This window comes from Ochotona curzoniae, unplaced genomic scaffold (genome assembly GCF_017591425.1).
Source record: "Ochotona curzoniae isolate NIBS_2020 unplaced genomic scaffold, NIBS_Ocur_1.0 scaffold_4701, whole genome shotgun sequence".
NCBI lineage: Eukaryota > Metazoa > Chordata > Mammalia > Lagomorpha > Ochotonidae > Ochotona > Ochotona curzoniae.
The window spans coordinates 60625088-60870173 of NW_024467122.1; the positions used below are offsets into that span (position 1 = coordinate 60625088).

The window sequence follows — 245086 nt, forward strand, 5'->3', positions numbered from 1 at the left end:
ACAAGTCTGTTAAGGGGCCCATTTGGTGGCATAAAGGATAAAGCCACGACCTATGATACTGGCATCCTAAATGGGCCCCAGTGCAAATCCTGTTACACCTCCAATCCAGCTCCTTCCTAACAGCCTGGGAAAAGCAACAGCAGATGGCCATTGTGCTTGGTACCCTGCCATCCACGTGGAGACCCAGAAGAAGCTCCTACCCTCAGCTTGCTGCCATAAATAGAGGATTGACCTCTCGCGCTCCTCCTTCCCTAGTCCTCCCTCCCACCCTCTGTCCTCATCTGCCTTTCCCTTTCCCTCTCTGACTCTGACTTTCCAATAAACAAATATTAAAAGCAAGAAAGAAGAAGTGAACCCAGTATGATGGCTCAATTAGCTAATCCTCTACCTGCCAGCATCAGAATTCATATGGGTGCCAGTTTATGTTCTGACTACTCTGCTTCCCACTGAGCCCTGTGTTTGTGGCTTGGGAAAGCAGCAGAAGATGGCTCAAAGTCTTGAGCCCCTGCAGCCACAGTTCAGGAGGAAGCTCCTAACTCCTGCTTTTGGATCAGTTCAGCTCCAGTCACTGCCGCCACTCACAGAGCGAACCAGTGGAAGGAAAATATTTCTCTGTATCTCCTTCTGTGTATCTCTTGGAAGGAATGAAGGAAGGAAATCGGGAGGGGGAAGGAAAACAGGAAAAGAGTTAAGGAACTACAAGAGTAGTATGTTTAAGGACTGCAGTGACACTTCAGTAGGTAGAGAAAGGCTCAATTTCTGAAATGCTCTATCAAAAGTCTGATGGAGAAATCTTCCCTCCTCTTCGGAAAATACTGCTGAGTAGTTTCAGTTGTACCACTCCTCAGGAGGGTACATTAACATCAGTTGCTAAGCTAATCACAAGTACATTGGGTGGCATCAACTACTGATACAAGGCTTGGCCTGGTCAGCCATCATCGGAAAAGATGTCCCACCATGTCATCAGGATGATGGACACCACAGTTGGAACCACTGCAATGACTGTATGAACCCCATGACAGGCCATGACAAGCATGCAGGCCACCCAGACACAAAGCACTGCACAAACACAGAATCAGAACTGTTTTCAACACTCCTGTTTCACTTATTTCTTTCCCTTCCAATTGGAGGGGTCCTTACTACTTCGAACCAGCTGCATATGCTACAAATGGGTTATATAAATATCATTAGACTCCTCTCAGCCCCCACTGTCTTGGCAGTGTGTGGAAACAGTGACCCAACTCCACCCAGACCTTGGACTATCTGATCAGAAAGCTAATCAAGAATCAGCTGGTCAACTGTCTACCCCAGGCCATGAATGCTTTGGTACCTTGGTCACCTTAATGCTCCAATATGCCAAACAGATACTACATGAATAGACTTGAAAATGCTTGAGGAAAAAGTAGTTAAAGGGTGATTGTAGGAATCAGTGTAGCAACGCAACAGGGTAACAAGTCTCATGCAGTGCCAATATCCCATATGAGTACTAGGTTCTAGAACTAACTGCTCCACTTCCCATCCAGCTCCCTGCTTATGGACTAAGAAGGAGCTCCTGGCTTCAGGATGAGCTCAGCTCCGGCAGTCATCTGGGGAGTAAACCAGCAAATGGAACAACTTTCCTATGTCTCTCCTCCCTATCTGTCTCCCAAATAAAAATAATAAATCTCTTTAAAGATTTGTCATCCATTTTTCATTATACATGTTCCATCTGAACATTTTAAAAATGTTTTAAAAGGTAACATTAGTTTTTCATTCCATTTTTCATGAACACTTCCTAAGTACTGTCATAATGGCAGAATGAGGAAAAATATCAGGAAGACTTGATCTAGTTTAGAATGAAACACAACATATTAAGTCTAAGGTATGAACATGCAAAAACTACACAGGTAAGGATTCCCTGAAGCCCAGGGACTTGTGCTGCAAGGTGAAATCACTTCTGGGGTCACCCTGGGGAGCACAGCATGCCTCCCACACTGCAAGCCCCCGTGTCTTATTGCCATTTTTGGACAACAGAGAAGAAAGAACCAGTGGCCTCTCAGGATGGAGGAGCCCCAAGGGGCAAGCTCTCCTTAGGATAAACATACGGAGAACTGTGCAAAATAGCCTTTGCCTCATTCTTTGCTGTCCTTGCCCATCACCTGCGCTGCCATCTCCAAAGCTAGCACTGGATGGTCTCATGGCTCCATCCACCAGGTCCACCCACTCATCTTCTTTGTAATCTGTTTTGTTTGACATCTATCCTGTGTCCCTCCAAAGTCTTCAGTAATCATTGGATGGTTGCATGAGTATAAGCATAAATGAAAACAATTAAGAGTTATCATTGTCCACATGGCATGTATTATATTTTGACAGACCAACAATGGGTCTGCAAACTGTCATCTTCAGGGTGTGCCCAAGCCTGGAAATACTAGATATCACCATGTGCACCCAAAGAGCTGATTTCTCCTATTAACACAGAAAAGGACATGACATTAAGTCAGTTCAGCACTGTTCTTTGAAGATCCCAAGCTCCCTTTATATATCAATGGAGCTGACTTCTAGCAAAGATTTGTGTGACAACAGAGATAACCTTATCAATTATTTGAGGATAAATAGAACCATAAAAAACATGATGCCAACATACAGTTATTCACAGTAATCCATGCTGAGGATATTAGTCAAAGAAATCAGACACACCACCAGCTCCTAGCAGTTAAAAAAAAGAGAAAAGCCTTCTGGTCTGAATTGTAATATTTTCTTCATTATAACTGGTTTTCAATCAAGAGCAGTTCTGTTCCCTGATGGATATTTTGGCAATGCCTGAAGGCATTTCTAGTTCTCAGCACCAGGAGTGGGGTGGCTGTTAAATAGGCTGCAATGCAAATGATGGGATGACTCACCAAAAAATGACCCAATCTATGTGAATAGCATTGAACATAAGAATTCCTGTTTCAACACTGAACTCTAGTCTTTGAAGCAGCCATTTGCTATAGCCCTGACACATCAATATCACAAGGTGGAAAACTTCCTCTTCGCCAGAGTATCTCATACGAGGAGAAAGCCCTGCTTTCGGGGAAAATACTTTGACCAACTTGAATAAAGAGCTCAGAATAGCAAGCTTCAAGAAGCCAAGAAGGCAAAAAGTGGGCTCAATTCCTCAGTAGGAGGCATGGATTCTTTCTGAGCCCTGGAAGAGAGGATGTGGGAGAAGAAAAAGAAAAAAAGAAATGCCTGGGAAAAGAAGCACTGGGAAAGGACTGAGGAGGGCACATCTGTCTGAAAGGTACTTTCTAAGGCATTCCTGAAATAAATTCCCTCTTCACCTTTCCCTCACGGCTGTTATCTTGATCACAGATTATTTTATGCAACCACAAAAGTTTTTGTTGATCCATTTCTCCTGATCTCAAAAAAGAACCTGATTTTGGCACCTAGGTTGGCCCATAGATGGACTGCGAAAAGATGAACTGACTCAGGAGCCTGGCATGATGGTTCAGTGGTTTAATCCTCACCTTGAATGTGCTGGGATCCCATATGACTGCCAAACATGTCCTAACTGTTCTGCTTCCCATACAGCTGCCTGCTAGTGGCCTGGAAAAACAACAGAGGATGGCCGAAAGCCTCAGGCCCCTCCACCTGCCTGGGAGACCTAGATGAAGCTCCTGGCTACTCATTTTTCATCATCTTAGCTCCAGCCAGTGTGGTAACATGGGGAGTGAAGTAGCAGATGGAAGATCTTCCTCTCCATCTCTCATTCTCTTTGTAAATCTGCCTTTCCAATAAAATAAATCTTTGAAAGAAAAAAAAAAACTGGGGTGGCTCCAGTAAATGATACAGGGCATGTAGCCTTTTGTTAAAGATTTATTTTTATTATTTATTTATTGGAAAGGCGGATATACAGAGAGGAGAGACAGAGAGGAAGATCTTCCATCTGATGATTCACTCCCCAAGTGAGCGCAACGGGCCGATGCTATGCCAATCCGAAGCCAGGAGCCTCTTCCGGGTCTCCCACGCGGGTGCAGGGTCCCAAAGCTTTGGGCCGTCCTCGACTGCTTTCCCAGGCCACAGGCAGGGAGCTGGAAGGGAAACGGGGCTGCTGGGATAGAACCGGCGCCCATATGGGATCCCGGGCGTGCAAGGTGAGGACCTTAACCACTGTGCCACCGCGCCGGGCCCCATGTAGCCTTTTCTAAAGTGCCTCCAAATGAATCTTGGAGACAGACATTTAGCAGTGTTCTTTGTGAGCTTGTCTCTTGGTAGAAAGAGCGGGGACAGCACCTGAGAATGGAATTGTACTAAGCCTTACGATTCCAACATCAACCCTGCCCCACCATAGAAATTTAACGATCTAGAACCTGCTGTTAGTATAGACTTTTTTCTTGATATAGTTCCTTAGACAATGACTTCCCCTTTCAGCCTGCCCATTTCTAATTCTCCCTGTTTTCCCCTATATTGCTATAGTAGTATAGTCCTTCAACAACAGTCAAGTCCACCATTCTGTTATTTAAGTGTATCATGATATCGTAGGTAGAGACAATGTTAAAAGTTCAGCATTGGCCCGGTGCAGTGGCGCAAGTGGTTAAGGTCCTCACCTTGCACGCCCAGGATCCCATATGGGCGCCGGTTCTAATCCCAGCAGCCCCGCTTCCCTTCCAGTTCCCTGCCTGTGGCCTGGGAAAGCAGTTGAGGACGGCCCAAAGCTTTGGGACCCTGCACCCGCGTGGGAGACCCAGAAGAGGCTCCTGGCTTCGGATCGGCATAGCATCGGCCCGTTGCGCTCACTTGGGGAGTGAATCATTGGATGGAAGATCTTCCTCTCTGTCTCTCCTCTCTGTATATCTGCCTTTCCAATAAATAAATAATAAAAATAAATCTTTAAAAAAAAAAGTTCAGCATCTTACTCAAGATAAATTTAAGAGTTTCATTGGGAATCCATCTTTTATTTGGGAGTAGAGATGCATACTGCAATGTATCTTCACTGATCGATATGCTAGTCTCCATTGTACAGCTCCTCTGGATGAATATATGTATATGCACATTTACTTTCATAAGAGACTTGTCAAGGAACAGCAAAATGCATGAGGAGAGAGTAAGCGGGGACATTAGAAAGAAGCCCTGCAGAATTCTCCTTGGAGGCTGTGATTCATACTAAATCAACCACTGGTGTACCCCAATCCAGCTAGGCATGGACAACAAACTCTTGGAGACATAGGCTTCCCAAGCCAGCTGGGTTATCAGAGCTCATTACTCAAGCTCAGAGGAAGATGCCACAGTTGGTAGTTGGGGGAAAAGGAAAGATGTTGACCACACAGATGGAAATGCTACTTGGTTCTGCTGTCAATTTTAGCTGCCAGTTACAGTCAATATGTGCCAGAGAGACCCTTGCTACAGTTTGCTAACCTTGGGGTACCAATTGGCCCAGCTAGTTCCATCTTCTAACCTTGAGGCAGATGAGAGATTCACACAGGAAATTTACTACTTCCTTGAATACTAGTAATGTTAGTAGGGTATCTATGCCAAGGGAAGAAATGGCAAGAAGTCACCTCCTCACCTTGGCCAAATCTGTACCTAGCACGAAGACCAAGAGGTACAAGTCTATGAACATAGCTTCAAACCACAGGGAGAGCTGAAAAATAAGACAGGTTGTGGTTTTTTTTAATCTCTCTCGGTGCTAATTAACCATTCCTTTTCAAGCATGAATGCCGCAGTTCTACAGCTGTCTGTTCATATGGAATAAGATGAGCAGGAGTGGTTCATTGTTAAAATTCAAAAAGCTCCTGAAGTAAAAACATGAAAGAATTTGAGATGCTGGCCACATCCAAACAAGAGCCACAGAGTGCAAGGGACCAGCTGTCAGAGACTCACTCGGGCATTGCCCCCATGTCTGCCACAGCTCATGATGTTCTCAGCTGTGAAGTTGGGCCAGTGTGTATTTCACCTCCTATGCATGCTCTCATTGACTGTAAATGGCTTCTTGGATGTTTGTGTATGAGTATTCTAATGGTTCAGATTGGGTTCAAAAAAAAAGATTGTAATTGGATTAGTGATGCCTTGTAATGTACACAAGTCATTATAAGGGGTTAAGAAGGACTGACCACTACATGGAAGGTCTTTTGTGGGGCTACAGATGTGTCAGCCTATGACTTACGTGCTTTAGTGTCACTGAATTAGGAGTTTCCTCCCACTGGCCTCCACAGCTTCTATAGAGAAGTCCGCTATTTAAGTGGTACATTCTGTTAGACATGACTCTCACTTTGTCTATGGTTTTTCACATTGGTTCCAAGATTTTCACGTCTTCTCCAGTTTTATTAAAAAAAAAAAACAGTTGATCCAAAAGGTTTATGCTTAGTTGAACATGAGGTCTCGACATGTCTGTTGTGTCAATAGTTTCACAATAGAGTTCCTTAATACATTCATCAGTTCATATAGTAATCATTTTATGTGTGGTGGAAATACTTAAGTACTGATTTAACAAACTTCAAATATTCAGTATGGTATTACTGACTCTAATCACCAACTGCACCTTAAATCTCCTAATTTTTTTTTTACAGCAGTAAGGGAATATTTGAAGTTTCCCCATTTACTCCACTCTCAAGCCCCTTACAACTGCTTTCTGCCCAATGCTTCTGTAAGTTTGCCTGTTTTTCAGATTCTACATGAATGAAATCATGTAGTATTTAATGTTCTATTTTACTTCACTTACTGCAACACCCTGAAGGTTAATTTGTGTTGTCACAATTGCCACTTTTTTTAATATGGAGTAATATTGAAATATCTGTTTTTACACTATGGTACAATATATAATACAGAAAGCACATTTTCAACACATCCATTTATCAACAGCTACTTAAGTTATTTCTGTATCTTCATTATTTGTAAATGTTTTTCTGTGGCAATACAGGGATGTGTTGATTTTATTCTCTTTAACACACCCAAAAGTGGAACTGCTGGATCATGAAGTTCTAGTTCCTTAGAAAATCTGAAGTTATTGTTCCCATAACGGCCATGCCGATTTACCATCTCACCAACAACATAGAAGGGTCCTCTTTTTTTCTAACCCTCCCCAATACCCTCTCTTTGGGCTTTGGTTTTTAGTATCTTCATTGTGAAATATCTGGTAACAGATTCTAGAGTACTCTTCTTGGAGCTTGTTGAACTTCTGAATGTAGAAACTTTCATCATGTACCGGAAACTTTCAGCAATGTTTCTTCAAGTGTTTTTCTGTTCCCTTCTCCTTTCCTTCTGGTCTGATATACACACTCCCTGACTCAATTTTCGGTGAGATTTTCCAGCTTTACAATGCTTGCAAAATGATGCACATCTCTCACAATGCCCAGCAGTGGCAGTAAGGCTTAGCTTCCAGTCAGCCACAGTCATGAGAATGAACAACCAATCTCTACAGTCTACTGCATTCCCAAACACAATATCCTTGGAAGATCAGGATTATTGAGTGCATTTGCAACTTACAACATGTCCTTCAAGACATTAGTTCCTTTTTAAGTCAAGGAGCAGTTTATGTAAACAAGACTGAACCCACATAATGTACAGGCTGGACCCAGCCTCTTGTCCTACTCCCCTAGCACAAGGTGTCTTTGCCTGCACTTTATCAAAAGGAATTCACTGGCAGGAAGTGATCCAGCTGGCTTTACAAGGTTCTAATCACCAAACACAAGGAGCCATTTGTTTCTCCAATACATAAGAGCACCAGTGGGCAGTGTTGTCCAGCAATGATCCATATAGGGAAAGTTCAGGTCTGTAACAGCCACATTCACAGAACCCACAAACCAACTGGAGCCCACCTGGCCATCATAAATGCATCACTCACCAACCAGAGGAAAGTCACAAGCTCCACTGACCAACCAAGAAGTTGGACACAAGCTGATCACCCACTTCTCAGCCCCTATTTCAATGTACAACTCCTAAGGGAGCCCAGACTTAAACCAATAACTGCTAGGCTCCTTATTTTTCACTTTGCAATAAATATGTACTTTCTTCAACTACCCCAATGTCAGTTATTGGCTTTTTGTGCCTTTGGATGCGCAGACCCAGTATGAGGGCTCTACAACAATGTCTCCAACAAGTTTTGTAATGTTAATTTAGCAACATGTGTTTGTTTATTGATATTCCATGTTTCTTTAAGCCTCTGTCCATTTTTCAAATTCTTTCTCTATTCCATTTTTAAGATTTCTTTTCATTTTAAAGACAGATTTACAAATAAAAGGAGAGACAGAGAGATCTTCCATCTGTTGGTTCACTCCCCAAATGGCAGCAATGGCCAGAGATCGACCAATCTGAAGCAAGCAGCTTCATCCAGGTTCTCCTATGTAGGTACAGGGGCCCAAACACTTCATCTTCTACTGATTTCCAGGGCACATTAGCAGATCAGAAATGCTGCAGCCAGGACTTGAATTGGTGTCCACGTAGCATGCCAACATTATAAGCAGAGGTTTAATCTGATACACCATGGCATTGGCCCCTCTGTTCTTCAAATTTTACAATCTCTGTCCATCTATCTAAGTCTGCCATTTCTTCTTGTGAATATTCAAATCTACTGTTGAACCTCTGTGGTAATTTTGTTCATTTCAGTTCCTATCCTTTATTCATATTTATTTGTTGAGATATTCTCATGACTTCCTTAAGTATGGATTGCTTTAGCTTCCTGCACATATTTACAGCATCTACTCGGACGTCTGCCATCTCTGAACCAGACTTGCTCATAAACATTGCTTCTATGTCCTTTCTGCACTACCACCCACACATATCCAAAGAGGTCACACTTTCCTGGTTCTTTGCTTGTCCCATAATTTTTGGTTGAACAGCAAATGCTGAACCTGACATGTTGTTAGGACTGTAGCTACCCATTCCCACCCACATCTAGAAGCTTTTTACTATTGTTTGCTTAGTAACCTGAATATACATACTAACTGCAGCAAAGTCTGTTTTCCTAGCAGAAGTTGATGTTTACTCTGTTAGACCTATCTTCAGACCATAGAAGGTCTCCCCAAGAGGCCACTGAACTTCTCTGAACAATAAGACGCTGAACTTTATGCTAGGCAAGTGTTTGCAAGCAATGAATCTCAACTGAACTTGAACTATGGTTATGCAACAAGGTGGAGGAATCCACCATGGGGGGAGGGGTATGGGAGGGGTGGGGGGAATCCCCAGTGCCTATAAAACTGTACTACATAATACAATGTAAGCAACAACAAAAAAAAAAAAGAAGTTGATGGTTTTAGCAGAGTTCTCTTGGGTTGTCTTCTTCACTTGATCTCTGTTAGATTACCTGCCTCATTTCATCTCACATCAATCTGATAGTCACACTTGCTGCCAGTTGATACCCCTTGGGTATACATTTTTCTACAGTCCCATCCAATTAGATTCAGAGTGACTGATTTTCAAAACTGATCATAAAGGTTTGTTTTGAACTGGGGAGGACTTACTGATAAACCACCTCATCTTGGATTTACATATTACTCTTTTTCAAAACTTTTTATCAATATAAAGAGAACAGACTTCACGCATTCTAAGACACTGACACATCCCTTATCCCCCCACTGCTCCCTCTCTCCATCACTCTCCTTCCTTCCCTTCACCAGTTTTTGAGAAGACATAATCTACTCTACATTCACAAGCTTCTTTCACCACTAACCATAACATCTGACAAGTAGAAAGTAGGAAGACCACAGTTTCACAGGAATACAAACATGAATTCACAGTATTCACAGGAATACAAATAAAAATGACAACCATGATTTACAAGAGCAACCAATCTTCCTTCTGTTTCTTACCACCAACATCTTCATTGTTTCCAAAAGTATTCTTACATTCAAAATTCTCTTACTGCAAAATTCAGCAGTGGCTGGAACTTTAGAAGCAGGGCTTGAGCATAGGGTTTCCCACTGCTCTGTTGCATTTGGTCTATAAGTGGGGCCTGAGCCATCAAATGGAGTTCCTCCCACCCACTCAACATCTTGGCTGCCACTCACTCACTCAGCCCCTTCAACTGAGAGAATGAAGACAATCTAAAGACATGCCATCCCAAGAGAAATCCTGTATTCCTCTGATTGGGATTCTGAGGAGGTGGGACCCTGGTCTTCCTGGCCATACTCATCTGAAATAGAACTGCAATCAAGTCGGTCTGCTGGTGGGAAAGAGAAAGCTGATCATGGATCCAAAACTACCACCTCTTGCTCTGCTTACCAAGCTGTGGTATGTTTTCCCTTGTTGTAGAACATTATTTTGAACAAATTTTCTTTACTTGCTATATGCATATAGGACAATACCCAGAGTTTGATTGTGCTCCTTTTATACAATTTTTTAGCAGTTGTGCTTGTTTCATGAATAACAGTAGGGGGGACAAGAGAGTCATCCATGGAACTCCTTATTACACAGTTCCAGAAGTACCTGACAGCTGCCATCCTGTAACTTGTATTTTCAGCATTTGCATCTTTACATAAACCTGTCATTTCTCTTGAATGGACACCTGATCATCAGGTGCCTACTCTCTATTCTAACTCAGATTGGTGAGTGGGGAAGCACATCTAGCCTATTTCCCATTCTACAGAAATGCTGAGTTCTTGCATCATTGTTGGTTTGTGGTCTGGCAGAAAAACGAAATTTTTGCAAGAGCAGTTGACAGCATCCAACCACCCTACCTTTTGTAAGATCTCACTGTTGTGCTTAATACCCAGATTGAGTTATTTCAAATGATTAACAGATCTATCCTCACACACAAAAAAAGAAATCCCACGGAATCACTGACTTCTTTGTGTTTATACATAGATATTGCTTCATAAAGGAAACAGCAAGCGTGGAACCATTTTTAATCCTTTGTCTATGGTTCTTGATTCAGAACTACCAGGAGGCCAAAACATTCAAAACACCACAAAGTCCGGGTTGAATAGCAATGACCCAATCTGAAAGAAATAGTAAGGGCAACATGACTGAGACGGGTGATCACACACCATGGTTCTTACCATTAGTTTCTTTCCCAAGCAGCAGAGAAATACCCAAACAGCCACAAAAATATCTTGCATTATTTCTAAAGAACTTCCCAAATAAGGTTAGAGCACTTTCAAGTTCACATTAAAGGTATGTAAGAATTGATGAATCCAGGGACAAACCCACCATTGCAACAGGGTCACTGTCCATGCACTGTCTCTACAGTCCCTCCCAATTGTAAACAGACAGGGTAGATCTGCCCCATCAGAAAAGAAACCCTCAGAAACAGTGATCCTGAAATAACTTACAAGAAACAGTCGATGTGGAGCCAGCACTGTGGCACATCTAGAAAAGCCACCACCTCGAACGTTGGCTTCCCATGTGAGTGCCAGTTCAAATCCCAGCTGCTCCGCTCCTAATCCAGTTCTATGCTGATGCACCTGGCAAAGCAGCTGAAGATGACCCAAGTGCTTGGGCCCCTGCATAACATGTGTGAGACTCAGATGAAGCTCAGGTCTTTGGAACAGCCAAGCTCCAAGTACTGTCATTTGGAGAAATGTCATCATTTGAGCCAATTGATGAAAGACCTCTCTTTCTCTAATTCTGCTTTTCAAATAAGCTTATCAAAAACAGAAAAATAAATGATCTGAAATGCAACATTTCCTCCATCAACAGTAAGAAGCTGTTCCCAATGTAAACCTTCACTGCCAAATACTATCTGCAGACTCCCATGAGAAACTGTAAAAGACTCCCTCATCTTTGAGGAGAGTGACATATAGCCCTGGTTGACCAAAATGAACGCTACCTGCTGTGAAAGGTGTGTTCTTGCCCTTTGTCCTCACTCTGCAACAGACATGGAGTCATGCCTTAGAACCCAATAGTCAATCACATATAAGCAAGATAAAGATACATAACTACCATTTCACACTATGAAAGCTACACAGGGTCCAAGAGAGAACTTGCTGTTTTACCCCTAAGAGGGTCAGTTCCTAGTCAAGTTGTCAAACTCAAGCTTCCAAATATACCCTACTAAACAGCAGTATAGGGGCCAATGCAATGGCTCAACAGGCTAATTCTCTACCTGTAAACACCAGCATCCATAAGAGTGCCGGTTCATGTCCTAACTGCTCTATTCTCAATCCAGCTTTCTGCGTATGGCCTGGATGTGCAGCAAGGACGGCCCAAAGCCTTGAGATGCTGCACCCATGTGGGAGACATGGAAGAGGTTCCTGGCTTTGGACTGGCTTAGCTGCTCCAGCTGTTGAGGCCATCTGGGGAGTGAGCCACCAGATGGAAGATCTTTCTCTTTATGTAATTCTGTCTTTCGATAAAAAATATAAAAAATAAAAGCAAAAATAAACAGCAAAAATTATAGGAATCCCACATTGAACCATTTTGTCCATTCCTTCCTTAAAGCAGACCGACAGAAGTACAATACAGACTGAATAATTAGCTACTCCCAAGTGTGCATGCATACACATACATACATACATACACACACACACACACACACACACACCCTTCCACTTGTCCTATTAAGTCAGATGAAAATCTACCAAGAGTAACTTGAATGTGACTTCCAACCTGTTTCTGCCCTGTAGTGCAAATGAGGATTCTGGTAGGATGAAAAAATGTACCCAAAGATGGTCACATGCTCCTCTGCAGGTTTTGTGAAGGTTCCCTTACATGGTAACAGACTTTGCACATGTAACTAAAGTTAGGACCCTGAGATGCTGGTTCTGGATGGGCTTGCAGCATAGTAGGTTAAACTATCACTTGGAGTGCCACATGCCATATCAAATTGCCCGGTTCAAGTCCTGGCTGATCCATCTGGAAAGCAGCAGATGATAGCTCAAGCCAGAGGCCTGAATCAACTGCTGGGTTCCTGGCTTCAGCCTGACCCAGCCCTAGCCATTGCAGGCATTTGGAGAGTGTATCAGCAAATGTGTATCAATGACTCTCTTCCCATATTTCCCTTTATCTCTTCTTCCTCCCCTCTGCCATGCTGCCTGTCAAGCAGATGAGAATAAGCATTTTTAAAAAGTGACCAATTCCCAGAGTTATAAAGACCATCAATAATGCAAGCCCTCTGCAGTTTGGTGGGAGTCCAATCCATCAGTCACTATTATTGTTGCCCTGGCTTGCAAGCTGTGCTGCTTCTAGGCTGCATTGCTATAAGAGGTCTCACTGAGAAATCTAAGTCCCGCCATACTCCACACTGCTTCCTTCATTCCTACACATATTGCCTCATTTAATCTTGGCAACACCCTGAGGGGTAGGTGGACCCAGTTATATCACCTTCCAGAGGCAGAAATTACCATGTAAGCCAACAGTGATCTGCAGGCTACCGTCAGAGAAGGTGAGAAGACCAACTCCTGGCCAGTCCTCAGCCCACTGTCTCCTGTCCGATCCCCACGGACAGGCCCCTGGCTTTCGGACGTAGCATGCTTCTTTCCATTTGCGCAGCCTCTCGGCAAACCCTTAGTGCCATTTGAGGCAGCATCATGATGCTGCTTGGCACACCCTTTTCCTAGACACAAACTGTCTTCCTTCACTGAGTCTACTGAGCTGCATCCTATTCAGTCAGCCAGGGCCCAGAGGTCTCCCACCTGTTCTCCACAGCACACAACCAAGGCCAGGCTGCTGGACAACAGCCAGTTTAGAACCTGCTGCATGCTGCAGGTGGGCCAGAGTAATCAGAGCCACTCAGAGTTGAACAACTTTGCAATGTGGGCTCCATAGAGAGGGGTGACCCTCCTCTCCTCCCACTCAGATGCACAGGATAATCAGATCACCTTGCAGCTCACCGTTAGAAATAGGGACTCAAGGCACACAGTACAAGGTTTGCAGGTCACCTTTGGCCCTTGCCCTACTGGAGGCACACTTCCATTTTTAATGACTTCAGAGTGTTAAAAAATTTACACAAGTGTCATCAAAAAATCTTGGTCACACTTGGTTGCACAGCTCACCCCCCTGAATTAGCACCTGTGCCTGACACCACACTGTTTCCCACTGTCTAGGGAAGTACAGCTCCATTTTTCCTTTTTTAAGATTTACTTTAATTTTAACATAGAAGCAGATTTACAGAGAGGAGAGACAGATCTCCCATCCACTGGTTCATTCTCAAACAGGCCAAAACAGCCAAACCTGAGTTAATCCAAAGCCAGGAGCCTCTTGCAGGTCACCCAGGCAGGTGCAAAGTCCTAAGGCTTTGGGTCAATCTCTACTGCTTTCCCAAGCCATAAGCAGGGAGCTACATGGGAAGTCGAACAGCCAGGACACCAACCAGGACCCATAAGGGATCCCAGCACTTGGAGGTGGAGGATCAGTCAGGTGAGTCATTGTGTTGGGCCCATTACAGCTCTATTTTCCAGAGAACAAACAATTTGCCCAATATTCCACAGCACATGAGACAGAACTGAGGTCAGAACTCAGGAGTGATTACTCCAGAGCCAGTGGTCCTGGAAAGACACTACATTCCCCCAAGTGTCTATACACTTCATCAATGAGGGCCAGTCATCTCACTGCTTACTAGTCAACTACAGCCCAAGTAACCTGGGGAGCAGCAGAGGGAAGGTAGCAGTGTCTATAAAGACATCTTTACTTGTCACACAATAGGAGAAGGCACCACAAGCTAGTATGTAGAGGTCAGCAATGCCACTGTACATCTACTGTGAGTAGAAGAACCTCAGCCAAAAAACGATCTAGCCCAGACCTAGCCTTATAACCTAAGGGCTAAAGTCATCAGCTTGTATCTGCCAGGATCCCATGTGGGTGCTGGTTCATGTCCCAGATACTCTACTTCCCATCCAGCTTCCTGCTTGAGGCCTGGGAAAACCACAAAGGATGACCCAAAGCCTTAGGAACCTGCACCCGCATGGGAGACCTGGAAGAAGCTCCTGGCTTCAGATCAGCTCAGCTTCAGCCATTGCTGCCACTTTGGGAGTGAACCAACAACAGATGGAAGATCTTTGTTTCTCCTCTCTGTGAATCTGACTTTCCAATAAAAATACAGGATTGAACCAGCCCAGAATGTCAGTAGTGCTGAGTTTGAGAAACATTAGCCTTATATTTTTTTGTCATGCTTCTGAGTAACAGTATTCCGTGCCACACCATTACCAATACTTTTCATAGCAGGTAACATTTACTGGCACTTTGCACAGGCTGGAGGGCAGCCCTTTCATTAGTTAGCACTCTGTGAATAAGCTTCCAGATAGGTATGATTATCTTTATCTGCATTTTACAGGCAAGATGAACTTTGAGAAATTATCTAACTTGCTAACTATTGGCCAATAAAAAAGGGTGCGACTAGAATCCCAAAATTTAAGCTTAAGTTGATTCAAGAGCCATTGTTCCTAACGATCAAGTCAGACTACCACATGTGTGATTTCTCTTCCCTCTGTGAAATACTTCTTGATGTTTTGCTAATCTTACTGATATACCACCTTCATGACTTCCTCTGTATGACATTCTCTCAATGTGACTATTTGACTAATGTCTTTAAAAAATAAGATTTTTAAAAACGTTTCTTTCTATTGGAAAAGCAGATTTATATAGAGAAGGAGATAGAGAGTAAAAGATCTTCCATCCATGTGTTTACTCCCGAAGTGGCCTCAATGGCCAGAGCTCAGCTGATCTGAAGCCAGGAGCTTCCTCCAGGTCGCCCACACAGGTGCTGGTTTCCAAGGCTTTGGGCCATCCCTGACTGCTTTCCCAGGCCACAAGCTGGGAGCTGGGTGGAAGTGGAGTAGCAAGGCACAACCCAGCACCCATATAGGATCCCAGCACTTGAAAGAGGAGCCTTTGCACGAGGCCCAAAATCTACTTACTTTTCAACTATATCCCACTAAGTAATAATTTCTGCGAAAACAGATGGAGGCTGACATCGTTAAGTGCCCACCCTCAAACCCTTCAAGCTCCCCTTTCCTTGGCGTGAGCCTGGAGAGCTTTGCCAAAATTTGATCTCTGTGACACTGTGACATCAGAGCTGCTGCACCACTGGTGAACCATGGGGGCTGATCCCAGCTTTATGCCACTAGAGGAACTTCCAAAAGCGAATATTCAATGATGAAAGCAGTCTTGTCAGGCCTACCCCAGGCCTTGAAACAGTGTTTAAGGTACAGAAAGTAAGGTTTTTATGGTATCAGACAAAAACAGGGAATCATGCCAGGATTCCCCAGCATAAGGAAAAACAACTCATAAGAGCCAATAAAAGTTGGGCTTCTTTTTGAACGCACCTAAATGTAACTCAGATGGACACAATGCAAGGAATATACATTCTTAATACACATGAAAAGCAATGCATTTTTACAATGAATACACACACATCCCCTGTGCCATGTTTCCTTATCGCCTGGGATAATCCAGTCCCCTTCAGAAAATACCAGCGGATGCTTTAGAAATGTTCTCTGCTTTGGTCAAATGGCCTCAAAGACCCAACAATAATTCCAACAAGACACAGACCTGCTGATGGATGTGCCAAGGACCATCCTTGTGAACAAAGGTGCTGATGGACAAACTGAGTTACTCAGCAGCCAAGGGCAAGGCCAGAGGGCAGCTACTGAGCAGAAGCCAAATTGAGGGCAGCTACTGAGGAGAAGCCAAATTGCTTAAATTCCTGAAAGAACTGGGAAGAGGACTTGCCAGATTTTGCAGAGGGGACGCAAAATGAGAAGGTGGCTTTCCATTTCATCTAAGCAGTCAGCATTCCTCCCTGCTTTGTCTCAGTCTCCCATCCCCCTCTAAGTTCTCTACATGGTTAAACTATCAAGCTAGCCCTAAGAAACATCAAAGCCTGTGTGGTTCGATTCCAGCTACAGCGGTACAGTCAAATATGCATCAACAAGGTTTGATTGTTGAGAACACACATAAGATAATATTTCCAGTACTCCTCCTCTCAGCAAGCTGCTGGAAGAGAGGCCAAGGCTTATGGAAATCACATCCATGAGGAATCAAAGCTGTTTTCTTCTCTGTCTCCACCTAAGGGACTGGGCTTGAACCGCTATGTGGCTATGTGAATAGAAGCAGCACAAGAAAAATGTCTAAGAGGGAGGGCACGGGGAGGTGTTGGGGGAATCCCAGAGCCTATGAACTGTGTCTGTAATTAATAATAATAATAATAACAATAATAATAAAGATCACTGTTCAGTAGCCCCGAGATATGGTTCAAGGACACAGGCTGCCTGGAAATCGCTCTCTCCCCACTCCCAGTAGGCACAGCTCAGGGGGAATCTACTCACTCCCATTCCTATCACCAAGCCACAGCCAAAGGCAGAGGCCGAACAACCAGACGTGGAAATGCACGGTGCTGGTAGGGGTCCCCAGGCCAGAGTCCACAGTTGAAGGCAATATCCTCTCAAACCTCAGGGATCTGGGGGAAAGTGTTAACAAGTTTAAATAGTGCTTTCTGGAAAGAGAATACTTGTGTGTTGCTGGTGGGGATGTAAAATGATACAGCCATTATGGAAAACGCATGAAGGAGCCTCAAGAAAAAAAAAAAAAACCCTGAAAAACTGAGCTACCATAGGATCTAGCCATCCTGCTTCTTGGGTATACTTCCAAAGGAATTGCAAACAGTTCATTAATGAGTATCTGCATTCCCGTGTCCCTTATAGGACTGTTCACACAGTGAAGGTATAAAAGCAACCTAACGGGTGGCTGGGTGAAGATGTGCATGTATACACACAAGGGAATACTACTCAGTCCTGTCGTTTACAACAATATGGATAAACCAGAAGGACATTATCCTCAGAAAAATAAGCCAGGCACAGAAAGCCAAAACTGAATGATCTCACTTACATATGAAACCTGAAATGTTGTGCTCACAGAAGTAGACAGGAGAACTGAAATCCCCAGGAATTGGCTGCAGGGAGGGAACGGGTAGCAGCCAGCCAGAATATGCTTTGAGACTTCTCTCACCATACAGTGATTACATTCAATAATGAAATATCTACTTTAAGTAAACATCCAATGCCTGCCATAAAAATCACAGGCACGTGAGCTGCTAGAGCAGCCCTTCTGTGCTGTATACATGTGGTAACACCTACAATCCTAACTTGGTCATTTAAATGTGTTAGATGGAAGGCGCTTTGTTGCCTTTGTCTTTCAGCAGGTGGGGTCACCCTCCTGCAGCACGCTGTGGATTCCCAGCACCTCCACCGTCCCCTGCTGACCCTCACTCCAGCCCTCCTCCCACGCTACCCGACCTGTTCCAGTTCAGAGTCCCACTCCTTCCTGAGGGTTAGACTGCTTCAATCCAAGCCACTGCTCTGGCTCCACGACCCTACTTCATCACACACCCGCCCTGCCCTGGACCCTGTCTTTTTCGTTGCTATTGCTAAGATTTATTTATTTTTATTCAAAGTCAGATATACTGAGAGGCGAGGGGAAGATCCTCTGTCCACTGATTCATTCCCCAAATGGCCACAATGGCCAGAGCTGAGCCAATCTGAAGCCAGGAGCTTCTTCCTGGTCTCCCACACAGGTACAGGGTCCCAAGGCCTTGGGCCATTCCTCGACTGCTTTCCCAGGCCACAAGCAGGGAGCTGGATAGCAACCTGTGCCCATATGGGATCCTGGTGCATGCAAGGCGAGGACTTTAACCACTAAGCTACCACTCTGGGCCCCAGACCCTGTTTTGATACTCCACTTCTCCTCAAGATGCCTCTCGCCATTGAATCTCTGTACACACCAGCATGATCCAAAGGTCCCCGCAGGACTTATCTAAGCAGACTCCATAGCACTGTGAGACCCCAGACAGACAAAGTCCCTAAAAACCAGAAACCATCAAAGGGGAAAGCCAGCTTGTAGGGGCCTGGTACCCTTGGCAGTGTGAGTGGGATCCCTAACCCTAACCAAGTCGTGGGGGACAGCCATGAACACCACTACACCTGCAATCGCTGCCTAAGGTTTCCAAGAGCAGTGACTCCGCACGAGCGCTTGTTCCTGGGTGTCGGCGCACTGCAACGTGGGTTTTCCCTACGGCAAACTGCCTGCAAGTGAAAAGCTCATTCTCAATTCTGCTTTAACTTTAGAGAAAAACAAGTTAGAAATACCTTCTTTACTCCTGCAGATTACACACATAAAATAGGACCATAAAGATTTTAAAGCCAAAAAGTTTCATTTCAATAAACGCAAAACATTAATTCTAATACAGCTGTCTTCATCCAGTACCCTATGTTCTCAGCCAACACATTTTTATTTGACTAAAACAAAAAAAGGAAAAGATTGCAGCAGAATCACGAAGTACCTAGAATTTGATTTATTCATTTTCTCCTTACCTATATTCTGGACATCTGGGCCATTTACAACCCTCCAAGCATAATTTTGGAGAAATCAAACTACCTGCCGAGAGCTCAACTGATTCATGCCATCCTAATTATCTCTGCACTGGGCTGCTACCAAATAGTCTCTATTTTTCCACAACATGAATTTCGAAGAGGAAACGCTCCCCTGGCCGGCCAGCTCAACGCGCCCCGTCCAACCCGTTGGAAAGCAGCAGCGCGATTCTCTGCCCACAGATGGCTTCCTGCAGCTCTAAGCTGACAGGGTGGCCCACCAAGGAGGTTCCAGCTCCTCTCCCTGATGGTCTGCCAGCTTTTCACGTTGCCCAGCCACATGAAAGTCACTCCGAGCTAGGCCGGCTCTGCTTAGCCTTGGATGCAACTATGAACAAGAAGGTTGGACCTTTGAGTCTGCTGTCAGGAGAGAATGCCAACACGGGCATAATCCCATGTGAAGCTGGTGTACTGAAGTGTCTTAAAAAGCTTAGGTCTCCACACGGCCAGCACATCACTCTTCCCACCGAATCAACCCTCATGGTATTTGAGGAGACAGTACTTAATATTCCCCCAAATTCCCTAACAAATCACATTTGCTCTATCGCCTGGCATGTAATGTGATATCACTTCTTGAGGTTTCACTGACAGGAAAAAAAAAAAAAAAAAAAGATACCCTTATAAGCCAGTTTGTTTCATTAGGATGTTCTTTCACAAATCAATTGCTGGGTAATGCAACCCAGGAATGCAAGCCCACCACCTTGTGTTAGTAAAATTAAAGGTAGAAATGAAGCAATAGCTGACAGAAGAGTGAAATCACCCCTTTCTGTATTTCCATTCTGGACCTGGTCCAGAACCCATACTGGCTTCCACTTCTCATATCAACAATAAAATCTCCTGTTCAGGTTTCATCACTGCCTTGAGGACACATGGCCCCTCTGGCAGACAGATCAGTTACCCAGCAGCATCAGCAGCTGGTCTACCTCCTTGTGCTATTTTTCTCAGCCATCTAAATTGCCACGGTAAGGACAGCCACAGAGATGCAGAGTTGTGGTGTAGCCCTTTGGGCAGCAGCTGTATTTCACACCCTCAACTGTATCACTCCTGAGTCATTTTGTTTTCCCAGCACACACTACTACTTAGCTTCCTGTTCTCCAGCATGAGTCAAAGCACGTAGCAGTACAGAAGGCCAGTGGCTATCCCACAGCTCATACCTGAGGACTGCATCATCCTCCCAGGACAAACTGACCTTGTCAAGCTAAGTCCAAAGGGACCTTGGTGGCAATAATTAGCCCTGAAGCTACCAACATCATTGGTCTACTTTATTCTCAAAGTCAGGGTGAGAGGAAGGCGCTCTGGGCAGACAGTCAGCCCTTCCCTGCCAAGGACACTGCTGTCTCCGGTAAGCATGCAATTTAGACAAACCTAGAACACCTGCCAATAGCCACAAGGCCTGAGAACATCTGGGGCAAGATGCTAGCTTCCCTGTGAGCTAGCATCGTGGGGACTCCAGTAAATCAGATTCATGTGCAAATATAGGATACCAGCCGTTAGTCCCTTAGCAGCAGAAGGGGAACACGCACTCCTCTTTCCTCTTGATGGCTAGTTGCCCCCAAAACAGCCTTGTCCTTTAAGTACTCATTTCCCTGCCCAACTTCCTCCACACTCAGTCACAGGAGTAGTCCACCACATTGATCCCCAAGCTGTGGTTTCAAGCAACCCATACACCGGCAAGCCAGCTTGGCTTTCTCAGCCCTTCTGCTGTGGGGAGGCATTTATCAAGGGCAATTCTTCCAGGTTTTTCATGATCAGCTGGGAAAACCTGACCAAAACATTTCACAAGGTAACAGAACGGACTAAGGAATTCTACAAGCCAGCACTGAACGGCAGCTCCTAAACCAGCCCCCCATCACAGAAATGCTACTCCCCAGAAGGCGAGAGAAGTGTTGGGAGATCATTTTCTTATTGAAAGGGTCCTCTGTTCACTCCTAGACTCAAGCCTGAGCAACATTTCATTACATAGCCCCCGGAGGATGGTAGAAAGCAAAATTCATCATTCAATTATTTACTGAACACCTACCACAGAGTAGGCTCCTGGGGGAGCCAATGAAGTCTCCAAGAATGAACTGGCCCAGTCTGGATTTCAACCAGCACAATCTTGACCCAATGGACTCACAAGAACGTTAGCAGCAGCAATGAAAGCTCCCATTTATTGGTTACTAGGGACTAGGGACTATTGGTTACCTTACCCGGGCATTCTCATTTCCCAACAACTGTGCAGTGATGTGACAGAGGCACAAAGTGAGGTTCAGAAAGCTGACACACTGGCTGGCTTGTACTCAGCTACAGCTTGGCAAAGTCCAGGTACAAACCAGAGCCATTCTGAAGACAGACCTGGGAGTTTCAATGATCTGATTAATTTAAAAGGCACTGTTTATGGTAGAAATGGTCATTTTTCATTCCATTCTTACAATCATTGCTTATATTTCCATTCATGTGGAATCCTTTTTGCTTGTTAAGATTCTTTGATGATGCATTAAATCTTTTTAATGTAATAAAAATTTAAAATTAAATTTAAAATGTAATTTATCTCAAAAGCAAAAGAATGAAAAAGAGGAAGGGAAAACAGGAGAAAAAGGAGGAGGGAGGGAATGTCATATTCTTACAGGAACCATACTGAATACTGAAAACTAACTAAATATATAGATACACTGGAAAAAACTGAAGGGCTGTGGAAGAGTGTCAAACAGCACGGCTAGTAAGAAAAGCTCATGTATGCATGGACTGACTGTGCAATGAAAGTGTTCTGCATGGCATTAGGAGCCTAGAAGAGATTGGGCAGAATTTAGAGGACACTCAGAGGGACACTGCAGCCACTCAGATGGGTGATGTGTTCTGCAGAATCACTGCTGATGAATGATTAGATCAAGCATGGGGCCTCATATAACTGCTCAACTGCACAACTCGCCTTGCCAGTGCCAGGACATGGGCGGCAGTTCATGCCCCAGCTGCTCCATTTCCCAACCAGCTCCCTGCTTGTGGCCTGGGAAAACCGTCAAGGACGGCCCAAAGCCTTTGAGCCCTGCACGCATGTGGGACACTCAGAAAAGTTTCCAGGCTCCTGGCTTCAGATAGGCTCAGCTTTGGCCGTCATGGCCGCTTGGTGAGTGAACCAGAGGTTGGAAGATCTTCCTCTCTGTCTTTCCTCCTCTCTGTAAATCTGACTTTCCAATAAATTTTTTTCAAAAAAAAAATAAGAAAAAAATAAATCAAGAGTAAAATTAAAATTGGGCTTGGAGACAGGGGACTCTATGGGACCAGAGAAGCTGCTCGCTAGAGCTGGTCTTTCCCAAGAATCCCAGCACTGAAACCCTCTCAGCACTGCTCAGAAGTCCAAGCCTTGTCCACACAGCCTCGATTTCCATCGTTGTGCATCACAGCCAGGCGACAAATACCCACCCCTCTGACTTAACTTTTTCACATGTCACTGCTCTCCACAGGCTTCTTGCTTAACACAGCTGGACAAATTCTGTCATCAACAAATGTGCATTACCCAATTTAGAGCCAGATAAAGAGAATATAAGGCTTTTTCTTGGTAAAAAAGTACAACACCAATGTTTTTCCATTCTCAGTTGGGAGAACTTTCTAAGCTGTTCCTGAAACTGCAAAGAGATTAAAAACGGGAGTGTTGAGCTTTGTATGGGTCACGTAGCACTTACATGCGGTTAGGACCTCCAGGCTGGAGCTACGGCTTCAAAAGGGCAGATCCTGAGGCTTTCCCAGCGACTCACTGAAATGATGAAACCAGAAAATCCTCAATATACACGGCGGCCACTTTACATGCCTCAACAAACACATCAGTAAGTATCATCATGCCCAATTTACAGTTACAAAAATTGAGGATTAAAGAGGTCAAAAAAGCTGCTCAGGTTGACAAGATTCAAGTGGAACTAGGTGAGATTTCAAAGCCGTGCTTCCATAATTTAAGCAGCTTTGGTTACTCGGGGCTCCAATCCCCCTCAAACCAAGACCTAACCCTCGCGTTATCAGGCCACCCTGTCTTATGAGGCTCTCCGCCTGATAACGCAATTAAAAACGGCCTACAAAGGAATTACCGCAACTCTCTGCTGCCCCCACCTGGCACATGCAGACTAGTCACCATCAGTTCATCCTGATAAATGCTCAAGCCAATGCATGCCACAAATTTGCCCATGAATTTTGGAATATTAGCAAATAAACAAAAGCAGATTAAATATTCCATTAGAATCAGTTCTAAACAGATGTCCAAGTTAGCATTTCAAAGCCAAAATTTTACAAAGTTTTTATAATTGTTTCACATTTTCCCATCAAAAGCTGGCATATACACATGACACATCCTAATTTTAGCCACATTCCAGGTGCTAGGGGCTACAGCCGTCCACAGCTCAGCCTTAGATGCTAAATCCACTCTTCAATTCTAGCAAAATTAGTGAAATAATTCTAATTTGCAAAGGAAATGGCATTACTACATGTAAATGCTTAATATGCTCCATCCAATCAAATGGGATCCGAAAAAAGTATCATTTGAGGCAATTTTATATAATGAAGAAAGCAGAGGCTTTATAATCAAGTGGTTTAGAGTCCAAATCTCAATGACACATAAAAGAATCACTCATTCATTGTTTAGATTAGTGAGAAATTAAACGCTAGTTTAAATGTCCCTCATTAGGGTAATGGAAAACAAATTGTGGTACATTCCAACAACATAGCTTTTTTTATCATCATTTAATAAACTATATCTACATGCAACAATATTTAGTGGGGGGGAAATGCGTGCTACAATAGGATAGCTTCAGTTTGATGCCATTTTTTTTCTAAAGATTTATTTTTATTGGAAATGCAGATATACAGAGAGGAGAGACAGAGACGAAGATCTTCCGTCCAAGCAGCCTCAATGGCTGGAGCTGTGCCAATCCAAAGCCAAGAGAAGCCCAGAGCCTCATCCGAGTCTCCCACGCGGGTGCAGGGTCCCAACACTTAAGGCCGTCCTCAATTGCCCTCCCGGGCCACAAGCAGGGAGCTGGATGGGAAGCGGAGCTGCTGGGATTAGAACCAGCACCCAAATGGGATCCCAGCAGGTTCAAGGCAAGGACTTGAGCCACTAGGCTATTGCACCGGACCCCTGAGACCATAGATTTAAAAATTGGTTTGAAATTCTCAGTTATGTCTTCCATTGGTTGCTTCACTTCCCTAATGGCCGTAATAGCCACTGCCAGAGTGGGCTGAAGCCCGGCGTTTCTTCAGGGTCTCCCAAACGCATGCAGAGGCCCATGCACCTAGACGATATTCCTCTACTTTCCCAGGCCATCAGCAGGAACTGTATCAGAAGTGAAACAGCCAGCAGTCGATCCGATGCACTATGACACGCTGGCAGCACAGGCAGTGGCTTTATCTGCCAACTCAGGTCATTTTTTGAGTTCACATACATAAAAATATAAAGTAATACACTCTTTGTATGTACTATAATGAAGGGACATGATGAAGATCCACCTAGAAGGAAAAGCATCCATCTTGATTGGCATTTCTCTTGTGATGAAGGAAGGAAATGGGTTACTGTGTGGACTGTCAGAGAACAAAAAAAGACTCGGGTACCAAATGATTATGTCAAGTGGTCCCTTGTCTAAGTATTTCTCCAGTCTCTTCCACTAGTTTGAGGGAGCAAAACCAAGAAATGCAAAACTTTTCTAAAAGATTTATTTTATTGGCAAAGGTGATTTACACCAAGGAGACACAGATCTTTCATCCATTGTTTCACTCCCCAAGTGGCTGCAACTGCCAGAGTTGAGCAGATCTGAAGCCAGGAGCAGCTTCCGAGTCTCCCATGGGGGTGCAGGGTCCCAAGGCCTTGGCCCATCCTCCATTGCTTTCCCAGGCCACAAGCAGGGAGCTGGATGGGAAGCAGAGCAGCCAGGACACAAACAAGTCAGGATTAGCCTATTAAGCCATCACAGCAGCCCCCAAAATGCAGCTCTTCAGATGTTTCTAGAAAGCTCCAATCCAAAATATTCTTTTCAAAATAATCCCTCTCCCACCCCCGCCCAAAAAAAAAAAAAAACCGCAACTTGTTGGCAAACAGAACCAACATTGGACTGGAGAAGGCTACTAAAGCATAAAGGGGCAGTGACCAAACCCTGAACTCCCCACCCAAGCAAGCCTGAGCAGAAGGGACTTAACAACCTAATGACTTAAGTCACACGGAGCACAGCAAGGCATGCCTCCAGTTTGTTCAATCCAGAGGATTTCTACAATTACACACAGTGGACAAAATTAAGACTTGATGAAGTTATTTGTCCTGCAGGCATTGGGAATTTAATCTCATGTTTGTAGAGGATTCAGTCCTCGCCATCTCCAAGGCCGGCTTCTGCACTGGGGTTCAAGTACTCCAATCCCGTGACTTTCCCACTTGTCCCATTGTAATTATTCAAAACTGCCTATTTTGTTCTGCCTGTTGCCACCGATTAAATGTGAAATAAATAAACGCAATTCGAGTGTTGGTGGAGTCACCACAAACTGTCAGAATTGCTGCAAACTCTCCACTGATGAATTAATTGTATTTTTTTATTTGGGGAAAAACATTAGGTGAAATCAAATTAAGTGCACATATATTTGTGGGCCCCTTAAATAGAAATGTTACAAGACTGACAGGAAAGAAGGGTTAGTTTGGAAAGCATGTTTTGGATTGGAGCTTTCTAGATACATCTATGTTAAGATCTTCCTGACACTCCCCAGCACACGACATGCAGGCTTTAACTAGGAAAACAGAGTCCAGTAAAAACAGAACGCAAGAGACCTTCCTGCTCACTTCACAATTCCTCATTCTGTCAAGGTAAAGTGACCTTAAAGTCAACACGAGGGAATGGCTAATTCCCTAAGGAGCAGTGTTGTTCAAGGTCAAAGTTGCAGCAGAGGTCCCAACAGTCCTCCATAAGCCAGGGTAACCCCACTGTGCCAGGGTTCCCTGCAGATAAAACTTGCAGGCTCCTCAGAGGTAGTCAGGGGTGACTCAATCAGCAAGCCCATTTGGAGCTCTACAAGGACAATACTCCAGCCAACATCCCAACACAATTACACCCAAGCTTTGCTGGACCTGCCGAGTACAGGTGTCAGCAATGCCCTGGACCCTTGTGCGGGACCCGTGCTGGAGGGTGTGGCTTTTTCAGACTAGACCCATGAACTTCTAAGAACCAGCCTTTGGAAATGCACAACAGATGATCTCCTGGTGTGGACACACATCCTAGTTAAGTTGGCAAGTTCAACAACCCATCTCAGGAGACTGAGGACTGAGCACAACCCAACTTTCAGCTAAAGGGAAGCCACACAGTGACACCAGCCAGTAGGTACACATCCACAAGGGAAGAAAAAACAAAAAACAAGAACCTTCTCAGAAGGAAACATTCCTAGTCTGAGGCCAGCACAGATTTTACATTTTTAGTCACTTTTGTAATTATAAAATCAATACTTCCTCATTTGAAACAAAATCTCATTTAAAACACAAACAGCAACATCTCAAGTCTCATGTATCAAAAGGTTATCATTCAGGCAATGCTAAACGGAATTAGAAAGAGGTTTTCTCAGTCTTGATACTTAATATTCTGGATCAAATCATTCTCGGTTGGGCAGGCAGTGAGAGGCTGCCCTAGCCTTGTGGAAAACTCAGCAGCCTCCCCAATTTCTACGTATTCGATGCCACCACAGCAACCTCCACCCAGTTTTCACAACCCCGGGCTCTGGGAACTGACGAATACCCTTTCAAACAGAAATGCTCACACCTGAAAATGTGTTGTACAAGAATCTTACCAACCTTTGAAACCAGCAATTTTCAGGAGTTCCTTTTAAGTATCTTCCCATGTCAGTAGAAACAGCTCTGCAGAATTCTTAATTGCTTGAGAGTAGCCCATTATGTGATATATAACTTATTGAGCCAGTCTGTTCTCAGTGTTGTGCTAAAATATGCCAACAGTATCTGTACACACATTTGGGCACAGCTGTTTCCTTAGAAGATATGAGTCAAGCTTTTCAAATGTTAGCTAAGAACTTCTGCTACCCATGTTTGTTTTGTTGAGTGCTGCTCAACTGTATCCATGACATTCTCTCCTAGCCTGCTCCTCAGGTGCAGGGCTTTCCACTCCTTGCACTCGCTACACTATGCCTGCAGCACTGTGCCTAGCCCATAAAACAACTCCGTAATAAAGATTGAGTGGTTAAGCCCAAGAATGGCAGCTAAAATTTTCAACTGCTTGCAGATTGCCAGTTTAACTTTCTAGACAGACACAGTTGAAGCTAATCCTGAATCCACAGACCATAACTGCATCACAGGGAACGGCTGTGACAGACCCCAAGCCCAGCCAAACTGTGAACACTCAGGAGTTTCTAGTTTACAGTTAGGCTTATTCTGGCAGGGGGAGCGATGAATCTTTAACCAAATTCCCTTAGATCCAGAGCTTCTTTACAAGGCCTGGTCCCAGCACTCAGCACTGCATTGGCTTCCCCAGGGAGGAAAACAGCAAAGACAGCAAGTGGATATTTTTGTAGATCAAGCCTAAGAAATTGAGAAGACACTGTCTTGACTAAGCGTGTTTTGCAAAGGAAACTCTCCAACACAAGATGACGTTCACCCACAGGAATACTTTGCACCTGTCCACACCTAATTAAGGATCCTTCAGTATTTCATCTATCTGCTAGGCTCACCCACAGACAGCATTTTTTCAGGATAAAAACTGAAATTCCTTCCACTCACAGGTCCTCTGTGCTCCGTGTGTGTGTGTGTGTGTGTGTGTGTGTGAGAGAGAGAGAGAGAGAGAGAGAGAGAGGGAGAGGGAAAAAGAGAGAGAGAGAGAGACAAACCACAGACAGAAACACCAGCGGGAAAGATAGATGTCTTAGCCAGGGAGGTTTAAAGACAAAATATGTAGAACCTGGCAAATGGACCATGCAGTTCTCCCTGTTTAATTCCAAGGTCACATCGAACCAGAAGAATATTAATCAAACTCCAATAAAAAATATAAATAAAAAGACTACCTTTGTCTCCAGGTTTGCTTTAAAATTCAAGAAACCTCCAGCTAGCTATCCTAGTGGCATTCCTAGCAGACCTGAAAACTGTAACTGCTGGGTCAGTGTTCCCAAGCTCCTTCCTACAAACACTCCCACTGCTTTGGCGAGCCACTTGAAAACGAAGACATAAACACGATTCACTAAAAACTTCCTGGAAAGGCCCTGCTAGCACAAACGCCTTTCATTAACGGCCCTTACCCCACTTTCCGTTAAAGTAACCAAGAGGAACTTCTCTCAAGAGAGAAGCCTTCCACTTACACTGTGGAGGTGACAGTTCAGAATCCAGGGCCTGTGGAGGCCGGCCATGGCGGAAGCGGAGGCACCAAGACGAGGCAAACCAGGATGGAGAGCCCGCTAAGCATTACTAGGCCTTTTCTAGAGAGATCCACCCTCAGGCCACGCCCCCATCACCTAAACCCCTCCCACCAGACCCACTCTCAGAAACCCCAATTAAACCAAGTTGGTACCCTTCATCCACAATCTATAAAGATATCAGAGTTCACATACTTTAAGGGACATGAGTTCTATGCAACCCACTGCAAATATTTGCAATGTTAAAGTCTAGGAATGTATACATAGTATTCAGCCTTGGGATTAGAATCACCTGTTAGCTCGTTAATCAAACACCTGCAGCTGGGCCCAATCCCAGTGAAGTGGACGGGCCTAGGGCGCAGGTGCGGATGACTGAAGCTGCCCCCAGGACTCCTGTGCAGTGGGACTGAGACCAAGTGAAGCGCCTCCACTGCCAGGACCCACATCTTCTGGAATGCCATTTTATTCCATTGCCTGCTTCTGTAATACCTGATCTCAATTTATAAAGAACAGATATCTTTTTTCTTTTTTTGAACAGATGGACTTCTTAGTTACACTAGTGTCCAAGACTGACAGGCTGGATTGGCAGAGCACCAGGGCAGAGAAGACAAGAGGTTAAGCCTGCAGGCCTGAACCCTTTTATAATCAGCATGAATCCATCCACGAGGGAGAAGTCCTCAGGCCCCACTTTCAACGCTGTTGCATGGGGCACATGCTTTGGGGAAGACACACCCAAACCACAGCAGAAACCTACATTTCTACGGAAAAAAAAAAACATCTATCAGTTCAAAGGAAGATGTGCTGCTCAGTAGGGCCCATTGTGAGACGCACCCAACACTGGGGATGGAAGGTTACTGGCCATGCTCTGCATTAGAACGGGTCTCAGACGCGTTGCCAAGTCAGTTGTTAGAAAGATGATAAAAATAGCACATCCAGCATCTTTAAGACCCACCCTTGACCTTGTCAGCATCGGAACTTCATTCCTCAGGATGAGGCCAGAGGCTTTGCTGTTAATAATCCCAACAATCCTGGAGAACTTAATCGGCACAAGTCCCCTAAGTAACTATTAACAGCCCTGTAAGACACGAACCATACATGTCTCAATGACTCAAAACTTTTTAAGATGAGCTAAAATCGGTTCACTATTAAATGAAACAAGCAATGCCAAAAACAAACATTTTTGAAACTCATGAACACTGAAACTGCTCTTAAGTAAAAGGTCTTGTAAGTTTAGAATTCTCTGGATAAAGGATTATCATGGATTTCAGGTACACTTCCTCACATTACTAAGAAAATTTCAAAAGAAACTTTATTAAATTTACTGGTTATTAGTATCCACACCAGTCACAAGAAAAATTAAGCTGTCGCCAATCACAACAAACTCTGCAAAACGTTTTTACTAGAATTTTTTTTCTCCTCAGTGACGACACACGCAGTGCGCACCAACGTGCCAGGCATCATGCTGTGCCTTTCAGGACTCAAGCTGGTGAGTTACATGTCAGATTGCTCCAGCTCTGCTGACTGCTAGAGCTAGTCACATGGTGTAAGTTATTCGATGTCTCTTACCTCCTTGGTCTTCATGTGCAGGATGCGGAGGACTAACTTGAGAGGTTGTCAATATTTGAAGAGATATGTAATGTAACTTGCCATAACCACGGGAACTCTGGGACTAAGTGGGACCATATTCTTTTTTAAGATAGATTTTATTTTTATTGACAAGTCAGATATACAGAGAGGAGAGACAGAGAGGAAGATTTGTCCGTTGATTCAATTCCCAGGCTGCTGCAACAGCTGGAGCTGCACTGAGTCGAAGCCAGGAGCCAGGAGCCAGGAGCCAGGAGCCTCTTCCAAGTCTCCCACATGGATACAGGGTCCCAAGGCTTTGGGCTGTCCTCAACTGCTTTCCCAGGCCACAAGCAGGGAGCTGGATGGAAAGCAGGGCCGCTGGGATTTGAACTGGCACCTATATGAGATTCTGGCACGCGCAAGGCGAGGACTTGAACCACTAGGCTATCACATTAGGCTCTCTATAAACACAGAACCAAACACACTGAGAAACTGTGGTCTGGATATTACATGCTTTGAGAAGTTTCCTACTATACAGCCTTTATTCCCAACACATATTCTAATGTATCCTCTGGTAATTATTCTCATGTAACCACTAGAAATGGAGAAATCACATTTCTACAAAGCCAAGAAGCTACTAGCCCTGGTGCTTTGGCAACACAAAGGGCATTCAACATAGTCATCTACAATTTGACAAAGTACAAGCAAATATTCTGTACCATTATCTGTTTTGAGATGATAGGTCCCTTTAATGTCTTAATTTATTTTTTTGCACTGTGTATTTCATCCCTCTAATATCATTTTAAAAACAGGGGCCCAACATGGTGGTATATGGGCTAATCCTCTACCTGCAACAGCTGGCATCCCATATGGGCAACAGTCATGTCCCAGCTGCTCCACTTCCAATCCGACTCCCGGTTTAAAGCCTGGGAAAACCGCCGAGGATGACCCTGGTTCTTAAGCCCCTGCACCCATGGGGGAGACCCCAAAAAAGCTCCTGGCTCTCAGCTTCCAACTGGCTTACCTCCAGCCTCTGTGCTCATTTGTGTAGCAAACCAACAGATGGAGGACTGTTCTGTCACTCCTTCTCTCTGTAAAATGTACCTTTCAATTAGAAATAGATCTTCAAAAAAATATATTACAAAAGATAATATGACAATATCATGAAGTGTAGACAAAGAAATTGTACAGCACATCTCAATGACCAGAATGCCTACTTCTCATTGCCATTCCTCTAGAGTCTATGGCCTGACGCTGAAGCAGGTGTATAGATCTAGTTCCCAACTGGTGCTTCAACTTACATTCTCTCATGTTCTTGAGCATTCAACAGGGGTCGTACTTCAGACACAGAATTTTGATCTGTCCACGAACTAGCAATATGCTGGGCAGCAGCAATGACCCACCGCTTGCAGCCACTCACACATCCTAGGGGTAAATGCCGGATACTCCGCAGTGCTCTGTGATGCTAAGCTGCGAGGCCTGATGGGTTAGGAACACCAACTGCATTACAAAGATGTTCTCAACTTAGAAGGGGTTTGATAGAACAGAACTGCATTATAGGCAGAGGAGCATCTACACACACTCTACTAGACCACAGAAAGAAGTTCAAAACATTCTCGAAAAATAAAGTTAAAAGGCTCATTTTTGTGCAATACATAAAATTCATGCACAGTTTTTTCATATCACTTATTGCCATGAATTTTTTTAAAGAATCCTCTTTTCAAATGAAGTAAATACTTAATAGCTGGCATTCTGAAGTTTCTCAGAAGGCTAACGGGCTAGCCTCCTTCATTTTTTGGTTAACAGTCTTTTCATCAGTCTTTTTCATGTTTTAACAGATTCTACCCCAGTTTTCCTTATTTCTATTTCTAGATTCTGTGCTTCTTGAAGGAACTTGAAGACAAGAAACTTGTAGACAAAATTGCCGAAAGCAACTCCTTCACTGTGTCCTGTGATTCCCTGACATGTGAGCACTTTGCTCAGACCTAAACAGCAGTTCTGATTGCCCCTTAAGACAGCACTCTGAGCAGCAGAAGGAGGGACAATCCTCTTCAGCAAGACTTCTCACCAGAGCTACTTCCATTCTGGTGTTTGTTTCTTCTTTAAAGATGTGTGTATTTATTTGAAAGTTATATTAAGAGAGGGAGAGACAGAGAGGTTTTCCATCCTGTACTTCAGTCCCCAGCTGGATGTAACAGACAGAGCTGCCCTAAGCTGATGCCAGGAGCTGGGAGCTTCATGGAGGCTCTCCCACATGGATACAGAGACCCAAACAATTGGGCTATCTTCCACTGCTTTTCCCAGGCCATCTGCAGGAAGCCAGATAGGAAATGGAGCAGCAACCAAATGGGATGCCACAGGCAATGACTTAATCCTGACACCACAATGCTAACCCCTAATTTATCCTTCATGGTCAGGTTAAAAACAGACTAAAGGAAACCTACCTCTTGGTGGCCACACATTTTCCTGTTAGTCTGCATTCACCGAACGTGTTCCATGCACTCAGTATTTATTAAGTCTGGGATAAAACAGAACCTGACCCAGGGTTTCGGAAATTACGACAGAAATGAGTTGCCTAGATTAGCTGCATAGGAAGGATGTTTACCAGACCAATTCTGTTGCAAATGCTGACAAAAAGGAATTCACTAAGCAGGACCACAGTCACATGGGAGACTAAAGAAAGAGGCCAGGAAACCTGTATCTGGAGGAGATCAGATGGCAGAAGCACCACCGCCAACCTCACAGAGGAGCCCAACTGGTTATGATTAACGATGTATACACATTGTTCAGTCAAGAGAGCTCAAGCCAGAGGCTTGCCCCTCAACACCACAGCATAAGGAAACCATTACAAAGAAACTCACCCATACACAGAAAAACATTCAAATCAACAGGAGGCCAGATGAAACCATTAACAACCATGCAAGATAAAACTAGTAGGTCACTTTTCAATTCTGCTACATACCAACAAAAGAAAATAAACTCCAGAAAATGCTCCCAGAAGACATGAGACATAGTCTTTTCATACTGATGGCTTTCTAACATTCTTAACTCAGCTAACTGCCACATTCATTTTTAAAAGATCGTCTTCACTCAATACAGTTTATATTTGTTATATCACTCAGATTATCCCTTAAAATTTTGAACAAATGTTCAGAATAACCAGGAATGTACTTCCGGTGCCTACTCCTCAAAACAGAGAATGTCTGGAGAGTGCAATGCTCTTCATAACATTTAATTCATATATGCTCTTTCCTGTTTGTGGACTCAGTTCAGTATATTCAATTTTGCCACAAGTATCCCCAAGTCCGTACACTCTTCTTGTTCCCAAGTCAAAAACTTGTTGCTGTTGCGAAGTTTTGTGTTGCCACATATCTGCCCTAGTAGGTACCACTAAACATACCATTTACTACACTGGTGGGCCTGTTGGAAAAAAAAAAAAACCTATGGGAGCTAAGTGCTGTGGCGCAACAGGTTAAGCTGTTATCTGCAATGGCGGCATCCTATGTGAACACCGTATCAAGGGCAGGCTGTCCCACTTCTGATCCAGCTCCCTGTGAACACCTTTGGAAAAGCAGCCGAAGATGGCTCAAGTGCTAAGACCTCCAAGCCCACATGCAGACCTGAAGAAGCTCCTGGGACCGGACTATCCTAGCTCCAGCCACTGCAGCCATTTGGGGAGTGAAGCAATGGATGGAAGATCTCCCTCCTACTCTCTGTAACTCTTTCCAATGAATAAACAAATTCATCTTTTAAAAAAAGGAAAAAAAAGAACATAAATAAATCGCACTGGAATTCAGGTAATCTTAAACTTGTTCCAGGATGTATCTACTTTTTTTAAAAAAGAAAAAATCTACTTTTTAAGAAAATCTAATACTGAAATTAAAAATTAGCCATTTTTAGAATGCACAATTAATAAAAATTCAAGTACTTAATATTCTTAATACATTTATAAGTCAATATGTATTTCTCAATTAAAAAATCTCCTACTTGAAACTGCATTTGTAAAGTTATTTATTCCAAGTAATAAACACATGCTTATACTTAGTACCTTTTGATAATAAATATGTAAGCACTTACTTCAGAAATGGTTTTAGTGGGCCCAGCGGCATGGCCTAACGGCTAAAGTCCTCACCTTAAACGCGCCAGGATCCCATATGAGCGCCAATTCTAATCCCGGCAGCTCCACTTCCCATCCAGCTCCCTGCTTGTGGCCTGGGAAAGCAGTGGAGGACAGCCCAATGCCTTGGGATCCTGCACCCACGTGGGAGACCTGAAGGAAGTTCCTGGCTCCTGGCTTCAGATAGGCATAGCACCAGCCGTTGCGGTCACTTGGGGAGTGAATCATCGGACAGAAGATCTTCCTTTCTGTCTCTCCTCCTCTATGTATATCTGATTTTGTAATAAAAATAAATGAATCTTAAAAAAAAAAAAGAAATAGTTTTAGTTTATGAACAAATAATAGATATACATCCTAGTCATTGTTTTCCAAAGATAATTCTAGGAACTTATGAAAAGAAAACTGCATAACAAATTTTAAAAAGCACTAGGATTACCATTTCACATTACTACTAAGTTACAAGATTAAATCTTGCTCTACCAAGAATCACAGTATCCTCCAAAATGCATTCTATCCTGTGCCATTCCAGGCAACCATTCAGCTCTTACCCTAACATCTAGAACTGCCTATCAGAGATGTTCAACGAGGGAAAAGTCAGTGAAATAAGATTTAGTTACACAAAACCATTATGCTCTTCCAAGATGCTAACAAACTAAAACAGCAAATACCAAAATCAAAAGTATTATTTTAAAAAAACAAGTATTAAGATTGTCATATAAATTGGTTAAGTTCTTATTGTTGCCCCACTTTCATAAAATGCATACAAGCAATATTTTACCGCAAAAAATCTTTATTTTATATAATATCCTTTCCATTGAATTTTTGTGGACAGTTATCATATAAATGTTGCCACAAGTTACTTCTATATTGAAAAACAGAACTTCCTGATTTACATAAACACTTCTACCAGGGAAGATTTAACATGGAGACACACTGTAACATCCACAATCTGATGCTCTGAAGACAGCAATCTCAGAGAAATGTATTTTTAATCACTTCTCATGTGCGTGATCTTCTGTAAAATACCTGTCAATAGTTTAGCAAGTCCTAAGTCTCCAAAAGAGATTTTCAAAAGCACAAATTTTTAAGAAGTATCCTCCATGTCCACATCTTCTTGTAACTGCTGTACCATTTTTTCTTCCAGCTGTTTGCCTTTAAATAAAAACAAAAATGTCATCAATTCAGTATGATGTGATTCTGCAAAATTTTTATCAGCACTTATTAAAGGAGCTTGAGCGCTTGGGAATATCAGTAACCATTTGCTAACAAACTCACAAATGCTAACAGGGAACATCATACAGCCCCACAGGTCTTAACTCAGAGGAAGCACTGCACAGACACTGCTTCATCTCACACTAGCAACCCTACTTTAAAACAGCAAAACAGAGGCTTGGAGACGAATTCCTCAGCAACTAATTCCAGTAAGTCTAAAAGCTGAAAGCTGAACTCCAGTCACATGGATTCAGGGTCCCATTACAAATGTTGCAAGATTTCTATTTTGTTTTAATACAAATAACCTAGGTAGGGCTTTCATACTTGACATGCAGATACAGAAACACAGTAAGGCGGAGGCAGAATTTCTCCACTTCAGTCATCTGCTTAAATAAATTCCAACCGACTGGACCTGAGGTCAACTAAGTAAGACTGGTGCTAACAAGCAACACATCAACTGCACTCACCAACAACTGTGCCAATCAGTGACCATGACAAAGACAAGTTAGAGAAGGCCTTAGTGTGAAGCAGCAGTCCTGAAGCATTCCTACCACAATCAGCTGCAAAGCTGATAATGCAATATGTTCATTTATATTAATATCTCCCAGTAATTCCAATACCACAGTATGACAGCCACTAGCAGAAAACATCAGCATTTTATCAAACAGGCATTGGGTAAAATTCTACTAAAAAATTACTACTCGAATCATTCTAACTTGGAGAGGTACTTTACAACAAACAGGATCATATGGAGAGAAAAACACCAAATACAGTAGATTCATTACCACCAGGAAGCATACTGAATAAATTTATAATTTTGTAAGCCAAGTCATGGCATAACATTTAAGTGAAAAATACCCTTAAGAAAGTCAACTCATATCCAATTGCAAACAAAAATGGAATATTTTCACCCCTCTTGCTGAAGCAGGCAACTCCTTTGCGGGACTTACCTGCAACAGGAGCCCGGATGAGGTGGATATTCTGCTTGACTTCTTTGATGTCCTGAACTTTCTGTAGTTCTTTATTTTTCTTCAATCTAGGATAGAACACATCAAAGCCCTGACATTACTCACAGTACAGCTGCAAAATTTCATGAATTAAATAAGCCACAGAGATGAGAAATGAGAAACATCTTTCCTCTGCGCCCTTACTTCCCCTTCCCTCCCTGACTGAGCAGCAACAGCAGCACCCAGTGAACAGCCTCTCCGTTGTCTCAAGTGATTCCCACTTCCATCTAAATGTAAAGTGAAATCACCTTTGGAATTCTTCCAGAATACATTTTCTAGCCTAACAACTCAAATTCAAAATTATTTTCTAATTCTCAATGATGGAAATTAGGATTCCTATACTACCAACTGCTCATTCACTGTATCCCATGTGGCTAGTCTGACACAAAATGGGGACTGAATGTATGCTTGCTGAGTACAAGAAGGATGTGACTGATTTTTAAAAATCAGCAAATCTCATCAAGATCAATATCTCTTATGTATACAGAATACACCATACAACCTCTAATTATTAAACTGTCTACAGATTTTCTCAATAATTAACACTATCTCTGTTTTATGTGGATTTTATCTTCCAGTAATTCTAACAGCACAGCAATCTAAGATATTAAAAACAACTCAAGGTAAAGAGCATTCACAAAATATCTTGCCCTGCACTCTATAAAAATGTCATGTAAGACAAAGGAAGCTGACAAACTGGCCAGATTACAAACGCCTGAAGACACAGCAGCAAAGAACAGTGCGTGTTCCAGGGTTTTCTATTGCTTTGAAGGACATGATTAGAACAAGTGGTGAAATATGAATGAGTTCTGTACATTATCAGCACTGTATCATGTTTATCTTTGGTAAATTGTGTTTACATATGAAACATTCCTATTCTCAAGATACAGACACTTAACTACACCTAGGAAGTATAGTTTAAAAGAACTATGTAGGAACTATAATTAGGAAGGTATATCTTCAACTTTCTATACATAGCAACAAGAATTATGCAAATGTGGTAAAATGCTAATATGTTTGCTTTATGCTATTCTTGCAAGCTTTTTGTAAACCTAAAGCTATGTCAAACTTAAAAACTTAAAAAAAACTAATCTCTTTATTTTCACAGAAGTTACTCTACAAATATTCATACCTGTTCATTATAAATTTAGCTTGGCGTTTCTGCTTTATCTCTTCAACTCTCTTCATTGCATCAACTAAAAAAAATTTCATCAAAATTAGCAAATATATGCACATGTAGGCAGTATGACTATAACCAACAAGTATATGAATAAGCACATCTTTAATATTCCACATAAAATGAATTTAACTGAAAGACATTTGCTGTCAAAACAACTTCTACCACTGAAGGCATGTGTTCCTAGGCTGACATCACTGTCAATCTTTCTTTTAAAAAGGATCATGGTCTAATTTTTATTTTACAAAAGCCTTCACTGCTGTTAAACTAAATTTCTACTTTAAACTAACCCGATGCCTTTCAAATTTAATTCTGCAGAGAACTGTGATAATGGGCAATTAACACCATGCCCAGCTGGGAATCTCTCTGAAGGACAGCATCTCTCTAATCATCAACACTTTGTCTTCAGGAGCTTGAGATACATTGGCCTGTGCTGACCACGGCAGAAAGGACCAATCAATGCTGCCACATTCTCAGCCACTAGACTCCAATTGTCTGGGAAACTGTCTACAGGAGCTGCAGCCATAAGAGAATTAAATCCAACTAAGCTCTAGAGCCTAGAACAATGTCAGCACTGTCCAATAAAAGACAAACCATACATATAAGCTTAAAATTTCTAGGAACTAAAAAGTAACAGGCATTTGTTATATTTACTAATAATTACATACAGTAATAACTATGTGATAAGTTTGGTGATACATTTTGTTGAACCCAATATATAAACAGTAGGTAGTGCTAATTAGGTATTTTATGTGCTATTCAGGTAATTTATATGTGCTTTCAAATTAAGTCTTCAAAATCCAACATCCATGTTGCATTAATAGCACATCTCAATTCAGATTAATTATGGTGAGCTATGACACACAGGAATTTCCTAGACAAGTAATATATATGTCTGGAACACCACTGAAAAACATTTCTAATTGTGTAAAACATTAGGAAACAATTTTAAGACTCTCATATCGTCTACCCAGCAAATCTTTCCAAAAGTCCATTTTTAGGGACCCAATACAAAACGGTACCAGAATCCTCTCAGGAAAAAAAAAGTCAACAGAGCACTGAAGATTCAGAATGTACAGCAAGAATCTCCTTAGCAAGAGTGGCTTTAAAATCAAATTAAGAAACCTATGATGTTATAAATTTCTTTGGAAATCCCTGAATTTGAATCAATGTTATTTCCTTAACTAAATAAACCCAGTAAAATCAACTGCTTTCCAGAAATTAACCTTTTTCAATTACCAAACAAAAAGGAAGTCTTTATTTATAAAAGGAAGGCAAGAGAATAAAGATGGCGGAAGAGGGGAGCAAAAAAAAAGGAAGGCAAAAGCAAGCAGGCACAGAGACAACAAGGGGAACACTTGAGGCTAAATGGAAAAGGCAACTCCAAATTCAGAAAGGCAAAGCTTTATAGGCATCAAATACTACTACAAAGATCCACTTTTTTTTCAATTTCTCCCCTACAGAATTGTGACTGACAGGGAACTGTGCTAAAAGTGGCACCCTGCCTATGATCCATTAGGAGGGTGACAAGGTTTGTACAATTGTACCCTCCTCACTCTCACACTCAACAACACTGGAAACACTGCACAGTGACAGCCATGCAGGAAAAGGCCTGGGGCGGGAGCAGCCTCAAGCAAACACAGGGAACTAGGTCAAGGGACTCAATCTGACAGCACATGGGACATTTTCCACTAAAATCCTTGCCTACTTCAGGAAGAAAAAAAAAAAAAAAGACAAAAGTTAGATATTATTGTTTTTAATTTCAGTAGTCTATAATTTCATTTTTACCTAAGTCAAACACTTAGAAGTTTCCTCACAAAATCTGACAATCACCTTCTGTTTGAACGCTTTAATTTTAAACAATAGAGGCCAGCACAGCCACAACAATGGCATCTCATTTAGGGGCCAACTCAATTCTGGCTGCTTCACTTTCTTAATACGCATTTATTTTCATTGGGAAGGCAGACTTATGAAGAGAGAAGGAGAGACAGAAAGATCTTCCATCCACTGGTTCTCTCTTCAAGTGGCTATAATGGCCAGAACTGTGCCAATCCAAAGCCAGCAGCTTCTTCTGGGTCTCCCATGTGGCTGCAGGGTTCCAAGGTTTCAGCCAGTCCTCCACTACTTTCTCAGGCTACAAGCTGACACCCGAATGGGGAGTGGAGCAGTTGGGACACAAACCTGCGTCCATATGGGATCCTGGCGCTCACAGGGCAAATATTCAGCTACTGAACCACTGCGCCAGGCCCCAGGCTGCTCCACTTTCAGTTCAGCTTCCTGCTAACGCATCTTAAAAAGGGTAGCAGGGCCTGGCACGGTGGCGCAAGTGGTTAAAGGTCCTCGCCTTGCACGCCCGGGATCCCATCTGGGCGCCGGTTCTAATCCCAGCAGCCCCGCTTCCCTTCCAGCTCCCTGCCTGTGGCCTGGGAAAGCAGCAGAGGACGGCCCAAAGCTTTGGGACCCTGCACCCGTGTGGGAGACCCGGAAGAGGCTCCTGGCTTCGGATTGGCATAGTATCGACCCGTTGCGCTCACTTGGGGAGTGAATCATTGGATGGAAGATCTTCCTCTCTGTCTCTCCTCTCTGTATATCCGCCTTTCCAATGAAAAAATAATAAAAATAAATCTTTTAAAAAAAAAAAAAAAAGGGTAGCAGAAGATGGCCCAAGTGTTTGGATGCCTACACCTCCATGGGAGACCCAGAGGAAGCTCTAAGACCCTGGTTTCACAGCGGTCTATCCCCAGCCGCTGAGGCCAGGTGGGAAGTGACCCAGAACATGGAAATGGAAGACCTGTCTGCCTTTCCTTCTCTTTCTGTAAATCTGATTTTCAAATAAATCTTTTTTTTTTTCAAAAAAATAACTAAATTTTATAAAGTGTACAGAATACTTACGCAGTTTATATATCTAAGCAGTCTAAACTTGAAAACTGCCTTTGATTTTGTGCATATTTCAGCCATTCTTGTGTTCTAATAACTATGTGGGGAACTTCAAACGCTATCAAGCTTAATAATGACATTCTTTTATGATACATCAGCCAACGCTAAGATGGATTTGGAATAGTTTTTAATAAAAGACACAAACACAACAGAACCACTGGGGGAAAAAAAGGACAGAAAAACAAAAATGAAGCAACAAAATCAAAAAATTTAAATAAACTGACATTTAAATTACAATAATATCTTGAATAGTCAAAAAACTTCCTGTTACTTACTAGTTTTATTCCATAACTCTCTCTGGTATTTGATAGGTTCATTTCTTCGTTTTTCAAATTCAAATGAATTATCCTGCAGGAGCAAACACAGGTCGGAGACGGGTATTTTAAGACAGGCACTTTTAAGACACTCTTCTTTTCACAAGAACTCTGGCAGACACAATGAAGACTCTCCTCAGAGCAATCGAAAAAGTGCAGGTCTCCAAACTTCTTCCCCATACACTCCCTGTACAAGACAGCCCTAGCGAAGGCATTACACACAGGGGGCTCTCAGAGTGGTCCCCTGAAAGAGCATGTCATACGGGAATTAACCAGAAACATGAAGCTTCCCCACCTTCCCACTTCAGATAAATGCACAGTCAGAAAATTTTATGAGCTTGAACCATTGGAAATTTCCATATTTTAACAGCTCAGAAAAGTCAAACATCAAGAATTTCCTATGATCAACCTAAATACTTGTTACAGCAAAAAGGTATGCTACAATGCATCTGCAAATACACATGGCGCTGCTCTCCAGGTACAAGCTCAGCCTGTACTTCAGTTCCCCCCCTCCAGGTGTTCATGCCACCTCTACCAGTTGGCATTCTGACAATTAACAATCAATGTGGATTCTTCTTTAGATACACAAAACCATTTTAGAGAGGCAACAGGTAGCTCTTGGCTTCCCAAATGATCTGGGGCCAGTATTGCGTCATGGCATGTTAAGCCACCATGCCTGTATTACCAGCATTCCTAAGGATGCTGGTTTTAGTTCCCTACTAATTTACCTGGGAAAGCGGTGAAAAATGGCCCCAGCCCCACATGACAGACCCAAAAGATGCTCTGGGGCTACCAGACCATTGCTGGTAGCAATGGACCATTGCTCCACTGCTCTCTCCCTCAAACCTGTCCCCTCTGTGCTGTCAGCATCACCTTGGGAGCTCGCCCCATCAAATCCCCTTACCCCTTGATTCCGCCTCCTCCTTACACCAGCACAAGTCCTTCTATGGAAATCTAGAACCTGATAAAGTCTATTACAGACCTTATCAAAAGCCCACACTACTATTTAGAAATCCTTCAAATAATTAACTTTATCTCAAAATCCTTGAGCACCAACTTCCAACTTGACCTCAATCCATTAAAATGACTTTGTTCTTTATTTACAAATGCTAAAAATAGTTTTTAGAGAATCTACTTTTAGAAGCTGGATTAGAAATGCTTTCCCTTTCCAAAATTCTACAGAACTAAGGTTTGCAGGATCACGGGACATCAAGGTTATTTCTACACTCAAACATAAACAGAGCACTCACCATCCTGCTATGGCAAGCCTTGTTTTGTTTAATTAGAACACACCACCTCTGCTCACCCAAACCAAGTGAATTCTCTGAAAACCCGGACAACTGCATTGCGAGCTGGGCACACTCACCACTGTCAGTTCCTTGCCGGCTGCTTTCCGGAACGCTTTGGTCCACCTGACCTTGCGAGGATTACGCTTCTTTTTAAAGTTTTTATGACATTTGGATTTACAGAATCTGAACACCTGCGAGAAAAGTAAAATATTGAAAAGTCAAAGTCAAAAACAAATTTTCTAACACAAGATATTACCCCACATGACAAAAATTCTAAAAAAAACAATGGCTCTAATTCACAAATCATTCTACTTATAACACCATTAGCAATGTGCGAAGACACATTAAATGGAGATTGAACTTTTTTTTATCAAATATCATCCCAACTACTTAAGAGCTCTGAAAATGTGTCTGAAAAGGCATTAGGCACAGCAGTTAAGATGTCATCTGAAATACCCAAGCCACATACTGAGAGTGCCTGAGTTCAATCCCAACTGCGTCCTGGTTCTAGCTCATGTGACTGCACACGCTGGGAGGCAGCAGGTGCAGCTGACGGCTCAAGTACTCAGGAGCTTGACTCTTAGGCTGAGGTCCTCGCCCCAGGCTTTGGCCTGGTCCAGCCACAGCAGAACATACACGTATGTCATCCGCCCTCCCCTCTTTACAATTCAAGTAATTTTTTTAAAAAAATCTATTAGCATTTTCATAGAGTAACATGAAAGTCACATAATGATACCAAATTTTTTAAATAAAAGCATTCATGTTAAGTTCCTTCTTAATTCAGGCTAGTTTTCAAAACTCATTTTCTATATGCCTCAATGAGCATGTAACTTCGAAACAACTATTTTGAAATCTCTTTCAATTATTTTCACCCTTCTTAAAAGCACAGAATAACCCAAAAAGCAACTATAACTGACAAGAGATTTAGTTCCTAAAATATTTATTCAAGTATACCAGCAAAAGCTACTTTAATTCTTCGCCCATCATTGCACAAAATGTGACTCTTTCATAGTGCTAATTTACAACTTGATGTCTCAGTGTGTTTATGAAATGGCTTATTAAGACTCGTAACTTTAAAGTGCACCATTTTACTTGGTAATGTTGTAGAACACATGGCAATTTATGAATGTTACTGGGAGAAATATGAAGAAAGAAAGCAATCCTTTGAAGTTTATGGACCTTGGTAAAGAAAATTAAGTTGAATTATCATACTTAGAAGGTGTGACCCATAAAGGAAATAGGCTGAAATGACAGTGCGAGGGTATTATAGACGATGACAGTGCCTGGGACACCAATATGGCACACTGCAGTGCTGGGCTGTGGGTCTGGCTGCCCCTCCTCACCCCCTCACCCCCAGTCCAGCTATCCAGCTACCACACACCTGGGAAGACTCCGTGGACCAAGACACTCCCCTGAGAGGCTAGATGGAGCTCGCTGTTCCTGGCTTCAACTCACAGGCTCTCACTCTCATACTCTCTCCCAATCCCACTCCCTGCTAAAGTGCCTGGGAAAGCAGCTCAAGATAACCCAGGTACTTGGGCCCCTGCCACCTGTATGGGAAACCCATATGGAGCTCCTGGCTGCTTCTCCTGGCCAGGTCCAGTCCTGCCCACTGCAGCCACTGGGTGAACGGACAAGCCTAAAGCAGGTATTCCTCCCTGTAATTCTGCCTTTCAAATAAATAAGTAAACCTTTAAAAGAAAACTGAACAGAGTAAACACTTCAAACTAAGCAAGCCTCTATATACAGCACAGATCAAAACTCTTTGCTTTACATGTACTTGTGCTACAGGGAACTTCAGGCAGATCACAACATACAGACCAGATTCTCCAAGCAAGGTCAACCCTGAGAAATGTAAGCGACAACAGTTCTATGTCCCTGAACTAGAAAACACAAGAACCACTGAAACCTCCTACAGTAAACCACTGAAATGGATTTTCAGTATAAAATACAATTATCTTATAAAGCCTCCAACAGTTAATATATACTAACTACCCCCCACACATACACACACAGAGCTGAAGTCTAGTCAGAGCTGAGCTTGTCCTGGGTCTTTTCAATTCCAAACAAGAGTCAACAAGAAGTCTAGCTGACTCCACATCCAGGAAGCACGAGATGAGAAGAGCGGCATAAGGTCTAAGGAGGGAAGCCTGTGAGGATGTTGGTCACCACAGACGATGAAGGGGGTTGTACCAGAAGATGCGCAGTACCCACCACATGCCTGATGCCGTGCCAGGTGCTGAGGAATAGTGAAATCACAGCACCCAGGCTAAGCTTAGGCTAGCAATGCCAGTTCTGCTGCTCAAACAACAAAGATCAGAATTAGACTTGGATATAAACGAATGTAAAAGCTACATACACTAACACAGAAACATGAAAAGGTGCTTCCTGTCCGAGGACAAGTAAGGGATGAATTATGTGGCATGTAAGGCTCAGAGGGGCAAGTTTCCTCCTGGCTAATCTCCCACCATCCCTATCGTCAACGGGCAAATAAGTCATCTACCCACTCAAGCCTCAAAGTTCTTCAAATCCTTCTGCTAATATGATAATCTTATTAAGCCTCAATAAGCTTGTATTTTTCCTATCTGCAAAATGTCAAAATATGGAAGTACTACAAAAAAATTCACGACAAAATCTGAAGATTATTTTATGCAAAAGATGTTTGCAAACTTCTCACCAGATACATCGTTGCTCATGAAGACCCCTTGTAACATGCAGATTTCATCTTCCAACAAAATAAATCTTTTGGTTCCATTTCCACAAACTTACTGAAACAACGTCATTAGCATCAGCACTAATTCCACTCTGAAAAGTGAGATACTTCTAGGAAAGCCAGTCCAACGAGCTATCACACGGTCAGAGGATAGCACAGCGGAAATCACAGGCAGAAACAGCAGCCTCCTCCCTGAGGCAGAACCCAGAGGACTGGACCGCTGGAGACAAAGACTAAGATGCTCAGGGTGGCCTTCAGCAATCGCATTAGGAGAAAGAGAAAAAGCTCCATCCCCAGGACCACTGCCCCCAGGCCCACTGTCGGTCCAACCAGGAGCTTGCCACGCAGTGGAGAGTTCCCAATGGGAGCTAAGGACTGGCAGAGGAGACATCCAACAGTGGAGGAAACATGTTTGTACTTTTGGCTAGTGCTACCAGGCGAGGCTCCAGCCCTTCGCATCACTCTGCACTTCCATTCTGCCTATCAGCGCAGACCCCACGGTGCTTGCGACCAGCGGGTCTACACCCCACAGACCCCATGGTGCCCATGACCAGCGGGTCTACTACCCACAGCTCCACACGGTGCGCATGTCCAACAGGTCTACACCCCACAGACCCCACAGTGCCCGTGACCAGTGGGTCTACACACAGTGCTGTGACCAGCGGGTCTACACCCCACAGACTCCCACAGTGCCCGTGACCAGTGGGTCTACACCCCGCAGACTCCACAGTGCCGTGACCAGCGGGTCTACACCCCACAGACCCCACAGTGCCCGTCGTGACCAGTGGCCCTCCCTTCTGACCCCAGCCCCTCAGCGCGCCCACGACGCCGGCAGAGAAGCCCATCGAACCAAAGGCGGCCCGGAGCCGCCCAGCACCGAGCCGCAGCGCCTCCCGAACCGCGCGGGCCTCGGACGCCTCACCTTGCAGTCGTTGCGGACGAACATCATGCCGTGGCCCGGGTAGATGGGCCCCGAACAGAAATAACACTTCTCGATACGCATTTTGAGCCCGCGTGGGAATCCACGGGCCAGACACTGAGCCGGAGAGGAAGTGGTGTAATGCCGTTACCGGAAGCGCTTCTCCGCGATGCCCCGCCCCTCCGCTCCTAAACCGGAAAACACAAGCGCCTTCCGCCTGCGGCCGGCCCCAGAAGATTGGATCCGACCGTGAGCGCGCCCCGGAGGCCGGGCGGGCAACTGCGCTACCACTCGCGCAGGCGCGGAGCCGCGGACCGCGTGGGAGTGCGGTGGGATCCGGTGGGCCACGAGGGACCAGGCTTCGGTCGCCGTTTGCTGATGTGCTTTTTTAGCTCACCTTGGCCTTGAGCTTCGCCGCGGAGGGTCTCCACACCGGGAGACTTCCTGTCTTCAGGGACTCTTTTTCTCAGTGCCTGCCCTCGACTAACCCCCAGTTGTGGTCCCAAAAGACACTGTTGTCCCAAAGAGAAGCTGCTACCCAAGCTTGCTGTGAACGCCCGGGTCGCTGAGGCACACGTTTGATGTATATGGATGTTTATATAATCTATACTAAATCATCTTTTACATTCCCACCACTTGTAAGTTTATATATTAACACACAAAATCCATCTAGGAAAAACATTTTGACAGGGAACTATAGCGACCCTCCCTGCACCAAACAGGTCGCCTGGGTGATCTCTCAGCGGTTTTCTGTGGGTAAAACGTGAGTGTGTGTGTGTCCTTCAAGCCGCTGACCTTGCCCGTCACTTTGGACTCTCCCCCTTTCAAGCTCCATGCAGGCAGGGAATTGTTACCTGTTTTGTTTGCAGCTGTATCCCCAGAATTTACAACAATCCCTGCGTACCTTATGCTGATGGGTATTTCACCTGTATTATCACCGTTGCATGAAAGTGTCATTTTAATTGGCCGTTTATCAACGCTATTCCTATCTTTGAGCATAATAAGCATTTTTACCCAGAAACTTTATTTTTTTTCCCTGATAAAATACAGTTTATTTGTATGGAGCAGCTGAATCAGAGATACATACAGTTCTTAATTTAGTAGAAAATACTCAATTGCTTTCCAAATGTATTTACGGATTACATTCCCCAAGCCGGCACCTGTGCCTCCAGCATCCACCGGGGTCCAGGCTGTTCCCTGCCCAAGGCCTAGGGCAGCAGCAGAAAATGGCCCAGGTCCTTGGTCCCTATCTGCTACCCAGGAGACCCAGTTGGAGTTTCAGGCTCCTGGTTTCTGCCCAGTCCAGCCCAGTCCAGCCCAGTCCAGCCCCTGTGATGCTTTAGGGAGTAAAGCAGCTCTTCCTTTGGGAAGAGCTCTCTCGCTCTTTCAAATAAATAACAACTTTTAGACCAAGATTGTATCAACTTTATCTAGCTGTAAGTATTTTATGATTTAAAAAGTTTTTCAGCTATATCATCACACTTATGATCCAAAGCAAAAAAACCTATAGATTGGGCCTGGTGCAGTAGCCTCGTAACTAAAGTCCTCGCCTTGCATATGCAGGGATCCCATTTGGATGCTGGTTCATATCCCAGCTGCCCCACTTCCCATCCAGCTCCCTGCTTGTGGCCTGGGGAAGCAGTAGAGGATGGACCCAAGGCCTTGGGATCCTGCACCCGTGTGGCAGACCCTGAAGAGGCTCCTGGCTCCTGGCTTCGGATCAGCTCAGCTCTGGGCATTGTGGCCACTTAGGGAGTAAGTCAGTGGACAGATGATCCTCCTTTGTGTCTTTCCTCTCTGTATAAATAAATCTAAAATAAAAAAATGGAATCCTATCACCTGGAGCAAAAGTGAATGGCACAGGAGGACATCATGTTGCATGAAAACACCCAGAAATGAGAGACAAATCCTGCATGTTCTCCCACATATGTGGAACATAAGATAATAACTAAAAAAGGTTTAACACAAAATGTTGATTACAAGATCTTAGGAGGTGTAGGAGGAGTAAAAGAAATTTGGATAAAGCAATAAGGGAAGCTGGGTGTGGGTTCATTAATTGTGGCAAAAGGAGACTTTAGTGGGGGTATAGGAACTCATGTTACTACAACTTTTATTCATTTAAAATTAATATTCACATAACACTAAAATAATATTTAGAAAGTTTCACATTGATTTCTCAAACTAGCTGATAATCTATTGAAGAAATAGTCTAGCAATATTTCAATTTACTATTTTATAATCTGGATATATCTATACCTTTTTTTTTTCTTTATTGGAAAGCCAGATTTACAGAGGAGGAGAGACAGAAAGATCTTCCACAACAGGTGAGCCGATCTGAAGCCAGGAGGCAAAGCTTCTTCTGGGTCTCCCATGTGGGTGCAGGGTCCTAGAGTTTGGGCCATCCTCCGCTGCCTTCTCAACAAGCAGGGAGCTGGATGGGAAAGCAGGGTTGCCAGGATTAGAACCGGTGCCCATATGGCATCCCTGCACATGCAAAGCGAGGACTTTAGCTGAAGACAGAAAGCTGGAATTCTGTCCAGGGTTCCCACATGGGTAGCAGGAAGCCAAGCACTTGGGACATTTCCTGCTGCTTCCCCAGACACATTAGCAGGGAGCTGGACAGGAAGTGGAACAGCCAGGATCTGACCCAATGCTTACACAGGATGCCAAAACTGCACTGCAGGTGTTAGCCTAACTTGCTGCACTGTACATCACCCCCTTGAAATGTTATTGTGTTAAATTACTCACAAACTCAAATAATCAGTCCACTTTTTATTATTATTATTATAGCTGAATTGGCACAAAATCCATTGAAGAAACATACACTTCACTTTTACACAGGCTTGTAAATAGAAAAATACATTGACACACAAAAATATGGTACTTTAATTTCAAATTTCAGCAAATGATTTCCTAAGAGAATACAGGTTATCTGTTTTGATAATTAAAGAATGTTTGTAGGTATAAACGTTGCCAAGTGTGCATCTAATTGTATATGTTTAAGGTCAATGAAATCTGTATTTCATTATTCACTTGGTTCACAAAAACTCAGCATGCCCACACTGTATTCTAACTACACAAATAGATCATATAAAATATGCCCTGATATGTGGCTATTAAGTGATGCACTACACCAGAGTCTTAAGATAACTTCAAAAGGCACTATTAACGTAAATTCTGAATCTTTCCCTCACTCCAACACACAGACCAAATGTTCTGACCTCAATGATCTCTTTGGTATTTAAAAGAAGCCCTAATTCCAAAGGCAAAAATATCCAAAATCTTGACAAACAAGGCTAAGTTTGCTAAGGAGCATAGAAAGCCAGCAGGAACAATCATGACAGCTGCTCAGTGAAGCCAGGTCATCAGCAAAAGGCAAGACTCCTCTAACACGCATGTATTTTTCAGTACAGCACTGCCAAGTACTTGCAGTCACAAGATACATTTATTTTTCTTTATTTAAAGTGTAATGAGTGGCATTTCTTCCTAAATAGCCATTAAGCTTTCTGGAAATTCTAATCTACTTCACTTAAATCCCTTTAATAAATAATAAGTTTCCCCCCAATGAAATGCCTTTGAACTTTACAAACAACTTCCATAGAGCAGCTTCCCAAACCACCGTGGAGCTGATGTGAGTGCACTTTGGTGATGCAGCAGAATAAATGATCTTGGCAGGACCCAGTAAGTATAGTGAATACCCATGGGCTCAAAGCAAAGCGGGAGTGTAATAAACTTCATTTCCTTATACTGAACAAGAGTACAGATCTGAATGCTTGGATATAAACATTTATCTTCCACCAATAGCAAACAGCTGTGATAAGTCCTTAACATCTAACTTCTTCCATTCCACCAGGGGGAAAATAAGAAAGTTGCAAATATCAACAGTACAGAACCTGATAATGAAGACAGAAGATTGTAGTTCATAAGATAATTGAAACGGCAGTCTAGGGAGGCCAGACCTGTATCATAAATATGAGAAAAAAAGATCTACATGTTTACTCAACACAAAGAACTTCAGCATAAGCACCAGCTATATTCAGACGTGGCCAGAACACAGGCCAAGCACAAATAAATGAATCCCAGTTAACTGAAGCCATAGAATCCTGTTCTCTGGCTCTTCAATCACCTTTTCAGCAGTGGGAATAAAGCAGGGAGCCAGGAGTCCCTTGGCAGTTGCATATACTACATTAGGTTGCCCCAGAACACCCCCAATTCCTTTGCCAACAACATAAAAGGCACAGTGAGCACACAACTGCTCAGTCCACTTTACTCAGGATGTATAAACATGACCTCAGTTCTTTCTACATGCATATAAAAAGAAATGCTGACAGTAAGAAAGACACTGAACAGATCTGTGAGTATATTTTTCCCTAAAATTTAAGTGGTTTGTATGGGAGTTTAGAAGGTCACCAATGATTTCAACTCTAGAATCAAGGCTGTGAAGATTTTATAATAGCATCTAAGATCTTAAATGGGATATGTACATTAAGGCAAGTGATGACATCTGTAGACTTTTCTTTATCATAAATATAACTTGTGACAATAAAGTTCTGAACCCTTGAATTATCTAATGCCAGGGGCTAAGGTTTTCTAAGGCACTTTGACTCTGAGAAATATTTCTCACAACTCTCAGTTCGAATGTTAAAGAAATATTGAAAAGTTGTGGCAAATTCACTTTCCAACTAGACGTCAAAGAGACAGTTGAGTGGGGTTGGTGAGAAGCAGTTTGTACCCAATGCCTATCAATCTCTCACTGTGCCCTGTATCAGCTGCTGAGATGGGCCCTGACCATGGGAATCGGTGCGGTATGCACTTGACGTTTCAACAGCTACATGATCCCTTCTCCTTCTCTTCGTTCATCTGGTCTGTGGCGGTATGACCATTGGAGCGCACCACTCCTTCAGGAATCCAGGACTTGTCCACACACCGTTCCATTCGCTTCATTATCAGATCCAGGAGCATCTCAATTGCTTGGCTTATGTTTGTCCCGTTGGCAGCACTTGTTTCAAAGTAAGGGATTCTGAAAAACAGAGAGAACTTAGGTTGCAACATGACCAGGGGAAGAACAGTGACATCTGCCCTTGTTAATTCAGATTCAAGGATGAGTGCCAATATACAAGATCCCGAAAATATTTCATCATCCCAGGGTATTAAGATGACACCCGATAAAGGATTAATATCCAGGGTGCAAAAGGAGATCAATAAACTCAAGACAACAAAGCAGGCCTTCCAATGAAGATATGCGTAAGGGATATGAACAGGCAACTTTCAAAGTATGAAATTCAAATGGCAAGCAGACATATGAAAAGATGTACAAGATGACTAGCCTTCAGGAAAATACAAATCAAAGCTGCAATGATGTTTCCTCATCCCAGTTAGAATGGTTAGAATTCAAAAATCAGAAAATATTAAATGCTGGCAAGGGTGTGGGGAAAGGTCCCCTGAATTCGTTGTTGGTGGGGATGTAAACTAGTACAACCACTATGGAAGACAGTACTGAAGATTCCTCAGAAACCTGCAAATAGAGCTACCATATGACTGAGCCATTCCATTACTGCAATTTATCCAAACAAAATGAAATCAGCATATGACAGAGTCATCTGTACTGCCCTGTTTACAGCAACTCAATTCATGATAGCTTAGACATAGAACCAACCCAGATGTCCATCAACTAAAGACCAGATGAAGAAATTGGGGTATACATGCACAATGAAATACTACTTAGCTGTATAAAAAAAATGCAATCCTGTATTTTACAACAAAAATGGATGCAATGGGTCATTGTGATAGTAAGAAATCCGGTTCCAAAAAGACAAATATCATGTCCCCCCGATTTGTGGTAACTAATATATGTAGCATAAAAATGTAATAAATATAACTGAAATTGGCATTTTCAGATTCGATTATAGTTTATAGACTTTGTCTGTATTCCTGAGGAATAGCAGTTTTTCTCCCTACTACTTGCTGAATTTTTTTTTATTTGCTTGAGGGCTAAGCTTATGACTACAAAATAAATTCAAAGTATGTTATTGTAAAAATTAAAATAAGGAGGGATGGTGGAAAGGAGAATAGGGTGGGAAGTATTACAGTCTTAAAATCATGTACATTAAAAACATGAAATTTGTTTGCTTTATACAAATTTTTAAAAATTAAACAACAGAAGATGGAGCTGGCACTGCAATTCAATAAATTAAGCTGCCACCTGTTTGAGTCCCAGCTGCTCAATCTCCAGTCTAGCTTCCTGCTAATGCTCCTGGGAGAGCAGAAGATAGTCCAAATGCTTGGGCCCCTGGCACCCATGTAAAAGACCCAGATTCCTGGTTTTGGCTTGGTCCAGCTCCAGTCATTTCATCTTGGGAATGAATCAGTAGATAGACGATCCCGGAAGAGTTTCAGCCTGCTGGCTCACTCCCCAGATGACTGCAACAGTTGAGGCTAGGACAAGTAGAACTCCACTCAGATCCCCCCCATGCATGGTAGGGGCCCGTGGACTTGGGCTGTCATTGGCTGCCTTCTCAGAAGCATTAGCAGGAAGCTGGATCAGAAGTGGAATAGCAAGGACTCCAATATAAAATGCCCATGTTCAAGTAGCAGCTAACTCACTGGGCCACAATATCAGCCCCACAACTACAAACTCTAAATACTTCAAAATATCCACTCTCCATTTCCTTTTGTAGCAGCTCAACTACACAATGTATACTTTAGTAACATTTATGGAATTGAAACATTTTGCCTTAAGTATTTAAATCATGATTCTTGATGTTTTTAAAGTATCAAATTCTTCTACATGAAAAGTAAAACTTGAAACTTTTAGAACAAATAAAAGACTATCATTATGGTACTGCAATAAGAAAGGATTTCTTAAAATAAACTACAAAAACTCAGCCATGGAGGCGGGGAAAAAGTCTGATAATCTCAATAATATTACCTGGTAAAACTCTAGTGTTACAATATATACAATAAGCAAAGCTAAAAGATGAGCTACACACCAAATTAAATGTTTGTGTTGTGCATAAATGGTGAATGGCTTAACATAAAAAAATACAAGTATCCTAAAAAGTGAAACAGCAAATGAGATAATACAAAAATAGACAAAGGAAAGAGGAAGTTCTGAAAAAGCAACAACAAAAGTAAAAGATGTTCAAGTTCATCAGAAACTAAATTAATAGCATTAATTAATGCATGATAACCGCCACTACCAAGTATGGCGAAGGACATGAGAAAGGAGGAAGTTGCATTCAATGCTGGTAAAAACATGAATTGTTGTAACTGGTTTGGAAAACAACATGATAATAACCAGTAGAACTAAAAATGTTCATAGATTTGGAGCCTGCAGCACCTGCTCCAAGCAGACCTGATGCATGGCGGTGTGCAATTAGTGTCAGTGACTCATGAGTCCTTGGTGCAACAGAAAAAGGCCCATGGAGGCCAGAGTCCTTGAACCAGCCTCCTGCGATTCCAAGCTCCTTGTACGTTTAACACACTGAACTATACCAATACCGCTTTCTGTCTGTGCTATGCATGAATAGTTTGTGAAGCCCGGTTCTAGAACAACACTAGCCATGCACAGCTATTGAGTACTTCAAACGTGGCTAGTTAGATGTCACTTAAGATGCCTGCATCCCATGTTGGAATTCCTGGGTTTGAGTTGTGGCTCTGGCTCTTAACTCATGCTTCCTGCAGACCCTGGGCATCAGCAGGTCATGGTCTAGGTAGCAGAACCCCTGTCACCCACAGGGTACACCTGGATGGAGTTCTCAGCTCGAGGCTTCAGGCCCCCAGTTGCTGAAGCCATCTGGAGTAGATAGGAGCTCAATCTGCTTCTCTCCCTCAGTCTCTTTTTTTGCTAGAAGTAAAAGGGAATTTGACGTTTTAGTTTTTATCTAGCTGGCTAAAAGTGGCTAGTACAGACCTAGGGAAACTCACGCATACAGGCTGTCATCATCTTACTGGAATATTTAACACAGCGCTACTCAGAATAGTGAAAATGTAACCAAAGTTTCCATCAATAAATGTATGCAAAATAAAATGTGATAGATCTTTTTTTGATTTTCCAGATTTATTTATTTTGAAATTCAGAGTTATACAACAAGAGAGAGAATCTTATTGGCTGGTTAATTCCCCAGGTGACCACAGCAGCCAAGACTGGGTTAGGCCAAAGCCAAGAGCCAGAAGCTTCATCCAGGTTCCCATGTGGGTGGCAGGGCCCAAACACCTAGGCCATCTTCTTTTGTTTTATCAGGCCATTGGCAGGGAGCTGGATTAGAGTGGAGCAATTAGACACAAACCCGCATCTACAATGAATGATGGTGTTGCGGGCAGCAGCTTTACCCACTAAGCCACATCAACCTCTAAAATGTAATATTTTCAGCACAGAACATTATACAATGCTTAATATTAATAATATGGCAAAAATCACAAAAATTAAATGTTGAATATGGTGATGAGGTCCTATGTAAACACAAAACAGTTGTACACTGTTCCCTATAAAAGTATTACTGCTTAGATCAAAAATAAATAATTTTGAATGCCCTTAAAGTCACCGAAAACTCTGGCTCGACACAACATAATGCACAAGAGGCACTCTACTGTCTACTGTCCAACATTGTTACATTCAGCCACCGCCTGATCCAGTCAGTCCTCTCCATCTGCGGGCTCCACATCCATGGATTCAAGCAGCCGCACATCACACATGTTTGAAAAACAGAAATAGCATGCACAGATATTTTTCCTTGTCATTATTTCCCAAATAATACATTGTGATAACTGTTCACATGCCACTCACATTGTATTAGGTACTAGAAGAGTTCAGAAATTATTTAAAATTCTAAGATGAATGACAACCATAAAAGCTGGGCATGGACACTATGAGCAGTGTGGAAAAATGGCTTAGAAGCCCAGCCCTGAAGTCAGACTTTGGGTGTTCAAGTCCCAGGACTGTATCTTACCAACAGTGGAACTCAGGCGAGCTATCAGCTACTGCCCCAGCTGCTTCATCCATAATACCAACCGTATCAGTACATATCCTCTTGCATGGACTACATGGGTTAATATTTAAGCCACTTACATCAGAACACTTCATAAATGTTTATTTCCAACACAGAAATGGGTTAAGCTACAGACGTACATTTGCAATTTTGCTTAAAAAGCAGAGCACATTACCCCCAAAGGAATAGTGGCATGGAATAATGGAAGATCAGAGCTCTGAATTTCACTGGCATTCTAACTATTAGCACCCAGGCTTGCACAGAAGCCTTGGTTGAAGGCACAGTACTTGGCTGCAGGACTGTCCTGGTGCTGGTCCCGGAGGGCACACTTCCCTGCATCAGGAAAGGCTCCTCTGAACCTGCCAACGCCAAACAGTGCCCGCCTCCCCGACTCCTCATCATGAAACACTGAGTGAAAGTGCTTCTTTACTAAGCAATAGCAACATGGATATGACCGATGATTCTAGCAGAACTATAAGCTACTACTGGCCATGAGGGCTAATATTCAATTGGTAGAAGTTCAGAGTTCAGCAGTTAAGTGATACATTGCACAATATTAATTAGACTTAGTATAGATTATCACCCCAAATTGAAGTAGTTTTCATCTTTTTATGAAAATATGAAATACAGAAAAAAAAAACTATTTTTCTGCCACTTGTGAGTCTGCAAATCATATGTCTGGAAGTCAGGTGAACAGATTAAAATCTTAAAAGAATCTGAATTAATACTAAAGTAAGACTTTTCTGTTCTAAGAAAACAATGTCCAAAGAGAAATGTGCCTGCTCTGAGATTTGAATATTGGACTGTGCGACTGGGCAGGTAGAGGAAGACCAGCAGATGGAGGGAGAGACATTTATATGTCTATATCTTCTTAATTCTTGCATTTGGAAAGAATTTGAGCTACCTTATCTGAACACAGTTATTAAACGTTTTATACAATTTCAAAACAATTTAAAAACACATTCAAGTCTTGAGCTGAAGGAAAGCAAGGGTGCAGGAAGAAGCCAGGTGTAATTATCAAGATTCTGGGTTCTAGAGTCAATTCACAGGCCTGGGACCTCCGACTGTGAGGAGGAAGCCAGAGGGGTCCTCGGGGTCCTGGGAAGAAGGACTTAACGTGTGCAGTGCTTGGCGCCAGCACCCAGACAGTATTCAACCAATGTTCTTCCACTTGGATTTTCCCCTCTCTCAATAACATTCTGCTTTTCCTAAAACTTCTCAGGTAAAAATTTAGGGGCGAGTGCCATGACTCAACAGGCCAATATACCACCTTTAAGCTTCTACATCCCACACAGATGACAGTCCATGCCCTGGCTGCTCCACTTCCCATCCAGCTCCCTGATGTGGCCTGGGAAAGCAGTGGTGGACAGCCCAAGCCCTTGAGACCCTGCATCCACATGGGAGACCAGGAAGAAGTTCCTGGGTCCTGGCTTTGGATCAGTTCAGCTCCGACCCTTGGGGCCATTTGAGGTGTGAGCCAGGGAAACAAAGATCTTCCTTTGTCTTTCCTTCTCTCTGTAAATCTGCCTTAACAATAAAAATAAAATTTAGTGATATCACCTCAAACTCAAGAGGATCAATTGTCCCGGTTCACTTTTTTTTAAAGTGTTGTTATTCTGTTACTCCACATGGTGGTGCTAGTGTAGCATTTCCACAAAGCAACACTGTCCGGCTAATTTTGCCATTAGTTTTGCCTGTTTCTTTGCTCAGCACATGAGTTACGTGCACTTGATGTAAGACTTTGATCATATGCACATTTGCCTTTCTCTCAACTCCAAGCCACAAAGAAAAGATTCATTACAGCCAGTAACCACAATTGGTGGATAAAGCTACACGGGCAGGAATCTAGATGAGATTATTTTCACACAGAAAAATGCCTTGTCTACTTGCTTCTGGTGTGTGCTTTCTCAGACCCAGGATCCCCTTCCATACAATTCATAGGTAATGTAATTCATTGTGCATGAAGGGAAAAAAGTCTCCTCTTTTGAACATGAATTTCCTAATGAGAAGTCAATTGCACATTTCCCACATCCATGCATAGCACAGGTAGACACGAAGTTCATATTCTGGGCATGAGGAATGTCATCCAAGTAGAAGACCCTAGCATGCACATCTTTTAGTCTTTCTTTTGTTATTGCTGTCTCTTTTACTTATGCACATCTTTTTTAGTAACTTAATGTCTACACCTGCTCTCAAAATGCTGCCCCTGCACCAGCAGCAGCAGTGTCTGGGACCCAGGTAGAAAAGTAACTCTGTGGTTCCATCCCAGAGCTCCAGAACCAGACACCCATGAGCCCCAGCATCCAGGTGACTGTGATGGGCACAAGTTTGAGATAGAACAGCACCCTCTGTAAGACAACTGTTGCCAAGGCTCCTCTCTATATTATCTTATAATGTATTTGTTACTGCCGTTGTAGCTCATCTTTTTAAAAAAGATCTTCTGATTTATTCAATGCCAGAGTTACAGAGAGAAAGGTCTTCCATCTTCTAGAGCATTTCCCAGAGGCCTGCAATGGCCAGCACTGGCCAGGCAGAAGTCACGAGCCAGGAGCTTTTGCTCAGTCTCCCACGAGTGTGGGAAGGGTTCAAGCACTTTGGCTATCCTCTGCTGCTCTTCCCAGGAGGGGGCTGGATCAGAAGCAAAGCAGCCAGGACTGGAACCAGCACCTGCATGAGATGCTGGCATCACAGGAGGTGGTTTCACCTACCTCGAGACAACACTGGCTCCACTTGTAGCTAATGTTAAGAAGTGTTTCAGCAGCAGTGTGAACTGTACCCATTCAGGCTAGCAGGAGTACAAGCTTGAACAAGACTCCTTTTGGCTCTTTGAATTCACCAGCACAGCAGAAAGCACCTGTTTGGAAAAAATCTTTGATCTACGAGACACATTACTTTGTTTCTCTAGGAAGAGACCTGAGGGCTTTGATTACAATGTCACCAAGCTCCAGAGAAACAAAGACAAAATGCATAGACAAATAGATACCAATCAACAGGTTACCAAACAAAAATCATTCTGATTTTCATCATCACACCTACGATCACCCTTCCCATTCTTAGCTGTCACAAGAAAGCCATTCTCAGATCTCCTTGCCCCACACCACACAGACAAGCAGTCCAAACTGGCACTGCAATGTTCTTTATTAACTTTGCAAAGGTTTTCTGAGACAGTCTTTCATTCCCCAAATATAAATGGATTTCAGAGAAACTTTGTGAACCAATGAACTGCTTTTGCAAACTAAGTAAACACAGAATAACAACGACAAGACTGAAAAATTTAGGGGGCTGGCATTCTGGTATAACAAGTTAAACCTCTGCCTGAGATGCCAGCATCAAATAGGAGCACTGGTTCAAGCTCCAGCTATTACAATTCTAATCCAGCTCCCTGCTAATGTGCCTGGGGAAGCAGTAGAAGATGGCCCAAATGCTTGGTACTCTGCACCCACATGGGAGACCCAGAAGAAACTCCTGGCTCTTGGCTTTGGATCAGGTCAGCTCCAGCCATCGCTGCCACTTGGATAGTGAACCAGAAGATGGAAGATCTTTCTTTCTTTGTCTCCCCCTATCCCGCCTCTGAGTGTGTGTGTGTGTGTGTGTGTGTGTGTGTGTGTGTGTAACTCTGCCTTTCAAATAAACAAACCCTTTTTTTAAAAACTGAAAGCTTATCAGACAACAGAAAAATGACATGAAGATATGCCACAAACCTATGTTTTCCAATTGCTAGCACATGGATGAACTGATCGTCACAGTCCTTTAACATACGTGCAACCAATGAAATTGCTAGAATTACGAAAGACATGAGGTTTCACTGAAAATCATCACGAACAATTAATGCTGAACTGGTGAAATGCATGTGAACAAAAGTGTTCCATCGTATTTTCCTCTGAAACTTCCAAATAGCCTATAGAACTATATGCTTCCTAAATTGAAAGAATTCTATCTGCATCTATCTCCAAGAATTTCAATTATTCTTACCTGGTAATCCCTTCTCTTCTAATCTTAACTCAGCTTAAAAACTACAGATTGAGCCCTTCCCTAGGAAATACTCCTTGGCTACTGTAAGCCGGGCCCCACTGGAAGACATTCCCCAGGCCAGCAGATGGAGGCTATGGGATAACAGACCATGGGAGCCTAAGAACCTGAACAGAGGAAAAAGTACAGGGCTGCAGGGCCCGGAGCCAGGAAGAAGCCAGTTCTGACTCTCCCAAATGCTTGCACCTGTCTGAAGCCGTTTTCTCCTTGGCCTTTCATGACACAATTCTGCAAAGCAACTTCTGTGTCCACAGTTCCCATTGCTTCACTGCTCACATCCTGCTTACACCTTGCAACATAGCTCGCACATTGAACACTTCAGTTTTCTCAGTGGTATGTGATCTCTGTCTCCTTCCTATGGCATTACACAAGAGCCTCTCACAGGAGGAGGGGCCTCGCTGAACAGCCTGTGGGGCTTGGTCAGCCTCCAACTCACATCCCCCAGTCAGCTGCTCCCAGCCACTACACATGAAAGTAGGTGGAGAGCTTTGAAAAGTGAGAAATTCCCAGGTTTTGTTACTGTCTCAACTTGGCTTACTTGTCCAGTACTACCCAGAATTCCCTTTTTGGTCAGGTTGGACTCAAGAAGAGACTTGAGGTAGACCGGGAGGGCAGAAGAAAAGCAGCAGCAACCTTGCCATCTGGTGTGGAGCTGCTTATCTGTTGGCTCACTCAACTGGCGTAAACCACCAACCAGACCTGCACCTGTTCCACCTTCCCCTAGATCCTCCTTTAGCATCTTAGGCTCCTAGGCCAGGAATGTGTGGTAAGCTCTGTGATCGGGGACACCTATCCCACCCAGGGCACACAGAACAAGAAATGACAAGGCCTTCCATCTGAAGGTATGGCTGCCAGTCATTTATCTGCCTGCCTACCTACATGCAGGCCCTGTGGACTCCAATCTCCAGCAAGACAACACCTTATGCAGACTGCTAGATCAGCACCCAGCATTGCATCAGGTCACAACCCTGAGTTAGTAGAGGGGTTTTTATCTGAACCCCACCTCAGGTCCCAACCTACAGCCTCCAGTGTAATCTGGGACAGTACACACAAGATGCCGCCCACCCACCCATACACACACACATATACACTGAGGATTCTGCAAATCCCTGTCCCCCTGGGATCCAACTTACTCCTTCCCTCATGATTGAAGCTTTCCAGAACCTGACTCCTTCCTGCGCCCAGTCACTCAATCCCTCCACTCCCTTCAGGGAGACCCCACCCTCTGAACCCAAGGAAGGCCCACAATAAGAAGGCAGCTCCCCCCTTGGCAGCCCTCAATTGTGCCATGATCCAACCTGGGTAGCATCCTACCTATCATTACACTATCTTCATCATGCTGCCTCCCTAATGCCTGCTGCCTACCACCTGTAACTGCTGTAATCACATGGGGGAAGGGGAAGAGTGGGAGAGGAAGATAGAGAGGGGGAGGTAGAGAGGGGAAGAGGAAATCTCTATATCTACAAAACTGTATCATGGAAAATAATTTTTAAAATATATAAGAAGGGTATGAATTTACACTTGGGCTCAGGAAAGAGAGTGACACACAAACACCTGAAGACTCATGCTAGGAGCAAGTGGGCTCTCATTGGATGTCTAATTCATGTTACTGCAGGGCTCAAGGAAGATGGCAGCATTTGATTGACCTTCAGTCTCAAAACCTGCACCAAAAGGCAGCTTCACGTGCCTCTCCCAGCATACATACTGCATCTCCAAGCCAGCAGTTGGCCTGTAACATGCAGCAGGTGTTCTCCTGTGTCGGAGCTCTCTACAACAGTCAGCATGTAAGGACTGGTCTGGAAATCTCCCTCCTGCATGCACACAGATTTCCTTATTCCAAGAGGGCCCTGTTTGCATGTTGGAAAGAAGGCCACACACAAGTGCACTTGGATGTACACCTGTCTTTCTGCAAATGCCAGGAGGTTGCAAACACGGAGCCCAAGCCCTGAGGAGGCCCTCACCCTGTGCATTTCCTATGGCCTCCACTGTCACATCACGGTGATAGGGAAGGTCGGGACCCGAAATCACGCAGGGCCCACAGCTGAAGGGGTTTTTTTTCCAAGTTTTCACTTTTGACCTTTTCCTTACCAACTCATATATGAATACTTACACTGAGAACGTTCTGTGTCAACATCTCCCGCAAAAATACTCACCCATATTTCTCTGCAAGCCCTCGGGCCTCGTCCTCTTTCACTACCCTCTGGTCTTCCAGATCACTCTTATTTCCACACAATACTATATCTGGGTTTTCGCAGTACGCGTGCATTTGCAGCTGGCCTATTAAAGGAAGAAAATCTGTTTCAGGTGAAGAGCAAAGCAAGCACACGGTCAACAGGGAATCTGAGCAAAAGTGCTTTCTGAAAATTGTAAATTTATACAAACATAAGGAACCAACATAATGTGTTCAATGCATCAATAATTCACTATATACAACTAAATTTCTGGACCAAAGGCATAAAACTGCTCCTGTTCCTATAGACATACCAGTTTTCTAATATCAGAGTTACAGGGGCAGGGCAGGGCTTGATTGTAGCACAACAGGTAAAGCCTCCACCTGCAATGATGGCATCCCTTATGGGCACCACTCGGAGACCTGGCTGCTCTACTTCTGATCTAGTTTTCTTCTAATGCACCTGGGAAAGCAGCAGAATTAGTCCAAGTCCTTGGGCCACCAGAGCCAGGGCTGGGTAGGCCAAAGTCAGGAAATAGGAACCCCATGCAGGTTTCCCACATGGGTGGCCAGAATCCAAGTATTTAGACCATCGTGGTAAAGTAGCTGCTCTCTTGGTGTAGTAGCAAGAAGCTGGATTAAATGCAGAGTATAGACTGGACTTAAGCCAGGCACTCTGATAAGGAATCGAAGTGTCCCAAGCATTAGCTTAACCCACTGTGATACTACAAGCTCTACAACCATCTGAACCTACCATTTGTATTTTTATTGAAAAGGCAGATTTACAGAGAGAATCTTCCATCCACGGTTTTACTTCCCCATTGTCTGCAATGGTTACAGATGTCAACTGGACAGAAATTTGGAGGTTTCCCCAGTGCTTACTGCTAACCCTAAAGCTTCTTGTCATGTCTCCTCTCCGCAGTGATAGCAATTCTAAAAATTGCCTTCCTACAAACTGTTTTCCTTCAGAAATGCTTTTCACAGTTTTCTGTTACCCTTAGGCAAAAATCAATTCATTGAAAACCAGCAAAATAAAGAATTAAATGAGTGAAGATCCAGAACCCAGAAGGGGCTGCCCAAGCTTTACTTTCTCACCACCTGAAAAAACCGTGAAAAGGCTTAATGGGAGAAAGTGACGCTGGGTAATCTCCCCAGGAAGGAAAATCATATCATATTTCTTACTCACCCAACCCTGTAACAAAAATTCAAGCTGCCAAGACTTTCACAATAAGTCATGCCTCAAGCTTTATGGCCTAATTTATGTTTTATCACAATTAACCAGAAGAATGTCGACATTTTAGTTCCTCATTATGCGGTGGTGTTCATTATTCTCTTATGAAGAGAAAGACAAGTTGGCGGGCACTTCCTGAACATTCACTCAGGCCTGAAGCTCTGTGTGGCATTTCAGGACACTTTCCTGGCCTACACAGGAAGAACAAATGGTGGTGTTTCCACTAACAACCACACCCTTTGCTAGTCCCACATTCCTACTCCCCACCCACAGCCTTCCTCAAAGACCTGCTTCAGCATGACCTCTACTGGGAAACTACCAGAGTGCTGTGCCCGGTGTGCCCGTGTTCATTACACAGCTGTGAGCCCGGCTCCAGGTGGTGCCCAGGGCTGAATGCTCACTCCACTGTGGATTAGCTGTCTGGCTGAAGTAGCTGTTGGAGTTCTGAAGTTACTGCATGTTGATGACCACGGTACGTATTTAATAGGACAAAGATGAAGAGTAAAGGAGTTAATGGAGTGATTCTCCAGGTACAGTATGGAGAAGCTACCTTGGCATCACCTGAGAATTCCTTACAACTACAAATTCTCAGGTCTGTCCCAGTTGGGGAAGCTGGGTACTTGGTGAGGCAGTTAAGACACAGGTTGAGATGCCCACATCTCATGTGTGTGGAAATGCCTGCACTTGAGCCCCATGTCCTGTGGTGCAGATGTTATTCTGTGGCTCAGTGTTCCCATCCAGAACTGCAGTAAGAACACACAGTCTACCCAAATCTTCCCATGGGGCCATCATGAAGATCGGTACCAACTATGTGAAATGCTTTGAAATCCACAGTGTGTCATACAAATAACATTAACATTCATTTAGAAAAAAGTTCCCATTGTCAAAACCACAAACAACCTTACATAAGCCCAAAATAGTAATTTTTAAGTACTACACATTTTTCAATAACTGCTTTTTAAAACATTGAAATAAAAGAGTTTAACATCACAGCCGTCTGTAATAGAGCACCTAGAGTTACAATAAAAGGAACAAAGAAGGAAAATGTGCATGTGAAAAATGTCATTTGACCAAGCGGCCTGATTCTTGATTGTTATTCATTTGATACGTTATAATCTCTCTAAAAAGCCAAGAAGAAGACTGAGATTTATTGTGCTGGGGAACATGTTTGCCAATACAGTTCTAGAGGGCCCGGTGTGGTGGCCTAGTAGCTAAAGTCCTCGCCTTGAATGTGCCAGGATCCCATGTGGGCGCAAGTTCTAATCCCGGCAGCCCGCTGCCCATCCAGCTCCCTGCTTGTGGCCTGGGAAATCAGTTGAGGACAGCCCAAAGCCCTGGAACCCTACACCCATGTGGGAGACCCAGAGGAAGTTCCTGGATCCTGGCTTCAGATCGGCACAGCACCGGCCATTGCAGTCACTTGGAGAGTGAATCATCAGATGTAAGATATTCCTCTCTGTCTCTTCTCCTCTCCTCCTCTCTGTATATCTGACTTTGCAATAAAAATAAATAAATCTTTAAAAATATATAAATATAGTTCTAGAAATTCACATGTTCTGACCCGAAAAGCACAGGAGCCAAGCACAGAAGCAAAAATGAAGCAAGTGGAGACTGATTTTGTGGTGTTGCAGTGCTGTGATGTAATAGACAAAACTACTGCTTGCATTGCCAGAATCCCGTGCAGGTGCCGGTTCAAGTCCTGGTTGCTCCACTCCCAATCCAGCTCCCTGCTAATGCGCCTGAGAAAAGCAGCAGCAGATGGTCCAAGCATTTGGATATGTGACACTCATGTGGAAGACCTGGATAGATCTCCTGGCTTAAGCTTTGGCCTAGCCCTAACCATTGCACCCAGCTGGGGAGTCAACCAGCAGGTGGAAAACCTCTCCCCTCTGGTGTGTGTGGGTGTGTGTGTGTGTGTGTGTGTGTGTGTGTGTGTGTGTGTGTGTGTGTGTGTGTGTGTGTGTGTGTGTGTGTGTGTGTGTGTGTGTGTGTGTGTGTGTGTGTGTGTGTGTGTGTGTGTGTGTGTGTGTGTGTGTGTGTGTGTGTGTGTGTGTGTGTGTGTGTGTGTGTGTGTGTGTGTGTGTGTGTGTACTCCCCAGACTGTGTAGGGGCGGGGGGATGGTGGGTGTGGGTGTGTGTACCCACCAGCTGGGGAGTCAGCCAGCAGGTGAAAAACCTCTCCCCTCTACCATGTGTGTGTGGGGTGTGTGTGTGTGTGTGTATGTGCATGTGTGTGTTCCTCCCCCTCTCTCTGTAACTCCCTCCAACAACTAAATCAATATTTTTTAAAAATAATAAAATGTAATAGGGTGGGTATAGGCCATTTACCTGTTAACACAATCTCCTTTTATGCCATAACTATTTATGATTCCAGCACAGTTCAAGAGTGGGTAGCATGCAATAGACAAGCAGACTCTTGGTTTATATTTTCTCATCTACACAATGAGGCTAAAAGTTCCCCCAGCAGAACAAATTGAGAGATTGCATATCAGGCGACACCTTGTACCTGGAGCACAGAAAATGCTCAGCAAATCCAAGTCAATTACAGCACATTTTTGCCCAATTTTTGTTTGCCCCTAGACTTAGACATCTTGCTGCTCTCAACAGCACTTGCACTAGGAGTGCCTTCCTGACAGGCTACAACAGAAGCAGGACAACGGAGGACATCACGGGAGGCAGGGAAACAGTTCACACTTACTTATCCAGTTTCTGACATTGAGGAAACTTTGTTCATTTGTCAAATCAAAAAGCAGAAGAAAACCCATGGCATCTCTGAAGAAGGCTGTAGTCAGGCTACGGAACCTGAGGACAGAAAAGCAGAGTGGTCACCAAAACCATGCCCTTCCCCTCCTGCTTCCAACACCACATGAGATGCACCGCCTTCAGCCACTTTCAAAACTTCACCACTGTTCAAAAGAACAAATTCCATACTGAGAGTCCCAAATCAGACAGCACAGTTACTTATCACTTCTATAAATATATGTGTGGACAAATCGTGTGACTTGAAAAAGCAGCCAGCTGGACAGAGATGACAAGAACTAGCCTGAGCCAAGAATGCATCATGCGAGTATGAGCTAATTAGGCCAAAAGTGCTTGCAGTGTAGGTTTGTCCTCTGTGAAAGTTGACTTGAGATGACAATGCCATCCAGGATCGTTGAACTTGTCTCTACAGTATTCTCTTTTCTCTGACAACCATGACTTTGCCAGCAAGCTGGGAACTGTACAAAGACCCTACCCTTTCTCCATACTCTATTTTCCCAGATTCACCCTGCTACTTCTCCTGTCCTTTCCTCCCCACCCCTCTGCTCTCTGTCCTTTCCCCTCCCATCCCTTCTCTCCCTTCAACAGTTTCCTCTCACGATGCCCACACACAAAGTTTGGGACTGACAGGCCAGCTCCAGAGAAGAAAGCATTGCTATAAATCTGTTATCCAAAATACTAAACTTTTCTGAAATACTTTCAACCCCTGGTTTTACTAAATGGGTTTCTTATCTTTCTCAGATCTTGCTGAAATAATTACAAATGAAATAATGGGATTTCCAGAATGTACTTCCAAACATGAGGGCAGTGCAGTGAGGAAGGGGAACACACGAGATGAGATTGGTCAAAGCCCAGTAACGGTTACAACTGTATGAGTGCAAGGGGTCAGTACCCAAGCTATGGAAGTTTTCCCTAACAAGTGTTCACAAACAAGAACTGTCCAAGGGGCCCGGCGCAATGGTGCAGTGGTTAAGGCATGCCCGGGATCCCATATGGGCGCCGGTTCTATCCCGGCAGCCCCGCTTCCCTTCCAGCTCCCTGCCTGTGGCCTGGGAAAGCAGTCAAGGACAGCCCAAAGCTTTGGGACCCTGCACCCGCGTGGGAGACCCGGAAAAGCTTTGGGACCCTGCACCCGTGTGAGAGACCCAGAAGAGGCTCCTGGCTTCAGATTGGTTCAGCTCCAGCCGTTGTGGCCGCCTGGGGAGTGAATCATCGGACGGAAGATCTTCCTCTCTGTCTCTCCTCTCTGTATATCCGCCTTTCCAATAAAAAAATAATAAAAATAAATCCTTAAAAAAAAAAAAAAAGAACTGTCCAAGGAAGCTGTGAGAGAAATCAGAAGTTCTAGCTAACTAAGAGCAACCGCTCATCATGATTCCACATGACTTCTTTTGGTCAGGCAGCCTCCGGCCGTATGAATTCTTTCCAACAAGATTTCCCCCAACAGGTATCAGAACTGAGCCTCCTCGGAGGCTCAAATGGAACAGTGCACATGGAGGAAATGATGGTCCATCAGAGCCTATAAAGGACACCTGGTACCACAACAGAAGACCCTAAGTTGGACTATGTCAGCCAGTGGATTCTGGAGAGATTTCATCATGCTTGGAATGGAGAGATTGGCAGCAATTCAGAGCTGTTGAACTATCAAAACTGCATGAGCAGTGCCCTTGGAGCATGCCCCAAGGTGGGAACCCTGGGATGGGGTAGGAGGTTGTGGGGCCTTCTCCCTTTGAATCCCTCCTTACCCTAGATACACACACACACAAATGTGGAAACAATGGTCTTATCCACTTTCTTGTAACCCTTGACTCTTTGTTTCCTAATCAACTATGCAAAGTTTATCAAAATTTTAAAAAATATATGTTCCCCATTAGTTTTACATGCACACACACACACAAAAAAAAATTGTGCATGTGACATTACAGCTTTCTTGTGGTTGGTTGGATAGGTAGCAAAAACAAATGAAGAAAGAAAAAAAAAATACACGAGAAGGTCCAACAAGGAAAAGGATTCATTTTTAGTTCCCTTTGACGTTGGATGAAATTAAGCCACCACTATCATCTCGGACAGACAGATTTCCTGCGATTCTCACAGCATATCTTATCCAGGTGCAACTCCACTGATTGGCTAGCCGTGGGGGGCTCAGGTCACGAAATGAGCAGCTAACTGAAGATAGCTTACCTCTCCTGCCCAGCTGTGTCCCATAACTGCAGGTGGATTCTCTGGCCTCTGCCAACCGCTCCATCAGGCCCATTGGCCCTGTAGACCTAAAGCAACCAAGTGAAAGACAAAGCAACTTCTGAGACCAGTGAACTCTTCTCATGCTGTACGAACTCCAAAAGCATTTAAACTTCCAAACAGAATCCCTTCTGAAATACAACTTTGTTTTCCACATCACATGATTGTATTTGCTTGATGTAATAATTTTTATTAAAATGTAGCTATTTTATAAATGGCACAATAGCATGGTAGTTAAAGTCCTCACTTTGCACATGCCAGGATCCCATATGGGCACCAGTTCTAATCCCGGTGGCCCTGCTTCCCATCCAACTCCCTGCTTGTGGTCTGGGACAGCAGTTGAGGACAACCCAAATCCTTGGGTCCCTGCACCCACATGGGAGACCGGGAAGAGCTCCTGTCTCCTGGCTTCAGATTGGCTCAGCTCCAGCCACTGTGGTCACTTGGGGAGTAAACCATCGGATGGAAGATCTTCCTCTCTGTCTCTCCTCTCTGTGTACCTGCTTTTCCAATAAAAATAAAAATAAATCTTTTTTAAAAAAAAAAAAAGATTTTAGGGTTAGCTTGTCAGTTTCTATACCAGATTTTGATAAGGTTGAGATTGAACCTGTTGATCAATATGGGCAATATTGGCATCCTTATAATATTGCCTTCTGACCCATGTGCAGGATTTTCCATTTATTTAGATCTCTTAATATTTATCCCAATGTTTTGTGATTTCTAATGTATAGTAAGTTTTATACATTTTTGTTAAGTTCCTAAGTATTTCATTTTTCCACACTATTGTAAATTTGATTTGTTTTCTTAATTTCATTTTGAAATTGTTTATTGACATTGCAAAAAAATGCAATTTGTGAATTCAGCTTATGTATTGCACTTGTTTATTATTCACTCCCCAGGCGGCCACAACGGCTGGAGCTGAGCCAATCTGAAGCCAGGAGCCAGGTACTTCTCCAGGTCTCCCACGCGGGTGCAGGGTCCCAAAGCTTTGGGCTGTCCTCGACTGCTTTCCCGGGCCACAGGCAGGGAGCTGGTTGGGAAGCAGGACTGCCAGGATTAGAACCGGCGCCCATATGGGATCCCGGGCATTCAAGCCAAGGACCTTAACCACTGCGCCATTGCGCCGGGTCCAAGCCCTAAAATCTTAACAAGATTTTAAGAGATTCAAAACTATCCAAAAAGAACAAAGTTAAAAGATTCTTTATCTTCAGTTTCAAAACTTACTGCAAAGCTATAGTAACCAAAATACTATGGTAACATAATAGGATAGAAATGGATATGAAGTGGGGATTGAATACTTGGCACAATGGTTAAATCACCATTTGGGAAGCTTGCATGCATCACAGTGCCTAGGTTTAAGTCCTACCTGTGCTCTTGATTCTAACTTACATTATTGTGTACCCTGGAAAACAACAGATGATGACAGCACAAGTTCTTGGGTCCCTGTCATTCATCTGGGAAACCTATATGAAATTTCAGGTTCTTGGTTTGGTCCTGGCCAATCCCTGGCTGTTGTAAGCATTTGGAGGGTGAACCAACAAACATATGCCCTCCTACATACACACATGTGCCTGTGTGCTCTCTCTCAATTGCTCTCCTTCCTCCCTTCTTTCTTTGCTTCTCTCTCCCTCTCTCTTTTTCAAATAAAAGTGAAAATAACTAATTAAAAGCAAACAAAATTCAGATGGATGGAATATAATTAAGAGTCAAGAAATAAACTCTTAAATTATGGTCAATTGACTTGCAACAGAAGTATACAGAAGAGTATCAAGACAATTTAGTAGGAGAAAGTATATGCTTTTTTTCAAAAGATTTATTTATTTTTGTTGCAAAGTCAAATATACAGAGAAGAGGAGAGACGGGAAGATCTTCTGTCCAATAATTCACTCCCCAAGTGACCGCAATGGTCAGAGCCACGCCAATCTGAAGCCAGGAACCAGGAACTTTCTCCAAGTCTCCCACACGAGTGCTGGGTCCCAAGGCTTTGGGCTATCCTCAACTGCTTTCTCAGGTCACAAGCAGGGGTGGGGCTGCTGGGATTAGAACCGGTGCCCATATGGGATTCCAGCACACTCAAGGCAAGGACTTCAGCTGCTAAACCACCATGTTGGGTCCAGAATATTCTTTAAACCAGATGATGTTGGGACAACTGGATATCCACATTCAGTGAAAAGATGTTGAACCTCTGTTCACAGACAGGCACACACACCCACAAAAGTGGAGCACAGAGCCAAATGTAACAGCTAAAATCATTCACCTATCATATTCATCAGAGACACAAGCACACTACCTTGGACCCCAGTCTAATTCTTTCAGTGGCCTTTCATCCTTTCCCTATTTCCAATATATTTATAAGCATATTATAATGGAATATCCTAATCCTATATGCAATGTAGACAATGTAGACAAGGATGACTGCAATCAAGTAGAAAAGAACAACCGCTGGGAAGGATATGAAGACACCACAGCTCTCCTATGTTACTGGTCAGAACATAAACCAGGACAGCATCTTTGGGAAAACACAGAAATCCCACAGAAGTGAAGCATCCAGCAAATCAATTCCATTTCTAGGCATATATTTAAGAGGACTGAAAACAGGTGTCTACACAAAACTGGTATATAAATATTAATATAAGAATTACAACAGTTGCAAAGAAACAATCCACATGTCCATTAACAAATGAGTAGACACACAAAATAAGGAATATCAATACCATGGAATATTGTTTAACCATCAAAGAAAGGAAGTAGTGATATGTGCTACAGCATGGTTGAACCTTGATAACACAGTAAGTAGAAGAAATCAGGTAAAAGACTATGTATTACATGATTCTACTTCTATACGTCCATCATACTGCCTGGATTGAACACAACACATTTTCTTACATGCCCTCTAATTTTTCTATCTTAATCTTTGTCCTTCTAATTCCTACAAAGTAAACTGAACTGACAATGTTGATTCAGAGATTACATTTTTAAGTAGAAGGATGTAGGACTCACCACTCTCTTTTCCCTGAAGTCAATGCCCACTGTCGTGATGAATTTGGAATTGAATTTTCCATCTGTGTACTGGTAAAGCACACTGGTCTTTCCTACTCCAGAGTCTCCCAAAGCTAAAAACTTGATGAGGTAATCATAGTCTCCATCAGACATGATGAAGGATCAATGATGCACCTGTAAAAGACAATTTCATAATTTCAAAATATCCATTCATAGGGTAGAAATTTAGTATACAATTCAGAAAGTACTTCTTTTTTTTTTTTCATTAAGTACTTCTAACATCTGCATTCCCAGGGGTTCCTTGCAAAGAAGGTTGCATAATGCTCACTGCTGCTGAGGACCTAATTACTTGTTATAAGAGATGCTAAGGTTACAATAAATAACCAAGAATTTAGCCTTTTTAAAAAAAAAAAAAAAAAGGTTGATTTACTTTTATTTGAAATGAAGTTACAAAGAGAGGAGAGAGAGAAATCTTCAATTTCCTGGTTCACTCCCCAAACGGCCATCATGACCAGAGCTGAGCTGATCCAAAGCCAGGAGACAGGAGCTTATTCCACATTGCCCACATAAGTATAGGGGTACACGGACCTGAGCCAACCTCCAGTGCTCTCCCAGGCAATAAGCATGGAGCATAGCTGGAAGTAGAGCAGCCAGGGCTCTAAGTGGAGGAGCACATTGGCGCCACAGATGACACATTTACCCACGATGCCTCGGTGCTGCCCCAAGTTTAGTCTTAATTTAACATACATACTCTATTATTATGGCAAAATTTCCAAAAGAGATAGCACGAAGACAATAGTCACTAAGTCATACCACCCAACCATACAGAATAAAAACAAATAAAAGAGGAAGAAGAATGTTACAGGAAACAGTAATAATTCGTATAGCAGAAGTTGTTCCAACTGCCTCTTTGGGTCAGCCACCTTCGCTGGATCCTTGGCTTTTCCTTTTTTACTGGCACAACTGGATTGATTTGGAGACCGTCGTTCTACTACTAAGGGCTCATACACCTACACTTATCATGGTGTACCTTAACACTTCAAGGCTGACCAAAAAATCTGTTTTTATCTGTAACACCTACCAAGGAGACTTTTGCTCCTTTGTAATTGGCCCTTTTCAATATTTTGTTTTTATCCTATAATAAAATTAAAATGCTAATAAATTCGCCATGAAAATCAGAAAGATAACCAACTCTCCCATAATCACTAACAACCTGACTTGCCCATTCCAACACCTGCATCTCCTAGTCCCACATACAAACAGGGTGCCCTTCCCCAGATGTGCTACTTTCCTTTTCACATCATCCTTTTCACACGTTCCATAACCACAAACTGCTGTAAAACTTGAAGTTTGCTATACGATCACCATAAAGATAGAAAAGAACTCAGGGAAGGACTTGATGGATTATCAGGACCATCTCCTCCACCCCATCCTCAACTTGGTGACTCACCTTTTTTCTCCAAAGTCCTTTACGTTGGACCGCAAGAGCCCCTGCAGTGTACTTGCTCAGAATGCCTTGGCGCATGCCTGGAACCTTATACTTCAGATATGGCTGGCCAATCAACCAGGGCAGAGCCTCTACAAACATTCTTAACTCTATTTGCACACTATAAAGAGTGACACTTCACAAATGATGACTTGCCTATGTTAATTGGCAGTATAGGCCACCAGTATCAATGATGTATAGTCACTCCCCAACCCAACACAGTTCACTTACAATTTTTCGACTTTACCGAGATACAAGAGTCATACACACACAGGGTAAATTTTACTTCAAATTTTGATCTTTTCCCAGGTTAGCAATAAGTAGTCTGAGAGTCTTAAAATTGTGCAGGCAGGAAGCCACAGCTCCAAGCTACTCCCACAAGACTGAGAGTGAACAATGGATACTATACAGTGGAGTGTGGAGCTAAGCTACAACGCTCAGCAGGTTAGGGGCCTTGATTGTATTTTTGTGATATTTGCAGCTTACAACGGATTTAGTCAGGAGGTACTTCCATCAAAAGTCAAGGGGCACCTGTGTAGCAATTCCTCTCCTGATGATAATTACACAGGTACTCTAGCACTCACAGCACGTCATCCAGTGCCAAGTTATTTAGTGATGAGAGCTAAAAGAAAAAAAAAAAAAAGAAAAAAGAAAAACCAAGCCCAGGTAAAATGCAATCATCTGGGGAGGTGAAGCAACTTCAGTGCTGTAACAAGGGTGACCCAAGAAGACATTGTGGCTGCTTTATTTCCTCTTCACTACTTGTGATAAACACTTGTCCATTTTTATAGCTGTGCTTTTATCTTTTAAAGACAGGAGAAAATGCTGCAACCAAGTCCACAAATGAACATGAGTTTTCTATTCTTTAAAAATACATATATATACAGGCCTGGCGGCATGGCCTAGTGGCTAAAGTCCTCGCCTTGAAAGCGCCAAGATCCCACATGGGCACTGGTTCTGATCCCGGCGACTCCACTTCCCATCCAGCTCCCTGCTTGTGGTCTGGGAAAGTAGTCGAGGACAGCCCAAGGCTTTGGAACCCTGCACCTGTGTGGGATACCTGGAAGAAATTCCTGGATCCTGGCTTCGGATCGGCATAGCATCGGCCGTTGGCTGCTTGCAATCAGGTGAAGTCATCTATAAAACTGGATTGTTTTTGCTCATACATACTGCTATAATCCAGTTTGAAATAGCCTTAACTGATGAGTTATTGGCCCTGAGACTTAGATCTGCAGGGTTCCATTGTTTTAAAGATTTATTCTTTATTTATTTGAAAGAGTTAGAGAAAGGCGTGAGGAGGTTTTCCAAATACTGGTTCACCTTCCAAATGTCCACAATAGTCAGGGCTTGACCATGCCTGGTACTAAGTGCTGCATCTGGGTCTCCTTCACGAATAGCAAGGACCCAAGCACTTACACAGTCCTCCATTGCTTTCCCAGGTGCATCAGCAGAGAGCTGAAGTGCAAGTGGAGCAACTGGAAACAGAGCAATGCCCCTATGTGATATAGACACTGCATGTGGAATCTTAACCCACTATGTCACAGTGATGGTCCCTCCAAGTTTCCATTCTATCAAAAAGAAAGATGAAATCCACTACCTCACATCATTCTTCAGAAGAGGAAAGGGGGTGTGGTTTATGCAGTACCCAGCATAGTACCTCGTGCAGAGTGGGTACTTGGTGTTCGCACAGTGCCTAGCACAGTGCCTGGTGCAAAGCGGGTATCTGGTGTTTGTCAGCCCCCACCCTTCTACCCTGCTCTGCACTGACTCTGAAAACCTAGAACAGAACTTTTTGTGTTAAAGATATACTTCTTTACCTAAAAGGCAGAATTTCAGAGATGGAGAAACACAGAGATTGAGACAGAAAGATCTTTCAACCACTGGCTTACTTCTCCAAGGGCCACAATGGTCCAAGTAGGGACAGACTGAAGACACAATGCTGGCCTCAGATTAATTTACTTTTTTTCATTTAACTTGAAAGGTACAGAGACACAGAGATAATGACAGAGATCTTGCAACAGCTGACTTTCTCCCTAAATACTCGTAACAGGTAGGGCCAGGCAGTGACAGATCCAAGAGCCCAGAACTCAATCTGGGTCTCCTTACATGGGGGCAGGGACCCAAGGACTTGAGTCATTCCTTGCAACCACCAGAATGCACATTAGCAGAGAGCTGGATCAGAAACAGAGCTGGGACACAAACCCAGGCACCAGGGTATGGGATTCAGACATCCCAATCAACTTTGGAGTCACTGTACCAGGGACCAGAGTTATGGCACAGTGGGCAAAAACACAGCCTGTAAAGCCAGCATCCCATATGTTGCCAGCTTGCATTCAGATGTTACTCCCTGCTAAAGCCCTGGAAAAAGCAACAAAAGATGACCAAGTGTTTCAGTGCTGGGGTCCTTGTCACCCCGGTAGGACATCTGAAAGAATCCCAGGCTCCTGGCTTTGGTCTTGTGCAGCCTTGGCAGCTGTTCTCACCCAGGGGGTGAACCAGCAGATGAGCGATCTCTCTGTCCCTGTCTTTCTAATAAACACATTTTTAAAACAGTCACATTAAAAGAGATTATAACTATAAAATTATTTCTAAAAGATCTAAAATCACTTTTACCATAACCAGATCTAAGCAAAATTTGTAAGTTGAATTTCAATAGCTTTAATTAGTTCAGACTGGTTTTGGCTAGCCCAAATAGGTTCTGAACTGAACAAAAAAGTGAGTACCTCAAAGATGTTTTGATTGATTCAGAGTATAATTAGTGGAATCCAGTTGATTCTGATTAATTATATCTACTTCCAATTGGGTCACACTTGCTCCAGTTTTACCAAACTGCTCGCAATTAGGTGAAGTCATCTATAAAACTGGATTGTTTTTGCTCATACATATTGCTATAATCCAGTCTGAAATAGCCTTAACTGATGAGTTATTGGCCCTAGCAGTTAAGACTTGAATTGAGATGCATACGTCCCACACTGGTGAGCCAGGTGTTGACTCCCAGCTCTACTCCTAATTCCACCTTCCTGCTAATGAATACTAAACCAACACTAATGTCTCAAAGCATTGAGTCCCTATTATTCAGGCAGGAGAAATGGATTAAATTTCTGGCTCCTGGCTTTGCCCTCACCTTACCCCAGCAATTGCGGGCATTTAAAAAATGAACTAACAGATAGGAGCTCTCTGTCTGTCAAATTAGTGAACTTTAAAAATAAGTGGAACTATTTCAAACCAATTCCAAGATATCAAACACTCCAAGAGTTTAAGTAAAAACGACAATCAGAAGCACCAAAAAATTTATATCAAACTACTGAATTGACAAATGTCTGTATATTATCTCCACAGTAGACATGCTAGGCCCTAAGTCCAGTGGATGTCTACCTGGGAACACTCTGCTGTGGTGAATAGTAAAGCAGGTGGAGACAGGAGCCCCAGCAGAGACTATTCTGGTAAACAGAAGGAAAAGGCAAGACAAACAGCCTAGGCTCCCTGGATTGAAAGTTAATCTATTTTTAACTCAGGAATCTACCAGCCAAACATGAATCCACAATCCAACAAGACAGAGATTTCAACTGGGGGAATCTATCGGCAGACTTGGAGACTATGTAGAATTTGTACAAAATTTGTACAGAGTTAATACTGGCCTAACTGCTCTATGCTAACCGACATCAGAAAACTCCCTCACCCCCAAAAAACAAAAAAGTGCAAGGAAGTACACGGATTCAGGGACAGACTGAGTCTCAGAGTGGTGTCAGAGATTTTTCAAGATTTGAGCATAGCACTGATGGTGCCAGGCTCTTTAACCGAGCTTGTAGTCCAGCTAGGCAAAACCTGGTGTTAATGACATAATTCTTTCTTCAGAAAAAAAATTACTTGTACTGGAAAAGCAGATTTACAGAGAGAAGGAGAGACAGAGAAAGACTGTCCAACCTCTAGTTTACTCTACAAGTGGCTGCAACAGCCGGAGCTGAGGTGATCCAAAGCCAGGAACCAGGGACTTCTTCCAGGTTTTCCACGTGGGTGCAGGGTCCCAAGGCTTTAGGACGTCCTTGACTGTTTTCCCAGACCACAAGCAGGGAGCTGGATGGGAAGTGGAGCAGCTGGAACACAAACCAATGCCCATATGGAATCCTGGTGCATGGAGGGAGAGGATTTAGCTGCTGAGCCATTGTGCAAGGTCCCAATGGCATTTTTCTTTTCTTCATTCCTTCCTTTCCTTCATTTTTACTTAAAAGTCAGAGTTACAGAGAGAGAGAAAGCTAGAGAGATCTTCCATCCATCAGTTCACTCTCCAAATGGCCATAGTGGCCAGAGGTAGGCTTCTTCCAGGTCTCCTACATGGTGCAGGACACCAAAGCCTCAGCCATCCTCTACTGCTTTTCCAGATCATGAGTAGGGAGGTGAATCAGAAGTGTACCAGCCAGGACTAGAACTGGCACCCGTAGGGGATCACCGTGCCACAGTCAGGGAATTAGTCTGCTAAACAGTATCTTTTTTTTTTTAATAGAAAATACTCCCAGGCCACAGCAGACAGTCCTTCCAACTCCACACTGTAACCTCACATGTGGTTAGAATTAGGGTTACATATCACCACTAGGTGAAGACAACTAAATGTTAAATCTCAACTAATGACAGGTTTTTACATTTAGAAATGTTTAAATGTTGAAAAAATGTTTTCACATTATATTATTTGATACTCAGGTTCTAGGTGGCCTGGGGCCTATTTTCTAGAAAGAAAATATTCCAGTACTCAAAGATATCAAAATATATCAATTATTTTTAGGTTCATATTTTAGAGTAGGAATGAAGATTAAAAATACACAATGCCAGAATTTGGCAAATGGGGCAACTGGATTATTCCTTGTACATACCCCTTTCCTGTATATACTCTAGTCCCTTAAAGCTTGGGAAGCCGGTTCTCCACGTGTGTCAAGTGCCTCACACACAGTACCACAGCAGTCCTCATCGCAGCCATGGAAACAGATTAGGAATCACATACACAAGCATCTCCATGCTGTTCTCTCTCAGGTGCTACTGAAAGGGGATAAGTAATTAGGTCTTGGCCAAGCTTTCCACAAGTTGGCATGGGCACAATTCCTAAGCATTATAAACAGGAAAAAAAAAAAACATAGACTAAAAAGCACAGACTCTAAGACTAAATCACCCAGATTAGAACCTAGACATACAGCTTTGGAACTTTGGGAAATATATTTAACTTCTTTGTCCTTGAGCTCCTCCAGGTAAATGTAAGTGATACTCTATGTTATGGTATGTGTGCCTTTTTTTTTTTTTGGTAAAATGAGAATAATGTCCTATTTTATTTTATCAATTCTGGTATGCATATATTTTCTTCAATTTCTTTAAAATTGGCATGCAGTGGGCCCAGCGCAGTGGCGCAAGTGGTTAAGGTCCTCGCCTTGCATGCCCGGGATCCCATATCGGCGCCGGTTCTATCCCAGCAGCCCCGCTTCCCTTCTAGCTCCCTGCCTGTGGCCTGGGAAGGCAGTCAAGGATGGCCCAAAGCTTTGGGACCCTGCACCCGCGTGGGAGACCCAGAAGAGGCTCCTGGCTTCGGATCGGCATAGTATTGGTCATTGCGCTCACTTGGGGAGTGAATCATTGGATGCAAGATCTTCCTCTCTGTCTCTCCTCTCTGTATATCCGTCTTTCCAATAAAAAAAAAAATAATAAAAATAAATCTTTAAATAAAATTGGCATGCAGCCCTTCACCACAAGACACAGTGTAACTGCTATCCTTGTTGTTGCTATTTTGACAGCTCCCTTCTGCTTTTTCCTCCAATGTCTCCTCTGGCAGGGATGGCCAAAGCCATGAGCTAGGAATTCAACCAGGGCTTCAGCATGGTGGGGGCAGGAATGCCATTACTTGAGCCATCTTTGCTGCCTCCCAGTGTGCACATTAACAGCAAGTTGGAACCCAGAGTGGGAGTAAAGCTCTGACCCAGGTAGTCTGCTGTGCCATTCAGGTATGTTATCCAGTATTTTAACCAGTAGGCTCCCCACCTATCTTTCCATTACTGCTATCAATGAGGTGTCACTGAAGGTGAAATTGTGTGAGATGCTCTGCTAGCATCATCTGTAGAGATCAAGAATGCACCACCAACACATTGGATTGGATGAAGCACAACAGTACAGTTGTCTCAGAGTTGTTGTGAGAGATGAGTCAGAGTAAACATACAAAGTTCAGAACCACCCCAGGAATTCCTGTCTATGAGTGGCTACCAGCAGCAGCATCTAGCACCTAACTTCCCTAAGTCAGTATGCAGGCAATTTTCCTTCCTCTCCCATAATTCAATAAACTCCTGAAACTAAACAAACAGACAAATAATTAAATAAATAAGGGCCTGTTAAGGGCACTTTAACCCAAGGTTACAAATATAAACTCTGTATCTGCTTGATAAAACAGTAGTTAAATATCTCAAGGAACTATTTGCTAGAAATCAAAAATAGCTGTAATTCAGGACATGCAGAAAGACTTGGCTTATTCGGCTCACTTCTATCTTTCTTCCTTCCACAAATATTTTTTCAAAGTACTCTCCACCCTTACTCTCATCAGATTAACAATAGAAAGCAAGGAACACCCACTTCCTCAACAAGTACTGTGTGGTGATAAATGACTGGTGAGAGAAAGTCAATGATCTTCTTCTTTATTTTAAAAATATAACTCATATTGCAACTGTTTTTGGTGAATAAGATAGTAGAGGGTAGTTTTAGACAAGAACAAAAGCAAAGATCTCCTTCCCTCTACGCTCCCCTCTCCCCAAGCAACTGTTGCCTACATTGTCCAAAAAGCTTTATATCTAAGTCAATCATTGACTCCAACTTTAAGATCTCATTTCATGAGGCAGAACCATTCTAAAACTACTCTGGATAAATCAGTCTTTATTTTTTTTTAAATCCAATAATCCCTTTATCACACATATTTAATACAAAGACTAAAAGAAAGAATAGGAATAAAATTAAGTGAACAGTTATCATGTACCATAAATACTACTAGACATTTTATTCTATCCACTCATCAATCTTAATGAAAATCCACTGCCTTTAAAAAGCTTATACAAAATGTGGTGCTTTGCACGATCCTGTCCAAATTCTTGAAGCCTAATTCCTTCAACTGCAAAATGGAGCTGGAAACATTGCCATCCTCACTGGGACGTTTTGAGAATTACACGAGACAACATACAAGCAGCTCTGAGCATACTACTTGCTGTTAGCTGTGCAATCATTAGAACTTGTTATTAAAAATTCTACTTCTTATGGATCACCAAATTCATTACTAGAAAAGTACACAACTTTTAAAACACATTTATTCTGAAAAAAAAATTTTTTTGTTTATTTGAAATAGTGACAGGGAGAGACAAAGAAAGGTCTTCCATCTGCTGGTTCACTCTCCAAATACCCGCAACAGTTGGAGCTGGCTTGGCCAAAGCCAGGTTCCCAGAACACCATCTGGTTCTCCCACACTGGTAGCAGGAACCATTAACCTGGTAGCAGGAACCATTATCACAGGCACATTAGCAGGAAGCTAGATCAGAAGCAGAATAGTCTCAACTGGAACTAGTACTGTGATACAGGGACACTGAAGTCCCAAGCAGCACCAAGCAGTGGCAACATCTACCCCGAACCAAGCTGCTGCAACACATCACCTGCTTCAGCCTACTCTTAGTGGAACCAACACCTGACCCTTTAGAAACTTTGATGTTTCACTTTCAACTCAGATGTAACTGCTTTTAAGGTCTCTATCCATCACAAAAGCTACTTGGACATTTAACCTAACAAAGAGTTTCTTATTAATCTGTGATTTTTGGCGATTTCACAGCTGTGAGTCAGATGAGGAAACTGAGGCCCAGCCAAAGCAGGTGATTTAGATCAGGTTGGGTTTGAAGCTGGGCCAGATTTCATGTCTCCAATCCAGATGGAGGTCAGAAATATCCATTGGCTCCAGTATGCTTTCCTTCAGGGTTAGGAACCTCAGTCCCAGGTGCGTTGACCTGGGCGTCAGCAGCTACAGTGATGAATGACTTTCTGGAGCTGGACTCAGACACTGGAGCACGCCCTTGCAGTCCATCTTTCACAAAGTAACTTGTCCTGCTGGGTTCTCCCAAAGAAATAAGTCATTATAAGTGAAGGTCTTGTCTGCTTGCTGCTGAACATAGCAAATCCAAGAGAAACTATCTCTGCTCAAAACTCATACCATCTCCCATAAATCCTTTTATGTCTGTGTGTGTGTGTGTGTGAAGTCATGGTTATTTCCCCCGCCCCCTGTAATTCTGATCAGCCCATTAGTACTTCTTAATTCTAGATTTTCCCTTTCCACATCTTGCTCTTCATAAGGATGTGGCTTCTACTCCTCTCATTCATCCCTTCATTCAACAAATCCATATGCAATGCCTGTTACACAGTTGGTGCCAATGTACCACAGGGAGCCAGTGAGATGACACCAACCATGGGAAATGTATTTTCACACTCCTTCTCTACCTGATACTTAACATTGCTAGCTGTTTCCCAGTCTAAGCTCCCCTAACAACTGTTGTGCCTTGGAATTTTCAAATAAGTTAATCTTTCTGAGTACTTAAAAAAAAATTTTTAATAAGATTTATTTATTGGTCTGGCATGGTATCCTAGCAGGTAAGTCCTCGCCTTGCACATGCAATGATCCCATATGGGCAGCAGTTCACATCCCAGCACCCTCACTTCCCATATAGCTCCATGCTTGTGGTCTGGAAAAGCACATGAGGATAGCCCAATGCCTTGGGACCCTGTATCTGCATGGGAGGCCCAGAAGAAGCTTTTGGCTCCTTGCTTTGGTTTAAGATTTTTTTAAAACTGTAAAGTCAGATATACAGAGAGGAGGAGAGACAGAAAGAGCTTTCATCTGTTGGTTCACTCCCCAAATGGCTGCAATGGCCAGAGCTGAGCCAATCTGAAGCCAGGAGTCAGGAGCTTCTTTCAGGTTTCCCACATGGGTGCAGGGTCCCAAGGCTTTGGGCCGTCCTTGACTGCTTTCCCAGGCCACAAGCAGGAAGCGGAATAGGAAGTAGAGCAGGCAGGATACTAACTGGCACCCATATGGGATCTTGGGAGTGTAAGGCATGGAATTTTTAGCTACTAGGTTACCACCCCAGACCCTGTATTTTAAATTTTTTATTTATTTAATCTTATTTGAAAGTCAGAGAGACAGACAGAGGCAGACACAAAGGGATATTCCCTCTGTTAGTTCATTCCCCACAATGCCAACAACAGCCATAGGTGGGCATAAGCTAGAAAGCCAGAATTCAACCCAGGATTCCATGTAGGTGGCTGGGGTCCAAGTCCTTGAGTTATCACTGCTGCTTCCCAAAAGTACACATTAGCAGGAAGATGGATTCAGAAGCACTGCACACATGAGAGATCTCAACCACTCTCCCCAACGCCGACCCTAAACAGTTTAGACTTCGTCCGAAACATGGTGTGGCATCAATCAAAAATTAAATCCCCATTTTGGTGGTTCCCCGCAAAGTATGTGCATTCATCCCATGTTTGCCACACATGTACAAATTTGAAAAGAATAAAAACAAGATGCCCAACACAGAACAAGTAAGAAACTTTCTACAAGAGAAACTTGAGGCATATTATGAATTTTATACCTGAATATATTATGAATTTTTTAGAATGGTCAATAAAATATTACATTCAATATAATATTTAATATATCAACATACTGGCTACCTAAGATTCTTTCATTGTCTCCATTTAAACAAAATGTTAAAACTTCTAGCAGATGGGGACATCTCAACATACCAAGATCTTCAGGGAAAAAAAAAGAAAAACTAAGCTATATTCAAACTGTTGAATGAAACATGTATTTCCAAATGCTACCAAGACATCTAAACACATTCTTATTTTTACAAATTATTTTTACAAATATCCGAGAGAAAGATCAGAATGACGACAAAGTAGGCAGTCTCAATTTAGAAGTCAATCTCCTATTCGTGCAAAAAAAAAAAAAATTGTCCCCTCAGTGAGTGGAAAACACATTTACCAAAGCACTGTGTCTGAGAGAGCACTTTTAGTACTTTTTATTTTATAGATACAGGGTAACAGGAAATTGCGTAAATGAGACCCAATGGAATATGTCATTTAAAAAAATATAGGCAATGCGTGAGAAGTGGGAGTGGCTGTTTGAGGTGCTGAGTAATATCACAAATAACATGAGAGCAGCTTCAAGATGGACAAAACCATATTCACTACAGCCAAATGTCCAACCCTGGCCCAACATGCCTAAGGCCAATATGAAGCTGAGCAATCTCCAAGAATTTGATAATGTACAAATCTATATAGTCTATTCCCAAGCAGTGGCTACTTTTTAAAAGAAGATTTATTTTATTTTTATTTGACAGAGTTACAGACAGTTACGAGACACAGAAAGCGAATCTCCCAGCCTCTGTTTCACTTTTCAAATGATCACAATGACCAGAGCTGGGCTGATACAAAGCCAGAAGCTTCTTCTGGGTCTCCCACATGGGTGCAAGACCTAGTCACTTGGACCACCCTCCACTACTTTCTCAGGCCATTAGCAAGGAGCTAGATCAGAAGTGGAGCAGCAGCCAGGACTCTAACCAGGACCTATATGGGATGCGGGAACCACAGACGGAAGCTTGACCTGATACACTACAGTGCTAGTCCCAGTGGCTGGTGTGTGTGTGTGTGTGTGTGTACACATGGAAGAAACAAACGCAGCCAGGATCTCCCAAATTCAAATAATAGGACACTCACCACCCCCAAGCTGCCTGTCTAAAGTGAGTAGTGGGGCAGGCATTTGATAGAGTAGCTGGCTTGCTACTTGGAACACCCACTTCCAATAACAGAGCGCCTGGACCGGAATTCTTGCTCCACTTCCAATCTAACTTCCCACTAACGCACACTCTGGGAGGCAGCAGACGATCACTTAAGTACTTGGCCTCTGCCACCCACTTGAAGGATCTGCACTGAGTTCTGGGCTGCCCAAGCCCTGACAGTTGCAAACATTCAGAGATTGAACCACAGGATGGAAGACCTCTGCCTCCTTTCTCTATTTTTTTTTTTAAGTTTTATTTATTTTCTGGCCCGGCGCAATGGCGCAGTGGTTAAGGTCCTCGCCTTGCACGCCCGGGATCCCATATGGGCGCCGGTTCTGATCCCGGCAGCCCCACTTCCCATCCAGCTCCCTGCCTGTGGTCTGGGAAAGCAGTCGAGGATGGCCCAAGGCTTTGGGACCCTGCACCTGCGTGAGAGACCCGGAAGAGGCTCCTGGCTTCAGATCCGCATAGCATCGGCCGTTGTGCTCACTTGAGGAGTGAATCATCGGACGGAAGATCTCTCTGTCTCTCCTCTCTGTATATCTGCCTTTCCAATAAAAAAAAAAATAAAATAAATCTTTAAAAAAAAAAAGATTTATTTATTTTGGGCCCGATGGCATGGCCTAGCGGCTAAAGTCCTCGTCTGCAATAAAAATAAGCAAATATATATTTTTTAAATTTACTTATTTTGATTGGAAAGGCAGATATACAGAAAGGAGAGACAGAGAGAAAGTTCTTCTGTCCGATGATTCACTCCCCAAGTGAGCACAACAGCCAGTGCTACGCGGATCCGAACCCAGGAGCCAGGAACTTCTTTCAGGTCTCCCACGCGGGTGCAAAGTCCCAAGGCTTTGGGCCATCCTCAACTGCTTTCCCAACCACAAGCAGGGAGCTGGATGGAAAGTGGAGCTGCCGGGATTAGAACCAGCGCCCATATGGAATCCCAGCATGTACAAGATGAGGATTTTAGCCGCTAGGCTACCACACTGGGCCCCTTTCTCTCTTCTTAAAAAAATTTTTTAGACAGCTCTACATGGGCCCAACACAATAACTCAATTGGCTAATCCTCCACCTGCAAGCTCCACTATCCCATATGGGCACCAGTTCATGTCTTACCTGCTCTACTTCCCTTCCAACGTCCTGCTTATGGCCTGGAAAGGCAGCAGAGGATGGCCCAAAGCTTTGGGACCCTGCATGCATATGGGAGACCTGGAAGAAGCTCCTGGCTTCTGGCTTCGGATTGGCTCAGCTTCCATCATTTGGGAAGTAAAGCAAATGAAAAGATCTTCTCTCTGTATCTCTTTCTCTCTGTAAACCTGCCTTTCCAATAAAAGTTTATGAATTAAAAAACAAAACAAAAGCTTCACATGCCAGGTAGAAACGGTATGGCAGAGTCCACCATGATCAGGGCTCCCTGCTCACGCTGGAACATGTGCAGTGAGGCCTACGACCAGGGCAGCTCCTCGTTTGCATCCCGCCTGCCTAAAAACACTCATGCACCCCAACATGGAGTTTCAGTCTACTGGGCAAACAGTGCAAATCAAGGAGCAAACCCTTCAATTTGTGAGGGAGCCAGGATGCCTCTTTCACCCCAAGAAAAATCATGAATTGGAAGCAGCAAGACCTCCAAGTATAACAAACCATACAAACAAGCCAACCTCTCCAAACCGATAGTAAACTAAGACAGAGGTTCCCTTATCATTAACATCTTTTAAAAATGAGACAAGTGCTCTCTCTACATGTATCTTTCACACCACACACACAGATGTGTCTAGAATACGTAACACCCTGCCTCTGCAGACTCAACCACCCATGTGCTAAGACGCTGGTTTTACAGATGAACGATTTCTACAGTGCAAGGTAAGCATTGTCCTCCCTTGCCACACAGAGCACGGCTGCGCAGGTTTACTGTTCCTGACCAAGTTCTGCTGTCACTGCACATCTGCGGGGCTGTAAACAGCGAGCGCTCCCTCCCACTCCCAGCCCATCTGCAAGGCGAAACAGAGCCGGCAGCTCAGCACAAAGCTGCTAAGATGCATCAGAGAGACCTCCACCTCACAGCCCCATTGCTGTGCCCCAGCAGAATGCTGCTTAAGGTACACGTGGCTTAGTACAGCACAAACGACCTCTATGTCTTCACAGCTGCTTTTCATGCCCAGAGTCAAAACTCCATCCCACCACGCACAAGTTCTAATGACTGGACCATGTGTTCTGCTTGTAACCTCTCTATGCTCTTTTTCCTTTTCTTTTGTCCCCTTTTTCACTTTTTCTCTTTTTCCTTTTTTCCCCCTCTTCTGGCTTTCTCATGCCTCATCTCCAGGAATTCTTCCCAAATTTTAACTGGCACATGTGAAAGCTGAGCTTTCACAGACTAACACAGCTACTCAATGAGTCGACATTTTCCTGTGTTAACTAGGAGGCTCATATCCTGCTTTATCTTCATGGACTTTCACTTTTCATGTTTGGAAAACCACCACCTACCTGCCGCACGCTGTAAGCTGGAAACAGCCATTTCAGAAACCCGAGAGCTCCTCCATACTGAGCCAGTCCCGGTTTCAATGTAATGTTAATAGGAAAAGCAGCTTGTTGGTACAAGCCAATCATGGTTCACAACATGAGCAACTGTGAAGAGAGTCGTCATAGCAACATGAGTTCTCTAAAAGCAGTGAAAACGCCTCAGAAAAATTAAATTGCTTCCTGACATTTCAACGCCACTGAAAAGAGGGATGCTAGAAAAATCTCCCCTCTCCCTGGGTGTCGGAGGCTGTGGCCAGCGGGATCCAGGGCTTTCTGGTTCTCTCCCCTCTAAGACATTCACAGAATGCATTTAACTATCCCCTAAACATCAGAGTAAGATGCCTTCATATTAATATTAATATTATTTATTATTTTACTGATATTCATTGTTAGTCTTCAAAATTCCTTAATAAGTTGAATCCAAGGGTAAGAAATGAACCAAAATTCACTTTCTAGATAAGGTTTGATCAGATTCATCTGCTTTTCCAGAAGCTGTTTGTTTTTCCACCTATTCCTTGTACCTGGTCCTAAAACTGACAGTTTACATTTGTATAAGCGGCTGCTTAGAGGAAGGGGTTGCCCTGAGTTCATTTATGCAAAAAAGACTGCGCCACACCAAAGCACAGCAAGCCATATAATTTGTAGATAACCGTGTCAGATCACAGCTGACAGTTTCATTATTGCTGCTTCTGATTTCTAATTTCATTCCACTATAATCAGTAAAGGTGGTTTACAACACATCAACTTGGGGTGGGGGGGGGGAATCTTAAAATTTATAAATGTCTCATGTGAAACTAATCTGCTATCCTGTTTATTGCGTGTAAAATGACACACACTAATTCAAACCAATTTGGGGGGAGGGGGGTTCAAATGGATACATCCTTACTGATATACTCTATTGCACATACTTTTTCTTTAAAAAGAGAAAGAGATGTGTTAAAAAGTTGGATCAGGGTTGATGTTGTGGCACAGCACCCATATGGGGACAGGTTCAAGTCTCAGCTGCTCCATTTCAGACCCAGCACCCTGCCCACACACCTTGGAAAGCAGGAGAACATGGCACAAGTGCTGTGGCACCTATCACCCATGTTGGAGACCCTCATGAAGTTTCTGGTATCAGCCTGGCCCAGCTGTGGATGTTGTAGCCGACTGGAGAGTAAACCAATGGGTGGAAGCTCTCTCTCACATTCTGAAAACCCTGCCTTTTGAACAAATTAATTAATCTTTTTAAAACCTGATCATATTTATTTTCAGAAAATATACTAAAGAGTAGTAATGCCTTAAAGAGAGCGAATCTGAAGCACCAGCAATGATGAACGCTGTGGTCCTTATCCAGAGGCACCAAGTTGGGGGTTGTAAGCTGTGTTCTTTGGAAGCCTGACATCTGTTCAGGCAGTTCAAGAGTTCTATAAGCTTTTATTCAAATTTCCCTTTTCCCTTTATTGTTATTTTCAAGCTGGGGTAGAAAAACATATAGTTAAGTGGCACACACCAAACTTAGAAACCTCCAAACTGTTCACATACATTACTTGGCTAACTTATCTACATCTGCATTTAGTGCCTACACATTATCTCAAATTCTTATGTGTGTAAGCTAACTAAGAAAGTCATAGTTACTATTAATCTTTTTGCTTAATCGGAATGGAAGTTTGTGTTCACTCTTGTGATGTTATTTCAAAAAGCACCAATAAGACACAATAAGTGACAGCCAAAGCTCAGACGTATGTGTTCAACATCTGTTTGTTTTCATCCTGTTACAACAGTTGGCCAAGCAATAAGGGATGAACACAATATGTTGCATCATTACCCCTTATTATACATTACAGATCACTGTAGAGATTATTTTATGTTTAAGGAACTTCTTGTCTGATCTCTACAAAGACAACACAGCTTTTCTGAATTTGGGTTACCCCTAGTCTGCAGCACATTAGTGTCTTCACAACCATCTGGACATTCCTGGGTAGGATCTTGGGAAATGTACACATCAAGGCAGCAAACCTCTCGATGCCTCAGAATCTTGTCTGGTCCTGCTGGTTACATACATTCTTTAGTAACAAAACTGTCTTTTATCAGAATCTTACATGGTGACCTGACATACAAAACAGATTAAAGCAGAATCACTCTGAAGAAAAAAGTGAAGGTTAACGTTTTACTTCCCAGGATCTGTGCACCCTCTGAGGACCTAACAAGGCCTCTGGTGTATGCAGAGAGCCAGTATCAAAAGCTTCCCCTTCAGGTGGGCTCTGAATCTCTTCATTTGCCTCTGACTTTGTATGCTGAACTTCTTAGATTGATAGCTCATTTGTAAGACCTGCTAGGCTATTCTGTTGAGCATATCTTAAATACTACCTCTCAGGTCTTCCCGGTAAGACTGTTCTCAGTGGGAAGTGAAAACCTCAAGTGTGTTGGGTGTTCCTGATGAGTTCCCCAGGAGGGGCCACCAGGAGCTCGAGACAATGGACTGGATGACATGAAAACATCTCAGGGACAAGCACCATTGGGTGACTCCTGGTGAAAAATCATATCTAGAGCTGCCGGGTCCCGGGGTCCTGGAAGAATCCAGGCCAAGGAGGTTTGCAGAAAAGGAGCAAGAAGTAGCACCTACCTTGGGATAGGAAATCGTTGATGTTAAAGCTAGCAGTACAGAGAAGCCTGTAACCAGCTACACCAGCATTCCTTTCCTCTACCTAAACTGATGCCCTGTACCACAAGATGAGTCTTGATCTGCTCGAAAACCTACATTTTGAGGATCTGGCCTTGTGGTGCAGTGGGTTGAATCAAACTGTGTGCTACACCAGCATCCCATGTCGGAGAGCTTGTTCAAATCCTGGCTGTTCTGCTTCTGATCCAGTTTCCCATTAATGTACACACTTTGAGGGAGGCAGCCGGTAATGGCCCAAGTATTTGGGCCCCTGTCACCCATGCAGAGATCTAAATTCCCAGTTTTGCCGTGACCCAGCCCTGGCCATTGCAGTAACCTGGGGAGTGAACCAGTGGATCACTCTTCCTTCTCACTTTGTCTCTTTGTTTCTCCTTCTTTCCTTCCACCTCTCTGACTCTCCCTCCTTCTGAAACTCTGCCTTTCAATTAAATAAGTGTTTTAAAAAAAATCTATTCTTGAGTGGAACCCTCAGAAGTCAAGGTATGCTTTAAAGATCAAAGTGTAAAGATGTTAGAGCAAACTGCAGATAAGCGCAAATGTATTATTTGGACCTATATCAAAAGCCACTAAAATGATAGCCAGAAGAACGTAAGTGGATTTAAAACTTTTTAAAATACTGATCAAATAAAAGTTAAAACACTCCTCATTACTTTTTCATTGTATTTCTACAAATTCAGAAGAAATTGCTAACATTTTATCTACAGAACCCTTTAGCCTTGTCATGAGAAAAGTTTTATGTGAACACAATGCTACTTAGAACAATCAGACAGCTCTGCGGAAGAAAGGCTGTGAGAAGCCTCTGGTGTTCCCTACCTAGCTTCATGGAAAGGCAGCAGAGAATCAACTCCAGGACAGAGAGATCAAGTCCAAAGGAAGATCCCACAGAGCCAGTCAAAGCCCCATCAAACACCAAGACACTAAAAGGGGGGAACTGGCCTATGAGTTTGGGAATCACAGGGGAAGATCAGCCCAAGAATTCAGGAGGATGAAGAGACTGCACAGCTGGTCTTAGCACAGAAACAGACAGAAAAAGACCACTGAAACTGCTGTTATATGGAACACCAGGGAGAAGTTCTTATCTCCTATGTCACAGTGATGTATTGGATCCCCTCGCTCTTCTCTGCCCAGCTTACACAATTTCAAAGGTTCCCTGATGAGCTTCTGTATATGAGAGATGATTGAAAGTAGCAAAAGGTTTTACAAGCCATACTAAACATCTGTGCTATATGTTACAAGCATCATATGCATATATGTTACAATTCTACTATCAGATTTAATGTTAGTGTGAAAGGCACATTTAAGGTATAAATTTTGATTGCAAAAGTTTCTAAATTGTTGTTTTTATCTCAGGAAACATTTTCATGGTGGCATTTGGCCATCCTTCACTGCTTTACCAGGCATATTAGCAGGGAGCTGGATCAGAAGCAAAGCAGCTGGTTCAAAAGTCAATACATTTAATTTATTTTTTAAAATATTTGTTTTATTTTGATTGGAAAGGCAGATATACAGAGAAGAGGAGAGACAGAGAGGAAGATCTTCTGTCTGATGATTCACTCCCCAAGTGACCGCAAACGGCCAGTGCTGCACTGATCTGAAGCTGGGAACCAGGAACCTTCTCCAGGTCTCCCACGTGGGGCAGGATCCCAAGGCTTTGGGCCATCTTCGACTGCTTTCCCAGGTCACAAGCAGGGAGCTGGATAAAGTGGGGCTGCCAGGATTAGAACCGGTGCCCATATGGGATCCCAGCACTTTCAAAGTGAGGACTTTAGCCGCTAGGCACTGGTGCCAGGCCCAAGATACATTTTTTTCAGTGGAAACATCCCAGTTCCTGGGGTTCACTTTTTCACTCTTCAGCCATTAATAAAATGATCATGAACCAACCTAAATTATATCTATATCCACTCCATTCTAAGCTTGTCTTATAAACCATATTGAATTCATCAATATGCATGTATGATTTGTCTGGGTTACATCCACCCCTCCTCTAGATACCCCATTTCCATCTGATTGTGTCTCATCTTTCTGGTAAAGCTCCGTGTTTCCTGCAGACAGCCCTCCTGGGTACTGCCTCTCCATGATCCCTCACCACTAGACTGACAACAGCCCAGCTGTCACTCAAGAGCTAATTGTGTCTACCATCTGGCTTTGTCTAACAACTTCTTCCTTCCTCTGGTCCTTCTGTTCCCGGTTGATTTCATTCAGGAATGACTCAAACATGTTATGGAGCTCCACTGATAGCCACAGCCCTTTTTTTTTTAATAAATTAAAATATGTTTCTGTTAACTCAACTGTACATGTTGAGAAACCATGTGTCCACTACTTACCTAGCAGCCATTCATGGTATTAAAGGCTTTCGACCAAGCCACTTGCCTCAAGAAGTTGACAATCAGGGCAAGGCAGCAAGATGAACTCACTGATGACAAATGGACAAAGATGGCATTCTATCAAGGAGCAAAATGCCTGGTACCCCATGCAGACCACAAGCACAGGATAGAAGCAGAGATAAATCTGGGGTCAGGACACCTGGATCCTGCTACTTATTTCCTTGCTCTATGGCCTTTGTGAATCAGATGGTCTCTTCCTCTGTTGCCTGCATATTGGAATATTTATCTGGAGCACATTAAATGAATACATTTCATAAATTGTTACTGATGCCTTATAAAATTGTTGGTTTCCAAGCTAAGCCGGCCCTGGGAGGTCATGAAAGGGGGGGTCACCTGACTTTGAGGCAGAAATTAAGTCTAAGCACCTTCAAAGTGAGGCAAAACTCGGCAGCCCATGAGGACTGGGAAACAGAGCAGGCTTGCTGCAAGATCATGTTGTGACTACAATTTAAACAAGTATCAAGGAGCCCAGCTAACAAGACCAAAATATACAAAGGTGAATAATATATAATTCTTCTGCTCAGGATGTATGGTAAAAAGCAGGTAAGATAAATACACTAATAATATGAAACTGGCTTTACATTCAAAAGAACATTTATGACATGGGGGTTCTGGTTCCTCTGCTATCATCTGTGTTCCACCCAGCATGGGTCACCCGCCCTCCCTGGCCTTGTTTGTTCAGATAGAAAGTACGGACTCAATGGTCTCTTCCCAACTCCATGCTCTATGAGTCTAAAGTTCATTTTAGCCAGCAGAAATTAAAACAGGATTAGGATGACATCTGTCCCTTGTCCCATCTCTCCTGAATGAGGGACGCCACAGGGAAGAAAGGGATCTAAGAGACTTTAGTGTAAAAATTACTAGGTAGAAAGGAAGTGGCAAAGGGAACTCTCAAGAGTGGAGTCCTTGGGTCCAGGAAAGAAAACCAGTGCGGTCAAAGGAAGGCCATGACTGCACAAACCAGTAAGAGGGAACACACTGGGACGTCAGCGTGAACACTGATGAAAAAAGGACTGGAGCAGCATGTTCTCAGCCTAAATAAACCATGCTGGGCACGTGGGGCCCTCCTGCTGTTATGCCCAGACTGCTCTGTCACGTGTGGTTGCACCTGGCAGCCACGCGCAAGTGTGTACTAGGGAATCCAGCTAGACCTCCCTCTGCCTGTGCTGTGTGTTCTCCTCTCGGGAGCCTGCAGTGGGCACTTGCTTCCATTTAAAGCATGAGTCTTGCCCAATCCTGCCCATTAGTTCAATATCACTCATCCAAGTGCATACCGGTGAAAACACATAATGGCCAGGACACCAGCCTCCTCCAGCCTCCTCTCTCACTCTCCTTGAAAGAATTACCACTGCTACCAATGATAATAAAAAATTATGTATCAGAAACATTTTCCAGTTACCTAATGCCTGTAGATTTTTCAGAGAAGAATTCCCTTACCTAACCACATCTCCTAAATTTTTGTTCTAATTGAAAAACACACTGCTGTAAGAATGCACATGGACAACTCCTAACACATACGAGTAATAACTTTTCTAGAAAATTGCTTCCTGGACCTCCAGGCTTGGGTGGTGGGAGCTTCCAGCAGCATGGCGGCTGCTGGGGGTACCTGAGCCAGTTTGGACTCAATGCTTGGGACCCAGAGGCGAGCTCTGGGGTCTTGGGGTGTAGAATTACTGCCTAGGGACATCCATGGATAAGGCCACTATCCATGGATCAGGAAGGAATCCTGAAGGACGCCCAATGACAGGGTCACTGTACTTGCAGGTAACCAACGGGACTGAGACCTGGTGGTTTGGAGGGGAGAGACCTAAAGATCTGCATGGGTCAGACTGATATACCAGCCTACATGGGAGTCCTGAGTAGGGCTTGTTATCATGGAACATTGCTGACCACCACATACCAGTCAATGCCAAAGTTAGGGCTGGGGGCCTGTTCAGCCAGCAGGACTAGATCCCTGGTACGTGACTGAATGTCAGAACAGGGAATGGGTCACAGCAGGCAGGGCTATGACACTAACCAGAACATAGGAGAACCAGGTCTGGGGGTAGATTCTGTGGGGGATATGTGGACCCAACCCTGTGGAAATACAAGTCCCACAAGTTAGCTCAAGAGTTGGAATGATGATAGGCTAAGCTAGATGTGACCATGGAACCTGCATTCATTCACAGGTAAAGGGACTGAGAATAGTCTGGGCAAATCCAGGCTGCACACCCACATGTGCATCCTAAAACAAGGTGTGGGGCGAGCCAGGCCACAACATTCACCAGCTCATACAAGGCCAAGATGGAAGGGCAGCTATGTCTGGCAAAGGCCTAACATCTGCAGGTATGTATGAGATTTGGTTCTGGGATTGGGCCAAGTAGGGGAATGTGGGAAACTCCCCTAGTAGGTCATAACTCTCACTGATGATCCAGGCCTGGGATCAGGCAAGCTGGGCAGGCTAGCTCCAACTGTTAGTTAATGTGTAGTTTGGTTTTGTTGGGGGCAGACCAGGCAGGGCTGAGCAAACCTTAGTCACTGGAAAGAGCTTAAGCCAGGCTGGAGCACAGATCATGCACAGGATAGGCTGTTACAACTACCAGTTTGCATGAGCCAGGGATGGGCTCACTGAACAGGGCCACGTTCCAGCACCCCTCAGCAAGAGTTAGGACTGGCAGCAGGCTGGGTCAGGCCAAGAATACAGCATCCAAAGGCAAAGTTCATAACAGGTAAGGGACTATGCCAAGGTGGGTCAGAGCAACCACTGGCGTGCGCAAGATCTGTAGCTGGGAACAAGCCTGGTTGGGGAGCGAAGGGGATGCCCTGGCTGGGTTGTGGTTCCCACTGGTAAGTGAGGGGCAGGAGTGAGAGCTGCATTCTGGTCTGGATATGGCTGCAGTGTCCCTTGGCACAAGTGTAGACTGGGGCTGGGTGCACTGAACTGGGCTAGACTCCAGTCCCACTGGTGCTCATGAGGACCAGGGAAGGTGCAGGACCAGCTAGTTTTATGCCACTGCTAAGCCATGTGTGAGCTGTGTCTGTGTGTGGACCTGGCTTGGCTGGGCTGTAGCACCCAACAATAAAACCTGGAATGGGTTGAAGGCTGGTCAGGAAAGGCTGCTGTTCCTGCTAGGACAGGAGGTTGATGAAGTAGGGCTGGCCCATGGACCCACTGATGGGTATGAGACCTGGTATTGGGAGAGGTTCTGATGGAGGAGCCTGGAAAACTCCTCTGTCAGGACAGAGTCCTTACAGGTGAGCACAAGAACCACAATAGGGAGCAGCCCAGACCAGGCCAGGGAATGCTGCCCACCAACTTACATTTGGCTCAGGTCAGGGGTGGACTAGGCAGAGCCAGTTCATATGACCTGTTGGCAAATTCATGCACCAGAATGGAGTATGAGTCAGGCCAGGTTTGGTTGCAACACATGCCAGTACACATTACAGCTGGGACTGGGCTGGGCTAGGCTGGGCTAGGCTGTAGCCCCCAACAGCATGACCTGGAATTGGGGGTGGGTCAGGCATAGCTAGGCTAAAGCACCCACTGGCAAATGCCAAGTGGAAGTGGGCCATGATAGACCCAGCTGCAGCACCCAAGCTGCACATGTAAGACCCAGAGGGGAGGGGTAAAATCAGTAGGGGGCTGCCTGGGGTTCCTCTGCTGGACTACCACTCCCACTGGTGAGCATCAGAGTCAGGACTGGGGCAGGCATGGCTATTCACAGTGGCACCCACTGGCACATGTGTGGGCTGGACAATGGGGCTGGCTGAACTAGGCTTCAATGCCCATTGACATGCTTGAGAGCTGAATGGGATGTGGGACAGACTTGACCAGCCTGCTCTACATACTGGCAAGCACAGAAACCAGGGTAAGGGGCAGGCCTGGTGGGGGTTATTGCGGGTCACTCTGACTAGTCTATAGCTACCACTGGTTCACATGAGGGCCAAGTGTGTGGTGGGCAGGATCGGGATGGGCTGCAACACCCATTTTGGTTTGTGTAGAAGACAGGGCTGGAAATAGAACTGTCCCAGCAATGGCAACATGGCCAGCAATGGCCAGCAAATGCATAAGCCAGTTGGGGCAATGGACTGTGCCAGACCCTATATTGGCAAGCACACACAAGAATCAGGTCTGGGAACACCTCTTTGGGGATCTCCTAACTGAACTGCTGGACTCAGAACCCCAACCATGAAGGGAAGTGCAGGTTCCAAGGTCTGACCATGAAGTCCATATGTCAAAGCTGAGCCTCCTCAGAGGCTCAGACGGAGCAGTGGACAGCATATCCAAGTGCACATGGAAGATATGGCAGTACATTGAAGCCTGCAGAGGATACCAGCTACCATAACAGGACTGAGGACAGAACAAATGGATCAACTACCCCAGCCAAGTGTTAGCAGTGAAAATCTGGGCAAACTGAGACTCTAAGATGGACTGTGTCAACCAGTGGATTCTAGAGAAATTTCATTGGGCTTGAAATGGCGAGACTAGCAGCAATTCAGAACTGTTAAACTATCAAAACCACTTGAGCAGTGCCCTTGGAGCATGCCCCACATTGGGAACCCTGGGATGGTTGGGAGGCTGGGTGTGGCTTCTCTCCTATGTCCCCCGCTTCCTCCAAGTACAGGAAGGAAAAAAGAGAATATGGAAACAATGGTCTTACCCACTTTTCTATAGCCCTTGATCCTTTGCACCCTAATCAACTATGTAAAGCTCATCAAAATAAGAAGAAAACCATGGACCAAAAAAGAAAAAAGAAAATTGCTCGCTAACCTTTTTGTAATAGTTGTGTGAGCCACTAGGACAAACACCCGTGATCAAAGAAAATACTGAGTTTGAAGGTTTCAGCAAGGCCAGGACCTGCTCTTACCATCTCTGGAAAAGACTGAATATCTCAATGTATCTGAATTACTTCAGTACACAACAGATAGGAGCTGAGCTCCAGAGTGGGTGTCAGTGACATTTCTGGGCCCCATGAACGTGCATGTTCAGTAATTCAAGCTAACGCCAAATCACTGCCCGATAAGATTGCTTCCCACTCCCAAATTCACACAGTCACCAACAATTGGTGTCTGTGGCTAACCTTCTCTAAATGGTAGCCAATTGTTATCCACAGTGCCATTTCTCTGAGAGCGAGGTGCAATGTCTTTTGAAGTTGGTTGGCTATTCAGTTTCTTTCTACAGAAAAGCACCTTCCTGTCCTGTGAGACCATCCAGGTCCTCTGAGGTCTTGGCCACACCTTCAGGTGGGTGGTACCAGCATTGTCCACCCATTTCCTAATTAATCAAGAGATCACCAATGGGGAACATCTCACCTATAGGTTCCCCGCCCAACAAGGAGGGGTCAAGGAAGGCTTAAAACCCCTAGACCCTTCCTCAAACCTTTGGTGTCTCTCTCTCCCTCCTCTTTTGAGAGCACCCCACCTCCCGGCTTCTTTTCCGGAGGTGCTTCCCCTTCCTTCCCTTCCCTGCTCCCTGGTCCCTTCGCAAATAAACTTTTCTGTTTGCAACAGATTCCCGGCTTTTTATTTCTATACTAAGCTGAGGAAAGAACCCACCGGGCATTTCTGGTAACATATTTTCCCTGGCGCCCAACGTGGGGCTCGAAAAAAGAGACTAGACGGGAGCCACGTGGCCCAGCTCAACTGAGAGAAGACTTCACAAGGTCTGTATGCCTTCCCTCAAGTGGGACTGCACCCGTGGAAGTGACCCTTGGCACCCCATGGCTCTGCATGAACACGGAGGACCCCCGGCCACGGCCTAGCTATGGTCGAACCTCCAGAGGGATTGTATAATTAGGGGGGTGGTGTAAGGAAGGGCGGCTGTTCAGGCTTCCAGAGGCCTAATCCCTAACCACCTCTGCCCTTTCCTATCACCTTCATTCTCCTTTCGGGAGCAAGGCCGTGGGTGCGTGTGTTCGGAGGAAATCTGGAGGAGGACTGACAGTCTCTGGCAGAGGCGACACTTCTGCGTGACTAGAAACTCCCCAGGTGGATTCTGAACGCCGACCGCCCGAATGGGTACCCTAGTGCCGAGCTCCCAGCCACGTTTCGGGCTGGTCTCTCCTCGGTGGAGGAGGGGTGAGACTCCTGGCCACCCCCACGAGTGTGCGGCTTGGGTTGATCCCTTAAAGTGACTCGTGCGGAGCTTTGGACGACCCCCTCTACACTCCCCAGATGAGTTGAGAAAAGGCCAGTCCCTTTGTCCTGTCTCCCATCTCCGGTCTATCATCCAAGCAGCTTCCCGCCTCTGAAATCCAAACAGCCTTAGAATGGGAGAGCGCATTTGGAGCTGCGCAGTTAGGAGATTTTTCCCTTAGAAGCTCCGATAGCCACAGGGAGTCTTTGAGGAATTCAGGGAACCTGCAGCCAGGTAGAAACCTTATCACCTTTGAAGCCAGAACCAGCCATGGAAAAGGGAGGGGCAGTCTTGGAGTATGCTGGCTCAGGAATTTAACACCAAAGTTCTATTTGCATTCCTATTGTGATTCTTAACAGGCACCATTTGGGATGGGGGAAATCAGCTAGCCCAAGGCAATTTGAGAAACTTGCCCTTGCTGTTTTCCAGTTTGCTTTTCGTTTCCCAGTTTGTTTTGGGGCAAGCCTATTTTAAGGCCAGCTCCATGCCTTGCCAACTTTCAGCCATATTGAGATCATGCACATTTCTATGGGCTTTTATTTTGACCAGGTCGAGAAAGTTCAAGCAATAAGCATTAGCAGTTATGTTCCTTAGCTACAGGGCTACTTTAGATTTTCAGGAAAAGGATCACCATGGAGAAGTGGTTACCAAAGGTTCCGGAGCCTCCACAGGGGGTTGAGATAGTCACGGACAGGTGGGGCGAGGCAGGGGTAATAGTGGTAGTCCCCAAGCTCGTGGATCCTGTCCCGGCGGACAGCAGGACCACTCCTGTAATGACCGCGCACAAGGTATGGGACAATGATCATGATCATGGACAGGTGGGGCGAGGCAGGGGTAATAGTGGTAGTCCCCAAGCTTGTGGATCCTGTCCCGGCAGACAGCAGGACCACTCCTGTAATGACTGCGCACGGGGTCAGACTGGACTTGCCCCCAGCTCTGACATACACTTTGGGCATAGGCTAGACAAGGGAGAAGGGGGCAAGTCTCTCTCTCTAGCCTGTTCATTGTCTCTTTATTGCTCAGATGGGATCTCAACATTCGCGAGTGGACTCCCGAACTCCTCTTGGTTGTATCCTTAAACATTGGGACATATTTGGTTCCCGGATAGTGAGCAAAAAGGACTTGATCTTTTTCTGCATGAAGGCTTGGCCCAAATACTCTCTTGCTAATGGTGAAACTTGGCCTCCCACAGAGAGTCTTAATTACCATACTATTTCAGAGCTGGACAATTATTGTAGACGTTGGGGAAGGTGGGTGGAAATTTCATATATTCGAATGTTTCTCCATCTTCGGGATCATCTTAAGAATGGCAGAATAGAAAAAAACCTAATTCAGACAACTGGGGAGTTGGCCACTTCTGACTCAAAGGAAGAAGGTAATTTGCAAGTGAATAAAGATCCTCCTTCACTGAAGGAATCACCTGAAGGGATTCCATCAGCCCCTCCTCCACAGGGACCTAGTCCCTGCTTATCTTATCCGGAGGAGCCCTGCCCCCCTTATCCACAGGCATCAAAGGAAAAGGCTTCTAGGTCTCATCCTCCAGTGAAAGGAGAAGCCATGCTTCCTCTTCAGGCTGTGGGGGTAGGAGAGTTTGGTGTACAGATTGGTTACAAGCCTTTCTCTCTTGGAGAACTCAAGGAAATAAAGAATGATTTGGGCAGTTACACCGACAACCCTGATCAATATGTACAAACTTTTGAGCGACTCCAGTTGGTATATGACCTAGCTTGGAAGGATGTAATGTTACTATTAGATGACACCCTAAATGCCTTAGAAAGAAAGAGGGTGCTGGAAAAAGCTCGTGAGGCTGGGAACAATTATTATGCATCTCAGGGGAAAAGCATCAGAGACAAGGCAAACATCCCCATTGGAGCAGAGGCAATCCCCACAAAGAATCCCAACTGGGACCCACAAGACGAAAGACATGAGTGGGAACGAAATCACTTCATTTACTGTATTCTAGAGGGATTAAGAAGGGCGAAAGTTAAGCCTTTGAACTATAGCCAGCTCACCGCTGTCCATCAGGGGGAGAATGAGCCACCAATGACCTTTCTAGAACGCCTCAAGGGGGCAATTGTGAAGTTCACTAATTTAGACCCAGATACAGCGGAGGGTGGAGCGATCCTCAAGGACAAGTTCCTTGTACAGTCTGCCCCAGATATCAGGAGAAAGCTCCAAAAGCTTATGGCAGACCCTGACAAGTCTTCCTTGGACCAGTTGATCCAGGCAGCCAATGCTGTTTACTATAATCGAGACTTAGAGAAGGAAAGGCAGAAGGACAGGCGCCACAGTGAGATGCTGGCCGCTATGAGTGCATCCACCCCAGGGAAAAGGACCATGAGGTGCTGCTACAACTGTGGGAAGCCAGGACATTTTCAGAGGGAGTGCCCTCGAACCACAGGCCAGGAGTCTCCTCCGGGACCATGTCTTGTCTGCAAAGGGGATCATTGGAAATCGTGCTGCCCCCAGCTCCAGAGAGAGCAGGGGTCTGCTGACCAGGACCCCCAGTGATGGATCCCAGGGACTCCTATCTAGGCTCCCACCATCTGAGTTCGTACTGAGGAGCTTCAGGTCTCCCTGATGGTGAGTCTCTCAAAAGGTCATTTTCTTGCTGGACACAGGTGCTTGATTCTCTGCCTTGCCCTCTCTCCTAGACCGAGGTCCGTTCAAAGTAACTGTATGGGACATCTCTGGCCGTGGGCTTGTACTTGGGGATATCTCCACTTCTACCACTCTTTCCTTGTTATTCCTCCTGCACCTGTCCCTTTGTTGGGATGAGATATTGGTAAAGGTCCTTGTAGGCTCAGTCTTTGCCCTTGATGTACAAGGTCATTTTCCCTCCTGGGGTAGATACTGACTCTATGGTCTAAGGTCAACCAGATTCTATAGAACCAACCTGGGATACTCTGGAGGATTTAAAGCTGCTTTTCAAAAAGGCACCTAACAGATAAGTGTTTCCTATATGCTCCCCCACATCTTGTCACCTGATACTGTTATTGCAACTAACAAAATGGGGCCCTAACTAAGAACGTTATTAGTGCAGGCTTATAGAATCAGGCCCATTGTTGAGCAGGCTCGTCAACTTAAGGTTATCAGACAAAAGCCTAGGTCTAGCACAGTGCAGGGAACAGGAGCGGAATTTCACTCCTAGACACAAGCTGTTCTGATAGAGATGTCCCAAAGGCGTGGAAGGTAGATCCAATGTGAGTCAGGTGTGTTGATCTCACCTTTGTCTCCTTCCTCTGTGGTCTTCAGTGCACACCTGGATGCCACAGGCTAGTCATAGGTATCCTCATTTCAGTACTCCCAGCACATGCTATTCTGACGAGTGTGTCCCAGTGCAAAACCAGGATATACTTGAACTGGCAGGAGTCCCAGAACTAGCATGGCGCAGGAAATGGGAGGCTGAACAGGGATATTTCAGTCTTTGCTACCTTAGATACTGAGATTCCTTTGAGCATCAGAACTTACTACACCACGGCCTCCTGTATTAAACTTTCATTGAAAAATTAGCCTATGGACGCCCTTTGCATCTGTGTTGGCTCCTGCTCTACATAGAGCATGCAACTGGCTCCTCAACTGTCTTATGTTTGTTTCCTGATTAGGGGTCTTCAGACTCAAGGTGGCCTTGTACATGCAAACTTGTGTGACAACCAGACCAACTTCTGCCATGGCAACTTGGATGACCTGGACCATCTCTCTGGATCCCACACCTTCAGGGGCCCCTTACCCAAACGTCGTCCCAATTCAGCAGGAAGCAGCCAGAAGACATCGTCGCCCCTTTTCCCCTACAGAAGTAGGATGTGGGATTTCAAGAGGGGGGACTGAGACCATCCAGGTCCTCTGAGGTCTTGGCCACACCTTCAGGTGGGTGGCACCAGCATTGCCCACCCATTTCTTAACTAATTAAGAGACCACCAATGGGGAACATCTCACCTATAGGTTCCCCGCCCAACAAGGAGGGGTCAAGGAAGGCTTAAAACCCCTAGACCCTTCCTCAAACCTTTGGTGTCTCTCTCTCCCTCCTCTTTTGAGAGCACCCCACCTCCCGGCTTCTTTTCCGGAGGTGCTTCCCCTTCCTTCCCTTCCCTGCTCCCTGGTCCCTTCGCAAATAAACTTTTCTGTTTGCAACAGATTCCCGGCTTTTTATTTCTATACTAAGCTGAGGAAAGAACCCACCGGGCATTTCTGGTAACATCCTGGGCCTTGCATTTCCACAGGGCTGCCACTTTCTTACATATGCATAGGAATTCTTCATATAGTCTGGATTCTAAACCTTTGTTAGTCACCTACACTGCAAAATATTCTTCCTGTTTGTGGCTTGTCTTTTTCCTTTTTTAATGAATCTTTTTTGTTGGTTGGTTAAGATTTATTTCATTTATTTGAAAGGCAGAGCTACAGAACAAGATGAAGAGTTAGAGAAGAGAGCCATCTCCCATCCACTGGCTCACTCCCTAAATGGCTGCAAAAGCCAGAACTGGGCCAAGTCAAAGGCAGGAACTGGGAGCTCCTTCTTGGTCTCCCACATGAGAGCAATGGGCTGACATATTTGGGGCATCTTCTGCTTTCCCAGGCCCATTAACAGGGAGCTGGATCAGAAGTGGAACAACTAACACACAAGTCAGTGCCTATATGGGATGCTAGAGTCACAGGCTATAGCTTAATCCAGTGTACCACAATATTGACCTCTCCCCTCTACTTTCAAATAAGGAAATCATTTGAAAGACTGATACACATAAAGGTTAAGAAATAAATGGCAGGACCAAGATTAGAAGCCAGGCATATTCTCAAATACTATTTTCATTGTATAGGGCATAATAAATTGAATATTCTTCGTGTCTGAAGAACATCCCAGGAGTAGTGCTTAACTGGCACTTGGAAAACAGCACCAGAGCTCCCAAGAACATGGGCATACATTTAGAGTCATCCACACAGTTTCATTTCCTGGGGTCTTGGGAGAGACGAGTTGGACAGTTAGGAAGAAGAGGAAGTCAGGATGTAAGGACCAGCACGAGTGATTCAAGGACATGGGGCAGGAGAACCTTCCCACAGAGAGAGCCCGAGCTGAGCAGGCCGTCCCTCACACACAAGCACACAGCACACACTCAAGGCTGGATGCACATCCTTCTTGCCAAGACAGGAGATCTTGTGGCTCTTTGAAGGTGAAGGGCATGACAGAAGGACCTCTGTTCATACTGCATCAGCAAGAAGAGGTCTCTGACAGCATATGCAATAAAGATGACAAGAGAAAGCACCCTGATCAGAGCTCTCGGCCCTTCAGAGGAGGATGGATGTCCAGGCTGGAGCTAGGTGGCCCCACCGCCAGAGAGACAGACATTACAGGAGCACATCGCTCCAGCAGTACCTGTGCCTCATCCATCACCCATGCCCCGCGGCCATCCCAGCCTCTGCCACTGCACCTCTGCTCGCTGGGCTGAGACAGCCTGCAGCCACAGCGGCAACACACAAAAAAGCACGTCCTGCCAAAGACCACACACATGCAGATAGTCAACTCCTGCTTTCAATGTGCTGGACGTGACTCTTGAGCTGTCACCAATGCTGGGGCATGCACTCCATCTGGCTCTGCATGATCCAAGGGCACATGAAAGAAGAAGAGAGTAACAGGAAAAGATGGGCAGCCCTCACAGACAGCTTTAACCATAAGAAGGAAAAAGAGCAATGGGGTGGGGACAATGGGGATCATTTCTTCCTGGAACACTCAATTCTGCAGAAGGCAGAAGCTGAAACAGGGGCAGAGAGGCACCTGCTGACGTGCACAGCCCGGGTTGCCATGGTGCCATCCTACTGGCCAGCAGTTTCCCCAGTGCAACCTCGTGGGCAGCAGTAGCCTCAGGAAAGGAGACAAAAAAGACACTTGTTTGTATTGTAAAGGCTGTCGTGTCAGGAACACCAGATCTGCAAGGGACAAGGTCAGAATTGAGAAAGGCAGAGAACATGATGTCCTAGAACTGTGTTCAATCCACCTGAACCTTCACTGCATGAGATAACCCCGTTCCCCAAACATTCTGCTTCACACTTAGAACTCAGGAATCTTGACAAGCATATCAGCTTTTCACTGAGGCTTTTCCTCACACACAATGACTGCAGGTAAAGGGACTCTGGGCAGACTCCCAGGTGCAAAGCAGCCAAGGAAACTCAACATCTCAAGTCAGGACAGCCTGCAGGATGCCTTGATTCCTGCACTAACCAGTAACTAATCAGTGACTTCAGCACATTTAAGCATTGATACCCTCACCTGCAAAACAGCAAGACTGGTCTACGAGTGCTTGGACCCCCACCACCCATGTAGGAGGCTTCACTGGAGTTCTGGTTTCCATTGTCAACTTGGCCCAGCCTTGGCAAATGGAGCCTTTGGGTAATTACCCAGCATATAGAAGATTCTCATTCTCATTCTCTCTCTTTCTCTCTCTCTCACGTTCTCTTTCCCTCCCTCCCTCCCTCCTAGCCTCCCTCCCTCCCTCGCTCCGTGTCACTCTGCCTTTCAAATATGTACAACAAATTGTTAAAAAAGAAGAGGAAATGTGGGCACAGATAAGACCTGCAGGAAGATGAGGTGAAGCCGTGTGGGGAGAGGCCAGCAGCCCACAGGCCGAGGAAAGTCTGGAGCAGAGCCTGCTTCACAGATGGAAGCCACCCTGACAACAACTCTCCCTCGGACCTCTACACCCACTCCCTTTTTTTTTTAAACATTCATTTATTTTAAAGTCAGAGTTACATAGAGGGATAGAGAAAAAGAGAACACTTCCATCTGCTGGTTCACTCCCCAAATGATGCAATAGCTGTGCCTTGAGACAAACTATAGCCAGGAGCATCTTCTGGGTCCCCTACAAGCATAGTAGGGACCCAAGCAATTGGGCCATTCTACACTGTGTTCACAGGACATTAGTATGGAGTTATATTGGAAATGGCACAGGTGGGACCTGAACTAGCACCCATGTGCAACAATGGCACTGCAAGTAGTGGCTTAACTGACTATGCCACAGCACCCCACCACCACCACCACCACATGCCACCTCATGAAGTCACTCAATCGTTATGGCTGTCAGTTTATGGTATTCTCTTGTGGTACTTCAACTAAAGTTATAGTCATGTGAAGTCCAATACAGACAGTAGAACAGTGGCATGTCTCAGCCCACTCCTCAGCTCTTCGGAACCAGCCTAGCTCACTGCACCGCTCTAAAGCACATGCACCTACCTTCCCTTTTTACCACGGCACCCTCTCCACCCCAACAAAACTACCTCTCCCTTGAAGGCAGCTTTAATTCCCAGAAGAAGTACAGCTTACCCCCATCACACACGTCAGTCCCTCCATTAAAGCTGCCAACGATACGAAACCAAAACCCCTATCAGCGGGTATTTGTGGATACAGGTCCCCAGGGGATGAGAAGACTCAGGTGACTCCTGAGGCAACTCGCCTGTTCAACATCTCTGAGCGTGAAAATCTATGCCCCTTCATCAAGCACAAAAAGAAAGGAGGAATTCAGTCAGTGCTCACCCCCAGTCTCCAGTCACTGATAATGCACCTGTCTGTTTAAGCCTAAGAAACACACCAACACTATGGACTCTTAAAATAACACAGAAAAACGGCAGTTTGTGTTCAATCACATGAAGTTTAAGGATCTGCAAGCCACCACAAAGAAGAAAGAAAAAGAATAAATACAAATCCATACCTTAGCAGGGTGGAGAAAATGCTCGTGTGTTTTTCCAAAATGTTAGAGACTGGAGCCGCCAACACTTCAATAGTTGATGATTTCCAACCACATGTCCTCTTGAGGAGGGTTAATTCTTGTCTGACATTAAGACAAAGAGAGATCTGCGTCTCAGAATGACCTATTTATAAATGTTTTTCAAAAGAGTCTTTTGAAACAGCAGTTCGCTCCATCAACTTTCAAAAGCATGCAGCTCTGTAAAAACCCACAATCCAGCTAATTAGTCTCAGCTGCTGGTCATACGGCCTTGCAAACCAGTCAAGTGATCTTGCCCTTTTCAAGCTTACTCACATCCAAGGCCACTGCCCCAGACACAGGGTGGTTCTACTAACCTCTTCCACTGTGAGAAGGTTCGTAACTTCAACTCCTACTTTGCTCTGCCCCCAGATTCATCAAAGCAGAACGTAGGTTTCCTTGAGCAAACATTTTAAAAGGCATCATCTGCTCAAGACCCTTAAGAGCTACATTAATACTGTTTTTGTTTGTTTGTTTTTTTTGTTTTGTTTTTTAATAAACACAGTGCCTAATCTAAACCAGCCATACAGGAGATGAAACGGCCTGGCAGGAAGGATGAAGCGGGATGACTCACCAAACCTTGCTCCTGGCCTCCCGTCCTGCAAGTGAAACTGCCTACAGGGCCGCCTTGCTGGCATCGCAGCTTCAATGCTTCCTTCACTCAGCTTCCCTCCTAGCAATTCTCCCCAGCCCTCCTTCCAACCCCCATCCCCACACACCCACAACCAGAAATCTGCTGGTCCACAGAGACTCCTCCCCTTCTCCTTCCAATTGGCTCCCAAATCCTCAGGCTCTTTCCTCCTCCTACCCCTATTTCAAGTTTTTATTCCTGTCTTCTGCCTTGTCTTGGTTTTCTCGTGCTCAACCTGGTTCCTTCACTGATCCATCCTCGATGCTGCACCCAAATCCATCTTTCCAAAAGGCAAAGCATTCTCCTTCATAAAACCTATTAATGGCTTCCCATAATGTGCACAATGAACTTCCTACTCCAACATCACATGGACAAACTAGACTCCAACCAGCACAACTATTTGCAACTCTCTAAACCGGTAGCTCTCAAAATGTGGTCCCAAGATCAGTGTCACCAACACCACCTAGAACTTGCAAGAAATGCACATTCTTGGACCCACTGTCCTGAGCCAGCAAAGCCTCAAGGTTTGGCAAAGAAGTTTAACAAGCCCTCCAGGTGAGTCTAATTCACACCAAAGTGCAAGAACTCTAAACCCACCAGCTGCCCCTTTTCTTTGTTAACAGATTCCACAACTGTTCATCTCTGTATTATTATCCAATTTATTTATTTTTAAACTTAACTTATTTATTAAAGTTAACTTTATTTGAAAGGCAGAGCAACAAGCAAAGACAGAGAAGTTCCAACCACTAGTTCACTCCCCAAATGCTGACAACAATCAGGACTGTGCCAACCTGAAGTCAAGAGGTGGGAGCTCCCAATGCCAGGTCTCCAACGTAGCCAATAGGAAGCAGATCCTTGAGCTGTCACTGGCAGCTCCCCAGGGTGCATCTTAGCAGACGACTGGATTCAAGAGCAGAGCTCAAACCTGGGTGCTCTAGTCTATGATAAGGGCAGCCCAGGTAACTTCATAACCGCTGCACTAAACACTCACTACTCCAACTAAGTTCTTGATCTTTGCTATTAGTTTATGAATGGCTTGAAAGCATGGATTATACCTTGTTTATCATTTACTGAGCACATATAAGTCATTGAGTAAAATACTGTGCAGGTAATCAATCCATCTATCCCTTGCCTCTGAGAAAGCTACTCTCTCATTCTGGTAGCTCCATGTATATAAAAGATACATTATGTTCTGTCTACAAAAGCTCACCACCAGCCTCAAAACCATGAGGGGATGGCACTGTGGGCACCACAAACTAAGCTACCACTTGCAATGCCAGCATCCCGTACTGGGGTGCCAGCTCAAGTCCTAAGTATTCAACTTCCAATCCAGCAAATGCAAGTATAAATCCTGTCTCCTGGCTGTTGTGGGCATGTGGGAAGTGAGCCAGCTCATGGAAGACCCTGCTCCCTCTCTGTCACTCTTTTTTGCAAATTAATTACAAAAAAAAAAAAACCCTATGAGCATCTAAAACATCCTCAATATAAGCAGTCTCATAAATCTTCACAGTAAATACAGCAGAACTACACGTCACATCTGTTAGCTCCAGTGTGTATAAATGGTTTCTAAAATGGGAAAGGGCACATTTTTGTGAAGACTTATGGATTTCTCTTTATTATCTGATAATCTCTGGAATTTAAAAATGCTTTAGTAAGGAAATGTGCCAAGATTCTTAAGTTCCAGATAAAATTTTGTTATAGCTAGTATATTTTTTCATTGTAGTAAAGTTTCACAAACAATACTTTTGAACTCTCAGGGTATATAAAACCTTCCTAGGGATTTGTAAAATGCTCACTCTGAGTAACTGTGCCTATGTAATGCCCAGGATTCTGTACACAAAGTACTAAAATGATAATCAGGAGAGATTGATGTTAACTCATCCTAGAACTATTCCTTGAGCTGCAAGTAAAATTTAAACACTTTTCATACAACTATTGGTCTTCCCCTTAAAGCAACAATATCTTTCTGGAAACCTCTGCACTGAAAACATTTTCAAATATCTTTTGGGATTAGGATAAAGACAGCATGTTGAGGATACACAGCACCCCTGCTGTCTTCCAAATTTCAATCACAAAACAATAAAGAGAGATTTACTTCATTATTCCACAGTATGGGGGAAACAGTGACGGGGCACTGGAGGGGTGGAAGGGGAAATCCCTGCATCTATGGAACCGCATCATGAAAAATGAAAGAAGGAAAGAAGCAAATTCACAACAACAAAGATCAAGTAAGTAGAGGCAGCACCATCTTGGGAGCAAGAAAGTAGATGATCAAAGGCAGGTGAGCAGGTCTGGCAAAACTGATTCCCTGCGTGTCAGAACAGAAACCCAAGGAGCCTCATCAGAGGATTTTCACCAAGTCTCAGAGAGTCACGCTGTCAGTCCTCTCAGACATGAAGGAGGGTAAAGCTGGTGCGTACGACATGCAAAATGGTAGAAAGTCTCAAAAAGTAGACCAGTAAACCAACTGAAGGAGGAGAAAAGAAATACGAAACAGTGGGAAAGCAATGAGCAAACAGTAGTAAGTTCTTACCTATCCATAATTACTGCAGATGTAACTAGATTCAATTCTCCAATCAGAAGACTCGGAGTGACATAATGGATAAACATAATAAAAAAAATAATAAACATAAGAAGATCCAACTATTTGCTGCCTTCAAGAGTCACTTTAAAATTAAAGGAAAATATAGACTATAAGGAAAGTGATAAAATATATGCTCCATAAAGATGAAAACCAAGAGAGAATAAGGGTAACTGTACCTACATAAGAATATACATAAAGTGGGCCCGGCGCTGTGGCCTAGCAACTAAAATACTTGCCTTGCACACTCTGGGATCCCATATGCGCACCAGTCCTAATACTGGAAGCCGGGCTTCCTATCGAGCTCCCTGCCTGTGGCCTGGGAAAGCAGTGGGGGACGGCCCAAAGCCTTGGGACCCTGCACCCATGTGGGAGATCTGGAGGAAGTTCCTGGATGAAAGATCTTCCTCTCTGTCTCCCCTCCTTTCTGTATATCTGACTTTACAATAAAAATAAATAAAATCTTTTAAAAAATAATATACTCAAAGTCAGAAACAGTGACAAGGGACAGAGAAGGGGGCAGGTGTTGTGACAGCAGCAGCAGCACCAGCATCTTTCATGCACTGGTTCAAATTCTGCCTGCTTAACTTCAGATCCAGCTCCCTGCTATTGTGCCTGGGAAAGCAACAGAAGATGGCTCAAATATTTGAGCCATTCCACTGGCCCCAAATAAATAATTTTTTTAATCTAGCTTTATACTTCAAAATACTAAATGAAAACAAACAAATTAAGGCCAAAGTTAGAAGGAAGAAAACAATAAAGATCAGTGCAAAAATAAAATGAAGACAAAGAAAGGTGCAGGAAAGATCAGCAAAGCCTAAGAATTAGTGTTTTGGGGAAAAAAAATAAACCAAACTGCTAATTCTTTAACTTGATGAAGAAAAAAGAGAAAATTCAAATAAAATTATGAAAGAAAGGAAAATTTACGACTGATGCCACAGAAACATAAAGGATCATTTTAAGTGAGACTAAGAACAAACTATGTACCAACAAACTTGAAGAAAAATGGGTCAGTTGCTGGAAACATGTACCTTATCAAGCCTGAACCACGAGGAAACAGAAAATCTGAACAAATTGATAAAGATTAACAATAAACCAAGAATCGAGTCAGAGAAGCCTAGGACACGATGATGTCAATGGTAAATCACTGCCAAACATTCAAGAATTAACGGGAAATTTTCTCAAGCTCCTCTCGTTCTCCACCCCACACGAGCAGGGCAAGGGAGAAGCTACAGGAATTTCTTAAAAGATTTATTCTATCTTATTACTGGAAAATCAGATTTACAGAGAGGAAGAAAGACAGAGAGAAAGATCTTCCGTCCTCTGGTTCACTCCCTAAGTGGCTTCAATGGCTGGAGCTGAGCCATTCTGAAGCCAGGAGCCAGGAGCTTCTTCCAGGTCTCCCACGTGGGTGCAGGATGCCAAGGCTTTGGGCTGTCCTCGACTGCTTTCCTGGGCCATAGTAGGGAGTTGGATGGGAAAGTGGAGCAGCCAGGACACAAACCAGTGTCCATATGGGATCTCAGCAATTGCAAGGCAAGGATTCAGCCACTAGGTTACCACATCAGGCTCAGGAGCAACAGTTTCAAACTTACCTTATGAGGTCAGCACTACACTGATACCAAAATCAGAAAAAAAAAGTACCACAGGAGAAGAAAATTGTAGGCCAATATTTCTGATGAACATATATGCAAAAAATCCCACTATACTGCAAACCAAATCTAACAGCACTTTAAAAGAATCATACATCGGGACTAAAAGGAGTTTAGTCCCTGGATGAAAGAAGGGTTCAACAAGCACCCATCTATAAATGTGATCTACAACCTTAGCATAATGGAAGATAAAAGTCTTATTATCATCTTTTTAATTATTTATTTATTTTTAATAATCTTACTTAGTTGATTAGGGTACAAAGGTTCAAGGGCTACAGGAAAATGGGTAATACCATTGTTTCCACACTAATATCATCATTTTTTCTGCTGTATCTGGGGTCAGGGGCTTATTATCATCTTAATAATTGCAAGAAAACATTTAATACTTCAACATCATTTCATGTTAGTAACTCAACATATCATGGAATAACATCTCAACACAATAAAGGCTCCCTGTGTCTAGCCTGCAGCTAACAACATATTCAAAAATAAAACATGAAATGTTTTTTGCTAAGACTGGAACAAGACAATCTTCCCATTTTTATTTTCATTCTATATAATACTACAAGTCTAAATCAGAATAATTAAGCAAGAAAAAAAAACAAGCAACAGAATGGGAAAACGAAAAATCTCCTTACAGATGACAAAAGCTCTTATTTCCAGAAAACCCAAATGAGTCTACCAAAAAAATAAAACCTGCTACAATTAACAAATAAAATCAGTAAAGCTGCAACATGTAAAATTAACATGCAAAAATCAATACCACTTCTGTATCCTAATAGCGAACTGTCAAAAAAAGAAATTAATAATCCCATTTGTAGTAGCATCAAAAAATTTAAATATTTGAGTATAACTAAAATCAAGAAAGTAAAAATATCTGTACCCTGAACACTAAACATTGATGAAAGAAATTAGACACAAATAGATTAGAATATAACTAATGTTCATAAGTTAAAAGCATTACCATTGTTAAAACTTTCATAATACTCAAAAGTGATTCAATGTAATTGCTATCAAACCAATGGCAACTTTCATAGAAACAGAAACAAAAAAGTTCCTAGAAGAAATCTGAAAGATCCCAAACAACCAAAACTTTTTTGTTAAGATTTATTTATTCTTATAGGAAAGGAAGACCTACAGAGAGAAGGAAAAGAGAGAAAAATCTTCCATCTGCTGGTTCACTCCCCAAATGGCCTGATTGGGGGTAACAGAGGGGAGGAGCTGAGCTGATCTGAAGCCAGGATCTAGGAGCTTCCTTCCTGTCTCCCAGATCGGTGTAGGTGCCCAAGGCTTTGAATCATCCTCCACTGCTTTTCCAGGCCACAAGCGGGGAGCTGGACAGGAAGTGGAGCAGCTGGGACATGAATCAGCACCCATATGGGATCCTGGTGCTTGCAGGGGGGATTAGCCAGTAGACATCACGCCAAGCCCAAGCCAAAGCTGTCTTGAGCATGATGAAAAAGCTGCAGGCATCACATCTCCATGAATAAAATATATTGCAAAACTACAGTATTTAAAGCAAAAACTACAGTATTCAAAGCAATATGATATAAGTAAAAAGAAAGAGTAAAGAGAATAAATAGCCCAGACACAAACCCCACTTTATGTGTGCTATATGGTTGGATAAGAAGGCTAAGAATAAACATTAAGGAAAGGACAGACTTTTCAATAACTAGTACTTGGAAAATTGGACATCCATTTGCACAAGAATGAAATTTGATGAATATCTTGCACCAGATGCAAAAATCAACTAATTCAAAATGACTTAAAGATTGAAAAGTTAAGACCAAAACCCACTGAACTTCAAGAAGACATGGTAGGAAAACCAAGACCTTGTTATAGATGGTCATTTTCTTGATATGACATGAAAGCATAAGCAATAAAAATAAAAATAAGCAAATGAAATGAAAGAAAATGACAAAGACTCTATACAGTAATGGAAATGGCCAGCAAAAAAAAAAAAAAAAAAAAAGACAACCTAAAGATTGAGAAAAAATATTTAGAAACTGGAAAATGGGTTAATATCTTACATATACATGAAACTAATTCAATGCAACAGCAGCAATGATGATGATAACGACCCAGTTTTCAAATGTGCAAAGAACTGGGATGCATAATTTTCAAAAGATGACATACAAATGGCCAACAGGACCTTAAAAATGTGCTCAGCATCTCTAATCATCAGGGAAATGCAAATCAAAACCACCATACATTTGCTGGCAAAGATATGAAAAAACCAGAAGATAACCATGTTGCTAACGATGTAAGAAAAGGAACTTTTTTCACTGTGGGTGAAAATGTAACCACTACAGAAGACAGTGGAGGTTCCTCAGAAGACTAAACATAGAAAACCAGAAAGGCAATAGCATGCTGCGACCCTGCTTGTAAATATATTAAAAGCAACCTAAATCAGAACTTCAAAGTGATAGCTGCACCCCCATGTTCATTCCTGTACTACTGGTAACAACCAAACCTTTGGAAAAATACCCAATTGTCCCCTGACAATAACTGGATAAAGAAAACAATGTATACAAAGGAGAGAAATCACACAGCCCTAAGAAGAAGGAGGATATTACACCAAGCGAAATAAGCCAGGCTCATAAAGACAACTGCTGTTCAATCTCTCTGTATGCACATTCTAAAATAAGTCAAACCCACAGAAGCAGAGAAGATAGTGGCTGCTAGGGCCTGAGGAGGCAGAAAATAGACAGCAATGATTAAAAGAAACTAAATTTCAATTTTACAAAATACATGAGTTCTTTTTAAAAAAAAATTTTATTTGTTTTTATTACAAAGTCAGATATACAGAGAAGAGGAGAGAAAGAAAGATCTTCCGTCTGGTGACTCACTCCCCAAGTGAGTGGAATGGCTGGTGCTGCGCTGATCCGGAGCCAGGAGCCAGGAACTTCCTCCGGGTCTCCCATGTGGATGCAGGGTCCCAAGGCTTTAGGCCGTCCTCCGCTGCTTTCCCAGGCCACAAGCAGGGAGCTGGATGGGAAGTGGAGCTGCCTGGATTAGAACTGGCCCCCATATGGGATCCCAGTATATTCAAGGTGAGGCCACTAGCTGCTAGGCCACCTCGCCGGACCCAATACATGAGTTCTTAAGAGTTACTATACAGCATGGTGCTGCATCCTATACTGCGTATTTTAATTAGCCAAGAAGGTAGGTTTCACATTAAGTGTTCCTACCTTGACACCAAAATAATTGTAATAATAACAGTGCAAAAAAAATTTGAGAAGGTGATAGATACCTTTGTGCCTTTGAAGGTAGGGATGATGTCACAGGAGAAGACTTACCCCCAAAATGTATATACTAAATACTTCTGGCTTTTTATACATTGGCCACATCTTTGTAAAACATTTATTTTAAGATTTATGGATTATTTGAAAGAGAGAGGGAGGGAGAGACAGAGAGGGGAAACAGAAAGAGAACTCCTATCCACTGGTCCATCACCACATGGGCACAATGGCCAGTGGTAGGCCAGGCTGATGTTGGGAGTCTGGAGCTTCTTTCAGGTTTCCCATACGGACTCAAGGACGTGGGCCATCTTCTGCTGTTTTACAAGTTGCATTAGCAGGGAACTAGATAAGAAAGACTTGAATCAGGGCCCATATGGTTTCACCCGCTGAGCCACAATGGTGATCCCCACAAAGTGGGTTTTTCTTTTTTGTTTGTTTTGTTTTGTTTGTTTTAAATTTATTGGAAAGGTGGATATACAGAGAGGAAGATCTTTCATCTGCTGGTTCACTCCCCAAGCAGCCGCAATGGCTGGAGATGAGCCAATCCGAAGCCAAGAGCCAGGAGATCTGGGTCTCCATGCAAGTGCAGGGTCCCAAGGCTTTGGGCCGTTCTCGACTGCTTTCCCAGGCCATGGGCAGGGAGCAGGATGGGACACAGGGCCACTGGGATTAGAACCAGTGACCATATGGGATCCCGGAGCGTGCAAGACAAGGACTTAACCACTATAGTATCACGCCAGAGCCCACAAAGTGGTTTTTAAAAAGAGAAGTTAGAGGCAAGCATTTGTACAGCTGTTAAGACAGCATTTGCAACATCTGCATCTTAGAGTATCTGAGTTCAAGTTCCCCACTTCTGCTTCCAATTCCAGCTTCCTGCTGAGGCACACCCAGAGAGGTGATAAATAATGCTTCAAGTAGTTGGGTCTCCACCACCCACATGTGTGACCCTGGCTCCTGACTTCAGTTTGGCCCAGCCCAACCTCTTTAAGACATTTGGGAAGGAAAGTGGAAGATGTGTGTGTGTGTGTGTGTGTGTGTGTGTGTGTGTGTGTGTGTGTGTGTGTGTGTGTGTGTGTGTGTGTGTGTTTCAATGGCTTGCTCTCTCTTTAAAATAAATAAATAATTTTTTAAAAATTAACAGGAACAGGGCCCAGCGTGATGGCACAGTGGTTAAGGTACTCGCTTTGCAGCCCTGTTTCCCTTCCAGCTCCCTGCTTGTGGCCTGGGAAAGCAGTCAAGGATGGCCCAAAGCTTTGGGACCCTGCACCCGCGTGGGAGACCTGGGAAGAGGCTCCTGGCTTCGATTGGCTCAGCTCCAGCCGTTGCGGCCACCTTAGGAGTGAATCTTTGGATGGAAGATCTTCCTCTCTGTCTCTCCTCTCTGCATATCCATCCGCCTTTCCAATAAAAATAAAATAAATCTTAAAAAAAAAAAAATAAAATAACAGGAACAGCACAGTGACATAGCCAGCTAACCCTCTGCCTGCAGTACCAGCATCCCTTGTGGGCATCAGTTTGTGTCCTGGCTTCTCTACTGAAGTTTCAGGTCTACAGATCTGAGTGGGGCCAAGAATCTGCATCTCTAACAAGTGCCTACATGCAGCTAAACTTGCTGATCTGGAATCATACTTCAGATATTAGGCTACAGCCCCAGTAGCTAATATCTAATTAATCTAGCACTGTGTAATATAAAAGGAAATCTACATCATGTGAAATATTTCCTGTTTGACGCCACACTGACTACTTACACATAAATAAAGAAAAAAGTGATAAACCCACTGTTTCCAAAGTTGGGCTTACTCCACCCCTCAGACTTTCTTGTTCTAGTTTTGTTTCGCTTTGTTGTAAGATTTGTTGATTCTACTTGAAGGTCAGAGTTACAGATACAAAGGGAGAGAAAGAGATCTTCTATCTGCTGATTTATTTCCCAAATGGCCTCAATGCGTATGGCTGGGCCAGGCCAAAGCCAGGAGCTTTCTCCAGGTTTCCCATGTGGGTAATAAGAGACCAAACACTTGAGCTATCCTCTTCTACTTTGCCTAGGCCATCACAGTGGTACCCATCGGCATACATTTGGCTCAGGTCAGGGATGAACCAGGCTGGGCCAGTTCGAATCCAAGCACCAGAATGGAGTATGGGTCAGGCCAGTTCAGGCTGCAAGACAAGCCAGTTCACATGAGGCCTGGGACTGGGGGCCAACTGGGCTGGGCTGGGCTGGGCTGTAGCCCCCAATAGCGTGACCTGGAATTGGGGGTGGGCCAGGTCTGACTAGGCTACAACACCCACTGGCAAATGCCGAGGTAAAGCAGGCCAGGCCAGACCCAACCAGCACATGTAAGACCCAGAGGGGAGGGTCAAAAACAGCAGGGAGCTGCCTGGGGTTCCCCTGCTGCAACACCACTGTCACTGAAAAGCATGAGCTGGGAAGGGGGCAGAAAAGACCAGGCAGGGATACAACACCTGTGGGCCTCATGTGAGCTGGATCATAGGAAAGCCAGGCTGCATTGATTGTTCCTATTGGTGCATCCATAAGCCAGAGTGGGTGAGGGTTGGTTGGGCTTTGCTGCAGTATCAGCTGGCAGATGCTGGCACAGTGGACAAATTGTCAGGTTAAACTGCAGAAACATCTGGAGAGTGTATGATCCAGGAGTGGGCCCATTAGGGAAACAATAGGCACCTCTCCCTTGAGTTGGACTACCACTGGTGAGCATCAGAGTCAGGACTAGGGCAGGCATGGCTATTCACAGTGGCACCCACCGGCACATGTGTGGGCTGGACAATGGGGCTGGCTGAACTAGGCTTCAATGCCCATTGACATGCTTGAGAGCTGAATGGGATGTGGGACAGACTTGACCAGCCTGTTCTACATACTGGCAAGCACAGGAAACAGGGTAAGGGGCAGGCCTGGTGGAGGTTATTGTGGGTTGCTCAGACTAAGTTACAGCTCCCACTGGTTCACATGAGGGCCAAGTGTGTGGTGGGCAGGATTGGGATGGGCTGCAACACCCATTTTGGTTTGTGTAGAAGACAGGGCTGGAAATAGAACTGACCCAGCAATGGCAACATGGCCAGCTGGTTGGGGTAATGGACTGTGCTGAACTGTGTATGGGCAAACACACAAGAATCAGGTCTGGGATCACCTCAGATAAAGTTTCTTTGGGGATCCCCCAACTGAATTGTTAGATTCAGAACCCCAACCATGAGAGAATTTCAGGTTCCAAGGTCTGATCGTGGAGTACATATGTCATACTTGGGCTTCCTCCATGGCTCAGACAAAATAGTGGACAGCATATCCAGGTGTACATGGAGGATATGGCAGTACATTGAAGCCTGCAGAGGATACCAGCTACCATAACAGGACTGAGGACAGAACAAATGGATCAACTACCCCAGCCAAGTGTTAGCAGTGAAAATCTGGGCAAACTGAGACTCTAAAGTGAACTATGTCAACCAGTGGATTCTGGAGAAATTTATTTCATCATACTTGGAGTGGCAAAATCAGCAGTAACTCAGAACTATCAAAACCTCTTCAATAGGACCTTCAGAGCATGCCCCACAGCAGGGACCCTAGGATGGTTGGGGGCTATCCTCCAACCCAGGATACATACGTGGTTGGGAGGCTGGGTGTGGCTTCTCTAGTCTTCCCACTTCCCCCAGATACAGGAAAGAAAAAAGAGAATGTAGAAATAATGGTCTCACCCACTTTCCTGTAGCCCTTGACCCTTTGCACCCTAATCAACTATGTAAAAAATCATCAAAATTAAAAACAATTATCTTTAAAAAAGAGAAAGAAAGTTCAGCGTGTAGAAGAAAACACAAACTGCATACAACTGAATCTTGAGAGCACTCCTCCCCAGCATTGCTCATTATTTATTCATTCACTTATTATTAACTTTATTATGAGCCAGGCATTATTCCAGGAACTTGGCATATAATTGTTCACACACACACAAAAAAGTCTCTGTCCTGATAAGGAGAACATTTTAGCAGGAAGAGAGATAATGAGATAATGAACAAGTAAAGATAAAAACCAAATGGCCCAGGCCCGGTGTGGTGGCCTAGCAGCTAAAGTCCTTGCCTTGTACGTGCCAGGATCCTATATGGGTGCCAATTCTAACCTCAGCGGCCCCGCTTCCCATCCAGCTCCCTGCTTGTGACCTGGGAAAGCAGTGGAGGATGACCCAAAGCCTTGGGACCCTGCACCCGTGTGGGAGATCCGGAAGAAGTTCCTGGCTCCTGGCTTTGGATCAGCTCAGCTCTGGCCATTGTGGTCACTTGGGGAGTGAACCATCGGATGGAAGATCTTTCTCTCTCTCACCTCCTCCCTGTATATCTGCCTTTCCAATAAAAATAAATAAATCTTAAAAAAAAAAAAAAAAAGACAAAATGGCCTGGGAAAGCACCAGAGGATGGCTCGAGTCCTTTGATGCCTGTACCCATGTGGGAGACCCAGAGTGGTACTACAGGTGGAAGATACGTGTGTGTGTGTGTGTGTGTGTGTGTGTGTGTGTGCATACACCTAACTCTGCACTTCAAATAAACTATACCTAGCAGAAGAAAACAGAAATACAATCATAAGATACAGAGTAACTACAGACTACTCAAAGAGAGCAGGGAAGGGCTCCTTGTAGAGGTTGACATATGAACTCAATCTGAAGCATGCTAGGGGTCTAGCCAGCTGGATTATGGAGGAATGGCACTGAGGAGGAGTTCAGGGGGTGTGCAAAGGTCCTGAGGTAGGAATGAGTCTGGTACTTGCAACAGAAACTAAGGAGACAAGGCTGGAGGACAGAGACACAGGGATGAGCTGGGTTCGGCGAGGTCAGCAGCATCAGATGACAAATGCCTTCCAGACCACACATTTGGCCTAACGCCTAGCAGCAGAAAGTCATGGTGTGGGGTTCAGGCAGCATCCAATGATTGGACTGCATTTTCTGATCATTGACTTTGAAGAATGGGCTAGGGTATGGGAATATGGGATGGGGGACCAGAAAAGCAGAAGCACAAACAACAAAGCATGATGGGCTTTAACTGACGGTAGACATACACAGGACCTTAATATTTCTGCATGGCTTCGACAATGCTAAGAAAACCACAGCACACTTCTTTCATTTCCTGTGATCGTTCTTAGACAGGCTCAAGTAAGAGCGCTGGCCATAGCAAAGCTCTACCTAGAAGGCATTTCCTTTGAACATTAAAACAACAGGGTTTTGCATGGGACGTGATGCAACAGATTACAGCCAAGAAACCCCAGTGGCAGGTGCCTGACAACGCTGTGAGGATGCCACTGTGACGTTCACATCCTGCATCCAAGTGCCGAGGGAAAAGTCCTGGCTCTGTTGCTGAGGCCAGCTTCCTGCTAATGTGCACCCTGGCGGGCAGGAGGTGCTGGCTCGAACAGCTGAGTCCCTGCCATCCACGCGGCGTATCTGGATGCACGTCTCAGCTCATGCTCTGGCTGAGGCCAGTCCAGGTTGTTGCAGGCATTTGGGAAGTGAACCAGCAAAACAAGCCCCTCCCACTCTTCTCACTCTCTCTCTTTCTCTCATTCTCTCTCCCTGCCTCTGAGTAAGTAAAAAACTTAAAATAAAAAAACTGTTTTCAGGTGACTAGGCACATGTACTCACATAGATCAACCATATGATGGAGACTGGCATACTGGGACGGGAAGGTACCTCGCAGTAAGCATGTGTACTCCTGAATAAAAGCAAGACTCCCAGTGAAATGGTTAAATAGTCCTCAATATCATGATACGGATTCTGTGCCTTTATCCATAGCTACAATGCAGTGATGCACACAAATATTGAATGTTAAACTTGTAACTGTTACTGTAGGACTACTATAATAAAATGGAGGGAAATGGCGGGAGGGAAAAGCAGAAAAGGAGAAAGGGAAGGGAAAGGGAATTATCCCTAGATCTACAAAACTATATTATGGAAAACAATAAAAATAATGAAAAAAAATTCAGGCCCATTGTGGTAGCCTAGTAATCAAAGTCCTCACCTTGCATGCGCTGGGATCCCATATGGGTGCCAGTTCGTGTCCCGGCAGCTCCACTTCCCTTCCAGCTCCCTGCCTGTGGCCTGGGAAAGCAGCCTAGCTCAGCCCAAAGCCTTGGGACCCTGTACCTGCATGGGAGACCCAGAAGAAGCTCCAGGCTCCTGGCTTCAGATTGGCTGAGCTCTGGAGGAGCCTCTTGGGGAGTGAACCAGCAGATGGAAGATCTTCCTCTCTGTCTCCTCTCTATAAATCTGACTTTCCAGTAAGAATAAATAAATAAATCTTTTAAAAATTCTTTTTTTTTTAAAGAAATGCTAGCCTGGGGCATTTGAAAAGCCATGACAGGGAAGCAGCAGCCCTGTCTGAGCCATCAGTTAGGCATGTGTTATAGCACTAAACCTGGGACAGAGGGGGAGGCTGGGCTGTGTGGTTTCCAAAGCCTTAGGAGCCCTTGCAGCCACAGCTCCATGCGCACAGCAAATGGGGCTGCCTTATCTGGGTGTCCAAAAGGCCTCAGCTGCTCTGAGCAGCAGGAAGTGAGTACAAATGGTCAAACTGTCCAGTGTGTGTCCCTGGCACCTCTCCCACCAGGGTGGTCAGCAGGAAAACGCGCGACAGATGTTGCCAGCCACTTAAAAGCTCAAGCCTGAGGAGTAAGGGGGCCCTCCAGTCACCTCTTTCGTGGACTTTCTGGTAGACTGTTGCCCACGTGGATTCTCACAATGGGGTACCACGGAGCAACCTCCCATGCCCGGTAGGTGCCTACACTGGCACCCAGAAGCCCCTGGGTTCATGTGTGATCCCTGAGGTAGTGGTTGCCAGCGCCCACTCTTGCTCAGACACCCTGATGGAAACCATATCAAAAAACCAACCGAAAAGCCACACCCTGCATGCAGCAACTCAGAACGGATGGGGCGGGGAAGGGGGAAGTTGGAGGCCCTGCAGTGGAGTGAGGCACAGTTGCCATTAGGTGGTAGAGAAAAGGTGTCACCCAGCAAAACCCAAGCAGAGGAGTGGAGGTCCCATCCAATCAGGGTTTCTCAGGCCTGGTGCTCCTGATGGTTTGGGGTAAGGCAACCACTTCCTGAGGGACCGCCCAGGGCACTGCACAGCAGCGTCCTCCTCGGCCCACTGAAGACAGCAGCAGCTCCCCAGCGCCGACAATCCACACCTCCAGGGGCAAGTGCTGAGTGTGGTGGGGAAGGCCGTGGCCAGGACGCCCCATGCTCTGTTAGAGGGCCTGGGCTTCTGCTCACCTCCAGCTCTGTGCTCCTTCAGACTCCGGGAAGCAGCTAGAGATGGCTCAAGAGACTAGGTCACTGCCACTCATGCCACAGGACCTGGACTGAGATCCTGGCTCCTGGCTTCAGCCCGGCCCAGGTCTAGTCCTTTCTTGTGAGTATCTGGGGAGTGAGCCCAGGAGAGGGAATTCTCTGTATCTCTCTAATATTACAGCTTTCTAAGTTTTTTTTTTTCCCATGGGCTAAAAATGTCTCTGAACATTGTTAAATGTCCTTTGCTGGTGGGGGGGGGGAAGGGGCAGAATTACTCACAGCTGAGGGTCCCCCCCATACCTCCACTCAGGTTGAACCCCACGTGGATAATTGCAGGCAAGACTGACACTAAAGCCTGCTGACTACTGGCTGTCTTGTTTCACCACACCCCCTCCATTCAAGAGGCGCTTCTTGGTCACAGGGATGTCTCTTCCCTAAGGACACACCACAGCCCACTCGGCGGCTCTGTGTGCTATGGCGGTAGAGGATTGGCCTTGTCCTTAACACAACAGCCAGTTGCAGGTCTGACCACACATGAGGTGGTCTTGGGTATCTGACTCTAAGGAGACGCTTTGTCTTTCAAGGGCTGGTAGAGTTCCTCACTCATCCCCGGGTCATTCCCTGTGTCACAGTGAGATGTGCTATGACAATCAATCACACATCCTACCGACAGCCAGGGCTGCTTCTTGGGAATCCTGAGGCACCTCAAGGGATGGGGGAAGGCCCCATTTCTTTCCATGCATCCCGCCTCACCACCCCCCGGCCTCCATGGTGAGGATGGCAGCCCAGAGTCCGAGTGCCCTGTTACCTGGCTCGCCTGGCTGACGGAGACAGGAGATTAGCACCCAGCCATTCCCAGATAGAAACTGCCCAGGCACTCGTGGGGTGGCATGAACGGCAGCAAATAAGGAGGAACTGATTTCCCTGTCTCCTGGCAACCAATTTTATTATGCTCTGACCTGGCAGCTGGTGGAGCTTTTATATAAATTAACCAAGAAGGTTATGAAAAAACAAGATTAGTGGCTCTAAAATATGGCATTTTAGAGGCAGAAGAGGGAGGTGCATTTCCAAGGCTACTTTATTGCCGAGATTCAAATAATTTTAAAAGAAAACTAGTGGGACAATACTTCCTAAAGGAGACACCTCTGCCAGGGAGAGTTGGATAGCCCTAGCTCCCTACACTGGGGCCTGCTGTGTGTCTTTGGTATTTATTTTATCAAAGACGCAAGGGTGAAGAGTGTTATAAGTGGAGGTCACCCAAACAGACGGACTCTCAAGAAAACACTTAGTTGTTGGGGAATGTCTGACTGTAAGTCTGCCTTCACCAAAGCATCTTATGATAGACACATAAAAGGTTCAGAAAGAAGGAGGGCTGCAAAGGAATACAAATATATCATACAGGAAGCTTCAGGCCCTCACCATGGCTCAATAGGGTAATCCTCAAGCACCGGGATCCCATACGGGTGCTGATTCATGTCCTGGCTGCTCCACTTCCCATCCTGCTCCCTGCCTGTGGCCTGGGAAAGCAGTCAAGGATGGTCCAAAGCCTTGTGGGAGACCTGTGCCTGTGTGTGAGACCTGGAGGAAGTTCCTGGATCCTGGCATCAGATCGGTACAGCACTGGTCATTGCAGTCACTTGGGGAGTGAATCATCGATGGAAGATCTTCCTCTCTGTCTCTCCTTCTCTCTGTATATCTAACTTTGCAAGAAAAATAAATAAATTTTTTTAAAAAGGCCCTTCCCCATCTCTTCCGTGCTCTTCTTCCTCTGCAGCCCACTCCTTCCTGCCTGTCTTTCTGCTGCACAGGGAAGGAAAGCCCGTGACCATGGTTCCCTGAAACAAAGGCCATCTAAATTCTTTTTATATATTCAGTTGAATTATTCTTTCCCTGGTGGTCGGTGAATCTAACAGCAGCTACTTGGGGAGTGAGTGAATCAGTGGATTTCTCCCTGTCTCTCCTTCTCTCTGTAAACCTGCCTTTCTAATAAAAATATAAATAAATCTTTAAAAAAAATAAAAGTAAATATGTAAGACAGCAAGCTTCCTGGCATTGTCACAGGGAATAGGGCCAGTCAGGAACTCTCGCAGCTTTCAGAGAAAACACAAGAGTGTCTTGTAGGAGAAAGACTTTGGATGCTGTATGCTGATGTGGGGACCCAAAGGATAGAGTGATAATGGCGTGACTGCAAATGAGTGACATCAGAAGTGACTGCCAAGAGTACACACCAGCTTCTCCACAACCTCCTGAGGCAAGCCGTGCCACAGAACACCAAGCATTGGTCCTGGAGCTCCTGTTCTCACTGTGTCACTAACACTATGTGACTTTGACCAAATGACTCTCTGGACATGAATTTCCTTAATACAAAAGTTTAGAGTAAAACCAAATATTCCATGACTTCCTTCTAGTTCCAATACTCTCTGGATTTACAGAGTTGCTGTTTTATTAAAATGGATACATGCAGTCACCAAAAAGAGCTCAGTCCTTTGGGGGCATTCTCGTGATCGAGGCATTTCCTGTGCCATAAACATAACCTTTCCATGAAAGGTTGTACGCTGCACGCTACAACACAAGCCGCCCAGTCAGATTTTCGGTTTGGATAAATAGTAATAAAAGTTTTCAATAAAAGTACCTATCAGATGTTGTATAGGAACTATCTACAAGTTATCTGAAGTATAAATCTAATGTCTTTAAAGTGGCTAAGGCACAAATGGGAGGGCTTCTCTACACAAAGCAGGTAAACACATGGACAAGGGAGCAAGATTTACACATGGGCGTCATCGCTACCCCGACCCTTAGAGCAGGCAGACCCCGTCACAGGAGAGAGAGCAGGCAGTCCTCCCTGTGGGTACCGCACCACCAGGCAGCAGGGCAGCCTCAGGGCACCTAGAGAAAGCTAATTACAACCCTTTATCTCTGCTCTCAGCTCACACTCATGCCTGCTCCCGAGGTAATCAGCTTAACGGAAACCAGATCATAAACTCAAACTTCCTGACCAAGAGGCAGAGGAAGAAATGCCCCAGCCACAGCCGCACGAGCCCTGAGTACCTGAAGCCCCACACGGGAAAGAACTCTGAATTCTGCCTAAGCGCTCATGTTGCTTCTTTTCCTTTTTAACAGTGGCAGGGTAATTTGGTTTCTTAGCAGCTCAGACATCAAACCTGCAAATCCTGTTTGGTTTTTAGCATATCAAATCTCTCAAAGTTTATCAAAAAAAAAAAAAAAACTCACATGCCTCCATTCCATCCACATATGAAAATAATTCTTTCCTGTCTCACAGTGAGAATACAGATGCAATACATTCCAAGATAAGTTTCAATAGAAGCTCGACTCAATTTAAAATCACATGGGAAAATTAATTACCATACACTCCAGGCCAACTCATTCATTTCCTCCTGCAGCGGGAAACCCTGCTCAACCCTGGCAACACTGTCCTGTCAGCAGAAGTTGAATAAGGTGGGATGCCTAATGAGACACTGGCAACCACTGGCTGAGGAAAACTAAAAGTAAGGACTAGATGTTTCCAGCAATGTCAATAAACCCAAGTTTACCCAGTAAACTCTTGCTTTGTCTAAGAGGTCTGACTCAGAAATCAGCTGAAGTCATGTTCTGCCTCCAGGCTATGACAGGTAGTCATGGAAATCAGGACAGCATGCACACAAACAGCTGACAGTCCAGAGGAGTTACATAATTGGATGTCAAAATGAGCCTCTGACGTGGCAGGTGCTGTAAAAAGCCGGAGAAAGATGAGTTCCCCACAGTACAACATAGCTGATCAAGAAACGAGTTTCCATTTTTTTGAATTTCCAAGAAACTTTCCTCTTTCCCTAGAACACAAGGAGGCTAAAACATTGGATATGGACCCTGGCTGGCCTGACCCTGCCTGCTCCGGAGAACAGAAGGGAGCCTGCTGCCCTTCCCTGACTTGACCTTTCCCTGTCCAAGGAAGCTAAGGCCTCGTTTTAGGAGAAACAGAGGACAACAGAGACGAACGAGCTCTTGATCTACCTGGTCACTGCTGCTCTTAGAAGAAAACGGGAAGGGAGGGTGAGAAATACAAAGTGATTCCCATAACTCAGTCCTCCAGCCCTCATCAATACATACCTTTTGAGCTCCTAATATGTGCCAGGAGGCATAATGTGGGTACAGAATCCTTCTGTGAAGACCAGTTATGTGTGTGAGAGGAAAGAGAGACAGAGAGACCTGGTGCTACACTCTAAAGAACCAGCAGGAAACGGTAAGGAGGCGTGAAGTGGTGTAAGGCTGAGAGTTTTAAATGAGATGAGCAAAGAAGTCTGATACATGACTTTGGATATGAATGAAAAAATGACATATTCCAAGCAGTGAATGCACACGCCCTGAGCGGCAGCTGGGGCACAGTAAGCAAAGGGGAAGACAGAGATAAAAACACAGGCTATGGGAGGGCCTTTGCCCACCACAAGGACTTGGATTTTGTCTTGCGATTTAAAATAAAAACACAGCGGACAGGGACTGATGTGCGGATTAAAACAATGCCAGCATGCCAGTTTTAGCTGCTCCATTTCAGATCCAGCTTCCTACTCCTGAGCCTGGAAAAAGAGCGGAATGTTTGGACCCACGTGACAGACCCAGATGGAGTTCCTGGCTCCTGGCACTGGCCAGTCCCAGCCCTGTTAGGACCAGTAGATGGAATACTTATCTCTGTCTCTCCCTCTTCTTTCTGTAACTTGGCCTCTCAGAAAAAAAAATCTTTTTAAAATCTGGACGAGTTCTGAGATGAGACTGGATGCCATCACAGGGCACGCCTTCTGTGAGGGACACAGGCAGGAGCAGTGAAGACAGAAGTGGTGCAGTCCTTTTTGAGGTTTCTTCTGCAGTTACCTGGGTACCAGGGAATAGGAGCTCGGTGGACGCAATGGGGGCTGCACAGTAGTTATCAGCTCAGACACACACCAAGAAGTTTGACAGGGAGTCAAGGGAGAGAGAAGATTCAGGGAGTTCAGGCTGAGTGTCTGGAAGAGTGATGTGGCTAGTCACTGTGAGAGGGAAGGCTGTGGACACGTGAGTTTGGGAGAGCAAAACCAAATCTGACGGCCGGAGTGCTCACCCATCCCTGAGCCCCACCGATGGTCCCACATCACCACTGCAGCAGGAGCTGAAACGCTGGCGCCAACTCCCCAGATAAAGATAGAAGAATCACACACCCTGCCCTCAAAACTATCTCCAAGTTCAGTATCCTCTCCCCAAAAAGCTTGAAACCAAGCGAATCCAAAATGAGGATCATGGGGATCCCCAAACTCCTTGGGGGTGGGACCCACATCTACAGCTTCCATATTCATTTCAGATACACCTTGTGTGAACATTTACAATCTCAAACTAATTTTGGCTGTAAGCCCTCCTGTAAATTCAGGTGTAATAGTTTCCAGACATTAACAGAAAATCCACACTGCATAATATTATCACCTCCTCTACCCAAACTTCCTTCCCCCAGTAAAAAACAAACTGAGAGATCTGCCAGCCTTAAAGTGAGAATGCACCCAGTAGGCAGAACAGCTGTTAGCTACCAGCCCCCCTCCTCCAGGAACGAAGAGGCTCCCAGCACAGGAGATCCTGAGCCCCTGTGGGTGCAGGGAGTGGGTTGGGGGAGACACCCGCCTGGAAAAGCCAAAGCTAGGGCTTCCAAGATTTCCTAAATGTCTTCCTAGGTGACCACCCGGACAGGGACGAGGCTGTCATCACATGAGCCAGCGCTCAGGCAGGCAAAGGGGAGAGCCTCACCGCCCAGGTCCTAAGCCAGCGTGCCAAAGCCTTAAATGACTATTTTCAAAACAATAGGAAGGAACTAAGGACTGGAGGGAAGCACGCCATACCTGGGACATTTCTCCCTTCTTGGGATCAAGGCTGCTTCCCCACCACCCTTCTTGGGCGCCCTGGCACCTGGATGCCACCTGCAGGTGACAGACACTGACCCTGCACCTGATGGCACCTGACCTGCACCTCGAACCCTTCGGACCGGTCACCACAGGAAGCTGTCATTCTGGGTCCTTGCCGGGACCCTGGAGAGCCGAAGCCACTCAAGGGGCGCGGGCTCAGCAGTCCCGCGGCGGGAAGTGCAGGCACCCTGAGACACCTCCAACCTGGTCACAGACACAGCCCTGGGGACGGCCTGAACACAGCCCACCCGAGGCAATGCCGCCATGCACCTGCCGCCTCCCGCAGCTGCCACCCTCACCTGGCTCGTTCCGCAGCCCTGTCCCCGTGCGCGCAGCTCTGACTCTGTGCGTCCACCACCAGCTGCCGGCTTTTTTTTTTTTGGTGCTTGGCGGGTATTTTCCGTCTGGCCCCACATCACTTCCCGTCAAGGAAAGCGAGGTGGGGGCGGGACCTCAAGCTTCCCCTCCACATCCCGCCTCCTCCTGTCACCTCCCGGGAACTGGGGGCCTTCCAGCCTCAGGGCACCTGCACAGGGGTCCTTGTTGGGTCCTGGAAGTAACCCCCTTCCCCGCGCACCTGCCAGGTCCCTACACAGGCGTTGGTTGCCCTACGCTGCTGGCAGGGAACCGTGGCGAGTTTGTTTTCCTCTGAGACGCAGAAGTGACAGTGACTAACTGCTCCAGGACGGGAGTGCGGTGAGGCATGCATAGGACAACCCTCGCCACGTCCCCTTACTCAGAAGCCATTTCTCAAAAAGGTCCTCCAGGCCCTCTGTTCCGGGTCGTAGCGGTATTTGAGCAGTGCCAACCGACTCCACCCGGGTTCCTGAAGCCACGGGGCTCCTGGTGGCGGCTCTCCCTAGTTCGACTCGGCCCTGTTGGTCTCAAACCACTTCTACATGTCAAGGTGTGTTCAAGTGATTCGAAAAGAAGGAAGGGAACAGGGGAAACAGAACGACAAAAGAACTGCAAGAAGCTATGAAATAAAGAACCATGGGGGGGAAAAAACCCAGTGCGAGAGAACCACCTGTCAGAGATCCGCGACTCTCTGCTGCCACCCGGTGACGGCGGAGGAGGTTGGCGGAGCTGGGAGCCTGGGGCTGCGTGCCGACGGTGCAAGCCGCAGGCTCCAGGCCCAGAGCCAATCAAGCGCCCCCGTAGTGGCCTGCTGGTCTGAAACGTGGGCTTCGGGCTCACCTCCTTGGACTGCAAAGCGGAGCACGTGTGAAACTCGTGATGCCTGTTGTGAGCACAGCCATTCCTGCCATCCAGGATATGACACACACTGTAAATTGCAACTGTAAATTCCACACTGTAAATTGCAACTGTAAATTCCACACTGTAAATTTCAACTGTCTTGGGCCCTCAAGCACAAGCTTTATTAAAGATTCATTTGTTTTTAATGGAAAGGCAGATTTACAGAGAAGGAGAGACAGAGAAAAAGATCTTATGTCTGATGATTCACTCCCCAAGTGGCTGCAACAGCCGATCCGAAGCCAGGAGCCAGAAGGTTCTTCAGGTCTCCCACACGGGTGCAGGATCCCAAGGCTTTGGGCCATCCTCGACTGCTTTCCCAGGCCAGGTCTGATGGCACAGTTGCACTCCCAAGGGTGGAAGCCTCTGCAAATAGGTGGATCTGACTCCAGCAGTCACCCAGTCCCCACCCCCAGGGCCCTGTGCAGCTCTATGCTCCCTACCTTACTTTTGAGTAGTGAGGCTGTCATCTTGATAGAGAGGGGCTGTCATTCCATCATCTTCCCCCATGGCAGAGCCTAGGCATAGAAGGGCACAGGAGAGGTCACAGTCAGGCTTTCTCCCCACAAGACAGGCAAGAAGGTAGTTGTTTCCCTGGTCCAGTTGTGCCAAGTTAGATTCTGCCAGGCGTGCAGCAAGGACCTCCCACCACTGCCATGCAAGAATCAAGCACACACCACCATGGAGGCTACTAACCCTTGGGGTTTCACATTGGCATGGGTTCACAACCCACAGTCATGAGTCGGCACGAATCATGTCAGTATACCACTCCTACATTCCCATCAGATCGGATCTACATAATCATAAGAAAGGATCAACACACTCAGCAGAAAGGATGTTGGCCATCACAGGCCAGTATTTGAAAACATCCAGGGGTGGGATGTCTGGTCAGCAGCTAAGATGTTGGTTAGGACACCCACATGCTACGATGGAGTAAAGGGGTCCAACTTCAGGTTCCTGACACCAGCTTCCAGCTAATCAAGACCCAGAGAGATAGCGGGAAGGCCCGGAGTAATTGGGTTTCTGCCATCTCCAGAGGAAACAGGGGTGGAGATTCTGCTTCCAGGCTTTGCCTCCGCCCAGGGCTGGCTGCCCTAAGCATTTGCAGAGCGAACAAACCAGGGAACAGGATATGTCTGTCTCCAATTAAAAAAAAAATAAACAAACAACAACAGCGCTAAAAAGTCATTTGAAATTATTATAGTTTATTTATGCTTAGAATCTCTTTTATTTGTATATAACCAATGTATGTTTTCAGTGGACATTTGACCAGCTGTTCCAATTCCACTTCATGTAGCATTAACTTTTCTTCTCTTGGGATTCTTGGGCCCATTTCATCTTTTCTTTTAATTCCTTCTGATCTCTGGAATACTGTTCAAATATTGGTTGGTAAATATATATTCCTCCAGCGATTCCAAGGACGGTCGCAAAAAGCATCTGCGGAACAGTCAACCTCCCAAACATGGTTCCAACAGGCACAGCCCGGCACGGAGACGGTTGGCAGTGTTCACATGCCACATGCAGGCAACCCCTTCAGACCTGCACACAGAGAGAACGGGAAACAAGGCAAGCACTCGGATAGGATCCTTTCAGGAGCTCCTGTCACGACAGCGCCTTCGCAACTGTAAAACAGGCTTGAGTGTGAGACACAACAAAATCCTCCTCTACTGTACCCTCTCTGTGGGCTGGGAGGAACACTTGCTTAAATGGCAAAAAGGAAAGGGATGAGAGCCATGCCACAAAACTACCTACCGCAAGAAGCAACTGAAACAAAATAAAACACTGGGTGTGATTGCCTCTGATAAGAACAGGAAAAAGTTTCAAGGCCAGAACAACCTGGGTCCCTTTGCTAGTCTGGTAAACACAAGCAGACATCAAATATTCATTATCTGCCATCCATTTCTGACCAAAAACTCCAATGACTATTGGCCGGATTTTACTTCGAACCATTTGCAGACCAAAATTCATGGTCAATGCCTCTGTCTCTGGAGAAACTAAGAAAATGTCTGTGAAAGATGGAAGCACAAGGAAAAATCTATATTAAAACAACAGCAGCAGCAACATTGCTTTATTGGTATTTGAAAGGCAGTTACTGACAGAACAGATGGATTGTCGGTCCTTGGTTCATTTTCCAGCCACACGGTCGGGGCCAGACCAGATTGGAGCAGGGAGAAGCCAGGAACCCCTTCTACATCTCTCCCACGGACCTGGGCCGCCCGTGGCTGCCTCCCGGCCGTGGGCAGGGAAGTGGGGCACCCGGGACCCCGCGAGGCCGGCCAGCAGGCGGGGGGTTCAGCCTGTGACGCCTCGGCGCTGGCCGCACGTTTTCCGTTACAGGGACACTTGACAGGGTCTCCGAACACAGCCCACCCAACACACACACAGAGTCTCCCAGCCCACCCACACACACACACACACACACACACACACACACACACAGTCTCCCAGCCGCACGTTTTCGTTACAGGGACACTTGACAGGGTCTCGAACACAGCCCACCCAACACACACAGAGTCTCCCAGCCCCCCCACCACACACACACACACACACACACAGTCTCCCAGCCGCACGTTTTCGTTACAGGGACACTTGACAGGGTCTCCGAACACAGCCCACCCAACACACACACACAGAGTCTCCCAGCCCACCCAACACACACACACACACACACACACACACACACACACACACACAGTCTCCCAGCCCACCACACACACACACACACACACACACACACACACACACACACACAGTCTCCCAGCCCACCCAACACCCACACACACACAGTCTCCCAGCCCACCCAACACACACACACACACACAGTCTCCCAGCCCACCCAACACACACACACACACACACACACACACACACACAGTCTCCCAGCCCACCCAACACACACACACACACGGTCTCCCAGTCGACCCAAAACCCAACACACACGCGGTGTCCCTTTCGGGTCAACACCACCATTACATCGCCCTCGGCGAGCCAGGCCGTACCGTGCCGGCTGCGCGTCGCCAAGCCCGCCACCGGCCAGCAGAGGCGAGCTCGGGCCCGGGCCGCCCCGGACGGCTGTGGAGAGGCGGCCCGGCCGGCACGCTCCCGCCGCGGGGACACCGAGCCGGGACGCCGTGTGTGAGGCAGGCCGGGCCGGGGCGGGCGTGTGTGAGAGGCCGGGCCGGGAGGGAGTGTGTGAGGGGCCGGGCCGGGGCCGGGCCCAGCCAGGAGGCCCTAAGGAAAGCGGCGCCTCTCCCGGCGACGCCCGCGCCTGAGAACCACGGCTGCTCGCAAGGGACAAACTTAGCGTGAGGCAGAGTCGCGCGCTCTGGCGGGCTCTCTCCGCCCGGAGCAGGTGGCGCGACGACGGGTGTCCACGGCGGGCGACCTCCCGAGCTGCTGCGGGATGCAGCGGGAGGGCGATGAGGGTCGCCTCGCTTTCCGCGGCCCCCAGAACCGCTCCCACGAGAAGATCAAGCTGCGGAAGAGAAAGTCTGTCCTGTACCTAAGCACCCAGGAGAAGGGCGCCGGGCGCCGCGGAGGTAAGTGAGGGGGTTCTGTCGCCGCCTTCCCAGTCTTTACAGATCTTGATGAATCTTGAAGTGCTAGAAATAATAGCTTTTACGACAAAGTGTGATTTTCAATATTGGAGACTACAATTCAGATTTTATTTTTCTAAATCCTCTGCCCAGCCCACGCTCTGTCCTTTGGCGATCAGAAGTTCATCGACAGATCTCCAAATGCTGTTCACAGTCTTGGAGCGTTTGAACTTCTGACACGGAAACGTAATTCCTGAGCCTTATTCTGTGTGTGATGGGGCTCATGCCTACCACACAGCATTATTTTGAGAATATATTGAGATGTGTGTGAAAGAATTAACATAGTGCCTAGTGTAAATAGCAATAAATAAAATAAATAAATCCTATATAAATATTTATAATATATATATAAAGGATATATCATATATATATATCTCCTCTATACGTGTGTGTGTATATATATATATATAATCCCTAATTGATGCTTAGTGTATACTTCATATGTGTGCATGTCTACACATTTGGTTTTTATCTTATTTTCACGATTTATTTCAAAGACAGAGATCTGTCCTTGAAAGCTAGAGAGGAAGGAGAGGTTCATGCACCTATTCACACCCTAAATGCCTGCATGTCTGTTCCCATCTGTTCCTGGCCAGACGTGGGTGGCAGGGACCAAGTACCTGGGCATGACCTGCTGCCTTCCCAGTGTGTGTACCAGCAGAAGTGGAGCCAGGACTCTGTTCTAGGTTTGCTAACCCCCATGCCAAATGCTCACCCGAAGAGGAATATTTTTTAATGTGCATGGAAACATTTTCTATAAAATTGTTTTGGCATGTTGACCAAGAGTTGTGTCCTAAGTCAGTTTTTTTTTTTTTTAAGCCCAGGCTTTCTTTTTTTCATTAAATATAAAGTATAACCTAGTTAGTCTGAAGACGTTAGTTAATCCCAATCCACTTTTCAATTCACCTTACTGTTCTCTTTATGCAGTAGGTTGCAAGAAAGATTGCTTAAGCAAAGGAGTGGTGATCCCCAAGAGTGAGGTGTTGGCCTTTCTGTGCAGGTGGCCTGGGAAAGAACCAAGGGGACAGGGGACCAACCAGAGCAGGAGAGCCGGTCTCCAGGTGCCACCACCTGACTAACTGCTTTATTTCATCTTTCAGATCTTCTTGGAGAAAATGCCTACCTGGTCTTGTTTACCACTGTGCTACGTATTTTTAACTGCTTCCTGGTTCAAACCAGCTTTGTTCCGGATGAATACTGGCAGTCTCTTGAAGTTGCGCATCATATGGTCTTCAAATATCCTTTGTAGATTCTGTGGCAGACTGCGCGGGTAGATTTACCTCAGCAACTGTATTCAGTTTCTGTTACACCTTTCTCATCCATTTTCTCCAGCTAATTTAAATTCTTCAAAGGACATGATTTTATACTGTTTCTTCTTTTTGAAGTTAATATGCTTGACATAGTCCTTAGCATATATTCCCACAGCATTCAGTACTTGATACAAATAGAAATACATTCCTGTCTTGGAGTTAATTCAATTTTTAAATAGCCAATATGAAATTTCTCAGAGCTTAAGTAACAAAAAGGAAAAATTTTTATAAAGAGAACTGAAAATAAGTTTTGTTTCGATACCATGCGATTCATAGTCCTTAATTTTGCTAATTATGGCTATTTGACTTGGGAATGGACAGAAAGACTGAGGGGTTATACTTACCCCTTGCTCTTTGCCAGCATTTACAAGATTCTGCACCTTTTGGGGGAAGATAAGGTTCAGTTGTTGGTAAGTTTAAAAAACTTAGTTGTTAAAAATAGATTTCTTCTTCTTAAAAGGTTGATGGATGTTAACTCAGTCCCTGAGTTGGTACCTTTGTTTCTTAAGAAGCTACTGTTGCTAAAGACCAGTCTAATCTAGGCATCCCATGACCCGAAGTCACTGTAAGGGATGGTTCTTCCATGTGTGCTGAAACAGAGCGTGAACCAGACTGTCGTGTTGTGAGGAATGCTGGCAAGAAATGCAGACTTCCCTTCCATACAGCAGGGGAATGTAGTACCTGCCTCAGAAAATAGTTTGCACTTAATGAGCTGATTTGTCTACAGACCCTACAATAAACCATAGACATTTGATTTTAGAATACCCCATTATGTACTAAAGAACATTTAAATATTTCCAGACTAGCATCTTAGTACAAGGAAATGGTTTGTTGATCAGTTAAAATGAAACTATTAGTTTTGAAATTACATGTGTGTGGGGTGGGGGTGTAATAAGAATGGTAAAGTTCCTTTTGATATTTCCACGAGAAATTAATAATTTTTGTAGAAAAACATGCTTACTGAAGATTACAGTAAAACATTGTCTAATTTTGTGCTAAGAATGGCTTCCATTCATCAATGAATCAGCTTGTTGATTTTGTGATAATTCGGGGTGAACCAGCAGATGTTTTTAACATCTTCTCCTCCTCCTCTTTCACTAATGAAGATTTGGATTCCCAGACTTGCCCAGGCACTTCTGTCTGCCATAGCAGATGTGAGGCTTTACTCATTAATGAAGCAGATAGAAAATCACCAAGTGGCAACATGGGTGGTAAGTGTGAAACCCTTGAGAAATCCAGCGCCAATTCAAATCTATGGACATAATGCTTGTGCATAAATGTTGAATCCCTCAAATAGTTTTAGAAGACAGTTCACACAACATCCTAGTTGAGAACAGTACAACACAAATGGCATGTAGCATACTACCTGTCCTCGCCGTGCCCAGGGAGACAGCGTTTAGAAGATCCTTCACTGTAGAAAGCTGTCAAAATCTCTGCCTTCCACGAGGTCAGAGGATAGCTTCCAATCATCACTAACTATCACCAACTCACCACTGCCTGCCTCCCTGTGAGCCTCGGTCCAGTGCTTGTTCTGGGACGCAGCCAAAGAAATTCCTTTACACTTGTCACCACCTGCTGGGAAGCTGGAAGGAACTGGAATCATTGAAGGAGAGAACATGAGATAGAGAATACTGTCTTTTGTCATAGATTGTAAGTGGAGAGGTGGATTCTTGACACAGATTTCAGATCCTGAATGGGTTTTTCCCACTTAAATCATATCTGGGTATGTTGTAGTAGGTACTATTGTTACTTCACTTGGCTCTCCAAATTCAGAGAAGCTTATTTGAGCAAGCTTATAAATCATCTTATTACTTTTTAGAAAATGTTTCTTTTGAAAAATATGGTACAGGTAAGGAAGCTACCCTGTCCCCACAGTCTGTTGAAAAATACATTCCAAACTCCAAGTAACCCATTTTTGGAGTACAATTTATTTATAAATTGGAAAAGGAACAGACTTCTGCAAGCAGTGCATTCTGCATTAAAAGAAAAGATTAGTTTAGCAGCTAAGTCCTTGCTAATTATTCAGAATTTTAAAAATTACCTTTATTCTGTGCTTATATGAAGCACAGAATATATATTCTGAAGGCTCAGCATAAAATGGAAGGCAAAGGCCATAATGGCTCTGAAATCCTTTCCCCCCCAAAAAACGAGTATTAGGTTTTTCTAGGAAACTTCATGAAAAAAATAAAAACATTTTTTTAATTCTACACTTGAAAAGACAGAAACCTAATACTTCGTGTTTAGCAAGCTTGCCTCAACTAAGAAGTTACTTTTAAGACATCTGTCTTCTGCATTAATGATGCACTTTTTTAATATTCTTCCCAAGGCTGGTTTCATTCGTTTGCAATTTAAAATTTAATAATGCCACCTGACATGTTTCTGGTTTGTCTTAATTTTTCATCAAGAAATAAGACAACATTCCAAACTAAAGACATTTTAAAAAGCAGTCAAAAGTACTGGGTGGGAGAATCTACTTATGAGTTTCAGTCCTCTACAAAATCTGCCATGAAAAAAGTGTTTTATACCTTTAATGGGAAGTGGAAATTTATTCATGCCACAAAAATACACCTGAAAGTATTCATTGTTATTTCTATAATCATTGATCTGATATTACCTATATGTCATAGATCTGAGTTAGACATAACTTCATAAAAACTAGGGGCATGCCTATGTTAACATTACTTACCTTGCGTGGTGGGTTTCACAATATTGAGACTTATTATTCCCCATAGAAGATACTACTGAGTTCCCGTTTCCTGCTTCATACATGTTTGTTCATTACTGCTCTTAGTTTTTTTGCCAGTTGTGCTCCTGGTTCACGTGGTATTGCTGCACCAGAACCCTTACAAACACCATGGAAACTGTCCTGACTGGAATTGCTCTTTTCTACTATCCTTTGGAAGGTTCCAAGTCTGTGAACAGGTGAGATACAGTGTTGCTAATTACCATAAGGCATGCTTTTGAAAAGTCTTAAATATCCACATGTTGTAATGTTTAGTAGACCACTGAATGTGAGAATTATGAGAACTGTATGTTTTTAGTTGGTATGTTACATCAGGAAACACCTAACCTTCTCAAGCTGGAATAATGAAGGAAAATCTAATAAAATGACTATCCGAGTGAAGACAATACTTAGGAAAGCCACTCAGCTGAGTATTCTGGTACCACAGCTTTGCACTCGTCCCTGGTGAGAGCAGGAAGTCTGTCGTCTCTAGTCTCCAAGGAGCAAGGAACGGAAACGGATACTGGAAACCATAGTGAGTTCCACTTGAGACCATAGTGAGTTCCACTTGAGACCCTCATGGAAGACAAGCTCTGGCAGCCTTGACTGATAGCAAGGAGACACCAAAAGAAGAGAGAATCTTGACTCCACTTTTTTTCCTGCCCTCTGGCTATCCAAAACCAATCAGAAGCCAGAAAGCAAGAAATACCATTGATAGAGTCGAGGCAGCTCAGCCTCCCTGCACATGGAAACAAGAGTGGAGAATTATAGATATAGATGGGCAAATAAATCCAAGATATTTGGACCTGACCTGACTTTGTGCAAACTGAGAGAATAACCAGAGTTTGGTAGTCTAATTAAAACACCAATATCCATTTTTCTTACCTAAAAAGTTGTTGGCTAAGATCAAGTCATGATCTTTGCCGCCATAGACTCTTGGCTGTAATAATGAATATTCACTCAACTTTCCTATATGATGAGGACATTATTATGAGGACAAAAGTGGAAATAAGGATACGGTGAAAAACAGGGTGGAAAGTGCAGAGTAACCTAAGTACACAAATGAATTGGAAAGTTATGCAAAGTCCAGAGCAGTTCAGGGAAATTATCTTGTGCTTGTATATAGCCCAGTTGGGGGTCGCCCATTATCTTAGGGCTAAAATGATACTTTTTCTGTGTATCTCAATCATTTTGAGAGAATCTGATTAGTTCTGTGAAATGTCACAGTCGCTATCAGACAAATCTTTCATACTGACAAATTCTAAGACTGGCTGTCTGAGCTCAGCGCTCTGTCTGGATCTGTGAGGACAGAGGGACATATTTACAAAAGGACAGCCACAGGAGGCATGAACATTTCCCCCTGTATGACAGATATATTTCCACACTGACATTTTACATATTCCTTATCCTAAAAGATTCTTTTAAGATTAATATGAAGTTAACTATTTCTGCAGAATTATAATAATAGAAGAGCTCTTGTAAGAATTACATATGAGAATCTAGGTAAAATGTGTAACATAGACTGTTGCAAAATGAGAGGGACCTGTTGATGACAGTGGCGGAGGTGTGAATTAATGGAACACTTCTGTGTAATAATAAACATGATTAAAACATTCCGAATAAGAGATGGTAGTTCATGTAAAAGCAACTGGAAAGGGGTAAGGAAAGATACGAAGTTGTTATTGAAAATGACTCCAGGGTTTTAAGGTTGGAAAACTGTGATACTTAACCAGTGTGCTCTGAGCAGGATGAAGGGAGAGCCACAAGGGTCTGTGCCAGGCAGACACTCTGATTTTGAGTCCCAGCCCGTGTCCAATGCACACACACTCAAAAAGGTGGAAACTACTAAGTCTTACAATTTGGAGTATGATCAGGAAGGAAATCCACGTTTGAGAGTGTCATTTCATTACAGAACAAACTACATTTAGACTGTCTGCAAGTAATTGAGCCCCAGGTATTTTTATTTAATTTATACAGTGGTTTCTTAAAGTTAGCAACATGGCAAAGTTCTTTGAATTCACAGATGTTACATAAAAATCTAGAGTTGTATTTTCTTTTGAAAATGTTGAATGCATAGAAGCATTTTGGGCCAAGATTCTTTTCTGACCAATTTTCTACCCAGCCTGCATGACTCATTTGTTTCATTGCTCTTACCACCTTATAAACATTATGGATTTCTATATAGGTATTTATTTTTATGAGTTAATTATCATTAACATTTAACTAAATTATCAAATCATCTTTTAACTACTTAACTGGTAAGTCAAGTGGAAAAAGATAACACATTTTTATCCCTAATCATACATGTTTGTACAGGCTTTTCAGCAGTTGTATATAACTATCTTTTAATTGGATAAAATTACCTTACTTTCAGTTTACAATCATAGTTACTCAGAAGCCCATCAATGTCTAAGTAATCCTAATGTTGCTTTAAATGCACTTTTTTTATAAGAGAAAGGTCTGTATGACTTTCTTATAGTGCCTTAGAAAAAATTTGGTTAGCTTTCTATCAAGTAATTGAAGTCAGAGCTTACTTCCTTTTAGAGACCAAAAACTAAGGAAAAAAGAAAGCATAAGTAATTTTCCAGTGTTCACATAGGTGATTCTACCAAAAAGAAAATGCTGCTGTTTCTTAAAGGCCACATTACACTGTAGACTGTTTTCACAGTGAATTTCCCATATGTCTTAGTAATATACTTCCCTCGCTTACAGTGTCAAGTACTCGGCCCTGGTGGCGCTTGCCTTCGTGATTCGTCCCACAGCTGTTGTTCCATGGATACCTTTGCTCATCAGGCATTTCTGGCAAGAACAAAGAAAGCTTAATCTCATTCTGCAGCATTTTCTGCCTGTAGGGTAAGTATGGATACAATCCATGGATCAGTTTTACTGGCCTCTAAATGATAATTATTAACATGCTTACATCTTTCAATTATTACCTTCTAATGTCGGTGAAACACGTGCTTGGGCCACACCATTCATGTGCTAGTCCAGCTGGAGCTCCTAGCTCCTGGCTTTGGCCGTGCCCAGCCCCAGCTGTTGGGACCATGTGGGGAACAAACCAGAGGATGGAGTTACTACCACCCCCGCCTCTGTCTCTTCCTCTCTGTGACCCTTTCAAATTTAAAAAAAAAAAAATCTTTTATAAAAACATTGCAGAAAAATTATACTGTTAACACATTAAAATCTTTTCTCTGGAGACAAAAAAAAAACACATAAGGATACTTATTATCTCTTTGAATTCACTAGTCTGCATCTTAGCTACTGGAATAAGAAAATCAAGTGAGTGTTTAGAAAGGAATAAAACTGCATGTGATTATATAGATTCAAAAGCACCTAGAGGTAAGCTATTAGAATTAGTCAAGTAAGCCTGTTGATTGGATACAAGATTAATCAGTGGAAACTGCCCTTGGCTACAACTAGTAAGTTTGAGGAAGGATAGGGTGTTAACATAGTTTCAGAGTATCTCTCCACAAGATGCGTATTAATTAAAAAAGACAAAAAAAAAATGATTTTGAAGTTAAAGCTTGGTAGACATGCTTTAACCAAATGAGTAACGTTGCCATTGGCAGTGACAGGACAGAACAGGATCCCATGAACTCCCAATCTGAAGCACTGAGAAAACATCCCATCAGTTCTGCCCAAATGCAGGACCTGGATCTCATCACAAGGCAACATCAGACCAACCTAGGTGACACATCCTCCAAAGACCACAGAAACATGAAAAGTGAATACAGTATATGATTTTTTTTCCTTTGCTATAAAGAACAACTAGCAGAATTTGAGCAAAGTCTGTAAATTGTATAGTAGTAGTAAAGATTTAATTTATTAACTTTAAGGTTTGTGTTTATGGAGAACTTTTTTTAAGGAAATACTCAATGTCATATTTAAAAATAAAAGTGGATGGTAGGGCCCAACATTGTGACTTAGCTGGTAAAGCTGCTGCAGTCACACATGGGCCCTGGTTCGTGTTCTGGCTGCTCCATTTTTGACCTAGCTCTCTGCTAATGCACTAAAAAAGCGTCAGGGAATGGCACAAGTGCCTGGGACACTGGCACCAACATGGGCAAGCTGGAGGGAACTCCTGACTCCTGACTTTGGTTTGGTCTGCAGCTGGCTGTTTACAGCCACCTGGGTGGTGAAACAGTCAGTGGATGTAAGACTCTCAGTTTTCCCCTTCTATATCTCTAACCCTTTCAAATAAATAAAATTTTTGATGAACAAAACCAAAAAGAGTGAATAGTATCTGCAATCTCAAACAGTTTGGCAAAATGCTTACTTAAAGAGAAAGGATAAATGAAATATAATAATCTGTTAACATGTGGAGGATCACAGTAAAAAATCTATAGAACTAACCTTATTGTCCAAAGTGCTAAGTATAAACCATAATCTTCGTGAAGAATATTTAGGAAAACAAAATCATCATTCTCAATGCCATCAGAAAATATATTCATGCAAAGAAATTAACAAAATGTGTGAAAATTTCTGCACAGAAAGCTGTGGAACATTACTAGAAAAAAACCTTATGAAGGCCCGAGTAAATGGAGGAATATTCCATATGCACAGACGGCAGACTCAACACTTGAAGTTTCAGTTTTCCCCAAAATTGACTGGTATACCCAATGTAATTCCAATTAAAGTGCCAGTAGGGTGTCTGTACGTATATATGAATTCATCAGCTGATTTTAAACTATAACATAAGATGCAAAATGCCCCAAACAGCTAAGAATCTTGAGGGGGAAAAAATGGTGCAGGACTTAACACTGCTATCTATATATTAAAACCTACTGCAAAGTAACATTAAAGCAATTTAGAATGAGTGCAAAGTAAAGCAGATGGGCCAGTGGAATGGATCAAGGCCCAACATAAACAGTCATTTCATATGTAGCACAATAATAGTGCAATAGAGAAAATAGTCTTTTCAGTAAATACAAAAATTTGTATATCCTTCTGGGGAAAAAAATCATCTGGACCACAACTTCCAGCATTTTTTAAAAAAAAAAAAGTTGGGTCCGGCATGGTGGCACAAGTGGTTAAAGGTCCTCGCCTTGCATGCCCGGGATCCCATGTGGGCGCCGGTTCTAATCCCAGCAGCCCCGCTTCCCTTCCAGCTCCCTGCCTGTGGCCTGGGAAAGCAGTCAAGGACGGCCCAAAGCTTTGGGACCCTGCACCCGCGTGGGAGACCCGGAAGAGGCTCCTGGCTTCGGATTGGCATAGTATCGGCCGTTGCGCTCACTTGGGGAGTGAATCATCGGACAGAAGATCTTCCTCTCTGTCTCTCCTCTCTGTATATCCGCCTTTCCAAAAAAAAAATAATAAAAATAAATCTTTAAAAAAAAAAGTTATAGATCTTAATATAAAATAAAGTAGTTGTGCTTCTGCCAGAATATCCTAATAACCTTGAAGCAGGCAAAGTTCTTAAATAGAACTTAGGTGCTAATTATAAGACAGATACATTTGAATATATTACAACTAGACCTCTGTTAGGCTGACCATAAAAAGAATGGGGGAAAAAAAAGAGCCACAGAAGACACTGTAATTTATAAAACCAGATAATATTTTATACAGGTCATACAAAAACCTGTAATTAGGTATCAGAAAAGGGCAACAGAAAAAGGAAAAGTGCTTGTCTTAACAAGGGAATGTAAATTAAGACACCATAACTCATTACCACACATCTAAAAATGGTTACAGATAGTGTGGGACTCTACGTTTTTCTTCAAGAAAGTGAACTGATTTATCCACTTTGGAAAACTCCAAGTTTCATTAAAGTTGACTGCATTTATACCCAAGGGCCCAGCAGTTCCATCCTAGATAAGAGAACTGCATAAATGGGTATTAAAAGGCATGTAAGAAATATTCATAGCAGAACCATTCATGATGATTAAAAATGTAAAGCACAGTGTCCCTCAACAGAATAACAGAATAACAGAACTGTCACTTCCAAAGAAGGACCCTAAAACCTGTGGGAGAAGCCAGTCATGTCACAAAGCTATCTTGGGAAGAAGGCCACATGTTTAGGGTTTGAGCATACCAGCAAGCATGTGAATTGGAAAGCTCTCGCTCCTCCAGCCCTAATCGAACCTTCAGATGAAACTACAGTCCCATCTAAGGACTTGCCTACAATTCATCTCTCACCTCTCCCAGAAGCACCCAGCCAAGCTTTACCTGGATCCCTAGCCCACAAGAACTATGAAATAATGTTCATAGGTTTAACAGCAGCTGCATGAGCAACAAGTTTTAGGACAACTTGTTGTGTAACAACAGATAATACAGGTTTTCACTAAATTTTCTTGATTATCTTCTTGTCAATGAAAAGATCTTTTAAAATGTGCAAACACATATACAGTCGGTGAAATTGGCAAATGTATTTATTTAAACGGGCTTTTTGATGCCAGGCACTTGCAAAGCCATGTGCGAATACTGGATTTTCAGCAATTTCAAAATGTGAACCACTATTTTGTTTTTCAGATTTGTAACCTTGAGTTTGTCTCTGATAATTGATCGCATTTTTTTTGGTGAAGTAAGTAAAGTTATATTAAGCTGACAACTGTTTTTATTTTAAACATTTGAACCTCAATATGGATTTTAATCCTTTTAAAATCATTTTTTCATAGAAACACTAAACAAATGACTAGTAACATGTGCTTTTGATTCCACTTGCTGTGCTTTCTTCATAATGGTTACATACGCATTTTCAAAAGGTTGATTACATTTGAAAGGCATAGTTAGAGTTTCATGCCTTTTATCATAGATCCTTTGTGTTACTTGAGTTTTTCCTCACAATTATCCTTTCCCTATCTGAAAATAATGATGGCGTGGTACCTGTCTCATCAGGCTGGAAGACTAAATGAGCTATTGCATATAAAATGCTCACTAGTTTCTAGCATGAGTACTTCACATTATGTTGCTGGTATTGCTGCTATCATTTTCATGTGCTTTGTGCTGTAATGTTTGCAAAGCTGTATCTTAACAGGTAACATGTGACACAGAAGGTACTAGAGTAAGATTTTAGATGGTTATCATATATTCCTCAAAACCTCTAGTGATTTACAAACTAACAAGAACACAATACTTGGAGAAGAAACACATAAGAATTGCTTAATAGAGTTACTAATATAAAAAATTACTGATGTATTGTCTGCTTTTACCTGTAGACTTTAAAAGTCAAAATGTTATAAAGTTCACTGAGGTTAAATGTGTGTGACACTAACATTTCTCTCTTTTTCCCCCCTCCAACAACTATGCCAGTGGATAGTGGTTCAGTTTAATTTTTTAAAATTTAACGTGCTGCAGAATTTGGGAACATTTTATGGTTCTCATCCATGGCACTGGTACTTCAGCCAAGGATTCCCAGTTGTCCTGGGCAGTCATTTGCCTTTCTTTCTTCATGGCTGCTTTGTAGCTCCAAAGAGGTGCCGGATACTTTGGGTGACTGTTCTGTGGACACTGCTAGTTTATAGGTAAGATTTCATTTGTTCAAACATATACTTTTTTGAAAGCTGTCAAGAAGTTAAAGTTTTCAATAACTGAACTGTTTATGTTTGGGGGATTCATTCACTCTTATGATTTGTTAGTAGAGATTATTTTAGAAGACAGAGTGTAACATTAGGATCCGACAGAATAAATACTTCAGGTTGCTTAACACCTGTTTAAGAAGCTGGACACATTTGATTTATTTGCTTTAAAAAAACACAAGTTAGGTGAATTCTGGGATACTGAAGGAACAAAGAAATACTATCCTGAAATGTGTGTTCCAAGATATATTAGTTTCTTGAATTGGTAACAGAAGTTCCAATTTTAGAATATAGCTATGCTTTATAATTTCACATCAAACTAAGTTATTTAATACGTTATAATTTCATAATTAGAAAATATCTAAAGAAATTTAGTCTAAACATTCAGCATATAGATGTTAATTCTCCATTTTAGATACACTAATTTGCTAATGTAATGTGATATTAATATTTTCACCTAATATCTTTTTTATAGCATGTTGGGCCACAAAGAATTCAGGTTTATCTATCCAGTTTTACCATTCTGTATGGTGTTCTGTGGTAAGTGTTACTGTTTACTAGAGAAAAATCTTTATATAGAGCTAATTGAGTCAATGAATGCCCCTTAAAGTAACTTATTTTCAACTAGGCTAAATGAGAACTGCTTAATTATAAATTAATTATGTTACTGTAATGAACCCCTTTTCTAGTCTAAATAACTCTTCTTCCTTTAGGCTAGCAAATGAGATAAAACATAAGAACCCAATATTCAAATATTTTGGTGGTAATGTTGCTATTAGAAATCTTTCACTAAAAGGTAAAAAAGTATGTAAAGCGTCTTCGTTTTCATTAAGGAAGAATATAGCTGCTGAAACTAGACTTTCACCCTTGTACTCAGCTCTTTAAGACTCTAGAGCATATGCAGTTTAAGATATTTAGAGTCAAGAGATACAGAACACCCACCTATTGGGTCCCTCCCCAGACATCCACAAGTGCCTATGGGATGCCTATCCTCCACCCTTGTCTCAGGTATTAACTACTGCTACTTACTAAAACTCCATGACTCCTGTACTTTTCCGGCCACTCAGTCTAGCAGTGGAACTTGATCCAGTCTTCCTTTAGCAACTCACTTTAAAAATACTCTTTGCAGTCTTCATATCAAGCTGTTTGAAAATTCTCAGAGGCTTCAAGTGCAAGCCAGGTCATATTCTGACATGTAGAAAATATTGTCCCTATCTGTGCTTACAGGATGCCAAAAACATGTGAAAATAAAGGCTTTCCACAATGTCTTAATAGTTGTATCTTAGAACTTCAAGTTGAACTTGGAATCATTTATATCAAACCAATAAGAAATGTTATACTGCCAGAATATCCCACAAATGCTCATTTGACTCTTAATGTTGCTAAAACCTACTTTGTGAGTATCTGGTGCTTAGGAAACTAAGCTATCACATGAGTCTCCCTAGATAGCATCCAACTGTGTCCTTACTTCCCAGCGTTTTCTTCATACTTTTTCTCTAATTATAGAGACTGATTTTTTAAATACCATCCTAAACACAAAGTAGTTTCATAAAGTGAACATCAGCACTATGTAAGGTGAACATTACCTAAGAGTCCACCCCATCCCAGGTACAAAAGGTGCTGCCGTGAACCTTCCAACACCAACCATCTTCCTAACATTCACCACCACATATTCCCAGTTTGTATCACTCATGCATACTGTATCCCTAATATCATAGTTGCAAGTGAAATTCCGAGTAAGCATTTTACAAATGAACAAACTGTAAAGGGCACTGCATGTGTGGGGTTCTGCAATTTAGGCAGAAATTCCAGAGAGCCAGTCATAATCTGGGGCACTGCCAAGATAGGCTGCACCAAAGCTCTTATTAAACGGAGCCCCCTCAGGCAGATTTTGTTTTTGCCTTACAACTTGAAGTGCTTAAAATTTATTTGCTGGACTTCTAAAAGCCTATTTCCACAAGGCTAATTCTAATTCTCATCCTTCTTACTACATTTTTTCATATGTGATTTTGAAATATAGGTATGAAGTTGAAGTAATAAATGCTAGGTTTGGTTTCTTAAATCTACCTGCATTTCTCTTCATACCAATCTGATTATTTCTCAAAGCCGTTTCAGACGAATGAACAGCCTTAGGCGATGTGATTATGTGACAGTCCAACTCCTAAACAATATGAACTGAGGCTTAGATCGTTTAAAAATGCTTAGTTTTTCCAAACTGAGTGACACAATAATAGGAAAATAATGCCATAACTGTTCTTCCAGAAAAAGAATACCACATACTGACCATTGGAACCCTCCCAGGAACCCAGCCACACCTGTTTCTAGAGAACACATTCTGGAGAGCTGGATTACACAGTCAAGTGTTGATGACTAGTGCTTCTGAAACGAGATAATAGCAACTACCTGTAATAGTGCAGTAGCCCAGAAAGTACAATAGTTTAAACAGATCTGAAATTCAAATCTAGATCTATGAACTTCACACTTGTAATCTACCCACTTTACTCCAGAAATAAACCAATAGTGTGTCTAGCATGTTGTTTCCATGAGAATGTGTAAATCATTTTTAAGAAATGCAAGATTACTAGCATTATGCTTCCATGTGCCTCTCTTCATGTAGGATACTCACTGACCCACCTGAAAACCTGGAAGAAACCAGCTCTAAGTTTCCTGTTTTTATCAAACATACTTCTCGCCCTATACACTGGTCTAATCCATCAACGAGGTACTCTTGATGTCATGAGTTATCTTCAAAATGTCTGTCAGAACAGTACCAATTTATCTTCAGCTTCAGTATTTGTAATGATGCCTTGCCACTCTACTCCTTATTACAGGTAATCAAAGTTGTTCCACTGTGAGCTGCTAAGGAAATCAAACTACTTTAAACTTGTCTTTCAGACTCTTGGACTTAAAATTTTAAGTGGTAATCAGTCAAGGGGTAAGAAATTGTAAACACCCACTTACTGGTTTTTAAAAACTATTTGTGTCAATGAAGATCACTTATCACATAAGTAAACTTTAGTGCTCTTAAAAATTTAAAATAAGTCTGAAGTGGACTGCCTAAAACATTTCATAGGTATTTGACAGAAATTCAGTTGTCATTGATCTTCCTGCAGATCTTGATACAAAATTTTCCTGTTTAATTTTGTACTAGTTTCTGCTGGACATTTTTCCTGATCTTTCAATCTTTCAGGCACTCTGAATTGAGTTCCTGCCAGCCTCTTTACTCCTCTGCAGGTATAGGAGAAAAAGGAAAAAAAATATGGAAAGTTTGTCCCCTCCTTCCTCCACACCTTGCTTCTCCCCACCCTGATCAGTGCTCCACATGGGCATACACCCTTCAACTATGTAAACATTCAAAATGTTTTTTAAAATGGAATTCTGGGAAATGCAAAAACGCTTAAACTACCTTAGTATGTCGGGAATTTTAAAATGCAACCATTCAGTCCTCTGCTTGTCTTTCAGGAAGCTTTGTCAGTTAAATAGCCAACTTGCCTATAGGAAGTTCCCCACCTACTTAATTTCTATTTAATTCATTTTAGCTATAGACAACCTTGAGTTGGCATATTCCGTGCATCATCAGTTAACAGTTATCATGTAGGGGGAATTTAAAAGTTATCAGTGGTAATCACTAACACATAATTTAGAAATTTGGATTGCCTAGCAAAAGCTACAGGCTACAAGGAAGTCATCAAATATCCCTTCAATTTGAAAATTCTGTTCTTACATGTATGGCTCAGACAGGGAGGGACATCCACATTTCTTCTATGCTCTCAGTTTGGTAATCCTACTGAGAATAGGAATCTAGATGTGCCAAGGTGTTCTCCATGCACTACTGTGTGGGGTTGGAGCTTTAGGCTTTGTATAGTTCACCAAGATCTTACCTTATACTTTTTGAAAGCATATAGTGAAGAAGAAAAAGTACTGCCTCCTCCTTTGGAATGTAAAACTGGTTTGTCTTGTGGAAAGGAACTTTTCATAGGTTATAAAAGAAACTATAATTATTTAACTTCCTATCTAACTGGGTATTTTAAATCAAGTAACACTCTGTTGTTCCTGGGGGCAATTGTGAAGCACATTTTCATGTGGCTCAAGTAATTGGCTCACATTGTCATAATCAGTACTAGACATGAATCCATCTTTTTACTCTTAGTCTTTCTGCACCACAGTAAAACCATCAATGGGATGTCAGTCAGTGAATGTATTCTTACTCTTTACTTTCAAGCCTTACAGAATCTATATATATATGTGTATATATATATATACACACACATATGTGTATATATGTATATATGTATATATATGTGTGTATATATGTATATGTATGTATATATGTATATATATGTATATATATGTGTGTGTGTATATATATATACACACATATATATATGTTCAATTTCTGCTCCCCTGCAGAAGACAGCAAGTCTTCTTGATGTGCAGTTTCATAAAGAATCCTATTACCAAGGTAACTTTACCTACGCTGAGACCACACTGTTTCTGAACAGCTGACCAAGGTCAGGTTATGCTGGCTTTGCTCCTTGGAATGGAGTTTCATGCTTTAGTTTAGGCTGGTAGCTCATTTTGCTGTTACACAGTGCATGATATGAACACATTCTTAACTTTGAGAAATGCAGTAGAGACTTCGTTCCTTACCAGAACTGGAATGCCAGTTTGCAGATTCAACATTTCCTATTGTGCTAAGTATACATGATTATCTTAAAAAAACAAACAAAAAAACACTATTTCTTGTATTTCTAACCACTGCTGTTGTAACTTCTTTCCCTAGCCATGTTCACTGCCCTCTTCCCATGAGATTTCTCCAGTGCCCCCCAGACCTAACTGGAAAAAGTCATTATCTTGATGAAGCAGATATGTTTTACTTAAATCCCTTAAAATGGTTACAGAGTGAGTTTCATGAGGGGGCATCACTACCTACTCACTTGATCATCTTCAGTGTTTTGGAGGAGGTAAGTAAACATGACAAAGAGAAAAACCCAGTGTTTTTACTGCCTAGCTTTAGAAGATACCCAGCTAAATAAATATAAGCTTTTATGATCTCTTTTAATTTAACTCTGTATTTCCAAAATCAAAATTAGCACTTGTTCTCTAATTAGTAAAATCCATTGTTACCTGGAAGTTCTTACTTCTCCAGAGATTTGGTTGTTTGATGGAGAAAAAAAATGTAAAGATGAACGATGAATATAGGCAAATTACAGGAAACCAATACTCAGCAAAACACAGCCTTTATTAACGTCCACATTTATTTTTAGGAGATAAGTGATTTCCTAATTTCAAGTAATTACGAGAGAACTGCTGTTTTCTTCCACACTCACTTGCCGGAGGGTCGAACTGGGAGTCACATATATGTCTATGAACGAAAATTAAAAGAGAAACTCAACAGAAGATGAAACTCTTGCATTGTGTTAAATCTTGTTCAGAGAAATGGATGATGCTGAGTGGAATCACCGGGTAAGACTTTCCTTTTATAGAGCCTCACCACAAACCACTTTCTACCAAATATCAATGATGAAATATGTAAAATATCACAATGTACAAAATCCCATATTAATACAATGCCAGGTTTTTAATAAAGACCTTTAGTTTTCCTCATGGTGTAGTTTTATTGTTTCCTCCACAATATTCAGATGTGCAAGAAATTTCACAAGAGAACAAGTCAGCAAGCTCATCATAAGAGGGCAGCAAATTCTTCATAAGTCAACGGGCTCTTGAACCCACAGAAAGACAAGAAGCAAGTGTCAGATTATAAAACGTTAAAGATGAACTTCCATCACATTGTACTTTTTCAAACTCTACTGCAAATTTAACACAAACATCGGTGTTAATTACACTTTGTCATGTACGATTTGATCCTGCTTTAAGCTAATGAACTGAAGGAAGTCTCATTTCATGCACAAAGTCTGTTGCATGCCTGCCTGCCTTATTAAAACTATCTTTGAACATCTCCAGGAACCCCCTCCCAAAGGAGAAAAATCCACCACAGCTAAACTACAGGAAAATGCAGGTTAGTAAGCCTCTGACTGATGCTTATAAGTAATATAAAGCCATTACACTGAGACTTAGAACTGGGGGAGACATTGCCAACCACCACTCTAGAAAACATCCATGCTTCTCATACAATTCTATAACTTAATCACAAATCAATATTTAGGATCAAAAGGTAACTGCCCCAATTCTATTTCAAGATTTGCCATGTGTCGTCCATTAGTTCGACCATATTTATGCCATTTACCTTCCCTTTTATTAGGCTGTGCTTGAAGGTGCTTCTGCTCCTGTTTTCGATGCCTGGAGTTTTCAATATTTACCATACGTTGCTTTTTATCAGGTCGACTGAAAGCAGTAAACACATTTTTCATCTATGTTAGAGTTCAATTTATTTAAATAAAATGCAATTTTAATGTTTTTCTCCATTAATATAGTACCTGAACACTCTGAAAAAAGATGTTAATTTGAAGTATAATACTAGCTTATCCACAAAAATAAAAAGGGATTTAGTGAATGTCCTACTTTTGTTAATCCTATGTAAAGAAAATGTATAGCTGCTGGCAAAAGTGAAACAATCAGCAGGTAACAAACAGTAGGAATGTGACAATAAAATAATGAGATGTGTTCTATATTTCCACCTTTCCTGTAAAAACCCCTCCTTATTTACTTTCTCTCTAGCATATAAGTAAGATTAACACTGTCCTTTTCTAGCAAAGTTCAGTATCTACACTACTTGTCACTTCACCAAAAAGTCCACAGTGCCATCCATTCACAGCACCGATTCCCAAACCAAGAAACTTTCAGTCCTCAACTTTTTAAACCATGGTCCATGCAACTGTTCCTTTTCCTTAAGATGTTTATATCCTCATGCCACCTTCCACTTCCAGCCGTGTCCTTCTCATAACCCCACAGTTGTTTTCTTCCCAAGGAGTCTGACAAAGACCTCCAGCCTAGGCTTTCCACCCACGTGAACAGTCTGCACAAACATAATTCTCATTTGCTTTGTGCACTTCTTCCTCCTGGCATTCCCCTCAGCGATTCACTATCTATGCCTATTTCAGATATTGGGTGGGAGTTATTTTCTCCTTCTCTTTCATAACAATTTTACCACCAACCGGTTTTGTCATCTGTGCACCTTTACAGCTGTCACTGCAGGTACTCATGAGCTTAAGTGTCTGTTGTACTGACCACCTTTTCCACTCAGCCCAGGCTGCCAGCCAACTAAACTAGCATGATCTTATCCTACCCCACTTCCAAACTGATCCAGAGCTTCTTCATTTCCAGTGACACTTCCCTTATCACCAAAGGAGAACTGACATGATCTGACTATTTAGTTCATCTCCTCCAGCAATTCAATACAGTAAATATTTTGGCATATATTCCGGTCTTTGCAAATGACTCTCCTTTTCAGTCAAATGCACTTACTGGGTAGCAAATTTTCATTTACCTTTCAAAAACCAGTTTTAAAAAACAAATTGTCCTGGGGCCAGCTGAATCCCAACTCTGCTAATTCACATGTAAAAGACACTGTGGGGTTCCACACTCCAGGCTTCACCCTGATCACTGTGGCCACTTGGGGAACGAACCAGCAGATGGAAGCTTTGTCTCTGTGTGTCCCTCCTTCTGTCTGTAAATCTACCTTTCCAATACAACCTGAGGCTACAGTGTGATGTTTCCAACGTTTCATTTCTTATACTGACCTAGCTTCTGGGTGTCTTTGCAGAAGAAATTACGATTTGTTTCCTGCAAAGCAGCCTTAGAAAACTTTGCTCATTACAGCACTCTTATCTCTTTATCAACTAAAGACACCAGAATTAAGTCTCATTATTTTATAGGCACATTTCATTTATTCAGAAATATATGCATAAGCATCTCAAAAAATTAGGTAAGTTTCATGTTACAGAATATAAAGATGATAAAAAATGGATTAAGCACAGTAAGCACACACACAATGTCTGGCTTGCTAATTTTGCCACTTTGTTTAATAATTCTATCATGAGAATTAACACAAACTGTTCCATGGAATAAAATAGGTGCGCATTACACTTTTTATATATGAGCTCTTCTGATCTGAAAATAAAATTTGTATTTTTCAGTCCTGGCTTCTTCAGATGAGGAAAATCAAAGTACCACTTAAAATGATTATCATTCCGTATCAACTACCAGGGGAAAAAGCACAAAGATAGGCCAAAGTGGGACTTAATTAACTGATTTTGATATGTATAAATTCAGTCACTGCTCAAGTCAAACTGATCATATAGTAAGACTTTTCATTTTGTAGTAGCTATAATTTTAGATACCCAATCTTCTGTGGCAATAAAGTACATCTTAGTAATTTTCTAAGAAACTCATCAAATAAAAAAGAAAGAAAACTATTCAATCTACAAATGTTAAAAACTATTGTAATAACATGGTTTTATGTAAACCGACCTGGGTCCATATCGAGGGGGGAAACTGACACCAAAGAAGTATCTGTATATATATCCATCCAGGTTCTCAAACACGCCATCATTATCTACTTGGTATTCCTTCATGTCTTTAAGATAATCTTTAACATCACTAACAAAGTCAGCGAAGAGCTTCTGATCATGCCTAAAGATACCATTTAGGAAAAACTTATTGATGAATTGATCAAGTTCCTTCCAATGATGAAAAGCATCCAGTTCTTGTATGAAGTATCTTTCTAGCAGCTGCCGGAATTCATCCATCGTTATAGGATTGACCATCATGTTGGGATGGGTAGTAGATTCTTCTGCAGCACATTCAAAGACACTAGAACAAGTCTTTCTGAAAGAATGATTTTCCCTACAGTCATGATCCGCCTGACATTTCTGCGAATGTGTGTTTTTTCTAAAGTCTTCAAAGTGAACTGGCTTTTCTTTCCGGGTATCTCTTCGCATAGAAGGGCCTCTACTGTTGTGACTCGGTGGAGGTGCCTTATACTGTGGATGTAAATAGTCACTAAAAACTGTTCTTGGTTTTTCAGCCGCTGCTTCTTTTGTAGAACCAAATCTTTTATTACCCTTTTCATCAAAGATATTCCTGGTGGTATCTTTAAAATGCCGGAAAGTGGACTTCACTGAGTCTGAGAACTTTTTCAAATTTTCTTTCACAGCTTCTTTTGCCTGTTTAATTTTTTCTTTATGATGCCTCACAAACTCTTTGGTAGAATTCTTCATGGCATCAAAGGTCTCCTTAACTGAACCCAGTAATGTTTCCTTTGACTTGTTTTTAGCCCTGTGGTTGCCCCGTCCTCCTTTCTTTTTTCCATCGGTTTCTTGTTTTCCACTTAGATCTTTTGCCTCAACATACAGTCGCTCCCACAAATCAGAACGCTGCTGCTCGAAGTTCAACTTCTGCTCCAGCTCGCCAAGCCTCTCCCGCAGGACCGCTACCTCCTTTGTTTCCTTCGGGTCCCTGGGACTGTCTCCCTGAGGCTGCCTGGCACTCAAGAGCTGCAGCTCTTCCCGCAAGGCGGCGCTGATGAGTCGTTCTTTGGCCAGTTCCTTCTTCAACATCTCTGCGTCTGCCAATACAGTCTCTTTTTGTTTGAGGAAGCTGTGCAGTTTTTGTTTTTCTTCTTCCAAATTCTGCTTAAGTTTCTGGTTTTCTCTAACTAATTCAGTACTTGCCCCTTCATCTTCCAACATTCTAATCTGCTCTCTTAGTTTCCGTAACTCTTCCCGTAACAAAGATACAACCTCTTCGTCCTTCTCCAGAGACATTCTTAAATCCTGATTTTCCGTAGCAAGGCTCTTTTTCTCAGTTTCAAAAGACATCTTCTCCGCTTCGGTATGGGTCCAACACCTTGCAAGATTTTCTTTCAGTGACTACATTTTTTGAAAACAAAAATGTCAAATGCTTTAAAAACAGAACCTAAAAATTTAAGCTACAAAACCTTGCAAACTTAATTAGTCTTTATGTCTACATACACTGTCTTCAGGGTTATAAAAAAATAAAAAAATAAAAGGAATAAACTGCAAAACCCTAGACTTGGATGAAAGACTGGTTCTATTCAAATTAACATTTCCATGTAATGCAAGTTTATATTAAGTCATACATTCTACAGTTACAGAAGCCACACTGAATCTTAGCAACATTTGTAATTAATTTCCCCAATTTCAAGTAAACTTCAAAAGTGATTATCACTCAGATTACAGTAACACTGTAAGCAGCACAGATTAATCTGTGAAAACAGCATCTGTAGTAGAAGTCATGTAAAATTGGGCTTTAGAATTTTATGATTATGTACCCTTGCCTGATCTATTTTGCTGAATATAATCCCAATCCCAATGGGGACACATAATCTGTGAACATTCAGAATAATGCAGGGAAAACAAGAATTTACTTTTCTACTCAGGGTTCATCTATTTCTAGAGAAGAACCATGCTCCTCATAAAACCAGAGATGTGTAGGACAGAATGGTCAGTACAATCACACTGGAATGAGGTTAGTTTTAGGTAGGAAATTAAAATGTTATCTCTTCTACCAGAACTGAGGAGAGACCAACTGAAAGGGCTCTTACCCTGAATTAAGGGGAAATCTTGGAAAAGACTACACAACCACACACTTCTTCCCCTTCTACTGACTGGAAATGTTTTTCTTAGCACTGCCAACATTAACAATGTATAATGTGTGTTTGTGCACAGCAACACATCTTACAAAAACATTTTCATCAACAGTGGACCACACAGGCGCAAGATCATGCACTTGTGTGAAATCTGCTGCTTGCATAATGAAGCAATGTTTCACAGAGCCTGCCTCCACCACTGTGCATACCTGTATCCATCAATTGACGATTTATACCAGTAAAGAAAACGGCCTATAAGACACCTGGCATCAAATTACAGCCTCTGTGAAATTTACCTTTCTATATCCATTTCTTAGTTAAAAAATGAAGCCAATGCTTGGTTAATTCAAGAGCTGTCATGAGAGAAACTATACATGGTGCAGTCCATGACTGACAGACAGAGTGAACACTCAATAAACATTCTTTAAATAGCTAGAGTATCTATAATACAATGGCTAAATTATTTTTCATATTTGCTGGTAATACATACCTTGTAATCTATGACAGAATCTTGTTCCTGTTGACACTGGGAAAGATAATCCTTCATATCACTCAATTCATTTTCATGTATCTTCCTGACTAACTGCTGACGCTTCTGAATCTGAATTGTGCCTGAAATAAAGATTTTTATTAGGGGCAGATAAAATAACATGATTACAAGTATTACAAATATATTCTGTTTATAATTTACTAGCTGGAAAGGAACTTTTTAAAATAACATTGTTTTATTTGAAAGGCAGTGTGAAAAATACATATACGTATGTGTATATAAATAACAAAACAAAAAAAGGCAATGTGAGAGAGGAGCAGGAGAGGGCAAGAGAGAAAACAGAAATCTTCCATCTTTTGATTCACTACCAAAACAGCTGCAATGGCCAGGTCTGGGTGGGTGGTAGTCATCCAGAACGCCATCTTCTGCTGCTTATCCCAAGCCCTTCTTCAGCAGGGAGCTGGACGGGAAGTGGAGCAACTGGGACGTGAACCCCTATGGCATCTGAGGTGGCACCTTAACATGTTTTTAGCAGAGTGGTTGAGATGCCCTCAGGGACACCTGTATACCCCACACCTAAGTGCCAAATTTAAGCTCCACATCCAATTCCAGTTTTCTGCCAATTTGCATCATCAAAAACAATAGAAAATGGCTTTTTCTCACACACGAGAAAACCAGACTGGGTTCCTAGGCTCCTGGCTTAACCTGACCCACCATGAGCTGATGTGGACAATGGTGGTGGTGAAATCAGTGAAAGGAAGATTCCTGTTTAGTTTCTGCCTGCCTTTCAAATAAGACTGAAATAATAAGTTTAAAATTTCAATTCCTATTATAAACCAGGAATACAAGTCAAAGCTCACAGTGTCATTCATCAAGAGATGGACGTTTATCACAATATAAATCAGGGCAAGGAGATGAATTTTATAACCTACCATACACCCAGGAATATTAAAGGAGTTTATTATCCTTTTGATTAAAGTAAGTAAACTAGCCTACACTACTATAATAAAGAGAACAACTTTATGTTCTTAGAAACAGATTTGTTAAGATTTTTGAAAGTAATTATTTCAGCCATTGCTTTTTTCAAGTTTGTTTAAAAAAAAATGTGTTTTCATAAAGGATACAACTTAAGCCCAGAAAGTACAGCACAAAAAATAACAGATTAGCCAGAGTTGTGCAAAAGCTAACTCCAACTACAATACCTTCACCCCTATCTATGAAATAATATGTCCAACTAGGATTTTTTTCTATATTTTTACCTAAAATCAAAATGTTACTTTGTCAACACATGCTGTTCACATGCTCTCACATGCTCCATGCAGGAAAGAAAAAGAAAAGAGAAACCAATACTAAAGCAAAATGCATTTGGCAAAATTAATTACAACAATTGTGTGGGCTGTACTATCACATAGAGACATCACAGTCCTTTACAACAAAAGCCTCTATGTATTTCTTTCTTTACTGTTCCAAAAATAATCTTTTAATTTCTTCAATATTATCATCAAAAACACTTTTAAAACAAAAACCCTTTTACCATCTTACAAACGACCACTACATTTTTTATTATTTCATTTTAGATGATGTTTACAAAGTTGAGTGGGAAGGATGTAGGGTTAGGATAATGTAAGTGTGATCACTGATTCCTAATTTTCTATTTCTTCTTCCTGTTTCGGGGGGTGAGGAGAGATAAGAGGGGAAGTCACACCCAGCCTCCCAACCACCCCCATACCAGCGATGGGGAATGGCCTCCCGATATCAATCCATGGTCCCAATGTGACGCATGCACTGAGGGCTCTGTCCACTTGGTTGCAAGAGTTTTGAAACGTCGATCTTGCTGATCCATGGATGAGGGAACACTCTCAATGTCCACTGGCTGACCAGATATTTGCTGCCATCGTTGAGCTGAGGTAGTTGACCAATCTGTTCTGTTCTCCTTCCACTGCTCTGGTAGCAGATGTCTTCTGCAGGCCCCATGGGCTGTCATATCATCCATGCGCATCTGGGCCTGACTTCTTCATCTTTTCCACTGGGAAAAACCAGTTCTCATGGGCAGGCCCAAGGACCCTCTCCAGGTAACCCGGGCCCCACCTTTCCTCCTGCCCCCCAGAGTTTACAGACCTGGCATCTGTTATAAGGTAAGCCCAAGGCCCCAGGCAACCCAGGCCCCACTGGACTCCCAACCCCCAAACCCCGGGGCTCACAGACCCGGGCTGGGTGACCTAGGCCCAACCAGACTGCCATCCCCCAGAGCTCATGGACCCAGCACCCACCGCAAGCAGGCACATGGACCCAGGTGCTGCTGGATCTCCCACCCACAAAGCTCACAAACCCGACACCTACCATGCAAGCGTGCCTGAGGACCTGGGCCAGGCGACCCAGGCCCAGTCAGAACCCCCAACACCAGCGACTTGCGGCCCCAGCACCTACCACGCAACTACCAGATATTTTTTTACATCAGTTAACAGCCATGATATTTATACTAGGACTCACTTCTTCCCTTTATGTTTCCTGCCTCAAAGAAGCATGTTTCAAAATTACTCAAAAAATATCACAACTTTTCCTGCAGTAACAACACAACAAAACCTCTAACTCTCAATTTCAAACTAGAATTCTTTGCCCATTAAAACAATTCTAAAACTGAGTTTAGCTCTAAATTCAAGATAATACCTCATAACGTATACTTGATGACCATATATTAGTATCATTTCCAATCTGTCTTATCACTGGGTTTCACCTTCTACATCATCAGGGGCCTAAACATAATTGTCACCCATCCCAGCTAATCTTTGGTCTTCTCCTCATGACTACAAATGCTGCTTATCTTACTATAATAAATCCTTCTCAGTTTTTGCTCTCTCCTAGAAGATATTTAATGAACAAATATAATTTCAGTTTCTCACATAACTTCTAGGCAATACGTCCAGCGGTCAAATAGGCACAATTTCAGGGCTTAGTTTTTTTTTTTTTTTTTCCCTCACAAATAGGAAAAGGCGTTCAAATTCTAACACCTTCATTATTCAGCTCACCGTCTATTGAACATCAGCAAGTAGCACCCAACTACACACCTGAAACAACTAATACAGTTCCCAGAACTTAAACTTCACAAACTTCAAATGTCTCAAATATATCATTATTCCTTATTTTAACAACATGTTGTCAAAAAGGCCTCGAGCACCAAGTATGTGCTTCACAGTCCTCCTGGCTGTTAGTCACTTCCACATCACTTACCTTCTTGTACTTCCTCCGCCCTCACAATTACCGCAGTTAATACATCAAACTCTCCTACCCAAATTTCAACACATTTTCCAATATAACAATAACACCATCCTCATGTTCCATCACCTTTTCTCTTTCCTTCTTTCTTTTTTAAAACAACCTGCAATCAGTTTATTGAAGTAGCTGATCAATTCAGGCATCTGCAATGCTGACTTTGGCTTCCACTCTTGGCTTACTGCTGATGGAAGTGACCAGCTTAACGATCACAGAAGGACTGTGCAGGTCAACGAGCCGCTTGTGGGTTCCCAGCTGCAACTGACCCCAGGTCTTGGGCCTGTCCCCACCAGCTGTTTTTCTTGTAGTGATTTCCAACATCTTGGTAGACATTCAAATGGGTCCTTTCACTTTCAGATTCTTCTTTGCTGCTCTGATCCAGTCAGCACGTACCTTCTCCGAGGACTCAGCTTGCGGCTGTGCAGGGTAATCCTGACGCAGTGGACAGCCACCGCGGGCTCCACAGGAGTCTTGCCAGGATTCTTATAGCCCATAGCTATAGAAACAGCTTCATGACCGACTTGACCTCGGCGACAGTGAGTCAGGAACCAGGGCAGCCTGTGGTACTGACCGTGTCTTCTTCAGAAAGGTTCCATCATATCCTTTTTTTTTATTTTTAGTTTGGTTTTATTGGAAAGGTGGATATATAGAGAGGAGAAGAGACAGAGAGGAAGATCTTCCGTCCAATGCTTCATTCCGCAAGTGAGCGCAACAGCTGGAGCTGAGCCAATCCTAAGCCAGGAGCCAGGAGCTCTTATGGGTCTCCCACGCGGGTGCAGGGTCCCAAGGTTTTGGGCTGTCCTCAAATGCTTTCCCAGGCCACAGGCAGGGAGCTGGATGGGAAGCAGGGCCGCCAGGATTAGAAGCGGCATCCATATGGGATCCTGGTGCACGCAAGGTGAGGACTTTAACCACTACACTATCGCACTGGGCCCCGGTTTCATCATTTCTAAAGATATAGCCTGCTGTAGTCCGGGAAGTCTGGTCATTGTTCGTGAACATAATTAAGTTGACTTCTTTCTCACCTTATCCACTTTCTGTTGCTGGAATACTCTACACCTTCCTTCCAGCCTTAAATCCTGCCACTTCTATACTGACTCAGTGAGTGTATTCTTTTTTTTTTTTTTAAAGATCTATTTATTATTATTGGAAAGGTATACAGAAAGGAGAGACAGAGAGGAAGATCTTGCGTCCGATGGTTCAGTCCCCAAGCGGCCACAATGGCTGGAGCCGAGCCAATCCAAAGCCAGAAGCCTCTTCGGGTCTGCCACACAGGTGCACAGTCCCAAAGTATGGGGCCATCCTCAACTACTTTCCCAAGCCACAAGCAGGGAGCTGGATGGGAAGCAAGGCCACCAGGATTAGAACATGCACTCATATGGGATCCCAGCATGTTCAAGGCGAGGACTTTAGCCTCTAGGCTATCGCACCGGGCCCAATAAGTATATTCTTGGAGCTATAACCCACATCTCTACCACACAATTAAGGACTTAATCACATTACTGTCGGCAGGACCATCAGGCAGCCCTTCAATACTAACAGGTAAGCTCCTGGAAAGCAAAATCAACTGAACTGCACTGATGATTTAGAATATAAGCAATCTGGGCCCGGCATGGTAGCCTAGTGGCTAAAGTCCTCACCTTGCAAACACCAGGAACCCATATGGGCGCTAGTTCATATCCTGGCTGCTCAGCTTCCCTTCCAGCTCCCTGCTTGTAACCTGGGAAAGCAGCATAGGACAGCCCAAAGCCTTAGTGCATTGTAACAAGTGAGAGACCCAGGGGAAGCTCTGGGCTCCTGGATTCCGATCAGCTCAGCTCCAGTCTTTGTGGCCCCTTGGGGATGAAAGATCTTTCTGTCTCTCCTTCACTTTGTAAATCTAAGTTTCCAATAAAAATAAATAAATATTAAAAAAAATTAAAAATGTAAGTAATCTACAAGTAAAGATAAGAGATAGGAATGTGTTTCACACATAAAGATATTTAAAAAAAAAAAAAACCTCTGAAAACACTTTTAGCACTTGAAACATTGCCAAATACCAGGAGTGTAGTGTACTGTTCTGCTCTCCGTAGCTTTCTCTTCCTTGCAGTGTGGAATCAAAGCTGATGAACATATCTGAGTGATTTTCTTAGTGCTATGGTTTTATTTAAAGTATTACTGATTTTAAACAATCTATGATATATCCAAACTGCCTGTGAAATCAGTGTGGAAATTAGTGACAAAGAAAGACAAAAACGTAAGTAGAGACTTTGAAAGCACATTCGGGTTAGGATATTCATGTTTATTAAACCAGTGTGGTCACTTCTCAGACCTTTAGAATATATCATCCTGGCTTTTCATAATCTGATGAAGCCAACATAAAATTTAAAGAAATGTTTTATTGATCATAATTATTAAAATAAGCTTCATATGTAACCAAAATTCTATATAACTTCACTTTTTAAAGTATCCAAAAATCATGCAACTAGTGGAAGTTTAATGCAATTTAGATTAACATTAAAGTCAGTGCTTGATTTTTTGTTTTAGTAAGGAGAGAAGGAGAGAAAAAAGTGTAAGACCTTCTCCTCTGTTCCCTTCATTTGTACCTGTGGGGGAAAATATTCAAAAACAGTTTCATACATTTGCTCCAAAAAGCCAATAAAGTTAAGTGTATATTTAAAATCAAATCTAATTACAGTAAAATTCAAAAAGAGGATAAAAATTCTGGTACTGCAGTATTAAATTCAAACAAATATCTAGCAGGAGCTTAAACACTTACTTTTATTAAACCCAGGAAGAGATCTGATTCTGATGATAAACCAATATTTTCTCTAAAATGTTACTGAAGTTTATCCTAACTACCTTGTTTTGAGCAAGGTGACTTTCCCATAAACGAACACAGAGCACATGGGCTGTTTTTACTCACCGTGCGAGACTCCTATTGGGAAAAACTTACAAGATATAAAGTTTAACCGTAATTCATGTATTCAAAAATATTTTAAAATACTTACTATAAGGCAAACTAAAATTTGCTAATCACCAGATCCTAAACCTTCACACAGCTGAACTCCAATTTCTTCAGTTCTCAAATGCTTTTTTAACTTTGATAACTTTGTAGAAACATTTATCCTAAATTTAAGATTTAGTCATAAAGCTCCTAAAGGAAAACTAATAATACATGGAATTTTTTCCTGGTCTTTCCCAAGGGAAGTTTAAAGGTTTTGAATCAAAGATAATCAGCATACGTAATATATACTACACAAAAAAAGCAGCAAACAGCAAAGCGTAAGGCTAGACTACAAAGGCAGAAAATTCTCAATACAAGTGAATTGTGGAAATGAGGGGCATCATAAAATGATAAATTACTGAGACAATTCATGCTTTATGTGGGATTTAAATAATCCTAATAAAGTTTAAATTCACTGTTATTCTAAATAAAAACGATTTGCCTCACAGCTAGCATTTCAGACTTTAATCTCCTTTTACTTTAAGGACTCAGGCCTACATGTTAATAATGCTAATGCAGCTCACATAACTGTGCCTCACTTAGGTGAGAGCAGCTTCGTGACAGCACTAACCCCTTTCCATGAGAAAACTGACGCTCAAACACACTGGAGGATATCAAGGCCAAATATTTAATGGCATGAAAGCAGATCCCATGAATTCTTGTTCTTACTAAGTGCCTCGAAACACTGTTTATGCGTTAATAACTTTTCAAAATACTTACCATAGAAATGTCCGAATCCCATGCTGATCGCGACCACCAAAGCAAGTATAACACACTTATTGAGCCCACTACTGAACTGGCGTCTAGTCAGCTCCTTAGGAGGTTCAGCTTCTTGTTCACCAGGAAGCCGCTCCTCAGATTCTGAAGTAGACATGGTCTTCTTTCTGGCACGGCGTCGCCTAAAGGCCGGGCTTGGCTGATCGCTGCCTTCATCGCTACTTGACTCATCACCACTAGGCTGAGCTGAAAATACTATTATCGTAAAAAGAAAAATGTCGATGGCAGGCATTGCAAATTCTGGAAAAAACTTTCCCAGTAATTGATTTAAGATGATCAATGTTATCTCTCTACATGCCTTTTCACACAAGACAACCAAATTAGCACAATGCAAAACCACAGATTTTCAACTCTTTAACACTAAAACCTAAGACATAAAAGGTCTCAACGTGATAGATGAGCATCTGTCACTTATGTTACCTTGTGCTTTAACAGTCTCCTGTTTGCAACCTTCAGAATCTTGTAGCTTATGCTGTTACAGCATGCAGTCTATTAAATTTTACTGATAGGGCCAACACAATGACTCAATTGGCTAATCCTCCCCAGGTAAGTGCCATGATCCCAAATGGATGCTGGTGTGTGTCCCAGCTATTTTCCTTATTCAGAAGTGGGTGGGTGAGCATAATTTAGAGTCGTCAAATTAGGTAAATAAATATTCTTCACTAAAAATGTTTCTAGCAAACTGGAGAATATGGAAAAAATATACCAAAACGGGTCAGTCTCACTTCCTTCCAGGATTACAGTGACTTCCGTACATACTCTGAGGATGGTGAGAACTATAACCCAGAAACTGACACGTAGAGGGGCTGGCACAACAGCTCAGCTTGCTAATCCTCTGTCTTGCAGCCCCAGCAACCCACATGGGCACATGCGTGTGTCCTTGCTCCTCCACTTCCCTTCCAGCTCTCTGCCTGCGCACAGGAAAGCAGTGAGGATGGCCCAGGGCCTTGGGACCCTTCAACTGCACGGGAGACCCAGAAGAAGCCCCTGGCTCCTGTGAGCACTGGCTCAATTTCAGCCATTGTGGCCATTTGGAGAGTGAACCAGAGGATGCAAGATTTGTCTTTCTGGCTCTCCTTCTCTGTAAAACTGCCATTCGATTAAAAATAAATAAATCGTATTGAAGAAAAGTTAACTTCATAACCACCACAGTCCACCATGTTGGTGACTAAGTATACCTCTCAAAAATAAAAGAAATTACACACACACCTCTCCATTAAAAAAAAACAAACACATTGATAGAGACATCAACAAGTACCACTTGTACAAGAAAAATAGAATCTCTTCTACCTGTTCATTCAAATTCAAATAAAAGTATTTTAGGGTCAGTTATTTAAATAACATTGGAAAGTTCACAGTCCATTTCTGTGACTTAAGGTATCATGAGTGTTCTTGTATACATCTGATCCTAGCTTTTAGTTCCATCCAATTATGAGCTCATGAGAAAGATTCAAACATTACAATTTCCAGGAGTCAGACAGGCCCTTGCCTTCAACTGCCACTCTTATTGTAAGATTATGAATTTTATCCTCCAGGAAACAGTGCAGCATGAGAAAGTGTTACAACAGCTGTGTCCAATATTAAGGATTAATCTGATGTTGTGAAAAGAACAGAACAGTAAAAAACAATCTAAAGGAGAAAGAAAAGCTGTGTGAGAAATCTCAAGTGAAGAAAGTCTAGTCCCTGGGAAAAAAAATCTTTCCAAATGCATGATTTATAACACTGTTCCAATGATCAGCAAACTATGCTTTACACAGAATAAATTATTCCTTGGTAATTCCCAAAGATGAGTTAGAAAAAAAACTTTGAGGGCCTGGCATGGCCTAGCGGCTAAAGGACATCGGTTCTAATCCCGGCAGCTCCACTTCCCATCCAGCTCCCTGTTTGTGGCCTGGGAAAGCAGTCGAGGACGGCCCAAAGCCTTGGGACCCTGTACCCACGTGGGAGAGCCGGAAGAAGCTCTGGATACCTGGCTTCAGACTGGCATAGTTCTGACCATTGCGACCACTTGGGGAGTGAATCAACAGATAGAAGATCTTTCTGTCTCTCCTCCTCTCTTACTTTCATCTTACTTTCCAGTAAAAGTAAATCTTTAAAAAGAAAAAAAAAATTGGAAGTCTAAAAGTAAGGATGAAATGTGGGCTTGCATTTATACAAAAAGCAAACAGTTTTAGACACCAGGCTAATTCAGGCCCCAGGAAAGCTGGTGATTGAGGTTAGACCATATAAGGTATAAAGGGGTCATGGAGAATTCAGTTCACTGTCACAACAAGCAACAAAACAGAAGGTAAATCTGAATGAATAAATGTTCCTAATATTTGGTAACATGGTTGCCAATTATTTATGTTTTATACATGATGATAAGCCCATTACATTTATCTAATCTTTCCAGGATGTCACTGCCTTGGGTACAAGGTTACATTTCTTGAACAGAAAGAAAGGAAGACTTACTCAAAGCAGAACATAATACAACTGTATTCACTATCATGATTGGCATATTTAACTCAGAATTTAACATAAAACTAGGATAAACCAAATGTAAAAGTGAATGTTTTGACAAAACTCCTTAAATTTTCAACTTTTTCGTAATACACTATCTTCATTATATATTCTGAAAAATTAGTCTTGCTACTATCAGTATACTCAATGTCTTTATGTAATGCTTCCATTTTTGTTAACCTATAACAGCTTAAGTATCCTAAAAGCTAATGTTTTCCAACTTTTTTAAAGCCTACTCTGCCACACGCCAAGACACAAGAAAGGCAAAGCATGCAAAAACGAGCTTAGCCAGGTGTCTGTGAACACCGGTTTGAGTATCGCAAATGAAAACTGGCACCATGAAAGCACTTCCTAGACTTGACTAGGCACACACAGCTCCGAGAAGCTGATCAGTTAGTCACACGACCTTGGGAGGAGAGCTGGCTAGGGACACGGTGTTTCAGCTGAGCATCCCATCCCCTTAGGCATTCAGGAATCTTCCACAGCATCTCCCACCACCTTTCTTTAGCAAATAAACAGGAAAAGAAGATGCACAGAGCTTCATTGTTAAGAACAAAGGGGAAAAAACTGGAAGTACTCCGGTTAATACTCAATACTTTATCTATGCTAAATTAAAATAATAATCATGACTTTTTATAAAACATACACAACATAAACTTCTCCACAGCTATCAACATCACTTTTGTGAGAAAAGAGGTCAAAGGCCACAAAGATATATCCTTAAATTATATTTTTAAAAATTACCATAATAATATAATTTTGAAGAAAAAACTAGAGTTAAAATCCCATTACGATGTACAAGAGAAAACAAAGTAAGCAATAAGCAACTTAAGAATACAAACCCAAGAAAAAATGAGAGTTTAAATGTCACCTTTACGTTTTAACATTTTGAGGCATTCAATTCTTTGAGTAAAAAAATCACTTATAAAATATCTTCCAAAATTCTGCCAAATCCTCAAGCCTCAGTTTAGAAAGGACACATAAGAAGGGCATAAAAGCATGCAATTTCCCCAAAAAACAACAGTGCATATCCTCTTTCCAATTTTTTATATGACAGTTTCTAATACATGTTTCTGGACCCTTTGTAAGATTCCTGCTTCTATTTGACTTTTGTGGCCCATCAATATGCTCAACTTAAACCAGAAGAAAAAAGGGAGAGAAGAAAAGAGAAAAAAAAAACTACTTCAAAATAACATAAATCCTGAAGATGAAAAACTACAATATTTAACGACCAATAGAGATTCATCAATTATATTAAGTCCTTCATAATATTCAATGGGGCTGGTGACATGGTCGGTAAGCTAAATTTCTGCCTGGGCGCCAGCAACCCATAAGGATGACAGTTCATGTCCCAGCTCTCCACTCCCAATTCAGCTCCCAGCTCAGGGCTTGAGAAAGCAGCAGGGGATGACTCAATTCCTTGGGCTCCTGCACCCACAGAGGAGACCTGGAAGAAGCATCTAGCTCCAGGTAGGCTAACTCTTCTGAGGAAATGAACCGGCAGGTGAAAGATTTCTCTCTCTCCTTCACTCTACATAAAATGTCTTCCTAAAAAAACACTAAGTACAACTGGCATCGTTACTCCCTAAAAATTACATGTATGCTAACGTTTTACATACTATATATACTGTACTAGATACTATCATCTAGGAGCCAGCATGGGGCACAGGAGGCTAATAAGCCTCGTCTGTGGTGCTGGATCCTATTATGGCCATCAGTTCAATTCCTGGCTGCGCCACTTCTGATCCAGCTCCCTACTTTATGGCCTCAGAAAGCAGTGGATGCTGGCACCCAAATCCTTGGACACCTGGATCTGGACAACCCCAGCCCCAGGAGTTATAGCAATTTGGGTAGTGAACCGGCAGATGGAAACTCTGTGTCTTTCCTTCTCTTTTTGTAACTCTGCCTTCCCAAAAAATAAATAAATCTTTAAATACAAACTGCAAATTATCCCCTAAAAAGAAAACATAGGTATGTGGACTTTTTACGTAGCACTGTACTAGGTATTGTCATTAATACAGAAAGGTGACTTGAGCCTCCCGGAACCATGGTGTCTATCCCGGGGGGTACTAGAACCAGTCTCCCGAGAAGGCTAAAGCACTAAGACATCAAATGAGTATTTAATGGTTGAGTAAAGTACTGTTAAGTGTTTAAGAAAACTAATGAAAAACTAAAATTAACTCATTAGCAAGTGAGATAATTAGGAATATCTACTTGACATTTTGTTACCTTATTTTGGAATAACACATATTCCTATGTTATGATTCTGGTTGCCAATTATTAAACAATGGTAAAATCCTTAAAAACGGAGATAACAGACACTAAATATTCCTGTTATTCCATCCAACACTGCTTCTGCAGTCGGTGCGCCAAGTTGTCCCTCCCATAACTCATCAGGAAGTTGTAAGTATGTCTTAATACATGTGAGTCAGAGCTTTTTTATCAGTATTTTTGTGAACACAACTGAAGAACATTAAAAATGAATCATCTCAGCAACATACATTTTAACTTCCAAATGATTCTGTATAAACTACTGGCATTAACTACATTAAGAGTACACAATAGGGACCTAGTACGATGGCTCAATAGCTAAATCGTTGCCTTGCGACCACCGGGATTCTATATGGGAACCAGTTCATGTCCCAGTTCCTCCATTACTCGTCCAGCTAGCTCTCTGCTTGTGGCCTGGGAAGGCAATAGAACACGGATCAAAGCCTTGGGACCCTGCACCCACGTGCCAGACCTGAATAAGCTCCTGGTTCCTGGCTCCTGACTGACTCAGCTCTAGCCATTATGGCCACCTAGGGAGTCAACCAGCAGACTGAAGGTCTTTCTTTATCTCTTTCTCTCTGTAAATCTGCCTTTCCAATAATAGAAAATAAACTTTTTAAAAAATGTACAACGGGCATGTTCTGACCAGAGGCTTTCTGTGAGACTGCAGTACTCACAGTCCTTGAACCCTGCCTGGTAAAGCGGTAGGCACCCAATCGACAATAATGAATCTGAAAGTCAATGAGAATCTTCTTTCACTATTTCGCTAATAAAAAAAGCATTATAAGCGAAAATACGAACCTCTCAATCTTCAAAATTTTAAAAATACATTTTGTACAATTTGAGATGTTAACAAAGCTCTGAAGAGATTTTGCCTTTTTTTTTTAAGGTGACACGCACAAACTTTCGTGGACCCTAACCAAGTGAGAGGTCAAGGCTCTGCAACTGAGCTCCTGCCTCAGTCCTTTTTTTTTAGAGATTTATTTATTTTTATTAGAAAGGCAGATTTACAGAAAGAAGGAAAGACAGGGAGAAAGATCTTTCATCCACTGGTTCACTCTCCAAGTAGCCACACTGGCTGGAACTGAGCTGATCCGAAGCCAGGAACCAGGAGCTTTTCAAGGTCTCCCATGCAGGTTCAGGGTCCCAAGGTTTTGGACTGTCCTCCACTGCAGCTGGGATTAGAACTGGCACCCATAAGAGATCCTGGTACATATAAGGCAAGGACTACAGCCACTAGGTTTCCGTGCTGGACTCTTCTGCCTCGTACTTAATAGATTTAACAGACCTTACAACAGATTTTCCTGAGTTCTTTATATGCATATGAAGGCAATTCAAGAAGCTCATAGAAAATGAGATAAAGAAAATATGATTAATCGTTTTTCATACAAAAAAAATCCAGGCATAACTTTCATATTACAGTATTTTCCATGCAGTTATTTTGAACTATTTTCCTCTATGATAAACTTCAAATTTAGGGTTAGAAAGGTCATTCTATATAAGGCCTTCAGTCTTATCTGTACAGTCTTCAGAGGGCACTCACCGGTTTCTGGTTGACAGAAGGCATAATGACTGCTGGACGAAGAACCCATAAAATCTTCAGGATTCTGTGCTTCTTCAACAATACTAACTTCCTGAATACCAATTTCTTCTAACTTAGGTGGCTCAAGAGTAACAATATCCGAATCATCACTAGCAGCTCCAAAATAGATGTTGTCTTCAGTGAACTTTTCTTCCTCTGCCTGCAGGGTCACATGAATCCAACAATTACTTTAGAATTTTGTAAGATTTATTCAATTTTATTGAAAAGGCAGATTTACAGAGAGAAGGAAGTAAAGAAAGATGTTCTATCTGCTAGTTGACTCCCCAAATGGCTATATCAGCAGTGGCTGAGCCAATCCAGAGCCAGGAGCCAAGGGTTTCTTCCAGGTCTCCCGCAAGGATGCAGGCTCCCAAAGCTTTGGAGCCACCCTCTGCTGCTTTCCCAGGCCATAAGCAGGGAGATGGACAGGAAGTGTAGCAGCCAGGACACAATCCAGCACCCATACTGGATCCTTGAGCTTGCAGGAGTGGAATAAGCAAATGAGCCATCACGCTCATTATTTCATAACAATCTATGCAACATTACACTCATTTTTAAATCGAAAAGATGCATGAGGGGTAAACTCTGTGTTACAACGAGGAAAGCTGCCACATGCCATCAGTATTGCTTTGAGTCCTAGCTGTGCACCCATGATCTAGATTCCTGCTAATGTGCCTAAGAAAGAGCAGATGGCCCACATGCTTGGGCCCGGGCATCCACACCGGAAACCCAGATGAAGCTCCTGGTTGGCCTAGCACAGTTGTTTCTGCCATCTGCAGAGTGAATCAGCAGAAGAAAGACCTCTCTACATATAACTGCCTTTCAGCTAAAACAGAAATGAAAGGAAGAGAGGGAACAAGATGGAGGGGGAAGAAACGGGAGAACAGCATCAAACCCCTTTGTGAATTTCACAATCAGAATAGATCCCTGCCTTATCCTATTAGCCTGTATAAGCCAAGATGATCATTTTTTCTCACAACAATCATTACAGGGGAAACTTCATTTCCCTCATCAGTTCCACGGGTTTATTTCAGCATAATTCTAAAGTCAGGTGGCCTGTAATAGACAGCTGATTAAATTTCTCTTACTAGACCCATAATGTATCTCAGTATCTCTGCCATGTGCAGGACAATGAGTGAGCTCCTCCTAAATCCATATACTGGAACCCAGGAGGCCAGCACTAAACCATGCGCAAACCATGGTTTTTCCTGTTCTAGATATATACCTTTCATAATGCTTAGTTTATAAATTAGGCAATGTAATATATTAATAACAAATAATATAACAAAAGTTATGTAAATGTGGTCTGTACTATCCTCTCAGAAAGGTTAAAATAACTAATACAATTTTTAGACTACCCTGCACGTAGACAAACTTACCAACAGGCAAAACAATGCTGTGGATATTTGTGCGTGCTGAAGGGTGGGAGGGACCAGGTGATGAGGCCCCTGGGGCTCCCGGAACACGGATGTGAGGCCTTTCTACAACATTCTTTTTTTTTTTTTTTTTTAAGATTTATTTTTATTATTATTTTTTTATTGGAAAGGCAGATATACAGAGAGGAGAGACAGAGAGGAAGATCTTCCGTCCGATGATTCACTCCCCAAGTGAGCGCAACGGGCCGATGCTATGCCGATCCGAAGCCAGGAGCCTCTTCCGGGTCTCCCACGCGGGTGCAGGGTCCCAAAGCTTTGGGCTGTCCTCGACTGCTTTCCCAGGCCACAGGCAGGGAGCTGGAAGGGAAGCGGGGCTGCCGGGATTAGAACCGGCGCCCATATGGGATCCCGGGCGTGCAAGGCGAGGACCTTTAACCACTTGCGCCACCGCGCCAGGCCCTACAACATTCTTTAAACAACATTTGGCCTTTTCTTTTTTCTTTTCTTTTCTTTTTGATTATGTTCACATGGTTGACCAGGGTGAGACCAATGTTTCAAAAATTTCTCCCCCTCTTCCTCCTGTATCTGGAGGAAGGCGGGAAAACAGGGGAGAAGCTGCCTGCAGCCTCTCTGCCTCCTTAGTACCCAGGGATGGGGAACGGCCATCGGATGCCATCCCAGGATCCCCAAAGTGGGACTTGTGCCAAGTGTTCCGCAAGTAGTTTTGACAGTCCTAAAACACTGTCAATCTTACCAATCAAGGATGAGCAAATCTTTCCAAGGGCCATCTGCTGACAGTCTACCCAAGAGTCTCCATCTGCCCAAATATTTGCTGTCAATGCTTGGCTGGGGTAGTTGAGCAATTGGCTCTGCTCTCCTTCCTCTGCTATGGCACCAGATGCCCTCTGCAGGCCTCAATGGACTGCCATTTCCTCCATGTGCATCTGGGTATGCCGTCCACTACTCTGTCTCAGCCACTGAGGAGTCCCAGTTCTGACACATGCACTCCACAGTCAGACCACAGGTCCTACAAATCTCATGGTTGGAGTTTTGAGTTCAGCAGTTCCGTTGGGGGGATCCACACAGACACCTCATCTGAGGCAATCCCAGACCTGACCTCTGTGACTGCCAGTATGGAGTCCAGCTCAGTCCATCACCATGTCAGCCTACATACACATTGGTAGCTGTAGTTGCTGGATCAGTTCTGTCTCCAGTGTCATCTCTTATACAAACCAATGGATGCTGTAGCCTAGCCCAACCCTGCCCACCACACTCAGCCCTCAAGTTCACCAGCAGGACCTGCCAGCATAGTACGGACAATCCCCAATAACCCACACTGGGGCCAGTCCCAGCCCTGGTTCCTATGCTTTCCAGCATGTGCAGCTGACCAGCCCGGTCTGTCCCACATCCCATTCAGCTCTTCTATACATCAATGGGAGTTGAAACTTAGCTCAACCCTACTGACCCCACTCTCCAGCACACACTCATGCTGGCGGGGGCCACCACCTGTCTAGTCAGGCTTGCTCCCAGCCCTGATACTCATGCTCACCAGTGGAAATTGCAGCCCATCAGAGAGGTGCCCACAGTTTCCACAACAGGCCCTCTCCCAGCCCCGGATCTTGTACATTGTCACATGGTTCTGCAGTCTTGCTTGACAGTGGACTTGTCCCCCTGACCTAATGTTTGCCATGTTACGCTGTGGCAAAGCCCAAATAGCCTATACTTACTCTGGCCTATGCATGCACCAATAGATAGTTGGTTAGCCCAGCCTGGCTCTCTCCCTAACCCAGCTCATATGCAGGCCAAGAGGTGTTGTAGCGCTGCCCAACCTTGTCTACTCCCAGTCCCAGTTCTCACATTCACCAGTGAGAGCAGTAGCCCAGCAGGAGAGCCCCCTACAGGTCCCCTAGTAGGTTTGTACCACCCTACTCACACCCCTTTCCCCCACCAAATCTCATGTTGCTGTGGCTGCTGTAGCCCAGTCCGGTATGGCCCAACTCACAGCGGCATTACTGTCAGGTGCTGTAGCCTGGTCCAGCCCAGCCTATCCCCAGTTCCAACTCATGCTGGTGGATATCACCAACCCAACTCAGCCCCCAGTACTGGCCCTGATATAAACTAGCTGATACTGCAGTCTGACTCAGCCTATTCTACATCCCATTCTGGTTCTCAGATCTGCCACTGGGTGTTATGAACTGGCCCAGGCTGCAGTGCTCCAGTCCAGACCCTCATGTATGCTGGCAGGCACTATAACCTGGCCTGGTCTGGACTGTTCCCAGCCTTGGCTCCTGTACTCACCTGCAGAGACTACATCCAGACAAAGGAATTCCCCAAGATTCTCTATGAGGCCTCCTCCCAGAGGCAGATCTCACACATACTACTGGTCATTTGACCCAGACTGACTTAGTCCACCTCCTGTCAAGCTGTAGGGAGCCTGACCCCACACCCTAGACGGAGGGCGCTGGACTGCTGCTTCCTCCTGTGCTAGAAAAAACAAGTCTCAGGAAGTCTGCTGTGATTGGCCCAGGGGTGTGTGGATGGCACGTGGACAGAGAGGATTGGCCTGCCCGCTGTGTGCACAGGTGACCTTTACGTTGATTGGCTGTGTTACCCAATATAAGGGAGCCAGAGAAACGGGGAGGGGAGAGAGCGCGCCTCGCGATGCTGTGGCTGCTGCACGGCCGCCACACGCCGGTTTTGCTGTGTCTTCTCCACAATAAAGGTTCCACAAAGACAACGAGTGTTCGGGTTTGACTTGCTGGCCAAGGGACCCTGACATCAAGGCAGGAACAGTGGCCTTGCCCAACTGGCTCACATCCATTCCAGTTCTTATTGTTGAGTGATACAGTCCAGCCACCGTTGGTTCACACCCAGATACAGCTCTCGTGTGGTTCAGTTGGTGCCAAGACCTAACCAAGCCCATCATACATCAACCTTGCTTTCATGAGCACCAGTGGGTGCTGCAGCTCCGCTCAGTGTGGAACTCCCCAGAACCAGTCTGCCACCATGCCGAGGGACAGTGCAGTCATGGCCATCCCATTCTGTCATATGGAGACACAGTGTACATACCACTGGAGGATAAAGTCCCAAGCACCATCTTGGAAGCAGAAGGTGTCTTCCAATACACAATAAACTTGCTGAGCTTCCAGAACTAAGCAAGGCAAAACTTCCTCTTTTTTTTTTTTTAAATAAAAGATGTTTACATCTTTTTTGAGAGACATAACAACAGGATCAGAGAACTCCCATCAGCTGGCTCACTCTCCACATGCCCACACAATCTGGTGCTCAGAAGACAATCTAGGTCTCCTGTGGATAATAGGAACTCAGCTGCTCAAGGGAGCATTGCTGCTTCCCAGGCCACCAGAACCAAGGTTCGAATCTAAGCACCAGGAAAAAAAAACCTGCAACCAGCTGCTGCTGACAAAAATAAAAAATAGGGGCCCAGTGTGGTAGCCTCGTGCCTAAAGTCCTCGCCTTAAACACGCCAGAATCCCATATGGGCACCGATTCTTATCCCGGCAGCCCCGCTTCCCATCCAGCTCCCTGCTTGTGGCCTGGGAAAGCAGCAGAGGACAGCCCAAAGCCTTGGGACCCTGCACCTGTGTGGGAGAACCAGAAGAAACTCCTGGCTCCTGATAGGCACAGTCCCAACCTTTGCGACCACTTGTGGAGTAAACCAGTGAATGGAAGATCTTTCTCCCTGTTTCTCCTTTTTTCTGTATATCTGCCTTTCCAATAAAAATAAAACAAATCTTTTTAAAAAAATAAAAATGGTACTCTAATATGAAATACCAGCATTGGAGGTCATCTTAATCCACTGTGTTGCAACACTAACCACCAATTCCTGCTATTTTTAAGTCAGCAAATCCTAGGTATTGTGTTACAGCAGCACAATGAACTGAGTCACCATGTCAAAATCATCTAGTGGGATCGTTGTTGTGGCATTGTGGCACACTGGGCTAAGCCACAGCCTACAATGCTATTCTCCAATATGGGTACACATCTCAGTGGATCCACTTCCAATCTAACTTCTGCTAACATGCCTGGGAAAGGAGCAGAAAATGGCCCAAGTCCTTGAGCTGGTATACTCATACGGAAAACCCAGAAAATGCTCCGGGCTCCTGGTTTCTACTTGCCCCAACTCTTGCAGTTGCAATCATGTGGGGAGTAAAACAGCAGAGGGAAGAATTCTCTCCCTCCTCGTCTTTTCCTCCTTTCCTCCCTTCCTCCCTGGCACTGCCCTCTGTAACTCTGCATTTCAAGCAAGATAAATCTTTTAAAAACATATAGCCATCTAGTTTTATCTATATGTCAAATAAAACTCCAAAGGACAGTAGTCGGATTAAGCTTAAAACTCAACCATGGTTCTAGGCGAACCATGGTAAATTTCAATTAATTCAAGGAAACAACCTATTTCCAAATAAAGTCATTTTAGGGATTACATATCCTGCTCTTTAGAAACTAGGGAATCTAGTTATTTAACCAGAAGGAAAAGGAGAAGCTCACCTTCAGACACTAGTCTGGAGCACGCTGTAGAATCTCACAGGTAAATGCCTCTTTCCCCACAGTGGAGCAGCTGGGCCTGATTCCAGGCTGCAGCCCTGACCTAGCACCCTGCCAATAAAGATGCTGTGAGGCAGCGGAGGTGGCTCAAGCAGCCGAGTTGCCGCCATCCACATGCACATCCTGAGTGCACTTTCTGCCTCCTGACCTCAGCTCAGCTCAGTTCTTTGTGGCTACTGGAGGAATAAAACAATGGAATCGCCCACTGAAATAAACATATTTTAATTTTAAAACAAGAGATGAAGCCACTGTAATGATTAAACCACGAGCTGCAAGGCCTACATTCCATAAGAGTACCAGATCAAGGGACCAGCACAGTAGCATAGCGGCAAAAGTCTTCCCCTTGCATGTGCCAGGATCCCATACAGGCGCCAGTTCTAATCCAGGCAGCTCAGCGTCCCATCCAGCTCCCTGCTTGTGGCCTGGAAAGCAGTCAAGGATGGCCCAAAGCCTTGGGACCCTACACCCACATGGGAGACTCAGAGAAGGCTCCTGGCTTTGCATTGGCTCAGCTCTGGCTGCTGTAGCCGCTTGGGGAGGAATCAATGCACAAAAGATCTTCCTCTCTGTCTCCCCTCCTCCTCTGTGTGTATTAACTTTCTAATAAAAAATTTTTTAAAAAAAGAGTCCCTAATGGCACCTGGAAAAGCAGCAGAGGGTGGTCCAAAACCGTACGCCCCTGTACTCATATGAAGACCAGGAGGACGCTCCTGGCTTTGGCCTGACCCTGCCCAAATCATTGAGGGTCAATTACGGGGTGAGCCAATAGATGAAAGATCTCCCCGACAACCTGGAGCTCTGAGTCTCAAATAAACAAAAAAATAAGTTGTTTATCAGAGCTCCACAGAATAAACACAAGCTTACCTCAATTTCTGATTTGGTTTCTTCTAAAGTTGGATATGCATTTTCCTCTATTAACACTGTGCTGCTCTGGCTGTCTTCTGCTAGAAAGTAAAGATCAATACAATTATTTCTTCATTGAAAATGCTCCGCTGGGGCCCAGCACAGTGGGCTAGCAGCTAAAGTCCTCACTTTGAACACACCGGGAACCCATATGGGCACCGGTTCTAATCCCGGCAGCTCCACGTCCCATCCAGCTCCCTGCTTGTGGCCTGGGAAAGCAGTCAAGGACGGCCCAAAGCCTCGGGACCCTGCACCCACATGGGAGACCTGGAGGAAGTTCCTGACTTCTGGCTTCAGATCAGCACAGCTCTGGCCGTCACGCTCACTTGGGGAGTGACTCATCGGACAGAAGATCTTCCTCTGTCTCTCCTCCTCTATGTATATCTGACTATCCAATGAAAATAAATAAATCTTTTTAAAAAAAAAAGAAAATGCTCCACTGAAGTCTCATTCATTTTTGGTCCTAACCATTTTGGATAAGAGATACATACCATTTTATACTTTTAACAAGTGCCTTGATTATAACTGAAAAGGCATCAAATAAATCTCTTGTGATGAACAATTTTGTATACTGTTAGTCTTAACAGTAAAAAAACAAAACAAAACAAAACAAAACAAAACAGTAAATTTATATTCCCAAGCAAATTGATGCGAAACCATATAACACATCGTCAATTGCTGAACATCTGGAACTCCATACGCTACAGGTACAAACAAATTTCTGGTGTAGGTCAAGATACTTTTCTCCAGCTACAAAAGCTTCACAAAAGCTTCATTCAGTGACCTGATCACTTACATTAGCCAGAAAGGCAGACTGTCTGCTTGGGAAGAATGCAAGACATATTCACAATGTTACCCTTACACATCCTATTTTAAAAGCAATCAGAATTTAACTCACCTCGCTGGTCCACCTGCAATAATAGCTCCTCCTGTCCTAAAGATGAACTTTCTGAGGTGAGCTCAATGGTGTCACTGGGCATAACAGAATTCACCACCTCAACGTCTGAGCCCTAGGGAAAAGTGACCATCAGTTATCTATTAGTTAATAAAAGCTGGATCTGCCAATGTGCAAATGCTCCCAAAATCAAGGTCCCAGTCATTTTTACACTTCAAAGTGAACACCACCTAATGACAGGGTTTTGTCCAATTCAATCAAGAAATGTCTAAGGTAGAGAAATGGCAGGATGAAATGAGGGCTTTGAATTCTAAGTCACTGGGTCCAGCCTGGCAGCCTAGCAGCTAAAGTCTTCACCTTGCAGGCATCGGGAACCCATATGGGTGTCGGTTCTAATTCTGGCTGCTCCACTTCCCTTAGCTTCCTGCTTGCAACCTGGAAATGCAATGGAGGATGGTCCAAAGCCCTGGAGCCCTGAACCCACATGGGAGACCCAGAAGAAGCTCCTGGCTCCTGGCTTCAGATCATTGTTGCAGCCACTTGAGGAGTGAACCAGCAGATGGAAGATCTTTCTATCTTTTCTTATCTCTATAAATATGACTTCCCAATAAAAGTACATAAACCGTTAAAAAGACAATTCTAAGTTACCTTAGCTGACACCAAGCAGTAAGACTGAATCCTAGGATAAGTGCCTAAACTTCATTATTTATATTAACAGCAACTTCAACTGAAAATTTATAGTACTCTAGACAAGACATTTTTCTAGGAGCTGTCAAGCATTAAAAAAAATTAAATCAGGAGCTGGCACTGTTAAACAAGGTTAAACTACTGCCTACTATACTGGCATTTCACATGGGCGCTGGTTCAAATCCCAGCTGCTCCACTTTTTTTAATCATTTATTTATTTTCACTGGAAAGGCAGGATACAGGAGAGACAAGTACAAATGTGCTCTCCTCTGCGGCCCAATGTACAATACTGACCAGCCTGGGCCAAGTGCAGGAGAGGTCTGTAATCTCACTCTAGCCTGCAGGCTCCTGAGAAACACTCCCAATGCTGGCTTAACTCCACTTGAAAAAGTTGCTATGGGAGTTGATCTAAGCTTCACAGAAAACAAGCTAAAAATAGAAATGTCACAGGTGATTTAGAAAGAAAAAAAAAACAACCACAACCTCAATTAATATATATATATTAATCAGATTTTGAAACTATATTCCAAAAAAATCATGTATTAATTAATATTGTTTTCTGGGAAGATCTGAATAACAAATTGCCTTAACCTCAGCCTGTCAAAGCAATTTTAAGGAGTATCATTTAAAAGTTTTTATTAATGAAGAACAAGAGAAACTTACAACATCCAAAAATGAATACTAAAAATAAATCCACTGAAACAAGTATGGAAGATTTTGTTTCTCTTTATCAGTATCTTATAATTTAAAACATGCCATTGTTTATTGTACTTCTATCATTCTTGAATTATAAACTTCATTTTACGATCAGGCTGTACCCACAGTCCTCTTTCCACAAAGCTCCCCCAGCATAAGCCAACAATTCAACCTGAGAAACTGAAGAAGCACACACACCTCCATCCTCCATTCTAGTTTGTTCAAACACAGGCCAATATTCTCTAGCTACAGAATCTTGTCAAAATTGCACATCATCTCTATGCCTGATTTTTAACTATATAAAAACAATGTTTACCATAGTGGGCTGATTAAATATTTACCTAATATATCAAACAAAAGACAAGTGCATACAACAATATAAAACATACTGGCCCATCACACTTTCCAGTAGTGAAGTTCAATGTGGGCGAGAAAAATGATCATACTACAGAAAATTTCACAGTTTGCTTAAATGTAGACAAAGTCTGGCCTTCAAAGAGCACAGTTTATATCACTAACACTGTAATAATGTTACAATGTACCTAAAACAGGACGAAGTGGCATACCTCATGATTGATGACAGTCCAACCACAAGATGAATCACTGTCACTGGAAGTTTCAGACATTTTTCAGGTCTACAAATATAAGAACACAACGACTTAGGATACATTTTTAAAAAACTCTACAGCAAGTGTGACAAAGCATGAAAAATGGCTATTGCTTTCCAGATCAAATGGAGACAACACACAACAGGATATAATTGCATGTCTATGGGAACAAATAAAACTAAACTCCTACAAATGCGGAGAACCTCCTGATCTGGAATAGCCCAGACCACCAGTGCCAGGGCTGAAAAGAAACAAAGTGGAAGAATCGAAGAAAAAGGAGAATCCAACTTAATCACAGGAGGACATCAACAAGGCCTGGCAGACTGGCAGCACAGTGACTGTAGCAACAATGAAAGGATTGTATTTTCAAAGAATAGGTGTGAAAAGCATGTCTAAGGAAACCAAGAAGCAGGAACATTAAAGAGCTTTCAGGCAAGCAAACCCAGGCCTACAGGCTGATAATGTGAGGCAATTTTTCACGCAGATAAGGAACTCAACCAATTGATCAGCTTTTAAGGAAATTTGCATAACTGTTGTGGGCTAAGGAGTTGATTAGCACTGGTTAAGCTGAGCACCTACAGGAAATGGGTTTAGGGCTAGTAGGAACTGGTCTAATCAGACTCATTAGCATCATATTGTTCTGTTAAAGGGCTTGGGGGAAAGAATATATAAGGCATAATAAAGGGAGGCTAGAGAGAGACTTCCACCATCACTGGTGGTTGCCTCATCCCTCAGACCCGAGCTGGCTCTGCTGGCTGGAACACATAACTGCATTACCAATTTCAGTTGAAATAAGGCATAGAAAAAGGAAAATGTCAGAAGTTTGTTAAAAATCTGTGGTCACAAGGGCCAGGTGCACAGCCTAGTGGATGAAGTAGGGATCCCATATGAGTGCTGGTTCTAATCCCGGTTGCTTCACTTCCCATCCAGCTCCCTGCCTGTGACCTGGGAAAGCATTTAGGACGGCCTTGGGACACTGCACCTGCAGGGGGGACCTAGCAGAACCTCCTGGCTTTGGATCTGCTCAGCTCCCGCCACTGCAGCTACTTGGGGTGTGAATCAGCAGATGAAGGATCTCTTTATCTCTTTCAATCTGTATATCTCCCTTTCCAATCAAAATAAATAAATCTATTTAAAATAAATTGTGGTCACTAGAAATAACCTAGATACAAGTCCTTAAAAATTGATCACTCTGCCTTATTTTTCTTGTGTGACTACCACATTCTCTCCTGAAAACTTATGTAAAACTTAAAACCCAGCTGAACGTAAATGGTATTCTGATGCTTGTGCCTTGCATTTTCTTTTCTTTTTCTTTTTTTTTTTCTTAAGATTTGTTTATTTTTATTGGAAAGGCAGATATACAGAGAGGAGCAGAGACAGAGAGGAAGATCTTCCATCCGACAGGACAGTTCACTCCCCAAGTGGCTAGAGCTGAGCCAATCTGAAGCCAGGAGCCAGGAGCATCTTCTGGGTCTCCCACGTGGGTGCAGGGTCCTAAGACTTTGGGCCGTCCTAGACTGCTTTCCCAGACCACAAGCAGGGAGCTGGATGGGAGGTGGAGCTGCAGGGGTTCGAACTGGTGCCCATATGGGATCCCGGTGCGTTCAAGGCAAGGACTTTAACAGGTACACTATCATGCCAGTGTCGCGAACACCGAGCCCGGTCACTAGAACAAATGCCAAGAGTCGAGAGTGGATGCTTTGCAATCAAGCATTCAAGCATTTATTCAGGCAAGCACACACCAAACAGGATGGGGGAAGCCACCGAGAGTGCCTCTTGACTTCAGTCTCATGGAAGTCTGCTAGGCCTTTGGCTCCGGTCTCGTGGGAGCCTACTGGTTTCTCTGGCTCCGGCCTTGTGGGTGCCTGCAAGTTCGAGTGGAAGCCCAGGGGCTTTTGGCTCCGGTCTAGTGGGAGCCTGCTGGCTTCAGTAACTGGGACAAATGCATGGGTTTATATACAAATCCAGGGGCAAAACAGGCAGTTGTTTACAATGTTTTGATTGGTTATTACATGTTATCTATCAATAACACTTGCTTTCTCTCAGTTCTAAGAAAACATGCATATTCATTCTCAAAACATACCTATTCATTAATATACAATTATTTCTTCCTTATCATTTCTACCATGACATGCTTACGTACTTTGTGGTTTCTTGACAAAGGTGATAAGGGGAGGGCTTGTGTGCCTAGGAGTCTCTTGACAGGAGCGATAGGAGAGGAGGCCCCATTTCACCAGTAGTTTAGGAAGATGGAGTCACCTTTGTTAAAAGACTCTAACATACACACTATATCCATTATTAAGTCACAGCATAACTTGCAAAGGAGGTCTATTATTGCAGCTATTTCTGGATCATCAATTTCTGATAAAAGTATAACAATATTGAGGATACAATTAAGATTATTAATAGTACTCCAACCCATATTTCCCAAAGCTCCATTTTTATTTATGGTCATGTTTTGCTGGAGCAATGTAAATGTAAAGTACTTATAGTCAGACTGTTCCTATCAGCCAGGACTGTTTTTCTGCACTTTGAATGAACACATTAGATGCAAGTTGACACTGCTGTCTTAAAACTCCACTGTGGACAATACAAACAAGTGCTCAAGTGAGAGCAAATCAATCCGAATCACCCACTAATAACTCCAAATTTACAACTGCCAAATTTCAACACTGAGATATTAACTTTTTTGTTTGAAAAAAAAAAAAGTCTGGCTCCTTCTTTAAAGAAAAGCTGAAGAGTTAATTACACTGAAAGGATTTCCCAAGACAGAAAGTGACAAGAAGAAAAGCAGAAAACATTTCAAAAATATGAAATTTTAAAATTCTAACGAGTAGGCTTTTTGAAGATCATATGTGAATTTTTGAAGAGCACACATGTGAAGATGGGAAGGCAACTAAAAGCCTTAACTGTGAGCAATACACGGGAACAATATAACACTCCACGAAACAATTGAGTATTTAAGCCATCCCTATACACAGTCAATGGGATGGGGAGGAAGATGCAGGAGAGCTTCAGAGACCTGAGGAGACTCAGAAGAACTTTTTTTCCTCATTTATGCTTTAACAATCATCAGAATGAAATGGGACAGGCAGGTAGCTTACCATCACGAATTGGGAGCCATAGCCTTCCCTACACTCTTATGAAATACTGTCTCCCTACCTGTCAACCAAATCACCCCTTTCCTCCGGGTGTACTCGCCCACACCTGGGCCGTGAGCGTGGCATCACACAGTGATTCCCTCCTCTGTGTCATCAGAAGCCACCGGCAAGTCTGTCCCCTTTCACCTCCCTGCCCACTCTATCCCTGAATAGGGCCTATGTGTGCCTGCGACTTCCTCACCTTTTAAAGAAACTTCAACAAAACAACATTTTTAGTTCCTGCATTTCTGGACAAGGTTATATCTGGTATATGTCAGCAACTATATGTCACAGCTGTTCATTTCCAACTGCTTTTAATGTCCACTTGTCAGTTTCTTGGTTATTTCAAATACAATGTCTATAAAAACTAAAACCATCTTCCTGTTACTCCTATTTCTGATATCTTGGCAAACAGAATTAGCCAAGAAGATCACAGCTGCAAGCAAAAGCCCCCAATATTCAGGTTCAAAACCCAAAAGTTAACCTAACCACAGTAGGTTAACTAAAACTTACCCACCTTTCCTGATCTAGTCCACTGCCTGATCCAATTACACCATTTCCCACTTCAATTATGGGGCCAGCCTTCATCTAGTTTCAATTCTCCAATTACCCTTTTGTAGTATTACCCATACTAAGTTTTCCCTGAAAGACAAACATACCCATGTCACTTAAAATCAGCCTTTTAAAATGGTCTGCACTGCCTTCAAACCCCTCCCACAAGAACCACTCATATACAAGACAATCAACTGCCCATAAACTGTTCCTTTAAAACATCTAAGGCATTGTTTGTCAAACTCTATAGGAGAGTATTTGTCAAGTATTACCAACATATGGTTTTAATAGAGAATAAAGCATGTGCCGATGTAGTTCGGATTTAAATTTACTCCACAGATTCTTATTTGCTTATAAAAAACTCTAACAGCATTATCACTCATTCTCCAACAGAATGGAGGCCTACAGTTAAACCAATTTAGAATTAACTCCTCCATTCATCAGTTCATTCAGTATTTTCTGTGAAGAACTCACACTACTCATGAACACAAGGAGCAGGAATCTTGCCTTCCTCTGGCTTTAAGACTACTTTGGAGCTGACTTTATCAAACCTTATCAAGGCTGGAAAGCAAGCAAGATGATCTCCCCACCCTCTTTGATACTCTGACAAAAGATACCCTGGCTGTTGCCTCCATCAGGACTTCTCTGACATCCCAAATTCAAAGCCTCTCTGCTCTACTTCCCCATTCCGTCCCTGCCCAGTCCTAACAACAGACTGCAGTCTTGACAGGTGTTAAGTTTTAACCAGCTTCGTCACCAAGCTGGCCTAATTCAGTCCCAACCAGATGAAGGCTGACCAGCTGAGCTGCACTGCCCAGAAGAAAGGACTGGGACTGGATGGGCTACACTCCAGAATCCACTAGTACTCGTGAGCACCAGAGTGGGTGTAGAATTAGCCTGGGATAAGTCTTGACTCCAGGTGAGTCACGTGAAAGCTGTGTCTGGCCACAGACCAGGTGTGGCTAGGCTGTAACACCCAACAATGAGAACCAGAATGGGCGTAAGCCACCATTCCTGCCAGGACAAGAGTTGGACAAAACCAACCTGGGCCAAGGACTCACTGGTGTGTATAAGAACTGCCACTGGAGAGACCCGACCAAAGAGGCTAGGAACTCCTTTGTAGGGACGCAGTCCCTGCAGGTGAGCACAAGAACCTAGTCAAGAAGCAGCCCTGACCATGCCAGATTAGAGAACTCACCAGCCTACATGTGGCTCAGGTCTGGGGACAGACCAAGCTGGGCCAGTTCATAACATCCACTGGCAGTTCTGAGAACCAGAAAAGGTGTAGGAGGGGCCATGTCAGGCCACAATGCCAGCCAGCTCACACTGGGGATGCTGAGCTTAGGCGAGCCATGCCAGCCTGAGTTCTATGGGATCAGGTTCGTGACCCACAGCGGCGGAGGATCCTGGGCTCAGGTTGTACAGCCTGGGTCCTGGGTCCACCTGCTCGGTGGATCCACCTGCTCAGTGGGTGCCAAGTTCATGAACCCCGGAGTGGGGAATCCAGCAGGATTTGGGTCAGTTGGCTCAGGTTCTGAGGTCCATGTGCGAAGTGAGTGCTGGGTTCTTGAGTTCCAAAAGTGGGAGATCCAGTGGGGCTCAGGCTGCCTGGCCCTGGTCCCTTGGCCCGCCTAAGCGCTGGGTGCTAGGTTTGTGAGCCCCAAGAGTGGGGATTCCAGGAGGGCTTGATTCGCCTGGCTGGGGACCTTAGGCCCACATGCAAGGTGGGTGCTGGGTTCATGAACCCCCGGGGTGGGGAATCTGCTGGGGCTTAAGTCACCTGGCCCTGCTCCTAGGATCTGCCTGCGAGCAAAAAAAGGCGGACAGAAACCCGGATGCACTTGGAGAATATGGCAGCTCATTTGGTATCACAGCAGAGGAATGAGAATAGAGCAAATACAGCTACCCCAGCAAATGACAGCAAAAACTGGGTGAATGGAGACTTGAGGTCAACTATGTCAGCCAATGGACACTGGGAGCATTGCCTCAGGTGGATCAGCGAAATCAACAGCATTTCAGAACATCCAAACCACTTGGTCAGAACCCTCACAACATGATCTACATTGGGACCCTGGGTTGATACTGGGTGGCGGTTCCCTAACCCGGGGTATCGGGACATTTGGGAGGCTGGGTGTGGCTTCCCCCTTTAACTTCCCCTTCCCCCAGAGACCAGAAGAAATAGAGAATTTGGAAATAATGATTGCAGGCACTTTTCCCTAACCTTCAATCCTTCCCACCCTGGTCAACCATGTAATTATTAAAAATAAAATTTTTTTTAAATTACAATATTTGCTAAACAGTCTCTTCCTCACACAGATCCATACATGCTCCTTTAATGTGGTCCCTACCAATCAAATTGCCTGTCAACTGTTTCACATCTCAGCTTACCTTTAATGACCCCATAAAATTTTCCCTAGACCTCCAATTTAGGAGTTAGATTTGAGTTTAACTCCTGACTCCTTGCTTGGCCAACCTAGAATAAACCTTCCCCGGGATCCCATATGGGCACCAGTTCTAATCCCGGTGGCCCTGCTTCCCATCCAGCTCCCTGCTTGTGGCCTGGGAAAGCAGTCGAGGACGGCCCAAAGCCTTGGGACCCTGCACCCATACTGGAGACCCGAAAGAGTTCCTGGCTCCTGGCTTCGGATCTGCGCGGTACTGGCCATTGTGGTCACTTGGGGAGTGAACCATGGGATGGAAGATCTTTCTGTCTCCCCCCTCCTTTCTGTATATCTGCCTTTCAATAAAAATAAACAAACATTTAACAAAACAAACAAACAAAAAGACTGTTAGCCCTGAAGCACACACAAGGCAAACTATTCTCACTGATGTGGTGAAACAAATGCCCACAGTGCCCTGACACACGTCAGGTATCTCCACTCCTTCTAAAGACTTATTTGTCTCTGTGAAACCCCTTGGCTTTCTCCCTCTTTGAGATGCTCCAATGATGCACTTTCTCCCACCCTTTGCAGTAACTTGGAAAAAAAAAAAGTCCTGTCAACATCAGAAATATTCAACAAGCAACATAAATAGCTAAATCACACCATAAAGCATATTTATTACTAAATGTCTTACTGTAGAGAAAACCTGGCAAATTAAATAGAAAAGGCTGAGATGGCAAAGTTTTACTTTACAAAGGATGGCCAGGTGTTAAGCTGGATGCCCGTACCCCATACCAGACCTGGTTACTTGGCCTCTGATATAGCTGAGGATACATGAACCTGGGAAGGGCAATGCATGACGGCCCAAGTACCTGGCTCCCCGCCATCTATATATGAAACTCAGGAGTTTTGAGCCTCAGGCTTGTGTTTGACCTACCTGCAGCTGCTGTGAGCATCTGGAGAAAGAACCAGGAGTGAGATCTAAAACAAACGAAAAACAAACACAGCTGGTGCTGTGGTGCACTAACTATGCCAGGGCCTGCAGGTCCAGCATCCTGTATCAGCACTAGTTCAAGTCCCGGCTGTTCCACTTCCCTACCAGCTGCCTCCTAACACGCCTGGAAAAGCAGTGGAAGAAGGTCTAAGTCTTTGGGACCCTGTCAACCACTCATACAAACCAGATGAAGTGCCTAACTCCTGGTTTCAGCCTATTCCAGCCCAGGTCACTACAGCCATTTGTGGGATGAACCAGTGAATGTAAGATCTGTCTCTCCTCATTGTAACTCCTCCAAATACACAAATTAATCTTTGTAATAAGTGTAAATAGGGCATGGCATGATCGCTCACTGGCGAAATCCTCACCTTGTAAGTGCCAATTGTTCCACTTCATATCCAGCTCCCTGCCTGTGGCCCAGAAAAGCAGCAGAGGACAGCCCAGCACTGGGACCCTGCACCCACATGGGAGACACAGAAGAAGAAGCTCCTGGCTCCCAGTTTTTGATTGGCTCAGCTCCAGCTCTTGTGGCCACTTGGGGAGTGAAGCAGAGGATGGAAGATCTTTCTGCCTCTCCTCCTCTCTGTAAATCTACCTTTCCAATTAAAAAATAAATAAATAAATCTTTAAAACACACACACAATGAAGATAAAAAAAAAAAGAATGAGGGGCCCGGATGACGGCCTAGCAGCAAAAGTCCTCGCCTTGCATGCGTTGGTATCCCATGTGAGTGTCAGTTCTAATCCCCGCAGCCCTGCTTACCATCCAGCTCCCTGCCTATGGCCTGGGAAAGCAGTAAGACCAGATCGGAGCCAGGAGCACTGGCCTTTGCAGCCACTTGGGGACTGAATGTTCAAACAGATAATCTTCCTCTCTCTCTCTCTTCCTCTCTGTATATGCCTTTCCAATAAAAATAAATAACCCTTAAAAAAACAAAGATGAGAAGGGACAGGTTTGGTGTGTGGTACAGCAGTTATGTTGCTGCCAGAGGGTCTTACATTACAGGAGAGTGGCTCTTGTTTGAGTTCCAGCTACTCCTGATCCAGCAATTCCTGCTAGTGTACCACCCAGGAGGCAGCAAATGATGGTTCAAGTTCTCGGCTCTATGCCATCCAGCGGAGAAACTCAGACTGAGTTCTGGGCTCCCAGTTTCAACGTGGCCCAATCCTGACTATTGTAGGCACTTGAGGAATGATCCAATCCGGGATGAAGTTCCTGGCTCTTGGCTTCAGCATGGTCTAGGCATTGCCACTGTTACAGCCATCTAGAGAGCAAACCATGGTTGGGAAAGCACTAAGTAGGCCTCTCCCTCCCTCTCTGCAACTCTGTCTTTCAAATCAACCAATCCTTAAAATAAATGATAAGGATAAGCATAAGTGACATTTCTGTGACATTTGCTAAAATTTCTAGGAAAATCACGGCAACATTAACTTTACTGAATTACTACCATTGGGATGACTCTCACCTGAAATGATGTTGTCCCTCATAATTCCTGAGCAGCTACATTTTACTATGGAAAAGGCTAGGTCTCCATCACCTTATCTTCTAGAACTACATATGATGACGAAGAATAGGGGCATTATTCTCCTACACGCCTATAATTCCAAAGGAAGACAACCAATGGGCTGTAGGCAAAGGCCCCACGCACACAGTCAACGCAATTAACAATAAGATGGTCATCATGGACAACCATCAAGCTCATATAACACTTTTCAGAGATTTTGGACCTTTCATCTGAAATACATGAAAGCACCTGCTTTACTAACTCCTCTGCCTACAATACTGGATTCCCATACAGGCGCAGGTTTGAATCCCAGCAGCTCCACCTCCATTCCAGTTCCCTGCTAATGACCTGTGGGAGATCTGAAAGAAGCTCCCGGCTCCCAATTCTCTGTAGAGTGATCTCTCTGTGTTTCTCTCTCTCTTTAACTCTGATTTTCAAGTTAAATAAAGAAGGAAGGAAGGAAGGAGGGAAGGAAGGAAGGAAGGAAGGAAGGAAGGAAGGAAGGAAGGGAGGGAGGGAGGAAGAAAAGGAAGCAGGAAAAAGAAAATGCCTGCTTTTAAACAGCTTTCACTTGGAGTGCTCCTGTGGCTCCATAGAGTAACCTATCACTTGGAACGCCTACAGCCCTACTGGAGTGCCACTTGGAGTCCCAGCCACTCTGCTGCCACTCCGCTTACCAGCTAGCACGCCTGAAAACTCGGCAGAGGATGGCCTGGGCACTCAGATCTCTGGCCCAGATATTTACGTAATACAGCAGAAGGTTCTTTTTTTTTTTTTTTAAAGATTTATTCATTTATTTTTATTACAAAGTCAGATATATAGAGAGGAAGATCTCCCGTCCAATGATTCACTCCCCAAGTGAGCCACAATGGCTGATGCTGCACCGATCCGAAGTCAGGAGCCAGGGACTCTTCCAGATCTCCCTCACGCGGGTGCAGGGTCCCAAAGACCTGGGCCGTCCTCCACTGCTTTCCCAGTCCACAAGCAGGGAGCTGGATGGGAAGTGGAGCTGCCGGAATTAGAACCGGTGCCCATATGGGATCCCAGCTTGTTCAAGGTGAGGAATTTAGCCATTAGGCCATGCCGCCGGGCCCGGTTAATTTCTTTCTTACTCTAAATTTCTCTCCCTTTCCACTACTCTGCCTTTCAAATAAATCTTTAAAAGTACACCTGACTCTGTCGTGGGGGTGGGGTGATTTTGGGGGAGAATCCCAGTCTATACGGAAAAAAAAAATATCAATAAATAAAAAAAAGTGCACCTAACTTGCAAAGCGAAGGGGATAGTTCTGCCACCCAATCTTCACTTCACAAATTATGTTCCTCCTTATCATGATTTAATCCCATACGAAAGCTCAGGTCTCCTTCACTAAGTTTTTCTGGATAACTATTCTCTCTCTCTCTCGCACACACACACACATACTTAATTCAACAACATTTAATGTATTCACTTACAGTAAGTTGCCTTTTGGTAACCTGCACCCATTATTTTAAATTGACTAACATTCAGCTAAAAGTTTTTGGAATATCATAAGAATTTTAATTGCAAACTACTACTCAGAGAACAACCATAAAATACAAACCTTTTCATCAATTACTGATTTGGGGTTTTTTTTTTTAAAGATTTATTTATTTTTATTGGAAAGGCAGATATACAGAGAGGAGAGACAGAGAGGAAGATCTTCCATCCAATGATTCACTTCCTAAGTGAGCGCATCAGCTGGTGCTGTGCCGATCCGACGTCAGAAGCTTCCTCAGGTCTCCCAAGGCTTTGGTCTGTCCTCTGCTGCCTTCCCAGGCCACAAACAGGGAGCTGGATGGGAAGTGGAGCTGCCAGGATTAGAACTGGCACCCATATGGAATCTGGCATGTTCAAGATAAGGACTTTACCGCTAAGCTACTGCACCAGGCCTCTGATTTTATTTCTAATAGAGAAAGCACACCAGGGACTTAAGGATCAGAAATAAACTGACTTCAGTAGTTACTTCATCTCTAATGCTACAAAACTTGCCTGTGTTGAACTTAACATAATCGCTTAATCCTACACATTCACATACACACAAAAATCACTGAAATGAAATGAAAGACTCAAAGCAGAAAATTTTCAGAAACCCATTACTACCCACAACCAGCCTGCCCTCTGCAAAGCTTCCTAACAAAATATCCCGGAACAAGGAAGGAAAATGCAGTGATGGCTAACGCCATACTACCCTGCTGGTCTGACCTGTTACTGCATTCCTCGGCTTTTATAGGACTTCTAACTAAAGCTACACAGAAACAACTGGACAAAAAGAGCAAAGTCCCCTGCTGCAGCTGGCCTTCTATCATTTAGCTTTTCTGTTACTAGTGGCATGATCGCTGTTCTTGATGGAATACTGACTGTGATCTGGTGCCATTCCTTAACTTAGACCCAAGCGAAACTTCCTACGTTGTGATTCCAATGATCCAGCAGACACTGACAGAGCCCCTGGATTCACCAGGCCCCTTGAAACTGTCAGTGAGCACACAACCTGCAATATTGCGTCTTTGTTTTTAATTTTTAAATTTGAAAGGCAGAGAGACCAAAGAGAGTTCCCATCTGCCAACTCACTCCTCAGATTCCTCCCAATCAACTGGGGCAACGAGCTTAGAAACATTTCAGGATGGGCCCCGCGCAGTGGCCGAGTGGCTAAAGTCCTTGCCTTGCCAAAGCCTAGTGATAAACCTAGCAAAGGAGTACCTACTACCGAGCTCAGCACTCAGCAGCAAATAGGCACCAAGATGTGGCTTCCGGGTTCTACAAGATGGCTCAGTAACCAGATCCTTGAACACGCCAGGATCCCATATGGGCGCCGGTTCTAATCCCGGCAGCTCCACTTCCCATCCAGCTCCCTGTTTGTGGCCTGGGAAAGCAGTGGAGGACGGCCCAAAGCTTTGGGACCCTGCACCCTTGCGGGAGACCTGGAGGAAGTTCCTGGATCCTGGCTTTGGATCGACTCAGCTCCAGGTGTTGTGGTTGCTTGGACAGTGAACCATTGGATTGAAGATCTTCCACTTTGTCTCTTCTCTCTATATCTGCCTTTCCAATAAAAATAAATAAATCTTAAAAAAAAAAGGTGGGTTCTATAGCTGCCTGACCTCTCTCCAACTCTGACCTTTACGTAAACAGATAAATCTTGGAAAAAAAAATACTTTGAGACTTAAAGTCTGTCTGGGTTTGGAGTGCCTGCATGACAAAAGCAAATGTAAACGTGAGTAACCCATGCGCAGTAATGAGCAGGTTCTCTCAGCTCTGCTGGAGTGGGAAAGCCCTGACATTATCACTATAGCGGAGAAATGACTTCACCTTCTGAATACTGTGTTATAGTAAATTAACACCTGATCTAGAAAACGAAAACTGCACAAGTAATCAGTCAGTAAACAACTCTTTCTTAAGTCTTAAGTTTCCTTCTATGATGTAACGTTCCCCAGGTTGGGAAACAAAAGCAACTGCTCTCTTCTGAAGAGCAACTGATTGCCTCAATCTACAGGAGGGATACACTGATTTTATTTTCAAGTTTGAAATAAGTAATGCGTTCAAAACAAAATGGGTAAATTAAGATCCTAGAGTATGTAATTATTATTTGCATCAGGTATACTCACTGTGAGAAAATCACTGAGTTTTCAGATCTGTCTTACCTTCATTTTGAAAACATCTAGAAGTGCTAACAGATACAACCTCGCCAAGGCTACTGAGGGCCCTCACTTTAACTGGCAGCCATTCTCCCTTACAGATAAGCAGAGCGACTAGGTGCTGGCTCTGTGCTTCCCTCTACACTCAAATTTTAAAACAATTCTTATTTTGACTTGTTAAATGCATATATTCATCACATTGCTCTATTCTTGCTTAGTTTAGGCATCTGTTTCACAATAGTTTAATTCACTCCAACTTCTAGCTATCATCTACTCTACAGCTACGAAACAAAGGGCTTCTATCGATTTTACTGTTTTCCATTTGCTCAAGTTAACATACCTAATTACAGATTAAATATGTACCCGCTGCTATTTTCTAGTACTAAAACTAGTTAAATAGTGAAGATGTTATTTGAGCTTAATTACATAAGCAGCCATTATCAACCCAAGATATATTATGCATTTCTTGCCTTTTACTTTCACTTATCTATATTTACTCTGATAAAGTGCTTCAAGTTTCTGTAAGACTTTTTCCCTGAAGTGCTGCACATGTCAACCTCATGAGGCAGATGCTCTAACAGCCAGGGCTGATATCACCAGGAGCATCCGAACTACCCTACTCTCACTGTTCAAGAAGTCATCTCATGTCCCATGATAAGACAACAAAAACAAGAAGCTTCCTACTGATAGACTATGATGATGAGCTTACCCATTTAGATGCAAAATCCAAATTAAAACAAAAGCCAAACCACAGCAGCACAAGGCAGGTTCAGCACCTTTAAGGCCACAGAGTGCAAAGTCACTGTCAGGAGAGAAGCCAGATTTCCTTCAAGCTCTATCAAGAAGCCAGATGAAGCTTCCATTAGACTCTTTCTCACCCAGCTTCCCAGTCTGAAGCACAGGACAGTCAGCACACTTCAAAGAAACAACAGGCTTTATGTAAATGTCACTCACCCAGGCCACTTTACAGGCTACCACTTAAAAAGAGCTTTCATCTTCACAACTGATTTGACCTCCACAAACTCCCCAAGAAGGAAAGCAACTGGCTATTACAGACAAAAGGAAACAAATGGAGACTCAGAGTAAAACTCCCTGCTCAGCACCATCACACATCTAATTCCAAACCCAAAATTCACTTCACATTTCATCATGTCAGCCAATATAAATCAGAAGTAACATTACAGAAGGAAAATGAATGGACAAAGACTAAAGAAAAACTTTATTTGGGGTTTCACATGACACAGAGAAAAATCTTTAACTCACTTTAACCTAGTTTCTCATTCCTCCTAAGAAAACCAGATTCAACAAGTTTTACACTTAAGTTTGCTTTTAAAAAAAGAATTGATAAACCTATCCAACTACAATCCTTCCCATATTTTAGGGCTAAATTTCATCTGAGAATTCACACGGAGATGATTTTAAAGTTTAGCCAGGTGCAATACATTACAGAAGATCTTGGAAATAAAACTATTTTTTAACTGTTTTAAGTCAGACCTGCAGAGCAGTCAGGAAGGAAATTCTTACAACTTCCTCACCTTAACCACACAAGCTCAGAAACAACTTAGGCCTTGGTAGTTCTGCAGTTCCATGAGTCGGCATTTTCTGTTTTAAAGGACCCCAAGGTTAACAGGCCTCATGGCTATGTCCCTATTTTTTTTTTTAATGTCCCTACTTTCAGAATTTCACATTAGCGAGTCACACCTAATTTTTCCAAACTGTTTAAAAACTGGATTGGAATACAACTAATACAACCTAGACAATATTGTTGATCAAGTTAATAGACATATTAGCTGATCACAGAGTTTCTTTTGATCCATAAAAGAATAACACAAAACATACAATAGCAATGGATGCACTTGGTGCACAGAGCAGAGAACACAGGCGGACTACTGACTGATGGTCAATAGCCACGTTTGTAACAGCATCAGACTTTTTAAAGACAGGTGGTCAGTTAGGCATCTGGGAGGGGGTTTTGAGGAATTTACATTTCAGCAGCAAGAGGGAGTCTCCTAATACACAATTTGTTCCCCTAGCAGGTTCCTTTCCTCAGTCTGCTCACTCCAGTTTCCCTGCCTGGGGGAGGAAGCACCACTCTTTGATCTATTATCTAAGCCTGAGGACTAAGGAGTTTCTTGCCTGTTCATTTCCATATTAACTGCTCCCTGGGCCTCCCTCAGGCCTTCTCAGCAGGTCTTCTCAGCCTAGCTGCAACTAGCTCTGGCTCCACTCTGGTAAAGATTCCCAATGTCCTCTCTTTAATCAACTGTTTTCTTAATAATTCTCCAAATCACTTAATGTCATACATGCTCCTGTCCTGTAACATATTTATTTCTGCTGACACATACACAGGAAATGTTGTAAATACCCAGACTTTCTGGGTAGGTTCACACTCCAAATCTGTAGCTGGCCAACTCTCTGCCTGCAAGCACCAGGGTCCCATATGGGTGCCACTTGAATTCCTGGCTACTCCACTTCCCACCCAGCTCCCTGCCGGGAAGGCAGTCCTCGGGGCTCTGAACCCACGTGGGAGAACCAGAAGCAGCTCCTCACTTCAGCCTTGCCTAGTCCTAACCACTGAGGCCACTGGAGAAGTGAACCAATGGATGAACACTCTGTCCTCTCGGAAAATCTGCCTTTCAAATGAAAATTAAATAAATCTAAACAAACAAAACAAAAAACTGCTAACCCATTTTTCAGAAAGACCAAGCCTTAAACTGAAAACAAAACAAAACAAAACCCTAAACGGTTGTGTCTTCTAATGTCCCAAGCAGAAAACATGAACGGCAGGAATTACTGCTGTGTTCTTTTCTTCCCAATCCAACCAATTCACTTCTTGCCGTTTCTCTGCAAAGTAACTTTAAACTTGTATTATCTGTGGATGCAGCAACCAGGTTTCTGCTTTTTTGCTATTGTGGCTTGCTTTGTAAAGTAATGCTCATTTGCTTTTAAAAGTAATGCTTAAAGAGCCCAAATGTGAATGTGGCATTAAAAAAAAAAAAAGACTTTCTATGGAGCAAGGAGAAAACAGAGAAAATTAAAGGAAAACTGTATTTGTACATTCGTCACAGAGAGAATCCCTTCATAACCGAATGTTCCTTATGTTTTAAGTAACAGAAATGCAATCACTGTACTTAGGTTTAACTCACAAAACCAGGATTACACTACTTTGTAAGCTATCTTCACTGCTCTGACACAACACTGGCCCTGAGCAATTTCCTTTTTAAAACGAATATTTACCATACTTCAAAACACTGTTTGGGAACAAGTTTTATAATAAGCTTGCCTGCAATCCCATTGTTACTACAAGAGGGATCAAAATTATGCTGTAAAACACTCTCTCCATCCCTTCCATCTAAGACAATAAACTCAGGAAAAAAGACGACTCACACTTTGTGTGTAAAAACATCCCCGAGAGATGTGGGGCTCGGTAAGATGCGAACCTTGAGCCCACCACAAGCTTTACTACTCGGTGCACGCGAACTAAAGGCAAGCTATCCTAAAATCGCAGCACCAAGCAGTTACCCACATTATTTACAAGACAGCCTTTCAATTCCGTTTTTCATCAAGTCTAAAACGGAACAGTCCAATTTCCCCCACTCCACAAAACGTCTTAACTGCCTCGTTTTGTTCAAACTGGCGGTCCCGCCGCAAGGTGGACAGTGCGAGGAAAAAAACAAGAGGACAGAGAGAGGGGAACGTGTAGAGACAGGGATTTCATCGTCCGGCTGGCGCAACAAAACAGAGATTGCAGCTGCATTATTTCACATTTAATCTTTCTATTCCTGGCATCACGAGGTGTGAACGTCACCAAAAAGATGGGTCGGCAGAAAACTCGGCAGGGTGACGCGCATGAACATCTTACCATATGGACTCTCAACAGTCCAGACCAAAAAGCGCCCCCAAACCCGCCCAGGTTGGAGAAGGGTCCCCGGGGCCGTCGACTCCCCCACCGCCGGCGCACGGTGCCGCACTGCACCCGCGGGTGTTGCTGGAGCCGCCCCCAAGGGAAAGGCTCCGACCGCGGGGGAGGTGGCCTCGGGGCCCGCAGGAGGTCGCCCGAGCCCGGCGCCCGCCCGCCCGCGAAGCCCCTTGCCCAGCCGGAGGCTCTCACCCCTTCCCACCCAAGGAGGCTGCAGTGTCCGGGGCGCAGTCCCAAGCACCCCGACGCTCGGGCCCAAACTCCGTCCCAGGTTCCAAACTCGCCCAAAGTCATACCAGAAGGGGCAGCGCCACCTCCGCCGGACTGCGCTGGTTGTCACGGTGGCGGCAGTCACGGCTCCAGGCGCCAGTGACGCCTCTCATAAAAACAACAACCTGCTCGCAAGCGTCCGCAGCCGGGAGGCGGCGGCCGGCAGCGAGCCGCAGCGCATGCCGGGACTAGTAGTCCTACCTGCGCCCCCCACGCAAAGCAGCGGCGGAGCGCAGAACTACAATCCCGGAAAGGAGTGCGGCCCACCACGGGACGGCCACAGGAAGCTGGGGCGGGCGACCGCGAATCCTCACAACATCCGGGCCCCCGGGGCCCGCGGCCGGTTGCTATGGAGACAAGTCGCCACCACTGAAAGGACTAGCAAAGCTGCTTGAATCAGCCAACAGTTCCTCTCTGCTTCTTTAATTAGGTGCAGTTTAAAAGATCCTTCTCTGCGTTCGCCAGCCTTTTTGCCATCTACTGCAAGAGAAGATTGCATTTACCGGAAAATTTTACGGAGAGGACGACAATGACGGACTGCGACTGGGTGGGTCTGAGCAATGGAATTGTTTTTGTTATTGTCCTTTGGTATAATCTGAGGCTCCAGCTATACCCACCCGCCCCACCCTCAAAACCCCACCTTTCTAGGCCCCCCCAGAGCTGCTGCATTTATTACCAATGTAAATGCACGTTTTATTAAATCAAAATTGTAGGACAAGGGAGCTGCTAACGTCTGGTACTGTAAACTGGTGGTGATTTTGACCGAAGACAAAAATCCATCAAGTTTACATTTATTTACATGTGTCTTGGGCAAAAAAAAAAAAAAAAAAAAAGCATAGGGAAGAAGGGGAAGTCGGGAGATCAGGTGACCTTACAAAGTCACGGTTAAGGGAAGCCAAGACTGGGATCTGCCCCTCAGTTGTGGCAACATAAAGAAGCTGAGGGGATTCGTTAAACCTTTTTTCTTTTGTGTTAACTATGACTCCTGTTTAACATCAACTGTTGACATAACACCAAAAAAGAAAACAGATAGTTTACCTAAGTACAGTTTTTGTGATGTCTTGTTTTCATTTATATTTTTACATATAGAAATGTGTGTTTACACCACAGGACTTTGGGAAAGCCCAAGTCACATGGCTTTCTCTAAGAGAATTTTAGTAAAGAAAGCTTATTTGCAGGTAGAGGGGCGGTGCAATGGCTCCTTAGCTAATCCAACCCCCCCCCCGGAAGTGCCAGGGTCCCATATGGGAGCCGCTTCTGGTACTGGCTGCTCCACTTCCCATCCAGAGTAACCTGTCTCTAGCCTGGAAAAGCACTGGAGAATGGCTCACGTCCTTGGGGCCCTGCATCCGCTTGGTGGAACCAGAGGGGGCTCCTGGCTCCTGGCTTGGGATCTGCTCAGCTCCAGCTGTTGCAGCCATTTAGAGAGTGAACTAGCAGATGGAAGATCTTTCCATGTCTCCTTTCCAATAAAAAAAAATAAATCTTAAAAAAAAAGAGAGATCCTGTATCACCTATAGACAGATTTTTAGATTTCTCAAGGTAGTTTCATGGGCTAATTTTAAGACTTCTCTTTTCTTGGCAATTTTAATTAGGCTTCTTATCCTTAAATAAGTCACAGTTTGTAAACATGGTAGGTTAAATGGCAGAGAATTTAAAGTAAGCCTTTTCTATTCTTTGAATTTAGGTAGGTTACTGTGCTTTTTAATTGCAAATAGTTTCTACTCCTGAAGAATATCAGGTCTGGTGAAAATAAAGTAAGAAAGCCAACTTTAGGGTTTATAATGGAAAACAAAAGCAGTGAGAATTTTGTTTCTGCATCTATAAACACTGACACATTTTCCTGGAAGTCTAAAAGATTTAGGTTCTACTTCTACACATTTCATTACTAATTATTACAGCAAAGTTTATCCACTAATTTTTTTTTCTTTTTACTAAATTTGGGGTTTTTGTGTTACACTCTTAAAAAGTAACATTCTTAAATGTACATATTTGAGAGGCAGAGGAAGAGCTATCATTTCACTGGTTATAGAACAGCAAGGGGGCAGAAAACAAACTGCTTGAGTAAAACTCCCACTTTCAGGGCCTGCACTAGCAGGATGTTCCAGTCACTATCTAGAACTAGTCATCAAAACCACATATGCAGGGTTGGCACTGTGGCATGTTAAGTTAGGCTGTCACCTGCAGTGTCTGCAACTTAAATGGGCACAGGTTCAAATCCAGAATGCTCCACTTCCAATCCGGATGCCTAATAATACTCTTTGGAAAGCAACTGAAAGATGGCCTCTATACTTGTGTCCTGGTCCCACATGGAAGACAACTACAACATTCTTGGCTCCCAGCTTCCGCCAGTCCCAGGCCTGCCTACTGTAGCCATTTGGGGTGTGAGAGAGAAGATCCATCTCCCCCTCTTTGTGTAACCGCTTTTCAAAAAAAAAATAAACTTTTTTTTTTTAAGCCACATCCTCTGGTTAAGGATTTTAATACTACGCTGCCTTCTCCTGTATTACATTTTGAGTCAACTCTAATAAAATCTCAGACCCATCAACGGAGAGGGTGCTTTGATACAACAAGAATCTTCGGTAACTGAAGGAAACGAGTATTAACAAATCCAAGAGGAAAAGTATGCTTTCTCCTGAGCAAACTGCTTAGGTGCCAGAGATTTTCCATCTGCTGGGTCATTCCCCAAACAGCCACGATACCTGGCACTGGGCCTCCCCAGGGACTCCCTCATGGTTGTAGGGGCCCAGGGACTTGTGCTCTGTTTTGCTGCCTTCCCCAGCAGGGAGCTGGCACAGAAGCACAGCAGCCAGAACTCAATAGGTGACCTATGGAATGTGGTTTGGTAAGTGGAGGCTTAGCACTACACCATGGCACCAGCCCCCCATCTTGGGGGTGATGTTTCTAAACAGTAACCTTGCATCTTTGAGGCCTCCGCTGGACTGAAGAAACCTAGATATTTTGAGAACAGTGACAAAGTCACCTCCATTCCAGCCTTGTGCTGCTACTCCAAATACTCTGTTGGCAGTCATTCAACTCAGAACCAACAAAAGTAAAAAGTGGACTGAGCACTTCACACCTACAGATTTCAGTGCAAATGATCTAAAAACAACGTAGGTTCTGCAACGTTAGTTAAAATAGCCAAGGAATTTGCAATGAGCCAAATCTTACTAAAAGGAACCTAGCTAACCTGACCCAAACTTGAAACTCACAAAGGCTTTGTTCTAACCTTGGCTTGACATAATAACTCTGTAAACATGCTTATCTCCATTTTACAGTTGAAGAAACTGAGATTATATGCTGGCTAGACTTCTCAAGACCAGGATTTTTAACAGTTTCAGCTTCTTGAAACAAGAGTGTGACAGCTTTCATGGATTTACACAATCTTCTATTTAAATAAACCAGAAAAAGTCACACTAACACCCCTGCAACCACTATTAGGTTATTTCACCACATTGTTACCAGGGGTCATGTCTCTGCCCCCCAAAAAATTCAGAGGTCAGAGGATGGCAATTAGCATGCTAGCAAAGTTTAATGAAGAGAGCAATGAAGAAAATACACTTCATAGACTAGGCAGACTTCTAGGCAAGGAGCTGAGCGCCCAGTTTGCTTATGGATGTTGGGTGTGGGTTCTCTTTCTCCTTCCATCCCAGCCTTTCTGGAATGCTGCTGGGACAAGGGCTTTCTGGGTGCGGACCGTCTCTGAGGAACGGCAGTTGAGATTTCCCCCAGGACAGAGCTGAGACCACCCAGCCAGGTTAATGAAAGATAGCAAGTTTTTTGCTTTGTAAATATATTGACTGGTTACTGCAGCTCCTCTCTTATTCAGCTGCATTGAGGTTACCATTTTCTCTTTGGCTCCTGTCCACCTAGCCACCTTAACAATGTCTGTTACATGTTAACTAACTGCAGAGTTTGCTGAGTTTTTGCCTTTGTCATTAACATCCAAAATCATTTATGTGTCAAAGGTGCAGAACCTTCTTTTCTGCCAAGGGCCATTTGGAATATTTATATTTGTGGGCCATTCAAATTATCAACTTAAAAATTAGCCTGGGATCTATCGAATGTGGAATCCTGCTGTGGTGGCCTTGCCACAGCCAGAACAAATGATTTGTGGGCCTTATGCAGTGTGGGTCAGGTGCTCTCCACATATGGTTGTGGACACCATGCAGTGCAGTTATTCAGAGCCTTATATCACAACTAAATATACATTCTGCTTCATGCTTTCCTCAAATAAAATCACTTCATATCTTATTGCTCCACTTAGCCCTGGTAGCTGAGTCTGCAGATGCAAAAACAAAGCCATCTATCTAATCCATGTCCTTTTTTATACTTATACACAATTTTTAACCTTGTAAAATAATTTCATCAAGGTCAAACTCAAGCTATTAGTGCCAACAGAAGAATCCAGAACACTTAATTTGTGTTTTTTATAACTCTTAGCAGTAGGAGGTACACAACTTTTAAGTTTCCCAGTTAATTTGGTTGATATGCTTTTCCACAAAGCTGCCATTGTCATATGCCCCTATAACCTTCCATCTCTTCATATTCCTCTTACTCCTCAGCCAACCTGCCTCTTTCACTCCTAGCCATTGTCCACCCCATCTCTGGTACCAAGGGTGTAGGGTTTAGGCAATACAGCTGGGAGGAGGAGACCACAACAACATGGGAACAGGGCTGGGAATCTGAAATAGGACACAGCTCCAGGGAAGCCTGTCTTGTAACATTGTGTTCAGAAGCAGCCATACCACCACATTCCAGGAAACCTGCAAAACACAAAAAAATTAACTTGAGTACAAAACTTCTGAATCTACACTGTATGAAGACTTACGTAGTTTGACCAGGAAAAGACCCTTTTTCTGCTCCCCACTTCTTACATCCTCTATGAATATTACAAGCAGGAAGGACCTTCCCACTCCACCCCTCCCCCCCATCCAGGACACTCCCTAACGGTTGCAATAAAAACCCAGTCAAACTTGACCTCCCCTCCTCTGTCTCCCAAACTTGTCACAGGTGAATAAAACGTGACCTTGAGCAGCTCATGCATGAGGCTGGTTAGTGAGCAGCACCACAAGAGAACAGGTAGCTAGTGGCCACTTTCCTATCCAGTGTGTAGCATGGTACTCAAGAAGTAAGGGGCCAGCAGCATGCGTATCGGTGTTTTTCTTCTTTTTAAGATTTATTTTTTTAGGCAGACACAGATCTGATACCGTGGGTTCGATGTTTATGTTTACAGTATGTTTACAAGTGTCATTTGGTTTCATTTTCCACTCGTCCTCCTAACATTTCTACTGCAGTAGTAACAGGTGTACAGTGAACTGTGTATGCTCACTGTATATGTATACAACTAGGAAAACATCATAGCAATCAGAATAATGTTTCTATCTGCATAATTCATTGCCCTCTCCTTCCTTCCAAATACTGATCTGCTGTCACTGTACTTTCTAGAATTTTATGTAGATGGTCTTATATAGTATATACACTTTTATGTATGACAACTTTCGATTAGCAATTATTTTTTGATTCAAAATTTTTTTTTAATTTTTATTGAAAAGGCAGATTTACAAAAAGGAGACACAGAGACCTTCCATCACTGGTTCACTCCCCAAATGCCTGCAACAGCCAGAGCTTAGCTGAGCTGAGCCGAAGGTGGCAGCCAGGAGCTTCTTCCAAGTCTCCCATGTGGATGCACGGTTCCAAGGCTTTGGATTATCCTTCACAGCTTTCCCAGGCCATAAGCAGAGAGATGGATGGGAAGTGGAGTAGTCAGGGTGCTTGCAGGTGGAGGATTAGCCAGGCAGATGCGCCATTGCACTGACCCCAAGATTTATTCATTTGAAAAGCAGAATTACAGCAGGAGCCCTGCAGGAAGGTCCTGAGCCTTGATCTTGGCCATGACTGCACAGGCCCTCCCACTAGCACTGCTCAGAGGGAAAGATCTCTCAGCATGATTTAAGTATAGGCTATACTGTAATTAACCAGTTACCATGTTGTGCAGGTGTTCGGTATAATAAAACGTCAGCCCCAGAACCTTTCCCTGTTCCTCACTGTTTGCTAGCAGCCAACAATGGCAGGCAAACAGTATAAGCACTCAGTGCTCAAGAGGTGCTTGCTAAATCATTAATGAATGATAAGGCAGATCTGGAAAGGCACATCAGAATTACAGAGAGGGGAGACAGAGATATCTTCCATCAGCTAGTTCACTCCCCAAATGGCCACAAGAACTGGAGCTCAGCTGATCCAAAGCCAGGAGGTAGGATTTCTTCTGAGTCCCCCACACAGGTGTAGGGTCCCAAGAACTTGGGCCATCCTCTACTGGCTCTCCCAGGCACAAGCAGGGAGCTGGATGGGAAGTGGAACATCCAGGGCATGAACCAGTGCCCATATGAGATCCCAGTGCTTGCAAAGTGAGGATTTAGCCATTGAGCCATCATCACAAGGCCTACAAAGTCTGTCCCATTTAAAGGTTTTCATTTTCATTATTAAACATGATCCTTATAGACATTGCTAAAGACAAAGCATGTCATATATGTGCTAGTAAGCTATTTGCATTTTGCAGCCACTTATAGCTTGTTTTTTCACCGGTCAACAAAATTATGTACATTTCAAATATTTATTAAGTTTATGAACTATCATTTTATTTTTGTTTTTATTCAACATTTTTTCTTTTAACCTGAAAGAGATATCCTCCAATTTCTGCTTCACATTCCAAACAGCTGGCAAGGGCTGGGCCAAGGGGAAGCCAGGAGCCCGGCAATCCACTGGTCTCCCACATGGCTGGCTGGGTACCACTGTGTTCTAAGGCATGTTGACAGGTAGCTGGGTCAAAAGCCGAGCAGCCAACTCCAAGCAGCACTCTGCTACCTGAGCAGCACCTGTAACTTACTGTGTTGCATTGGTCTCTAGTTTGTTGTTGTTGTTTTGTCTGTCTGTATGTTAAATTGCAGTAAATAGTAAAATTCTCACCTTTTTTGGCCAGGAACCTGGGATTAATCCTAGACCTATCCCTTTTCTTCCATCTAATCAATCCCCAGATTATTTGAATTCCAATTCTAACATTTTTCAGATCTCTTTACCGACACCCGCTATGCCACCACCCCACTACAAAGCACCGTAGGTCACAGCCTGCTGCAGCCTCTCCACATCCACAGTGTCTAATGGCAGCCAAAGTCATTCTGCCAGGAACGATGTTACCTAACAGCACGCCTGACTCTGAGCCCCTTTGTAGCTTTCTATTGCTTTTGCAATAGTGATTCAAAGCCTCGGTGTTGTTAATGAAACCCTGAAAACCCTGGTCCTATCTATGTTCTCCTCTCACCCTAACTTGCCCTTTACTCCCACTTTGTCTTTTTTTTCCAAGTTTACCAATCTTAGGTACAGGGAAACGTCGCAGAAATGGCCTTTCCTACCCCTGACATTAGGTTAGAACCCTCTGTATATATTTACAGATATCTCATTTTTTTTTTCATTGGACTCATGGTGATTTCAGTCATTCAGTAAGTTACGTACTGATAAACTTAATGGTTGTCCTCTATTAAGCTAAAATCTCCAAATGTCTGTCTTCTCACTTTGAAATTGAGCTGTATTTAATCTTCAAACTATGATTTATCGCTGATTGCTCTATGACATATAATTTTTGATAAATTCTTACATTTCTAATACAGGATACTGAAACAGCTCTCCTACCTATACTGTGTGTGTGTGTGTGTTAAGCCAACTGTTCCAACTAGTTTTTATTCCTACTTGGTACAACCTACCTAAACTTTTAACTGGTTTGCTTTGTACAGGCTTCTGTCACTTAACAGGTAGGCTTCAGTGCCCTCAAGAGAAATGAGAATTCTGACAAGGGGGAATGATAGAGCTACATTTAATTCTAATTGTTTAAAGAAGCTGATTATTTAGAAAGTGACTTATGTGTTTATCTTTTAGGATAAGAGAAATACTTCAAATTCAGACACAGAAATGAAGCTTGACCAATCACCTCCTTGTGTGAACCCTGGCAATCCAGTGTTTTCATGCATGTTGGACCCAAAGACACTTCGTACGGCCACCTCACTATCAAAACCCCAGATGATTCTGTATAAAACTAATTCAAGTCACTATGGCGAATTTTTACCTATTCCGCAGTTTTTGCCCTGCAATTACACTCCAAAGGAACAAGTATTTTCAAGCCACATCAGAGCGACTGGATTTTATCAAAACAACAGTCTAAATATTGCACCTGACAGAACCAGAACTCTTGATTTTCCTAATTTTCAGCACACTCTGTGAAAATACATTCATTTTAAGAGAAAAATGCATTAAGGAAAAGTGAGTTTTAAATCCAAGACTAAGTGATTTAGAAAATAAAATTATTTGATTCGATTTAAAAATACCTTAAGAAATAAAGTATGCCAACTGATAGTTGAACGACAGCAACTTTTTAAATGAAAGTGCGTTTGAAATAGAATAGAGGTGAGTTAAAATGCTGTCTTCCACAGAAGAGACCCCCGCTGACTTCTGGGATGGGCATGCAGGGAATGAACTAGTGAATGGGAATTCTTTTTTTAAGAGTTATTTATTTTTACTGGAAAGCAGATTTATAGAGACAAGGAGAGAAAGAAACATCTTTCACCTGCTGGTTCACTCTCAAAGTGACCACAATGGCCAAACCTGAGCCAATCCAAAATTAGAAGCCAAGAGACTCTTCTTGTCTCCCACACGGGTATGGGGCCCAAGTCTGTCTGTCTGTCTACCAAAATTTTCCCAGGCCATAAGCAGGAAGCTGGATGTGAAGTGGAGCAGCCAGAAAACAAACCAGCATGCATATGGGATCTTGGCACTTGAAGGGAGAGGATTTGCCACTTGAGCCATTGTGCTGAGTCCAAATGGGAGTTCTATCTCTTCCTAAAGGTCATGCTGTCTGCCTCTCAAATAAATAAATACAAATTTTTACCTCTAAAAAATTAATAAGAGTGTGTTATGCTACTTGGGATGCGTCCATCCTATTTCAGAGTACCTTGATTCAACTCTCTGCTTTCTTATTCCTGCTCATGAGTACTCTGGGTAGCAGCAGGGAACAGTTCACAGGTTTGGGACCCTGCCACCCAACTACAAAATCAGGATGGTGTTCCAAACCCCAGTTGTAGCCTGGCCCGGGACCAGCTATTGTGGTCATTTGGAAGATGAATCAAGGGACAGAAGATCTTTTTCATATTCTCTCTTACAAACAAAATACAATAAAAAGGGGCCCAGCATCGTGGCCTACTGGCTGAAGTTCTCGTCTTCAACACACTAGTTCTAATCCAGGCAGCTCCACTTCCCATCCAGCTCCCTGCTTGTGGCCTGGGAAAGCAGTCAAGGACAGCCCAAAGCCTTGGGACCCTGCACCTGTGTGGGAGACCTGGAAGAGGTTCCTGGCTCCCGGCTTTGGATTGGCGCAGCACCAGCCATTGTGGTCACTCGGGGAGTGAACCATCGGATGGAAGATCTTCCTCTCTGTCTCTCCTCCTCTCTGTGTATCTGACTTTGCAATAAAAATAAATAAATCTTTAAAAAAAAAAACCCAAAAAACAAAAAAACAGGAAACTGGATCTGAAGTGGAATTTCAAGGACTTGAACCAACCTCCATACAGGATGCTGTTGTCACAGGTGTAGGCCTAAGTTGCTGTGTCACAAAACTGGCCTCAAGCAGGGAGTATTCTTAGCACTAAGACCCAGCCACAGATTGTAGTAAATTGTATTAAATTGTATTAGAAAAACCAGACCAAGGGGCTAGAAAGCTGGGACAGTGAGTTAAGTTGTGGGCTACCATATGCTACCATATGGAGCACCAATTTAAGTCCCACTGGCCCCACTTCTAATACAGCCCCTCTGTAACTCTGCCTTTCAAAAAAAAAAAAAGACCAAAAAATGTGGCCAATGCCATGATGCATCAGGATAAGCTTCTATGTGTAGTTTATGTTTCCCAAATGGGGATCAGTCAGAATGCCAGTCCTGCAAGTGCTAGGGCTGGGCATACATCATTTAAAGCTTGTCTACAATACCCTTGACATGCCCAAGATCTGGGGCTGGGAACATGCCTGGCAGGGGAACTCTGGGCACACTCCTCCTAGACTGTACCTACATGAGAACCAGGACTGGGGTGGGCCAGGCTGAATAACTTGGCAGCACCCATTAGCATACGGGTGGGCTGGTCTGGGAGGTGGGGCAGGCTAAGCTAAGCCACAGCACACATGGGTGTTTACAAGAGCTGGATGGGATGTGGGCTGGGCCAGGTTAGGCTGCTACAGAGGATGGCATGTGCAGAAACTGGGGCAGAACTGGGCCTGGTAGCAGCTATTGGGAGTCATCCCAACTAGCCGCAGTACACGCTGGTATGCCTGAGGACTGGGCACACTGGCTGGGCTGGACCACAGTACCCATTGGATCCCATGAGGTATGGGGCTGGGGCAGAACTGACCAGACAGCTGCATCCACAGGTATATGTGTTGGCTGATGAAAGTAAGGGATTTAACCTGACCCTGCACTAGCTGGCTCACACAAGAGTCAACTCTGAGGTTACCCTAGATGCAGTTTCTCAGGGGATTCCTCAGCTGGATGGTGGACTTAGACCCTGGTTACAGGGAATAATCACAGGATGTATGGTCGACCTTGGAGTGTGTGTATCAGGATTGGGCCTTCCCAGCTGCCGATGCCTGTGTGGTGGACAGCATGCCCAGATGCTCATGGAAGACATGACATGACAGCCAGCTGACCTAGGGCACCAATGGACATTAGCTGCTTTGTCATAGACTGGAAAATACGTTGGACAATTCTCCTGGTCAAACTAACAGCAAGGGTCTAGGTCTGTGGATGCGCTAAGATGGATTTTGTTAACCATTTGATCTTGGAAAGATTTTTTTTCACTCTTGGAGCCAGAAACCAACCATCAAAACCACTCAAGTAATACTCCTGGAACACTCTTCCCTACATCGGGGTCTCTAACGCATCAGCAAATGATCACTCCCCCATTCCCGGGTGCTGATGCAGTTTGACAGCAAGGAGCAAACCCTCCCTCCACCCTGTAGACACAGGGAAAAAAGCAAAACTGAGACAGTTGTCCGACTTACCTCCCTCCATACCTGATCCTCCCCACCCTAATCAGAGGCCCACATGGGTGTGCATCCCTCTCAATTATGTAAACAATATTAAAATGAAAAGAAAAAATCCCTGAGCATATGGAACTATACTATAAAAGATAAAAAATATTTTTAACCTTAAAAAAAATTTTTAGGGCCCAGCAGCATGGCGCAGTGGCTAAAGTCCTCACCTTGAACATGCCCAGGATCCCATATGGGCGCTGGTTCTAATCCAGGCAGCTCCACTTCCCATCCAGCTCCCTGCTTGTGGCCTGGGAAAGCAGTCTAGGACGGCCCAAAGCCTTGGGATCCTGCACCTGCATGGGACACCAGGAAGAGGTTCCGGGTTCCTGGCTTTGGATAGGTGCAACACCGGCCATTGTGGTCACTTGGGGAATGAATCATTGGACGGAAGATCTTCCTCTCTGTTTCTCCTCCTCTCTGTATATCTGACTTTGTAATAAAAATTAAAAAAAAAATTTTTTTTTATTGGAAAGTCAGACTTACAGAGAGAAGGAGATAGAGAAAGAGCTTCCACATGCCAGTTCATTTCTCAAGTGACCACAATGGCCACAGCTGAGTTAATCCGAAGCCAAGTGCATCTTCTGGGTCACCCACATGGGTGGAGGGACTCAAGGCTTTGGGCTGTCCTCTACTGCTTTCCCAGGCCACAAGCAGGGAGCTGGAAGGGAAGTGAAGTAGCTGGGACATGTACCAGCGCCCATACTGGATTCTGGCAGATGCAAGGCAAGGATTTAACCACTAGGCTACTGCACCGTCCTCCCACCAAAAAAACCTAAAACATATACATATACATATATATATATGCATATATATATATATATATATATATATATAATTCTCTAGAAAATCCGAAGGGAATAGATAATCAAATTTTGTGAACAGGCCAGTTTCACTAAGCATGATAAAGAAGTTCCCTCAATTTTAATCCTTGCCAGAAAATGTAAACTGATGTAAACCAATCAGTTACTTACCTATGGTTCTGTCCTCATCTTACAAAGGAAAGTGACTGCAAGAACTCTTCGTTCTCTCTTTTTGCTTTCTTCTGTCCCTCTGTATCCACACAGCCACCTTGTTTAGCTTAATGGAACAATCCATAATCAAAGATGAAGACAAGGTTTTCTAAATAGCTGTTCAGAAACAGTTGTGGAGGCTGACCTGGTCTAACTTCAAGCAGCAGGCCGTAGAGAAGCAGTAACGGAAAAACACTGCTGTGTGAGTTCAGAACTAACTGAAAGTCTGCCATCATTTATACACCAAGTTAGGTCATTCGGAGAAATAAACAGCATAGTTAACACAAAAAAATACTCTATACTTTTTATTTTATAATTCTACCTTATTAACAATCAGTAAGCATCCTATCAACCAGCCCAAAGATAGTTTGTTAACAAAGGAAAATTTAGGTAGCAAAAATGTCTAATTACAATCTGTATTAATTTGAAAAACAAATACAGCTCATTCTTATTTCAATTCACTCATCTAAAAATAAACATTTCATTTTCTATGTTTTTACAATGTTTACCCTCTACAGAAGTAAAAAGTAAAGCACTGAACAGAAAAGTAATTGTGTAAAATTAGCTAAAACATACCAGAGGGATCCCTGACGTTTCTAATTAGTTCTGAAAAACTTCAAACAATACCTAGGAATGTCAAGTGGTCATTAAGATTTCAGTTCTGTTCCTTGAATTATATTCCGAATCTTCTCGGCATCATGTCGTACAATTTTGTTGGCTGGGTCAATCTTAAGTGCAGCTTCATAATCCTGTAGTCCTATATTCATGCAGCAATGATAATTGATAAATACTTGATAAGTACTTCTCTTAACAAGCCAACATATCCTTTTAAAATCAACACCTTTTTTGGGGGTGGGGGGAATCCACCACAGTGGCCTAGTGGCTTAAGTCCTTGTCTTGAATGCAGCAGGATCCCATGTGGTCATTGGTTCTAATCACAGCAGCCCCACTTCCCATCCAGCTCCCTCCCTGCTTGTGGCCTGGGAAAGCAGTCGAGGACAGCCCATAGCTATAGGATGCTGCATCAGTGTGGAGACTTGGAAGAAGCTCCTGGCTCCTGGCTTCAGATCGGCACAGCACGGGCTGTTGTGGTCACTTGGGGAATGAATCATTGGACGGAAGATCTTCTCTCTGTCTCTCCTCCTCTATTTATATCTGACTTCCAATAAAAATAAATAAATCTTTTTTAAAAAATCAACTACTTTTTGTTGTTGTTCTGTTCTGTTTAAGATTTATTTATCTTAGAGACAGACTTGGAGGGGAGAAAATGAGGAAGACAGAGAGACATAGAGAGATGCCAGCACTGCAGTCCCCAGCCCTAGCCCTATCAAACCAATATCTTTTAAAAAATATTTACTTATTCTTATTGGTAAGGCAGATATACAGAGAGGAGGAGAGACAGAGGAGAAGAACTTCCATGTACTGATTCACTCCCCAACTGGTTGCAACGGCTGGAGCTAAAGCAGTCTGTAGCTGGGAGTCCAGAGCTTCTTTGAGGTCTCCCACAAGGGTGTAGGGTCCCAAGGCTTTGGGCCATGTTCTACTACTTTCCCAGGCCACATCAGGGAGCTGGAAGGGAAGTGGAGCAGCTGGGATACGAACCAGCATCCACATAGAATGCAGGCAGAGGATTAATCAGGTCAACCATCATGCCAGCTCCTCCGATTATATTCTTAAATGCTAGAAGATTGGGAGTTACATGTAGCTGGGGGTCTCTCTAAGCCCAAACAGGGCTCCAAATCTGTACTACCTAATTGGAGTCTCATCTTCACAATTTATTAACCATTTTTATCTTTTTTCAAGGACTTATTTTATTTTTATTACAAAGTCAGATATACAGAGAGGAGGAGAGATAGAGAGGAAGATCTTCTGTCCGATGATTCACTCCCCAAGTGCTGTGCCTATCCAAAGCCGGGAGCCAGGAGCCAGGAACTTCCTCCAGGTCTCCCACGCAGGTGCAAGATCCCAAAGCATTAGGCCGTCCTCGACTGCTTTCCTAGGCCACAAGCAGAGAGTTGGATGGGAATTGGAGCTGCTGGGATTAGAACTGGCGCCCATATGGGATCCTGGCGCATTCAAGGAGAGGATCTTAGCCACTAGGCCACGCCACCATGCCCAACCATTTTTATATTAATTGGATTCAAGGACATTATAACAGGTATGGACCATAAAATCTAAATTAGATGCTTTGATTGGAACCATATTTAAAAACAAAATCAGAAAGAAAAAAAAAAACTTTGTTATTTAGAGTCTATTCTTGGCAAGGTATCATCCATAGGAGGCCTCTAGGCCATTAGTAAAGGGAAACTAAAGGGAAACTTGCTGAAGAAGGTACATTAAATATAAACATAAAATATATATTAAACTCTGGATGTTAAATTATGTTTGAGATAACATGAATAACTAAAAATAGTTCAGAAATACGTTAAAAAATTACGGCCCGGTGCTACAGCCTAGTGAATAAAGTCCTCGCCTTGCATGCACTGGGATCCTGCATGTGCTGGTTCATATCCTGTCTGCTCCACTTCCCTTCCCTGTTGAGGCTTGGGAAAGCAGTAGATGACAATCCAAAGCCTTGGGACTCTGCACCCACTCGAAGGACGAGCAAGAAGCTCTCAGCTTCAGATTGGCTCTGCTGCGGCTGCTGTGGCCACTTGGGCAGTCAATCAGCAGACGAAGATCTTTCTCTGTCTCTCTTTCGCTCAGTAAATCTGACTTTGTGACAAAAATAAATAAATCTTAAAAAATTAAAATTAAAAAAACTAAAACAGTAAAATGGTATGATTTCTAAACATAAAGGGCTGAATTCTGGACCTCACTACTATTGTAAACAGAAGCAATGCCCCTGCATTGGATAAAAGAATTATTCTGAGCTTAGGTATCATTAGTATGTGTGTAACATTATGACAAAAGCGGCATATTTTAAAATTTTCATATTATCTCAAGTGAACCCCTTATGCCCTTTCTCATATAATATCTTTCTGCAGGAAAGTCTGATGTGGGCTGGTGTCATACCTATTCTCTACAGTGGATGTTTTAAGATCTAATTTTAAAATCATGTATCTTATTCAGATATATTACAAAGAACAAATTAGATGCAAAAAATCTAGTCCAAAAAAAAAAAAAAAGCCATGCCCTTCGATAATTCCTATGACATTTGTATAACTTTGAGCTTCAAATGTTTCTACCAACTCCTTACCTTCTACATACAATTCCAGCTGGCAGAACGCTGTTCCCCGTCGTACATGTGCCTTCACTCTTGCATTGGCATTGTCAGCAACAGGTGGGGTCAGTAATTCCAGTGCCTTGAAAATTGTATATATAATCAACAAGGGACAGACATCATTTTCCCGATTTAAACTTAAGCAAAATTATAGTAAAAATTTTAAACATTGCTCAGCTAAATGTTTTGTTTACTTGAAAAATGAATTTATCAAATACATATTTATAGTGATGTCTATCAATTTAGGAACTTGCTCTTTTTGTTTGTTTGTTTGTTTTTTACAATTTGCAGGTGTATTTTAATTTTGTTCTAAGACAAGTTACTCAGAAATAAAAGGCAAGTGAGGTTCTTTTCAGACCAAAATTTGTAAAAGTGGAAACAGTAATAGATGCCTTGATTCTATTTCTTCTTACAAATGGCTCTAAAAAATAGCCTGATAATTCATATAATTAGTTAAGCATACCAATCTTTATAAATGTATCCTAAATTTTAAGCTGTTGGCATTTAAATACTGGGTTCACATATGGACAAGTGTGCTAAATTGTACTAAATTTGCAGGGGGAGGAGGTTCCCTTGATTTTTGATGTTTTATTCTGATACTCAAGCAGAAAGCATATGACTTCATTTTATGCAACAAAAATGATCTATGAATGCAGAATTTGTAAAGATGAAGGAATTTCCAAGTTATATGTTGGTGCATAAGTGGTTTTATAAAATACACACATATAGCTATGAAAATAGTTACATATAAATGTAAACTGCAACCCTTGAATCCTTACAGATACCAAATCTAATACTCTTAGTCCTTTTCAATGATGCCAGGATTGATTCTCTTAAAGGTAAAACTGATACTACAATAACAATCTAAAAGGCAAAATAAACATGAAACAGGTTCTAAGCTATGAAATTTTGCTTACATAGATGATAAACTTCTGCTTCTGTTCAGTATCATTGTTACTTCAACAAAAGTGCTATGCTAGCTAACATTTAAATCATACAGGCTTAACTTTTATTGAGCTTCCAAATTTTCAACAGGCTGATCCAAAACCTATGTGTGTGTGTAATTTTAAAAACAAATGAAGAGTCAACATAATGAGAATGCACTGTTTCTGCCAGGTTCACTTTTCAACCCATCCTGCCTCCCCAGTCTTTCATTTTATCCCTCACAATTTCATAGCAGATTGTCCAGACTTTTCCTGCTGGGCCAGCCAGTGATGGAATCTAAATCTCAAATGCTACTTTTAAGAAGTGTAGAGTAAATAATTTTGGTAATCTGTAAGACAGCTGCATGCAGTGTATGCTGTACCCTTTATAAAAACCAAGCACTCCCTCCTCCTGCCTTAGCGCTCTTTCTCTTCATAGCCAAGGTCATTGTTGTCAATTACTGTGAGTGTTCCTTCAATGTGAAGGCCGTGCAAAACTGTTTCCAATGGGAAAAGTATAATGTCAGAACAAAGACTGGCAGCCAAGTTAGCATTAAGCTCTGGAAAATCAGCATCCAACATACTCTGCACAGGGCTAGTGCTCTCAACTATGTGGCTATTGTACGTCTTTCTCTTTAGAACCAGCAGAGCCACCTCTGAATGATCAAGCTGATGACGTAATGAAGAACATCACACAGCGCTGTGGGGAGGATCAAGCAAAGAAGCAGAAGAAGTCACCTGTTTGAGGCACTCCCCGGCCTTTAATAGGATTGTATCATCTCAATAGGCCGCATGATCTCAAATTATTCCACTTTGTACTGTTTCCATTAGACTTACTGAATAAAAAGACATTGCTATTATATAAGTTAGGGATTTCAGTAGAGGGTGTTCTCTTATTTGTTTAGGATTTCGTTTGTATGAAACCTCCCTAGGCAGAGGTGTGAATTCACTAATTACGCCTTCAACTCCAAGAGTGACTCCTTGGACAATAAATGTACTTCCAATTCCTTTTCACAAGATTTTTGGTCCCTGAGTTTTGTTGAAGCTGTACATAATACCAATGACTGTAAATGGAATGAGGTGATAATGCCAAGCATCGGCGTAGAGCAATGCAAGGATGGGTCAGTACATTTTCTGTAAAAAGACTTGCAAGTCCAATACCAAATCCAGGAAATCTAGTCAACTTTTCGCTGTTCTGGGCCTGCTCCCCGCATGCTCCCGTGCCAGCGCTAGAAAAGGGCTCCTCCTCGTGCAGCGTTGAGGCCCAATGCACACCATACGGCGCTTTTCGCCTCAGTGCAGTTGTGGCTGCCTGGCATGTCAGAGTTTTCACCCACTGCCCCAGCTCTGAATCAGAGGGAAAGCACCGCCAAAAGCCCTGCTCGTTTCAGGTCCCACCCCAGTAGTCCAAGCCATCGAAACCCTCTGGGCACCGCGGGTGCATGGCTGTGGGTGCATGGGCAGGACAAGGAGGGCTTCCTCGGGGACCAGCACTTCCAGGACCATGACCTAGGGCCATGCGCTTCCAGACCCGGGCGGCTGCATCCTGACATTCTAGGACTTGCTCATTTGTTGCTATACAGGGTTCACAGCCCCTCAAAGTTGATGACTCAACTTCATATTTGAAATTTTATTTTAAAGGTTTGATTATTTTGGGGCCAGCACAGTGACTAAACTCACTAATCTTCCACTCCAAGGGTCAGCATCCCATATGGGCATCCATTCATACCCCAGCTGTTCCACTTTGCATCCAGCTCCTTGCTTGTGCCCTGGGAAAGCAGTGGAGGATAGCCCAAATCCTTGGGCCCCTGCATGAGAAACCCAGAAGAAGCTCCTGGCTCCTGACTTTGGATCAAATCAGCTCTGATCACTGCAGCCACTTAGGGAGTGAACCAGCAGATGGAAGATGTTTCTCTCTTTCCACCTCTTTGGAAAGCTTCCTTTCCAATGGAAATGGGGGGACTGGGAAGATTTACTTGTTTTTATTTGAAAGGCAAAATTACACAAAGGAGAAACAGAGATCTTCCACCCACCGGTTCACCATAATGATTGGAGGTGGCTTGGTCAAAAGCCAGGAGTTTTTATTTTTTTTTAATTCACTTATTTTCACTGGAAAAGTAGGTTTACAGGGAGAGGAGACACAGAGAAGATCTTACATCTGCAGGTTCATTTCCAAGCAGCCAGAGCTGAGCTGATTTGAAGCCAGGAGCTTCCTCTGGATCACCAACATGGGCAGAGGTTTCCAAGGACTTGGGTCATCCTCCGTTGCTTTCCAAGGCCATAAACAGGAAGCTGGATCAGACATGGACAGCTGGGACACGAACCAGGGCCCACATGGGATGCTGGTACTTTAAGGTAGAGGATTAGCCTATTAAGCCACAGTGCTGGCCCCAAGCTGGGAGTTTTTCTGAAACTCCCACATGAATGCAGGGTAAAGGAGTTAGGAGACCTTTTGCTGCCTTCCCAGCACATCAGCAGTGGATCCAGCACATCAGCTGGAAGTGGATCCACTGGGACTCAAACTGATGCCCATATGGGATTACAGCACTGCAAACAGAAAGCGCAACCTGAGCCACATAGCACCTGCACTTGAAATTTCTGCAGTTGTATCTATTAGCAGGAATAATGAAGTAGCATTTGTAATCTTTTGTTTTCCAATTGGGTGGTTTAGCTCATTCATTCAGCAAATATTTTTGCACAAATTTACACTACTTGGGGTTCACATAGTAGCTTAACAGGTAATCTTCTGACTGTGGCACCAGCATCCCTTGTGGGTGCCAGTTTGTAGCCCAGCTGCTCCCCTTCTCATCCAGCTCCCTGCTTACCACCTGGAAGACAGTGGAGGATAGCTCAAATTCTTGAGCCCCAGCGGCAGACCAAGAAAGACACTCTTAGCTTCTGGTTTCATATCAACCTAACTCTGGCCATTGTGGCCATTTAGGGGGTGAAGCAACAGATTAAAATTCTCTCTGTAAATTTATCTTTCCAATAAAAATAAATATTTAAAAAATATATAATCCATTAAAAATTATATTACTCAAAGGAAAACTGGATCATAAAAATATTACGAGGTCAAAGCACAAGGAACACCCTAAATTTCAAGTAGCCATGTAAGAGATTTTGCGTGTAATATTCTTATACAATATTACATTGTTAGGACTGAAAAGAAAAAGCTGCAGAAGTTGAAGACTTTCACATGAAATAATTAGTAATGGTAGGCCCAACAGAATGGCTCAATGGATTAATCCCCCTCGTTTACTAGGATCCCATATGGGCATTGGCTCACATCTGGCTGCTCCACTTCCAATAGAGCTTCCTACTTGTGGTCTGGGAAGGCAGTAGAGGGTGATGCAAAGCCTTAGGACCCTGCACCCATGTGGGAGACCCAGAAGAAGCTCCTGGATTTGGATCCAATCAGCTCAGCTATGACTGCTGTGGCCACTTAGGGAATAAACCTGCAGATGGAAGATCTTTCTGTCTCTCCTTTCTGTAGATCTGCCTTTCCAATAAATATAAACAAATATAAACAAATCTTCTATAAAAGAAGAAATGCTACTAATGCAAATTAAGGATATAATAAGTGATCCTGAAAAGGGAAAACTGAAAAAGGAGCTGTTCTTTTCCACAAAGTCTTAGAAATAACAAGGGAATACCCAGTTTCTTCCTTGTATCTTGCATTAAGTCTGCAAAACTTTAATAATAAAAAAAGGCAGGCCCTGCTAATGGCTCAACTGCCTAATCCTCCACTTCAAAGAAGCAGCATGCCATATGGGTAACCCAGCTACTCCACTTCCCATCAGCTCTCTGGTTGTGGCCTGGGAAAGCAGCAGAGGATGGTCCAACACCCTGGGACCCTGCACCCACATGGAAAACCTGGAAGAGGCTCCTGATTCTTGGCTTTGGACTGGCTTGGCTCTGGGAATTGCATCTATTTGGGGAGTGAACCAGTAGATGGACGATCTTCCTCTCCTGTCTCTCCTTGTCTCTAAATCTGCCTTTCCAATAAAAATAAACCTATCTCTTTCTTTAAAGACAAGCAAAACTGAAAACCACTTGTAAATTTCTTTATGAAACTCAACAGCTATGTCAAGACAACAGTTGCTGGGAGTCTCTAATTTTAAGTCTCAAAAAAAATAAGCTGCTTGTTCATTTAAAAAAAATAGGTAAGAGATATAATAAGCAACACAATTCCTGAAATTCTTCTATCTCAACTTAAAAAAAGTATTATTATTATTGTTATTATTATTATTATTTATTGGAAAGGCCGAGTTACACAAAGAGAAGTAGAGACAAAGATCTTCCATCCACTGGCCCATTCCCCAAATGACCTCAATGGCTGGGGGTGAACTGGTTTGAAGCCAGTAGCCTCCTCCAGGTCTCCCACGTGGATAAAATGGTCTAATGTCATAGGCCAGCACCTGGTACCCTCCCAGACCATACACAGGTAGCTGGATGGGAAGTGGAGCATCAGAGACTCAAATCAGCACTCAAATGGGATGTCAACATTGCAGATGGAAGCAAAGCCAGATATATCACTGTGCCAGCACCTGTATCTCAATTATTTTAACAAAGTTTATTTTATCATTTAAACAAATAATAAGAAAATAAGAATTTCAAAGCACCACATAAAACAAATACCTGGCATACCTTAGAAGAGTCTTCAATTGTCTTGTGTAAGTTTTTTAGTTTTAGGTGGCAAGCAGCTCGATTCAGATACAAAAGTGGGATCTTATTGTTCAGGCGTATGGCTAAGTTGTATGCATTGATGGCTGCCAGATAGTTTTCCATTGCAAACAATTTGCTAATGAGACAAACACAGAAAAGCAAGAGAAAAGATCGCGAAGACAAAACACACAGAAATTATGCTTCGGAATATTTAGTAGAGCCAATGCCTTTCCTCCTTTGGCATTCACAAGATTGGTGACAACAGCCCCATGTCTTTGTCATATTCACCAGCAAATACATTCACACCAATGATGGCCACCAGAAGTTTCTACAATGACTGATCGAGGGATGGGCTTGTGAATAGACCTGAGTCTATTGAGAATAAGGCTTCATAACTGGTTCTAAGGTTAGAGAACAAAAACATTTCCCCTTGATTTATATGAATAAAAATCATGTAGCCCAAATTGTTGCTGATCATTTCAACACCAGAAGAGGAACTAAACTAAAGTTGACTTAGGACTACGTAAGGAATAAAAAGAGAGAAAGAAACTGCATCCTTTGTAATACAGTTAAGGTAGAATGCAATTTAACTTTTTTGTTACATAAGCCAATAAATTTCCTGACAAACAGAGCCAGAGTCATGGGCTTGCACAAAGGCACAACGACTCAGCACTAAGAACATAGGAAGAGAAAGCATGATGCACAATAAAGCAACAATGTAGGGCTTAATGGCTATTGGACTTGTTACAGTTCTCCAGAGAAAAGCACAGGGTGTGCTGGATAACATTTCGCCATGTTAGACTGTATCATCTAGTGACATTGTAGCCACCTTCATTTCTGTAAGTACTAACTAATGACATATTTCTCAAAACATATTGCTACTGTAGACACGCGAGTATGCAGATACATAGGAAGTTTATTATGACAGATGATGCACACAATTACAGAGGTTAAGTCCTATGAACTGCCACCTGTGACCTGGAGGCTCAAGAGAGCTGCTAGTACAGTTCCAAAGCCACAGATACTCAGACATAATGTTTGAACTAGATCTGAAGCACAGTAGCCAGGACTCAAACTTAACACACTGACATGTGATGCCAGCATTGCAGACAGCAGCTTAGCTCACTGTGCCAAAATGCAGGTCTTCAGGCCTATCTTTCCAACCACACAGCATAGCATATGGATCTTCCTGTGGGGTAAACAGAATTTTTTGTTTGTTTGTTGCTATTCACTATAATTAAGACAGTATGTCCTTACAGGGCTAAAGTTAACAGAGTTGTTGGCAACATTCTTATGAAAAATGACACTAAGTTTGGCTTCCCTCAGCTATGACAAAAGCACTGTAGGCACAGCATCCTCCTGGGCCTACCTCAGGCCTTGTGGAACTTGTGCGCCAAAGAAAAAGAACATAAAGCTCAGGTTTCTTGCTGTGCCTCGAATAATAAAGCCCTTTGTCTCTGAATCCCCTTGTCTTCTGGCAGTGTCCATAAAACCACAGTAGGCTAGTCCATCACAGTACTTGCCAGGGAATGGATCCAAACCCAAGTGCTCAGAAGAAGTTCAATCTGACAAACAGAAGTGTGTACTGCACTGGGAGAAGATGGTAACAAGGAGCTAACAAGGAACTTCAAAAAGTTCAACATAAAGTAAAAAGCTATTTACACCAGCAGATGGAAGGCAGTTACAGAAAACTCAGAAAAAGCAAATATACAGGAATTCAGGCTAGTTCAAGTTGGGACTAGAGAAGCCTGTAAGAATGTCACAGGCTGTACACTAAACTGAGTTTCAAAAGCAGAATTATCCTGAGCAACAAGGTAAATCAAACACAAAACAAAGCCTCGATCTTTAAAGGACTAGGGTATTAGACACACTACAAAACCTAGCACTCAGAGAAAAAAAAGTTCAGATACTAGCATTACTATAGCAAGTGAGTTTTTACAAAGATTTATTTAATTATTTGAAAGGCAAAGGGTCAGAGAAAGAAAATTCTTTCATCCACTGGTTCCCCACGTGGCGACAGGGGTAAGGGTTCAGCCATGTTAGGGGCGGTAGCTGTCAAGAACTCCACCCAGATCTACTACACGAGATGACCTTTTGGGTCATCTTCTGCTGTTTTCCCAGGCACATTAGCAGCAAACCAGATCAGAAGTGGTATAGCCAGGAATCAAACTGGTGTTCCAGTGTAGGACACTGACCTCGCAAGCAGGAAGTAAACTGACTACATTACTGCATTATATGTTTTGACCCTTAAATTATCTATCAATCCAACTAAGATTTACCTCATGGAACTTTTGAGATTATTTACTGATTTGAAGGGTAAAATCATAGAAACAAAGAGGGAGGTACAGTTAGAGAAGAGCTCTTCCATCTGCTGGCCCTCTCCTCGGAATGGCCAGGACTGGCTAGGATGAGGCTAATCAGAAGCCAGGAACTTAAGACCCCATCTGGGTCTCCCAGATAGGAGGCGCCAGGGGCTCAAGCACGTGGCTTATCTGCTGTTGCTTCCTCAGGCCTTAGCAATTAATGTTCTGTAACAACACTAATGTGATGGTGGGCACTAGATGGTAGTTATAAGACCTAATTACTTCTCTCACATTATAAACTGCGTTAGAGAGATTTGAAGATGGGATTGAGGTGACACTAATATGGTCAAAGAAGCGTATGGTCAATATAGAGCCCAACAAAACCCACTAAAATTCAAGCAAAATAATGTCAAAGGGAATGAACAATGTCAGGAAACACTTCAATAGCAGAATGATGGACTACTACCCACTGTAATACTAAAGGGGATCAGTAGTGAGGAAGTGGGGATTTGGGGAAGGGGATGGGATCCCAGAACTTACAGAGCTGTACCATAAAATAGAAATAAATATTTTAAAAGGGACAGAACAATGACGCATGTACTTAATATGATTACAAGTGTGTGAAAAGGTAGCTATTAAAAGATATTTACAAAGTCCAAATCATGTTAAGTACAGCTGTAAAATAACATCATACCATGCACACACATACATTACAGTACCTAGACTGTTTTATATGAGATGCTCTCAGTTCAAAGCTATCTGGTACAATGTTAATTCCAAAAGAAAAAATGCTTTCATAAGAAAATAAAACAATCTAAGCTATACTTACATTTTCTGAAAAGTAGATGTGACTTTTTTTTGAAGATTGATTTATTCTTATTGGTAAGTCAGATATATGTCGAGGAGGAGAGACAGAGAGGAAGATCTTTCATCCATTGATTCACTCCAAGTGAGCACAACGGCCAGTGCTTCACCAATCTGAAGCCAAGAGCCCGGAGTCTCTTCTGGGTCTCCCACACAGGTGCAGGGTCCCAAAGCCTTTGGGCCATCCTTGACTGCCTTCCCAGGCCATAAGCAGGGAGCTGGATGGGAAGCAGGGCTGCTGGGATTAGAACTCACACCCATATGGGATCCCAGTGCATGCAAGGTGAGACCTTTAGCCACTAGGCTACCGTGTAAGGTCCAGATGTGACTCTTAATAATAAGACACAGTATGAGCCCAGCAGCGTGGCCTAGCAGCTAAAGTCCTCGCCTTGAACATGCTGGGATTCCATATGGACGCTGGTTCTAATCCCAGCAGCCCCACTTCCCATCCAGCTCCCTGCTTGTGCCTTGGGAAAGCAGTCAAGGATGGTCCAAAGCCTTGGGACCCTACACCCGTGTGGGAGACATGGAAGAGGATGGTCTGGGCTCCTGGCTTCGGATTGGTGCAGCACTGGCCATTGTGGTCACTTGGTGAGTGAATCATCAGACAGAAGATCTTCCTCTCTGTCTCTCCTTCTTTCTGTGTATCTATCTGACTTTACAATAAAAAATAAATAAATCTTAAAAAATGAATTTGAACAATCAAAGAAGTTTTGGTTTTTAAGAAATCCTACATTACAAGAGAGATATTAGGAAGTGCTCAGATTAAATATTAACAATCTTTGTTATACTTAACTTTTAAATATAGAGGTCCTGCTGACCTAATTTACTTATTTGCACTAATAACATACATACGGACAAACTCACCTGCTAAAGCACCCAGAGAGTGTGATAAGCACCGACATCTACAGACAAGTGTCACGGCCAGAATTCACACACTTACTTTCCTTTGTCCTTCAACCACTCTGGATTCTTTTCGTCTTCCTTTAAATCAGAAAGCTCAGGAATATCAGTGTTCATTGCTCTTCGTGCCTCAGCTTGTTTGTGCAGCCACTGAAAGGAAAACTGAGACTTAGGAAGGACAAATTTGGTCCATCTTATGTCACTATAACAAAATACCTGAGGCTGGGTACTGTACAAGTGGCAGTCCCAGGATCACACATACTAAACATCACCTATTTCATAATACCATCACAACATTCCGAGATCATGTCACCAGCACGTACAGTTTTGGGAGCTGAAGCATGCCCAGGCCACAGCAGACACATAAGTCTTTTTATTAAAAGCAACTCCTAGAATTGTTCCTCTTTCTCCAATGGAAATATCATTGTTATGGACTGAATGTTTCTGTCCCATCCCCAAAATATGCTGACGCCTCAACCACACAATGGTATTTGGAGATGGGTTTTTGGGAAAGATTCAGGTTTGTTTATTTACTTTATATAATTTATCCTTTTAAAAACATATTCCCCCCTAGAATATTTGAGAGCTCCCATTCACTGGTTTACTCCCTGAATATTTGAACGGCCCTTGGCTGGAACCATAGCTAAATGCCAGGAATTCAATTCAGGTCTCCCACTTAGGTGGCAGTGACCCAATGACTCGAGCCAGCACTGTTGCCTACATTACCAGGAAGCTGGGGTCAGAAATGATAATCAGTATATGGGTCGTAGCTGTGATGTCCAGTGTCCATTTTTTTTTTAGAGTTTTTTATTTAAGGAGCTATAGACAGAGAACGGGAGAGAGAAAGGGAACCCCCATCTGCTGGTTCACCGCCCAGGTGGCCACAATGGCCAGGATTTAGCCAAGAGCGGGGAACTCCATCCAGCTTCTCACATGGCAGCAGAGCCTTGCAAACACTTGCGCCATTATTGCTTTCTCAGATGCACCAGCAAGGATTTGGATCAGAATGGAGCAGTTGGGACTTGAACACAGAGCTCATATGGGATGTCGGTCTCTCAGGCATCAGCTTAACTTGCTGTACCACAATACTGCGACCCCTTGTCTGGCATCTTAAGTGATAGGCTAAGTGTTTACCTTAGTAATTAGGTTTAGATGAAATCGTGAAGATGCAGTGCCTGCGATGGGATTGGTATCCAAATCAGTTCTCTGTCAACCTTGTCTTTCAAATAAACAAATCTTTCTTTTTAAAAAAAAAAAAAAAGATTTAATTAAAAATTCTTTGATGACACCAGCATTGTGGTACAACAGGTTAAGCCACTGCCTGCAGCACCATCATTACATGAGTACTGACTGGAGTCCTGGCTGCTCTGTTTGCAGCCCAGCTCCCTGCTAACACGCCTAGGAAAGCAATAGAAGATGGCCCAAGTTCTTGGACCCCTGCACCCGGGTGGGAGACCCAGATGGAGTTCCTGACTCCTGGCATGGGTTGGCTCCTTGCCTGGATATTGTGGTCATGTGGAAAGTGAGCCAGCAGACAGACTCTCTCTCTCTCTCTCCTTCTTTCTCTCTTTGGCTTTCTTTCTCTGTGGATCCCCTGCCTTTCAAATAAATAAAAAAACTATATAACTAAGATATAATATTTGTAATCCAAGAATCAGAAATTTATAAATCAATGAAAGATGCCTAATTCCAAAATGTCAAATTAGAAATACCTGTTACTAATAATATTTTAACAACAATTAATGAATCTCTCTTCTTCCAAAACACATACTTCTATAAAATTTCTAAATCTACTATAATGATGTATTTTATCAAATAAGTGACTAACATTTTATCTCTTTTATTTATTTATTTTTGAAGATGTATTGACTTTTATTGGAAAGACTGAGACAAGGAGAGACAGAGAGAAAGAGTTTAAGTTCACTGGTTTACTGCTCAAATGACTGCAATGGCCAGAGCTGAGCCAATCCAAAGCCTGGAACCAGGAGACTCCTGCAGGTCTCCCACACAGGCGCAAGGTCCCAAGGCTCTGGCCCACCCTCTACTGCTTTCCAGGAGCACAAGCAGGGAACTGGATGTAAAATGGAACAGTCAGGACACAAACGCGTCCATATGGGATCCCAGCGCATGCAAGTTGAGGACTCAGACACTGAGCCATCATGCTAGGCCCTATATATCTAATAAGCAACAATACTACATACTAAATCAATATGTTGTCATCAGTATTACAGAATCAAAATATCTGCAAAATACACCTTAAGGAAATACTAACATATACTATGACAGTACCTGTAGTATAACCAATATTTATTTCAGAACCAATGTTAGAGTCAACAGATAAAATACAAATACAACAATTTTTTTTTGCAATTATAACGAAAGCAAATGGATGTACCTCCTCCTCTTCCGCTGCCTGAGATTCACGAAGAGCTGTGGGGAATGCTCGAGGGGTAAAGTTGATCTTGATACTGCCAGCAGAGCGAGGAGCAGGAATGCTGTCTTCCTTTAACTTCTCAAAGAATATATTGCCTGAATCTCTCCCTTCAAAAATGATGGTAAGCAAATGTCACTTATTTCACACTTTTTAGTGTGCCAAACTGACTTTGAAGCTAATTCCAAATAAGCCAGAAGTGTTTTCAGCAAGAAGGAACAGACTGTCCATCTCTGATAATATGGCAGGTAGCTGTCTGTTCTTCCGTCAGTGACTCCCGCTACTCTACCTTTATTCTGCCACAGCGTCTGGTCACATCATAAACAGGAGGACGCCCTGAGCAACGCTATACCAACCTGAGACAGGCACCTAGACCAAGGCACCTTGGCCAGCAGCACTTCTGTTTACTTAGGCACCAACAGCAATGTCTCCTACATATGTCCTTGAGACCATATAGAAGCCTTTCAGCGACTACAGAGATCTAATGACACTAGGCAAAGGCTACAAATGGAAACCTACATGATATTATAATAGTGGTTAGGTGTCATGGTTGTAAAATTAATGTAAGAGGGGACTGGAGCTGTGGCATAGCACATCGAACCACTGCCCGTGATGTCTGTCATATCAGTATTCCTTGTGCCTGCCGCATCCAGTCTCAGCTGCTCCACCTCTGACCCAGGTCCCTGTTAACGCACCTAGGAAAGCACAGAAGATGAGCAGGTGCCTGGGCCCCTGCCACCCTGGTGGGAGACCTAGATGGAATTTCAGGCACCTGGTTTCAACCTGCCTCAGTCTTGGCTGCTGCAGTCCTTTGGGGGAAGTGAGTGAGAGGACAGATCTCTTTGTCCATCTCTGCACTTCTGTAGCTCTGCTTTTCAAACAAAAACAGATCTACACATATAAATATACATATAAAAGAAAACAACCTAAGAGTAGCAATCAATCTATGCTAGTCTAAAAGAGAGGAAATGTAGCTTTAAAATAACCCATAAAAGTATCCAAGATTATGATAAAAAAATGTAAGTATCAAAACTGGGGGTGGGTGGAAGATGTGCAGCAAAACAACACGCAACAATATTACTGACAGGAAACAAACCAATAATAAAGAATGACCAGTAAAACAAACAACAGCAACAGCAACAAAACCTGTGACAGTGGCTGAGTAGCCACTTCCTAGGAGGTGAGCATGGAAAATGGTCTCCTGGACCCAGAGATGGCAGCCAAGCGATGTGATGGCAGAGGGGAACCGCACCAGCCGGGATGGCCTTATGGTACTGAGTCATCCACCAAACCTACATGAATCACTGTACAGTACAAACTGCTATATTACAGAGCACCGAAAGGCTATCCTGTTGCATCTGTATTTTTAGATCTCTTTATTACAGTGGTTAGCTTGAATTATCTAAATATACTGTCCCAAGAATTTTATACCCAAGTAAATTATTGCTTACTTATGAGTGCAATTTCCAGGTATGTGGTGACTCAATCCACATCACTTAACCAGCTTTTCTAAGTAAATTACACAAAGAAATGTTCTAGAACATGAAAAGTGACAAGATTGGGAATTTGGAGGGCAAAAATGTAAAAAGGCTGGGCTTTCTAAAAACAGTGGAGAGCATACCAAAAATATTAACAATATTTTAGTAATTTATTTATTTGAAAGGAAAAGGAATAATGAAAGGGAGAGGATGGGTGGGGGAAAGAGAAAGAAAAACAGAGGTAGGGGAGGAGACAGACAGAGAGAGAGAAATATGAATTTTCCACATATTCTTAAAGGCTGGAGGAGGAAGCTGGGAACCAGGGGCAGCCAAGCACAGCAGCCAGCCTTGCTGCCTCCCAGGGACTACGCTAACAGCAGGACGCGGGAGCCAGGAGTCAGAGTCAGCTATTCCACCGAGGCACTCTACCACGGGCATGGGACATGGGCAACTCAGGCCAAATGCCTGCCCCTTCTAATTGCTTTCTCTTTCATATTTTAAATCCCTTCATTAGTGTGTTCAATTTCCTGAACTATTTTCTTGGTCATAGTCTAACCATGTATTTACATTTTTATTTTACTCATTTCCATTTTATTTCTTTTCCTAAGCTTTATTGATTTTTTATTGGCAAGACAGGTTTACACAGAGGACAGACAGAGAGAACTTTCATCCACTGCTTTACTCCCTAAATGACCACAACAGCTGGAGCTGAGTCAAGCCAGAAGTCAGGTGTGTCTTCCGGGTCTCCCATGTGGGTGCAGGATTCCAAGGCTTTCGGCCATCTTCCACTGCTTTTCCAGGCCACAAGCAGGAAACTGAAATTGAAGTGGAGCAGCCAAGACATGTACCAGCGCCTATATGGGTTCCTGGCACTTGCAAGGGAAGACTTAACCAACTGAGCCATTGTGTCGGGCCCTGTGTTCTGGTTTAATGATTAAAATGTGTTTTCATTTTTGAGAACACTGTTTCTTTCGTTTTCTTTGGCCCTTTACGTTACCAAATTGTTCCAAGACACATTATTCTGTTTCTTTCAACCAATTTTCTTATTTCCTTCAGACCTACATTTAGCCCATATTTTCAGGAGTACCTAGTTCTCCTAGAAAATGTAGGCACCTGGGCCTGGGGTGATGGCTCAGTGGCTAAATCCTCATCTTGCAAACAGCAAGATGCCATAAAGGTTTTTGTCCTCGTTGCTCTATTTCCCATCTAGCTCCCTGCCTGCGGCCTTGGAAAGCAGTAGAGGACGGGCCTAAGCCTTGGGACCCTGCACCCACGTGGGAGACCTGGAAGGGGATCCTGGCTCCTGTGTCTGAAAAGGCTCAGTTCCGGCCATTGCAGCCATCTCGGGAGTGAACCGGCGGACAGATCTTTCTGTTTTTCCTTCTCTCTGTATATCTGCCTTTCTGATAAAAATCAATAAATCTTAAAAGAAGAAGAAACTGTAGGCTCCTTTCTCCTCTCACCAAGTTTTTAGAGGCAAACAAGTTGATCGCTAAGTAAGTCCAAACTAGTTCAACAGGACCTAGCATTGTGGTATAACAGGACAAACTGCTGCTCGCCACGCCAGCATCCAGTCTCAGAATGCTAGTTTGAGCTCCTGGCTGCTCTGTTTCTGATCCAGTTTTCTGTTGACTGTTCTGTTATTTTTTTTAATTTTTTTTTAAAGATTTATTTATTTTTTTACAAAGTCAGATATACAGAGAGAAGGAGAGACAGAGAAGATCTGTCTGATGATTCACTTCCCAAGTGACCACATCGACCAGTGCTGCACCGATCCAAAGCCAGGAGCCTGGAGCTTCTTCTGGGTCTCCCACATGGGTTCAGGGTCCCAAGGCTTTGGGCTGTCATTCATGCCCTCCCAGGCCACAAGCAGGGAGCTGGATGGGAAGCAGGGAGCTGAATGGGAAGCAGAGTAGCAGGGACACAAATCCACAGCCATATGGAATTCTGGCGCTTGCAAGGTGAGGATTTAGCCACTTAGTTATGACACTGGGCCCTCCTTTTTCTTCTTTTTTTCTTTTTAAAGGTTTATTTATTTTTATTATCTGAAAGAGAGTAACAGAGAGGAGGACAAAGAAACAGGTGTCTTCCCAAGTGTCTACACCAGCTGGAGATGAGCCAGGCTGAAGGCCGAAGCTTGGCGTGCCAGCTGCATCTCCCACATGGCTGGGAGGGGTCCAAGTATCTGGGCCACTTTCTGTTTTCCCAGGCACATTAGCAGGGTGCTGAATCAAAAGTGAGGCAGGTGGGACTCGAACTAGTGCTCCAGTATACCAGCCCTGCTCTGCTCTTGTGAACTCTTGTTTATTCTTTGATCAGCTCCACAGTGTTTCCGCTACTATACCTTGATGCTAACACTTCAAATCAAGTAGAGTAAGTCCTTTTTTTGTTCTAATTTTTAAAAATTACTTTCGGTATTCTAGATCATTTACATGAACTTATCAGAGACAGATAGTCTAGTGGCAAAAATGCCCATTCCCCACAATAAACCGCTAGGTTCCACTCTGGACTGAAGCCCCAGACTGCAGGTTCCTGCCAGTGCAGACCCTGGGAGGGAACAGCGATGCTGGAAGAGGTTGAGTTCCTGTCAGTCATGTAGGGGAGCTGGACTGAGTGCCCATTTCCTAGCTTAGGCCCTGGCCACGCCCTGGCCATTGTGGACATCACGAAGCAGCAGGTGGGAACTTTCTACCACCACCTCAAATAAATAAACATAAAACTAAAAGGGCCTGGAATGATGGCTCAGCTGGCTCAGCCTCCCCTCATGTGCTGACTGCTCCACTTCCCATCTGGCTTCCTTCTTGTGGTCTGGAAAAGCAGAGGAGGATGGGCTAAGGCCTTGGGACCCTGCACCCACATGGGAGAACCAGACGAGGCTCCTTGTTCCTGGCTTCTGGCTTCAGATCAGCTCTGGCTGTTGAGGACATCTGGGGAATGAACCAGTGGACGGAAGCTCTTTCTCTCAGTAAGTCTGTCTTTCTAATAAAAATGAATAAATCTTCTTAAAAAAAACTAAAAAAAATTAACTCATCAAAATCTTACTGGAATTTGTTAAAATTTCATTGAATTTATAAATCAAAGTAAAGATAAGCAGCATTTTAACCAAAACGAATTTCCAATTTACAAACATACCATATCTCATGTGAGTCCTTTTAAATATCCCTCAATAATTTATTCTCCACCTTTCAGCTATTACACATTATATTTTGCTTAAATTTATTCCTAAATAGGGCCCAGTGTGATAGCGTAGTGGTTAAAGTCCTTGCCTTCAACATGCCAGAATCCCATATGGTCGCTGGTTCTAATCCCAGCTGACCTACTTCCCATCCAGCTCCCTGCTTGTGTCCTGGGAAAACAGTCTAGGACGGCCCAAAGCCCTGTGACTCTGTACCCGTGTGGGAGACCCAGAAGAGGCTCCTGGCTTCGGACTGGCTCCGCCCCAGCCATTGTGGCCGCTTGGGGAGTGAATCATCCGACAGAAGAAGATCTTCCTCCCTCTCCTCCTCTCTGTATATCTGACTTTCCAAATTAAAAAAAATATATATGGGCCCGGCGCGATGGCGCAGTGGTTAAGGTACTCGCCTTGCACGCCCTGGGATCCCATATGGCCGCCGGTTCAATCCCAGCATCCCCGCTTCCCATCCAGCTCCCTGCCTGTGGCCTGGGAAAGCATTTGAGGAAGGCCCAAAGCTTTGGGACCCTAAGAGGCTCCTGGCTTCAGATCGGCGCAGCACCGGCTGTTGCGCTCACTTGGGGAGTGAATCATCGGATGGAAGATCTTCCTCTCTGTCTCTCCTCTCTGTATATCTGCCTTTCCAATAAAAACAAAATAAATCTTTAAAATATATATATATATATTAAAAAAAGATCATTCCTAAATAGGTTGTTTCATAGTACTATTATAAAATGACTATATAATTTTCCAGTTTTCAGGTGTTGGTAAATAAGCTTACAGAAGGCCTTAACAATTTTATATGCTTAAACCTTGTTAAATTCACTTATTTATAGCACCAATTTTGGATATTTCTAGAGATTTCTGCTTAGTTATCTTCAAATATACAGTTTTACTTATTTTAATAAAATTCTTTCATTCACAAAATTTTTTTAAACTTTTTTTTTCAAGATTTATTTATTTATTGGAAAGTCAGATATACAGAGAGGAGGAGAGACAGAGAGGAAGATCTTCCATCCGATGATTCACTCCCCAACTGAGCCCAACGGCCGACGCTATGCCGATCCAAAGCCAGGATCCAGGAACTTCTTCCAAGTCTCCTACATGAGTGCAGGGTCCCAAGGCTTTGGGCCATCCTTGACTGCTTTCCAGGCCACAAGCAGGGAGCTGGATGGGAAGTGGAGCTGCTAGGATTAGAACCAGCGCCCATATGGGATCCTGGCATGTTCAAGGCAAGGACTTTAGTCGCTAGGCCATGCAGCCGGGCCCCACAAAATTTTTTTTTAATTTGAAAGGTGGAATTATATACAGAGAAGGAGAGACAGAGACAGCTTCCACCCACTAGTTCACTCTCTAACAGAACACGACAGTCTAACCTGGGCCAGTCCAAAACCAGCAGCCAGGGCAGGGGTCCAAGAACTTGAGTTACCCTTCACAGCTTTCCTAGGCCATATGCAGGGAGTTGCCTTGCAAATAGAGCAGCTGGAATTTGAGCCAGCGTCCATATGTGATGCTGGTACTGTTAAGCCCAAAAGATCCCCGAACTGTGGACAGACAGGTTCCACATGCAACAATGCAAAAGCAAAGAAACTTTATTGCTAGCTTGAGCTGGGGTCCATGTCTCATCCACCGCAGTGGAGTCTTGACAAGGACCCCGCTGGTCTCTTGCAGACTCTTTTTATTCCCTCCCTATGCTGTGCAGTCTTTATCTCGGTCATGTACAACTCGTACCAGTGTAGGCCACATTCCCATGCAACCCGTACCAGTGCACACCACATTCCCCTTGCAGACGTGTGGCTGCCCCTGACTGGTCCATCTCCAAGGTTGTTCCCCCGTCCACTCCATCACTCTGAGGAAAATGCAACTTTGAAGAGAAGTGAGACTTAGGCCGACTCCCCGACCTTAGGCCTATCATGGCATCAGTCCTGCTCTTCAGGCAGCAAAGCCAAGCAATGATTACAGAAGCCAAATATAGCGGTTATGCTAACAGTTAAGAAACTCCCTTATCACTATTGTTGCTAAGAGTAAAATCCCTGCCACCCAGCCTTATACCCCCAACTCCACAGTGTCTCAGGCAGAAGCTCCACCTCATATGCTACAGCACTAACCCCAATAGTGTTATTTCTTTCTAACCTTTATGTCTTTCATTTCTTCTTCTTTTAATATAGTAATTAGGACCTCATGTACACTGTTGGATAGAATCAGTGAAACTGGATATTCTTTTTTTTTTAATTTATTTTATTTTTATTGGAAAGTCAGAAAAGAAGGAGAAACAGAGAGGAAGATCTTCCGTCCATTGAGTCACTTCCCAACCAACCACAACGGCCAGAACTGCACGGAGCCAAAGCCAGGAGCTCGGAGCTTCTTCTCTGTCTCCCATGTGGGTGCAGGGTCCCAAGGCTTTGGGCCATCCTCAACTGCTTTCCCAGGCCACAAGCAGGGAGCTGGATGGGAAGTGGGGCTGCTAGGATGAGAAGCAGCACCCATATGGGATCCTGGTGTGTTCAAGGCGAGGACTTTGGCTGCGAGATAACTGCACTGGGCCGGAAATTGGATATTCTTGACTTACTGGATGTATGAGGCAAAATACCAAAAATGTCCTCAGCTAATAGATTTGCTGTTTGTCTCATGAACAAAGTCCTTATCAGAAAGATCCTTTCTATTGCTAATTTCCTGAAAAATTTTTATCAGACGCGTGACGGATTTTGTCAAACACGTTTCTAAAACCTGAAAAGTTGCCCACTTACGGCTATAGGCTGGCCTAGTTCCAGCGTTGCAGTCAGAACCAGCAGATGGAAGATCCCTTTCTTTCCTAACTCCACATTTCAAACATATAAATAAATATATAAATACACCTTTAAAAATAAACAGAACAGCATCACATGAGTATACAGCTCACCAACAGGACTCACTTTCCCAGAAAATTAATTAAAGTAATCACAGTACCTTTCGGGGTGAGACTGCTGGGTGCTACATTTCTAGTAAGACTTTTATGTTTGAATTTCTTCCTTTCTTCTTCCATTTGCTTCTTTTGGCATAATTTGTCTTGTTTCTGAATTTTTTTCTTCTCTTCAGCTTTTCCTCGATTTTCTTTCCAGGCTTCCAATTCTTCAGTTGCTTTTTTCCGTTCATTGTCTTTAATACTCTCTATTTTCTTCCTCTCTTCTTCTTCAATCTGTAAAAGTAATAATTAAGAAATACTTTAAGAGATCCAAAAAGCAGTATTCTTAACAAAGAAATTCGTGGGCCCGGCACGGTGGCGCAAGTGGTTAAGGTCCTTGCCTTGCACGCCCGGGATCCCATATGGGCGCCGGTTCTAATCCCGGCAGCCCCGCTTCCCATCCAGCTCCCTGCCTGTGGCCTGGGAAAGCAGTCGAGGACGGCCCAAAGCTTTCGGGACCCTTCACCCGCGTGGGAGACCCGGAAGAGACTCCTGGCTTCGGATCGGCATAGTATCGGCCCGTTGCGCTCACTTGGGGAGTGAATCATCGGACGGAAGATCTTCCTCTCTGTCTCTCCTCTCTGTATATCCGCCTTTCCAATGAAAAAAATAATAAAAATAAATCTTTAAGAAAAAAAAAAAGATTTACTTTTATTGGAAAGTCAGAGATACAGACTCTCTGTATCTCAGAGATACAGAGAGGAGGAGAGACAGAGAGGAAGATCTTCTATTTGCTAATTCACTGATGCCCACTCTGATTTAGCTCCAGTAATTGTAGTCATTAGAGGAGAAAGCCAGCAGGTAGATCTTTCTATCCTTCTCTCATTTGGGAGAAAGGACCAGTGCATAAAAGATATTTCTCCTTTTCCATCTCTCTCTGGCTCCCTGATTTGCTGCCTTTCAAATCAACAATAACAAAAATTTTTTTTTCAGAGCTACAATATGGTTCAGCTTTTCAAGATTTATTTATTTATTAAATGGAAAGATTTATTTATTTATTAAATGGAAAGACGTACAGAGAGGAGAGAGAGGAAGAGCTTCTGTTCGAGGATTCACTCCCCAAGTGGCCACATGGCCAGAACTGATCCAATCAGGAGCCAGGAGCTTCTTCCGGGTCTCGGGGGGGGGGGGCAGGGGGGATGGTGGGGGGGGGCAGGGTCCTAAGGCTTTAGGCCACCCTCTACTGCTTTCCCAGACCAAAAGCAGGGAGCTGGATGGGAAGCAGGGCTGCCGGGATAAGAACTGGTGCCTATATGGGATGCTGATACGTGCAAGGTGAGGACTTTAGCCACAGTGGGCCCTATGTAATTTCATACCTCATTGGTAAATTGTTATTAGAAAAAATAACAACAGGTATTATCAAGGATAATATTGGGTAAAGTTATAAAAAAAAAAGCCACTTTATATTACTGGGGATTAATGAAAACAATGCAAACACAGAAGAGTTTATTCTAGGGGGAAAAAAGTGCTTGCAACCAACCACCCATTTCTAGCTAGGATAATGACCTGGCTGGCACATTTACCACCATGAAGCTGGCTCAAAGAACCCAGCACTGTTGGTGGCAAAATGAGAGGACTCATTTCTGGGTGTGGTAAAGTGAAAAATCAACAGTTTTGGCGAGTTAAGAGTGGCAGTTTCAGTTGTAAACGAAAAGGGAAAATTTGCAGTTGAGCCTCATTCAGGATGAGTCTATAATGAGTCAGAATTTAAGTGAAAGATTATATAAGAGAGGGCCCGGCAGCATGGCCTAGCGGCTAAAGTCCTCGCCTTGAACACACCGGAATCCCATATGGGCACCGGTTCTAATCCCAGCAGCTCCACTTCCCATCCAGCTCCCTGCCTGTGGCCTGGAAAGCAGTCGAGGACGGTCCAAAGCCTTGGGACCCTGCACCCTTGTGGGAGATCCAGAGGAGGCTCCTGGCTTCAGACTGGCTGAGCTACAGCCATTGTGGCCACTGAGGGAGTGAATCAGCAAACGGAAGATCTTCCTCTCTGTCACCTCCTCTCTGTATGTCTGAATTTCCATTAAAAAAATGCAATAATTAAAAAAAAAAAAAAAAGAAATGGCCTCAATCAAGATGAATAAAATGCAGCTACATTAAGGCTACACTGTTTTTATTTTTATTTATTTATTTTTTTTCATTGGAAAGGCAGATATACAGAGAGGAGAGACAGAGAGGAAGATCTTCCGTCCGATGATTCACTCCCCAAGTGAGCGCAACGGGCCGATGCTATGCCGATCCGAAGCCAGGAGCCTCTTCCGGGTCTCCCACGCGGGTGCAGGGTCCCAAAGCTTTGGGCTGTCCTCGACTGCTTTCCCAGGCCACAGGCAGGGAGCTGGAAGGGAAGCGGGGCTGCCGGGATAGAACCGGCGCCCATATGGGATCCCGGGCGTGCAAGGCAAGGACCTTAACCACTGCGCCACTGCGCCGGGCCCCAACACACCAATCTTTTTTTTTTTTTTTTTTTACACACCAAGAATTCCAGCAGCAGACAAGGCCTCTAACCTCTAACCTGAGGGGTTTTAACATCCCATGCAGATTTGGGACAAACTTGGGATAAGACTCCCACAAATGCTGAGCAGCAACAACACAGCAAGCAGACACGCGGCAGACCTGTCTCAGGACTGCCATCTGGTGCTGACATAGCAGAAGTGCACACAGACCCGCCTGGAATTTCTGGCAGTCCTATTTATGAAGACTGGAGCAAACTGATACTCCTTCAACGCACAGCCGATGCCATATGTCCGCACGAATCAAGACATCTTCTGAAAAGAATCATGACCTCACCTACTGAACAAAATAAAGTTTTAAAAAGCAGTCAGCAACCAACATATGCAAATTGCCAGATGCAGAATTCAAATGACTGCTTTAAGGAAGTTTAATCAGATTGAGGGAAACTCAGAGAAATAAAATAATTACAGATTCTTTCAGTCACTTCTGTCAAAATGAGAATTAAAGATAAGAAACCACTTATATAAATCAGTCAGAAAAGTACTTAAAGAGAGAAAGTTAGGGGTCAACGTCATGGCATACTGGAGTTAAGTTGCCACTGGCATCCCTGGCATCTGATCTGGGTGCAAACTTGGGTGCCAGGTATTGACCTTCTGGTTCAGGTCTCTGCTAATGCCTTGGGAAAAACAGCAGAAGATAGTCCAACTGCTTGGGTCCATGCCTCCCATGTGGGAAACCCACACGAAGCTCCTGGTTCAGGCCTGGTTTAACCCAAATGGTTGAAGGCCACATGAAGAGTGAACCAGAGAATGGAAGATCTACGTATGTACGTGTGTGTGTGTGTGTGTGTGTGTGTGTGTGTGTGTGTGTGTGTGTGTGTGTGTGTATCTTTTTCTTTCTGTGTGTCCATCTGTCTGCTTCTCCATCTTTTTGTAATTCTTTCAAATTAGTAAGTAGGGCCTTGTGCGGTAGCCTAGTGGCTAAAGTCCTCACCTTGCACACACCAGGCTGCCGGTTCTAATCCCAGCAGTTCCACTTCTCATCCAGCTCCCTGCTTGTGGCCTGGGAAAGCAGTTGAGGACGGCCCAAAGCCTTGGGACCCTGCACCTGCGTGTGGGAGACCCGGAAGAAACTCCTGGCTCCTGGTTTCGGGTGGGCTAAGCTGCAGTCATTGTGGCCACTTGGAGAGTGAACCTGGAGATAGAAGATATTTCTGTTTCTCCTTCTCTCTGTAAATCTGACTTTCCAATAAAAATGAATAAATCCTTAAAAAAAATAAATAAGTAAAACTTTAAAAGACAAAGACAGAGAGGTAAGGTAGATGAGTAGTTTCCTAGAGCCAGGATTCTGAAAATTACTGCTAATGGGTATTGATTCTCTTTCTGAGGTGATAAAAAATATTCACAAATTGACTGTGATGATGCTGTATAATTCCAAATATATTAAAAACCACTAAATTCTATACTTCAAGAGGGTTAATTATGTGGCATAGGAATTCTGTGTCAAAAAACACACTGTTTAAATCTTTCTCTACTGACTAAAGGCTTTAATGGTTAAAAAAAAAAAGAGTACTTTTTCACTATTTTGGTTTAATCTATATTTTTTATAGAATTAATATTTATTTATTCTTATTGGAATGACAGATTTATATAGAGGAGAGACAGAGAAAGAATCTCCATGAGCTGGTCACTCTCTAGGTGGTTGCAACGGCTGGAGCTGAGCCAATCTGAAGCCAGGAGCCAGGAACCTCCTCCATGTCTCCCACACGGGTGCAGGGTCCCAAGGCTTTGGGCCATCCTCGACTGCTTTCCCAAGCCACAAGCAGGGAGCTGGAAAGGGAAATGCAGCAGCCACTATATGGACCCATATGGGATCCCGATGCATGCAATAGGCTACCACGCTGGGCCCACTATTAATTCTTCAGACTATGGCATCCTACAGCTTACCTTCATCATGACATCCAGGGCGTACTTTTGATCTTCTCGCCTTGCCACAGCTTTTGCTTCCACAGCTTCCTTTGCTCTCTCTTGTGCTTGTAAAATAGATTCTTCTCTTATCCTCTGCATCATCTCTTTGTCAACTGAAATGTAAGGAATATTGTCAAGTTAAGATTATGAAAAACTCGGGCCCGGCGCGGTGGCGCAAGTGGTTAAAGGTCCTCGCCTTGTACGCCCGGGATCCCATATGGGCGCCGGTTCTAATCCCGGCAGCCCCGCTTCCCTTCCAGCTCCCTGCCTGTGGCCTGGGAAAGCAGTCGAGGACGGCCCAAAGCTTTGGGAACCTGCACCCGCGTGGGAGACCCGGAAGAGGCTCCTGGCTTCGGATCGGCATAGCATCGGCCCGTTGCGCTCACTTGGGGAGTGAATCATCGGATGGAAGATCTTCCTCTCTGTCTCTCCTCTCTGTACATCTGCCTTTCCAATAACAAAATAATAAAAATAAAAATCTTTAAAAAAAAAGATTATGAAAAACTCATTTTGGGACATAACCGCTTAACATACTGATCCATTATGAGATTCTTTCAGACTCAATGTCACAAGAAGACACAGAAATATTTTTTAATAGCAGACTGGTCAAGAAGCTAACATTAGAAGGTAAGCAGTGAACTGTGGTAATAACGAATTGCCACAGAATGTGCTGTGAGGAAGAAGAAAAAGAAATGGGGAAGAGAAACCAGAGGAGGAGGAAATGAGAGGAAAGAAGGGAATAAGAGGGGAAGGAGACGGTGTATGGACAAGATCTTTATCATCCTCCTCTACACAGAAACTAGGCTTACTTGCTTTTAAACCTGATCACAATAAATAATCACTATGAAAAAAAAGGGGGTTTAAATCACTCTAAACGATCCACTGTCTTCACAAGTGTAGAGCAGTAAGTTATATACAGAGTGTAGGCTAGAAAAATTTTAAATTAACATGATGGGTCCAGCACGATGGCTCAACTGCCTACCCTTTTACAAGCGCTGGGATCCCATGTGCACGCTGGTTTGTGTCCCAGCTGCTCCACGTTTCCATCCAGCTTCCTCCTCACGGCTTAGGATAGCAGTGGAGGACAGCCCACGTTCTTGCCAGCCTACACTCATGTGGGAGACCCGGAAGAAGCAGCTCCTGGCTTCTGGCTTTAGATCGGCTCAGCTCTGACAGTTGTGGCCGCTTAGGGAGTGAACCAGCAGATAAAAGAGCTTCCTGTCTCTCCTCTCTGTAAATCTGCCTTTCCAATAAAGATAGAAACACATATTTAAGAAAAAAAATTACCATAACATGCCACACAAGGGTGCTTCAGAAACTTCATGGTTTTGGTAAAATAAAAAAATGGTTAAAAAGCCAAACGCAATTTTTTTTTTCTTTGAGGATTTATTTATTTGAAAGAGTTATGGAGCGAAAGAGAGAAACACAGACAGAGCTTCCATCAGCTGGTTCACTCCCTGAATGGCCAAAACAGCTGGGACCGGGCCAGGGCAAAGCTAGGAGCCAGAAGTTCTGGGTCTCCTGAGTGGGTGGGAGGGACCCAGGCACTTGGCCTACCTTCTGCGGCTTTTGCAGGGACATTAACAGTGAGCTGAATGAGACATGGACATGCTGGTACTTCAGCATGACCTGCAGGGCCAGCCCTAGCAGTTTCTCATAATAAACATTTTCCATTTTGAGGAGCCCTCCTATGCACAGATTTCAAAGCTTTTTGCATTAAAAAAAGGTTAGCTTATAATCACACCCTTCCTTAAACACTCTGCTTTCCTGGAAAGGCAGACTCAGTAGCAGACAGACATCTTCCATCTACTAGCTTGTTTGCCAAATGTCCACTCTCAGGAGCCTGGGATGCAATCCAGGTCCCCCAGGAGAGTGAAGGGGAGTCAAGCGTTTGAGCCTCCACCTGCTGCCTCCCAGGCCGTGCACTAGGAAGCTGGAATCATCAACAGAGCCAAGACTCCACCCTAGGCCTGCTAGGACAGTAGGCAGGCATTCCAAGCAGGGAGCTGGATGGGAAGTGGAGCAGTCGGGACAGGAACTCGTGTCTGTCTGTGATTCTGGCATATGCAAGACAAGGACCTTGGCCACTAGGCTACCGTGCCTGGCCCCTAATCTGGTTCCTTCCACAGAAAAAGTTGGTCAATCCTGATTAAAGTAGTCAAAACTCCAAATGATTAACCATATAGTCATGAACACGGAGTGTCTAGCGTTTTCCAGTGAGCACTAAGGTATGAAACAGGGAGACCATGATTTAAGAAAGAGAATTCTCTGCCCAGTGCTAGAGAAGGGAGGCCTCAGGGTAAGAGACTCTGCCAAGGAAGGAGCCATTTTGTGCTAGAAAATATGAAGAGTGTAACAGGTTTTCTGATAGAATCATTTATATCGATAAGATGATGACCAAACCATTTCCTGGAGAAACGTGTTGGCCAGCAGGGCCGACAGAGACACAGATGCAAACAGCAAAGTCAGCGATTCCCAAACTAGAACTCCACTGGTGTCACCTGGGGGGCTCTGGCCTCCAGCTCCCTCCCCTGCCCCTGCGCCTGCCTGCTTGCTTGCTTCTAAATAACACAGGAGAATAATGGTCACCCTAACTTCACATTAAGATGGTAAGAAAGAGTCTAAACCTATTGCGGTGTTTACGTTCGCTCGGGGCTGAGCAGTGAGAACTCTGACTGCTTTGAGTGCACAGGCAAGGCGAAGACTTTAGCCACTAGGCTATGGAACCAGGTCCATAAAACTCTTCCATTCTTAATTCAGTTTAAGGCCAGAGGCACGGGAGACTTTCCGGGAAGGAGAGACAACATGTTAAAAAAATTATATATGACAATTAGCAGAGGAAAGAACACAAAAAGCCGAAGCTGCAGGGGACCATCACTGACCCGCAAAGCCGACGTGGACAGCAGGACAGAGACCACGTTGCGCCCTCACCACAGGGATCTCCGCTCGGGCTGGGCACCACAGGCTCTGGAAGGCTGCTGAACAGGCTCTACCCCTCGGCTCCACCGCCAGCAAGTGAGCTGACGGGAACTGTGTCATTTTCAACCTTCACAGGTGACTCCAGTCAGTAACCAGGGTGGAGAAACGGTTCTCCAGAGGCACGTGACTTGAGCTTCACTTCCGGTGGGCAGTTACTAGCTGTGGATCCTCTGCCAATCACTCCGCTCCTCTGTGGGCCAACAGTAGCCTCACCCGTAAAAATAAAAATAACGCATAACACTATGTCCACGGACGGTTGCTCTAAAGATCAGAAGATATGGAAACGCCAAACACAGAGCGAGTTCTCAGGGATGGCCTCAGCAGACGGATTTGCCCCCTAACACACAAGCCTACTGTGCTCCAAGCCAGGGAGATTCAATCTTCACCCAGGCTTATTCAATTTAAGTATCAGCTGGAGCACTTTACCTCATTTAATCCACCTCCTATGCATAACTAAAGGACTTAAGAAAATGCCATTTTGGGGTCAGTGCTGTGCTTCAGGCCAGTTTGAGCCCTGGCCTCTACAGCTCCAATCCAGTTCCCTACTAACGTACCCGAGGAAGCAGTGGAAGATGCCCCAAGTGACTGAGTAACCCGGACGACGCTCCTGGCTTCCAACAGACCCAACACTGACCTTGGCAGTCACTTGGGAGTGAACCACCGGGTGGGAGGATCTCTCCGTAACTCTGCCTTTCCGATAAATCAGTCTTACACAAAGAAGAAGAAATGCCGCTGGAAAGCACGCTGATTGAAATACTGTTTTGAGTTTAAGGCACTTCAAACAACAACAAAGGAATGGCTTTCTTATCTGCCCAAAAAGAGACTCAAGTATCACGGACACCCCTCCTCTGGCGTTTCACCAACCTAGGAATACTGGTGCTACCACGAGGCAAGACTAGAACAGCCCACAGTGTCTCCACCTCCACCAGGTGGCCCCTTTCCTCGTCCTAAGCCAGCGCATCCCCTCCCTACTAAAAGGATCTATGGCTTCGGGGAGTACTCACCCTTTTTGTCCTGTGAAGTCTTCAAGCACATAATATTAAGAATTCAACAATCTTTTTGCTCGTGAATCTACACAGGTCGGCTTTATTTCACAGTCTCTGCTACGGATCCCAGGAGCGAAGTCTCTTCCACACACACACACACACACACACACACACGCAGAGAATTTTTCAAAAGCTCTAAAGCTGAACTGGCACAACTGGACCCATGAGCGTCTTCAGCACAGCACTTACCACCCGGCAAGCAGAGGGTCTCCCACAGGACGGCTTTTTTTTTGTACAAGGTGAAGACCACGGCGTCATTTCCAATCTTGGCTTTGCTGCTGGCATCGTCTATGGGCGCATAGAGAAACGCCTCGAACAGAAACGGAGGAAAGTTGACCTGTTCGGAAGCGGGTGGGCGAACAGAAGTTAAGTCACACACGTTACAGACACTGCCATGAAGAAATAATGACTGAATAATTTGTCTTGTTCAAGACATGCACTGGGTCACGAGGCGTAAGACGGAGCCCTGAGTAAAACTAACGCCCGAAATGACGACATCTGTCTACAGGTGAGACTCGTTTTTAAGGACAGGCTTACAACTTTTACAGAAGCCTGGGACCGACCCCTGCCCCTCCCCCCACAGGACGCGGCCGGCCCGACTCGCGCTCCCACCTTCAGGTAGTTTTCTGTGCAGAACACGTCCGCATCTCTGACGCAGACACCTCGAAGCGGCAGAGAGAGAAAGACAGCAGTCTCCGTCTGCTGCCAGCTGTAATTGCTAACCTGCAGAGGCATCCCTGGATGGTCCTGAGCCGAAGGCGCTGCGGACAGCGGCTCTAACCCGCCCCGTTGCTAGGGAAGCTGCGGTTACCAGGCGCTAGCTCTTCCGGGTCAAGCCGAGAAGAGGTGCCCCGCAATCCCAGCATGCCCCCCGCGCGCCGGAAACTATCGGCTTCCTACAGGGGTACCTGCATGTGGGCATTGAGCAGTACAGAAGCAACAGGGAGGGGAACCTTTCCTTTCACTGTGCAGGCAACCGTTCGGGGAGGTAGGCCCACCTCTTCTTAAGAGCTTTAAGTCTGAGTATGGGAAGAGATGTGGGCTTGCCTTGTAGGGAAGAACAGCCTGCGAGGCGCCTCGGTGACGTCCATGCACCTTTGTTATCAGGAACTAATTTTGTTAATGAATTTTATTTTTTATAATGATTACATGGTGGATCAGGGTGAGAAGGATCGAAGTTTAGGGGAAATTGGGTGAACCCATTGCTTCCAAATTCGCTATTTCTTCTTGTTTCTGGGAGGAAGGGGAAAGACTAAAGGGTAAACCACTCACTGCTTTCCACACTGAGATCAGAACAACAGTTATTAAGAATGAGCACCGTTTCCTGTTCAGGAAATGCCCTGGTGCTTCTCTGTTACAGTCTAAAAATCTGGTCCACTGGTTGGCTACCAAAAACGCATACGTGGGCTTTGCTGCAAGGTTTCAGAAACGGTGAGGACAGACTCAGGGACTCGCTTTGCAAATGCAAGGATGAGTTGGATCTACGCTGAATCACCTTAAGGTGACATGTGTAGATTTCTGAACTTTTGCACCGCCAACATGTTTAAGGAACCTGCGACCCCTGCTCTTAAACCCATAATCATGTTAGTGATTGAGCCATGATTTTAAAATCCAAAAAAAAAAAAAAAAGACTGAATTGGAAATGAAGACTTACCAAGAAACAGAGATCTTCCATTTGCTGGTTCACTCCAATTGGTCACAACAGCTGAGGCTGAGCTGATAAGGAGTCAGTAGCCTCCTCCGGGTCTCCCATGCAGGTGCGAGGTTCCAAGACTTTAGGCCATCCTCCACTGCTTTCCCAGGCAGTTAAGCGGGAGTTGGCTGGGAAGTTGAGCATCTGGGACACGAACCAGTGCCCATATGGGATGCCAGTGCTGCAAAGGTGGAGGGTTAGCCAGTTGGGCTATCACAGCAGCCAAAAATTTTCATTTCTTAATGGCCATTCTAATGTAGTTTCCCCCAAGGCTGCTTTCTGTAGACAGGTTTCAAATTACTGGAATATGACACTGATATATGGAGCTCTATAATTAAGTACTTACAAGATGCTTAACACCAAGGAATTTGTATACTTATTTTGCAGACTGTTCACCCAGATTCCAAATCTCATGAATAATTCTTTGAGGGACATTTGTGAGCAGAACGTGGGGAAAGGAGCTGGAAATATTTCTGCCGGCAATTCTGTCAGCTGCTCATTATCTGAAAGATCTATTAACTTGGAATGCTGTAGTCATCTTAAGACACCTTTTCCCGGATGTCCCTGTGGTCCACCAAGTTAAGCCTCCTTCTGTAACATCCCATGAGGGCACCAGTTGGTTTCCCACCTCTTCTGCTTCCTGCTAATGCACCTAAAAAAGCAACAGAAAATAATCCAAGCCACGCATCTGGGAGACTTCAAGAAGCTCCTGGCTCCTACCTATTAGCAATCACTTTGCTAATAAGTCTGCAGTTGTTCTGAGAGCCATAATCTTAACTAAACGTTCATGCTCTCTACCATAACAAAAACTTAATTTTTTTTTTTACTGTTCTATCAGTTGATAGTAATTTTAAACCACTTTTTCCCTGTTTCAAAACTTTAGTACTTACTTAAACAGTTTTACAAGTTTTGAAAGCAACGAGAAAAGATTTTAAATTATTAGACGTAAAAAAAAGAAACTCCTCATGAACAGCAATCTAATATGGCAAAGGGAGCTCTGCAGCCAGGTGGGGAAATGCAGAGGAAGGAATGCGTGTTACAAGCACGAGTGCTGAAGAAATGGTTGCCTCACCGGGAGAGGCAGCAAATGAGACTGGATCTGTGTACTCATTTAGGGTCACACACAAAAATGAATTTCAGATGAATTAAATATAAAAGAATCTGAAACTTTAAAAGTGACAATACCTATATGATTTTGGAATAAGAAGGGACATAGGACATTAAGAAGTACTAACCACGGAGGAGAAAAAAATGAAATAAAAATTAAGAACTGTTGTGCATCAAAAAGCATAGCAATAAATGTCAACATAACTGAATCGTGCATACATTAGCACTGCCCTTCAGCCAAAGACAACAGATGTCTGTAATATGACAAATTCATCACTCAATGAGTAATACAGACCACAAGGTGTCCCAGTAAAAGGGTGTCTGAATTTGAGGGGTAGTTTAAGGACAGGTTCCCTCTAGGTTAAGCTGGAAATGGGAGGAGAAATGTGACTCAAACCCAGCAGTTCTTATATGGGATGCTGTTATAACTGGTGCTGTTAAGATACCTGCCCCATGCTTACAGTTTAGGGAAACTCAGAATTCAGTGTTATAAGCTCAACAGAACAAATATACACAAGTTTTTATTGCGCCCTGACCAAAAATATTGGTTCTCTCAATCTAGATTTCTTGCAGATTGTAGGCTGTCTTCTTTAATCTTGTTAGCCACCTTGCACCCATAACCTTGTCCTGATGAAAGTCAAACACTTTTTTAAAAGTTTTTCTCTTTAAAAACTAGCTTTATTTAAAAGAATTTTAGGCATAGTAACACTATAGGAAAGAGACATACAATACATATGACTCAAGAAAGCCTGCAATACAGTACTTCTACTAATAGTGACTGTAGACTAAGTGCTGTACAGTGACACTCCTTGTTCGACGCACAGATGCCATCTGCATTCTCCCTGAAAAGAACGGTCAACCACACGGACTGTCTTGACACCAGAAATCTCTATTTGTCCTTATTACCCATCCACAGAATCAAAAACTAAAATGTGGAAGACAAATCCCTCCAATTCTAAATTCTAGCATTGTGTTTAGGGAAGAAGGATCTGGGGTCAGAAAGGGAAAATTTTAAGAGTTAAATATCTCAAGAATTGGCTTCTTATATATAGTAATTTTTATAAAGTAATTCAGAACTGAGAATGTAATCTATATAATTGGAAGCCATTAAACAAACTATTTATTGCTTACTGCATTCAATCAGTTATTGTGCCAATTTTTTTGTTTTTGTAACCTTTATGTTAGCCATACAAAGAAAATAAACAATTTGGAATGATCTAGTATCTAATTTCATAATTTATTAAAAAATTTCCACAAAGCAATTCATGAATCATTTAATACTAATACTTCTTTAAATCTCTGTGATTTAAATAGAAATGTACCCAGTTCTAAAACATTACTATGTGAAAGTATCAGACAAATAATAAACCCCTAACATGTAATACTAAGTTTTACATACAAAAAACAGACCTATGAAAATATTGGGCATTCAAGTCAATTATATTAGGATTATAACACAGTATGGTCTCTGGCATTTCAAAAAAATTAAAATTGAATAATATTTATTGCTATATCAATCCTATCCAGAGTGAACAAAGTACAAAATATACCACACAACCCTGGCAAATGTGATGCATTACAGAAATCATTAACATAACACAGAAAGCCACTTAGTCTGCATGTAGTCGCTGATATTAAAACCTTGTTAATTCAAGACAGAATTGATGAATCTAAAGATCTGAATATTTTAAAAGATGTAATTTCAAATATATAAATCTGCATTGTTACAATTATTTCAGATACTTATTTCAATGACAAAGTAAGAATCCTCAACTGATACTCTTAGTGGATTCCTCCAAGACAAAAAGCTTAAAATTTTATCTTTAAGCTCAAACATTTTTCTTTAAAATCTTGATCATGACTTTTAAAATTATTTTATCAGAGTACAAAGTCAACAGCTTTTAAGTCCTTGTATGAACTTAACATATTCTAAGTAAAATACAGTAGCTTAATGGCATCTTAATTAAGACCATTATTTATTTTTGTGATGGTGGAAGAATGATACTTGTGGTGGGGAACTATCAGCATAAATTGAAATACTATCATATAACTTGAATAATGTGGTCCAAAAAAAGCCTTAAGATACACTGTCATTTAATTATTCAGTACATTATACATGTAGGTGAAAGATCAAATGTTGAAGTATTTACTGTATTATCAGTGTCATGAATTGCTAACACCAAATTTTACCCCTCTCTCTAACATCTCAAAGACATCAGACCATCTAGTAATCCATAAATATTGATGTTTCATATACTACATAGAGTAGCTTAAAACATACCATTGTAAGAAATAATATTACATAGTAATTTCACTTGTCATAGGAATAAATGTTGGACAACGTCTGGAAACATTTTATTTTCCAATTTGAATTACAGTAATTTTGTCACAGACCACAGCACTAGTGCATGTATTACTCTAGACATGCTCTAAGAACAAAACAAAAAATTACTGCAAAAATACATGTCACCAATGTGGAACACACTCCAATTTGTATAAAAGTACTGAACTAATATCCCAAAAAGAGGTATATGTAAACAGTACATAAGGAAGAAATAGTTTTAATATGAAACAATCATTTAAGTCACATACATCATGGTAAGAAGCAGGACTTTCTTTTATAAAAGATAATATTTTAACTAACAAGCAACATCATCTACACATCTACAGAACAAGAAAAGGTACAGGTATTTATCATAACTTTTAATATAATTCCAAGTAATGTATTTCTGATAAAATATGACAAAGACGAAGCTTATCCATTAGGTTTCATCAGAGATTTAAATTAAATACAGGCAAGCTCTAATGCTTTAACGCTTGGAATACACACAGCCACTTTCTTACTTTCATTTCCCCTCGGTCTCTTATCTTAGGAGATGTTAATGCTATTTGCAGTCCTCTTACTCCGTGGGTGTATCCAATTCTCCACTCTTACACCACAGGAGTTGGGAGACGTGGATATGACTTATATACTTTTCCACTGGATAAACAGGAAAGGTGACATTACTAAAATTTGGAAATAAAAAGAAAACTCGAGTTTGAGAAGCTATGAGAAGTCACAACAACCTAAAGGAAACAGAAGTATTTTTAAGATAGAATCAACTAACTTGCTAAAAATACTTTACTTCCTGTGGTGCCTGAAATATGCTCATATTGTCTTTCATATAAGAAATTAAAAGACTCATTCTGAATAAATTCCTTAAGAAATTTAATGCCACTTTCTCCACTATCTTCATACCATAGTGTAGAATGCTTCCCTCATAAAATTCAATTAACCACACAAAGAAACCGTATGTCTGATCAAAGAGGAAAGACAGGAAATGAGGCACGTAGTCTCCAGAAGTGGAAAAGGCCACGGCATTGCTACAGGGTTTAGGATGGTAAGAGGACACTGGAAAACAACCCATACCAAAGAACTTCACCTTCTGATCACATCACTAATAAGGAAAGACCTCTGCTTCTTTCTTTTATATTTGATTAGTTCCCTAAAGAAAATGGAGACCTCAATATGAGCCTAATATCTAACTACATTGATGGCTTAAGTAAGTCTTTATGAACTTCCCTAAGAATCTAATCATTTTATCTAGAGTTCTAAGTCATTATTTACAAATGAACTTTGGAATTCTGGACGCTTTTAAGCTTTTTTTTTTAATAAAAAATTAAAATAGCACAGATGTTCATGCATATGAAACGTCTATTCACTGCAAAAAAAAATCCAAAACACTTCAGTACACTCTTTAAAAAATCATTGTTTATCTATTTTCTTACTATTAAATACTATAGTATGTTTGATAATAAGTACTAACACTCTTAATTTGTTCAAGGTAAAACAGATTGAAAGAATGTGAGATGAAGACTCTTGACACTGTGATTAAAGTCAACAGATACCACATTGACCCATACTATTAGGTTTATTTTTGCCACTAGGCAAAGTTGGGAGTTTTTAAAAATCCACAAAAAACATGGATCTTATATTCTTCAGTACAAGAAAATCTTCAGCTTTATGTATGTAAACTTTCTAATTTGGATAATAAGATTTATAATAGCAGTACTCCACAATATTTCATGCAGAGGAAAACAATGAGCACAAATCTAATTCTAAGCACTCAATGTGATGAACAATAGATCTTGAATAATAGGCTAGGCTGTTTTAGTATCTGTGAGTTCAGCAACATCTAGAACCATGTGGGGTAGGAGCTCTCTAATGAATGAGCAAATCAAGGTCTGAGAAAGGAAGGGACGCTTTAAAGCTTGCTGTCAGCAACCCAGTCTGATGAGTGAGCCCAGATGCCGACAGTTTGTCAGGATGATCTTCAGCAAAACTCCAGTATCTATTATTCTGTTACATGTGTGCCTGGGAGACAAGCCCATCAGGGAAGGAAGAGGATTTTACACTAAGAGATAGACATGTGTGCCTTTCCATCACTGTGTATTTCTGAAGTTGAGGACATCTCATCTCTTGTCGTTAATCTGTACCATAGCCTTCTTTGTTTGGATCAAATTGGACAGACTATCATTTGGCCATCTTGGAGTTCATCCCTGTACTTAAGCATTAACAAAACTTCTGACAGTGTTATGTGGAGACAAATATGTAACCTAGATGAAAATTAATTCAAACACACAAAAACATTAATCAGCTATGATTATAGTTTGGCTGATTTCACTGTCAGAATCAACCACAAACTGTTCCTTTGAATATTTATATATTCTTATTTGAGTAGGGTGTTTTGAAGACCTAAACACTTGAATAAAAATTTACCTGTTTGCACGTTTTAAAAAACTACTATTCAGAAATTTAAAAAATCAATGAATCACATCAGAAATCAAGTATCTTTAGATTAGCTTCGGGGAGGAGGTTGTTTCATTTTCACAAAAACAGCTAACTGCTGAAACTACAGTCAATAAGGACTTAAGAAGCTGTATAATCAGTTTGATCAAAGAGCACAATCCAAGTACTACCATGGAACTCCTCAGAACCCTAGAAGGTTCTACTCAGAAAACCTATCTGACTTTATCCAGAATTACAAGGAATCGTGATCCGATGCTAAGACTGGGCATACAGCATGCAATACATCATTTCCTAAAAATCAGTGTGTTTTTAAGGAAGAACAGAACAAGGTCATTTGAGATTCAGAAAATTATGTATTTCTAACAAAAAAACTTACAAAGTAAGCAAAACAGAATCTTCAAGTGTACACCAAACACCACCAAATTGATAAAGTTACCACAAAAAGGAGAAGCTAGTATTGGATGGCTGTGACAAAAATCTCACAGCCCGTGTCAATTAACTTCACTTTAGTGTCTTATGACATGGGAGGTCAGGTCCTGTCCTGTGTACATCTGTGGGTTCATGTTTAGCCAAAGGACATAGCTTTTCAATCATATCTTCTTTCTCATGCACAATTTTTCTCAAAAATATACTGCTGCCATCATTGTTTTACTCGGATTTAAATAGTCTTAATTATGCCTTTTGCAGGTTATCATGCAGTCTTCAGAAGTTTTCTGGTCACAATGAAAACGATGGTACATTTTAGGAAGCTTTACTAAAAGTGCTAGCAACTGTAATTCTGTGGGGAGCGGCGGGAGCAGTCACAGGCTGTGACCTGCCCCACAGTGCCTTTCTGTTGCTCTGAAATTTAATGGGCGTGCCTCCAATTGTCCCATTCTTTACATCTCTTTAGTGGGTCCTCTTGGGCCCCTTTTTACACTGAGAACCAACTCCTCAATCTGCGGAAAGGCCCCAAATTGTTACTTGAGTCAGCTTTCATTTTGGTTTTTAATTCATCTTTGTTTAAAATGCATTTTGATCTTCCCTGAGGTTTACTTTTGAAATTTCAGATCTCATTTTTCTTTTTTCAAACCATCACTGAGATATTCTCTTGCTGACAGAGCCCTCTAAGGCAAAAACTGCTATTTCTACCATCTTCATTCACAATCTGTCCCAGTTTAATAAAATCTTATTTGGAAAAAGATGTAATGCTTCTCAAGATTCTAGCTTATTTAGTTCCCTGTAAAACAATAAGCAACGTAACAATAATCAAAGAACATTAAGAGTATAAACACTAACATAGCTCTAAATAGCACAAGTGGAAACACACTATGTCAACCTTACTAACTGCACTCAATTTCCAACTGATCCAACATTAGCAATTGCATGTGCTGCAATCCAGTTTATCAACAAATACTGAGAATCCGACATATGCTAAGATTTATCTTGTATCTGTACAAAAACAGAGTTAATTTCAAAGACTCCATTGGAGGAAGAATTTGGTATCATACTTTTTTAAAATAAATTAAATGGCATGTTTTTCTCCATGTTATCACAACATATATTATTTTCTGAAAATGTTAAATGGATCCTTGAAAAACTCCTTGAATCAAATGTTTAATGTGTATAGCTGAGTTCAGCACTATACATTTTTCAAGATTCTAACTCTTAAAAGCTAAAAATCGCCTGCATTTGTTAATATATTATTTTGAAGCTCCAAAAGGCTTTTTTGTTTATGATAAATAACAACTAACATTTATTCTTAATG

At 43.3% G+C, this 245086-nt stretch overlaps 7 protein-coding genes and 2 pseudogenes across 18 annotated transcripts; 2 read left to right on the forward strand and 7 right to left on the reverse strand.

Moving 5' to 3' along the window:
• Positions 1-35059: 35059 nt before the first annotated feature.
• On the reverse strand, positions 35060-46015 carry RSL24D1 (ribosomal L24 domain containing 1). Of its 2 annotated transcripts, XM_040969415.1 has the most exons (7): positions 45850-45995; positions 42292-42405; positions 40887-40959; positions 37630-37693; positions 36437-36526; positions 36402-36403; positions 35060-35430 (listed from the first exon to the last, which is right to left on the reverse strand). In XM_040969415.1, exons 1-7 carry the CDS (start codon positions 45928-45930, stop codon positions 35363-35365), a joined length of 492 nt encoding a protein of 163 aa, XP_040825349.1. In that variant the 5' UTR covers positions 45931-45995; the 3' UTR covers positions 35060-35362. The 2 variants fall into 2 exon arrangements, with proteins under 2 accessions (XP_040825349.1, XP_040825348.1); XM_040969414.1 differs by lacking the exon at positions 36402-36403 and having other exon boundaries at positions 36441-36526; positions 45850-46015.
• A 2588-nt stretch (positions 46016-48603) lies between these two features.
• On the reverse strand, positions 48604-125671 carry RAB27A (RAB27A, member RAS oncogene family). Of its 5 annotated transcripts, none has more exons than XM_040969808.1 (7): positions 125591-125671; positions 103946-104065; positions 70262-70435; positions 67205-67290; positions 64962-65065; positions 61016-61139; positions 48604-50866 (listed from the first exon to the last, which is right to left on the reverse strand). In XM_040969808.1, the coding sequence occupies exons 3-7, from the start codon at positions 70412-70414 to the stop codon at positions 50668-50670; spliced, it is 666 nt and encodes a 221-aa protein (XP_040825742.1). In that variant the 5' UTR covers positions 70415-70435; positions 103946-104065; positions 125591-125671; the 3' UTR covers positions 48604-50667. The 5 variants fall into 5 exon arrangements, with proteins under 5 accessions (XP_040825742.1, XP_040825744.1, XP_040825741.1 ...); XM_040969810.1 differs by lacking the exon at positions 125591-125671 and adding an exon at positions 104574-104674; XM_040969807.1 differs by lacking the exon at positions 125591-125671 and adding an exon at positions 104317-104497.
• A 2059-nt stretch (positions 125672-127730) lies between these two features.
• Positions 127731-129718, reverse strand: PIGBOS1 (PIGB opposite strand 1). Its single transcript, XM_040968555.1, has 2 exons — positions 129545-129718; positions 127731-128084 (listed from the first exon to the last, which is right to left on the reverse strand). Exon 2 carries the CDS (start codon positions 128007-128009, stop codon positions 127845-127847), a length of 165 nt encoding a protein of 54 aa, XP_040824489.1. The 5' UTR covers positions 128010-128084; positions 129545-129718; the 3' UTR covers positions 127731-127844.
• A 167-nt stretch (positions 129719-129885) lies between these two features.
• Positions 129886-144962, forward strand: PIGB (phosphatidylinositol glycan anchor biosynthesis class B). Its single transcript, XM_040968552.1, has 10 exons — positions 129886-130084; positions 131242-131377; positions 131744-131861; positions 132558-132662; positions 134243-134373; positions 136886-137026; positions 140642-140693; positions 141422-141633; positions 142163-142227; positions 144305-144962. Exons 1-10 carry the CDS (start codon positions 129949-129951, stop codon positions 144520-144522), a joined length of 1314 nt encoding a protein of 437 aa, XP_040824486.1. The 5' UTR covers positions 129886-129948; the 3' UTR covers positions 144523-144962.
• Positions 144963-146910: 1948 nt separating this feature from the next.
• Positions 146911-192438, reverse strand: CCPG1 (cell cycle progression 1). 7 transcript variants are annotated; one of them, XR_005882561.1, is made up of 11 exons: positions 192295-192438; positions 175819-175887; positions 173873-173984; positions 172936-173015; positions 166094-166292; positions 159724-159975; positions 152748-152869; positions 150118-151517; positions 147935-148032; positions 147280-147409; positions 146911-147052 (listed from the first exon to the last, which is right to left on the reverse strand). XR_005882561.1 is itself a non-coding variant. In XM_040968549.1 (10 exons), the coding sequence occupies exons 2-10, from the start codon at positions 175876-175878 to the stop codon at positions 146976-146978; spliced, it is 2397 nt and encodes a 798-aa protein (XP_040824483.1). In that variant the 5' UTR covers positions 175879-175887; positions 192295-192438; the 3' UTR covers positions 146911-146975. The 7 variants fall into 7 exon arrangements, 6 of the variants coding, with proteins under 6 accessions (XP_040824483.1, XP_040824482.1, XP_040824484.1 ...); XM_040968549.1 differs by lacking the exon at positions 147280-147409 and having other exon boundaries at positions 172936-173012; XM_040968548.1 differs by lacking the exon at positions 147280-147409.
• On the reverse strand, positions 155602-156689 carry LOC121148482 (annotated as a pseudogene).
• Positions 192439-192578: 140 nt separating the features above from the next.
• Positions 192579-200564, forward strand: CUNH15orf65 (chromosome unknown C15orf65 homolog). The gene is made up of 2 exons (XM_040968554.1): positions 192579-192815; positions 200198-200564. Exons 1-2 carry the CDS (start codon positions 192798-192800, stop codon positions 200537-200539), a joined length of 360 nt encoding a protein of 119 aa, XP_040824488.1. The 5' UTR covers positions 192579-192797; the 3' UTR covers positions 200540-200564.
• On the reverse strand, positions 196363-236555 carry DNAAF4 (dynein axonemal assembly factor 4). The gene is made up of 11 exons (XM_040968553.1): positions 236363-236555; positions 235940-236087; positions 231705-231838; positions 227310-227538; positions 219678-219823; positions 217323-217432; positions 213195-213348; positions 207601-207706; positions 205029-205158; positions 204363-204468; positions 196363-197034 (listed from the first exon to the last, which is right to left on the reverse strand). The coding sequence occupies exons 1-9, from the start codon at positions 236483-236485 to the stop codon at positions 205049-205051; spliced, it is 1260 nt and encodes a 419-aa protein (XP_040824487.1). The 5' UTR covers positions 236486-236555; the 3' UTR covers positions 196363-197034; positions 204363-204468; positions 205029-205048.
• On the reverse strand, positions 208853-209991 carry LOC121148480 (annotated as a pseudogene).
• Positions 236556-245086: the final 8531 nt, after the last annotated feature.

Excerpts from the sequence above, each read along its gene's own strand:
- CCPG1 (XM_040968546.1), bottom strand. The coding sequence starts at position 175,878 with ATGTCTGAAACTTCCAGTGACAGTGATTCATCTTGTGGTTGGACTGTC. Across the intron at positions 173,985-175,818 it reads GGACTGTCATCAATCATGAG|GGCTCAGACGTTGAGGTGGT; the intron begins GTATGCCACTTC and ends ACTTTTCCCTAG. Across the intron at positions 173,016-173,872 it reads ATTGCAGGTGGACCAGCGAG|CAGAAGACAGCCAGAGCAGC; the intron begins GTGAGTTAAATT and ends TTTACTTTCTAG.
- RSL24D1 (XM_040969415.1), bottom strand. The coding sequence starts at position 45,930 with ATGCGTATCGAGAAGTGTTATTTCTGTTCGGGGCCCATCTACCCGGGC. Across the intron at positions 40,960-42,291 it reads CCGGCAAGGAACTGACAGTG|GATAATTCATTTGAATTTGA; the intron begins GTGAGTGTGCCC and ends TTGCTCCTGCAG. Across the intron at positions 36,527-37,629 it reads GCTAAATTTATAATGAACAG|ATTGAAGAAAAATAAAGAAC; the intron begins GTATGAATATTT and ends GTTCTATCCTAG.
- PIGBOS1 (XM_040968555.1), bottom strand. The coding sequence starts at position 128,009 with ATGTTTGGGAGGTTGACTGTTCCGCAGATGCTTTTTGCGACCGTCCTT.
- PIGB (XM_040968552.1), top strand. The coding sequence starts at position 129,949 with ATGCAGCGGGAGGGCGATGAGGGTCGCCTCGCTTTCCGCGGCCCCCAG. Across the intron at positions 131,862-132,557 it reads AAGATAAGGTTCAGTTGTTG|ATTTGGATTCCCAGACTTGC; the intron begins GTAAGTTTAAAA and ends TCACTAATGAAG. Across the intron at positions 140,694-141,421 it reads ATCGCATTTTTTTTGGTGAA|TGGATAGTGGTTCAGTTTAA; the intron begins GTAAGTAAAGTT and ends CAACTATGCCAG.
- DNAAF4 (XM_040968553.1), bottom strand. The coding sequence starts at position 236,485 with ATGCCTCTGCAGGTTAGCAATTACAGCTGGCAGCAGACGGAGACTGCT. Across the intron at positions 227,539-231,704 it reads CCCTGGATGTCATGATGAAG|ATTGAAGAAGAAGAGAGGAA; the intron begins GTAAGCTGTAGG and ends TTACTTTTACAG. Across the intron at positions 219,824-227,309 it reads CAGCAGTCTCACCCCGAAAG|GGAGAGATTCAGGCAATATA; the intron begins GTACTGTGATTA and ends TCATTTTTGAAG.
- RAB27A (XM_040969808.1), bottom strand. The coding sequence starts at position 70,414 with ATGTCTGATGGAGACTATGATTACCTCATCAAGTTTTTAGCTTTGGGA. Across the intron at positions 65,066-67,204 it reads GACACAGCTGGGCAGGAGAG|GTTCCGTAGCCTGACTACAG; the intron begins GTAAGCTATCTT and ends TTCTGTCCTCAG. Across the intron at positions 50,867-61,015 it reads GGGCTTGCAGAGAAATATGG|AATCCCTTACTTTGAAACAA; the intron begins GTGAGTATTTTT and ends TCTGTTTTTCAG.